Source organism: Oncorhynchus tshawytscha, linkage group LG17 (genome assembly GCF_018296145.1).
Source record: "Oncorhynchus tshawytscha isolate Ot180627B linkage group LG17, Otsh_v2.0, whole genome shotgun sequence".
NCBI lineage: Eukaryota > Metazoa > Chordata > Actinopteri > Salmoniformes > Salmonidae > Oncorhynchus > Oncorhynchus tshawytscha.
In genome coordinates, this window is record NC_056445.1 from 156,768 (window position 1) to 425,000 (window position 268,233).

The following is a 268,233-nucleotide window of genomic DNA, read 5'->3' on the forward strand; positions in this document are numbered from 1 at the left end:
CTATGCAGGCAGTCCGTGTAGCCATTTGATTAGCTATTTAGCAGTCTTATGGCTAGGGGGTAGATGCTGTTCAGTGTCCTGTTGGTTCACAGACTTGGTGCACTGGTACCACTTGCCTTGCGGTAGCAGAGAGAACAGTCTATGGCTTGTGTGGGCACTGTCGTGCCCTCTTCACAACTGTGTGTGTGGACGATGTTAATTCCTTAGTGATGTGGACACTGAGGAACTTGAAGTTCTCGAACCGCTCCACTACAGCCCCATCGATGTGGATGGGGGTGTGCTCTCCCCTCCGTTTATTATAGCCATGTCTTTTGTCTTGCTAACGCTGAGGTAGAGGATGTCCTGGCACCACACTGTCAGGTCTCTGTCAAAAGTATTGCACTAAATATATATATTTTTAATTAAACCTTTATTTAACTAGGCAAGTCAGTTAAGAACAAATTCTTATTTACAATGACAGCCTACAGCGGCCAAACCTAGACAACACTGGGCCAATTGTGCACTGCCCTATGGGACTCTCAATCATGGCTGGATTCAAACCAGGGTGTCTGTAGTGACGCCTCTAGCACTGAGATACAGTGTCTTAGACCGCTGCGCCACTCGGGAGTCCAATATATAAGGATTAGGGTGTGTTTGTCAAAAGTAGTGCACTGAGTATATAAAACATTAAGAACTCTTTCCATGTCACTTCAGATCCTGGTTCGATACCGGCCTGTGTCGCAGCCGGCCACAATCAGGAGACCCATGAGGCGACACACAATTGACCCAGCGTCGTCCGGGTTAGGGGAGGGTTTGGCCAGCCAGGATGTTCTTGTCCCATTGCGCTGTAGCGACTCCTGTGGAGCATGCACACTGACGCGGTAACTTGTTAAATCCACTTCAATCAGTGTAGATGAAAGGGAGGAGACAGGTTTTAAAATGATTTTTCTAAAGCCTTGAGACGATTGATATATGAATTGTGTATGTGTACCATTCAGAGGATGAATGGACAAGACAAAAGATTTTAAGTGCCTTTGAACGGGGGGGGGTATGGTAGCAGGTGCCAGACTCACCGGTTTGTGTCAAGAACGGCAACGCTACTGGATTTTGTTACGCTCAATAGTTTCCCGTGTGTATCAAGAATAGTCCACCACTCAAAGGATATTCAGCCAACTTCACACAACTGTGGGAAGCATTGGACTCAAAAATGAGCTAGCATCCCTGTGGAACGCTTTCGACACCTTGTAGAGTCCATGCCCTGACGAATTGAGGCTGTTCTGAGGGCAAAATATTAATAAAGTGTTCCCACTCAATATTAAAAAAGTATTCCTAATGTTTGGCATACTCAGGGTATATAGGGTGCAATTTGGGAAGCACTGAAATTACAAGGGACACAACATGTAAGCACTGCCCCAGTTGAACACAAACTAACACCCAAGTATCCCAGAATGCGTATGGCACAAATTCTGGGACATCTTAATGGAGTGTCCTTAATCTGCCAGGTATATGTTATAATCTGGTGGTAGTAAATGGTAATCCCAGCCCAACTGGTTCATGGAAAAGCACCTTTGTGTAAAATAACAGTGATTTGTTTATTGTTCCTGTAGTATTGTGATGATTGTGCATTCAGACCATGCTCCTTTGAACAGTTTTGTCTGGCAGGACATGTGAGCACCCAGTTAACAAAGTTCCCCCAACTTTAGAGAACATTCCTTTAAGAGTCTCAATAGGTCATTAACTATGTTTTCATAGGAATGTTCCCCTGATGTGCAAGGAATGTTTCCAAGAGACCACCCCCTTAATGTCAATTAGAATTTACCTAGAACGTGGTTACCATGTTTTCAGAATTTAAGATATTAATGTTCTGGACACGTTTCAGTGGAATGTTGCAAGAACATTCATGTGTCCAGTTTTCTGTGGGTCATGAGAATAATCCATCCAACATCCCACCAACAATATGCAGAACATCGTCACTGTATGTGTGTGTATTGTGTGTTGGTCATGTGAGATAGCTGACCAATGGCAATCATGGATTAGACGCCGCCAGTATGATTTGGTCGCGGACTGAATGGTAGTTGAATTAGTTAGCATTTTAGCTAACCCGAACCTTTGTTTTAACCTGCTACGGAAACTCAATTCTGACATAAACTGTACCCCATCTAGTCAAAACAGGTTAGAACGCCAATTTATTTCAGCGTTTATCAACAAAGCCTTCCTATTTGTCCATCTTGCTGTTGTTGCTGACATGTAACCGAAACGAAAAATTGTCAGACAGAAGAATATACGGTAAATATGATGCATGTTAAATTGTTATAACGTTGCCGATTGAACGGGATACACATTTGAGTATGCTACACGAAGAACCGTATATATAGCTTTTCGTAGGGTAAGGGTACATCAATGTAGTCAACACAGATCTAAAAGATTGATCTCTATTGTGATCCCCGAGTCCCTCTATAGCGTTATCAGCCTAATAGAAGTAAAATAATCTGTTTGTAAATACTGTATGGGGAAATTCCACGTTAACAGAGTGACACTGAGACTCAGATTTTTCTGCTCAGATGCAACGTTTGGTAACAGAATAATGGCACAAACCTTCATTCTGTTACTAAACTTTATATCTGCCCTGTACAAGTAAATATGGTTTTGTACAATATTCAGTGAACATTGTTAAATGTAGTCCTGCATAGAGTTGTGTGGTTTGTTTAACTTTGCACTCCTTGGTTTTTGTTTTGAAGTGAGAAATCTGAATCGTATTCACTCTGTTAGAGGAATTGCTCTATGGAACTCCAGGGACCATAGTCAATCGTTGGGTAATGAGTCACCCAACGAATGAGTCTCTATCTAAGTGGCATGCTTCACTGAAAAACCGGTTCTGTTGTGGTTTATGAGACTTAGTATTGTGCTCTCCCTCTTCCAGTGATTTAGCCATTGACATTGCTTTTAGTCCAGGACTAGGCTTAATGTGTCCAGGAGACCTGCCCTTATAGCACAGGTGGTAGATGTTGTGCATGTTCCCTATAACTGTAGGATTGCTCAAGCCCTGCTCTGGCTGTTCCTCTTTAATCGCTACTCTGCAGAGGAAGTAACACTAGCTGACTGTGAATGGCCTTGTATCGTCATTAACCTAACTGACTCGCATTGCACAGCAGAAAGCCTTTAGTAACTGCTGAGATTTAAAGTTCAGTAGGCTGTGTCTGTTCAAATCATAGAGATAGATGGAGGGCGCATCTTTATATCTGTGCCATTATAGAATCTGTGACAGTTTGGGCAGCGCCATTGAGGCTACAACACAGGAATCCCACCCAGTTGACTACTTTGGCTACTTTAAAATGGTGGAAGCATGGCGGAAGCACTCAATGGCGCTGCCCATGCTAAAATAGCCTTTTGGCCACCAGAGGCCTCATTCTCTATGGTTCAAATAATGAAACATTTGATTCTGAGCGAAATATCACGTCATATTTAGAACTGTATGTATTGAGAGTTGGTGTTGAATGTTTAGTTTATCTTGTGCACATTTGCGGCTGAAAGTCGAATTACAGTATAGGCCGACAGATGGAGGGGAAAGGACAGCGATGAAGGGTCTAGCCAGTTTCAGAAAGTTCCTTCACAACAGTGTGTGTGTCAGCTTAGTGCTCATGGTGAAAACTGATTCTGCTGGTTGTGGCAACCTACTAGATTTGGATGATATAGGGTTGATGATTGGCTCGCCGGCCTAGAAGTAAACCTCAGTTGATGACAGCTCATTGTTTACAGTTAAAGTCGGAAGTTTACATACACCTTAGTCAAATAGATTTAAACTCAGTTTTTCACAATTCCTGACATTAAATCCTAGTAAAATTCCCTTGTTTAGGTCAGTTAGATCACCACATTATTTTAAGAATGTGAAATGTCAGAATAATAATAGAGATAATTATTTATTTCAGCTTTTATTTCTTTCATCACATTCCCAGTGGGTCAGAAGTTCACATACACTCAATTAGTATTCGGTAGCATAGCCTTTAAATTGTTTAACTTGGGTCAAACGTTCCGGGTCGACTTCCACAAGCTTCCCACAATATGTTGGGTGAATTTTGGCCCATTCCTCCTGACAGAGCTGGTGTAACTGAGTCAGGTTTGTAGGCCTCCTTGCTCACACACGCCTTTTCAGTTCTCCCCTTTTTCCTCCAAACATAACGATGATCATTATGGCCAAACAGTTCTATTTTTGTTTCATCAGACCAGAGGACATTTCTCAAAAAAGTATGATCTTTGTCCCCATGTGCAGTTGCAAACCATAGTCTGGCTTTTTTATGGCGGTTTTGGAGCAGTGGCTTCCTCCTTGCTGAGCGGCCTTTCAGGTTATGTCGATATAGGAATCTGTTTACTGTGGATATAGATCGGATATAGACCTGTTTCCTCCAGTATCATCACAAGGTCCTTTGCTGTTCACTTTTTGCACCAAAGTACATTCATCTCTAGGAGACAGAACGCGCCTCCTTCCTGAGCAGTATGACAGCTGCGTGGTCCCATGGTGTTTATACTTGCGTACTATTGTTTGTACAGATGAACGTGGTATCTACACCTGCATTGCTTGCTGTTTGGGGTTTTAGGCTGGGTTTCTGTACAGCACTTTGAGATATCAGCTGATGTACGAAGGGCTATATAAATAAATTTGATTTGATCTTCAGTTGTTTTGAAATTGCTCCCAAGGATGAACCAGACTTGTGGAGGTCTACATTTTTTTCCTCTGCGTTCTTGGCTGATTTCTTTTGATTTTCCCATGATGTCAAGCAAAGAGGCACTGAGTTTGAAGGTAGACCTTGAAATACATCCACAGGTACACCTCCAATTGACTCAAATGATGTAATTTAGCTTTTCAGAAGCTTTTAAAGCCGTGACATCATTTTCCAAGCTGTTTAAAGGCACAGTCAACTTAGTGTATGTAAACTTCTGACCCACTGGAATTGTGATACAGTGAAATAATCTGTCCGTAAACAATTGTTTGAGGAATTACTTGTGTCATGCACAAAGTAGATGTCCTAACCGACTTGCCAAAATTATAGTTTGTGAACAAGAAATTTGTGGATGGTTGAAAAATGAGTTATAATGACTCCAATCTAAGTGTATGTAAACCTCTGACCTCAACTGTATATTTTTTTTATTGCATTATTATAATTGTGTGTGTATATGTATTTATTTATTATTATGTGTATATTTATTATATATAGTCTAATTAGCAACTCATTCTGAAACACTGAGGAATGTAACAATTTCATTAATTACAAACTACATGATCCTCCCTTGGATTAGATTTCTTTTAAATACTAAAACCTCCAGTTACCGTTCTGTACATTTCGGTCTGTCCCTAATGACATTAGGATCCTCTCTTTTGGTTATCCTTTAGCCTTACTTGACCTATAGCAATCATGCTAAATCTGCTGTGATGTTGCTGGGTTTGACATCTGTACTGACATTGTAATTCTCACACCGATCATTATATTGAATACTTTTGTTCATCATGTAGGAACATTAAAAGGCCAGGGTTGTGTTCTTTCGGAACAAAATGGCAGAAAATGTTTTGAAATGGAACAACAACCTGTCCTGAGCTAAAAGGTCAAGGTCTTGTTTTGTACACACAACAGATTTTGGGGGTGGAAATGGGTCAAGGGACTACCTGTCCTGAACTTAGCCCATAAAACCACTGGCTATGTCCCAAATGGCATCTATTTCGGGAATAGGAGCACCATTTGGGATGCAGCCTCTGCCTTGAAAATCCAACCCGTTGTTATCGTCTTCCCTGTAGCTGTGCGGCTGAGGTGGGCTGAATTTATGAGCGAGCCTGGATGACTGTGATGGAGGACACAGCCACTCGGCTGGAGAGGGAGCATGTGCACAGCGTCTATGAGAAGATTGCTCCCTATTTTAACGACAGCCGCGACAAGGCCTGGCCCAAGGTGCGCCAGTTCCTACTGGAGCATGAGCCTGGCAGTATCATCGCTGACGTGGGTATGTACGCTACTGTGTCTGTTCTACTACTGATGGACATGCATTAAGTGGGTATGTGTCTGGCTTTTTACTGGCCTCTGTCTGTCTTACCACTATCTGTTGTTGCCCGAGTTTAATTGAAACGAACAAAAAGGCCAATAACCTTAGGCAGAGTATGTTTTGTACCTGCTATTGATTGATTTCTTGATGCAATGTTTCGTTGTCATCAAGCAAATAGTTTTTTTTGTTTTACGCATGCAGTCGGCTACTGTAAGATGTTGTGATATCCTTCATTTCACGCTAAGGAATTGGTTTTCACACTCGAAAGTACCAGTCATTCTGATTCTGAAGCCTTGCTTCAAGTCATGATATCAATGTCAAAACACAAGTAGCACACCAAAAGTAGTGCCATTTGGTATTGGCCTCATGCATGTCTTTCTTCTGGGGTTGACATCTAGGCTGCATCCTGATTCTCCGCCATTCTCCCAAAGGGTGCATATGCACATGCACATTTCCAGTCAGGGATAAACCATGGTGGAAACTCCCTACAGCCAATGTTTACACCAATCCAATTCTTTGAAATCCATTATGGCAAGTGCACACTTTGGGAGAAGGGTAGAGAACTGGGACCTGGTGTTTGTTGTTGATTGTCTGCCATCATCCACATCACAGGCTGTGGCAATGGCAAGTACCTGCACGTCAATGGCAGTGTGTTCAAGCTGGGCTGTGACATGTGTCTCCCCCTTGTGGACTCAGCTCGGAGCCAGGGCCACGAGGTGCAGCTGTGTGACTGCCTCAGGCTGCCCTACAGGGACAGCTGCTTTTACGGCGTCCTTTCCATCGCAGGTAGGCCTATACTTCACTCAACATGGGAGGGTAGTGGTCTAGCGGTTAGTGTGTCTAACCCCAGGTCAATCAAAATGGGTTTGAATCCGGCAAACAGGCTTGCATTCTAACTCGCACTCCTGCTACCATGTTTCATTTTCACTGTTCCCCCACTCTCTCCTTGGGCGTAACCCTACAATGTTTGCGTATCGGAAGTGCCTGGATAGGTGTTATCAGTGACTTGGGATGAAAGAAGTGCAGGAGCTGTCTTTTTCCAAGTCGGTCCATTAGACTATTGTATGTTCGCTGAAGTTCTCAAATTACATTATGCTATAGAGACCTCTGATTATTCATTGTTAAGGGTTTATACCCATTTTCCATGACTTCTCCATGACTTTTAACTACATGTTTATGACTATTATTATAGCCTACATGTAAGAGTAAGTATTATTGACACTGGAAGGCTGCTGTGTCTGATCCCATGTAGGCCACCATCTCCTGCAATTGTGCCCTTGATCAAGACACTTAACCCCCCACAAAGTAGAACTGCACTGTTAGTCACATGTTGTCATCCCTCCATCTGGAGAGCTCCTGGGTGTGCAGGCTTGGCTTTTGATCCAAGTCTGCTCATCAAGGTCCTGTTGAGCAGCTGATGTTTATGTTACAATGTGGTAAGACCAGGGCTGGAACAAAAGCCTGCAAACCCAGTAGCTATCCTGGAGGATGGTTGCCACCCTTGATATAAATAAAGTATTGCAACATTACAACCAAATACTTTTGTCTTTTTTTAAATGATTCCTTCATTCAATGAATCAGTGCTCAAACAAATAACTTGCTTTGAAGTAGCCTACCTTATCTAATTAGACATGTTTATATAGCCTGCAGTATAAGGCTAAAACATTCATGTTTCAGGGGAGATCTTTGCACATCAAGGTATTTGTCAATTAGGCTATTCTTAGACCATTTTTTTTTACGTTGTTGCAATTACATGGCTTACAATTACCCAGCTTTCCAATGGTGCAGATTGTTTTAGTCCAGGATTCCCCAACTGGCGGCCCAAGTTTGCCGAGCAAAAAAAAAAAAATGTATACATTTTTAAATTTATTTCATTGTTGGATATAAAAGATTGTAAAAACACCAGTTATTTAAATGTTGGAAATCTGTTCCCAAGTATTCCCACACATAATAAAGATACAAATGAAAGCAAGGTTTGAAATGATCATGTTTTTGTCATATCTGTTTGGGATTATTCTACAAATTATATGTAATTATGTTCTGGCCCTCCGACCATTCTCTCACAAAAAAAACGGTCCTTGGACTGGTTTGCGAACTACCTCAAAGAGTGCCGTGTATAAAGTCAGAAAATCTGCTGTGTCAACCACTGCCTGTCACCAAGGGAGTACCACAAGGCCCCACGCTCTTCTCAATTTAAATCAACAACAACAGCTCAGGCAGTAACAAGCTCTCTCTCATCCATTTATATGAGTATAGTCTTATACTCAGCTGGCCTCTCCCTGGATTTTGTGTTAAATGCTCTACACAAAGCTTTCTTAGTGTCCAACAAGCTTTGTCTGCCCTTAACCTTGTTCTGAATACCTCCCAAACAAAGGTCATGTGGTTTGGTAAGAAGAATGCCCCTCTCCCCACCGGTGTGATTACTACTTCTGAGGGTTTAGAGCTTGAGGTAGTCACCACCTAGCCATACTACCAAGTACTTGTATGTGGTACAGTGTCATTCTCTCAGCACATATCAAAGCTGCAGGCTAAAGTTAAATCTAGACTTGGTTTCCTCTATTGTAATCGCTCCTCTTTCACCCCAGCTGCCAAACTAACCCTGATTTAGACAGTGGTGGGCCGTTAGGGCCAGCAAGGCCTTCTCTGCTGGCCTAAACATCATCAGAATATATATATTTTTTAAATATATTTTGCAAACAAATATGTATTGAATTATTCCCCAGAGTAAGAGTTACACTCTTCATTTCATAGCGTTCCACTTGGTTGCACTGCTTCCAGCCCCAGGTTGAGATTTGGAGGGCTGGTCTTTATGTTAGATCTTTTATCCAATCATATTCAGCCATCATGTGTTGCCAGGGGTCTAAAATCTGCCCTCAGGCCTTCAGAATCAACAGTGCGGGCGCTTGTAGCTTAAAGTGAATGGAAATTCAAATTTAGTGTCAACCAATCAGCTTTAAAGTAGGCTATTGTACGCCTGCTGGCTGGCTCCAGTGTTACACAGGAGCCAGCTAGCAGGCGTAGTGCGTGCACGTCTTTTGATTGGATTACCAATATTGAGAGGCAGGTACTATATGGGCAGGTCTCAGAACTAGGAAACTGAAATTGATCAACGAATTAATTTGCGTACTACTAAGCTGTTTTTTCAACCCACAATGGCGGAAGGAGAAGATATAATTATAACGCCATTCTCAAGACAAACTTTTCAAGAAAAGTTAGACATTGTCAGGTGAGGTAGACACCGACGCTACAAAGCCTGTCACAGGCTGGAAAGGGGTTCGTTCGCCACTTTCAACTATGGGCGCTATCAATGACTCACAGGCTCTGAGAAGCACTGCAAACTTTACTGCTGGGAATGCCTATTATTTGCAAGTGATCGATTTGGTGTTTGGAGCCACACTGGCTTTGCAAACCTGAGTGGTCTAACCAAGGCAGCAACGAGACACCAAAGTACGGCTGGGCACTTACAAGCAATGGTGCTTTACAAAAGTTTTCAAAAGCACCGTGCTTCTCAGAGACGAACAAGCGCGCAGGGCAACGAAGCTGCACAATGAAAAGGTATTGTACTCTTCCCCTGCAATTCTCTGAATAAAAATGTCAATTTCAAGGTGACGCAACGCCTGGTTATACTGCGTTTCTGTCTAAATGTATAGTGTCTAGAGCCATGGCATCATAATGATGGTAATAAGAGGTGGATTAATTCGGGTGGGACTGTGTAGGACTTCACTGAAGGCCCAGGCCCCAGAACCACGGCACGCTACTGGATTTAGATGACCATCCTACCCATGCTAGACTACGGAGACGTAATTTATAGATCGGCAGGTAAGGGTTCTCTCGAGTGGCTAGATCTTCTTTACCATTCAGCCATCAGATTTGCCACCAATGCTCCTTATAGGTCACTTCCCTGCACTCTATACTACTCTGGGAACTGGTCATCCCTGTATACCCGTCGGAAGACCCACTGGTTGATACTTATTTATAAAACCCTCTCAGGCCTCACTCCCCCCTATCTGAGATATCTACTGCAGCACTCATCCTCCACATACAACACCGTTCTGCCAGTAACATTCTGTTAAAGGTCCCCAAAGCGCACACATCCCTGGGTTGCGCCTCTTTTCAGTTCGCTGCAGCTAGCGACTGGAACGAGCTGCAACAAACACTCTTCATTCAAAGACTCATTCATGGACTGACAGTTGTGGCTGCTTCGCATGTATTGTTGTCACTACCTTCTTTCCCTTTGTGCTGTTGTTTTGTGCTGCAGCCATGTTGTGTTGCTGCCATGCTATGCTGTTGTCTTAGGTCTCTATTTATGCAGTGTTGTGGTGTCTCTCGTGTTGTGTGTTTTGTCCTATATTTAAATGTTTTATCCCAGCCCCCGTCCCCACAGGAGGTCTTTTGCCTTTTGGTAGGCCGTCATTGTAAATAAGAATTTGTTCTTAACTGACTTGCCTAGTTAACTAAAGGTTCAATAAAAAAATGTATACCTGTTGCTGAAATGTCGCGCCTTCTCCTCTGAAGGTCTTTACGATAATGGCTGATATGTAGATTTTTAAGTGGTTGATAATGTTTAAGTGTGCATTCATGAATTACATTTTTTTAAATTATGAAACTAATTTCTTGACTTTACAAACACTAATTTGACAATTTGGAACAGCGCATCATGCTCATTCAGGCTGGCACATTTTCTATCTTTGCAATCTCAAAGCCTACTGTCACGCAGATTCACAGACTAGCGGCAAATAAACTTGAGCAAAACAGAATCAGGAAATGAATGCCCACTTTCCATTGCTATTCAATGCAGATCCTGACTTCATTCCTCTTTGATCAACCTTTTTTGCCTCAGTTTGTGAATCTGGGCCAGTGATGAGGTTCTTTGTTTTACAGAAGAACCGCTGAACCGTTACTCAAAAAATGTAGAAGTGCCAGTACGGCGCTCCGGCTGGTAGGGGTGGTATCCAGAAGATATCCCTATTTAGTAAAAGACCAAGTCCATATTATGGCAAGAACAGCTTAAATAAGCAAAAAGAAACAACAGTCCATCATTCCTTTAAGACACGAAGGTCAGCCAATCTGGAATTTTTTAAAAAGTTTATTCAAGGGCAGTCGCAAAAACCATCAAGCGCTATGATGAAACTGGCTCCGCCACAGGAAAGGAAGACCCAGAGTTACCTCTGCTGCAGATGATACGTTCATTAGAGTTAACCGCACCTCAGATTGCAGCCCAAATAAATGCTTCACAGAGTTTAAGTAACAGACACATCTCAACATCAACTGTTCAGAGGCGACTGTGTGAATCAGGTCTTCATGGTCAAATTGCTGCAAAGAAACCACTACTAAAGGACACCAATAAGAAGAGACTTGCTTGGGCCAAGAAATACGAGCAATGGACGTTAGACCGTTGGAAATCTGTCCTTTGGTCTGATGAGTCCAAATTTGAGATTTTTGGTTCCAAATGCTGTGTCTTTGTGTCACACCCTGACCATAGTTTGCTTTGTATGTTTCTATGTTTGTTTGGTCTGGGTGTGATCTGAGTGGGCATTCTATGTTGTGTGTCTAGTTTGTCTGTTTCTGTGTTTGGCCTGATATGGTTCTCAATCAGAGGCAGGTGTTAGTCATTGTCTCTGATTGGGAACCATATTTAGGTAGCCTGGGTTTCACTGTGTGTTTGTGGGTGATTGTTCCTGTCTTTGTGTTTTGCACCAGATAGGGCTGGTTTGAGTTCTCACGTTTATTGTTTTCGTTAGTTTATTCATGTATAGCGTCTTCATTAAAGAAATATTAATAACCACCACGCTGCGTTTTGGTCCTCCTCTCCTTCACCACAAGAGAACCGTGACACTTTGTGAGTGAACGAATGATCTCCACATGTGTGGTTCCTACCGTGAAGCATTGAGGAGGAGTTGTGATGGTGTGGGGGTGCTTTGCTGGTGACACTGACTGATTTATTTAGAATTCAAAACACACTTAACCAGCACGGCTACCACAGCATTCTGAAGCGATCCGCCATCCCATCTCGTTTTGTTTTTCAACAGGACAATGAACCAAAACACACCTCCAGGCTGTGTAAGGGCTATTTGACAAAGAAGGAGAGTGATGGAGTGCTGCATTAGATGAACTGGCCTCCACAGTCACCTAACCTCCCACCCAATTGAGATGGTTTAGGATGATTTGGACTGCAGAGTGAAGGAAAAGCAGCCAACAAGTGGTCAGTATATGTGGGAACTTCTTCAAGACTGTTGGGAAAGTATTCCAGGTGAAGCTGGTTGAGAGAATGCCAAGAGTGTGAAAAGCTGTCATCATGGCAAAGGATGGCTATATATATTTTGATTTGTTTAACTCTTTTTGGTTACTACATGTGTGTTATTTCATAGTTTTGATGTCTTCACTATTATTCTACAATTTAGAAAATAGTAAAAACAAAGGAACCCTTGAATAAGTAGGTTTCAACTTTTAACTGGTACTGTACATTTTGGGATTTTTAAGTGAATGATGTGTGTGTATGCATGCCTCATGAGCTTAGTTAAACTGTCTTAACCCATCATCCATTATATTTATCAACTGGTTTTACTCCATTGTTTGTTTACAAACACTGTACATCTTCACAACATGGTTAAAAATCATTTTGATCTAATTTTAGTCAGTCCTTGCAACCATAGCTCTGTCTGAATTACATTTCTCCAGCTCCATCCCTCTGCTGTTTTACCCAAAAAAGTGTCTGGTGCCATTTTGTTTAAATCACAGATTGCTCATTTAACAAACTGGCAACTGCTTCTTCTTGGGCTTGTAGCCCAAGAGCTGTAGCTGTTCATGTTCAGTGCTTCACTTCAAATCAAAGTGGTTGAGTGACATGAGATAAGCACTTCCTGGCACAGCTGCCCTAGTTGCCTAGGCAGCTGGGTCACCAAGGTAACAAGAGTATGTTTGGGAAATAATCAATGGTTTTATTGCAAGGTAAAGTGGTGTCTAATTACCAACGCTGTGAGTAGGCAGGATTTGGGTGCTCATTTGCCCTAGGACAGTATTAATAAACACTGGCCCTTCAGTGGCCTCGGGTGGTAGAACAGTTGCTGCCACTGCCTTCAGAGCACATGTATAACGGTGTTGGTGTGGGTTTAAATCCAGTCCATCAGGGTTGGCGTCAATTCAAGAAGAAGAGATGGCCTGCAATCCCCAGCAGAGCCAGAGGCTGTGGTTCTTCTCGCGCTCCCTGGACTCAGTCTTTGACTTTGGCAGTCTGACCATCTCCAGGGCCAACGACAACCACTCCCTCTCCACAGAGAAGACCAGTGTCTCTACAGCCTTGGTCCAGGGGTGTGGCTCGATGGCCCTGCCTGACTTGGTCACCTCCTACCAGATGGAGCACACAGAGGGACCAGGGCAGCCAGGGGAGAGGGAAGCAGGCCCACCAGGAGACCTCAAACAGGACAGCAGTCAGAGCCCCCAGGAACAGTGAAGGGGAGCCGGAGGCTGCCTCTTGTCTGTGCTATTACCACGTGTTCCGGGAGGGCGAGCTGGCGGAGCTGATCAAGAGCCACGTCGAAGAGCTCCGCGTCCTTTCCTCCTGCTTCGACCATGCCAACTGGTGCGTGGTGGCCGAGAAGGTCCAGGTTTGGAAGATATGACTTGGTTTTAATAAGTTTGATTTGTATTTTTTTATAATTTATTCATTTTGCACCTCAAATGTGCAACACTTTTTAAAAGATATTTTGAATGTACTGTTCACATTCTTACTGTGTTTTAAGAGTTACTGTGTTTCGCAAATTTAATAGCACCTAATAAGCAGTATCCAGAGGGCCAGGATACTGCGTCCCAAATGGCACCCAAATGACTGCGTCCCAAATGGCACTCTATTCCCAAGACTTCTATCCTCAGTTCCAATGCTGCTATCGTTGGACCACCAATAACAATCAATGAAACATGTCTGCCAAGGATCTGCCTCATTTCAGTTTTCCCCTCCAAACTTTTGCTCTTCTGTTTTTAGCCACAACCCTTGAGACCATTAGTGGTGGAATTCAGGCTGTATTTGTCTTCAAATGTTCCACAATATACAAGGGGAATCAACCTTGCAGCAACGTTCTGTGATGTGTTGGTATCCCTTTCTATGGACCACCTGTGTATAATGGGTCATGTTCTAAGGAGCCATGTGCTGTTATTAAGAATTCTTAAGGCAAGTGCTATATAATTTCAATACTGTCTGTGTGATTTGTGTTAATATTTTGTCCAGCTGAACTAATAATTTTTTGGTCAAATGAACAGACACATCCTAGATGATACTGTGAAATGTTGCATTGTATGTATGTTGCTGCTTGCTGAATGTCAGTGGTTCGCACATGAATAGCTCTTGGGAAAACTTGAAACATGTCTGTAGTCAGTGAACCAGGGAGGTTGCCTGTCAGTGCAGTGCAACTGTTCTAGACCCACTTCTATGTTACTGGTAAAGAGATGGATATCACCCTAGCATACATAAAATGTAAGGTTTACTTTTTAAAAGTGAACATTTTTAAGTATAATTTGTTCGTGTATGATTTTGTTTACCCCATTTTTAATAAATATTTTTTATGAATCTCCTTATTGCTTTATTGGTCCTAATCAAATGTTTATTCTGCCAATGTTTTCAATTTCCTGATACGCCGTGGCCAGGGATGCGGGTACAGAACAACATTAACTGTCTCAGAGACATTTAATAGACTACACTACATAATACTGTTCGTGCGATCCTGTGGCACGCCAGGGAACTACATTAACTCAGCAAAAATAGAAGTCCCTTTTTCAGAACCCTGTCTTTCAAAGATCATTTGTAAAAATCCAAATAACTTCACAGATCTTCATTGTAAAGGGTTTAAACACTTTCCCATGCTTGTTCAATGAACCGTAAACAATTAATGAACATGCACCTGTGGAACGGTCGTTAAGACACTAACAGCTTACAGACTGTAGGCAATTAAGGTCACAGTTATGAAAACTTAGGACACTAAAGAGGCCTTTCTACTGACTCGAAAAACACAAAGAAAGATGCCCAGGATCCCTGCTCATCTGCGTGAATGTGCCTTAGGCATGCTGCAAGGAGGCATGAGGACTGCAGATGTGGCCAGGGCAATAAATTGCAATGTCCGTACTGTGAGACGCCTAAGACAGCGCTACAGATGACATGTAACAACACCTGCACAGGATCGGTACATCCGAACATCACACCTGTGGGACAGGTACAGGATGGCAATAACAACTGCCCGAGTTACACCAGGAACGCACAATTCCTCCATCAGTGCTCAGGCTGTCTGCAATAGGCTGAGAGAGGCTGGACTGTAGGCCTGTTGTCTGGTGAGGACCTGCCTTACATCACCGGCAACAACGTTGCCTATGGGCACAAACCCACCGTCGCTGGATCAGACCGGACTGGCAAAAAGTGCTCTTCACTAACGAGTTGCGATTTTGTCTCACCAGGGGATTCAGATTCGCCTTTATCGTCTAAGGAATGAGCATTCCACCGAGGCCTCTACTCTGGAGCGAGATCGATTTGGAGGTGGAGGGTCCGTCATGGTCTGGGGCGGTGTGTCCCAGCATCATCGGACTGAGCTTGTTGTCATTGCAGGCCATTTTTTTCTTGCTCTGCAAGGGCCACGGCTTTTGTTGGGCGTTAGGTAACGCTGCTTTGTGGGAAGGCAGTTGTCGATATGTGCAGAAGGTCCTTGGTTTGAGTCCAGGTTGGGGAAAGAAGAGGGATGGAAGCAATACATTTGCACTATCGCTAACACAACTGATTCAAATAAAGGCTTGATGTTGAGTTGATTAGTAGAATCAAGTGAGTTAGTGCTAGTGTAGCTGGGGATATGTGAAATTCACTCCTTTTTTAATAGTGCGGTGGGTTCAAATGCTTTAGGAGGGCAGTCACATCTGTTTGCGAGGCAGAGGTCCTGAGTTTGAAACGCGGTATGAGCTGAATAGCCTTGGTTTCATGCATGTTAACATTAGAAGCCTCCTCCCTAAATTTGTTCTATTCACTGCTTTAGCACACTCTGCCAACCCGGATGTTCTAGCTGTGTCTGAATCCTGGCTTAGGAAGACCACCAAAAATTCAGAAATTTTAATTCCAAACTACAACATTTTCAGACAAGATAGAACTGCCAAAGGGGGCGGTGTTGCAATCTACTGCAAAGACAGCCTGCAGAGTTCTGTCCTACTATCCAGGTCTGTACCCAAACAATTTGAACTTCTACTTTTAAAAATCCACCTCTCTAAAAACAAGTCTCTCACCGTTGCCGCCTGCTATAGACCATCCTCTGCCCCCAGCTGTGCTCTGGACACCATATGTGAACTGATTGCCCCCAATCTATCTTCAGAGTTTGTGCTGCTAGGCGACCTAAACTGGAACATGCTTAACACCCCAGCCATCCTACAATCTAAACTTGATGCCCTCAATCTCACACAAATTATCAATGAACCTACCAGGTACCTCCCCAAAGCCTTAAACACGGACACCCTCATAGATATCATCCTAACCAACTTCCCCTCTAAATACACCTCTGCTGTCTTCAACCAAGATCTCAGCGATCACTGCCTCATTGTCTGCATCTGTAATGGGTCAGCGGTCAAACGACCTCCACTCATCACTGTAAAACGCTCCCTGAAACACTTCTGCGAGCAGGCCTTTCTAATCGACCTGGCCGGGGTATCCTGGAAGGATATTGATCTCATCCCGTCAGTAGAGGATGCCTGGATATTTTTTTTAAATGCCTTCCTAACCATCTTAAATAAACATGCCCCATTCAAGACATTTAGAACCAGGAACAGATATAGCCCTTGGTTCTCCCCAGACCTGACTGCCCTTAACCAACACAAAAACATCCTATGGCGTTCTGCATTAGCATCGAACAGCCCCCGTGATATGCAGCTGTTCAGGGAAGCTAGAAATCATTATACACAGGCAGTTAGAAAAGCCAAGGCTAGCTTTTTCAAGCAGAAATTTGCTTCCTGCAACACTAACTCAAAAAAGTTCTGGGACACTGTAAAGTCCATGGAGAATAAGAACACCTCCTCCCAGCTGCCCACTGCACTGAAGATAGGAAACACTGTCACCACTGATAAATCCACCATAATTGAGAATTTCAATAAGCATTTTTCAGGCAGGCCATGCTTTCCACCTGGCTACTCCTACCCCGGTCAACAGCACTGCACCCCCAACAGCAACTCGCCCAAGCCTTCCCCATTTCTCCTTCTCCCAAATCCATTCAGCTGATGTTCTGAAAGAGCTGCAAAATCTGGACCCCTACAAATCAGCCGGGCTAGATAATCTGGACCCTTTCTTTCTAAAATTATCTGCCGAAATTGTTGCCACCCCTATTACTAACCTGTTCAACCTCTCTTTCGTGTCGTCTGAGATTCCCAAAGATTGGAAAGCAGCTGCGGTCATCCCCCTCTTCAAAGGGGGGGACACTCTTGACCCAAACTGCTACAGACCTATATCTATCCTACCGCGCCTTTCTAAGGTCTTCGAAAGTCAAGTCAACAAACAGATTACCGACCATTTCGAATCTCACCATACCTTCTCTGCTATGCAATCTGGTTTCAGAGCTGGTCATGGGTGCACCTCAGCCACGCTCAAGGTCCTAAACGATATCTTAACCGCCATCGATAAGAAACATTACTGTGCAGCCGTATTCATTGATCTGGCCAAGGCTTTCGACTCTGTCAATCACCACATCCTCATCGGCAGACTCGACAGCCTTTGTTTCTCAAATGATTGCCTCGCCTGGTTCACCAACTACTTCTCTGATAGAGTTCAGTGTGTCAAATCGGAGGGTCTGCTGTCCGGACCTCTGGCAGTCTCTATGGGGGTGCCACAGGGTTCAATATTTGGACCGACTCTCTTCTCTGTATACATCAATGAGGTCGCTCTTGCTGCTGGTGAGTCTCTGATCCACCTCTACGCAGACAACACCATTCTGTATACTTCCGGCCCTTCTTTGGACACTGTGTTAACAACCCTCCAGGCAAGCTTCAATGCCATACAACTCTCCTTCCGTGGCCTCCAATTGCTCTTAAATACAAGTAAAACTAAATGCATGCTCTTCAACCGATCGCTACCTGCACCCGCCTGTCCAACATCACTACTCTGGTCGGCTCTGACTTAGAATACGTGGACAACTACAAATACTTAGGTGTCTGGTTAGACTGTAAACTCTCCTTCCAGACCCATATCAAACATCTCCAATCCAAAGTTAAATCTAGAATTGGCTTCCTATTTCGCAACAAAGCATCCTTCACTCATGCTGCCAAACATACCCTTGTAAAACTGACCATCCTACCAATCCTCGACTTTGGCGATGTCATTTACAAAATAGCCTCCAATACCCTACTCAACAAATTGGATGCAGTCTATCACAGTGCAATCCGTTTTGTCACCAAAGCCCCATATACTACCCACCATTGCGACCTGTACGCTCTCGTTGGCTGGCCCTCGCTTCATACACATCGCCAAACCCACTGGCTCCATGTCATCTACAAGACCCTGCTAGGTAAAGTCCCCCCTTATCTCAGCTCGCTGGTCACCATAGCATCTCCCACCTGTAGCACACGCTCCAGCAGGTATATCTCTCTAGTCACCCCCAAAACCAATTCTTTCTTTGGCCGCCTCTCCTTCCAGTTCTCTGCTGCCAATGACTGGAACGAACTACAAAAATCTCTGAAACTGGAAACACTTATCTCCCTCACTAGCTTTAAGCACCAACTGTCAGAGCAGCTCACAGATTACTGCACCTGTACATAGCCCACCTATAATTTAGCCCAAACAACTACCTCTTTCCCAACTGTATTTCATTTAAATTTATTTATTTTGCTCCTTTGCACCCCATTATTTTTATTTCTACTTTGCACATTCTTCCGTTGCAAAACTACCATTCCAGTGTTTTACTTGCTATATTGTATTTACTTTGCCACCATGGCCTTTTTTGCCTTTACCTCCCTTCTCACCTCATTTGCTCACATTGTATATAGACTTGTTTATACTGTATTATTGACTGTATGTTTGTTTTACTCCATGTGTAACTCTGTGTCGTTGTATCTGTCGAACTGCTTTGCTTTATCTTGGCCAGGTCGCAATTGTAAATGAGACCTTGTTCTCAACTTGCCTACCTGGTTAAATAAAGGTAAAATAAAAAAATAAATTTAAAAAATCAGGGGAAAGAGGGACTTGCTAAGCAAGCAGCGTGACATCCTTTACAATGGTGCCGCTAGACTCGGATCTACTCTCCGCTCGACTGCTGGGGTTGCTGTGGAGTGGGTTTGGGGTGTGAATGTAGCAGATGGGGAAGCTCTGTGAAACTCACTCCTCAGCCTGAAGTGTTGACCCTTGGACCATTGAAGAAGGCCTTTTGCAATTGGTTGGAATGCTTCAGGAGGGCAGTCTGTGTGTTTGTGATGCAGAGGTCCTGAGTTCTAGTCTCGGTATGAGCCGATCATGGGGAAGTCTGTTCTCTAAGCAAGCAGCTTGACCGTGACGTCCTTTATATTAGGGCAAACATTAAACGTGCAACCGTTTGTGTCCCCAGGATTGGGAAACACTGACCCAACTCACCCTGCTCAGTCAGCCGCAGCCTCCCCAGCTTGTCATCCCAGTGAGGTTCGACTCCAGCATCGTACAGTACCAGATCTGGACGAAACGTCTATAGCAGCCAGGGGGTATGGGTCTCAACTATCCCACAAAACAAACAATAATGTTGTGTTTATCAGTAGAACTTTAGCATGTCTGAATTACATTTCTACCTCACGGGAGAGACAGTTGATAAAAACATAAAAAAGTAAGTCTAGCCTGATTGTGGGAGAAAACAGAATGCATAGGGCATTAAGCTCACTGGCTATCCTCAGAACTGACATTGCAAAAGTCAATGATTCTCTGTAATACTATACATGTAATGGGTTTCATGTCCAGGGATGCTTCGCAAATTGCACCCTATGTAGTGCACTAATTTTGACCAGGAAAATAATTAGTTTACGCGTTTAGATAATTGATGTCAAAGGTTAATAAATTACATTTTATCTTTGTAATTTCAGAAAGTTGGGGGGGGGTATGCTAAATCCAGTGAGCTCAAAGTATTGGGACGGTGACAATATGTTTTTTGTCTCTGTACTCCAGCACTTTGAATTTGAAATGATACAATGACTTGTAGTTCAGACTGTCAACTTTAGTTTGAAGGTATTTTCATCCATATCGGGTGAAACGTTTAGAAATTGCAGCACTTTTTGTACATAGTCCCCCAATGTTAGGGGACCAAAGGTAATGGGAACAATTCACTTACAGTATGTGTAGTAAAAGGTTAAGTATTTGATCCCATAATAATAGCATGCAATGACTACATCAAGCTTGTGACTCTACACATTTATTGGATGCATTTGCTGTTTGTTTTGGTTGTGTTTCATTTCTATTGGGCACAAAAAAAATTGAATGTTAAATCATTTGTTGTCATTTTGGAGTCACTTTTATTGTAAATAAGAATAAAATGTTTCTAAATACTTCTACGTTATTGTGGATGCTACCATGATTACGGATCATCCTGAATGAATTGTTAATAATGATCAGTGAGAAAGTTAGAGGCATAACTACCATACCCCCTATTACAGGCTTTGGTTTTTCCATTTATATTTCGAGGCTGGATGTTAGTACGTTGGCCGCACCGATTGGTGTCACCTCGTTAGTATGTTTTACACCTGTGCTGGTTTGTCATCTCGTTTGTCAGAAGGTGTTTCCTCCTGTGTTTAAAAGCATCTGTCCCAGTGCTCGAGTTGGCTTGAGAGATATGAAGGGTTAACGTGTTAACGGTACAGGTTCCCCTAGGGGTACCACACCCCCCCGCTTAACTGAAACAGTGGCGCACAGAATGCAAAAATATTCTTAGAAATATTTAACCTCCACACATTAACAAGTCCAATAGCTCAAATGAAAGATAAACACCTTGTTCATCTAGCCAGTGTGTCAGATTTCTAAAATGTTTTACGGTGAAAACATAGCACATATTTATGTCAAACCACCACCAAAGACACAGCCGATATACAGCCATTTTGTCGAACTAAAGATGCAATCACAAACGCAGGATTAAAGGAAAAATAATTCACTAACCTTTTGAAAATCTTCATCAGATGACAGTAATAGGACATGTTACACAGTACATTTCCGTTTTTTTCAATAATATGCAATTTATATCCATAAATCACCGTTTACATTGACGTCATGATCAGAAAATGCTAAAAAATGTCCGGAGAAATTATAGATATCTCCGCCAGATAACGCCAGATAACAGCAATACACATCATAAACTTTGACTAAATATACACGTTCTACATATAGTTAGAAAGATACACTGCTTCTTAATGCAATCGCTTTGTCACATTTCTTTTTAACGTTACAGAAATCGTTCATTTTTCAATAATCTGAGACGGCGTTCAGACATAAGCAATATTTCTCTGCTATGTTGGAGTCAACAGAAACACAAAATTACAACATAAATATTCCCTTACCTTTGATGGTCTTCGATCAGAATGTAGTGGAATAAGTCATACTTACCCAAAACATTGTTTGGTTTCAAGTCGTGTGTCTTTGTATTAGCATATGCTGCAAATTCCAGCTGAAATACTACCAAAAATTACTTCTGGTCACAAACAGTTGCGCATCAAAACTTCAAAATTACATATTATATGTCGACTAAACTGGTCAAACTAAGTGCAGAATCAAGCTTTAGGATGTTCTAAACGTACAAAACAATGATCTAATCTATCGGACATTCTTGCTTGCTCTCAGGCATTCTGGAACGAAGGGACGTCTCTCCAAAATGCGCGCTCTCCTGACTTGGTATTTTCTCGCGACACTCAGTCTTTTGCCTCCCAAAGGGTCAAAACCCGTGGGATTTGCACAATTAAACGCTGTACTGAATGAGGACATCTAGTGGAAGACATAGAAAGTGTCTCCAGATCCATAGCTGGTTGGGAAAGGTGGGGGCGATGATGTCAAAGTTGCCCCAAGTTTCAGGCTCCCAAAAATAGTTTGGGAGATTGCCTGCCCTGTGAGTTCTGCTGTACTTAATTCAAACGGTTTTAGAAGCTTTAGAGTGTTTTCTATTCAATAATAATTATTATATGCATATATTAGCAATTTTGGACAGATTTTTTTTCAGTTTACTATGGGCACGCAATTAATCCAAAGGGGGCAGTATTGTCCCGAGCCTTAACTGGACCTTTAGTTGGCTTGCCGTATTTGGTTAAAAAAAAATGTAATCCTTCATCTGATCTTCCATGTTTTTGTGTTGCTTCACCTTTTTGGTTTGCTTTCTTTTAAGTTTGGTGTGGGTTTTATTTTGTTTACCTCTTCTTGGGCAAATGTAGTGGGCGCTCATGGTGGTGACTTTTAGGTCCTATTTCTTGTTGCAAGTCAACTTTCAGTGGACACCCCCATGAGTGTCTCCTAGAACCCCACCTGTCTCATTTATTAGTTCACCAAAAATGTCTCTCAAACAGAATGGGTTTCTTCACTTCATCGCAGTGCTAGAGGCCTCACTACAGACCCGGGTTCGATCCCGGGCTGTATCACAACTGGCCGTGATCAGGATCCCATAGGGCAGTGTACAATTAGCCCAGCGTCGTCCAGGGAAGGTATGGCTCTACTTGGCTCATCGCAATCTAGCGACTCCTTGTGATGGGTCGAGCGCCTGCAGTCGTCAGTTGAACGGTGTTTCCTCCAACACATTGGTGCGGCTGGCTTCTGGGATAAGCGGGCGGGTGTTAAGAAGCGTGGTTTGTTTCAGAGGACCTTCGCCTCCAGAGCCCGTTGGGGAGTTGCAGCGATGAGACAAGATCGAAATTGGGGTGACAAAGGGGGTAAAATACAACATTTTTTATATAAATAAAAAATATATACATCTTTTTTTTCAAAGCCATGGACTTTAAGCCTTTAGAAAACCCTACATGGGATATGCTAGACTATATATATGAAGGCAAATCTTCTCATCATTGCAAAGCATTATTCAAAAGCAGTTGTCAAAGAGTTTGTCTGTACTGCTTTGGTGGAGGAGGAAATCCTTCCATAGAGGAAGGATGATGAAAATGGTCCTACGGGTGGTAGAATACACTCCATAGATGTACAACTGAGAATGACCATGCTGGTCATTTATGAACATTTGAACATCTTGGCCATGTTCTGTTATAATCTCCACCCGGCACAGCCAGAAGAGGACTGACCACCCCACATAGCCTGGTTCCTCTCTAGGTTTCTTCCTAGGTTTTGGCCTTTCTAGGGAGTTTTTCCTAGCTACGTGCTTCTACACCTGCATTGCTTGCTGTTTGGGGTTTTAGGCTGGGTTTCTGTACAGCACTTTGAGATATCAGCTGATGTACGAAGGGCTATATAAATAAATTTGATTTGATTTGATTTAGAACTAAAGGCAAAATGGGTACAACAGAAATTAGAGCTTGAGCTCAAGGAAAGAGAAAGAGAACGTGCAGCCAGACAACAAGAACAGGAATGTGAGCATGCCATTCGATTAAGAGAGAGAGATCTGGTAGCACTCCAAATCCAGTCAGGCCATCCTGCAACCTCAACAGTGTTTCATCTTAGCCGATTTGTACCGCCTTTAAACGAAAAGGAGGTTGACGTATATTTTACTCTGTTTGAGCGGATTGCCACATCCCTAAAATGGCCGCAAGGTATTTGGTCACCGATCCTGCAAAGTGTTCTTGTGGGAAAAGCCCAAAGTGTAATCTGCTTTATCTCTTGACCAGAGTTCAGATTATGACACTGTTAAAGCTGCTATCCTTCTGGCTTACGAGTTGGTCATAGAGGCATACAGGCAACAATTCCGTAAATTACGGATGTTGAGTCTGCAAGGGAACAAGCTGGTAATTTTGATCGGATGTGTGGTTCTCAAGAGGTCAAGGACCTTGAGGATACAAAGACACTCATACTTCTCGAGCAGTTCAAGAATTACCTTCACGGAAGTGTTGCTACCTACATTTATGAGCACAAGGATCTCACTCTTGAGAAAGCTGCAGTTCTTGCAGATTTTGTGTTGACACATAAAACTACTGTAACAAAAAAGCACCCAGTAGTTATACCCACGCAAAAGGCAATACGGAGGAGACACCACCTACTGCGAGGTGTCAGTCTTTTTCTATAGTGCCCCAAGATAAAGATCGGCAGAAAACTGTTTTTTCATATCTGCCAGTTTGTCATTACTGCCGTGAGAAAGGACATACAGTTGAAGTCGGAAGTTTACATACACCTTAGCCAAAAACATTTAAACTCAGTTTTTCACAATTCCTGACATTTAATCCAAGTACAAATGCGGTGTCTTAGGTCAGTTAAGATCACTACTTTATTTTAAGAATTTGAAATGTCAGAATAATAGAGTGATTTATTTCCGCTTTTATTTCTTTCATCACATTCCCAGTGGGTCAGCAGTTTACATACACTCAATTAGTATTTGGTAGCATTGCCTTTAAATTGTAGCTTCCACAAGCTTCCCACAATAAATTGGGGGAATTTTGGCCTATTCCTCCTGACAGAGCTGGAGTAACTGAGTCAGGTTTGCAGGCCTCCTTGCACACGCTTTTTCAGTTCTGCCCACAAATGTTCAATAGGATTGAGGTCAGGGCTTTGTGATGGCCACTCCAATACCTTGACTTTGTTGTCCATAAGCCATTTTGCCACAACTTTGGAATTATGCTTGGGGTCATTGTCCATTTGGAAGAGCCATTTGCGACCAAGCTTTAACTTCCTGACTGATGTCTTGAGATGTTGCTTCAATATATCCACATAATTTTCTTTCCTCGTGATGCAGTCTATTTTGTGAAGTGCACCAGTCCCTCCTGCAGCAAAGCACCTCCACAACATGATGCTGCCACCCCCGTCCTTCACGGTTGGGATGGTGTTCTGCAGCTTGCAAGCCTCCCCCTTTTTCCTCCAAACAACGATGATCATTATGGCCAAACAGTTCTATTTTTGTTTCATCAGACCAGAGGACATTTCTCCAAAAAGTACGATCTTTGTCCCCATGTGCAGTTGCAATCCGTAGTCTGGCTTTTTATGGCGGTTTTGGAGTGGCTTCATCCTTGCTGAGCGGCCTTTCAGGTTATGTCGATATAGGAATCGTTTTACTGTCGATACAGATACTTTTGTACTCATTTCCTCCAGCATCTTCACAAGGTCCTTTGCTGTTGTTCTGGGATTGATTTGCACTTTTCGCACAAAAGTACGCTCATCTCTAGGAGACAGAACGCGTCTCCTTCTTGAGGGGTATGACAGCTGCGTGGTCCCATGGTATTTATACTTGTGTGCTATTGCTTGTACAGATGAACGTGGTACCTTCAGGCATTTGGACATTTCTCCCAACGATGAACCAGACTTGTGCAGGTCTACAATCTTGGTTGATTTCTTTTGATTTTCCCATGATGTCAAGCAAAGAGGCACTGAGTTTGGAGGTAGGTCTTGAAGTACATCCACAGGTACACCTCCAATTGACTCAAATTATGTAAATTGTGTAAATTAGCCTATCAGAAGCTTCTAAAGCCATGACATTATTTTACAAGCTGTTTAAAGGCACAGTCAACTTAGTGTATGTAAACTTCTGTGACCCACTGGAATTGTGATACAGTGAATTATAAGTGAAATCTGTCTGTAAACAATTGTTGGAAAAATTACTTGTGTCATGCACAAAGTAGATGTTCTAACCGACTTGCCAAAACTATAGTTTGTTAACAAGAAATTTGTGGAGTTGTTGAAATACGAGTTTTAATGACTCCAACCTTAGTGAATGTGAACTTCCAACTTCAGCTGTCTATGCAGGCCTCAGCCACTACCATGAGAGAACTTGATTCAGTGTATCATGCAGCCCTCAGGTTCATTACAAATCTAAATGTCTAACGCATCATTGTGATCTCTACAGCGCTGTTGGCTGGTCGTCATTGACCTTGCGTAGGCTTAAACACTGGTATACACTGATTTATAAGGCCATATTGGGTAAAATGCAATTTTATCTCTGTTCTTTTTTAGTCAGGTCTGTAAATAAATATAAATTACGGTCCCATTCTTATTTGCTCCTAACAGTACCAAAAATTAGAACAGGTCATGGTAGAAATAGTTTTGGTTACTTAGCTCCGTGGTCCTGGAATTCTCTCCTGAAAATTAAAACATTTGATGATCTAGTTTCATTGATGGAGTTTCAACACTTGATCGATGTATTTATCAAAGAAGAGTGTAATTGTCTTTAGGCAAGACTTTTGTGTTTTTAACGTGAAATGTTTTTGTTGTACGTGTGTTTAATGTTGTGTTAGTGTATGTCAGTTGTTTTGTCCCCCTGCTGCTATTGGACCAGGTCTCTCTTGGAAAAGAGATGTTATCTCAATGAGAAAAACCTGTTTAAATTAAGGTAAAAAAATATATGTTGTCACATGCGCCATGAAATACTTACTTACGAGCCCTTAACCGACAATGCAGTTCAAGATATAGAGTTAAGAAAATATTTACTAAATAAACTAAAGTAACAAATTTAATAAAAGTAACACGAAATAACAATAACGAGGCTATATACAGAGGTACCAGTACCGAGCCAATGTGCGAGGGTACAGGTTAGTGGAGGTAATTTGTAGAGTGACTATGCATGGATAATAAACAGCGAGGTGGCCATTTGATTAATTGTTTACCAGTCTTATGGCTTGGGGGTTGAAGCTGTTAAGGAGCCTTATATGTAATAGTCAATGTAGGTTTTCCCAGAATAAAAGCTTTTTAACAAACCCTTTGGTCCCTGTGGACCAATTTGGGTAAGTAAGTCTCGAGACATGACATTTTGGAACACAGTTTCATATCTGTGTTTGTGAAAATACTGGGTGGAATCCTTAGTGCTGTATTCACATCACTCCCAAAATAACCTTTGTGAATGGCTGTATTAAAGGGATACTTCAGGATTTTGGAAATGATCTCCCAAGAGTCAGATGAACTCGTGGATACCATTTTTATGTCTCTGTGTAGAGTATGAAGGAAGTTAGAGGTAGTTTTTCGAGCCAATGCTAACTAGCATTAGTTCAATGACTGGAAGTCTACAGGTATCTGCTAGCATTGTGGATCTAATTGATTCCAACATTTTAAAAAGACCCCAGGAGGAATACCTTCTCATCCAGCTGATTTGCCATTATTATACCTATTTCTATAAAAGAGGAGTTCTTAATTATTTTAGAAAGGACTTAGTCTGGCTTGGTGTGGATTTACAATCAGAGGTGTACAGTTATTTATAGAAGCGGGAGAATCTTTGATTTATTTGGGTTCAGATTCAATAGTTGCTATACCAGCTAATTGATCATTACTGCATAACCTTTTGGCAAGTAAACAACTGGGAAGTAATGGTTGAGTCTTACTCAATGGATGGCAAATTCTGCTCTCTGTCTCATCAGTAAAAAAAGATGTCTTGACTCTGGAAAGAGTAATGGCTACCTGGTCTGAAAAAGTATTTGTTGAGAATGCTCTAACACAGATAACATTTCCAAATCTTCTTTAATTGTGATTTATTCAACCCAGATGCAAATGCAGTTGCATAATTTTTCATAAAACCTTTAGTGCCATCCCATAGATTGTGGGGGTCATCGACTTAATTCATAATGATCAATAAAAATGAAGTTAGTTTCAACTTTTTAAATTTCAAATTGATCACAGAATGTAGGATTTTTTTGTAATGAAATGTTGAGACGTCATCTTGTGGAGATTCTGAAAATTGAAGTTGGTAGTAAGCATGGTAGTCAGACGAGCTCATATGTATAATTTATATTTAGTTGATGCAAGAAAATAGAGGTGTAGATAATAGTATGAAATCGATTAGTCTAAATTATTTATGCCTGTTTGAGTAGAATGTGTACTCTTTGGCTTTTGGATTATGTGCTCGCCAGGCATCAAATGAAATACAATTTTATTAGTCACATACACATGGTTAGCAGATGTTACTGCGAGTGTAGCGAAATGCTTGTCATTCTAGTTCTGACAGTGCAGCAGTGTCTAACTAGTAATCTAACAATTCCACAACAACTACCTAATACACACAAATCTAAGTAAACATTCATGATGGAATAAGAATATATAAATATATGGACCAAGCGGCATAGGCAAGATGCAATAGATGGTATAAAATACAGTTTATACATATGGGATGAGTAATTCAAGATATGTAAACATCATTATTAAAGTGACTAGTGATCCATTTGTTAGAGTGGCCAATGATTTCAAGTCTGTATGTAGGCAGCAGCCTCTGCGTTAGTGATGGCTGTTTAACAGTCTAATGGCCCTGAGGTATAAGCTATTTTTCAGTCTCTCGGTCCCAGCTTTGATGCACCTGTACTGACCTCACCTTCTGGATGAGGTTGTAATCAGAGAGTATATGCTGGAGAGCCTTGGTTGCATGTGGATTGTAGTTGATTTGTCCCACTTGTTCAAAAAGGCACTCATATCGATCGATCCCAATAACCAGATGGAATTCAGTTCATTCTAATAATATGCTATTCAGATTTTTTTTTAAACATAGGAAAATATTAACTTGGATAGTACACATGAATAAAGTCAATTTTCTTTTCACTATGGATACATTTAAGGAAATGGATTCTCCCCTCTTGGTCTTCGCCTTTACCCAAGATGGTAACTTGAGTTACTTATGTATCATTATGATTACACCTTTAGATTTGTTTGGGGCTGATGAAACGCAGCCAGTTTGTACAAATGGTTCTCAATTCTATGTGAGTCCTTTTGGAGCAGGGATGTTTCTTGGAGCATTGCTATATCAACATGGTTTCTTGCTAGGATGTTTAATAGGACAGTCTAGGCCTTTCAAATTCCAAGAGAGAATAGTTAGCGTTGCCATTGTAAAAAAAGGATCATTAAGGATGTAATTGTTATCTTTAGTGTTAATAAGCCCATGGATGTGAACCAAAAGGCAGGACCCAAAGGGAAACCCACCCATTGATCATTCCCCATCCAGAACCCACCCATTGGTCATTCCCTAACCAGAACCACCCACCCTGCAATGTTTATCGGCTTCCCCTACCCAAACAGTTCATAAAAAAGATTGCTCATGAAGGAAGTTGGGTTGCCTACTTCCACACCAGTTTCAAGTCCTGTGACCTGCACATTGAATTGACTGAATTATTTTTGAGTGATTCGGTTTTCTTTTTTAGCAGGTTGATTTCCCCTTCCAACTTCTATTGCAATGTTTCCCGGTCACATAGGCCACTGTCTCAAAACTTTCCACTTTAGTTGAGTAGGTATCCACTTTAGAAATGAGCAGTGAAAGAGATTCATTGATTGGTTTTAATTGCAAGTCGAGGGCAGAGTTAACTTCCTCACGAATAAACTCTCAGAAAGGAGTGGCCAACTCTCTATTGTCGGGTGTTGATAGCTGCCATGTTCCCACAGGTGAATTGTGAATGGACAGATTATGCTACCTGCTGGAGTGAAATAGAGCTACTGTTGCTCCTTGTAATACAGTGAATGTCCCACACCTTAATGTGATGTTATATACACTACCGTTCAAAAGTTTGGGGTCACATAGAAATATCTTTGTTTTTGAAAGAAAAGCTTTTTTTTGTCCATTAAAATAACATAAAATGTATCAAATACAGTGTAGTGTATTGTTAATGTTGTAAATGACTATTGTAGCTGGAAACTGATGATTTTTTTATGGAATATCTACATAGGCGTACAGAGGCCCATTATCAGCAACCATCACTCCTGTGTTCCAATGGCATGTTGTGTTAGCTAATCCAAGTTGATCATTTTAAAAGGCTAATTGATCATTAAAAAAACATTTTGCAATTATGTTAGCACAGCTGAAAACTGTTGTTTTGATTAAAGAAGCAATAAAATTGGCCTTCTTTAGACGAGTTGAGTGTCTGGAGCATCAGCATTTGTGGGTTCGATTACAGGCTCAAAATGGCCAGAAACAAATTTCTTCTGAAACTTGTCAGTCTATTCTTGTTCTGAGAAATGAAAGCTATTTCATGCGAGAAATTGCCAAGAAACTGAAGATGTCTTACAACGCTGTGTACTACTCCCTTCACAGAACAGCGCAAACTGGCTCTAACCAGAATAGAAAGAGGAGTGGGAGGCCCCGGTGCACAACTGAGCAAGAGGACAAGTACATTAGTGTGTCTAGTTTGAGAAACAGACGCCTCACAAGTCCTCAAATGGCAGCTTCATTTAATAGTACCTGCAAAACACCAGTCTCAACGTCAACAGTAAAGAGGAGACTCCAGGATGCTGGCTTTCTAGACAGAAAATGTGCTTTTCTTTCAAAAACAAGGACATTTCTAAGTGACCCCAAACTTTTGAACGGTAGTGTATGTTGACAATTATTTTAAAATAACTGGAACTCCCCCCAAAAAAAAAAAAAAAAATCCTTATTCTCTTTCATACTGGCTTAAGGAATCCATCATCTTAAGATTTAAAGTAATGCAATTACTACGACTAACTTTATTTAAAAAATCTATGGCTATAACTGTCCAATATTACTTTAAGTTCACAGGCACTATCACTTGCCTGTGATCTTGTTGTCATTGCTTAATATATTATAATCCTCTTTAGTTAAAGGAGAAGGAAGAGTTTTGGTTTTCTTTGGAATATGAACTTTAGACCTAGATGAGTCATTCTTTGTGCATTTGTATGAGCACAGATTACTTTTGTCTTTATAGGATTAAATGCATGTGTCTAAGAAAGACTGTAATAACCAGCCTTTCAAAACACAGCCCCTCCCTGAAAAATGATTTCTATTTGGTTAGTAGAGACCCTACACTCTTAGAAAAAAGGTTTCAAAAGGGTTCTTTGGCTTTCCCCATAGAAGCATACGTGTTGGTTCTACATGGAACCCAAAAGGGTTCTTCAAAGGGTTCTCATATGGGGACAGCCGAAGAACCCTTTTTGGTTCTAGATAGCAAATCTTTTCAAAGAAAGTATTATTTTCCACCCCAGTTCGAGACAGGTAAAGTGTTCTCTACAGTCCAATATGTATTTCATTTGCAGTGTAGTGCATTGGGGGCCAATGGATTTGGCAGAGCAAAAAGGCCAGACGCACTCTAATCAAGACAAATGCCAAGAACAGGTATGCCTGTCTGTAAGCACACTAATGACAAACCAGATTTCCATTGCATCTTGGTGTCTCATGGTAATATTGGCATGTGTGTCAAGTGCACAATGACGCCAGACCCTCCTAATTAACATTCCAAACCTTAATTCCTCTCACTTCTTACCTTTTTTATCCAAGATCTTACTGGAGACCAGTGTGTGGACTAAAATATGAAATCATATTTATATGGTTTTGGTACACATATTTGAAGATAGGCTGACAACATTACATGCTAAAACAGTAGCTGTTCATGGTGCTGATATGTGTTCCACTGTTCAAATGTCATCATAAAGCTAGCAGCATGACCTAGCTTTTTGTCCAAACTCACCTGTGTGGTATTCCAGAGACTAGTGAGTAGACTGGCATCGGCACCTATAATAGTGTTTTCGCTATATGCCATTTATAGGCCTACAGAATGTGAGCAGTAGAAAGCGCTGCTGGGCATATAGACCTCCACGCCCCATGAAATGACACCAAATATATATTCTACAGACCCTACTGAGTACTCCCAACCCCACTTTTACATCAGCACAAGTACGTTTTTTCACTATAAGCCTATATGTAATGCATACACAGTGATTTGCATTGTTGCCAATTTAATGGGCAGAGTAAAAGGCCAGCAACACTCCGCATTATTTAGTGCCCCATGAAATGACACCACGTTCTACAGACCCTACTGAGTACTCCCAAACCCACATTTGGGGGGCAAAAATAACACTATAAGGGCAATATTGTCACATACCAGTCTGAACATTGTATTTTTAAATAGTGGTCTTAAATAAATAAAAAACTTATTTTTGTTGGGTACTTTTTACACCTTTTTCTCCCCAATTGGTAGTTAGTCTTGTCCCATTGCTGCAACTCGGGAGAAGTGAAGGTCGAGAGACATGCTTCCTCCAACACACAACCCCACCAAGCCGCACTGCTTGCTTAACCCGGAAGACAGCTGCACTAATGTGTTGGAGGAAACACTGTACAGCTGGTGACCAAAGTCGGTGTGCATGCGCCTGGCCCGCAACGAGCGCGAAGGACATCCTAGCCGGCCAAACCATCCCCTAACATGGACAACGCTGGGCCAATTGTGCGCCGCCTCATGGGTCTCCCACATCCCGGGATCGAAGCTGAAATATCACATTTACATAAGTAAGAGTCTTCTTGGGAAGCTACAAGCTTGGCACACCTGTATTTGGGGAGTTTCTCCCATTCTTCTCTGCATATCCTCTCAAGCTCTTTCAGGTTGGATGGGGAGCGTCGCTGCACAGCTATTTTCAGGTCTCTCCAGAGATGTTAGATCGGGTTCAAGTCCGGGCTCTGGCTGGGCCACTCAAGGACATTCAGAGACTTGTCCTGAAGCCACTCCTATGTTGTCTTGGCTGTGTGCTTAGGGTCGTTGTCCTGTTGGAAAGTGAACCTTCGCCCCAGTCTGAGGTCCTGAGCACTCTGGAGCAGGTTTTCATCAAGGATCCCTCTGTACTTTGCTCCGTTCATCTTTCCCTCGATCCTGACTAGTTTCCCAATTCCTGCCACTGAAAAAAATTCCCACAGCATGATGCTGCCACCACCATGCTTCAACGTAGGGATAGTGCCAGGCTTCCTCTAGACGTGACGCTTGGCATTCATGCCAAAGAGTTCAATATTGGTTTCATCGGACCAGAGAATCTTGTTCTCATGGTCTGAGAGTCTTTAGGTAGCTTTTGGCAAACTCCAAGCAGGCTGTCATGTGCCCTTTTACTGACGAGTGGCTTCCGTCTAGCATAAAGGCCTGATTGGTGGAGTGCTGCAGAGATGGTGGTCCTTCTGGAAGGTTCTCTCATCTCTCCACAGAGGAACTCTGGAGCTCTGTCAGAGTGACCATCAGGTTCTTGGTCACCTCCATGACCAAGGCCCTTCTCCCTAACCATTCCTTCGACCTCATGGCTAGGTTTTTGTTCTGACATGCACTGTCAAGTGTGGGACCTTATATAGACAGTTGTGTGCCTTTCCAAATCATGTCCAATCAATTGAATTCACCACAGGTGGACTCCAAACAGGTTGTAGAAACATCTCAAGGATGATCAATGGAAACAGGATGCACCTGAGCTCAATTTCGAGTGTCATTGCAAAGGGGCTGAAAACGTATATAAATAAGATATTTCTGTTTCTACAAACCTGTTTTCACTTTGAGGTATTGTGTGTAGATTTAAAGGGAAAAATGTAATCCATTTTTAGAAGAAGGTTGTAACGTAACAAAATGTGGAAAAAGTGAAGGGGCCTGTATACCTTCCGAATGCACTGTATATGGTTTTATCTGTCTGTATGCATGGCTCCCTATCGGCCTGTGAGTTCCTACTGCAGAATGGAAGCGATGTAAACTACCATGACCATGACCAGCGCGGTCAAGGAGCCCTTCACACTGCAGCCACCTGGGGCCACACATGGTGAGGGTCACACCAATAGAGACACAGTATATGTAACTGATGTATGGTGTTGAATAGTGTTCTATTTAATTCACACCAATGCTTTCACAGACTAGGGTTGGGTGATATTACGATAGTATTGACGATGACTGACAGCCAGATAGCCTAGCGGTGCGTTGGTCCAGTAACTGAGAAGTCTACGTGAAAATCCTGCACTAAGGCACTTACTAGCCAATAGGGTGTGATAACATTGTCCAACCCTAACACAGATAGGGAATACAGTATATAGAGCCACAGGTAGGTAGCTGTGAGCAACACCATAGACTACGGCTGGGTATTTTACAATATCCACACTATGCATGCCCAAGTGGCTATTGGAACAATAGCAGTACCTCGGGTCTGCGCACCCCATTTTGAGAACCACTGCTGTCTTAGGCTACAGTATATCAAAGTCTATGATTGGTTCAAATCAGTTCGGCGGGTACAAATTAATAACATGTATGCCTCATGTTCCTCAGGCAAGTGTGTCTACTTCTAAAGAAGGAAGCCAATCAGTATGTAGTTGACGAGAAGGGGCAGGACCCACTCGCCATTGCCATAGAGACAGGACACGCCGATATTGTGACCCTGTAAGTAAATCTACTCAATGAAATGCAGGATAAGTGGACGTTTTGTGGTAGTTTGTTAATGCCCTCTATTTTTTGGGGACTGTCTTCCAGACTACAAATAGCTCGCGTGAATGAAGAGAGGAGAGACTCAGGGGGATTCTTTGGGTCTATGGGTAAAATTCACTGTGTTGATGTTTAATAAAATGCAGATAACTTAATTTGTTTCTCACCTATACCCTTTACACTTGTACCTGTATACGAGTTGAAAATGGCAGATTTGGGCACTGATAAGTACCTAAATTGGAACGCAGTGGCTGTACAGTAACATGCTATACATGACATCGGAGCTCAGGGTCTCCGCTTCACATTGCTGTATGGTTTTTCAAGGACAGTTTTTCTGAACTTGAGCACTGCACATAACAAGAAGTTGCCCCCATTCCTCCTGCTAATTGGGCAACTTTTGCAAATGTTTTGTCTGAGTGAGGGAAATTCTGTAAATTAAGAGGACTCTGTATTTTGAAAGATGAGACGTGGAGGATTATAATAAATTACACTTTGATGTCATACAAGCAAGCAAACACCTGTAAATCCAATTGTGCACTTCACATTTCCCTATCATAAGTCTCTCACACACAGTGTCAACATTTATGATCATTATGTTAGATTGTACAGTTACAAGATGAGCCGATGTGAACAGAATGAGCCGCTGTTTGTCTATTGTGAAGAAAATTTGCCGCGGAACATGCACCTGAATGCATGCATGACTCCTTTAGGATTGTATTTTATAACTTAGCTAGTCATGTTGGAAAAATAACAAGGTTTCAAATTATGCCCACCTGACCCAGACTGCCATTTATAATGGGCCATTTTTGGATTGTGTAAACAACAACAGTAATTGTGTGATGGACGGGATGCAGGGCTCTGATCAAAACAACTACAAGTGTGCTTGCTCTACTTCCTTAACAGCACAGCTAAGAGAGCTCAAAAAAGAACCTTATAGTTTAAGACTGTTCTTTGACACATAAAAGTGCATTGAAATTACTGTGCATACTTTGGAGAGTTGTGTGGTCACTTCGAGACACCAGTTAGTCCTCTCACTCAAACCCTTGTCATTGTTTTGTCTTATGTTGCACCTGCCACACATTTTCCAGAAATATTCTTATCATGTTACAAAATGTATCCAGAGTATTTTCAGATTTTGTTATCAACAAATGTGGCAAAAAGTACAGTAAATGTAAAATGCACAGAAAACAGTCCTGCAATGAACTGTTGTGTTCTCTACTTTGGTTGAATAATTTTCCATGATTTCCAAACTGTTCCCTTTCAATTGCTGCCATGCTTATACATATGCTTTTCATATTTCTTCTGTAAGAAACATTTCAATTTAGCCCTATCCATATTGGCCCGATTCCCACAGAGTTGCAAGTCATAGTGATTTCCAGTGTTGAAGTGAACACATCGACCCAACAAAGTCTATCTAAACTTTGTGGGTAAACTTTGTTCTTTCACCTTCTGTGGTATCTGTCTGTAAATAGGCCATGGTGGTGAAGTAATTACAATATAGCAATTAAACACTGGAATGGTAGATCGGCAGAAGATGAATGTGCAGGTAGAGATACTGGGGTGCAAAGGAGCAAAATAAATAAATACCAGTATGGGGATGAGGTAGGTAGATAAATGGGCTGTTTACAGATGGGCTATGTACAGGTGCAGTGATCTGTAAGCTGCTCTGACAGCTGGTGCTTAAAGCTAGTGAGGGATTCAGAGATTTTTGCAATTTGTTCCAGTCATGGGCAGCAGAGAACTGGAAGGAAAGACGACCAAAGGAGGAATTGGCTTTGGGGGTGACCAGTGAGATATACCTGCTGGAGCGCGTGCTACAAGTGGGTGCTGCTATGGTGACCAGTGAGCTGAGATAAGACGGGGCTTTACCTAGCAGAGACTTGTAGATAACCTGTAGCCAGTGGGTTTGGCAACGAGTATGAAGCGAGGGCCAACCCACGAGAGCGTACAGGTCGCAATCGTGGGTAGTGTATGGGGCTTTGGTGACAAAACGGATGGCACTGTGATAGACTGCATCCAGTTTGTTGAGTAGAGTTTTGGAGGCTATTTTATAGATGACATCACCAAAGTCGAGGATCGGTAGGATGGTCAGTTTTACGAGGGTATGTTTGGCATCATGAGTGAAGGATGCTTTGTTGCGATACAGGAAGCAGATTCTAGATTTAATTTTGGATTGCTTAATGTGAGTCTGGAAGGAGAGTTTACAGTCTAACCAGACATCCAGGTATTTGTAGTTGTCCACGTATTCTAAGTCAGAGCCGTCCAGAGTAGTGATGCTGGACGGGCGAGCAGGTGCGGGTAGTGATCGATTGAATAGCATGCATTTAGTTTTACTTGCGTTTAAGAGCAGTTGGAGGCCACGGAAGGAGAGTTGTATGGCATTGAAGCTTGTCTGGAGGTTAGTGAACAGTGTCCAAGGAGGGGCCAGAAGTATACAGAATGGTGTCGTCTGCGTAGAGGTAGATCAGAGAATCACCAGCAGCAAGAGCAACATCATTGATGTATACAGAAAAGAGAGTCGGCCCAAGAATTGAACCCTGTGGCACACCCATAGAGACTGCTAGAGGTCCGGACAACAGGACCTCCGATTTGACACACTGAACTCTATCAGAGAAGTAGTTGGTGAAACAGGCGAGGCAATCATTTGAGAAACCAAGGCTGTCGAATCTGCCAATAAGAATGTTGTGATTGACAGAGTCGAAAGCCTTGGCCAGGTTGATGAATACGGCTGCACAGTAATGTCTCTTATCGATGGCGGTTATGATGTCGTTTTAAACCTTGAGCGTGGCTGAGGTGCACCCATGACCAGCTCTGAAACCAGATTGCATAGCGGAGAAGGTATGGTAGGATTCGAAATGGTCAGTCATCTTTTTGTTAACTTGGCTTTCGAAGACCTTAGAAAGACAGGGTAGGATAGATATAGGTCTGTAGCAGTTTGGGTCTAAGAGTGTCACCCCCTTTGAAGAGGGGGATGACCGCGGCAGCTTTGCAATCTTTGGGAATCTCAGACGATAGGAAAGAGAGGTTGAACAGGCTAGTAATAGGGGTTGCAACAATTTCGGCAGATAATTCAAATTAAAAATTAAAAATAAAATAAAAATTTTTACCTTTATTTTACTAGGCAAGTCAGTTAAGAACAAGTTCTTATTTTCAATGACGGCCTAGGAACAGTGGGTTAACTGCCTGTTCAAGGGCAGAACGACAGATTTTGTACCTTGTCAGCTCGGGGATTTGAACTTGCAACCTTTCGGTTACTAGTCCAATGCTCTAACCACTAGGCTACACTGCCACCCCATATAATTTTAGAAAGAGATGGTCCAGATTGTCTAGCCCGGCTGATTTGTAGGGGTCCAGATTTTGCAGCCTTTCAGAACATAAGCTATCTGGATTTGGGTAAAGGAGAAATGGTGGGGGCTTTGGCGGGTTGCTGAGGAGGGTACCGGGCAGTTGACCGGGGTAGGGGTAGCCATGTGGAAAGCATTGCCAGCCATAGAGAGATGCTTTTTGAAATTCTCAATTATAGTGGATTTATCGGTGGTGACAGTGTTTCCTAGCCTCAGAGCAGTGGGCAGCTGGGAGGAGGTGCTCTTATTCTCCATGGACTTTACAGTGTCCCAGAACTTTTTTGAGTTAGTACTACAGGATGCAAATTTCTGTTTGAAAAAGCTTGCCTTAGCTTTTCTAACTGCCTGTGTATATTTGTTCCTAACTTCCCTGAAAAGTTGCATATCACGGGGGCTATTCGATGCTAATGCAGAACGCCACAGGATGTTTTTGTGCTGATCAAGGGCAGACAGGTCTGGAGTGAACCAAGCACTATATCTATTCCTAGTTCTAAAGGGGCATGCTTATTTAAGATGGTGAGGAAGGCTTATTTAAGATGGTGAGGAAGGCACTTTTAAAGAATAGCCAGGCATCATCTACTGACGGGATGAGGTCAATGTCATACCCCGGCCAGGTTGATTAGAAAGGCCTGCTCGCAGAAGTGTTTCAGGGAGCGTTTGACACACTCTGAGGGGTGGTCGTTTGGTCGCAGACCCATTACGGATGCAGGCAATGAGGCAGTGATCACTGAGATCTTGATTGAAAACAGCAGAGGTGTATTTGGAGAGTGAATTAGTAAGCATGACATATACGAGGGTGCCGTGTTTGCTGATTTGGGGTTGTACCTGGTAGGTTCATTGATAATTTGTGTGAGATTGAGGGCATCAAGCTTAGTTTGTAGGATGGCCGGGGTGTTAAGCATGTCCCAGTTTAGGTCACCTAGTAGCACGAGCTCAGAAGATAGATGGGGGGCTATCAATTCACATTTGGTATCGAGGGCACAGCTGGGGGCAGAGGGAGGTCTATAGCAAGCGGCAACAGTGAGAGGTGAATTTTTAGAAGTAGAAGCTCAAATTGTTTGGATACAGACTTAGATAGCCTGCGGAGTTCTGTATTACTATATTTGCAGTAGATTGCAACACCGCCACCCTTTGGCAGTTCTATCTTGGCGGAAAATGTTATAGTTAGCAATGGAGATTTATGGGTTTTTGGTGGTTTTCCTAAGCCAGGATTCAGACACGGCTAAGACATCTGGGTTGGCAGAGTGTGCTAAAGCAGTGAGTAAAACAAACTTAGGGAGGATTCTTATGTTAAACATTAGGATTCTAATGTTAACATGCATGAAACCAAGGCTTTTACGTTTACAGAAGTCAACAAATGAGAGCACCTGGGGGTGGGAGTGGAGCTAGGCACTGCAGGACCTGGATTAACCTCCACATCACCAGAGGAACAGAGGAGAAGTAGGATAAGGGTACGGCTAAAGACTATAAGAACTGGCCGTCTAGCATGTTCAGAACAGAGAGTAAAAGGAGCAGGTTTCTGGGTACGATAGCATAGATTCAAGGCATAGTGTACAGACAAAGGTAAGGTAGGATGTGAGTACATTGGAGGTAAACCTAGGCATTGAGTAATGAAGAGAGAGATATAGTCTCTCGAGATGTTTAAACCAGGTGATGTCATCGCATATGTAGGAGGTGAAACAACATGGTTGGTTAAGGCATATTGAGCAGGGCTAGAGGCTCTACAGTGAAATAAGACAGTAATCACTAACCAGGACAGTAATGGACAAGGCATATTGATATTAGAGAGAGGCATGCGTAGCCAAGTGAACATATGGGTCCAGTGAGTGGTTGGGCTGGCTGGGGACACAGCGATTCAGACAGTTAGCAGGCTAACACGCTAACAGTTAGAAGGCCGGGGCTAAACAAGCTAGGAGCAAGTAGACCGGGGCAAGCTAGCAGTTAGCTGGCCGGGTTAGCAAGCAAGCAGTTAGCATGGGCTAGCAGTTACAGACCGGGCAGGTAAGCTGGCAGTTAGCAGGCCGGGGCCGGCAGCTAGCAGTTAGTAGACCGGGGCAAGCTAGCAGTTAGCAGGCCGGGTTAGCAAGCTAGCAGTTAGCAGGCCGGGTTAGCAAGCAGTTAGCAGGGGCTAGCAGTTAGCAGACCGGGTTAGCAAGCAAGCAGTTAGCAAGGGCTAGCAGTTAGCAGACCGGACAGGCAAGCTAGCAGTTAGCAGACCGGGTTAGCAAGCAAGCAGATAGCAGGGGCTAGAAAGTTAGCCTTTGGGGGACGTCGCAATGGGGGTAAGTCTGTTTTTGCCTCTTCGTGCGGTGACGTCAATAGACCAGTCGTGGAATTGGTAGGGTTCCAAGTAGCTCTAGGTACCTAGCTGTTTAGCATAAAAGACCTTCAGCGGGCGTCGCGCCTGAGGGGCCTGTTGGAGTCCTCGGGCAGATTATGTCGGTATTCCGGTCGTAGATGATCTAATTGGTGCTTGTTCTGGGATGGAAACGCTAGCCAGGAGTAGTCATCCGGGATTGCGGTTAGCTAGTTGTGAAGATCCAGATGAAAATGTTCAGTTTGCGGTAGGAATCCGGGGATAAAATAACAGGTCCATTATGCTCTGGTTAGAGTTAGTTTGTTCGAACTGACGAGAGCTTTCCGAGCTGAAGGGTAGCTGAAGACCGCTGGCAATGGTTTGCTGACTGATAGCTGGTAGTTAGCTGGCTAGCTTCAGTAAGGGATTCCGGATCCGAAGTAAATATAAATTCTTTAGGGGAAAAAAGCAGATCCACGCCACATTGGGTGAGGCGGGTTTTTTAAAATATTTCTTTTAATTTCACCTTTATTTAACCAGGTAGGCTAGTTGAGAACAAGTTCTCATTTGCAACTGCGACCTGGCCAAGATAAAGCATAGCAGTGTGAAAAGACAACACAGAGTTACACATGGAGTAAACAATTAACAAGTCAATAACGCAGTAGAAAAAAAAGTTATACATTGTGTGCAAAAGGCATGAGGAGGTAGGCGATTAATTACAATTTTGCAGATTAACACTGGAGTGATAAATGATCAGATGGTCATGTACAGGTAGAGATATTGGTGTGCAAAAGAGCAGAAAAGTAAATAAATAAAAACAGTATGGGGATGAGGTAGGTAAAATGGGTGGGCTATTTACCGATAGACTATGTACAGCTGCAGCGATCGGTTAGCTGCTCAGGGGAGTATTTAGATGTTGAAGTTTAGCAAAATATTTTAAAGGATATGCGACGAAAAATATGTAAAACGATATATACAAGGGACAGGACAAAGACGTCTGACTGCTACGCCATCTTGGAAACTGACTAAGCGGTGTCTCAGATGTTTTCCATTCTTCAAGTGATCCCACCTTTAGGAACTCTTGCAGGCCAGTAGCCTTGTCACACAATGCATCCTCATTGATGGTCACAATGAGGGGCATTTTTGGGGGGCATTTTTCCTGCAGTGTGCCTGCTGCCTTCTGGATCTCTTCATGCAGAGGTTGCCTTTTTAAAAAGGAGACAATGTAAATCTTTTAGATTATCTGTGTGCTTTCTCCATGCTTGCAAGTAGTTCACAGCCATAGTGAAGAATGATTGGATATTTTGAGAAAGCTCTCTTTAGACATGGCTCTATTTTCCTCTAGCTCTCTCAGAAGTCCTCTGACCAAAACTGGAATGAAGTTGTCATCACGTCTTGCAGTCAATTTTGCTTCAACATTTCTCAGAATAGCAGCGGTCTCCACAGCACAGTGGTTCTGGCCTCCAAGCATCTTGATCGTGTCACTGAATACAATCAAGTTTCCATGGACAAAGAAATAAGAAATGAAAAAATCAGAAATAAAAAAGGATTTCAATGGCACATACATTTTCAGCACTCTTTCTAGAGCAGGAAGCATGGACAGCCAGCGAACATTGCTGTGTCCTAAAATGTTATGGTACTCCTGGCCAACAAACTCACAAAACCCTTCAGTCTTTCTACTCTGACGGTGAAAATATGAACATACCCAAATATCTTTGTGAGCAGATACTCAACATCATATCCAAAGCTGTTCTGGCCGTGATATGAATGATGTGGGCAGGACAACCTAAGCCAATCGCCTCCCGCTGCAGAATATTTTTTACTTTGGTATGGACATTGACCCTCCCCAGCCTATTCAGTCCTCCAAAGTTGGTATTTGTTGTCGACTGAGAATGTTTTCCAGGTTACATTTTTGGATGACCACCAGGACCTCAGCTGAAATTTTCTCTGCTGTTTCTCCATTCAATTCAACAAAATCAAGCAGTTTTGTTTCCACAGATGTGCTGCCATCATATATCTTACAATATCTGACTAATATCTACTATTGGCAGCAGCTTTACATGTCCATGATTGGACGCATCAATGGACAGGGACACAAATTCAACCTGGTCTAGGTCCTGTGTTACCAAAGTAGTTGCCCATGTTGCTAACACGTTACTCACTATGGCATCACATTTTGTCCTAGCACATGTAAACTTTGGCTCATAAAGCATCCATGTCAGTTGTGCTGTGAAGTCCATAGATCTGTAACTATGATTGTGTCGCATAGTGTGGTATGCAAAGACACCCTCCTGCACAGCTAAACCATATTCTTCTTGGGAAGGCTCTACCTTCTTGAAGAATGTGGTGACAGAGTGCATACCAACACTGGCAATCAGAGAGGCTTTATGCTTTTTCGTCTGCTGATGTTCTACCACTGCCGTTCTTCTCCGGCTGCCAATTGAAAGAGAGGAATTACAAAGAGTGCAGTGAACCATTCTATCGTCTTGACCTGAGCGTATAAATAGAAATTCTCTCATCATGTTTTTCATAAAAAGTGCATTTCCGCTTCTTGGAAAGAGTCATTGTATCTCCTTTGTCTGCTCTTCTTCACTCTCCTTGTGTCACTCTTCTTACTCTCTTAACTTTTTCTTCTCCTCAAATCTTTCTCCTCCTCTTTTCTTCACCCATCTTCCTTCCTTTGCTTCTCTTCACCTTTCCACCTCACTCTTCTACACTCTCCTTGTTTCACTCTTTTTACTCCCTTATTTTTTCCTTCTCCTTCCTCTCCAACCTGTATTAATAAATAGCATACCATTAGATAAAATACTTTGGTTAACAGATTCCAATTGCTTGCCTCATTTTTGTATTTTATCTCAAAAACATTGTTTGGAATAACACATTGGCAGGCTCTGCAATCATATCTTTACCTTTCCTCCTCTGTCTCCTTCACTCTTCATCCTATCCAGTCTTCCTCCTCTCCACTGCTAATGTTATCCATGAACATTTCTAAATATATTTTCACACTACTTATTATAATGCCAAACCATTAAAATTGTAATCTACAAAAATATTCTCATAATTAATTGTGCATTCATTTAATATAATCTCATATTCAAAATAGCCCGCATATTTACATGTGAACGTTTTTTAAACCTAGCTACCATAACAGTAGCTAGCTAACTTAGTCTACATAGCTAGCATAGCTAACCTAGCTAGCATAACCTATTTAAAACCTTATAGAGCAGATCATCCATCTATATAATAAATTGTGACATTATAACATCACTAGCTAGTATCTCAAACGATTGTACCTTACTTACCTGGCTTGAAAAGACGTTTGTGGTGATGTTGTGGATTCACTTGATACTTGCTAGCTTCTGGCCGACTTTTCCACAGCAGTTTTCTTTAAAACTATCGCGAGCAAGTAGTTGGTAGAAGAAGAAGAGTGAATGAAGCTGCTATAGCGAGCAGCCCCCTCTGTTGGCCTAAACAAGCACAGTGCGATTGAGACATCAACCGGTAGGCTCTGCTGCCAGGTCCTTCTTGCCAAGTGGGGAGGTGCCAAGATGGCGGCTTGAACAGATGCTATTTTTACCAAGCTCCATACCAAACTTCAGAAAGATTGTGAAAAAAAACAAGTTTACAGTCATTACTATTACTGTTTTTATTTGTTAAAGATATAAGACCTTTCCTGTGACTGGAATATGGATAATTTATTTCGGCAAAGTCGTGACAAAAAAAGAAAGGAAGAAGTTAGCCGTTCTATTGCTAATCAACAAGAGAGAAACGTGCTTATAGACAACTGCCATAACTACACTTGGCCTATGGATAAAATCATGCTTTCGAATGCTGTTGAAGATGGTGAATTCCCCTCTTTACCGGTTACTCCGTGCAAACCTACACCCTCCAAAAAACCCAACATGAACTCTGACATCGTGGCTACCCTCTCCTTACTCATCAACTCCAGGTCTGACGCCATTGAGAAAATGGTAGGCGCGAACAGTTTGAATGACGAGACAGAGGCATTGATGCGAGTAACCAGTCTTGTTCAGTACATCACAATACATCCAGGTATCTTAAGAACACCGGTAAAACACAAGAGTTGCAGTAATGAACATTTACCAACAGATGGCATCACTGTGCCATCTTACACCCATAACGTCTTCCCTTTAATAAAATAGGACAGGAGGTGTCAATTCACTAACAAAACAAACCTAGTAATAATTTCCAACATGAGCAGTTTAGTATTTTTTATTTTTTTTCTCAGGTAACAACAACACATTTTGATATTCTCTTCACTTTTATCTCTGTCTGTCAACAATCCCTGATGGGAAACCTACAGATTAAGTATTTTTGGTGGCTGGGACAGACGCCCGCAGCGTGAAAAGACAGGGAGCTTGTCTGCGAGGACTGCGGGTTCCCGCACAGGCGTGTCACCTGACTGTCTAAGGGGAGTATTGATGGGCAAGGGAGCGGCCAACCTGTGATCCCCTGGCTCTTCGCCCAGTGCATCAGGCCCCATGTGACTTGCTGGGGTTCCGTCTTTTGTCATGCGGCCCCTTTGACCATCAGGGTTCTGAGTAGGTGCTGGCTCAGCAATCCGATGGTCAACCCTGTTACGACGGTATAGTGATCCATTCACTTCGACCAAGTAGGAGAGTGGGGCCACATTCTGTACACAGGATCCGAGTCTCCAGAGGCCCGTCCGATCCCCTGGTAGTGGCTTCATTCGCACCATTTCATCCACCCTGAGCTCAGGTTAAGTCTTTTGCTGATTTGTCGTAGATGAACTTGGAGACCTGTCTTCTGTGACGTAGCTTCACCAGCACGTCTGTCACCACACATGGCTCCAGGAGAGTGCTGGCTTTTAAGCACCGTGTCATGAGTCGCTTGGCCGAGCTGCTATCCATGCCTTCTGTCGGGGTATTGCGCCACTGCAGGATTGCTTTCCAGGCATCTTTGTCCTCTCGCAGAGCCTTTTTGCAGAGGTTCTTTGCGATTTTTACTGCGGACTCCGCCTTCCCATTAGCTTTTGGATGTCGTGGTGATGAAGTGACGTGCTCCAATTCCCATCCTGCAGCAAATTTTCGGAACTCAACTCCGGAGAATTGGGGTCCATTGTCTGAAATTACCCAATCTGGCTGGCCATAGCGGGCAAACTGAGCCTTGCAGCATTTGATCGTTGTCTCTGCTGAGAGGTTGGGGAGGAGGTCAATCTCCCAAATGTCAGAGTAATTATCGACTACCAGCAGAAAGTCTTTGCCACTGTGCTGGAAGAGATCTAGACTTACTATCTGCCAGGGGCGCATCGGTAGCTCGTGGGACATCATCGTCTCTCTCTGTTGCGCATATTCATTGCAGATTGAGCATTTACTGACATAGTCTTTGATTTCACTCTGCATTCCTGGCCAATACAGTGTGTCACATGCGTGTCTGTAACAGGCCTCACCTCCTATGTGACTTGAGCGCACACGCGCCAACATCTCAGGGCGCAGAGACCGGGGAATAACGACTCTCTGACACTTGAATATTACTCCGTTTTGAACACTGAGCTCCTCTTTCACTGGCCAATATTCTCTGACGGCTAAAGCAGTTTCTTCCTTGCAGTCGGGCCAGCCCATCAGAATCACAGACCTCAATGCCTGGAGTTGCTCGTCCCTGTCTGTGTGCAGTCTGATTTGTATAAGGCGCTGGTCCGTAACATTGAGGTAGTCAGCCCGGTTGATGTGTTCAACATCCACTTGCTCTGTTTGTAAGCTGCACACTGCGTGTTGTTCATGCATGGAGCGTGTGTGAGTGCCTGATGCAGTAGCCCTGCTGAGCGTATCACTCACATACATCACTGGCCCTGGCTTATACACCACCTTGAAGTTGTAGTTTTGTAGGGCCAGTAGCATGCTCTGCAGTCGTTTTGGGTAATTCAGAAGAGGCTTGCTGAATTTAGCAATAACCGGCTTGTGATCTGTCTCTGCGGTAATATTGTCGCGCCCATACAGGTAGTGGTGGAAGTGTTGGCATGCAAACACAATGCTGAGGCACTCCTTCTCTATCTGGGCATAGTTCTGCTCTGTTGGGGTGAGTGCCCTAGTGGCGAATGCCACAGGCTGGCCCTCCTGCATGAGGCAACAGCCAAGTCCATACTGGCTTGAGTCACTCTGAATCGTGACAGGTTTTGACACATTGTAGTATCGCAGTACAGGTGTCTGGGTGACCAGTTGTTTTATTTCCCTCACTGCTGCGTCATGTTTTGGGAGCCAATGCCAGATGGTGTCCTTGTCCATGAGCCTCATTAGTGGCTCACACACCTCAGAGAGCCGCGGTAGGAATTTGGCCAGGTAGGTGACAAATCCGACGAAGCGCTGCTCCCTTCACGTCAGATGGTTGGGGCATTTCCAAGACAGCCTTCACTTTTTCAGGATCCGCCTTCAATCCAGTGGAGTACAAGATGTGCCCATGAAAGCGGACCTGTGGCACTTTAAACTGAAGCTTTTTTATGCTTAGCCTTAGCTTGACCTGTCTGCATCTGACCATCAGGGCCAGCAGCTTGGCGTCATGGTCACATTCTGCCTCCCCATCACTGTCCCCACAGCCCACTACGAGGATGTCATCTGCTATGGGTTCCATGCCACTGAGTCCCATCAACAGCTCATGCTGTTTCCGCTGATACACCTCTGGAGCCACGGAGACACCAAACGAAAGTTCAACCACCTCTTCCTGCCCCAGGGTGTCCAAAAGGTGGTCATGTAGCTGCTGGGCTCGTCGAGCTTGCACTGCAGGAAGGCATCTCTGGCATCCACGAGCGTGAAGACTCTGGCCTTTGGGAGCTTGTAAAGAACATCCTCCAACGTGGGCAGGATCAATGCATATCCGTAGCTTGTCTGGTTTCTTGATGATAACCATATTACTTATCCCGTCTGTAGGCTCGGTGACAGATATGATGTGGCCATCTGCTTCGTATTTGTCAAGCTGAGCCTTCGTAGCTGCTTTCATGGCCACTGGTACATTGCGTGGTGCACACTGGACAGGCTGGATTGCTGCGTCCAACTCAAAGTGGACTTCCCCGGGAACTGACTCGACCGGTGCGTTGAAGACGTCATGGTACTTGCTTAGGAGTGTCTCCTTGCTCAGGGGCCCAGCCTGGACTTTGTCTATAATGTTAAGATCAGCTGGGATGGTGAAGTTAATAAGCCCAAGGCGCTCACATGTAGAACCTGACAGTAATGGCTGTTGACTAGCCTCAACTATTTCAAACTCAAGGGTGTGTTTCTGGCCACGTAAAACACACTCTGTCACAAACAGGCCTAAAGAGGTCATGAACTGGCCTGAATACAGTTTCAGCTTGGTGCTACTCTGTGTGAGTTTGTCTCTGTCCTTTTGTCTTTAAGGCTCATAACGTTGCATGTGGCCCTGAATCTAGCTGGCATTGCTGTGGTTTATTATTAAGTAGCAGAATGAGAAACCACTTTTGTCCTTTTGCCCTCACTGCCCCTATGCACTCGCTAGCATATACATCCTCTGTGCTGTCGTTCCCTTCATCTGTGTTTGTTTCCATGGAGTGCACTTTACCCTCCTTTCTCTTGCTTTTCATGCAGAGCCTTGCGAAGTGATTAGCTGTACCACAGGATTTGCATATTTTTCCATAGGCTGAGCAGTGTTCTTTTCCTCTTCCATGAGAAATGCCACAATATCGGCATGTATTGGGGTTGTCTACTGCAGAGTTGGCTGTAGTGTTAGCATTAGCTGTGGCAAAGGGGAATTTCTTTACTGGCTGCCTGAATGTAGCATTGACATTGTCCATATGTTGCCTTTCTAGCTCCATGGACCTTATCAGTAAGCTCTGCTGCACGGCATATCTCCACTGCCAAGACCAGCGTCAGGTCACGTTCTCTCAGCAAATGTCTGCGGGTGCCCTCATCAGTTATGCCACGCACAATCTTATCTCTGATTAGTTCATCTCTTAAAGCACCATAGTCACATATAGCTGCCTTTTCCCTTAACCTAGTGACAAAGCTGTCAATGGACTCCCCGTCCTCCTGTTTGCAACAACCGAAAACATAACGCTCGTAGATGACGTTCTTTGCTGGCTTAAAGTAATGTTCAAGAGCATCAAGAATAGCTATAGCGTTACCTTGCTGAGCTGCTGTTAGGTTCAGGTTGTGTTTGTATACGTGTCGCCATTCAGTTCCCATTATAGTCCTCAAAGTGGCAGCCACTACCTCATCGTCCTTTTCCAGAAGTCCAGTTGCTAGCGCATAGTCCTCCCATTCACCTCTAAACGTATCCCAGTTCGTGCTCCAATCCCCGCTGAGCTTCATAGCGGCGGGAGGGGGAATGTTCGCTGCCATGTCTAACCGGTGCTAACAACACTGAAGCTAACTAGCAAACTCACTCTAGCTAAGGCCAATTCCAGCAAAGTTTTACTCAAATAAGCATTTGTTTGGTAAACCAGAACAGGTGACTCTAATTTGTGGAAAGCATGGTTAGTTATCCGACTCTGACACCATGTTTGAATGTTAAATGACGAGACAGGGGCATTGATGCTAGTAACCAGTCTTGTTCAGTACATCACAATACATCCGGGTATCTGAGCACACCGGTAAAACACATGAGTTGCAGTAATGAACATTTACCAACAGATGGCATCACTGTGCCATCTTACACCCATAACAAACACCATGGTTATCGAAGGCTTTAAAAAGACCGTGGAGTTTGCATGTGGTGAAATCACGGATGTGAACACGAGAGTGGCAAAAGTTGGAAAAAAGGTGGAAAAGAATAACAATGTCTACCATAGACGTCTCACTGATCTGGAATAATACACAAGAAGATGGAACCTGAGACTCTAAGGCTGGAGAGGCTATCCGCATCTGCCAAGAAGTTATGCCTGCAGAGAAGAACAAAGTTGGTGATACCTTCGACGTTGTGCATCGTCTCGGCAAGAAGCAACAGCAAAACGATTCAAGACCAAGGGGTATCATCATCCTCTTCACTGCCAGATTCTACAGGGATGCTGTCTGGAAAGCTGCTAGGAAGAACGCCTTCCTTCAGAGCCATGGTATGCATTTCGCCGAGCATCTCAGCCCGGAGGACATAGAAAGAAGGAACAAGTTGTGGCCAACGATCAAGATAGCAGGAATTGAGGGAAAGGCTGCCTAATTCTTCGGAGAACGAGGCTTCATCAACAGTTCAGAAATCCACATTCCTCCCTAAAATCTCACCAGAAGGAACAGATTGATGGTTTCAGCCATTTTATTCTCATTTTCCTTATATTGTTTACCTAACAAGCATCAGGTGACTATTTTTCAGAACACTCCGGTACCTCAATAATGTATTAGCTTGTTCTTGTATGACCAGACCAGAATACCTATTTTGTTTACAAACTTACGAAGAAGGCTGAAAGCTGTATTTATTTTTTATATATACAGTAACTAAGATACTGTTTTAAAGGGCATACAGGTCTGCTCTGACTTTATATGGGTATTGTTCTATTTAGTTATTAATACTTATTTCCAAGTGAAAAAGGTAGGAACATGTATATGTAAAACATGTTTTATTTAAAAAAATGTATGATCAGTTTTCATATGCACTTAAAATAGTAGGTACCCTTTTATTTAAATTATTATTTTGCATTTTATTTCTCAGAATAGTTCCTGATTACACTAAAGAGGGTTTTTAGTCTCTCTTACTACAAGAACCCTTGGTTTGGTCTTGAACATAATTTTCAGTTGAGTTGAATTTCAAAGCCAGATAACGTCTAGCTCAAAGTTTATGGAATAAGCTATTTTCACTTTAAATTGACTTAAATGGTGCAGATCTCGGTTCTTTATTGTTTACGTTCACTGCTCCTACGTCTCTGACTCATCCTACTACAGTTTATACATTTATCATCTTTGTTGTTTTGTCTTTGTCTATATTATTTCTTAATGCTAGGGGGTTACGAAACAGTGTGAAGTGCAAGGCCTTATTTTTATTTGCTAAACAATTTCAAACAGATTTTTGCTTTTTTCAAGAGTCTCACTCAATTTCGGCTGATGCCAACTTCTGGAGGTCGCAGTGAGGCAACGATATTTGGCTTTCCCATGGATCTGAATGCTCCGCTGGTGTCACTACATTGAAAAATACCTTTGGTGGTAATATTCTACACTCGGAATGTGACCACTTTGGTCACTTTATTTGTCTTGTGATCAGATACAATGCCATTACACTCATTACTGTAAACTTCTACGGGTACAAAACCAAACATGAGAATGATGAGTTGCTTGAATCTGTAGAGAAACATATACTTCATTGGTTATCTAAATTTCCCAATTCGTTATTATTTATAGGAGGGGACTTTAACATTTCTATAGATAATTCAACTGATAGATGGCCCCCAGGTAGGCCAATCAATCAGAATTTGGGTTTAATAATTTTATGGAAAAGTTTGATCTTACTGATATATGGAGAGAGAGGTTTCCGGCTGACAGATCATTCATTCACTTGGAGTAACAAAACAGGTTCCAGACAATCCAGAATAGATTTTTGGCTTATATCCAAATGTATTGACAGTGAGTGTGTTACCACAAATATTTGTACTACTCCCCTCACAGACCATAGGGCCATTTACATTGATAGCAAAATATTTAACCCTGATACTAACCTTGGTAGAGCATCCTACTGGAAGCTAAATAGCTCATTATTAAATAATGGTATAGTTACATTTGAGGTTAAAGATCTGCTCTCACACTTTTGGGAAAGGGCTTGTGAAGAAAAATCTTATTGCAAGAACTGGGAGCTCTTTAAATTTGAGGTGTCCAAATACCTTAGAAAATATGGTAGTAATCTTGCTAAGATCAGAAGAGCTGAGGAGGAAAAGGTGATCATTAAAATAACTTCCCTTTCTCAGAGGTCCCCAGCTGGCCTCTCGGGGGAGGAGAAGATGGAACTAATTGAGTTACAAAATAAACTGGATAATATATATAGATTAAAAGCAGAAGGAGCCTTTATTAGATCTAGGAAAAAATTGATTGAGGGAGAACAGAGTTCATCCTATTTCTTTAGACTTGAGAAATTTCACTCTAAAAATAACACTATCCATAAGTTAAACATGGGTGTTATTACAGATGACCAAAAATTAATCGCTAAATACTGTAGCAATTTTTGCAGAAAATTGTATAGCTCTTACGTACTGTCAGGAATCCACAGATATGTTTTTTAACTCACTGAATAATGTTCACTCTATCGGTGATATAGAATCTAAACAGTGTGACGAACCCATCAAAGTTGAAGAAATTATAGAGTCTATCAAACATCTAAAGAACAATAAATCACCAGGTGTTGATGGAATTACATCAGAATTTTACAAATTATATTCTGAACAAGTAGCTCCCTTCCTATTTGAAGTATTTTTAGAGAGTATTAAAAACAATGTTCTCCCTCCTACAATGAGTCAGGGTTAATAACACTGATACCTAAGTCTAAAAAAGAAGTGCTGCTCATCGATAACTGCCGTCCAATTTGTCTTCTTAATAATGACTATAAATATTAGCCTTACTAACTGCAAAAATTAAGACTCTCTATGCAAACGTTAACAGCTCTATCAAATTGAAATATGGCACCTCACCTAGATTTGAGTTAAAGAGAGGAATTAGGCAAGGTTGTCCTATCTCTCCGTACCTATTTTTATTAATCACCCAACTTCTTGCAAATTCTTTAAATAATAGTCCTGTACAAGGTATTTCCATAGCTGATAAAGAAATTATTATAAGCAAGCTGGCTGACGATACGACACTTTTCTGAAAGACGCTAACCAAATTCCCATATCGATCAATGTGATATACAATCCTTTTCCAAAGCGTCTTGTCTACATCTTAACATGAATAAATGTGAACTCATAGCTGTCAAATATTGTGTGACACGTTAATATTATGGTATACATATTTAGGCATAACCATTACAAAGGATCAGAAGTCTAGAGGCTTACTAAATTTTAACCCTCTTTTTTTTAAACCCAGAAGAAGCTAAATCAATGGCTACAGAGGGACTTATCTTTAAAAGGTAGAGTCCTAATTACCAAGGCTGAAGGTATCTCTAGACTAACACATGGCGCTCTATCTTTATATCGTGACAGTAAAATAAGCAAGGAGATAGACCAGATGCTTTTCAACTTTCTGTGGAGAAATCGTACCCATTACATTAGGAAAACTGTTGCAATGAACACTTATAAGAATGGTGGGCTGAATTTTCTGGACTTTACTACCTGAAATAATACTTTTAAGATCAACTGGATAAAACAATTCCTAAGAAGACCCACTTCTATCTGGAATTTTATTCCTAATTTTATTCCTAGTCTTCTCTACTTTTGGTGGCCTTAACTTCATGCTTTTTGCAATTATAATATTGAAAAAGTTCCAGTGAAACTTTCTGCTTTTCATCGGCTGGTTTTCTTGTCATGGTCTTTAATTTATAAACACAATTTTTCTCCACACAGATATTATATATGGAATAATCGTGATATATTGTATAAAAATACTTCTTTGTTTTTAGAATATTGGTTCTGAAATAATATCCTATTGATGAGACAACTGGTAAATGCAGAGGGTCTTTTACTCAGTTATAAGGAATTCTTATCACTTTATAAGGTCCCTGTAACACCTAAAGATTTTGCAATTGTTTTAGATGCCATTCCCTCAGGTGTTGTTCTGTTATTGAGAAACGTGTCAAGACCTGACCCTCAGAGCCTACCTTCTATTGACCCTGTTGACTCATCAGTAGGAAAGATTTGTTTCTCTTTTGGTCCATTCAACAACAGAGCGATGTGAATCTTGTTTCAGCAGGATGTTGTATCTATACCTTATGTCATGCCTTATTGGAATGGATTTATTGATAATATCGGTTGGAAAAAAGTTTGGAGGTTGCCACACACATACCTACTTGTTAACAAAATTAAGGAAGTTTCCTTTAAAATTATTCATAAATATTATCCTGCCAACCACTACATGAAGGAGTTTAAGGAAAACATCAACTCAAATTGCTCCTTTTTTAATGACCACCCAGAAACAGTGTTGCATCTTTTTTGGCATTGTATTCATGTATGAAAACTGTGGTAAGACATCCGTAGATTTATAATTGAACACATTTATGAAGATTTTACACTATTGTGGAGAGATGTACTGCTTGGATTCTTTACATAAGATAGAAATAAGCTGAAACATTTTTATGTAATTAATTTCATTATTCTTTTGGCCAAATTTCATATACACAAATGTAAATTTACAAACAAAAAAAACACATTTTCTTACCCTACAAAAAGAAATTGAACTGTATTTTAAGACAGTTAAATACTCTACTAACAAAAAAGCTGTTAGAATTGTAAGTGTATGTATGTCCCTTAAGGTCCTTGTGTAATTGTAATGTGATATTGTACCCCCTAGCTCGATTGTCCATTGTTTATCATTTATATATACTTGTGTTCCCTCATGTACTTTCTATATTGATTTGTTGTTAATAAAAAAAAGACAACATGCATATTAAAGTTTGCTTAACTATATATCTTTGTCTGTCGTGACTACAACCAACACAAAGCATATTGAAACAGCTACTATGCTTGTGATCTGTGTTTTGTCCTATATTTTATTTTTTAATCCCAGCCCCCGTCCCTGCAGGGTGACTTTTGCCTTCTGGTAGGCCGTCATTGTAAATAATGAATTTGTTCTTAACTGACTTGCCTCGTTAAACAAAGCTTAAATTTAAAAAAAAATACAACAGAAGTACGAATGAATTTCAATGCAAGTAAAGACGCATAGGAACTACGTATATCGAAGCGCGACCAAAACTAAACGCATGCGCATATGACGGCCCCAGTCCTTTGACGCCATTTGAAACATCGCAGGACTGTTTTTCTTCAGGTACTTGCTAATGTTGATCAATTAGCTATTGTTTTAATTTGTTGACCTGCATGGTACACTATCATTGCTGGCTAGCTTTCTGACCAGATAGTATTAGTTAATTAGCTAGATCTTGACGTTCAAGTTGTGGTTGCTATAACTACCTTGCAGATTGGCCTATTATTTTGTCGGTGCAGATTTCTTGTTTCAGAACTTATATTTTCTCATTGATTTAATAAACACAGATAACATTGATTAATCGGCGAGCCTAAGTACTGAGCTGATTGTCCATAGTGTTTTTCAGACAAATGGATGGCGAAGAGGACGAATTCTTCTCCGGGAACCACTCTGGTAAGAACTGCTTTGATTCCGCCTCGGCGGGGGCTAGCTTGCCAGCTAGGTCCTATTGGTTTGTTGTTTACTGTACCAGCAACGAGTTGTCTGTTCTTTCGTGTATATATTATGGTTCCCCGCAAGGCAGGTCTTACAGGCCTAGTTTTGTCGCTTCTGGACTACTGGTTAGTTGCCACAAAGAAGAACTTGGGAAAATTACAACTGGCCCAGAACAGGGCAGCACGGCTGGACCTTAAATGAATAATACGAATGTCAATAACGCGTGGCTTCATTTGTAGTGTTGTGGTGGGTTTTTCTTAACTTTTTACCATTTTCGACATTGTATAATAATAGTGAAGACATCATAACTATTACATAACACATGAAATCATAGAGCAACCAAAAATATATATTTATATGTGAGATTCTTAAAATAGCCATCCTTTGCCTTGATGACCGCTTCGCACACTCTTGGCATTCTCTCAACCAGCTTCACCTGGAATGCTTTTCCACCCGGTTTGAAGGACATCCCACATATGCTGAGCACTTGTTGGCTGCTTTTCCTTCTCTCTGCGTTCCGACTCATCCCAAACCATCTCAATCGGGTTGAGGCCTGGCGATTGCGGAGGCCAGGTCATCTGGTGCAGAACTCCATCACTCTCCTTCTTGGTAAAATAGCCCTTAAACAGCCTGGAGGTATATTGGGTCATTGTCCTGTTGAAAAACAAATGATAGTCCCACTAAGCCCAAACCACATGAATGGCGTATTGCTGCAGAATGCTGTGGTAGGCATGCTGGTTAAGTGTGCCTTGAATTCTAAATAAATCAGACGGTGTCACCAGCAAGCACCCTCACACCATAGCACCTCCCCTTCTATAATTTACGGTGGAAAATACACATGCGGAGATCATCTGTTGAACCACACCGCGTCTCACAAAGACACAGCAGTTGGAACCAAAAATCTCACATTTGGACTCCAGACCAAATGACAAGTTTCCACCGGTCTAATGTCAATTGCTCATGTTTCTTGGCCCAAGCAAGTCTCTTCTTCTTATTGGTGTCCTTTAGTAGTGTGTTCTTGGCAGCAATTTGATCATGAAGGTCTGATTCAGTCTCCTCTGGACAGTTGCTGTTTAGATATCTGTTACTTGAACTCTGAAGCATTTATTTAGGCTGGTGACTCTAATGAACTTATCTTCTGCAGCAGAGGTAACTGGGTTTTCCATTCCTGTGGCGGTCCTCATGAGAGCCTGTTTTGTCATAGTGCTTAATGATTTTTACGACTGCATTTGAAGAAACGTTCAAAGTTCTTGACATTTTCCGGATTGACTGATCTTCTTGTCTTAAAGTAATGATGGACTGTTGTTTCTCTTTGCTTATTTGAGCTGATCTTGCCATAATCTGGACATGGTATTTTACTAAAAAGGGCCATCTTCTTCATACAAAAACATGTAATGATGAAGTCAGTCTCTTTGAGCCATGAGTGATTGACATGCGAATTATTCATGTTAACTCTGCATGTACATTTTAAGGGCCAGCCGTGCTGCCCTGTCCTGGGCCAGTTGTAATTTTCCTAAGTTCCTCTTTTTGGCACCTGACCACACAACTGGGCAAGAGTCCAGGATCAACAAAACTCAGGGCCTGGACGGCCTGCCTAGTTGATAATGTTGTTAACAAGGCAGCGCAGCGCTTTAGTATGGGCAGGCCTCTCCCCGTCTGAGCTACTGTTGCATCAATATTATTGTTTACATTGTCGTCATGCCCATTGTATATGATACCAATAGTTGTAAACATTCATTCTGGAATGCCCAAAAATGTGTTGGTTGTGTCCTGGTCTTGTAGATGGTGGTGGCACCCCTGTACAGGACGAAAATGCTCCCGGTTCAGATGCGGAAGAGGAGACGAGGAATGAGTCGTGCTACTCAGAGGTAAGGGGATTGTCATCTAAGCAAGACGTGTTCAACACCAGTCTATTGTGGTGGTCAAACCCTCTTGATTTCCCAACCATCTTGCACATACAGATTAACATTTAAAAAATATGTATAATATCCCAGGGCTCTATGCGGACCTTTTTTTACAAGGAAAAATGGAGGTGCACACAGACATTTAGGAGCACAATAAAGCTAGAATACTTCATTTTTCTAGGCGCGTTGGTGCTCCTAAATTAGAATGTCAGATCGCACAGCAAAATATTTAGGCACATATGCAAGTGAAATGGTGGCACTGTAGAACCCTGTATCTATCCTAACCTTAGACTTATAAAGCATTTTATATTTCCACTTTTTGTTATGCAGGATGAGAATAGTCATGGTGAGGGAGCAGCTCAGGCCATGGAGACAAATGGTTTGGCCAGTGGGTCAGACAACGAGGGCCACAAAAGGGAGGACAGTGACTCTGAGGAGGAGGCACCAGTCAAACGCAGCACCTCAGACATAGAGTGCACCCCCCCAACCAAACGCAGAGGCAGCAACTCGGACATTGAGGGGCCCCCAATCAAACACAGAGGCTGCACCTCTGACATGGAGGGGAAAGAAACCAAGCAGGCTGCAGCCGGGAGTGACTCTGAGAACGAGGATCAGCCCCCGTCTCCAGCACGGAGCAGACACTCAAATGCACGCAGTGATTCTGAGACTGAGGTGCCCGAACACAAAGCGCAGATCAAGTCTGATGGAAAGGAGGAGGAGTGCGGTGAGAAGAAAGGGAAGTGGAAGGCTGTAATGCATTCCGACAGTGAGGATGAGGTGGAGGCTCGGTCAGTGAAAGCAGCTGCAGGCAGTGGCCAGGAGAAGGATAGTCCCGCAAAACGGGTGGTGGACGATAGTGAGGATGATGACGCAATGCCAAGTAGGTGCCATCTACATCAGCGTATTGGGATGGGGGGAAACAGTTGACTCCTGATAAGTACACAATCAATCAATCTACTGATCCCTATTCGAATATATTTTCTATTCACTTTCTCCAGATATCTGCATGCTCTGGATTAGTACACACATTCATACTACAACAGTTCTAAGTTATTGCACTATATCAAGTAGGGGTGTGACATTAAGTGAAATTCAGAAGATAAAAAAGTTTTACAAAATGAATCACTAAACTACCACTAACAGGTCCCGATCATCATAAAGGGGGAAATTTAAACATACCTAACACAACAATACTTTAATGTTAGTAGGAGGAGATATGCATCTTTCAAATTATTTACATTTTAGTAATTTAGCAGATGCTCTTATCAAGAGCGACTTACAGTAGTGAGTGCATACATTTTTCATACTGGTCCCCCGTGGGAATCGACTGAGCCATCCCAGACTGCCACAGTTATAAAGCGTTCTGCATGTCATTGTCATTCACAGTTGGGAAAATGGCAGAGAGTGAGACAGGGAAGCGAGAGCAACAAAGTCCTGTATGGCAATAGTTTGAAAAGTTAAATGAGAAAGTTGTGTAATGCACACTTTGAGGTGGAATTGAGTTCTAGTGGCAGTACACGTGTCAGGTGCAATGCTGAAGGGAGGCACTGTGAGACCCAACCTGTTGCTTTCAGCAGTGCGATTAGGGACAGAGATGATTGCAGTTGATATGCAGCCCATGTCAATGGTAGAGGATGTCGGCTTCAATGTTGCCTTAATGGCATGTAATAGAGCCAGACTACAATATGCCAAACTGTGAATGTCTGGATGTAGAAATTGTATAATGATTGCTCTGTAAGGTACAAAGTGCAAGCTCTCAAACACCAGATTGTTGGAAGTTTATGAACACGCTGTCACACATCACTGCAACGAGCCATCACATTGAGAAGTGGGAACAGGCACACAGCAGAGAATTGGTGCAGTAAGCCCTACCAGATGGCGCTCATCAGAAGTAAGGTGAGTGCCTTCTGGTAGGGTTTCCACTAGATCACAAAGTCATTATTGTCTATATTGTAAAAATGCATAAAAATAAAAACAGTAACCAATAATCTTGTATTTTCAGCTGTTTTGAAGCTGGTGTACAAAACTAAAGGTAAAAGTCGCAAAAACAAAACTTAAGCATAGAAATAGCGCATACAGAACGAATCTACTTCTCCTTAAACTTGCTTTCAATGAGAATTACAGATCTATAACTCAAATTTCTATGTGAAATTTGTTTGTGTCGCACAAAAAGTTACACATTGCTGCTTTAATAACCTCTTTGGGCTAGGGGGCAGTATTTTGACATCCGGATGAAAAAAGTGCCCAAAGTGAACTGCCTGTTACTCGGGCCCAGAAGCTAGGATATGCATATAATTTTATAAAGTTTCTAAAACTGTTAAAATAATGTCTGTGAGTATAACAGAACTGATATGGCAGGCGAAATCCTGAGGACAAACCATCAAAAATATATATATAATTCGGCCACTACTGTTTCCAATGGAACTGCCAGATTGCAGTTCCTAGGACTTCCACTAGAATTTGTAGTTTTTCTAAGTGGCTCCCATTTTGGCTGTAGTGTTTTCATGCGCGTGGATGAGAGCGCGTTCTTTGTTGTTTATCTCCTGTAAAGACAATAATGATTCTCCGTCTTAAAATGTATTGTTTATTTATGTATTAGGGTAGGGTTGTTTGACTTGTTTGGAGAAGTTTATTGGTAAAGTTTGGGATTCATTTTGTATGTGTTTTGAAGGAGGGAAACCGGTGGATTATTGAATGAAGCGTGCCAGCTAAACTGAGTTATTTATCAAACAAAAGGATCATTTGTGATGTAGCTGGGACCTTTTGGAGTGCCTACAGAAAAAGATCTTCAAAGGTAAGGCATTTATTATATCGCTATTTCTGACTTTCGTGGCACACCTGGCTGAAAAATGTTTTTCATGCCTTTGTATACGCGGCGCTGTCCTCAGATAATCGCATGGTGTGCTTTAGCCGTAAAGCCTTTTTGATATCTGACACAGAGGCTGGATTAACAAGAGGTAAGAAGTTAACCTGTTGCGTCGAGCCATCCCGGATCCGGGATCGTGAATACAGCCTCAAGCTCATTACCATAACGCAACGTTAACTATTCATGAAAATCGCAAATGAAATGAAATTAATATGCTAGCTCTCAAGCTTAGCCTTTTGTTAACAACACTGTCATCTCAGATTTTCAAAATATGCTTCTCAACCATAGGAAAACAATCATTTGTGTAACAGTAGCTAGCTAGTGTAGCATTAGCATTAGCGTTAGCATTCAGCAGACAACAGTTTCACAAAAACCAGAAAAACATTCAAATAAAATCATTTACCTTTGAAGAACTTCAGATGTTTTCAATGAGGAGACTGTTAGATAGCAAATGCTCAGTTTTTCCTGAAAGATTATTTGTTTAGGAGAAATCGCTCCGTTTGGTGCGTCACGTTTGGCTACAAAAAAAAAACTAAATCAGTCCTCAAAACGCCAACGCCAAACTTTTTTCCAAATTAACTCCATAATATCGACTGAAACATGGTAAACATTGTTTAGAATCAATCCTCAAGGTGTTTTTCACATATCTCTTCATGATATATCGTTCGTTGAAAGCCTCCTCTCTCCTCTCAATCACTGGATGACTGCGTGCAGCTTGTAGATTACGCACCAATTTAGACAAAGGACACCGGGCGGACCCCTGGTAAATGTAGTCTCTTATGGCCAATCTTCCAATGATATGCCTACAAATACGTCACAATGCTGCAGACACCTTGGAGAAACTATAGAAAGGGCAGGCTCATTCCCAGCGCATTCACAGCCATATAAGTAGACAATGGAAAACAGAGCTTCAAAAATTCTGCCCATTTCCTGGTTGAAGTTTCATCTTGGTTTCGCCTGTAGCATGAGTTCTGTGGCACTCACAGATAATATCTTTGCAGTTTTGGAAACGTTAGAGTGTTTTCTTTCCAAAGCTGCCAATTATATGCATAGTCGAGCATCTTTTCGTGACAAAATATTGCGCTTAAAACGGGCATGTTTTTTTATCCATAAATTAAAAAAGCGCCCCCTATATCCAAGAAGTTAATGGAGCTGTAGGCCTAAGAGCAAATCCGGTTTAGTCTTAATACTGTAACTTCTTGAAATGCCACACCTGTCAAGTGGATGGATTATCCTGACAAAAGAGAAATGCTCCCTAACAGGTATTTAAACAAATTTAGAAGTTTAGATTTCAGCCAGTCATTTATTTGTTAATGTCATCACACAGCATACGAGTCATTCATGATTTGAAATGCAATCAAGCATTTTAGTTTTTAAATAAAATAAAGCAAGCCTTGAATAATTTTCTTAAACAATAAATAAACCGTTCCATTTCGGAAATTGCATTCACCAATGAATGCGACTGGTTTTTTTGTGTCTTTGCTGTAACAAAGGATAAAAAAACTTAAACGGACTCTCTGGTACACTAATTTATTTAGTGTTTACATTGTTCCAAACTGTCAGAAAAATGATATTGTAATCTATACCTTTGACGCACACAATATGCACGCAGCGCTTGCTCCTTACCATCTTTTTCTTGATCTCCAATATTTTCCATAACTAATCACATTTTATTCCACACATCTGACTTTACCTCCTGAGCAACCAGTAAACATTCCCCCTTTTCAAGTTTATTTGTCACATCCGCGTCCATTTTGCTGTCATGGTGTTTAGAGTTTGTTATAAACAATTTATTGATGTGATTATGTTATAGGTCAGGCCCTATTCGGATGGGATTAGTTTTACTGTGGGAAGTTGTGGTGTTTGTGTACAAAATTACCCATCTGTAATTTTAGTCGTGTCTGATACTGTCATGTCAGTATTTTATTTTACATGGCAGCAGAGTAACAATTTCAGCCAGAATAACTTTTTGGGCTAACTCCTAGTCCCGTGCAAATCGACATCCCTGTGTTTTGAGAGCGATGTCTGAGTTTGCCAAGTGTTTGTCACGGTTTGTGCAAGAAACAATAACTGATTCGATAAATTGAACTAAGTGTTACGCATAAGCTATATATGAATGGCCTACATGTAGCCTATCAACTTTCACAGTGAATGCTTTTGTTTGTTTTGTGCGTATAAATGTAGTATTGCCGAATGCGGCAGTAAAAATACTTTGCCTATTTAATGCAACCCTTGTTGTTAATAGATCGCAAAGCAGCATACAACTCACCTAAACGTTTGGAAATAAGTAAACTTCATCCATAGCCTTAGCTCAAATCTGAAGGCCGGGGTGCATTTAGGACCTACTGCGGATCGCAAAAATATCCTATTGATTATGATCACACTTCCTCAATTCAAATATTATGGTGACACCAAGCTCGCATTATCATTGTGGCCCTATCACCTGGACATGTTGAAATACTATCTTAATGCCTAGAATAAAAACTTCCAGGCTTCCGTCATAACTGTCAATTGATTGATTGAAAAAATATAAATAATTACAGGGGGCAGGTTGGAAAAATCGAACCCTGTTCGAATTATCCTCTGGAACCCTGTTCTCTTTTGTCCTCTGGAATAACGGCCATTCTGGAGTAGTAATTAAATAACCAAAAATCTCTCGTAATACTAGTCCACTGCGAATAGTTATTCGGTCACGTGCATGTGATGCATATATGTGTCAAGTAAAGAGGGCAAGGGTTGAGAGATTAGGGAATGTTTTTCCTAAACAAATTAGGGATATCGGTAACAACTTTTCAGTCAATTTGTTGTAAATATGTTGCAGCTTTAGCAACACGGTCAGCGCGATAAACACTTTGATGTTCTTTGGTGGTTGCTGCAGCATGGAGAGAGACAATGGGTGCTAGTCAGTCACTTGCCGTCTTTTTTATCTATAACTTTTTTTTAAAATTGGACAGTAAGTCTAAATCAATTGCTGGTCGGACTCACTCTAGTCATTTGTGTGTCTTAAATATTTCATCAAACCGGGCACTTAAAGCATCAAACAAGCTCAGTGAATATAGTTGATTTGATTAAAACGCATATATGGAAAATCATGTTTCAACATTTCGACCACGGAAATCTAATTCGCATTAGTCTATGGAAAGAAGAGACAGACGAACACGATGATGTTGTCCATTTTCACCCCTGTCGTAGAAATTCAGTACTGAGAGAGACTTGGTCATTTCTTCAAACAATCATCTTTATTTAATATCGATTCATTATTGTAATAATGAAACAGTCAGCCCAACAGTCTTGTTCTGACTGTTAGGCTGAGAGCCTAACTGGAAATGAAAAAACATATTATATAGGACCTAAAAATGCTTAGTCACAATGGTTCTATTTCCCATAAGCCACCTTGGTTATCTATACAGGATGGTGTTTTACCCAACCCAGATTAGTTTCCCAGGTGCCAGGAAGATGAGACAATGAGACATTGTTCTAAACTATTCCAGGCTGTCTCGGGTCACACACACACCACATCTTGTCCTATGGAATGCCAGCTTTTACGTTTTTATCACCAACATCAGTAGTCAGCTTGAAGCAATCTCCAGTAAAACCCCTGTCCTCAACACCCAGACTAGCTGCAGGGTGCTGAAGTGGAGACCATAAAGCACAGTATTAGCAGGACAGAAATGCCTTACTGTTTGTTAAGAAAATAATTGTTACATATCCAACAAATAAGGTGAATGCATAATTTTTCTATCACAACCCCACAAGTGTCTTGGGACTCATCTGAAGTCGGTACAGCCTACATGCCAACTTCTGTCTGTAGCGTCCAAACACACATGGGCCCCTTTTTGGAAAGGTGACTCTCACGAACACATACAGTACCGGTCAAAACTCATTCCAGGGTTGTTTTAAAAAAACTATTTTCTACATTGTAGGATAATCGTGAAGACATTAAAAATATGAAATAACATATGGAATCATTTAGTAACCAAAAAGGTGTTAAACAAATCAACATATATTTTGAGATTCTTCAAAGTAGCCTCCGTTTGCATTCATGACCGCTTTGCACACTCTTGGCATTCTCTCAACCAGCTTCATGATATAATCACCTGGAATGCATTTCAATTAAAAAGCGTGCCTTGTTAAAGTTAATTTGTGGAATTTCTTTCCTTAATGTGTTTGAGCCATTCAGTTGTTGTGTTGTGTCAAGGTAGGGGTGGTATACAGAATATGGCCCAATTTGGTAAAAGACCAAGTCCATATTATGGCAAGAACAGCTCAAATAAGCAAACAGAAATGACAGTCTATCATTACTTTAAGACACAAAGGTCAGTCAATCCGGAACATTTCAAGAACTTTGAAAGTTTCATCAAGTGCAGTTGCTAAAACCATCAAGAGCTATGATGAAACTGGCTCTCATGGGAACCGCGACAGGAATGGAAGACCCAACGTTATCTCTGCTGCAGAGGATAAGTTCATTAGAGTTAACTGCACCTCAGATTGCGTCCCAAATCAATGCTTCACAGAGTTCAAGTAAGAGACACATCTCAACATCAACTGTGTCCTTGATCTGATGAGTTGGTTTCAACCGCTGTGTCTTTGTGAGATGCAGAGTAGGTGAACGGATGATCTCTGCTTGTGTGGTTCCCACCGTGAAGCATGGAGGAGGGGGTGCTTTGCTGGTGACACTGTCAGTGATTTATTTAGAATTCAAGGCACATTTAACCAGCATGGCTACCACAGCATTCTGTAGTGATACACCATCCCATCTGGTTTGTGCTTAGTCCCACTATCATTTGTTTTTCAACAGGACAATGACCCAAAACACACCTCCAGGCTGTGTAAGGGCTATTTGGCCAAGGAGAGTGATGGAGTGCCAGATGGCCTGGCCTCTACAATCATCCGATCTCAACCAAATTGAGATGGTTTGGGATGAGTTAGTCCGCAGAGTGAAGGAAAAGCAGCCAACAAGTGCTCAGCATGGAGTATTGTTGAGTGTGAAAAACCCAGCAGTGTTGCAGATTATGACACACTCAAACTGGTGCCCCTGGCACCTATTACCATACCCTGTTCAAAGGCCCTTAAATATTGTCTTGCCCATAGGCTACATTGCGGGTGGTAGATGCCCATTCTCCCGTATAGCTCAGCTCAGGTGTCTGCATACACCATAGACATATACTTGTCACAGACACGCCTTGGTTTTACTGCATATTGGGGACCAAACATTTATTCCCATTCAAAATCCTATTTTCCTTAACCCCTAACCGTAAAAATAACCCTATTTGTATCCCTAAACCTAAAGGCGTTAGCATGCCAGGCGAACCAAACGAGTGTGCTCGCATACTCCCTTAAAAGTCCTTCGTTTGAAAAACTGTAAGAAAAATAGTACTGTGTCAATTTTTTTGATGCCATAGCCATACACTTCCTCAAAATAGTCAGAATGAATCTAAGATGACTCAAATGTCATACTTTGTTTTAGCAGAGGAGATCTTAGTTGTGCGATTTTACATCTAAGATGTTTGCAGTATTTCTCAAAAAATGTGCATGAAAACAAGTCCTCTTGTTGAATGACAACAGACTTTATTGAATAATCCGTACTGTTGACCAATCACCGACGAAGGGGCATAGACTTCGGCTATCAACTCTGGCTTGCCTCAAATTTTTTGTGTGCGCCCGAACAGCCGAGAAAAGCCTTACTGAAGTCCAAATCGAACAAACATGTTTTATTTTGGGGACTGGCGAAATGTCTAGTTTTAAATACATATACATTTAAAAAAAAATCCCCTCTGTTTTACTATACTTGTGAGGACTTTTGGAACCCAAAATGATAGTGAAGTTAGACCACACAATTCAGCTCGGACAGACACAGGCAGGCGTCAGCTTGGACAGATCCAGCTCAGAGAGGTCCAACTCATTCATGTACTCTATCAGCAGCATATTTTAATTTAGAATGGACAATTAATGTGTTTGTGCAAGAAATGTTAGGGCGTTGAATCGAAATGAATCGCACCAAATTGTTTCAAAATGTATTGTTACTTTTCTCAATGAAAGATGCACATCCCTGCACTGTATCTATCAGGCCTCTAACTCCATCTGTTGGTGTCTTAATGTGATTTTGTTGAATGTGTATGTGCTGTTACAGTGAAGAGGAAGAAAGCCATCCTGTCAGACAGTGAAGATGAGGAGGAAAAGGCTGACGAACCAGGTAAAATGAAAGACCGGCAGCTGGACCAGTGCAATTGGGTGGCTCTGGTCAAAAGTAATGTACTGTATGGGGAATAGGGTGCCATTTAAGATACTCACCATATCTTGAAGTCTATGATGGTTAGCGAGTGTGTAGAGATTAAGGCTGCATCTTAAATTACTCCATAGTGTACACTGTGGTGTGTTAGGTCTATGTATTTTTTTTATTGAGCTGCTCTGTTGGCCAGGTCTCCCTTGTAAAAGAGGTCTTCTGACCTCAATCGGACTTCCTAGATAAATAGTTGTGGTCAGAGCCGTGGGGCTCTATGATCATAATGATGGTGACTCCTCTTCCTCAGCGTCGAAGAAGAGCCACACTGTGTCTGACGACGAGAACTCTGACAGTAACGCAGGCTCAGAAGCGCCCGACAAAACCATGGCCAAACTGCGGGAACTGGGCTCAGAAAGCGAAGACGAGGATGATGGACAGAAGGCGACAGGAGGGAAGGATGAGAAAACACTGTTTGGTAGCGACAGCGAATCAGGTGACGAGGAAGAGTAAGTATTCCGATCCCTACACTCACACTCCGTTTGAGTTTTGAATTTCCTTATATAAATGAGAATTTGCTGTTTGCTTTTTACTAACTTTGTCATTCTTTCTGTAATGATAGCACTGTACAAGGTATTATTGTTATTTTTATTCTGTAACTTGACATAAATCAAATTGTATTGGATTTTGGATTTTTCACATGCTTCATAAACAACAGGTGAAATGCTTAGTTACGGGTCATTTTCAAACAATGTAGAGTTAAAGATAGATTACAAAAAATTATATTAAAATAGTGACAAAAGGAATAAATACACAGTGAGTAACAAATAACAATGAGTAAAAATAACAGGGAGTACCAGTACCGAGTCGCTGTGCTGGTGTATGAGGTGGTTATTATTATACCTTTATTTAAAACAAGGAACACAGACTGAGACCAAGGTCTCTTTTACAGCTGAGCCCTGCGTATACATGTTTACACATACAAACAAAGCGATCACAGATAACATAAAATACAGTAGCAGATTGTTACATTTACACACAGGTTATTCCCCTAATAGCACAAGAACTTGCATTTACCTGAATCAGTTGCAAGCAATACAAAAATAAAAATCCTCCAATAATTGTTTAAAATGGGCAAGGGGGACAAGTTTAAGTTTAGTCTGCAGGCTATTCCATAAGCAAGGAGCATAACAGGAAAAGGCAGCCATACCCAACTCTGTGGAGATCGCAGGGGCGTCACGTGTAATCCTTGCTTGAGACCTGGTTTTATGAATTATAGTTATAATGTTGATGAGTGATGATAAGGTAGTTTATTCAGAAGTGCTTTATAAACACATGAGAGCATGTTGTTCTCGTCTCATGGACAGCGACGTCCAACCCACATTTTGATATAAATCACAGTGGTGAGTTCTGTAGCTAGCACCCGTAATAAACGTAATAAAGTGCGCAGTGATAAGTAGCATCCAGCGATTTAAGTGTGGATGCCGTAGCGTGCATGTAGATGATATCCACATAATCTAATACAGACATAAAAGTAGCTTGCACAATTTGTCTTCTATTTGTACAGGACAAACATGTCCTGTTTCTATAGAGGAAGCCTAGCTTGATTTTTAGCCGTTTACAAAGTTCGTCAACATGCATTTTAAAAGACAGTTTATCATCCAACCATATCCCCAAGTATTTATATGCAGAGACCTGATTAATTCGAGAGCCATCTAAGCTTGTAAGTGCAAGTGTATTTTCAACCAACTTTTTGAACCTATTCAAAATTGAAAAATGTGTTTTCTTTGCATTTAAAACAAGTTTCAGCTTTATAAAATACCCTTGTAAAATCTTAATCTGTCTCCAATTGTGATAATGCTTGGTCAGCTGTTGAAGCGATAGTTACATGAGTGTCATCAGCATATAAATGAATTTTACACTTATCTCATCACCGATATTGTTTATGTAGAGCGTGAACAGATGGACCAAGTATAGAACCTTGTGGGACCCCTTTAACCAACTCCAATGGCTCTGACTGGATGCCGTCGACTCTAACAGCTTGACTTCTATCCTTTAGATAGTCATGAAACCAACGACAGGCTTCCGATCCCAGTCCTATTAATGACAGCTTACCCAAAAGTATCGCATTGTCTGCAGTACATGCGATACATATGTACTGAAAGGATGCGTATGTATTCTAGACTGTATGGTTGGTTCTGATTTGTAGGGTTCCTATGCTCTCTCTCATATAGGAAAATGATTGCAGACATTTTTGGTGACTCAGGTGATGAAGAGGGGGAAGAGTTTACGGTGAGTTTTACTAACTTTACAAATCAAATTTCAAAAGTTTGGACACATACTCATTCCATGGTTTTTCTTTATTTTTACTATTTTCGCCTCCCGAGTCCGTACGGGAGTTGCAGCGATGGGACAAGACTGTAACTACCAATTTGGATATCACGAAATTGGGTAGAAAATGGGGTATAAATAAATAAACAGCCTTGATGGCCTTAATGTAGTTTTCAGTCTCTCAGTCCCAGCTTTGATGAACCTGTACTGACCTCGACCTTCTGGATTATAGCGGTGTCCACAGGCCGTGGCTCGGAGGGTTGATGTACTTAATGATCTTTTTGGCCTTCCTGTGAAGGTGCTGTAGGTGTACTGGAGGGCAGGTAGTTTGCCCCTGGTGATGCGTGATGCGTTGCGGGCGGTGCAGGTCCTGTACCAGGTGGTGATACAGCCCGACTGGATGCTCTCAATTGTGCATCTGTAAAAGTTTGAGGGCTTTAGGGGCCAAGCCACATGTCTTCAGCCTCCTGAGGTTGAAGAGGTGCTATTGCAGTGTCTTCACCACACTGTATGTGTGGGTGGACCATTTCACATCGTAAGTGATGTATACGCTGAGGAACTTGAAGCTTTCCACCTTCTCTACTGCGGTCCTGTCGATGTGGATAGGTGCGTGCTCCCCTCTGCTGTTTCCTGAAGTCCACGATCAGCTCCTTTGTTTTGTTGTGAGAGGTTCTTTTCCTAGCACCACTCTCCCAGAGCCCTCACCTCAACCCTGTAGGCTGTCTCATTGTTGGTAATCAGTCCTACTACTGTTGTGTCGTCTGCAAACCTGATGATTTGAGTTGGAGGCGTGCGTGGCCATGCAGTCGTGTGTGTGTGTGTGTGTGTGTGAATAGGGGGTACAGAAGGGCGCTGAGCACACACCCTTGTGGGGCCCCTGTGTTGAGTATCAGCAAAGTGGAGGTATTTACTACCTTCTCCACCTGGGGGCGGTTCATCAGGAAGTCCAGGACCCCGTTGCACAATTTTATTCGACACATGCTTCGTAAACAAAAGTTAAATGCTTACTCACGGGCCCTTCCCAACAATGCAGAGAGAAAGAAAATAGAGAAATAATCTAAACGTAATAACACACAATTATAAATACACAGTCAGTAATGATAACTTGGTGTACCAGTGATGTTGTTAGACTTGCCCCAAACATAATGTTTTGTAATCAGGACAAGACAAAAAATTGTCCTTTGCCATTTTTTTTGCAGTATCACTTTATAGTTCCTTATTGCAAACAGAGTTTTGGAATATTTGTATTCTCTACAGACTTCCTTTTCACTCTGTCATTTAGGTTAGTATTGTCGAGCAATTGCAATGTTGATCCATCCTCAGTTTTCTCCTATCACAGCCATTAAGCTATGTAACTTTTGTAGCCTTTGGTCTCATGGTGAAATCACTAAGCCTTTTTCTTTCTCACCGGCAAATGAGTTAGGAAGGATGCCTGTATCTTTGTAGTGACTGGGTGTATTGATACACCATCCAAAGCGTAATTAATAACTTCATCATACTGAAAGGGATATTCAGTGTCTGCTTTTTTCCCTCCACATCTACCAATAGGTGCACTTCTTCTTTGCGAGACATTGTAAAACATCCATGGTCTTTGCTTGGAATTCACTACTCGACTGAAGGAATTTACAATTATTTGTGTATTGGGTACTCAAATTGTTAACCACTGTTATTGCACACAGAATAAGTCTATGCAACTTCTGTGACTTGTTGAGCAAATTCTTACTCCTGAACGTATGTAGACTTGCCATAACAAAGCGGTTGAATACTTAGTGACTCAAGGCATTTCAGCTTTAACATTTATTTTTTGTTTATTTCTAAAAAATAAAATTACACTTAGACTTTGGTAGCTATTTGGTTAACTATTTAACAAACTATTTAGCAGTCTCATGGCTTGGGTGTAGAAGCTATTCAGGGTCCTGTTTGTTCTAGTATCGTTACCGCATGCCCTGCGGTAGCACAGAGGAACAGTCTATGACTTGGGTGGCTAAAGTTTGTACATTTTTAGGACCTTTCTCTGACACCGCCTGGTGTAGATATACTGAGCCGTATGCACAACAGAGGGTAGCCACTTGCGGGTCAGATGTCAAGCAGTATGTTATCTTGCTGTTCTGCCTCCTCTTCTAGTGTTCTGTCTCCATTGGTCCCGCTAGCAATCCTACCCCTGCACTTTTTACAGATCTTAAAGTACTGGACAAGTGAGAGCTAGCCATAAAGCATATTTATCCTATAACTTGTATTATTCAGGAACATACAATAAGGTCAAAAATGAGAGAAATACTGTGAATTTTTTTTTTTTTTTTTACCATATCCAGTCCTTTCAGATCTGTGAACATCAAGGGTCCCAATCACAGATTAAGCTTGTCCTGGACTAAAAAGCATTCTTAATGGAGAATCTCCATTGAAATGGCTTTTAGTCCAGGATTAGACTTAATCTGTCTGGGGAAACTGCCCCCAAATGTTTAGGGACTTTTGGGAATTGTCCAGACACCGAAACTATACCTCATCTTTGATTCCCGATCAAAACGACTGATGTTGTTTCTGCACCAATAGGGTTTCAATCAGGAGGATCTGGAGGGGGATAAGAACCAATCACAGGCCTCGGCAAAGAAAGCAATGGAAGACGACTCGGACTCTGACGAGGGCGTGGACAGGGGTGGTGTCCAAGAGTGAGTATCTCATGAAGTCTTTGTCAATATTTTCAATCAATCGATTTCCTCTTGCCACTATACTTTCATTCTATAGTGGAGGCATGGCTAACTGGCTGACTGTCTCTATTCAGCACCAGCTTCATGTCAGACTTTGACGTGATGCTGGCTCGTAAGAAGGCCCAGAGCGGGAAGCGACGACGGAACCGCGACGGGGGAACGTTCATAAGTGATGCTGATGATGTGGTCAGTGCCATGATCACCAAGATGACAGAGGCTGCAGAGGTGATGTTCAGGCCCCAAACTGTGTATGTGTTCTGTCAGCTCTTCAATGCAGATGCGGGTGTACCATTCTAACTGTGTGATTTACAGGAGGACAGAACACTGAATGCTCAGAAGAAGCCAGCCTTAAAAAAGCTGACCCTCCTCCCCACTGTAGTTATGCACCTGAAAAAGTGAGTCCATCTATGTCTCTCGATACTACCACAAACATAGTCTATATTCATTGACTTTACAAAACATTAGGAACTTTCCATGACAATGACCAGGTAAAAGATGTGATCTCTTATTGATGTCACTTGTTAAATCCACTTCAATCAGTGTTGATGAAGGGGAGGAGACCGGTTAAAGAATAATTTCTAAGTCTTGAGACATTGTGTGTGTGTTCCATTGAGGGTGAATTAGCAAGACCTAATATTTAAGTGCCTTGGAATGGGGTATTGTAGTAGGTTCCAACCTCCCCAGGCTGTTCTGAAGGATGGCTGTAGTCTTTTTTTTTTTGACTGTTAACTGCTTCCTGCCACCAAATGCGCCTTGGTTGGGTGTTGTACAGCCCAACTTTGAATTCTCCATGACAAGCCAGGGGTTATGCGTTTGCTTGTTGTTGAACAGCAAATTACACATGCTCTGAGCACTTCGTCGGTGGATGCACCGCCCCCTTACCTCCAGCTCCCCATCTCCCTCTCATGCTGAGTCTGACTCGCTAGTAGGCCTACAGTGGGGGTGCTGGTGGTGATGTTGAACTGGTGGGATTAGCAGCACTGCAAGCTAAGAGGCATTGCCATCAGGAATGCCTCTCATGCCTCTCCTCCGCACTGACCGATCTCAGGCTCGTTCTCTGGATTTTCGGACTTGGAAAATGTCATCAACCTTGATTGCCTTTTCTTATCAATTTAAAAATATATATTTGGCTTTCCCACATTTCAAATTCAGTAGGGAGATGACTGTCCTAGACAACGTGACGTGATTTACGTAGGGACCTCTTCACCAGCTGATCACCACTACCAAGACCTGTGTCAGGATCAGTTACTTCCAACACTGGCCCTCCCCATAACCTCTATGTACAAATAATAGCGCAGGTCTGGGATCAATGTGTCAGGATGGAATGCTTACACAAAAGGATCACCCCGCATTTACTTGATGGTCTTTGATTTTAACCCTGATCGCTTTTATTAGAATGTCTACAGTGCAAGCAGTGAAACAATTAATAAATCATGCCGCGAGAGGTACCGGATCGGGGAAATAAGTGTCGGAACAAACAGAGTCCAATCTGAGCAGTGCCGGATCCTGTTCCGGCAGGATCCAGCTCAAATTAAGCACCAGCTTTATGTTTAGATTTTTAATACATGTTTTTTGCGCAGGCTGTACACACTTCATTAGTCTCTCATTCAATTTGACAAGTGCTTGATAATGCCTCAAATTTCACGGCGGCATCCCCTTTGTGGCTGTAATGCCCCCTAAAAAATCCATGCCTTTTGCAGCCAGTGGCCGTTGTGCCCTTGGCCTGGAGTGCTGCGTTGTGCCCCTCTCACTGAGCACTATGCACTCCTAAGCACCTCTCACTCAGATGGCTCTCCATCGGGTGATCGGGTCTTTCTCACAGGCTACAAGTGAAGGGACACATCGGGGATGCAACTGCGCACATCCTTATGCAATTCCGAGATGCATATGGAAGACTGTCCAAATTTTACTTTTCGTCAGCCACCAAGATGAGTAGGCCTAAAAGAACAGTAAAAGCACTAGCCTATGTCAATCTACTAACCCCCATAATACAGAAGATGACCTGTTCTGTACGATAAATAAAAATTCCAAACATAGTCTGGGACAGTTGTGGGACACTATACATCCCAAATTAATACAACCCCACTAGCATCAAAAAAAGCTTTTTTATGCAATGTGGCTGACGCAACAAATCAGAACATTTAGCTTAAATTGTTGATAAACTGAGGCTATTTCTTCACATTATAAGCAGAGCAGTGTGTACATGGCAGTAGGCTATAAGCGTGAATGTTCCATTACCCGAAAACACCATTATCAAAGGTGACCGCAAAGGTGATTATAGATGTAATGCTTTTATTATAACGGTGCGTTTTTACGGTAAATTCTAACCCAAACTTGAATCTCACATGCTGCTTAAGTGTGCCAGTTAAGCTCTAAACACCTTGAAAAGCAGATTAATGTGCTTCATTTTAAGAAGTTATTTGGTCACTTTAGTTGTGATACAAACCTTATCAAAACATATAGGTCTATGGGCTAGGCTACATGAGGTGTGCGACTATGATTCGAACGGCATTGTTTCTTATGCTGGGCATCATTCACAAGTGATAGTTTAATAGGCTAATATTGTCACCTATTGTTGATTTAATCTGGTCTTTCCATATACAAAATTATGTATGTGTGAAATTTCTTTTGATTTAGAATGGACACTTATCATGCACCTGTCTCAACAGGCAGCGGGTTAAAATACATGTAATCTATGTACTTAAATAGCAAATGGAGGATGCTTTTCCGGTGGATAATTTTCATGCCAGCCAGGTAGGCTTTACTCCTGTTGTGAAGATAAACAATGTGCTTAATATTAGGAAAGTTGAGAGAAATATAGTAGGCCTAGGCTATAGAAGGCTTAGGGGATCCTCTTTTTAGTAGAGGCCATCAATCTGTTTTCTCATGTAACTGCATAGCCTATTGAAATGTTGCTCAAAATGAGCTAATGGGCTCTCATGAAGTGTTTGATTAGATTTTAGAACACATTTGCATTGATGTCAGAGTGATTAGAGGGACAATGGAGTGCTGAGTACCAGGCAGTTAGCATGTTTGGTAGACTGCTAATGACCATCAGCAGCATCGGAGCTTGGAGAAGCCTAATTACCGTGACAAAACGGTCACATGGAATTTGACTGTCGTCATGACTCGTGACCCCCGGTGTGGTGGTAATAGTCACCGTAACAGCTACATACACAATCCATGTCTCAAGGTTTAAAAATTATTCTTTAACTTGTCTCCTCCCCTTCGTCTACACTGATTTGAAGTGGATTTACCAAGTGACATCAATAAGAGATCATAGCTTTCACCTGATCAGTCTATGTAATGGAAAGAGCAAGTGTTCCTAATGTTTCGTACACTGTGTGTGAGAAATACCACATGGAATCATGTAGTAACCAAAAAAGTGTTAAACAAATCAAAATATATTTAAGATTTGAGAATTTTCCAAGTTTCTTCAAGTGCAGTCGTAAAAACCATCAAGCGCTATGATGAACTGTCTCTCGTGAGAACCGCCACAGGAAAGGATGACCCAGGTGTTACCTCTGCTGCAGAGGATAAGTTTATTAGTTACCAACCTCAGGTATTGCAGCCCAAATGAATGCTTCACAGACTTCATGTAACAGACATTTCACCATCAACTGTTCAGAGACTGCGTGAATAAGGCCTTCACGGTCGAATTGCTGCAAAGAAACCACTACTAAAGGACACCAATAATAAGAAGAAACTTGCTCGGGCCAAGAAACACGAGCAATGGACAGTTGATCGGTGGAAATCTGTCATTTGGTCTAGAGTCCAAATTTTGAGATTTTTGGTTCCAACCGCCGTGTCTGTGAGATGCAGTGTATGTGAACGGATGATCTCTGCATGTGTGGTTCACACCGTGAGACATGGAGGTGTGATAGTGTGGGGGTGCTTTGCTGGTGACACTGTCTGTGATTTATTTAGAATTCAAGGCACACTTAACCAGCATGGCTACCACAGCATTCTGCAGCGATATGCCATCCCATCTGATTTGCGCTTAGTTCCACAATCATTTATAGGACAATGACCCAAACACACACCTCCAGGCTGTGTCAGGGCAATTTGACCAAGGAGAGTGATAGAGTGCTGCATCAGATGACCTGGCCTCCCAAATCAAAAGTAACAGTCAGGATCTGGTGTGGAGACCAGCTGCATTAAGTACTGCAGTGCATCTCCTCATGGACTGCACCAGAGTTGCCAGTTCTTGCTGTGCGATGTTACCCCACTCTTCCACCAAGACACCTGCAAGTTCCCGGACATTTCTGGCGGGAATGGCCCTGGCCCTAGCCCTAGCTCAATGGGATTGAGATCCGGGCTCTTCGCTGGTCGTGGCAGAACACTGACATTCCAGTGTCGCAGGAAATCACGCACAGAACGAGCAGTATGGCTGGTGGCATTTGTCATGCTGGAGGATCATGTCAGGATGAGCCTGCAGGAAGGGTACCACATGAGGGAGGAGGATGTCTTCCCTGTAATGCACAGCGTTGAGATTGCCTGCAATGACAACAGGCTCAGTCCGATGATGCTGTGACACACCGCCCCAATGACGGACCCACCACCTCCAAATCGATCCCGCTCCAGAGTACAGACCTCGGTGTAACGCTCATTCCTTCAATGAGAAACGCGAATCCGACCATCACCTCTGTTGATACAAAACCGCGACTCGTCAGTGAAGAGCACTTTTTGCCAGTCCCGTCTGGTCCAGCAATGGTGGGTTTGCGCCCATAGGCGACTTTGTTGCCGGTGATGTCTGGTGAGGACCTGCCTTACAACATGCCTGCATGCCCTCAGTCCAGCCTCTCTCAGCCTATTGCGGACAGTCTGTGCTGATGGAGGGATTGTGCTTTCCTGGTATAACTCGGGCAGTTGTTGCCATCCTGTACTGATCCTGTGCAGGTGTTACACTTGATCTGCCACTGCTAGTACGATCAGCTGCCCGTCCTGTCTCCCTGTTGCGCTGTCTTAGGTGTCTCACAGTACGGACATTGCAATTTATTGCCCTGGCCACATCTGCAGTCCTCATTCCTCCTTGCACAGATGAGCAGGGACCCTGGGCATCTTTCTTTTGGTGTTTTTCAGAGTCAGTAGAAAGGCCTCTAGTGTCCTAAGTTTTCAACTGTGACCTTAATTGCCTACCGTCTGTAAACTGTAAGTGTCTTAATGACCGTCCCACAGGTGCATGTTCATTAATTGTTTATGGTTCATTGAACAAGCATGGGCAACATTGTTTAAACCCTTTACAATGAAGATCTGTGAAATTATTTGGATTTTTACAAATTATCTTTGAAAGACAGGGTCCTGAAAAGGGATGTTTATTTTGATTTGTTAACACTTTTTTGGTTACTACATGATTTCATGTGTTATTTCATAGTTTTGATGTCTTCACTATAATTTTACAATGTAGAGAATAGTTTTAAAAAATAAATTTTTAACTTAAATGAGGTGTGTCCTAAATTGATTGGTACTGTACGTAAGTACATGCATGCAGTGTGTGTATATATATATATATATATATGTGTATTTATATACAGTGCCTTGCGAAAGTATTCGGCCCCCTTGAACTTTGCGACCTTTTGCCACATTTCAGGCTTCAAACATAAAGATATAAAACTGTATTTTTTTGTGAAGAATCAACAACAAGTGGGACACAATCATGAAGTGGAACGACATTTATTGGATAATTGGATATTTCAAACTTTTTTAACAAATCAAAAACTGAAACATTGGGCGTGCAAAATTATTCAGCCCCCTTAAGTTAATACTTTGTAGCGCCACCTTTTGCTGAGATTACAGCTGTAAGTCGCTTGGGGTATGTCTCTATCAGTTTTGCACATCGTGAGACTGAAATTCTTTCCCATTCCTCCTTGCAAAACAGCTCGAGCTCAATGAGGTTGGATGGAGAGCATTTGTGAACAGCAGTTTTCAGTTCTTTCCACAGATTCTCGATTGGATTCAGGTCTGGACTTTGACTTGGCCATTCTAACATCTGGATATGTTTATTTTTGAACCATTCCATTGTAGATTTTGCTTTATGTTTTGGATCATTGTCTTGTTGGAAGACAAATCTCCGTCCCAGTCTCAGGTCTTTTGCAGACTCCATCAGGTTTTCTTCCAGAATGGTCCTGTATTTGGCTCCATCCATCTTCCCATCAATTTTAACCATCTTCCCTGTCCCTGCTGAAGAAAAGCAGGCCCAAACCATGATGCTGCCACCACCATGTTTGACAGTGGGGATGGTGTGTTCAGGGTGATGAGCTGTGTTGCTTTTACGCCAAACATAACGTTTTGCATTGTTGCCAAAAAGTTCAATTTTGGTTTCATCTGACCAGAGCACCTTCTTCCACATGTTTGGTGTGTCTCCCAGGTGGCTTGTGGCAAACTTTAAACAACACTTTTTATGGATATCTTTAAGAAATGGCTTTCTTGCCACTCTTCCATAAAGGCCAGATTTGTGCAATATACGACTGATTGTTGTCCTATGGACAGAGTCTCCCACCTCAGCTGTAGATCTGCAGTTCATCCAGAGTGATCATGGGCCTCTTGGCTGCATCTCTGATCAGTCTTCTCCTTGTATGAGCTGAAAGTTTAGAGGGACGGCCAGGTCTTGGTAGATTTGCAGTGGTCTGATACTCCTTCCATTTCAATATTATCGCTTGCACAGTGCTCCTTGGGATGTTTAAAGCTTGGGAAATCTTTTTGTATCCAAATCCGGCTTTAAACTTCTTCACAACAGTATCTCGGACCTGCCTGGTGTGTTCCTTGTTCTTCATGATGCTCTCTGCGCTTTTAACGGACCTCTGAGACTATCACAGTGCAGGTGCATTTATACAGAGACTTGATTACACACAGGTGGATTGTATTTATCATCATTAGTCATTTAGGTCAACATTGGATCATTCAGAGATCCTCACTGAACTTCTGGAGAGAGTTTGCTGCACTGAAAGTAAAGGGGCCGAATAATTTTGCACGCCCAATTTTTCAGTTTTTGATTTGTTAAAAAAGTTTGAAATATCCAATAAATGTCATTCCACTTCATGATTGTGTCCCACTTGTTGTTGATTCTTCATAAAAAAATACAGTTTTATATCTTTGTTTGAAGCCTGAAATGTGGCAAAAGGTCGCAAAGTTCAAGGGGGCTGAATACTTTCGCAAGGCACTGTATATGTGTGTGTGTGTGTGTGTGTGTGTGTGTGTGTATATATACATATGTGTGTGTATACTTATTTTCCACCATAATTTGCAAATAAATTCATAAAAAATCCTACAATGTGATTTTTCTGGATTTTTTTTCTTCTAATTTTGTCTGTTACAGTTGAAGTGTACCTATGATGACAATTACAGGCCTCATCTTTTTAAGTGGGAGAACTCGCACAATTGGTGGTTGACTAAATACTTTTTTGCCCCACTGTATGTGTGCGCACAGACTGAATGATTTAGAGTTTTTAAATTCAAATGTAGTACAATTGAGTTCATGTGTAGCACGTAGGTGATTGGCGTTTTGCCTGCATATTTGGTCTGACGTGTGTGTGTGTGTTTTCAGGCAAGACCTCAAGGAGACGTTCATCGACAGTGGAGTGATGTCGGCCATCAAGGAGTGGATTGGCCCGCTGCCAGACAAGAGTCTCCCGGCCCTCAAAATCAGAGAGGATCTCCTCAAGATCCTACAGGAAGTAAGTGCTAGTGATTCCATTTCTGCCAACTCCCCCCTGAAACGCCACCGTGGTTTTTAATCTTTGTAAAGACCTGTGTTTTCATATAGTTTTCGGTTCTCCCCCCAGCTCCCCAGCGTGAGTCAGGAGACTCTTAAACACAGCGGGATTGGCCGAGCTGTCATGTTCCTCTACAAACACCCCAAGGAGTCGCGCCTCAACAAGGACCTCGCCCTCAAACTCATCAGTAAGTGCCTAGATATCTACGCTCAAAACATATAATATGCATACAATAATGTGCATTTTGGTGACATTAATAGCTGACCAAATATTGTCTGACTCTGAAAAGGGAAGTAGGTTATTAAAGGGATTAAAACATTTATCTTATTTTCACTCACCTGTTTCATAGCTTTGGTTTTTAGTAAGTTCCAGTGGCTTCTAACGAGCATGCAATAGGACACGGTCCCCCTGTAGAGGTAAATAGTGTTTGGGTGTTGGTAGAGTATTAGTATTGATACGTGCCATGTCTGCACAGACGAGTGGTCCCGCCCCATCTTTGGCCTGACATCCAACTACAAGGGCATGACGCGCGAGGAGAGACAACAGAGAGACCTTGACCAGCAAATGCCGCAAAAAAGACTCTTCAGGTAAATGTGTGCACACCCCAGGGTTTCCTTTAGGAAAATGTGGCGCTGGATAAGGTGACCGGCAATTTATTTGAAAAAATATATACACCACCGTTCAAAAGTTTGGGGTCACTTAGAAATGTAAATGGTTTTTGCAAGAAAATCACATCTTTTGTCCATTTTAAAATAACATAAAATGGATCAAAAATACAGTGTAGACATGGTTAATGTTGTAAATGACTATTGTAGCTGGAAACGGCAGATTATTATTATTTTTTTAATATATATTTTTAATGGAATATCTACATAGGCGTACAGAGGCCTATTATCAGCAAGCATCACTCCTGTGTTCCAATGGCACGTTGTGTTAGCTAATCCAAGTTGATCATTTTAAAAGGCTAATTGATCATTAGAAAACCCTTTTGCAATTATGTTAGCGCAGCTGAAAACAGTTGTTCTGATTTAAAGAAGCAATAAAACTGGCATTCTTTAGACGAGTTGAGTATCTGGTGCATCAGCATTTGTGGGTTCGATTACAGGCTCAAAATGGCCAGAAACAAAGAACTTTCTTCTGAAAGTTGTCTATTCTTGTTCTGAGAAATGAAGGCAATTTCTTGCATGGAATAGCCAAGAAACTGAAGATCTTGTACAACGCTGTGTACTACTCCCTTCACAGAACAGGGCAAACTGACTCTAACCAGAATAGAAAGAGGATTGGGAGGCCTAGTTTGAGAAACAGACACTTCACACATCCTCAACTAGCAGCTTCATTAAATAGTACCTGCAAAACACCAGTCTCAACGTCAACAGTGAAGATGAGACTCCGGGATGCTGGCCTTCTAGGCAGAGTTCCTCTGTCCAGTGTTTGTGTTTGTTATTTTGCCCATCTTAATCTTTTCTTTTATTGGCCAGTCTGAGATATGGCTTTTTCTTTGCAACTCTGCCTAGAAGGCCTGCATCCCGGAGTCGCCGCTTCACTGTTGACATTAAGACTGGTGTCTTTTTTTTATTTTCTATTGTCTTTTTTAATAAAATAATTTCCTCCATGTTTACATGGTTGGATTTTGCCTATAGGCTACTTTGAAGCAAGGTAAGACATACCTCATAATGTAATAAAATGTTCAGAGTTCAAACAAGTATGTTTTCAAAATGCATACTGCCCCCTGCTCACATTGTAAAGTGGTGGTTGACGCACTGATAGCCTGTTGCCTGCACTTTAATGGTGAATGGGATGCGTGCTTCAACTACCAGTTGAGAAATAAAAATGGTCGTGCATTTCAATCGTGTCCCAAAACTGTTTTTAACTGGATTTATAATTGTTGCACAATAAATTGGCATATAAAACCACGTTTTACTCCAGCTGAGGAACTGCAGGTGAAATCCCGCTCAAAATAGGCTGTGCGTGTGTGATGGTCATCATGCATCTTATTTATCCAACAACTAATGAAAATACACACGGGCCAATTTAATTCCATATATTTATGCAAATTAACCTATAGACCTATAAGCATGACAGTCAAATGTATTTCCATCAATTTAATAAAAAGCATTATTTTGCAATGGAATTTATTTTCTCCTGGTCTTTTTTTATCTGCTTAATTTTTTTCTCCATCTGCCTATTGCCGACTAACGAAAACCCTGACACGTGTAGATGTACCACACACTCGTTATACAATATACTCCTGAAACACACATGCGGTTGTTTCACATTATCACTGTAGACATGATCTGTTCTCCAACCAACCCCCTCCCACCCTTTCCAGCTCATTGTCCCACTGTCCTATCAAATCCTCCATCCACTTTTCAGTCCTCCTCCTTTCACTGTCATTCTCATGTTTTTCAAATACCCTCTTTCCATGACATCTGTCTATACTTCTCGATGTGGTCCCTCCTTCCCTTCCTTTCCCCCCAGTCAGCCCCAAACGGTGGATAGGTCCAAGGAACCGGATGTCTTCTCCCCGCAGCAACTCAGGTTCAGTGTGGTTGCATGGTTGCTCCGCCTCCCGAGTGACTTTGGCTGCAGTCAGATTTTCAACCTCTCCAGGTTGTTATGCTTGATGTCGTCCGCCCCCCCACACACACAAAGACGATGATACAGTTGTTGGTATGAATGATAGAGGATAGAGTCAAATTGAGCCTATAGAGGATAGAGTCAAATTGAGCCTAGCTTTACTGAGGCTTTGTTGTGTCAGTGGCTTAATTTTGAGTTTGTTTCTTTTTCCATTTTGTTTGGGATTCGAAAGGCTACTTTGTAAATGTATTGTTTGTGTGGGAGATTCTCTTCATTTGAATCATGCTGGATCAGTGTTTGCTGTTGTAACTCTAACCATGTCTGTCAGAAGCTAAAATGGATCACTGAGCCAGGGTTTCGATCTTGGCATAAAGCAGAGTATAGCTTCCCTCAGTTAGTAGTGAAGGTTGTCTGGCCATTTGCCCTCTCGCTGACCTTAATTAACCCTACCCTTTGTGCTCTTCATACCGTTTTGCTCTTCAAATGACATCTCTTTCCAGCTGAGGAATGAACAACTCGTTTTTTGGGGTGTTTAGTTTTTCTTTGTGTAGCCTGTACGTTTTGTTTGGGTGTACATCATGTTTTGATAGTTCAATGCTGTATTGATACTAGGTTATGTTAGAACCTAAAGAACTGAGTCAGTTCAGGCAGCACACAAGTGACATTAAGAGTAATTTTCCTATTTGCTATAGCTTATTTCATTAAATGTTATACAGAACTCAAGAGTAATGTAGTCTAGACAGAACAAAGAATTCCACCAAAGCAGGGCAAAATGTCCTGTCAGAAAATATTGTTGCTCTCCCCCTCTGGTGCATGGGTCTTTATTAGAGGTTGACCGATTTAATCGGCATGGCTGATTTTAATTGGGGCCGATTTTTAAAGTTTTTATAACGATCGGCATTTTTGGACGCTGATTATGGCCGTTACATTGCAATCCACGAGACTGTGTGGCAGGCTGACCACCAGTTACGCGAGTGCAGCAAGGAACCAAGGTAAGTTGCTAGCTAACATTAAACTTATCTTAACATAATCACTAGTTTAACTAGCTTGTCCTGCGTTGCGTATAATGCGGTGCCTGTTAAATTGCAAATAAATTCATTAAAAATCCTACAATGTGATTTTCTGGATTTTTTTTTCTCATTTTGTCTGTCATAGTTGAAGTGTACCTATGATTAAAATTACAGGCATCTCTCATCTTTTTAAGTGCGAGAACTTGCACAATTGGTGGCTGACTAAATACTTTTTTGCCCCACTGTATGCAGCATTTTGGGCTGCCTGGCTCGTTGCGAACTGTGTGAAGACCATTTCTTCCTAAAAAAAGACCGGAATTCATTTGCCGGAATTGTACATTGAAGGTTGTGCAATGTAACAGCGATATTTAGACTTAGGGTTGCTTACCCGTTCGATATAATACAGAACGGTTGCGTATTTCACTGAAAGAATAAATGTTGTTTTCGAAATGATAATTTCCGGATTTGACCATATTACTGACCTAAGGCTCGTATTTCTGTGTCTTTTATTAAAATTAAGTCTATGATTTTAATATTTGATAGATCAGTCTGACTGAGCGGTGGTTGGCAGCAGCAGGCTCATAAGCATTCATTCAAACAGCACTTTCCTGTGGGGTTTGAGAAGTGAAATTATTCTTTTAATTTTCTCAATCTAAAAGCACAACCTAGATTCGAGCCAATGTTTAAGTAGTTAACATGTTATTACTCCAACCTCGACCCGCTGACGTGTTTCTACGCATGAGCTTAGCTAGCCAACGTTGCCATGACATAGTCTATAAGTGTGATCTGGGATTTTTATTGAAGAAGCAGTTTCTGCCTGTCTTTGCTACTACTCTCAAACTTGAACCCTTTGAGAACAGGGAAGTGGTAGTATGGCATGTGTTAAGACTTAAGACCAGTGTGCAGAGTGCTACTGTAGCTGAACATTTACATTTGGTAAATTGTGTGTGGCCTAAGCAGTCAGTGGTCACTCAGGACCAGAGAGAGTTGACAGTATCTCTCTCTCTCTCTCCCTCTCTACAGCTCCGGGGGACAGACTCCTCATAGAGACCTGGAGAAAGTACTGACAGGAGAAGAGAAGTGAGTAGCTGAGTCCTTTGTATGTCTGTCTTGAGTCTGTGTATGTTGCTTTCTGCTGACACCCCTCCTGTGTTTGTTGCCCGACAGAGCTCTGCGCCCAGGCGACCCTGGGTTCTGTGCCCGAGCCAGGGTGCCCATGCCATCCAACAAGGACTACGTTGTGCGGCCCAAATGGAACGTGGAGAGCGAGTCCAGAGCAGTGAGTGTTTGGCTGTCCATCTGTCTACCAGAGAGAAGGACCCATGATAGTTGTCCATTTATTTTTACTGTCTTGACCAGACCAATCATTTTCTCATCAGACCTGCATTCTGGACATGACCTAGAAATTGTTATTTTAGTTATGTTACCTTAGGTGTGACTGAACTGGGTCTGAATTGTAGCTTGTTAGCTGTTTTGTCACTACTTGGGCATCAGTAAAGGAAGGATGGTAAGGAGTTGAATGTGATTGGTTCCCGACTGTAGACAGGCTTTAAGAAAGGGATAAGCTGATTGGAAAAGCACAAGCGTCGCATCGCCCAGCAGAGGTCACAGCGGCGCATCATGGCGGTGAAGATCAATGTGGACGGCAATGGCATGCCCCTGTAGTACCTACTGTCACCACACGGGGCAGTAAGTGCCATCTGCATGCCTCTTGCTGGTCCTGGGTAGGAGAGTAACCCTCCCACCAGGTCAAACGGCTCTGCACGCTGTTGCCAGCCACCTAATAATTTAATAAGTACGCTGGTTTTAAGACATTAGGCTATACCAGCATGCCGCTTGAGTTTCTGTGTCCTGCGTGGGGAATGTGTTACTATTCAACTTGGTGTTGTGTTTTAAATACTAGGGTTTCGAATGCAGAACATTCCAATTTTCATGATTCCAAAAAGAGTGTTTGTGTCTTGGTAACCTTACTCGCTAGGTTTATAGTGGTGCTACAGTATATTACCACAACGGCAAATATATATATGTTGTCGAAGAAACACTGTTTTAGTGAGTAGTTTAACTTTCTCCTCTCCCCTTCACTAATCCTCTCCTCCTCCCTCTGTCTCCCAGGCCCCGGTTAAGAAGGGCATGTCACGGGTGGACAAACAGTTGCGTCGCTTTGCCGACATCAAGCGTATGACGAAGACGGGCCACGCGGTGAAAATCAGCGTCCAGGGCAACCGGATGCCCCTCTGATTTTTAAAACTTCTATTTTTTTTCAGACTTTTTTTATTTCTCCTTTTTTATATGTTGCTCCTATAGCATGGTCCCAGTTCAAATTGTTCATCATTACTTTCTTGAAGTGATTGGCTACATGAAAGCATAGGTTTCAATTCAGAGCTGTGATTATTCCAAGGAAGGGATGATAGAATAATGCAATTATTTCTTTGATTTGGGCCAGGGTCCCAGTTCTGTGCACTTTAGCCAACTCCTCTAACTAGCATGACAATGTTTAGAAGAGTTGGCTAAAGCACATGGGACCATTCCCTATACAAACCCCCTCAGCCCAGCCTGAATGTATGATAGTGGTGTGGATTCACAAGCTGGTTGGCCTTCGGTCCTCTAGACTGGGATAGATTCAATACGGAGTGTGGAATATTCACGTTGTAGTGCGATTGAGCAGACATTTAGCGTTTACCAAACATTGCCCTTAAATTGCAATTGCTCCATATTGAATATACATTAGGCCTTCATTGTTTTACTTTGTTTCTGAAGAAGCTGTACAGACTTAGGAGCTTGCCTGTGTGTCTTCACTGTGTGCTGGTTGGTTCCGAAGTTACTTTCATAATAAAGAGGGTTTCACCAGATCTCTTGATTTCTCTTCTTTATTTGAGAAAGGTTACCTAAGGCCTTGAACTATATCAATCTCATTTCACTCTGTCGATGTCTTAAACATGGCGCATTGATTTGAGTGAAATAATTCAAACTACTTATTGCAACACATGTACTGTTAAGTTTCAATAACAGTCCTAAAACGTTGCATTTACTTGGGGGTACATTGTTTTTAATGGGGCAGGGAAACTGAAAGTGCTCTGGGAACCAAATTATACCTGATTAACAATATGCACAGTTTGTATGTGGTCAAATCTTTAACTTGTAATATGTTATTCACAATAAAATGAAATAAGGTAACTAACTTGTTGAAGCTCTATTCATTGCATTTCTATCTGCAATGTTCTGACATGATATGCAGTTATCTGAATGCTCTGTTGCAGTGTATCCTCTGAACTATCTTCTGAACCCCCTGATGCAACTCATTCCATAACTTGTGCATTTCTGTAGAGCTAAATGGATTGGACAGTTGTACCCTATATGGTTTAAATTCCTCCTCAGAAGGCAATTTAATGCGGAGGGCAAAAACATAAATTGTTTAGGGGCTAGGGTTTGACTTGGAATTCATTATCAGCCACTCTCAATTTGTTCCTTGTTCCTAACCCTTTGATCTTTGCAGGTGTGTAAGCAATATGGTAGAAGCGCCACCACTAAACTGCTTGCACCTATCCAGACCCTTCAGATAATCAAAGCGCCAAGGGGTAGGGAATGAATTGGGATTGTCTCCAAGCTGCACCTCAGGTATGTGAACTGTTATGCGCCTGCCTTTCTATAGTATCTTGTATCCAATGCAGGTAGTTCCCTAGCCGGGTGTAGATGCCATACTTCCCCTTGGCGGCACACTTCTCCCCCCAGCTCACCACCCCTGTGAGGAACCAGGTCCCGCGGTAGTTGACCACAAAGGGACCCCCACTGTCCCCACTGCAGGCATCCAAGCTGGCCTCCAGGTAGCCCGCGCAGAACATGTTGTCTGTGATGACCTGCTCCGTGGAGCGGATGCACTTCTGCTGGTCGACCACGGGCAGAGCGACTTTCCTCAGGAAGCGGGAGGAGCGCCCCAGGTACTGTGTGGCGCCCCAGCCTGTGACCAAGCCCCTCACATCCTCCCTCTGGAGATGGTGGGCCAGCTGACCATTGGGAAGGCAGGCGGGCACCGCCACAGGGCTCAGCGCCACAGGGGCAGAGAGGTAGACGAGAGCAATGTCGCTATCGAAGGTGTAGTCATGGAAGTGAGGGTGGACGACGACCTTCGCCACTTTGATCTTCTGCTCGTTTGGGTCGGGACGTCGCTTGTCATAGTCCCCTGTAAAACACAAACAGACAGTTTAAACGGGCACAATGGCTCATCAACATGTTGCACTTGTTGAGTTCTGAGAATATGAAATATACTTATTCATGTCACTAGGGGAGAGCGGGTAATGTATGACATTGACATTATGTCAGGATATGTTTTTGTTAGCCAGGAGGGATCCTCTGGGAAGAGACAGTCTGGTACCAGGAACCATGACAGCTGTGAGTTTGGTAGGAGTGAGCACTTTGGGGTAGAGGTCAGAGGAAGAACAGATATCACCAAGGTTCTGTCTAGCAACAGATGCATTGGCTGTTCAGATGTGCAGGAGACTCAGAAGGAAGGGTTAAATATCAGTGCTTGTGTGAAATGTCGTTTGATGCAGCTGTATCGACCCCCTGGGAGGACTTGGTTAAGCTTTTATTGTGTTAGGTTCTAATTCTCAGAGTAAAAAAACTCAACATTTGACAGTATGCTCACTACTTCTAAACAGTGGATCACACAGCCTCACCGATAGTCACATGGTCAGGGGTTTCCTGCATGCAGTGTGCGGCACTGACCACCCACCGCTGACTGATCAGAGTTCCCCCGCAGAAGCCATACCCATCCTCCCTCCAGAGCATGACCTGCAGGGACATGGAACAGGTAGGACTAGTATTAGGGGCCTGCCACAAACACTATTGTCATCATCATACACTACATGCATTATGATTTCTGAGATTAGTGCCTGCAGTGCCACAGGGTTGTGTCAGTAGAGCTCCAATCAAGACTATCTGACTAACGGGACATTAAAAATGAAAATGTTATGTTTCATCAAGTTGTGGCTAAACAACGACATGGATAACATGCAGCTGGCTGGGTTTTTGGTCCATTGGCAAGATAGAACAGTCACCTCCGTAAGACAAGGGGTGATGGTCTGTCTATTTGGTGCACAAAATCTAATATTAAGGAAGTCTCCGTTTTGCTCGCCTGAAGTAGAGTATCTCATGATAAGCTGTAGATCCCATTTTTTCGTAGCTGTCTATTTACCACCGCAAACCCGATGCTGGCACTAAGACTGCACTCAACGACCTGTGTAAGGCCATAAGCAAACAAGAAAATGCTCACCCAGAGGAGGCGCTCCTAATGGCCGGGCACTTTAATGCAGGGAAAATTAAATCCATTTGACCTAATTTCTACCAGCATGTTACATGTGCAACCAGAGGAAAAAATAGTCTAGACCACTTTTACTCCACACACACACACACAGAGATGCTACAAAGCTCTCCCTCCCCCTCCATTTGGCCAATCTGACCATCACGCTATCCTCCTGATTCCTGCTTACAAAGCAACACCTAAAGTAGGAACTACCAGTGACTTGCTCAATAAGGAAGTGGTCAGATGATGCAGATGCTAAGCTACGGGACTGTTTTGCTAGCACAGACTGGAATATGTTCCGGGATTCTTCCGATGGCATTGAGTACACCACATCAGTCACTGGCTTCATCAATAAGTGCATCGATGATGTCATCCCCACAGTCACTGCACGTACATACCAGAAGCCATGGATGACAGGGAACATCAGCACTGAGCTAAAGGGTAGAGCTGCTGCATTCAAGGAGCGGGACTCTAACCCGGACGCTTATAAGAAATCCCGCTATGCTTTCCGACGAACCATCAAACAAAGTGTCAATACAGGACTAAGATTGAAACATACTCCACTGGCTCTGATGCTTGTCGGACACGGTAGGGCTTGCAAACTATTACGGACAACAAAGGGAAGCACAGCCGAGAGCTGCCCAGTGACACGAGCCTACCAGATGAGCAAAATAACTTCTATGCTCGCTTAAAGGCAAGCAACACTGAAGCATGCATGAGAGCATCAGCTGTTCTGGACAACTGTGTGATCACCCTTTCCGCAGCAGATGTAAGACCTTTAAACAGGTCAACATTCACAAGGCCGCGGGGCCAGACGGATTACCAGGACGTGTACTCTGAGCATGCGCTGACCAACTGGCAGGTGTCTTCACTGACATTTTCAACCTGTCCCTGACTGAGTCTGTAATACCAACATGTTTCAAGCAGACCAAAGTAACCTGCCTAAATGACTACAAACCTGGTGTACTCACGTCTGTAGCCAGCGACTGCTTTGAAAGGCTGGTCATGGCTCACAACACCATTATCCCAGAAACCCTAGACCCACTCCAGAAACCCTAAACCCACTCTAATTTGAATACCGCCCCAACAAATCCACATATGCAATCTCTCTTGCACTCTACACTGCCCTTTCCCACCTGCATAAAAGGAACACTTACATGAGAATGCTATTAATTGATTACAGCTCAGCGTTCAACACCATAGTGCTCTCAACTCAGCTAAGGACCCTGGGACTAAACACTTCCCTCTGCAACTGGATCCAGGACTTCCGGACGGGCCACCCCCAGGTGGTAAGGGTAGGCAACATCACAACTGCTATGCTGAACCTCAACACAGGGGCCCCTCAGGGGTGCTTGCTCAGTCCCCTCCTGTACACCCTGATCACCCATGACTATGGCCAAGCATGACTCCAACACCATTAAGTTTTCCGACGACACAACAGTTGTAGGCCTGATCACCGACAAGGATGAGATAGCCTATAGGGATGTCAGAGACCTGGTAGTGTGGTGCCAGGATAGCAACCTCTCCCTCAACGTGATAAAGACAAAGGAGAAGATTGTGGACTACAGGAAAGGAGGACCGAGCACGACCCCATTCTCATTGATGGGGTTGTAGTGGAGCAGGTTGAGAGCTTCAAGTACCTTGGTGTCTACATCACCAACAAACTAACATGGTCCAAGCACACCAAGACAGTCGTGAAGAGGTCACGATCAAACCTATTCCCCCTGAGGAGACTGAAAAGATTTGGTATGGGTCCTCAGATCCTCAAAATGTTCGACAGCTTCACCATCGAGAACATCCTGGCTGGTTGCATCACTGCCTGGTATGGCAACTGCTCGGCCTCCGACCGCAAGGCACTACAGAGTGCAGAGCGTACGGACCAGTATATCACTGGGGCCAAACTTCCTGCCATCAAGGACTTCTATACCAGGCAGTGTCAGAAGTAGGCCCTAAAAATTGCCCACGCTACGGCATGGCAAGCGGTACCGGAGCGCTAAGTCTAGGCCCAAAATGCTTCTTAAAAGCTTCTACCCCAAGCCATAAGACTCCTTAACAGCTAATCAATTTGCTACTCAGACTATTTGCATTGTCCCTCCCACCACCATGTTTATGCTGCTGCTACTCTCTATTTATTATTCATGCTTAGTCACTTTACCTCTACCTACATGTACATATTACCTCAATTACCTCGACCAACCTGTGCCCCCACAGATTGACTCTGTACCGGTACCCGCTGTACAAAGACTCACTTCTGTTTTTATTTTAGTAAATAATAATTTCAGTTTATTTTAGTAAATCATTTCTTAACACATATTTTTCTTCAACTGCATTGTTGGTTAAGGACTTGTAAGTAAGCACTTCACTAACACCCTTTTGTATGTGGTGCATGTGACAAACAAAATTTGATATAGTAATCAAAAAAGTGTTAAACAAATAATAATAATATTTTAGATTCTTCAAAGTAGCCACCCTTTGCCTTGATGACAGCTTTGCACAGTCTTGGCATTCTCTCAACCAGCTTCATGAGGAATACTTTTCCAACAGTCTTGAAGGAGTTTCCACAGATGGTGAGCCCTTGTTGGACCGCAGAGTGAAGGAAAAGCTGACTCATCCCAAACCATCTCATTTGGGTTTAGGTCGGGTGATTGTGGAGGCAAGGTCATCTGATGCAGCACTCCATTACTCTCCTTGGTCAAATAGCCCTTACACAGCCTGGAGGTGTGTCACCAGCAAAGCACCCCCACAACACACCTACTCCATGCTTCACGGTAGGAACCACACATGCGGCGATCATCCGTTCACCTACACTGCGTCTCAAAGACACGGCGGTTGGAACCAAAAATCTCAAATTTGGACTCATCAGACCAAAGGACAGATTTACACCAGTCTAATGTCCATTGCTTGTTTTTCTTGGCCCAAGCAAGTCTCTTATTATTATTGGTGTCCTTTAGTGGTGGTTTCTTTGCAGCAATTTGACCATGAAGGCCTGATTCACACAGTCTCCTCTGAACAGTTGATGCTGAGATGTGTCTGTTACTTGAACTTTGTTTGGGCTGCCATTTCTGGAATGAACTTCTCTGCAGCAGAGGTAACTCTGGGTCTTCCTTTCCTGTTGCGGTCCTCATGAGAGACAGTTTCAACATAGCGCTTGATGGTTCTTGTGACTGCACTTGAAGAAACTTTAAAAGTTCTTGAAATTTTCCAAATTGACTGACCTACGTCTTAAAGTAATGATGTACTGTTGTTTCGCTTTGTTTATTTGAGCTGTTCTTGCCATAATATGGACTTGGTCTTTTACCAAATAGGGCTATCTTCTATATTCCACCCCTACCTTGTCACAAGACAACTGATTGAGCAAAGAAAGTAGAAGAAAGAAACCTGTTAATTTAAATGCATTCCAGGTGACTACCTCATGAAGCTGTTTGAGAGTATGCCACAAGTGTGCAAAGCTATCAAGGCAAAGGGTGGCTACTTTGTAGAATCTCAAATATAAAATACTTTAACACTTTATTGGTTACTACATTATTTCATAGTTTTGATGTCTTCACTATTATTCTACAATAATAAAAAAATAAACACCCTTTAATGAGTAGGTGTCCCCAAACTTTTGACTGGTACTGTATTTATAAAAAATAATGCCACCTCGTAGCCCTGTGTTGTAGGCCTACCTGCCATGGGCTTCCTCCCTGCCTCTCCAGCTGTCCTCCCACTATCCGGTTGTCTTCATTAACACCCTCCATGTATTCAGTGCTGTTCCCACCTGGCTGGGTTGAGTTAATCCCAGACAGTCTGGAAGTTGAGTTCCCTTCTACCTCCATGGAGATGTTGAGGTTCCCGTCAGAGTTGCGGAGGGTCAAGGCCTCGGACTCGTCCAGCAGAGAACGATGCAGGGAAGCCTCACTCTGCTTCTTCCCACAAGGGAACGCCACTGGCAATGAAAATGTACAGTACAGGAAAACCATAACTATCTAGAGCATATGCCTCTAGAGACTGTAAAGAAATAGGTGATTTGTTTTTCAGTGCTTTGTCTACCTGCTTCAGAGCAGGTCTTGCCGTCCTCATCTAACTGGTAGCCCTCTGCACAGCTGCACTGGACCCCTGTGGTGCGCTCCTGGTTGGTGCAGTAATGCAGACAGCCGCCATTCTTAAACTGGCACTCAAACACCTCTGGAGGAACAGAACAAGTTTCAACGAAATGGACATTTTGTGGTATTAGAAGAGTAGAAAAGAATTGACTCCTAAATTGTATTTTATTGACTAGGCAATTAGCTCTTTTTTTAACCTGAAGGATCCTACAGTATCAATCAAAATTAGCGTACAAATACTTCCTACTATAAGTACAGTAATTAGTTTGCTAGCGAGTTTTATAAACAAGTCCTAATTCTATTGTTTAGATAGGGCATTCAGACCCCTGGACTTTTTCCATATTTTGTTACGTTACAGCCTTATTCTAAACAGTGCATTACAGAACAAGAATCAAGCTATGACAAAGGATTTGTCCGAAAGAGACAGGATTGTGGTGAGGCACAGATCTGGGGAAGGTTACCAAAACATTTCTACAGAATTGAAGGTCCTCAAGAACACAGTCTTAAACACAGTCCATCAATCTTAAATGGAAGAAGTTTGGAACCACCAAGACTCTACGTAGAGCTGGCCGCCCGGCCAAACTGAGCAATCGTGGGGGAAGGGCCTTGGTCAATGCTGTAATCGCTGCCAAAGGGGCTTCAACAAAGTACTGAGTAAAGGGTCTGAATACGTATTATAATTTTGATTTTTTTTCTCCAAAAATCTGTGTTTGCAATGTTATTATAGGGTATTGTGTGTAGATTAATAGATAAAAATAATTTAGAATAACGTAACATAAAATGTGGATAATGTCAAGGGGTCTGAATACTTTTGTAATATGTTGGTTTTCCCTTAGATGGGAGCAAAATGTGAAAGCAATGTGGAGAGTTCATATTACACTCATTCAACTACGAGAAGGGTTGTACAGTAACTTCTGCAAGTGGTTTTCCAACAACTGTCCTGTAAATTGTCCAGTGAGGTCACATTCACAAAATAATCTGCCGTGCCACAACAGTTGGGATGTGTTGTACAATGATTGTAGACCAGAGGAGGCTGGTGGGATGAGCTATAGGAGGATGGGCTCATTTTAATGACTGGAATGGAACAGAGTCATATGTTTGATACCGTTCCATTTATGCCATTGTAACCTCCTATATTTCCTCCCATTTGCCACCTCTGTTGTAGACGTGCCAGTGTGAACGGCACCAGTCCTGTAACAAAGCAATATTCAGTGTGGATTCCAGTCTATGACTGGGAGGTCCAGGGTCATGTAATTCAGGAGGTGAGAGTTTAGACACAGGAAAACAGATATATTATGACTGAGTAAAACCATACCTATTGCACAGGTTTTCCCATCGTAGCGTGGGGGACACAGACAGAGGTATCCATCCCGATCGATGGTGCAGATTCCTCCATTCTTACATGGGTTGTAGTGGCAAGGATTTAGATCTAATTCACAATTCATACAGAGACATCTCATCACAAGCGTTCCTTTTAAGTGACAATGCGGATTTCTGATATTTTCGAAACAACTGAAAATAATCTAATGAAGCAATACGGTACTCACTCTTATACCTATACCAAAACTCCATCTGTAAGATAAAACAAAAGGGATACTACAGTCAGTTTAAATGTGGTATTTTGAGCTGTATGCACTTTAGCCTACTCCTCTGACTATCCTGTCATGTAAGAAGGCCTGGTTACTTACACCTTGCATTAACATGTGAGCGGGGGGGTTTAGGGTCATGAAATATTTTGTGAATGAAGGGCGGGTGGGTTGAATAAAGAGAAAACGATGCATAAAAAAATCCATAAATGTATACATTCTTGTGCAATTCATATCTATAGGCTACATTGAGGTTTTCTTTAATTATTTTTTATCTGCCATTAGTGGGTAAGCTTAACAGTGGGTTTTGACCAGTCATAGCTAGCTAGTTGCTCTAGCTAATGTTCTTTTAAAAGAGGCTTTCTCACTTTGATGACAGACTGGCTAAACTGAGAAAAGTCCAGGAACAGTGGTCCAAAACTCATAACATGTATGTTAGCTTATTATTAGTTGTAATATATTAATTCATGCTATGTCAATGTGTTTTTAGAAGGGAGTGTACTAATCTTATGAAGGTATCTGTAAATCATGTGCAATGGAGTGTATGAGGAAGACTCTCCGGAAAATCTGTCTCCCTCCAGCAGGTGGCGTTTTTCGTCCATCAAGCAAGGACTATTTGTATGAAGGTCAATGAGTGTCGAATTTGGTCAACAAAAACATTAATGGTTATTTGATCGAATAGAAGTTGTTTCGATGCATATTCCGACCATTTCTCTTCATTGAATATAGGTGGTTTATGTCACCAACACTCATTGAATATTCAAAAAATTATTACAATAATGAGATGTATCCACCAATCCAAAGCAAGAATAGGAAGCGAGACAGCCCTCTGTGCTGCTTTGTAACTCCCCAGTGTTAGGTTAAGGAGAGACATTTTTAATTTCACCTTTTATTTAACCAGGTAGGCCAGTTGAGACAAGTTGTCATTTACAACTGCGACTTGGCCAAGATGAAGCAAAGCAGTGCGACAAAAACAACACAATAGAAAAAGCAATATACAGTGTGTGCAAAATGAATTAAAGAGGTAAGGCATTAAATAGGCCAATAGTGGTGAAGTAATTACAATTTAGCAATTTACACTGGAGTGATATGTGCAATTAGAAAATACTGATGTGCAAAAGAGCAGAAAAACAAATATGGGGATGAGGTAGGTAGTTGGTTGGATGGGCAATTTACAGATGGAGCTGCAGCGATCGGTAAGCTGCTCTTACAGCTGACGCTTAAAGCTAGTGAGGGAGATATGTCTCTAGCTTAGTTATTTTTGCAATTCGTTCCAGTCATTGGCAGCAAAAAACTGGAAGGAAAGGTGGCCAAAGGAGGTGTTGGCTTTGGGGATGACCAGTGAAATATACCTGCTGGAGCGCGTGCTACGGGTGGGTATTGCTATGGTGACCAGTGAGCTGAGATAAGGCGGAGCTTTACCTACAAATACTTATAGATGACCTGGAGCCAGTGGGTTTGGTGACAAATATGTAGCGAGGGCCAGCCAACGAGAGCATACAGGTCGCAGTGGTGGGTAGTATATTGGGCTTTGGTGACAAAACGGACAACTTGATATACTGACAACATGTATCTTGTCAGTACATCAATATATCTTTGGCAGTATTCATGAAATAAAATAGCTTAATTTTACAGACACAGTGGTAGTAAAGTACTGTATGCTTTAATTTAGAGAAGGCTATTTTTCAGTAACTTCAATTTATCCTCCTTATGCCGCGTTTACATAACATGGCACGAGGTAGACGGCAAACCGGATGTCATTGTTTTCAATGAGAGCACGACGATAAATACTGTTGAGGCTGGCGGTGAATGCCGCCACGGCAGACAGGACTTTCCGCCAAAGTCATATTTTTCCTGCTGTAGTGTTGTTTAATACACCACAGCAACACATACCATCGCACTGGCTTGCTTTTGCCATCACCCTCTTTCTTGCTTTTTTGTCCCTCTATGCCAACAGGTATAATGGTTTTTGCGTCCCTCACCTAAACGCAGCATTTACAGGCCAAGAAAGCAACCCAATAGAGCAACTGTGGTTGGTTACTCTCCATCGACTCAAGTCAGAGAAAAGAGCAGGACCAAATAGTGGAAAGGGAGATATACATTCTGAGACAGCCAAGAGAGTGCTTCATTGAAGACTACCTCCAGAAAAAGAAGCATTCTCTTGTGTTGGTTCCCATGTCTTGCAGGTAAGTTTCAACCAGTGTTTAACAGAACATACATTTAAATAAAACATTATTAATCAGGGTTGGGCTCTATTCAGAATTTTGAAATTGACTCCTATTCGAATTGAATTGGCCACAGGATATAGAGTTTGAGTGACAGGAAGTAGCATTTAATTCAGTCAGAGATACTGGATATAATGAAGAGATCCTTATGTCTGCCCAAACAATAGGAATTTCAATAAATTAAATTCCATTTACTTTAATAAAAATTTGGTATCTTGTTGACTACTTCAATTCAAACTCAAGATTTTAATTGGAATTTGAGGCATTTTCAATTAAAATCTGAACTGAGCCCAACCCTGGTAAATCAAATAAAATCAAATTGTATTTGTCACATACACATGGTTAGCAGATGTTAATGCGAGTGTAGCGAAATGCTTGTGCTTCTAGTTCCGACAATGCAGTAATAACCAACGAGTAATCTAGCTAACAATTCCAAAACTACTACCTTATACACACAAGTGTAAAGGGATAAAGAATATGTACATAAAGATATATGAATGAGTGATGTACAGAGCGGCATGGGCAAGATGCAGTAGATGGTATCGAGTACAGTATATACATATGAGATGAGTACGTAAACAAAGTGGCATAGTTCAAAGTGGCTAGTGATACATGTATTACATAAAGATGCAGTAGATGATATAGAGTACAGTATATACATATGAGATAAATAATGTAGGGTATGTAAACATTATATTAAGCATTGTTTAAAGTGGCTAGTGATATATTTTACATCAATTCCCATTATTAAAGTGGCTGGAGTTGAGTCAGTGTGTTGGCAGCAGCCACTCAATGTTAGTGGTGGCTGTTTAACAGTCTGATGGCCTTGAGATAGAAGCTGTTTTTCAGTCTCTCGGTCCCAGCTTTGATGCACCTGTACTGACCTCGCCTTCTGGATGATAGCGGGGTGAACAGGCAGTGGCTCGGGTGGTTGTTGTCCTTGATGATCTTTATGGCCTTCCTGTGACATCGGGTGGTGTAGGTGTCCTGGAGGGCAGGTAGTTTGCCCCTGGTGATGCGTTGTGCAGACCTCACTACCCTCTGGAGAGCCTTACGGTTGTGGGCGGAGCAGTTGCCGTACCAGGCGGTGATACAGCCCGACAGGATGCTCTCGATTGTGCATCTGTAGAAGTTTGTGAGTGCTTTTGGTGACAAGCCGAATTTCTTCACCCTCCTGTATTAATGTGATTAGTAATATACTATGTTTTCCATTTATAGGATATGCACAGTTGGATGGGCAAGAGTGACGGAGGCCTCGAACTGGACAAAGATTTTTTCTTTAATGAGTCCGACGCAAAGGATATACTACACTCCGGAGACCAGGCCCAAATCCCAGTCATTTGCGTGAAGAAAAGGCGGAGATACAGAGGGAGAAGGTCGGGGTGCCTTGTTAGGATTAATAAGCGAGTGAATAAATCACCATTACCATCGGGTTCTATTGGCCAACGTGCAATCACTGGAAAACTCGATCTGCGGTTGAGACTATCCTACCAACAGGACAATAAAAACTGTAATATATTTTGTTTCACCGAGTCATGGCTGAACGACGACACGGATAATATAGAGCTGACTGGGTTTTCTGTGCATTGACAGGACAGAGCAGCTACGTCTGGTAAGACGAGGGGCAGGGATGTGTGTCTATTTTTCAATAACAGTTGGTGCGCAATGTGTAATATTAAAGAAGTCTTGTGGTATTGTTTGCCTGAGGTAGAGTACCTCATGATAAGCTGGAGACTACACTATCTACCAAGAGAGTTCTCATCGATATTATTCGTAGCCGTCTATTTACCACGACAAACTGATGCTGGCACTAAGACCGCACTCATTGAGCTGTATAAGGCCATAAGCAAACAAGAAAATGCTCATCCAGAACCGGCGTTCCTAGTGGCCTGGGACTTTAATGCAGGCAAACTTAAATCTGTTTTACCTCATTTCTACAAGCATGTTACATGTACAACCAGAGGGGAAAAAACCTCTAGACAACCTTTACTCCACACACAGAGATGCATACAAAGCTCTCCCTCCATTTGGCAAATCTGACCATAATTCTATCCTCCTGATTCCTGCTTACAAGCAAAAACTAAAGCAGGAAGTACCAGTGACTCACACAATACGGAAGTGGTCAGATGACGTGGATGCTACGCTACAGGACTGTTTTGCTAGCACAGACTGGAATATGTTCCGTGATTCATCCAATGGCATTGAGTATACCACCTCAGTCATCGGCTTCATCAATACGTGCATTGACGACATCGTCCCCACAGTGACCGTAAGTACATATCCCAACCAGAAGCCATGGATTACAGGCAGTGTTCGCATCGAGGTAAAGGCTTGTATGCTCTAGTCGGCTGGCCCTCGCTACATATTCGTCGCCAGACCCACTGGCTCCAGGTCATCTACAAGTCCATGCTAGGTAAAGCTCCGCCTTATCTCAGTTCACTGGTCACGATGGCAACACCCATCCGTAGCACGCGCTCCAGCAGGTGTATCTCACTGATCATCCCTAAAGCCAACACCTCATTTGGCCGCCTCTCGTTCCAGTTCTCTGCTGCCTGTGACTGGAACAAATTGCAAAAATAGCTGAAGTTGGAGACTTTTATCTCCCTCACCAACTTCAAACATCTGCTGTCTGAGCAGTTAACCGATCGCTGCAGCTGTACATAGTCTATCGGTAAATAGCCCACCCATTTTTACCTACCTCATCCCCATACTGTTTTTATTTATTTACTTTTCTGCTCTTTTGCACACCAATATCTCTACCTGTACATGACCATCTGATCATTTATCACTCCAGTGTTATTAATCTGCAAAATTGTAATTATTCGCCTACCTCCTCATGCCTTTTGCACACAATGTATATAGACTCCCCTTTTTTTTCTACTGTGTTATTGACTTGTTAATTGTTTACTCCATGTGTAACTCTGTGTTGTCTGTTCACACTGCTATGCTTTATCTTTGCCAGCTTGCAGTTGCAAATGAGAACTTGTTCTCAACCAGCCTACCTGGTTAAATAAAGGTGAAATTAAAATAAAAAGAGCTGCCACTTTCATGGAGCAGGACACTAATTCAGACACTTATAAGAAATCCCGCTATGCCCTCAGACGAACCATCAAACAGGCAAAGTGTGAATACAGGACTAAGATTGAATCATACTACACTGGCTATGACGCTAGCCGGATGTGGCAGAGCTTGCAAACTATTACAGACTACAAAGGGAAGCCCAGCCACGAGCTGCCCAGTGACGCAAGCCTACCAGACAAGCTAAGTTCCGTCTATGCTCGCTTCAAGGCAAGCAACACTGAAGAATGCATGAGAGCACCAGCTGTTCCGGACGACTGTGATATCACCTTCTCTGTAACCGATGTGAGCAAGACCTTTAAAGCAGGTCAACATTCACAAGGCCGGAGGGCCAGATGGATTACCAGGGTGTGTACTCAGCATACGCAGACCAACTGGCAAGTGTTTGACATTTTCAAACTCTCCCTGACCGAGTCTGTAATGCCCGTGTTTCAAGCAGACCACCATAGTCCCTGTGCCCAAGAATGCAAAGGTAACCTACCTAAATGAATAAAGCCCCGTAGCACTGACGTTGTTTAGCCATGAATGGCTCACAAACGGTGAGCTGCCCTGAATCTATTAACTTCTATTTCACTAACTTCACATTTTAGAGAAATAGGTGAATCCTTCTCTGCCTACGGATCTTTGGATTTTTACTCTTGGCCTGGCACAAGTAATGTTGAGATATTCACACTGGCCCAACTTAGATTGCTTGTCAAAGGATATTTGATACAATGTATACTTTTGGAACTTTAACCATTTGCATAAATTAACATGGGTTTGAATGAGAACCATAGGAATACACTGGTTGCTATTCAAAATTGTCCTGCTCCTTGGTTAATCAAGCTATAAGACAACTTTAAAACGTTCCGGCTATCCTAACTTCAAATTCTCTAAAACCTTTTATAAACTATACAAAAATGAATTAGCACAAAATATCACACCAACAGTAACTCTTGATCTGTTCAAGCTAGAGACATCAACCAAATAACATGTTCAGGCTATCCTAACTTTATCAATTATAACCAGGGTTTGGAACAAATTATTTTTTTCCAATCATTTCATTCTGAACAGAACCATTCTTTTTTAAATTCAGTTCCACTGTTCTGACCAGCAAAATTAAGTTCTGAACCGGTTCTAACAACAACAAGTTCTGGTTTATATCATTCCTTTCTGTTTCTTGTTAAACCTCTGAAGTACAGTGCCTTGCGAAAGTATTTCAGGCTTCATTTCAGGCTTCAAACATAAAGATATAAAACTGTATTTTTTTGTGAAGAACCAACAACAAGTGGGACACAATCATGTAGTGGAACGACATTTATTGGATATTTCAAACTTTTTTAACAAATCAAAAACTGAAAAATTGGGCGTGCAAAATTATTCAGCCCCTTTACTTTCAGTGCAGCAAACTCTCTCCAGAAGTTCAGTGAGGATCTCTGAATGATCCAATGTTGACCTAAATGACTAATGATGACAAATACAATCCACCTGTGTGTAATCAAGTCTCCGTATAAATGCACCTGCACTGTGATAGTCTCAGAGGTCCGTTAAAAGCGCAGAGAGCATCATGAAGAACAAGGAACACACCAGGCAGGTCCGAGATACTGTTGTGAAGAAGTTTAAAGCCGGATTTGGATACAAAAAGATTTCCCAAGCTTTAAACATCCCAAGGAGCACTGTGCAAGCGATAATATTGAAATGGAAGGAGTATCAGACCACTGCAAATCTACCAAGACCTGGCCGTCCCTCTAAACTTTCAGCTCATACAAGGAGAAGACTGATCAGAGATGCAGCCTAGAGGCCCATGATCACTCTGGATGAATTGCAGAGATCTACAGCTGAGGTGGGAGACTGTCCATAGGACAACAATCAGTCTGGCCTTTATGGAAGAGTGGCAAGAAGAAAGCCATTTCTTAAAGATATCCATAAAAAGTGTTGTTTAAAGTTTGCCACAAGCCACCTGGGAGACACACCAAACATGTGGAAGAAGGTGCTCTGGTCAGATGAAACCAAAATTGAACTTTTTGGCAACAATACAAAACGTTATGTTTGGCGTAAAAGCAACACAGCTCATCACCCTGAACACACCATCCCCACTGTCAAACATGGTGGTGGCAGCATCATGGTTTGGGCCTGCTTTTCTTCAGCAGGGACAGGGAAGATGGTTAAAATTGATGGGAAGATGGATGGAGCCAAATACAGGACCATTCTGGAAGAAAACCTGATGGAGTCTGCAAAAGACCTGAGACTGGGACGGAGATATGTTTCAACAAGACAATGATCCAAAACATAAAGCAAAATCTACAATGGAATGGTTCAAACATAAACATATCCAGTTGTTAGAATGGCCAAGTCAAAGTCCAGACCTGAATCCAATCGAGAATCTGTGGAAAGAACTGAAAACTGCTGTTCACAAATGCTCTCCATCCAACCTCACTGAGCTCGAGTTGTTTTGCAAGGAGGAATGGGAAAAAATTTCAGTCTCTCGATGTGCAAAACTGATAGAGACACACCCCAAGCATGCCCAATTTTTCAGTTTTTGATTTGTTAAAAAAGTTTGAAATATCCAATAAATGTCGTTCCACTTCATGATTGTGTCCCACTTGTTGTTGATTCTTCACAAAAAAATACAGTTTTATATCTTTATGTTTGAAGCCTGAAATGTGGCAAAAGGTCGCAAAGTTCAAGGGGGCCGAATACTTTCGCAAGGCACTGTATATATATATTTTTTTACATTTAGCTCAACATTAAACTACTTCAGCAATCAGATAGAGCAGCTTGCTGTGGAGCAGGTAAGCAATTTAATATGTATAGGAAAGTAGTTAAAAGCAAATTGTATTTTGAAGTAACCGCATGGTTTAATCATGCTGAGCAGGTTCGAATTATCCCGCCCGTGTAGGCATGTATTGCATCGGCTGAAAGTTGATTGGATTTGGAACCGGGTTGCCACCAGGGCATGAGCCAGGTGCCCAATTCAAAGCCTACTGAGATGTTGGCTCAAAACAAAAGTGACGTAATTAAGCACGTGTAGTAATTAAGCACTGTAAAGTCCATGGAGAATAAGAGCACCTCCTCCCAGCTGCCCACTGCACTGAGGCTAGTAAACACTGTCACCAACGATAAATCCACTATACTTGAGAATTTCAATAAACATTTTTCTACGGCTGGCCATGCTTTCCACCTGGCTACCCCTACCCTGGTCAACAGCCCTGCACTCCCCACAGCAACTCGCCCAAGCCCCCCTCATTTGTCCTTCACCCAAATGCAGATAGCTGATTTTCTTAAAGAACTGCAAAACCTGGACCCCTACAAATCAGCCGGGCTAGACAATCTGGACCCTCTTTTTTTTAATTATCTGCCGAAATTGTTGCAACCTCTCTTACTAGCCTGTTCAACCTCTCTTTCGTATCGTCTGAGATTCCCAAAGATTGGAAAGCTGCCATGGTCATCCCCCTCTTCAAATGGGGAGACACTCTAGACCAAATTGCTACAGGCCTATATCTATCCTACCCTGCCTTTCTAAGGTCTTCGAAAGCCAAGAAAACAAACAGATTACCAACCATTTAGAATCTCACCGTACCTTCTCCGCTATGCAATCTGGTTTCAGAGCTGGTCATGGGGTGCACCTGAGCCACGCTCAAGGTCCTAAACGATATCATAACCGCCATCGATCAGAGACATTACTGTGCAGCCGTATTCATCGACCTGGCCAAGGCTCTCGATTCTGTCAATCACCACATTCTTATTGGCAGACTCAACAGCCTTGGTTTCTCAAATGACTGCCTCGCCTGGTTCACCAACTACTTCTCTGATAGAGCCTCAGTGAGTCAAATCGGAAGGCCTGTTGTCCGGACTTCTTGCAGTCTCTATGAGGGTGCCACAGGGTTCAATTCTCGGGCCGACTCTCTTCTCTGTACACATCAATGATGTCGCTCTCGCTGCTGGTGATTCTCTGATCAACCTCTATGCAGACAACACCATTCTGTATACTTCTGGCCCTCCTTTGGACACTGTGTTGACTAATCTCCAGACGAGCTTCAATGACATACAACTCTCCTTCCGTGGCCTCCAACTGCTCTTAAATGCAAGTTCTTCAACCGATCACTGCCCGCACCTGCCCGCCCGTCCAGCATCACTACTCTGGACAGTTCTGACTTAGAATATGTGGACATCTACAAATACCTAGGTGTCTGTCTAGACTATAAACTCTTCTTCCAGACTCACATTAAGCATCTCCAATCCAAAATTAAATCTAGAATCGGCTTCCTATTCCGCAACAAAGCATCCTTCACTCATGCTGCCGAACATATCCTCGTAAAACTGACCATCCTACCGATCCTCAACTTCGACGATGTCATCTATAAAACAGCCTCCAACACTCTACTCAACAAATTGGAAGCTGACCATCGCTTCATACTCGTCGCCAAACCCACTGGCTCCAGGTCATCTACAAGTCTCTGCTAGGTAAAGCCCCACCTTATCTCAGCTCACTGGTCACCATAGCAGCACCCACACGTAGCACACGCTCCAGCAGGTATATCTCACTGGTCACCACCAAAGCCAATTCCTCATTTGGCCGCCTCTCCTTCCAGTTCTCTGCTGCCAATGACTGTAATGAACTGCAAAAATCACTGAAGCTGGAGACCCATATCTCCCTTACTAGTTTTAAGCACCAGCTGTCAGAGCAGCTCACAGATCACTGCACCTGTACATAGCCCATCTGTAAACAGCCCATCCAACTACCTCATCCCCATAATGTATTTATTTATCATGCTTTTTTGCACCCCAGTATTTCCATTTGCACATTCATCTTCTGCACATCTACCATTCCAGTGTCTAATTGCTATATTGTAATTACTTCGCCACCATGGCCTATTTATTGCCTTATCTTACCTCATTTGCACTCACTGTATATAGATTTTTCTTTTTTCTACTGTATTATTGACTCTACATTTGTTTATTCCATGTGTAACTGTGTTGTTTTATGTGTCGAACTGCTGTGCTTTATCTTGGCCAGGTCGCAGTTGTAAATGAGAACTTGTTCTCAACTAGCCTACCTGGTTAAATAAAGGTGAAATAATAAAAATAAAAAAGGATTCTGTGTTTTCCCATGCAAAAGTGATAGCTTTTTATAGAAATGCTTTATCTGCTTTCCCAATGAAAAATTCCAACATTTATTTTATGGAAAAGAGATTTCTGGAAGATAAACAATGCACTGTTGACAAAATCATCGAGTGGCACAGATTACTGTTTGAGAATGCTGCTCCTGCCTCCCCACTTTTGACTAAAGCTTTTGTGTGCAGAGCAGTACTATAATTAAAAATGTCTTCACTTTTTACAAAAAGTTACAAAAATAATCAAGTATCCTTAACTAGCACAGAAAAAGGCAATCCATTCTTCTCTAATTAACATATCTCCCTAATTTCTGAATTACTCTTCTAATCTCATCTGTAGGCTACAGTAACCTATGCTTCAGAGGGGAGAGACCGGTAGCTTACACACACCGGCAATAATTTCCAGCTGGCAGGCAGACGCTGGAATACATTTCTGAGTGACAGACTGAGGGCTTTGTGTAGGCGCTTGGAACTTAAAATGAAGTTATTAACCAGTTCCCATGCTTTCAAAATAACAGTTCTGCCCAGGAACAGTATAGATCACTTTCGTTTTCTGTTCTGTTCCTCAAATAATTGACGGAGGTGAGTGCTACGGGTAGTCGTTTAGTTCAGTTACCTTAGCTTTCTTGGGAACAGGAACAATGGTGGCCCTCTTGAAGCATGTGGGAACAGCAGACTGGGATAGGGATCGATTGAATATGTCCGTAAACAAACCAGCCAGCTGGTCTGCGCATGCTCTGAGGGCGCGGCTGGGGATGCCGTCTGGGCCTGCAGCCTTGCGAGGGTTAACACGTTTAAATGTTTTACTCACCTCGGCTGCAGTGAAGGAGAGTCCGCATGTTTTGGTTGCGGGCCGTGTCAGTGGCACTGTATTGTCCTCAAAGCGGGCAAAAAAGTTCTTTAGTCTGCCTGGGAGCAAGGCATCCTGGTCCGTGACTGGGCTGGTTTTCTTTTTGTAATCTGTGATTGACTGTAGACCCTGCCACATACCTCTTGTGTCTGAGCTGTTGAATTGCGATTCTACTTTTGTCTCTATACTGATATTGCCTTGCGGAGGGAATAGCTACACTGTTTGTATTCGGTCATGTTTCCGATCACCTTGCCCTGATTAAAAGCAGTGGTTCGCGCTTTCAGTTTCACGCGAATGCTGCCATCAATCCACGGTTTCTGGTTTGGGAATGTTTTAATCGTTGCTATGGGAACGACATCTTCAACGCACGTTCTAATGAACTCGCTCACCGAATCAGCGTATTCGTCAATGTTGTTGTCTGACGCAATACGAAACATATCCCAGTCCACGTGATGGAAGCAGTCTTGGAGCGTGGAATCAGATTGGTCGGACCAGCGTTGAACAGACCTCAGCGTGGGAGCTTCTTGTTTTAGCTTCTGTCTGTAGGCAGGGAGCAACAAAATGGAGTCGTGGTCAGCTTTTCCGAAGGGAGGGCGGGGGAGGGCCTTATATGCATCGCGGAAGTTAGAATAGCAATGATCCAAGGTTTTACCAGCCCTGGTTGCGTAATCGATATGCTGATACAATTTAGGGAGTCTTGTTTTCAGATTAGCCTTGTTAAAATCCCCAGCTACAATGAATGCAGCCTCAGGATATATGGATTCCAGTTTGCAAAGAGTCAAATAAAGTTCGTTCAGAGCCATCGATGTGTCTGCTTGGGGGGGAATATATACGGCTGTGATTATAATCGAAGAGAATTCCCTTGGTAGATAATGCGGTCGACATTTGATTGTGAGGAATTCTAAATCAGGTGAACAGAAGGACTTGAGTTCCTGTATGTTGTTGTGACCACACCACGTCTCGTTATCCATAAAGCATACACCCCCGCCCCTCTTCTTACAAGAAAGATGTTTGTTTCTGTCGGCGCGATGGAGAAACCAGCTGGCTGCACCGACTCCGATAGCGTCTCTCGAGTGAGCCATGTTTCCGTGAAGCAAAGAACGTTACATTCCCTGATGTCCCTCTGGAATGCTACCCTTGCTCGGATTTCATCAACCTTGTTGTCAAGAGACTGGACATTGGCGAGTAGTATGCTAGGGAGAGGTGCGCGATGTGCCCGTCTCCGGAGCCTGACCAGAAGACCACTTCGTTTGCCTCTTTTACGACGTCGTTGTTTTGGGTCGCAGGCTGGGATCCATTCCGTTGTCCTGGGTGAAAGACAGAACACAGGATCCGCTCCGGGAAAGTCATATTCTTGGTCGTACTGATGGTGAGTTGACGCTGCTCTTATATTCAGTAGTTCTTCTCGACTGTATGTCATGAAACCTAAGATGACCTGGGGTACCAATGTAAGAAATAACACCTAAAAAAACAAAAAACTGCATAGTTTCCTAGGAACGCGAAGCGGCCATCTCTGTCGGCGCCGGAAGGCATCCTCTACTGACGGGATGAGGTCAATATCATTCCAGGATATTGACCTCATCCCGTCAGGTCGATTAGAAAGGCCTGCTCTCTGAAGTGTTTTAGGGAGCGTTTGACAGTGATGAGGGGTGGTCATTTGACCCATAGCGGATGCAGGCAATGAGGCAGTGATTTCTGAGATCTGAGAACAGCAGAGGTGTATTTGGAGGGCAGGTTGGTTAGGATGATATCTATGAGGGTGCCCGTGTTAACGGATTTGGGGTTGTACCTGGTAGGTTCATTGATAATTTGTGTGAGATTGAGGGCATCAAGCTTAGATTGTAGGATGGCTGAGGTGTTAAGCATGTCCCAGTTTAGGTCACCTAGCAGCACGAGCTCTGAAGATAGATGGGGGCCATCAATTCACATATGGTGTCCAGGGCACAGCTGGGGGCAGAGGGTGGTCTATAGCAAGCGGCAATGGTGAGAGACTTGTTTCTGGAAAGGTGGATTTTTAAAAGTAGAAGCTCGAATTGATTGGGTACAGACCTGGATTGTAAGACAGAACTCTGCAGGCTGTCTCTGCCATAGATTGCAACTCCGCTCCCATTGGCAGTTTTATCTTGGCGGCAAATGTTATAGTTAGGGATGGACATTTCAGAGTTTTTGGTGGTCTTTCTAAGCCAGCATTCAGACACGGCTAAGACATCCGGGTTGGCAGAGTGTGCTAAAGCAGTGAATAAACCAAACTTAAGGAGGAATCTTCTAATGTTAACATGCATGAAACCAAGGCTTTTACAGTTACGGAAGTCAACAAATGAGAGCACCTGGGGAATAGGAGTGGAGCTAGGCACTGCAGGTCCTGGATTAACCTCTACATCACCAGAGGAACAGAGGAGGAGTAGGGTAAGGGTATGGCTAAAGGCTGTAAGAACTGGTTATCTAGTACGTTTGGAACAGAGAGTAAAAGGAGCACGTTTCTGGGCGCGATAGAATAGATTCAAAGCATAATGTACAGGTATGGTAGGATGTGAATACATTGGAGGTAAACCTAGGCACTGTGTGATGATGAGAGAGATATTGTCTCTAGAAACATTTAAATCAAGTGATGTCATCGCATATGTGGGAGGTGAAACTAAATGGTTGGTTAAGGCATATGGAGCAGGGCTAGAGGCTTTTCAGTGAAATAAAACAATAATCACTAACCAGAACAGTAATGGACAAGGCATATTAACATTAGGGAGAGGCATGCGTAGCCGAGTGATCATAAGGGTCCAGTGAATGGTTGGGCTGGCTGGAGACACGGCGATTCAGACAGCTAGCAGGCCGAGGCTAGCAGAAGGGCCTTAGAGGGACGTCGCGGTGGAGAAAAGTCTGTTTCAGCCTCCTCGTGCAGTTAGATAGACCAGTCGTGGGATTAGTAGGGTTCTGTGTAGCAGAGGGGTCCAGAATAATATAGTGAAGACATCAAAACTATGAAATAACATATATGGAATTGCATTCCAGTTGACTACCTCATGAAGCTGGTTGAGAGAATGTCAAGAGTGTGCAAAGCTGTCATCAAGGCAAAAGGTGGCTATTTGAAGAATCTCAAATATAAAATATATTTGTTTAACACTTTTTTGATTACTATATGATTCCATGTGTTATTTCATAGTTTTGATGTCTTCACTATTCTACAATGTAGAAAATAGTAAAAATAAAGAAAAACCCTAGAATGAGCAAGTGTTCTAAAACTTTTGACAGGTAGTGTACATTTGCATAAAATAATTCACCGACATTAACTCTTGAACCATTCAAGCTAGAGACACAAAACCAACTTTCACATGTTCAGGCTATTGTAACTTCAAATTCTTAAACTTGTATCAACTATAATTATATACATTTGCATAAAATAACCCACCAACTCTTGAACCATTCAAGCTAGAGACACCAAACCAAATTTAACATTGTTCAGGCTATCCTATCAATCAATCAATCGATCCTACACAAGCTAGCAAGCACACCACATTTTCTTCAGGAAATGTACTTTTCTAGTATTAACATGAGTATGTTAGCCAGCTGTCACAATAGCAGCTGGCTAAATGATAGTTTAGGTAATTATTTATTGGAACTTCCAGAGACAGGTAAAGAAATCTTAGGCTTGTTAATAAACAAACTAACAGCAGAGGTTTCCCTAGACTGGAGTTCACAAGGGCTAAATATGATTTAGTTCTGTTTTTTACAAGTGATAAGTTCGAAATAATATATCTTAAATATGATTACCTTGTGGGTTCAGTCATCGTTGATTCGTGAGCATTTTCACACAGCCAGCGGGATACCGTTCAGGCGCATTAGGCTTGTGAAGCTAGCCAATCAGAAACAAGTGGTTTACCAGCACTGTGAACTGACCAATCAACGATGCGGAGTAACATACTATTTTGAGGGCAGTTTTCATTTCCACTAACACAATTCTGCTCTGAATTTGGTGTTGGTGAAAACCGAATAACAACTGGAACTGTCTGTCGCAAAATACATGCCAATCGCCAAATGCTTTTGGGAACATGGGCACTAAAATGCAACGTCAATCCACTGAGGCAAAAAGGACAATGTCAGAGTTGAACTCAATAAGAGAAAAGCTGAGAAATGGATAGTTGAAAATAAAGAGAAGGGTGGGCCAGAACAGTAATGTTTCGGAATGATTTTGTGAAGTGGTTAAAGAAGATGACAGCAGTGCCGGCTATGTTGTGCATGATGATTGTGAGGCACTACACAAATTCAAGAGTCAAGACAGGGACTTCAAATATGGCACTTCAAGGGAACTACTGTTTAGAATAGTACTGAAATCTGGACACTGACTCTAGGTTTATAACCTTTCACATAGCCTACTATATGAACTCCTGCAGAATGAAGCATTTTTTTGCAGTAAAATTATACACAAAATGTACATTATGACATGGGAAAAGGAGTGGAGAAATATTATTGATTTATTTCAACATCTTGAGAGAATGATTGTGCAGTTAGGGACCGTCTGTAAAGGTGCCATCTTTATCAGCATCATACAAACTGATAGTATTTCAACCACAAAAATATGCATCCAAGCCAAACTGAAATCTTATCAGAAACATGTTGGGTCGCTCTCACTGATTTTTATTTCCTTAAAACAGGTCAAACTGTTGTCATTTGGAAATTTTTCACAATCTTTCCTGTTTTTTTATTTATTTTTATTGCATTTTCCTGCTCGGTCCCGAAACGTCTACTGCGCGAGAGAAGCAGAAAAGTTTACCGATATCAACTAGAGATTTAAGCATTCACATTATTCAGGTGAGCAAGGTTTTATTTAGTGTTCTAGGGCAGTAATGACGGAAGAGAAACTGCATATATGTAATTAAAGACAAGTTGACTGACAAATAGCCTGCCAAAATGTCGGAAATGAGCACAAATATTTTTTGCCACAAAAAAACAAAATCCCACACCCCCTGTCAAAAATGCCTTCTGCCGTCCATGTCAGAACAGCGCATTTTCAATCTGCCTATTTGCGGTTTAGTGTCAGGTGCGGGCCTTAGATTTTCACTTCATCACATATAGTCGGACGGTTGCGGATGGGTTATTAGCAATTGCAGGCGGGTGCAGGTGAACAACCAGCTGACACGCGCATCACTAATGTGTTCTCTTTCAATTATTTGGTTCTACATCTCACTAGTGGAATTCACCAGAATCTCCTAAGAAGCTCGAAGAACCAATCATACACGTTTGTCGGAGACAGACAGGTCGAGTGGCGAATGAGCGAGCCCCTCCCTCATATTGAAGAGCCACCCGCCTGCCCTCTGATCATTCTCGCATCTTTTCTTCACAGAAGAGTTCGACTTTGCTCATCTCAGCACGACTTAATCGGTTTCCCTCTTTAACTGTTCAGAGGTGTGCAGCCGAGCGCGGGATTTATCAGCTCTCTTCTGCGTTAGGTGACTATACCGAAAAAATGAAACGTTTTCACTTTGGGTAAGAATTTGTTTCACTGCTTTTCTTCATTTTTTCCCCTTTTGTAGCTAGCGTCACACGGCTAGCGGGAAAGGTGGAATTACTAGTTAGCTCTCTCGTTTAGCTCAACCCACTAACGGCGTCGACTAGGCCGACCATCCTAGCGTCACTGTTTATTGGTTGAGAGCCACGTTTCTCTTTGTCGCAAGACCAACATAGGACAAAGTTAGCGCTAGCTTCCTTTTGGCTAACTAGCTAGGCTAATAGTCCACGTGATGAATGCTAGCTACGTTCACATTGCTAAAGGATTAGCTTCTCTGGGGAGGACTGTGCTACCTAGCTAGGCTACTAGCTCAAGTGGCGAATGCTGGTTAGGCTTCACTTTGTTCTCGGATTAGCTGTTTTCTGGAGCCATGGAACCTGCTAGCTCGGTCCAGAGGGCACCAAGCAAGTCCCCAGCCCCGGCACATCCATGCCTATGCGGGGGCGACCATTTCGGGTAAGGACACACACTCCCTGTGTGTCATCTGCCTGGGTGTCGAACACGCAGAAGCAGCGTTTGACGACCGCCGGTCATGCATCCATTGCAGGGTTTTTGCTGCTAACACCCTCCACCGGAGAGTGCGCAGAGCAGCCCAACGTAGTTTGTCTCCCACTTCTAACTCGAGTGGGGAGACTGCCTCGCAGACACTCGCTGCCTCTTTGATGGCTAACCCAAGGACCTTCACCCACTTCTCTTTTCGAGCCGAAGGAACTGTTTGGGCCGGGTGTCGCCGCCATGCGAACTTCGAAAGGAGGGCGATGCCTTCAACTCCTGTCTGCTCCGTAGACTCAGGAATGGTGGCTACCTGGCCTACCCCTCCACAAGCCAGAGCTGCGTGGCAGGGAGAGGGCAATTAGCTGGCACCAGAACTTTTTGCCAGATCTACCCCACAGTTCAGGGTAGCCAACAGTTCACTCCGTGTTCTGGCCTGCCGCCTCTCGGGTGGTGCAGACTTTCTCCCCACCACTATGGGGGAGAGGCACCTTTGTGCTCATAAAATCCTACCCTTTGTGCAGCTACTCATTTTCACGTGTTTACGCTCTAGGAAGATGGAGGGAATCCACTATGCCCTCTGTGCCACGGCTCTCCCCCAGTTAAAGTAGCTGGGGCAGGACGGCAAATTGTCAGTCGCCAGCAGGCACCGTCCCCATGTTCCAGTGTGTCAACACTTTCCATTTCAATAAAAAAGCATCTGTTGTATCCAGGCGTCATGCCAAGGACAATGAAAAATATACATTCTCCATAGCCACCTGAGAGTGCGCCGGTATCACTGGTGAGCGAGAGTTGATCGAGCTGTGGTCAAGGCATTCACCTCAGTTGGCCTGCAGGATGCTCATTTTCACTTTCTGCCAGTACACAGGAGGTTTCTGAAGTTTGCTTTTCAAGGCACAGCTAATGAAGTGTAGTGGCGTACATCAACCGACAGGTTGACTACACAGACTATCTGCCAGGATTATTCTTTGGCGCAGAGCACACTTACTTCCCATACACACGGCTCATGTCTCAGGCGTACTGAACATAGGAGAGGACTCATTTTCCAGAGGGAATCCCCAACTAAGGGACTGGAGACTCTTTCCCCAAGTGTTGAAACAGATCTGGGCGAGATGGGGTCAAGCGTCCGTAGAGCTCTTTGCATCACAAGAAAACGCTTACTGCCTGTTGTTTCTCGTGCAGGAGACGCACCACTGGGGTTGGATGAAGGTGTTGCTTTATACATTTCCTCCCCTCACTCCCCACTCTGGCCAGACTGAGGGGAAAAAGGCTTATCCCTCATCTTGATAGCCCCTCAATGGCAAGGCAAGCTCTGTATAGCGCAGATCACTCTCCTGCTATATGACGAGCCTTGTCAACTACCGTTACTAAGTAGACGGTGTGAAAGAAGCCGGCGAAGGGGGTGGCTGCCGTTTTATGGGCTCTTAACCAACCGTGCAATTTTGTTTGTTTTTTCATATTGTTTAACTTATTTTGTACATTATTGGATTCGACATTTTGAAGATATTAAATTAATGATAGGAAAGAAGCTTAGAATCAAAGGAGAAAGAGACTGGGCCTCTGTAGAAAGACCGATAGCTGTGGAATGTGTTGGGGGACGGGAGCCGAGCACCGTGTTGATACAGGGGAGACAGATGGACATCTGTGGATTAGATGAAGGAGGGGTTGAGGTCAGGAGGTGAGGACAGATTCCCTTAAGTGAGTAATAAGGGTTTCGTATCCTGTTACCCTCTTTCTGAACCATAAGATGTAAGGATTGGGGAGAAGGCTTGTCTTAAGTAGGATGTATATAACTGATGGAGAGAAATGTTTTGGTGTCTGAATACAGCTGTACAGAACCTTTGGGAAGAATTAAACTTGGTTAAAGCTTCTCTAGTGTCCGTGAGTTATTTACTCTGAAAAATAAGAACCTAACAACATAATTTTGCTGCTACTGTCTCTTATCACCGAAAAGAGCTTCTGGACAGTGATTACTCACCTTGAACTGGACAAAAAAAATTAACGAGTCGGTACTATTGGCCAATGTACTATCGCTGGATAATAAAGTGGATGAACTACAAGCACGTATATCCTAGCAACAGGACATTAAAAACAGTACTATCTTATGTTTCACCGAGTCGTGGCTGAACGACGACATGAAAATAACATATGCTGCTGTTCTATCGGCAGGATAGAACAGCAGCCTTGGTTAAGATAAGGAGTGGCGTTCTATGTATATTTGTAAACAACAGCTGGTGCACAATATCTAAAGAAGTCTTGAGGTTTTGCTCGCCTGAGGTAGAGTATCTCATGATAAGCTGTAGACCACACTATGTACCTAGAGTTGTCAACTATATTATTCGTAGCTGTCTATGTACCATCACAAACCAATGCTGGCAATATGACGGCACTCAATGAGCTGTATACGGCCCTAAGCAAACAGGAAAAAGTTAACCCAGGGGCGGCACTCCTTGTGGCCAGGACTTTAATGCAGGGAAACTTAAATCTGTTTTACCTCATTTCTACATGCATGTTAAATGTGCAAAAAGAGGGAAGAAAACAATACAAACATTTATAGTCCCGTACCCCTTCAAACTTTCAACCTCCAGCTGTGTACCCCCTCTAGCACCAGGGTCAGCGCACTCTCAAATGTTGTTTTTTGCCATCAAATGTAAGCCTGCCACACACACACTATACGATACATTTATTAAACATAAGAATGAGTGGGAGTTTTTGTCACAACCCGGCTCGTGGGAAGTGACAGAGCTCTTATACGACCAGGGCACAAATAATAATATAATAACAATCAATAATTTTGCTATTTATTTAACCATCTTACATATAAAACCTTATTTGTTCATTGAAAATTGTGAATTACTCACCGCAGGTTAATGCAATGGGTGTGCTTGAAAGGATGCACAACTATGCAATGTTGGGTTGTATTTGAGGGAGTCTGTCTTAAATCATTATCCACACACAGTCTGTGCTTGTATTTAGTTTTCATGCTAGTGAGGGCCGAGAATCACTCTCACATAGGTACGTGGTTGCAAAGGGTAGTGGCAGTGGCTTCTGATTAAATCCAATTTTAACATAACCGCCTGATGCAATTTTGATGAGGCTCTCTTGTTCAGATATAGGTAAGTGAACTGGAGACAGGGCATGAAAGGGATAATGAATCCAGTTGTTTCTGTCATCTGTTTCAGGAAAGTACCAGGTGCTTCGCTATATCACATTTGACAATGTCCGTAAGCATGAGTTAATTTGAACACAAAAAAATCATACAATGATGGAAAGACCTGTGTTGTCCTTGTTAATGCAGACAGAAAAGAGCTCCAATAGCCTCAATTTTGTCCCGCACATTGTATAGAGTTGCGTAGAGTCCTTGAATTCTAAGATTCAGATCATTCAGACGAGAGAACACATCACCCAGACGTCATCATGCAAGCGGTCAGACAAGTGAAAATTATGGTCAGTAAAGAAAACTTTAAGCTTGTCTCTCAATTAAAAAAAATACATGTCAATACTTTGCCCCTTGATAGAGCATTTCTGTATGTTGTAAAAGCATTACATGGTCGCTGCCCATATCATTTCATAGTGCAAAAAATACACGAGAGTTCAGGGACCTTGCTTTAACAAAGTTAACCATTTTCACTGTGGTGTCCAAAACGTCTTTCAAGCTGTCAGACATTCCCTTGGAAGCAAGAGATTCTGGTGGGTACTGCAATGTAACCAAATGGCATCGGGAGCAACTGCTTGAATGCGTGTTACCATGTCTCCCTGTCATGGCTTTTGCGCCATCAGTACAGATGCTCACATGAGCAGCATCTACGTTTTGCTACATATGGACCGTGAGTGGAATTCCTATGAGAGAGAGTAATGGTTAATGTGATTGGATGTTAATTATTTGACTAGGCTACCTGTATTTGACATTGTGTTGTTATTTTGCTGAACACTAGATGGTTTAATTTGATTTTTGGCAGTGAAACGAGGCTATTCAGGTGAGAAAAAAACCTCACCCAAATGTATAGCCACGTTGGAAAATATAAATGGACTGTTTGAAAATGTGAAGAAAATAAATGTCGTACCCCCGACAGCTTTGTGCGTACCCCAGTTTGGGAATACCTGCTGTAGATCACCTTTACTCCACACACAGAGATGAGTACAAAGCTCTCCATCGCCCTCCATTTGGCAAATCTGACCAGAATTCTATCCTCCTGATTCCTGCTTACAGGCAAAAATTTAAGCAGGAAGCACCAGTGACTCGATCAATAAAAAAAGGGTACACCACATCGGTCACTAGCTTCATCAATAAATGCATTGATGACGTCGTCCCCACAGTGACTGCACATACATACCCCAACCAGCAGCCATGGATTACAGGCAACATTCGCACTGAGCTAAAGGTTAGAGCTGTCACTTTCAAGGAGCGGGACTCTAACGCGGAAGCTTATAAGAAATCCCACTATTCCCCCCGATGAACCATCAAACAGGCAAAGCATCAACACAGGACTAAGATCAAATCCTCTACACCAGCTCCGACGCTTGTCGGATGTGGCAGGGCTTGCAAACTATTACAGACTACAAAAGGAAGAGAGAGCTGTTCAGTGACACGAGCCTACCAGATGTGTTAAATTACTTCTATGCTCACTTTGAGGCAAGTAACACTGAAACATGCATGAGAGCATCAGCTGATCTGGAACAACTGTGTGATCACGCTATCCGGAGCAAATGTAAGAACTTTAAACAGGTCAACATACACATACGGATTACCAGGACGTGTACACCGAGCATGCGCTGACCAACTGGCAAGTGTCTTCACTGACATTTTCAACCTCTCCGTGTCTGTAATACTAACATGTTTCAAGCAGACCACCATAGTCCCTGTGACCAAGAACACTAAGGTAACCTGCCTAAATGACTACCGACCCATATCACTCACGTCTGCGGCCATAAAGTGCTTTGAAAGGCTGGTCATGGCTCACATCAACACCATTAACCCAGAATGCTATTCATTGACTATGGCTAAGCGTTCAACACCATAGTGCCCTTAAATTTCATCACTAAGCTAAGGTCTATGGGATTAAACACCTCCCTCTGCAATTGGATCCTGGACTTCCTGACAGGCCTCCCCCAGGTGGTAAGGGTAGGTAACAACACAACTGCCACACTGATCCTCAACATGGGTGCCCCTCAGGGGTGCGTGCTCAGTCCCCTCCTGTACTCCCTGTTCACTCATGACTGCACGGCCATGACTGCACGACCCTCCAACACTATCATTAACTTTGCAGATTACACAACAGTGGTAGGCCTGATCACCGACAATGACGAGACAGCCTATAGGGAGGAGGTCAGAGACCTGGCCATGTGGTGAAAGGATAACAATCTCTCCCTCAATGTGATCAAGACAAAGGAGAAGATTGTTGTCTACAGGAAAAGGAGGACCGAGCACGCCCCTCATCGGCGGGGCTGTAGTGGAGCAGGTTGAGAGCTTCAAGTTCCTTGGTGTCCACATCACCAACAAACTAACATGGTCCAAGCACACCAAGACAGTCGTGAAGAGGGCACGACAAAACCTATTCCCCCTGAGGAGACTGAAAAGATTTGGCATGGGTCCTCAGGTCCTCAAAAGGTTCTACAGCTGCGAGAGAGCATCCTGACGGTTTGCATCACTGCCTGGTATGGCAACTGCTCGGCCTCCGACCTCAAGAGACTACAGAGGGTAGTACGTATGGCCCAATACATCACTGGGGCCAAGCTTCCTGCCATCCAGGACCTCTATACCAGGCGGTGTCAGAGGAAGGCATAGACTGTTTTCTCTGCTACCACATGGCAAGCGATACCGGAGCGCCAAGTCTAGGACCAAGAGGCTTCTAAAGAGCTTCTACCTCCAAGCCATAAGACTCCTGAACATCTAATCAAATGGCTACCCAAACTTTTACGCTGCTGCTACTCTGTTATTATCTATGCATAGTCACTTTTAAAAACTCCACCTACATGTACATATTATACATGTACATATTACCTCAATTACCTCGACTAACCGGTGCCCACGCACATTGACTCTGTACCGGTACCCCCTGTATATAGCCTCGCTATTATTATTTTACTGCTGCTCTTTAATTATTTGTTACTTTTATTTCTTATTTTTAGGTATTTTTCTTACCTTAATTTTTCTTAACTGCATTGTTGGTTAAGGGCTTGTAAGTAAGCATTTCACTGTAAGGTGTATTTGGCGCATGTGACATAACATTTTAGTTGATCTGCTGACCCAAGCAAACAGAGAGATTTTCATGGCCCTCTGTGTCCAGAACGAATGCTGTGCAAAAACTTGGGTAGTGCGAGTGCTTTGAGCAAAAGCAAACAACTCCCCCTGCAAGGGGAGGCCCTTCTCTCGTCAACGGTTATGTGGAAGCTATTATATTGGCCTATAAAAGCAAGGGTTTACAGCCTCCAAAGGGCCTAAGGGCTAACTCCATCAGAGGTATGGCTACCTCTTGGGCACTGTTCAAAGGCATCTCCTTGCATGAGATTTGCTATAAGTATGTTGGGGATGCCCTCATACTTTTATGAGGTTCTATCGACTAGCTGTCACTGCACCCTCTTTTGTGCATATTGTCCTTAGCGTCGGGACCTCCGAGGGTTGATATTGAGAGTACTTGCTTGCTTTGTATTTGTATTGTATTGTATTTGTATTGCTTTTAATCTTTTTAAATTAATTTATGTTATTAACACTTTGTTCTAGCTAGCTATTTGTGTAGGTAGCTATCAAGTAAATGCAATGATATTTAGTTGTGCTTCTACACCTGCATTGCTTGCTGTTTGGGGATTTAGGCTGGGTTTCTGTACAGCACTTTGAGATATCAGCTGATGTACGAAGGGCTATATAAATACATTTGATTTGAGTACCTGGCTTCGGCGAGCGTGTGCGATATGGGAGTTGGTCTTATCACACTAGTGAGATGTCAAAACAAATAATTGAAAGATTACTAAAGGCTACTTGTGTAACCCCAGTCCTCTGATATTATGAGTGAGACATCTAACCACATTCACCTAACTTGCAAGCTCAGAGGTCAGGCGGGTGACTCTTTAGTATGAGGTGAAGGGCTTCGATAGACGTATATGATTGGTTCTTCAAGCTACTTAGGAGATTCTGGTTAATTCCACTAGTGAGATGTCTCACTCATAATATCAGAGAACCGGGGTTACGCAAGTAACCTTAAGTTTGTCTTCCAGTCAAGATGATCCAATCACTATCTAATCAAGGCTCGGTGAGTCTACACATGGTATTAAAATGTATCTCTTATTGGTCCACTGTGACCAGATGAGGGCATAATCTGGACATAGGACACATGTTAGCGCAAAGTATAAACAGAGCGTTCATAAGCTCTGGTCCAGGGCATCAGTGCGTATTCCCTGGACCAGAGCTTTCAGGTGATGGCGCTGTTCTAGTACCGTCTTCTCCTTGGTCTGGAAGATCTCGGCAGCCTCCTCCTGGGAGCAGGTTTCCTCATAGCACTCCCGCTCCAGGTTGCCGGGCATCATCTCCTCAAGGAAGAAGTTGGCCCTGGGCCGCCGGGGCCCTCGGAGCAGCTGCCCTGCATCCCTCTGCTCCAGAAACACTGGGTACAATGTAGGTGAAGGGTGAAGTCGCCACTAGACGTTGATCTTGAATCAATTTAGCATTTTCCCCACTTATGGTTAAAGTTAAGATTGGGGGAGGGGAAGCTGATCCTAGATCTGTACCTAGGGGAAACTTCACCCCAGAGCGGGCACAATGCTTTAGTCCTGTGTGGATCAGTTGGTAAGAGCATGACACTAACAATGGCAGGGTTGTAGGTTCAATTCTCGCAGTGATCACAACACATAAAACATGTTGGCATATGTAAGCTGCTTTGAAAAAAAAGTGTCTGTTAAGTGGCATTCATATACAATACTGACATCTGCAACCCAGACATTGACAAGGGCCTCAAGAGCAGAGATTTGCTGGTTTTAGTTGTGTAGCTTAATCATATCACTGAATTTAGTTATATTTTAATGTATGACACCCATCACAAACATAAATATCTCAATAAGTATCTAGTAAGCTGGAATTGAGGTGGTTTAATTAAAGATTGCAAATACAGTACAATAAATGGGCACGTTCCACTCTGACTACAAGGTGAGGTGTTACCTTTTGATTCAAACAGGGAACAGACAGAAACCAGAAGTACTGTAAGGAGCCAACCGTCAGACTGTGACATTCCTCCGCTCCAGGTAGAAGTTGAAGGGGTGAACTGGGATCAGCTAGACTTTTCTGTGTGGACACAAGTATACAAAATGGTAAGAAAGGCAGGAACTGGAATAGTAAACCAGGACTGCTTTATCCATATTACCACATAGAATTTCCTTGGTAAAACAACCAAATTGACAGCGCTAATCCTTTTGCAGTTGTGGTCTGAATTTCTGAGAATCCTATTGTTGTCTTTATTTAATCAGTGTCCATGTAGTACATACTTTGAGATATCTACTCTGTGCCTGGAGCACACATTACCCCTTCAGATTACTAATCAAGATGTAGTTATGAGAAATAACCTACCGTTTTCTGTGGGTGTCTGCTAAAATGGTGGCTTTTCCCCACAAGCTCGGATATTGATCTTTAACGTGATTCTAAATGTTGACATAGTGAATCATTGGCACTGGCCAGGGCAGCGTTCAAGGCACTCAACAGTTTTGCGCTATTCATCATACTATTCATTTATCATGTCTGCTTCTAAAGTATCATGAGACTGAATGTCTTAATGAAAAAAAAAATGTTCTGCCATAGTTCTAAAGTGTGGTCAGGGAAGCCGTATACATGTTAAAAACAATGTTGGACCTTCAATTTATGAACTAAACATTTTTAAACATGGCTAAACATTGAAATCTTGAACGTAATCCACATGATGTTATTGACTGAAGAAACACATCCAAAGACCCAACTCACACATATATCATTTTTATTACAGGATGGCGGTATTTCAATATACAAGACATATTTACAACCAAGTGGGTCGGGCTTATTATGTACATGGAAAAAAGAGGTATAGCATACAGTATTATTTCTAATGTATAAATTATCAATAAATACTGGAACGGAAGAGACCGCTTCCCAGGGGTTCTCGACAAGCAAGGAAGAAAGGGACAACCCCAAAGGTTGCGAGGAGGGAAATTATATGACCATACAGACCATAATGAAAACAATTGCATCACTGCACAGCCAGACATAAAACAGAACCTGGACATCCACACGGGACTGAGTGGGAGAGAACATGACTAGGCCAAAGAGTGTCTTCTGACCCAGGGACTTGACCAGGAAGAACACTGGGCCATACTTATTATACCCTAGATATTACAGAATCCCAAATAAACACTTAATCCCTACCTCCTATTCGTTTGTGCAGACCTAAGAGGATAGGTATAAGCAATTGGCGACAATTCCACCTGGCCTGTCGGGGGGCAAAACTGAGCTGCCACCATATTGCTTATTGACCGATCCAATCCTGTCATATCTACACAAATGCCCACAGGGGTAGGGACTAGTGGTTGATTTGAGTTTCAGGATATAACGTGGTCAGGAAAAACCAGAGGCCTTAAACATTACCGGACAGTTTCTTGGACCCAGATTGAGCCCACTCTTGGACTAAAAAGCACTTTCGAGGTAGATTCTCCATTGAGTGTGCATGTTTAATCCAGAAATAGGCTTAACCTGGGTCCGGGAAACTACTTTAACCGAGGTGAATAATCTTAAGGCAGTGTTCGAAAAATGATCTTATTGACATGCTCCACACACCAAGAGATCTGCCTGATATGTGACAGTTTGTAGATTATTTAAGGCATGGTCAAGTTTGGCTTTTCCCTACAATACATAAGTGTTGTGTTCAGTAGGAGGGAAACCTTTTGAAATGGGGAGACTACCTGAATCTCTGATGTGCAATAATAAACACGAACATCGGGGGCCCATCACGCTCTAAAATTACATTTGGTGACAAAGCAGGGTCGTCGCTTTTGTCTAATTTACCAGCCCCGCATTCAACCTAGGTAGTTAGAATTGTAATTGTTATTCATATAAAAAGGACAGGGATGATGAGAGATGGAGGAGAAAGAGAAATTACACATGCACCTGGGAAAAGGCTGAAGGTTGTTGGAGCGATTGGTCGATTGTCGCTGCTTATCCTTGTAGTTCAGACCTCTTCCAGTCTATCTGTTTTTCTTTTGGGAACATATTACCTGGCATCCCACGTCATTTTCAGAAACATCTGGGTTCAAACACATTCAAACTCAACATATCCAGTACAACGCATATGAAATAAATAGATGCATATTTCAATACAAAAACTCAGCCTCTTCCATAAGTCTTTTCCATGATCCAGTCAGTGGAAACTATGGAAATATAACCTATGGTGCCCACTCTATATGTTCAAAAGACACCTCCTAGTATCATGCAGTGCATTACCTCTTGACCTATAAAGCTCTGGTCAAAAATAGTGTCCTATATGAGGAATAGGGTCATTTGAGATGCAGCCTTGCTAGTTTCTGAATCTTCCTTGACTTGGCAAACAAGCTTCTGAAATGTATCAACTGTTTAAAAAGGTAAATTGGTCAAACGTTAATTGGTGGAGTCTGGCGCTGGTTTGTTGATAAGGCATTCTGGGTAGTTGAGTTTTTCTGTCAGCAGACTTTGTTCCTCGTAGTCAGCCCGATTGGATTCTCTGCCATCTCTCCTGACCTTCCACTCTTAACTGACATCATTGAACACCCCTCCCCAGTGGCGATAGTGGTTTGGCCTCCTCCGTTTGCAGTTCAGTTGGTTGATCCCAGACATGGACGCTGCAGAGATGGGGTGTGAAGAAAGGCACTGTGGTAAATTTTATTGGTTGACTAAACTCATATCCATATTTGAGTGTATAGAGGTCCCGTTGGGTTCAAGCTGTTCAAGGCTCGGTAGGTGTGTGTGTACAGCATGGCTGGGTACAGTCAGTTTAGGTAGAGGGTCTGGTGCAGCACACACAGTTGTACAGGAGAGAGCCTAGGCTTCGCTGGCAGTGCTGCTGCGACTCAACTCTCTGATACCCTGGAGAATACGCTTCATGTGACCAACCTTCGTCACCCCCAAGTCCTGCAATGGATGGACACACACACAAATTAGATCAAACACCAGGACACAAATGTGGACCCATGTACCATGTAGGGTCAGAACTTTTTCCAGATGTCACCTGGCAGGGAAAACCAAGCTCTTTATAGACTACAAATAACTTAAATCAATGAACAGGGAGTTAAATTAAACACCCGTGGTAAAGCCCCATAGTAGTGAAACATAAGAAAGCTCTACCTGGCACCTGAAAGAATGGTTGTGTCCCAATAACATATCCTTTCACATGACGTGTGCACTCGTTCACAATGTTGGGGAAGCTACTCTGAAAATATAGTTTACCAAAGCTACCAATTACTTCACACTGGAATAAGTTAAGCTACAATAAAGCTACCCTTAAGAAACAGTTTACTTAACTAAAGTAATTTTCAACAAGTAGTTCACTACATCCAAACTATTACTGAAAAAAAAATGTAAACGCAACATGCAACAATTTCAAAGATTTTACTGAGTTTCAGTTCAAAAGAAGAAATCAATCAATTGAAATAAATTCATTAAACCATAATCTATGGATTTCACATAACTGGGAATACAGTTCTGCATCTGTTGGTCACAGATACCTTTAAAAAATAAAAAACTAGGGGGATCCCGAGTGGCGCAGTGGTCTAAGGCACTGCATCGCAGTGCTATAGGCTTCACTTCAGACCCAGGTTCGATCTTGGGCAGTGTCCTTGTGGCGGGCAGATTAACCTCGGTCGTCAGGTGAACAGTGTTTCCTCCGACACAGCTGGCCTCCAGGTTAAGCGGGCGGATGTTAAGAAGCACGGTTTGGCGGGTCATGTTTCGGGGGACGCAAGACCTTTGCCTCCCGAGCTGGTTGGGGAGTTGCAGCAATGAGACAAGATAGAAATTGGGGAGAAAAAGGGGGTATACAAATTTAATAAAAGTAGGGCCGTGGATCAGAAAACCAGTCACTGTCTGGTATGACCACCATTTGCTTCATGCAGCGCGACACATCCACTTCGCATAGAGTTGATCAGGTTGTTGATTGTAGCCTGTGGAATGTTGTATCACTCCTCTTCAATGACTGTGCGAAGTTTCTGGATATTGGCAGTAACTTAAACACGCTGTTGTACACGTCAATCCAGAGCATCCCAAACATGCTCAATGGGTGACATGTCTGGTGAGTATGCAGGCCATGGAAGAACTGGAACATTTTCAGCTTCCAGGAATTGTGTACATACCTTTTCAACATGCATTAACATGCTGAAACATGAGGTGATGGCGGCGGATGAATGGCATGACAATGGGCCTCAGGAGCTCATCACGGTATCTCTGTGCATTGAAATTTCCATTAATAAAATGCAATTGTGTTCGTTGTCCGTAGCTTATGCCTGCCCAACCATAACCCCACCATGGGTCACTCTGTTCCCAACGTTGACATCAGCAAACAGTTCGCACACAGGACGCCATACACATGGTCTGCGGTTGTGAGGCTGGTTGAACGTACACTGAAGGCTGCTTTATGGTAGTGAAATTATCACTCAATTATCTGGCAACAGCTCTGGCGGACATTCCTGCAGTCAGCATGCCAATTGCACGCTCCCTCAAAACTTGAGACATCTGTTGCAAAACGGCACATTTTAGAGTGGCCTTTTATTGTCCCAAGCACAATGTACACCTGTGTAATGAGCATGCTGTTTAATCAGTTCTAGAATGCTCCCTAACAGGTATTTAAACAAATTTGTGCACAGAATTTGAGAGAAATAACATTTTGTGCGTAAGGAACATTCCTGGGATCTTTTATTTTAACTCAAGAAACATGGGACCGACACTTTACATGTTGCATTTTTATTTTTGTTCAGTATGCTTTATGAAAAATTATCATATCTAAATCTGAAATGTCATAAATTACAAAGTACACTCTGGAGTCAGATGTTAACATAATGTGTAATTTTGCCTTTTAAACACAAAAACTATGTTTCAAGTGAAAATTAGGCAGGTCTGATGCCGAAAACGAATTGAAATTTTGCCTACTTTATCCGTATTTTTTGTTCTTTTTGCAAAAAAGGAAGTGTTCCAGTTCCAGTATTTAGCTACTCAGCAAAAAATAACTAACTACTGAAATCACTACAAATATTTGAATTTAGTTAAACTACCACCAAGCTACAGCAAAATGTAATTAAATTACTAGTTAAACTACATGTAGTTCTCTACTTCCCATCACTGCTCTTTCACTACTTCCCACAAACCTAAAAGCATTGGATTGGTGGAGGCATGGGCTAGTGGGAGTTTCTTATGCCACTAATTTCCTTTCAAATCAGTGAAGGGAAGTAAACAAGTGCACACTTTGGGAAGAAGGATAGATATTTGGGACAGCCTGTATGTGTGTAGTACCTTGAGATCCCTCCTCTCCAGGTGCAGCAGCTCGGCGCCGCGCACGTCGTGCCCAATAAAGATCTCCTTGTACTCGGTGAGACAGATGAGCTCCAGCCAGGCGGCTACCTCCTCTGTGCCCCACTGGTGCACTGCAGAAAGCAAGACCCCCTTCAGACCCCCAACCACACCACGGAAAGACACCACAGAGAGACGCCACAACCCTGCACAGCCCTTAACCGCAGCTCTAGGATAAGATGAACCTACCCTAAATCCTAACTTTGACCATTACAGTGATGGTGTGTGGAATGTTGTGGCGACCTCAGAAAGAATTGAATGTGATTTTCAAAGAGTGTTGACCATGATTTGTCATTGTCCAAACATGATTTAATACAGTGTTCCAGAGTAATTCCTGTGAGAGAGAGAGAGTGCGAGAAAAAGAGAGGTAGATAGTACCTGGCAGTGTGAGAGTGGCACAGGCCTCCTTGTTCTTGTTGTTTTTGTCCTTCTTGAACTTGGGGACGAGACGGAACTTGGCACTGCGGCTGCGCTTGGAGAAATCCGTCAGGTGTCCCTGCAGAAACACAGACAGGTTAGACAGCTAGACAGACAGGTTAGAGAAAAAGACAGACAGACAGACAGACCAGACCAGACAGGTTAGAGAGAAAGACAGACAGACAGATTAGACATTGGGTGATACAGACTGTCCAGTACTATGGACCCACAGAGTTGAACAGTTTACTCTAGCCCAGCACTAACACACTGACCTGATTCAATTAATCAATCACCAAGATCTTGATTAAGTAGCCCATTTACACTTGTACCTGTAAACGGGTTGAAAATAGTAGATTTGGACACTGATAAGTGCCTAAATGGGAACACAGTGGCTATACAGTAACATGCTATACCTGACGTCAGAGCTCGAGGTCTCTGCTTCACAGACCTGTATTGGTTTTGACTGACAGCCGTTCTGTACTTGAGCACCGTGCACAACAAGAAGTAGCCTCCAAATGAAAGCCTAACACTGTAAGATCGTATTTTATAATATAGGTAGTCATGTTGGCAATAGAACAAGCTTTCAAATTATGCCCACTTTACCAGATTGCGATTTATAATGGACCGTTTTTGGATTGTGGAAACAACAACAGTAATTGTGTAGGCGGTGATGCAGCGATATGTTCCAAAGAAAACAACTACGAATGCACATAAAATCAACAGCGTCTTTTGTTTTGGATTCAGTCTTTTGTCAGGTGAACTGTTGTGTTCTCCTCTTTAGTCTAATAATTTCCCCATAATCTCCAAACGGTTCCCTTTTAATTGTTACCATGGTTATAGATGCTTTCCATATTTCCACTTCTCTAAGAAACATTTCAATGTAGCCCTATCCATATAGGCCAATTCCCACAAGTGTAATGGGTTAAATCAGGTGTGGTATTACTGGACTGGGACTAAGATAGAAAAGCACTGAGGTAAGCGGCTGGTGTGTATAGTGTGTGTGTGAGTGATTGTGTGTTTGTGGTCGCATCTAGATCTACCTCATCATCCCCAGGTTCGATGAGCTGACACAGCCAGGGTATGTCTGGGAGTCTGCGTAGCTGCTGGGCCACAGTTCCCAGGGCTCCAGTTAACTGCTCCTTCTGAGGAGGATCCAACTGCTGAAAAGACATACCCATTTACAAAAACATAATAACCCCCCCACACACAGACACATGCAGCTGCACCTACACACAAACAGACAGACCGACAGACAGGCAGACAACAGCTTTGAGACTTACCAGGCACATCTTGCCTGCCAGTAGCAGCTCTGTCTCACTGTGAAGGGCCTTGACGTTACTGACCATCTGAACCACAACACTGCAGTTCAGACCCTGCGTACGAACACAAACACATTACAAACCACAGAAGCAGGGGTACAATGTGCATTAAATGTGTGTGACTGTGTATATATTTGACTGATTGATTGTCATACATGTACACCATTTAGTGCCAGCCCATATGGGCTTAATCCCTAGACACAAATCATAAAATCACAAAACATAATGACATTTTACAATTTAAGATGTACAGTGCATTCAGAAAGTATTCAGACCCCTTCACTTTTTCCACATTTTGTTATGTAACAGCCTTATTCTAAAATGTATTGATGGAATTGGCTAAACTTTGATCATTGAGATAGTAAATTAATGATAGGAAATGAAAGAGAATGGGTTTTATGTCAGAAGTTAATGGTTCTCTAAAGAAAGACAGATGGCTTTGGAATGTGTTGGGGGGATGAGAGCAACGTGGGAAACAGGGGAGACAAATGGGCATTTGTAGATTAGACGAAGGAGGAGTTGAGGTCAGGAGGTGTGGACAGATTCTCTTAAGCGCGTTTGATCCATAAAAAAACAGCTTAGAAAAACGCAAAGTCACTACAAAATATTTCAAAAGTTGCCTATAAACTTTGCCAAAATATTTCAAACTACTTTTGTAATACAACGTTAGGTATTTTTAAACGTTAATAATCGATCAAATTGTAGATGGGGCAATCTGTATTCAATACATAAACGAAAAGAAAAAAGCTCTGCTCTTCACGTCTTGAGCAACTCACAAAAGTGTCCCCCGTTCCGAGTTGGCCTACTTACTGATAAAACAAAGGAATAATCTCAGCCATATTCAAAGACTGGCGACATCGTGTGGAAGCGGTAGGAACTGAAAATAGATTGATATTAAATATCCAATGGCAAAAGACAAAATAGGGAAGAGAGAGAAAATTCTGAACAGTTAGTCCTCTGGGTTTTGCCTGCTACATAAGTTCTGTTACACTCACATACATGATTCAAACAGTTTTTAGAAACTTCAGAGTGTTTTTTTATCCACATCTATGAATAATATGCATATCTTATATTCTTGGCATGAGTAGCAGGAAGTTGAAATTGGGCACGCTATTTATCCAAAAGTGAAAATTCTGCCCCCTAGCTTTAAGAGGTTAAAACCTCTTGAGGATAGGGAAACGCTAGCGTCTCAACTGGCCAATTGCCAGGAGAAATGCAGAGCGCCAGATTCAAATAAAATGCTATAAAATTCAAACTTTCATTAAATCACACATGTAAGATACTCAATTAAAGGTACACTCGTTGTGAGTCCAGACAACATGTCAGATTTTAAAAATGCTTTTCAGCGAAAGCATAAGAAACTATTATCTGATAGCATGCACCCATCTGCACCAGTAGTAAACAAAAGAGCTAGCGCACAAAACGCTGAAATAAAATATAAAATATGCATTACCTTTGACAAGCTTCTTTTGTTGGCACTCCAATATGTCCCATAAACATCACAATTGGTCCTTTTGTACGATTAATTCCGTCCATATATATCGAAAGTGTCCATTTATTAAGGATAACCAACCCAATCAACAAAACAAACCAAAACCAGGTTGGCCAATAGGTATCAACGTTGGAACCAAACCATCCCCTAGTAAGAGGGCGAGTGGGGAAAGGTTTACTGATATGGATGTTGACTTGTTAAAATCCATCAATGAAAGGCTTGCCAAACTTGATATCTTGGATATATTACGAGAGGACATCAATGCATTATGTGCTAGTCTAGAACTCAGCCAACGTCAGATTGATGATCTAAGGAAAGAGAACACAGCGCTGAAAGGTACTGTAGATTCTATTCATAGCAAGGTGGAGGGAGTGCAAAGGGAGAACAAACAACTTAAAGAAACCTTGCTTGATGTACAGTGTCGATCAATGCGGGACAATCTCATATTTTCAGGGATACCGGAGAATGACAACAGCAGAGGCTGTGAGGACACAGTCTGAGACTTTATGTCAACTCAACTAAAACTGCCCACTGATGTTGTGCGTAATGTCACTTTCTCCAGAGTCCATAGAATAGGTAAGGCCTCTGGAAATAGGCCTCGGGCTATTATTGCATGTTTTGAGCAAAAGGAAATGATGAAGAACATGGGCAGAGAACTCAGAAACACAGATTTTGGAATGAATGATCACTTCCCCACTGAGATCAATGAATGAAGAAAAAAACTATATCCCATCATGAAGGAAAAGCGTTGTCTGAATCAACGAGTCTCCATGGTGATGGATAAAGTTTATATCAACGGGCAATTGTATCAGGAGTCTAGAGTAACCCACTGGATATTTTAATTTAATGTTCAAATTTGAGTTTGTGTGTTGTAATGTAGTGTATCATGACAACTTAAACTATAATGAATACATGCTCTATTGATCTTCACTTGACAAGGAAAGGGTTGCATATAGCTCAGGTTAATGTATGTAGCCTTCCTAACAAAATACCTGAGGTTTTTAACTTGGTCAACGTAAATAACATTTACATTTAGGCTTTGACCGAAACGCATTTAGATGCTTCTGTAAATGATGGGCAAATTAACATTCATGGATATAGTCTACTGAGAAGGGACAGGAATAGGAATGGTGGGGGTGTAGCACTGTACATTCAGAATCATATACCTTTTAAGAGGAGGGATGACCTTCATCCCTAAAGCCTACACCTCATTTGGCCGCCTTTCGTTCCAGTTCTCTGCTGCCTGTGACTGGAACGAATTGCAAAAATCGCTGAAGTTGGAGACTTTTATCTCCCTCACCAACTTCAAACATCTGCTATCTGAGCAGCTAACCGATCGCTGCAGCTGTACATAGTCTATCGGTAAATAGCCCACCCATTTTTACCTACCTCATCCCCATACTGTTTTTATTTATTTACTTTTCTGCTCTTTTGCACACCAATATCTCTACCTGTACATGACCATCTGATCATTTATCACTCCAGTGTTAATCTGCAAAATTGTAATTATTCTCCTACCTCCTCATGCCTTTTGCACACAATGTATATAGACTCCCCTTTTTTTTCTACTGTGTTATTGACTTGTTAAGTGTTTACTCCATGTGTAACTCTGTGTTGTCTGTTCACACTGCTATGATTTATCTTGGCCAGGTCGCAGTTGCAAATGAGAACTTGTTCTCAACTAGCCTACCTGGTTAAATAAAGGTGAAAATTTTTTTTTTTTTTTTTTAAATGTATGTCAAGTAGAGGCACTATGGGCTCAAGTACATCTGCCTCACCAGGCAGCCATATATTGGTAGGGCGTGTGTATAGACCTCCTAGCTCTAAGGTGTCATATTTGGATGACTTATGGGTTTGACCAGGCCACAGATAGCAGATATGTATTTATCTTGGGTGATTTTAATATAAATTGTAAGGATCACAATAATTCAAATATAACACAATTGATGAGATATGCCAAGAACTGTGGTTTGAAACAAATGGTTAATGATACTACTAGATCATCAATTAAGTTGGGTCATCGTTCAGACACATGCATTGATCTGATCTTCTGTAATAAGTGGGCTGGACAGACCATAATATTGTGACCATAACCATGAACACCAAGGTTCCAAAGAAACACCCTAGGATTGTGGTCAAGAGAAATTTTAAAACATTTAATCATGAGCTATTTCTAAATGATTTGGCTGCTGTACCCTGGGAGCTGATTTATCTAGAGGATGATTTAAATCACACTACAGAATGTTTTATTGATTTGCTCACTGAGGTAATGGACCATCATGCCCCCATAAGAAAGAGTACAGTTGGTGCTCGTCCATCTCCATGGATTGATGATGAACTGGGTGAAGCTTTTTCTCAAAGAAATATGGCAGCCAAGTCAAAATCAGAAATTAATTAACAGAATTATAGAACATTACGTATTTATGCAGTTAAATTGAATCAAAAGAAAAAAAAGTTATTTTACAACAATGCTTTTATTGATTGTAAAAATGATTCTAAAAAGGTTTGGAACACAGTTAAGGGCTTACTTGGTACATCTATCTCATCATGCCCATCTAGTATGGAGGTTGACGAGAGAAAAATAACAAAACCAGTTGATATTGCCAATCATTTTGCAGATTTTATTTTACAAAGAAAATTAATTTACTGAGCAACAACGTAAACATACATTCTTCCAAACAAGCCGTTGTCCAATGGATTGATGATCATATTATGAGCAAAAAGATCTGCTCTTTTAGTCTGTAAACTGTGTCAGTGGAGGAGGTGTTAAACATATTGAAGTCATTACTTGATTGTAAATCTACAGATTACAGTCTTACGGACAATTTTTTGCTTCGCTGTGCTGGTCCCCAGATTGCAGTTCCACTGAGATACATAATTAATTGGTCACTGGAAAAGGGGATGTTTGCAAATGTATGGAAGCATGCGAAACTGTGTCCTATTCCGAAAGACTGCAAAGAACCCATTACTCCTGCCAATAGTTGACCAATTAGTCTACTCCCTACACTCAGTAAGATATTGGAGGGTATTGTGAGTAGACAAATATGGTAGTACGTGGAAATGAATGATCTGATTACAGCCAATCAACATGCTTATCGCAAAAACCATTCCACGACCACTGCATTGGTTGACATGACTGACCAGTGGCTTAATGCTATGGATAATGGCACGTTTGTGGGTGTACTATTTTTAGATTTCAGTGCAGCATTTGATTTAGTGGATCATTAAATAATTTTGACAAAATTAATGCATTGTGGTTTTAAGGAGGTTTTAAGGAGGTTATTTAAAACAGGAAAAATTATTAAGCAAATAACACAAGTATTTAATTGAGAGTCAGGTGAACTACTGTTCTGTGGTCTGGGGAAATGCATCATCAAGTGAAGTTAGGCTGCAGAATGCACAGAACAAAGCAGCAAGGATTGTTTTAAGGTGGAGATATGGTTCTTCTGTTGCAGTCATGCGCAATGTTCTTGGTTGGTCATCAATCGACAAGATAATTGAAAAAAACATGCTTATTTTATTTCATAATATACATAATTTAAAACGGCAAAGTTCTATTCACAACGGTATTCAGTTGGTAAGAGACAGACATTCCGTAAATACTAGGAATAGATTGTTCACCATCTATGCATTATTCAGACAGAAAAGAGAAATAGGCAAAAGAACATGTCGATTTAGAGCAATAAAGAAATTGAATAAATTAACTGAGCAAACCAGAAACCTTTCAATATATAAATGTAAACATTTTTTTTTAATTATTTAAATATAATACATAGAAATGTTGTGGGACTATAGTAGATGAAGAATCAATATTGTTTTAGATTGAGTATTCATTTGGTCATTATGTTAGTATATTATGTATGTTTGTAATAGTGTGTTATATGTGAAAATGTGTTCGTATTATAAATTGTATTTTAATGTTTAAGGACTCTTGGAAGATTAGTCCAAATGGGGACTAAAAGAGATCGAAATCAAATCCAATCAAATCCAGGACCGATATACTAGGCGGCGTCAGAGGAAAGCCCCAGCAAATTGTCAAAGACCCCAGTCACCCAAGTTATAGACTGTTTTCTTTGCTACCGCACAGCAAGCGGTACAGGAGCACCACGTCTAGGACCAGAAGGCTCCTTAAGAGAATGCCAAGAGTGTGCAAATTTGTCATCAAGGCAAAGGGTGGCTACTTTGAAGAATCTAAAACATAGTTTTATTTGTTTAACACTTGTTTGGTTAATACATGATTCCATATGTGTTAATTCGTAGTTTTGATATCTTCACTATTATTCTACAACGTATAAAATAGTCCAAATAAAGAAAAACCCTAAGTAGGGTTAAATGAGTAGGTGTATCCAAATGTTTGACTGGTACTGTAAATATACTTGGAAATATATTGCATAACCCAAAAATTGTTGTCTAGCAATGATCAACAACCAATTTGACAGAGCTTGAAGAATTTTTAAAAGAATAATGGGCAAATGTTGCACAATCCAGGTGTGGAAAGCTCTTCAAGACTTACCCAGAATACCTCAAAGCTGTCATCGCTGCTAAAAGTGATTCTATTCACTCAGGAGTGTGAATACTTTTGTAAATGTCATATTTCTGTATTTCCCTTTCAATACATTTGCAAAAATGTCAAAAAACATGTTTTCACTTTGTCATTTACGGAGCATTGTGTATAGATGGGTGAGGATTGTTTTTACCTAATATGAATTCAGGCTGTAAACAACATAATATGAATACTTTCTGAAGGCAAAGTATGAGCCAAAAAATATCTCCCGCATTTGGCACATGTATGTTGGGCACCCCTGTATTACTAGAAGTTGGTTGACTGGTATAAAAGGTAGAACAGGAACTCCACGTACCCCTGTGCTCTTGGAATTGGCGTAGACCAAGTCCATGGCCTTTGAGCTTGCGTTGACGGCATGGGCCAGCTCCTGCTCCATACTGTGGTGGGACTGAGCGATTTCTCGGATACTGGGAACACACACAGTTCGTCACGACATCGAACATCTAATGTTACTGGGAAACTACACTGCAAGCATATCACAAGCGTTCTGTAAGTGATGTTTTTGGCATACTATCTGTATAGTTTGGCCGTTAGGTAAACCACGAGGGAATTGTATATCATGGTCTAGGACAATTTTCAATCTAAATGGAATTCAACCATACCCTGCTTTAATCCAATGTTATTATTAATGAATCAATGTTCTCTTACCTGTGGATGAGGGCGCCGGCCGCCTGTCCAAACAGGTTGATCTGGGAGGCTTCTTCCTCGGATACGATCTCCGGCTGCAATGCATACTGGGGCAGCGGTCGGGGGAACTCGCACCTCTGCTTGTCTTCCCACGACTTCAGCGTGCTCTCGAAGGCCTGAGACAAGCAGGCAACAGGATGAATAGAATAGAATAGGATAGAATAGCTGTATTCTTCCCAGAGGGAACTATAGTTGTGGTACGTTAGATGCGATACGTCAATAAAAAATATGACCGCAATATAACAGCAACATTCACACAAGACATACAAATACTATACAAACAAATCATGTCAAATCTTTGAACCATGAAAGGTTCAACGAATTGTGTGAGGGGTAGGAATGGGTGGATTCTCCATTCCCTTCTCCAGCCGTTGTATCGGGCAGTTCAATGGTGAAAAATGCCTCAGTCCCTGGAGCAAACACGTTGTGCTATCCAGGAGCATGTGTACAGGACATCAATAAGCTGCTCCCAAACATTATAAACCAGCATCAGGAAATTAAGTATATGATAGTTCATGTGAGATTCAATGACATTATGAAGGGCAGCTCAGAACAGCTGAAGATGGATTTTAAAGAACTGATTGGGTGACTGCTTGACAAAAAGAAACGCCCCATAATATCTGTCCCTCTGCCCTCCCTAAATCGTGGCATTGAACATTTCAGCAAACTTTTAGCCCTCCATCACTGGCTACTAGACAATTGTGGCTCTGTGGGTGTAATATTTATTGACAATTTTGATACCTTCTGGAAACTAAACTCATTTTATAAGGATGATGGGATCCACCCAAATCATTTGGGTTCCTGGATCCTTTCACAGCATTATAAGGCAGTGTTGAGACAATGACCCAAGCCCAACTCAGTTAATTCCTATCATTATGTCGCTGAGTTGTCATAATGCTTCAACAAATGTACATTATCCCAGGGGCGTTGGAAGACACAATATAGGTAACCTAACTTATATCCCTGTAACTACCCTGATGCGTCTGCTGATCCCACAGCTTTTATTATTATTTTTTTTTTTTAAATTTAATATCAAATCAATACATAAAGCACATGAGGGAACACAAGCATACATAGATTACAAACAATAGACAATCAAGCTGGGGGCGGGCCTGGGGGCGGGCCTGGGGGCGGGCCTGGGGGCGGGGCTAGGGGGGTACAATATCACATTACAATTACACAAGGACCTTAAGGGACATGCATAAACTTACAATTCTAACAGCTTTTTTGTTAGTAGAGCATTTAACCGTCTTAAAATACAGTTCAATTTATTTTTGTAGGGTACGAAAATGTGGTTTTCTGTTTGTAAATTTACATTTGTGTATATGAAATTTGGCCAAAAGAATAATGAAATTAATTACATAAAAATGATTCCGCTTATTTCCAACAGATATTATCAATAAATCCATTCCAATAAGGCATGACATAAGGTATAGATACAACATCCTGCTGAAACAAGGATCGTATCGCTCTGTTGTTGAATGGACCAAAAGAGAAACAAATCTTTCCTACTGATGAGTCAACAGGGTCAATAGAAGATAGGCTCTGAGGGTCAGGTCTTGACATGTTCCTGAATAACATAGCAACACCTGAGGGAATGGCATCTAAAACAATTGCAAAATCTTTAGGTGTTACAGGGACCTTGTAAAGTGATAAGAATTCTTTATAACTGAGTAAAAGACCCTCTGCATTTACCAGTTGGCTCACCAATAGGATATTATTTCTGAACCAATATTCTAAAAACAGAGAGGTATTTTTATACAATATATCCCGATTATTCCATATATAATATCTGTGTGGAGAAAAATGGTGTTTATAAATTAAGGACCATGACAAGAAAACCTGCCGATGAAAAGCAGAAAGTTTCACTGGAACTTTGTCAATATTATAATTGCAAAACAACATGAAGTTAAGGCCACCAAAAGTAGAGAAGACATGATGAGGAATAAAATTCCAGATAGAAGTGGGTCTTCTTAGGAATTCTTTTATCCAATTGATCTTGAAAGTATTATTTAAAGTAGTAAAATCCAGAAAATTCAGTCCACCATTCTCATAAGTGTTCATTACAACAGTTTTCCTAATGTAATGGGTACGGTTTCTCCAAAGAAAGTTGAAAAGCATCTGGTCTATCTCCTTGCTTATTTTACGGTCAAGATATAAAGATAGAGCACCATATGTTAGTCTAGAGATACCTTTAGCCTTGGTTATTAGGACTCTACCTTTTAAAGATAAGTCCCTCTGTAGCCATTGATTTAGTTTCTTCTGGGTTTTTTTAATAAGAGGGTTAAAATTTAGTAAGCCTCTAGACTTCTGATCCTTTGTATTGGTTATGCCTAAATATGTAAGTTCTTCTTTTACTGGAATATCATAATATGAAGGTGTCACACAATCTTTGACAGCCATGAGTTCACATTTCTTAATGTTAAGATATAGACCAGACGCTTTGGAAAAGGATTGTATATCACATTGATCGATATGGGAATTTGGTTAGCGTCTTTCAGAAAAAGTGTAGTATCGTCAGCCAGCTGGCTTATAATAATTTCTTTACCAGCTATGGAAATACCTTGTACAGGACTATTATTTAAAGAATTTGCAAGAAGTTGGGTGATTAATAAAAACAGGTACGGAGAGAAAGGACAACCTTGCCTAATTCCTCTCTTTAACTCAAATATAGGTGAGGTGCCATATTTCAATTTGATAGAGCTGTTACCATTTGCATAGAGAGTCTTAATAGCCTTACAGAAAAAATCCCCAAAGCCAAGTCTCTCAAGGGAGTGGAAGAGAAACTGATGCTCTACTGTGTCAAATGCTTTATAAAAATCTAAAAATAATATGAGGCTATCCTCAGTTATTAGGTCTGAGTAGTCAAGTACGTCTAATACTAGTCTGACATTGTTCGAAATATGTCTGTTCCTCATGAAGCCAGACTGTGTTTCATCAATGATTGCATCCAGGACTTCTTTAATTATTTTTGCAAGTAGTGAGGCTAATATCTTATAGTCATTATTAAGAAGACAAATTGGACGCCAGTTATCGATGAGCAGCACTTCTTTTTTAGGCTTAGGTATCAGTGTTATTAACCCCTGACTCATTGTAGGAGGGATAACATTGTTTTTAATACTCTCTAAAAATACTTCAAATAGGAAGGGAGCTACTTGTTCAGAAAATAATTTGTAAAATTCTGATGTAATTCCATCAACACCTGGTGATTTATTGCTCTTTAGATGTTTGATAGACTCTATAATCTCTTCAACTTTGATGGGTTCATCACATTGTTTAGATTCTATATCACTGATAGAGTGAACATTATTCAGTGAGTTAAAAAACATATCTGTGGATTCCTGACAGTACGTAAGAGCTATACAATTTTCTGTAAAAATTGCTACAGTATTTAGCGATTAATTTGTGGTCATCTGTAATAACACCATCAATGTTTAACTTATGGATAGTGTTATTTTTAGAGTGAAATTTCTCAAGTCTAAAGAAATAGGATGAATTCTGTTCTCCCTCCTCAATCCATTTTTTCCTAGATCTAATAAAGGCTCCTTCTGCTTTTAATTTATATATATTATCCAGTTTATTTTGTAACTCAATTAGTTCCATCTTCTCCTCCCCCAAGAGGTCAGCTGGGGACCTCTGAGAAAGGGAAGTTATCTTAATGATCACCTTTTCCTCCTCAGCTCTTCTGGTCTTAGCAAGATTACTACCATATTTTCTAAGATATTTGGACACCTCAAATTTAAAGAGCTCCCAGTTCTTGCAATAAGATTTTTCTTCACAAGCCCTTTCCCAAAAGTGTGAGAGCAGATCTTTAACCTCAAATGTAACTATATCATTATTTAATAATGAGCTATTTAGCTTCCAGTAGGATGCTCTACCAAGGTTCGTATCAGGGGTAAATATTTTGATATCAATGTAAAAAGCCTTATGGTCTGTGAGGGGAGTAGTACAAATATTTGTAGTAACACACTCACTATCAATACATTTGGATATAAGCCAAAAATCGATTCTGGATTGGCTGGAGCCTGTTTTGTTACTCCAAGTGAATGATCTTTCGGCCGGAAACCTCTCTCTCCATATATCAGTAAGATCAAACTTTTCCGTAAAAAGTATTAAACCCAAATTCTGATTGGTTGGCCTACCTGGGGGCCATCTATCAGTTGAATTATCTATTGTAATGTTAAAGTCCCCTCCTATCAATAATAACAAATTGGGAAATTTAGATAACCAATGAAGCATATGTTTCTCTACAGATTCAAGCAACTCATCATTCTCATGTTTGGTGTTGTACCAGTAGAAGTTTACAGTAATGAGTGTAATGTCATTGTAACTGATCACAAGACAAATAAAGTGACCAAAGGGGTCACATTCCGAGTGTAGAATATTACCACCAAAGGTATTTTTCATTGTAGTGACACCAGCAGAGCGTTCAGATCCATGGGAAAGCCAAATATCGTTGCCCCACTGTGACCTCCAAAAGTTGGCATCAGCAGAAATTGAGTGAGACTCTTGAAAAAAGCAAAAATCTGTTCGAAATTGTTTAGCAAATAAAAATAAGGCCTTGCGCTTCACACTGTTTCGTAACCCCCTAGCATTAAGAGATAATATAGACAAAGACAAAACAACAAAGATTATATAAGAGTATAAACTGTAGTAGGATGAGTCAAAGACGTAGGAGCAGTGAACGTAAACGATAAGGAACCGAGATCTGCACCATTTAAGTCAATTTAAAGTGAAAATAGCTTATTCCATAACTTTTGAAATTCAACTCAACTGGAAATTATGTTCAAGACCAAACCAAGGGTTCTTGTAGTAAGAGAGACTAAAAACCCTCTTTAGTGTAATAAGGAACTATTCTGAGAAATAAAACAACAAATAATAATTTAAATAAAAGGGTACCTACTATTTTAAGTACATATGAAAACTGATCATAAAATAATTGAATAACAAAATGTTTTACATATAAACGTTCCTAAGACCTGTTTTGGAAATAAGTATTAATAACTAAATAGAACAATAACCGTGTAAAGTCAGAGCAGACCTGTATGCCATTTAAAACAGTATCTTAGTTACTGTATACATAAAACATAAATTCAGCTTTCAATCTTCTTCGTAAGTTTGTAAACAAAATAGGACTGCTGGTCATACAAGAACAAACTAATGAATTGAAATACCTGAGTATTCCTGTAAAATAGTCACCTGATGCTTGTTAGGTAAACCACATAAGGAAAATGAGAATACCATGGCTGAAACCATCAACCTGTTCCTTCTGGTGAGATTTTAGGGAGGAATATGGATTTCTGAACCGTTGATGAAACCTCGTCCTCCAACGAAGTAAGCAGCCTTCCCCTCACTTCGTGCTATCTTGATCGTTGGCCACAACTTGTTCCTTCTTTCTATGTCTTCCGGGCTGAGATGGCGAAACGCATACCATGGCTCTGAAGGAAGGCGTTCTTCCTAGCAGCTTTCCAGACATCATCCCTGTAGAATCTGGTAGTGAATAGGATGATGATACCCCTGGGTCTTGAATCGCTTTGCTGTTGCTTCTTGCCGAGGCGATGTACAACGTCGATGGTATCACCAACTTTGTTCTTCTCTGCAGGCAAAACTTACGGCAGATACGGATAGCCTCTCCTCGCACATCTTCATTCTCCACCTCTGGCAAGCCGTAGAGTCTCAGGTTCCATTTTCTTGTGTATTGTTCCAGATCAGTGAGACGTCTATGGTAGACATTGTTATTCTTTTCCACCCTTTCCACATTTTTTTCAACTTTTGCCACTCTCGTTTTCACATCCTTAATTTCACCACATGCAAACTCCACAGTCTTTTTCAAGCCTTCGATAACCATTGTGTTCGCGCCTACCATTTTCTCAATGGCGTCACACCTGGAGTTGATGAGTAAGGAGAGGGTAGCCACGATGTCAGAGTTCATGTTGGGTTTTTTGGAGGGTGGAGGTTTACACGGAGTAACCGGTAAAGAGGGGAATTCGTCATCTTCAGCATTCGAAAGCATGATATTATCCATAGGCCAAGTGTAGTTATGGCAGTTGTCTATAAGCACGTTTCTCTCTTGTTGATTAGCAATAGAACGGCTAACTTTTTCCTTTCTTTTTTTGTCACGACTTTGCATGGACATGCTGAAATAAATGATCCAATTATCATTCCAGTCACAGGAAAGGTCTTATATCTTGAACAAATAAAAATAATAATGACTAAACTTTTTTTTTTAAATGTTTTCACAATCTTTCTGAAGATTGTACGGAGCTCGGTAAAAAAGCGTCTGTTCAAGCAGCCATCTTGGCATGATCTCCTGCTGATCCCACAGCTACATTGGTTCCTCCTTTAAAAGTTGTGTCATACTGCGGCACACCTTCTGGGCTGCTGCAGCATTCTGTGGCACGTTATCTATTTGTCAGCCATTTTTTCTGTTAACTTCATTGGGATAGCGGGCAGCATTGGGAAGTTTGGATGAAAAGCGTGCCCAGAGTAAATTGACTGTTACTCAGGCCCTGAAGCTAGGATATGCATATAATTGATAGATTTGGATAGAAAACACTCTACAGTTTCCAAAACTGTTACAATAATGTCTGTGAGTATAACATAACTCATATGGCACCTGAGAAAAATCCAACCAGGAAGCGGGAAATCTGGGGTTTGTAGTTTTTTTTAAATGATTTGCCTATCCAATCATCCGTGTCTGTGGGGTCAGATTGCACTTCCTAAGGCTTCCAGCAGATGTCAACAGTCTTTAGAAGTTGTTTCAGGCTTGTATTGTGAAAGGGGATCGAATAAAAGCTGTTTCAACAAGTGGTCAAGCTGAAAGACATTAGTTTAGTCTCGCGCAAGGCCGTGAGCGCGACGTTCGTTCTCTTCCTTTCTAATGACGAAATTGTCCGGTTGGAATATTATTGAAGATTTATGATAAAAACATCCTAAAGATTGATTATATACATCGTTTGACATGTTTCTACGAATTTAATGGAACTTTTTTGAGTTTTCGTCCAGACTTTGTGCCCGCGCTTTGTGCATTTGGATTACTGGACTAAATGTGTGAACAAAAAGGAGGTATTTGGACATAAAGATGTTTCTGTGGACATTACGGATACTATTTCGAATTTTCTTTTGCGTTGTCGTGACCGCTCTAGCCTGTGGATTTCTGAACATAACGCACCAAACAAACAGAGGTATTTTGGATATAAAAATCATCTTTATGGAACAAAAGGAACATTTATTGTGTAACTGGGAGTCTCGTAAGTGAAAACATCCGAAGATCATCAAAGGTAAGCGATTAATTTTATTGCTGATTTTCGTGACCAAGCTACTTTGATGCTAGGTGTTCATAATGTTTTGTCTAGTGATCGATAAACTTACACAAACGCTTGGATTTCTTTCGCTGTAAAGCATATTTTCAAAATCTGAAACGACAAGTAGATTAACAAAATGCTAAGCTGTCTTTTGCTATATTGCACTTGTGATTTCATGAATATAAATATTAAATATATTTATTATTTGAATGTGGCGCTATGCAATTCAGCAGTTGTTGATGACAATTATCTCGCTAACGGGATAGGTAGCGTCAAGAAGTTAACTAACATATTCCTCTCAAGTGTACATTTTTAGCTTGACTCGCTATGATGTTATAGTTACTTAAATTTGCTTCCACCATAATGTTTTGTCAGCCATCTTTGCTGAAGAAAGTCACCAGGGACGGGTGGCTTGCGTCAAATTCGTCATTGGAACCACTCGATATGACTGGTCATATAGAAACCTTGGGACCCAAATGCATAATGAGTGCTCTAACTCCCCCTTGCGGTGGTCTGGAGCAATGAAGCCGTGACTCCGGGTACCTCTAAGTCCCGCGGTGTAAGCTCGCAACTTTTAAAGCAGGAACCACTGTACTGTATGCAGTATTCATGTGCCTATGAAGCAGAGTTTTACTGTTAGCACTGTGGCGGTGTGCCTTAGTAGGAAGTCCACTTTGTGCAGCTCACCCTGTACTAACATAAATAGCATGAGTAGAGCTGTTACGGTGACCGTATTAGCGCTACACCGGTGATCACTAGTCATGACGGCAGTCAAATTCCACGTGACCATGTAGTCACGGTAATTAGGCTTCTCCAAGCTCTGATACTGCTGATGGTCATTAGTAGTCTATAAAACTTGCTAACTGCCTGGTACTCAGCACTCTACGGTCCCTCTAATCCCTCTAACATCAATGCAAATGTCATTTAAAATGTGTGACCCCATAGATGTGTACTCACTCGGTCTCTGGTGAGAGTCTGCGTTCGGTTCTTGTGGATAATCTTGATGTACCCCGGGGGCTGGACCCAGGCCTCTCCGTCCACCTGCACCGGCACGCCCTCATCCCCAAGGATGGTGATCTTCACTGTACGACACTGCAATAGGAGAGCAAATGGGGAGAAACATTCAACCAGACAGTACGCTATGAAACCAAGAAAATTGTATAAAAAATCTGAAGGATGATCAATGGAAACAGGATGCACCTAAGCTCAATTTCGAGTCTCATAGCAAAGGGTCTGAATATGAATATAAATACATTTGCAAATTTTTCTAAAACCTGTTTTCCCTTTGTCATTATGGGGTATTGTACGTAGATTGAAAAGGAAAATCTATTTTAGAATAAGGCTGTAACGTAACAAAATGTGGAAAAAGTCAAGGGGTCCGAATACTTTCCGAATGCACGGTACATTAGAATAACACAAAGGCCTGCACACTGTATATGCTTCCATTTAAAAAGAGATAGTTCACCCAAATGACAAAATTACTAATTGGTTTCCTTACCCTGTAAGCAGTCTATGGACAAGGTATGACAGCAATCCATGATTTGCTTTTGTTTACCTGGCCACTGTTTCCAAATGCAAACTTTTTACCATTTGTGGTCCAAATCCAATTCAAGTCAATGGATACTGTGGATTCTACACCTGCATTGCTTGCTGTTTGGGGTTTTAGGCTGGGTTTCTGTACAGCACTTTGAGATATCAGCTGATGTACGAAGGGCTATATAAATAAATTTTATTTTATTTTATTTTATTTGATTGCTGTCATACCTTGTACATAGACTGCCTACAGGGAAAGGTAACCAAAATGTTATTTTCTGATTTTGGTGAACTATCCCTTAAATGAAAATATTGAAAATGTTTTAAATTACTTTGGTGCATTTTACAGATGTAAGTGGTATATTTTCAAAAAGTACAAAGGTGATGACACTTGTATTTTGTTCAGTACCTTTGATTGTGCATTCATTGGAGCTGAACACATCTTTCACCCCTGAGTCATTCATGCAACATTTATGTTTTCCATGAAATACCATGAGAACATTTTGTTTAATTCAATAGCAAAAAATGCAAGGTACATTTTCTAAACAATGCTTTTTTCAGTGTTTGAAAAGGAATAGTAGATGGTAAATATCATTTTCCATACAGTATTTGGCTATAACTTGAAATTTTTCTTGAAATTATCTTTTTGTTTTGCAAACCACATTTTTTATGCTTTGTTTTCAATGTCAGGTTGAGAGCGTGTTGAGAATGATTTCAGTCTTACAGTTGAATTATTCTTACTGAATACAGAACATACGAATTGACAAATCATAAAAAAGGGGTATTGTATTGCAGTAGCACGGTGTGTGTATGCCATTTCTGCCCCATGTAACAATGTATAACATCTAATTTTCTATGTGACTTTTCAACTGAGATAATGAGTGGAGTATATTGTTAAATATAACCCAGGTATTTCAGCAGTGCATTGTACACTACACGATCATTCGAAATGGTAGCAGATAGGACAAAGTGGAAAAGGTCACGATCAAAACACACTGGCTGATGGAGGATGATGTACTATTTACAGCCTCATGATTTGATTTGGTTTCACCTTCCAACATAAATGCATGCCAATTGACACATTTATGATGTAAGAATATAGAATTTTACAGTGTTCAGCAGTTATATAAAAGTGATAAATCGCTCGAAGCCGGTGTTTGGAGGATATATTGGCACGGGTGTTAATAAGAATTGTGAAAAGCTGAGTTTAAATGTATTTGGCTAAGGTGTATGTAAACTTCCGACTTCAACTGTAGTCCCGACACATATCTAGGGTTGCTACCCAAGCCGGCTGGTCGTTCATTCTATCGATTCGGTTGCTAGAGACGTGACCCAGTCATTCCTTCTAAACGTTCCATTGACATACTGGCTGGCAACGTTCTTAACACTTGGTTGCTAGCTAGCCAACTACGGCTCTTACAGTCACGTCAAAACATGCAGCCAGAATAACAGTAAAGTAGCCGCATTTGTTGCATTTGCATTTGTTTAAACTGTTTTCTAGTGATTTTCGTTGGATACATCCATAACAATGAGCTAATTTCCAGCTTTCCAGCGCGACGGGTCTTCGTACCCATAGTTGTTTATATTATTTTTTGTTATTAGTGTTATAGAGCATGTTACTTGGACATTTATTAAAAGACTCCATTTTACACTGCGCCTGACTTCCCTGCCACCTATACACACGTCTCTGACAGAATCTCTGACCAAAATATATGAAGTCAGCAAGAGAGGACACTACGCTCATGGAGGTGGAGGAACGCGTCCGGGAACAAGCAGAGGAGATTAACTGTTTAAGCGCCGTCATGGATCGCGTTGTCCAGAATATGGACTGCTGGGAGAGACAGGGAGTTTCTCCAGCGCCTCCACCACCACAACCGGGATCTCCCTTGACCGCTTTTTCCCCTCCTGAACTGAACAAGATCCATTTACCCTTACCCACGGGATACAATGGAGATACTGCCGGCTGCCAGGGTTTCCTCCTTAAATTGAGTTTGTATCTGGCCACGGTCTCCCCAGTACCATCGGACCGTGAGAAGAGTTGCGCCCTCGTCTCATGCCTCACCGGGAAAGCCCGGGAGTGGGCCAGCGCTCTGTGTAGAGAGGAGGATGCGGCATTGGACCATTTTGAGGAGTTCACCCGCCATTTCTGGATAGTATTCGACCACCCACCCGAAGGCAAAGCGGCGGGTGAGCGCCTCTATCATCTGAGGCAGGAGACGAGGAGTGCACAAGAGTTTGCTTTGGAGTTTAGGACCTTGACTGCCGGCGCTGGATGGAGCGACAGGGCCCTGATCGACCATTACCGTTGTAGTCTACGCGAGGACGTCCGTCGGAAGCTGGCCTGTAGAGACACCACCCTCAACTGGTGGACATGTCCATCAGGCTGGACAATATGCTGGCTACTCGTGGACGTCTAGATCGGGGTCTGGTTGTTCCATCCTCCCGCACCCTCTCTCCCGAACCTATGGAATTGAGAGGGATGGTGCGCAGGGAGACCGGAGGGGGTTCCCACTCGAGCACCATCTATGGAAGCAGAGATCACACTGCTGGTCGGTGCCGGGTTGGTTCCTCTGGGAATAGAGAAGGCAGGCAGGGCACTCTGGCATCACCCCAGGTGAGTAGGCACCATTCTCATCCAGAGCCCGCTGTTGCACTAATGTTTGTCTCTGTCACTTTTCTGGATTTTTCTCTGCATTCCCAGTATAAGGCGCTAGCTAGTAGATTCAGGCGCGGCTGGGAATTTCATTAATAAAAATTTTGCTCATAGTTTAGGGATCCCTATTGTTTCTGTGGATATGCCTTTCCCCTATTCATGCCTTAGATAGTCGACCATTAGGGTCAGGGTTTATCAGGAAGGTCACCGCACCTTTGTGTATGATAACGCAGGATGGTCACAAGGAGAAGATCAGTATTTTCCTTATTGATTCTCCTATGTATTCTGTGGTGCTAGGCCTACCCTGGTTAGCTTGTCATAACCCCACTGTTTCTTGGCCACAGAGGGCTCTCACAGGGTGATTGCGAGTGTGCTCAGGTAGGTGTTTAGGGGTTTCCGTTGGAGCTACGAGGGTGGAAAGTCCAGACCAGGTCTCCACCGTGCGCATTCCCCCCGAATATGCCGATTTGGCTCTCGCCTTCTGTAAAAAGAAGGCGACTCAATTACCACCCCATCGACGGGGGGATTGTGCGATAGATCTCCTGGTAGACGATGCATATCCCAGGAGTCACGTGTATCCCCTGTCGCAAGCGGAGACGGTGGCTATGGATACATATGTTTCTGAATCCCTGCGTCAGGGGTACATTCAGCCATCCATTTCACCCGTCTCTTCAAGTTTCTTTTTTGTGAAGAAGAAGGATGGCGGTTTACGCCCGTGCATTGATTATCGAGGTCTAAATAAAGTCACGGTGAAATATAGTTACCCGCTACCTCTGATAAATACGGTTATTGAGTCAATGCACGGGGCACGCTTCTTCACAGAATTGGATCTCAGGAGTGTGTATAATCTGGTGTGTATTCGTAAGGGTGATGAGTGGAAGACGTCATTTAGCACTTCAGGTCATTATGAGTACAGTGTCATGCAATATGGGTTGATGAATGCTCAATCAGTCTTCCAATCATTTGTAGATGAGATCTTCAGGGACCTGCACGGGCAGGGTGTAGTGGTGTATATCGATGATATTCTGATATACTCCGCTACACGCACCAAGCATGTGTCCCTGGTGCGCAGGGTGCTTGGTCGCCTGTTGGAGCATGATCTATATGTCAAGACTGAGAAATGCTTGTTCTTCCAACAATCCATCTCCTTCCTAGGGCATCGGATTTCCACTTCAGGAGTGGAAATGGAGAGCGACCGCATTACAGCCGTGTGTAATTGGCCGACTCCAACCACGGTAAAGTAGGTGCAGCGTTCTTTAGGGTTTGCCAATTACTACCGGAGGTTTATCCGGGGTTTTGGTCAGGTTGCTGCTCCCATTACCTCACTGCTAAAGGGGGGCCCAGTGCGCTTGCAGTGGTCGGCTGAGGCGAACAGGGCTTTTGGACACCTGAAGACTCTGTTTACCTCGGTACCTGTGTTGGCTCATCCGGATCCCTCTTTGCCATTCATAGTGGAGGTGGACGCATCCGAAGCTGGGATAGGAGCAGTGCTCTCTCAGCGTTCGGGTGTGCCACTGAAGCTTCGCCCCTGTGCTTTCTTTTCGTAAGAAGCTCAGCCCGGCGGAGCGAAACTATGATGTGGGGGACCGGGAGCTGTTAGCTGTCGTAAAAGCCTTGAAGCTGTGGAGGCATTGGCTTGAGAGGGCTAAACACCCTTTTCTCATCTGGACTGACCACCGCAATCTGGAGTACATCCGGCAGGCGAAGAGACTGAATCCTCACCAGGCAAGGTGGGCCATGTTTTTCACTCGTTTTGTGTTTACTCTTTCTTACAGATCAGGCTCCCAGAACATCAAGGCATTGACGCATTGTCTCGGCTGTATGACACAGAAGAGCGGTCCATGGATCCCACTCCCATACTCCCAGCTTCGTGTTTGGTGGCGCCAGTAGAGTGGGAGCTGGACGCGGACATTGAGCGGGCGTCACGTGCAGAGCCCTCTCCCCCTGAGTGTCCAGCTGGACGTCTGTACGTTCCGTCTGCTGTCCGCGACCGATTGATCTATTGGGCTCACACGTCACCCTCCTCTGGTCATCCTGGGATAGGTCGGACGATGCGCTGTCTTGATGGGAGGTACTGGTTGCCCACTTTAGCTAAGGACGTGAGGATTTATGTTTCCTCCTGCGCTGTGCGCCCAGTGCAAGGCTCCTAGACACCTTCCCAGAGGTAAGCTACAACCTTTACCCGTTCCTCAACGGCCGTGGTCGCACCTGTCGGTGGATTTTTTGACTGATCTTCCACCTTCACAGGGTTACACCACGATCCTGGTCGTTGTGGATCGGTTTTCGAAGTCCTGTCATCTCCTCCCTTTGCCCGGTCTCCCTACGGCCTTACAAACTGCAGAGGCCCTGTTTACACACATTTTCCGGCACTATGGGGTGCCTGAGGATATAGCGTCTGATCGGGGTCCCCAGTTCACATCAAGGGTCTGGAAGGTGTTCATGGAACGTCTGGGGATCTCGGTTAGTCTTAGTGGGTAGGTTTCTGCGGTCCTATTGCCAGGACCGGCCGGGGGAGTGGGCGAAGTTCGTGCCCTGGGCAGAGATGGCCCAGAACTCGCTACGTCACTCCTCCACTAACCTTTTCCACTAACCTTTTCCTCCACTAACTCCTTTTCAATGTGTATTAGGGTATCAGCCGGTTCTGGCTCCTTGGCATCAGAGTCAGACCGAGGCTCCTGCGGTGGATAATTGGTTCCGGCGCGCTGAGGAAACCTGGGAGGCAGCCCACGTCCACCTTCAGCGCACCATAAGGCGCCAGAAAATTGGCGCAGACCGTCGCCGCAGTGAGGCCCCAGTGTTCGCACCAGGGGACAGGGTCTGGCTCTTGACCCGAAACCTGCCCCTCCGCCTGCTCTGCCGGAAGCTGGGTCCGCGGTTTGTGGGGCCGTTTAAAGTCCTGAGGAGAGTGAACGAGGTATGTTATAGGTTACAACTGCCCACTAATTACCGTATTAACCCCTCGTTCCATGTGTCTCTCCTCAGGCCGGTGGTGGCTGGCCCGCTCCAGGAGGCTGAAGTGCGTGATGTTCCTCCGCCTCCTCTAGACATCGAGGGGTCCCGGCGTACTCTGTTCGATCCATTTTGAATTCGAGACGTCGGGCGAGGGGCCTTCAGTACCTTGTGGACTGGGAGGGGTACGGGCCGGAGGAGAGATGCTGGGTTCCGGTGGAGGACGTGTTAGATCCTTCCATGTTAAAATAATTCCACCGTCTCCATCCGGATCGCCCTGCACCTCGCCCTCCAGGTCGTCCCCGAGTCCGGTGTCGACGCGCTGCTGGAGCCGTGCGTCAGGAGGGGGGTACTTTCACGACTTCTGCCGAAGTCGTTGCCTCTCCTTGTTCGGGCGGTGCTCGGCGGTCGGCGTCACCGGTCTTCTAGCCATCATCGATCCATTTTTCATTTTCCATTGGTTTTGTCTTGTCTTCCCACACACCTGTTTTCAATCCCATCCATTACCTGTTGTGTATTTAACCCTCTGTTTCCCCTCATGTCTTTGTCAGAGATTGTTTATTGTCAGTGTAGTGTTTATTTGTATAGGTGCGCGACGGGTCTTCGCATCCATATTTGTTTATATTCATTTTTCTTATTAGTGTTATGGATCATGTTACTTGGACATTTATTAAAAGACTCCATTTTACACTCCGTTTGACTCTCCTGCGCCTGACTTCCCTGCCACCTATACACACACGTCTCTGACACAGATCATCAAAATGTCTCGTTTCAAAACTCGCAGCACACTTAAGTACAACAAACAAATTCAGAGTCACTTGTTCAAGGCACCAAATCACTCTTTCAATTTGGATACACATTCAAATTGAAGTATCTGCTTTTCAAAATAGAATATTGACTTAACTTTTTTTATATGATTTTATTGTCATTTGTTAATTAATACGGCTAGGGGTTCCCAACATTCCACTGAAAAGGCAGCGTGGGATATTCCCCAAAAAATTTTGGGAAATATTTAACTTTCACATTGACAAGTCCAATACAGCAAATGAAAGATAAAGATCTTGTTAATCTACCCATCGGTCCGCTTTTTAAAAATGTTTTAGAGCGAAAACACAACATATACTTATGTTAGATCACCACCAAATCCAAAAAAACACACAGCCATTTTTCCCAGCCAAAGATAGTCACAAAAGCAGAATTAGAGATAAAATTAATCACTAACCTTTGATAATCTTCATCCGATGACACTCATATGACATCATGTTACACAATACATTTATGTTTTGTTCGATAATATGTAGATTTATATCCATAAATCTCGGTTTACATTGATGCCATGTTCAGAAATGCCTCCAAAATATCCGGAGTAATTACAGAGAGCTACGCCAGATAACAGAAATACTCATCATGAACTTTGACAAAAGATACATGTTTTACATATAATTAATACACTGGTTCTTAATGCACCGCTGTGTCAGATTTGTTTTAAATTTTACGAAAAAAGCATACCATGCAATAATCTAAAAAGGCGCTAAGAAGTAACAATATTTCTCCGCCATGGTGGAGTCAACAGAAATACGAAATTACATCATCAATATACCCGTACCTTTGATCTTTCATCAGAATGCAGTGCAAGGAGTCCTAGTTCCACAATAAATCGTTGTTTTGTTCCATAATGTAAATTACTAGTGTAATTAACTGCTTTTGCTAGCACGGTTAGTTCACATGTCCAAAAGCTTGCGCTGGTCCAGGCGAACTCGGACGAAAACTTCAAAAAGTTATATTCCAGGTCGAATAAACTGGTAAAACTAAGTAGAATCAATCTTCAGCATGTTATTTTCATATATATATCCAATAACGTTCCAACCGGAGCATTCGTTTTTGTCTACAGAGTAATGGAACGCAGGCGTTATCAACAGAAATGTGCGCAACCAGGCATTCTGACAGACCAGTGACTCATTCTCCTCCCATCCGGTCATACATCACACTAGAGGCTTCATTCCACGTTCTACTGACTGTTGACATCTAGCGGAAGGAAGCGCGAACAGATCCATATCTTGTTTGGATGTGGATAGGCGATGACTTGAAATTCGACCAGCCCTAGAATTTCCACTTCCTGTTTGGAAGTTTGCCTGCCCTATGAGTTCTGTTATACTCACAGACATAATTCAAACAGTTTTAGAAACTTCAGAGTGTTTTCTATCCAATAGTAATAATAATATGAATATATTAGCATCTAGGACAGAGTAGGATGCAGTTCACTTGGGCACGCAATTCATCCAAAGTGAAAATACAATTAACGATTGGTTCCTGAATTAAAAGTCGCATCATACTGCGATATAGCGTGCGGTATACAGTTGTCATGACGTTGGCCTGGGGGGTAGGTTTATGACAGTCATAAATACCTCTTCCCCCCTTTTTCCTCTCTCTACCCTACTGAGGTTACATTTGCAAAACCCTTGGTTAACATAGAGATTCTGGGAATGTCAGAAGGTGGGGGGAAATTAACTATATTCTGGTAATCCGACCAATGGAACATGGTACTTAATGAATATGATGTCAGTTCGGTTGTCATCTGAGACATTCTCATCAATGATCAGATGACATAAACTCTACAGTGGAAAGTCTACACACCAGAGTTATCGGATTCACATGGATTTGTTGTTCAATGTTTGAATATGAAATTATTTGTGATGGGATGAAATGTGATTTTAGCTTCTAAAATGTGAGATGTGGGTTTTCATAAGATAGGGCTGCTCAATCAGTGGCCCGCCCTGTGAAGGGACATCGGCTATAAAACACGCCCTTTTCTCCCTTCCTATATAAGCCCTTGACAACAATATAACTTTCTGTTCCGAGGATGTAGGACGACGGTCCTATGCCAGAATGGTTCAGATCATAACTACAGAACGAAGCCATCATCAGTGTGAGCTTTTGTTGCGAATGGTATGAACTTTGAACTCTTATTCACTACAGAAGTGATACCTCCTAGACGTTGAGTAAGCAACAGCAGATGCAAACGCAGGTTAGGAAGGAACAGACAGAGTATCCCGTCTACCACACAACGACGTTACTACAACGTATCCAATTGACCACCAGAGACATTCTTCAAAAGGACTCGGTTTGGCAACACGGCCTTCCATCTACCACCAACCTACTGAAGCTCAGCTCAGAGTAAATATTTATTGCATTTTCCTTTTCCAAATGGGCGTTAATTTAGAACGCATCAGATACTGTATGAATGATAGCACAGCTTCTCCCTGTGTCCCTCAGTCTTCCCGCTCTTTCACTCTAACCCAGCCCCTTTTCCTTTGTATAACAAGCTGTCATATCTGTTCTGCCCGCTAGGGACGTTTTCCTTTATGACGTAATTTGTAATCAAGTTATGATTTAATTATGTGTATGTGTAATTCTGTGTGATTAGTTAGGTATTTAGTAAATAAATGATTAAACCCAATTTTGTATTGCCGATTCAAATTGTTAGCCAGGGTTCGTGCAGATATCTGAAAGTTGTAAATTCTTGGTTGAGACTGAATTAAGAAGACGATTAATATTGACTGCTATTGATGTAAAATATTACTAGGTCTTTAAGAGTTTATTCGGAAGATAACAGCTCTATAAATATTATTTTGTGGTGACTCTCTAGTTAATTACATTTACATGATTAGCTCAATCAGATTATTTAATAGAATAGCATGTCATATCACTTAATCCGGCATAGCCAAAGACACAACACAGTGGTACGGTACAGTGTGTTACAGTGCTTGCCGTTAATGTTTGTTCAAACCATCAGAGGGTATCTTTGAGCAAATCTACTACATTTATTAAAATCAGGGTATTTGAAGCCGAACAGATGCAATCATGAATGCATGCCATGCAATCATGAATACACTTCATGATTCAAATTCAATTGAATTCCTCTACTCTACCTAAAACATCCGTTAATACAATCCGTGTTAGTGCTTGATTTTATGCAAACATAATTTGACAGCTGCAGTTTGAGATTATATATAAAAAAGAAAATACATTTTACAGTAGCCTATGTAGGCCTATATCCTACTGTACTAAAACATCCGTTAATACATGTCCTTCAAAAATAGAAATCTATTTGGATGGTTTAAAGCTGACATTTGGTCGTTTCTAACTCAAATGTTCCATTCTCTGTTCTTTTGTTGATATTATATCCTGGCCTTTATTCACGATTATTATTGTTTTAAAGAATGTATTTTATTTTTTCCCCTGAAGAACACAAACCATTCACACCAACCCCTCGTTCAAATTAGTTTTGGTAACCAATTAGCTATTATGAGAGTATTGGTCGGCTATTGTCCAATTTAATGGCTCATCAAGGTGTGAACTTGTGACCAATGTCCATCACTGCTGTAAACCCAGTAGTTAATTCTAAAAAAAATAAAAACACAGCATCTACAGTAGTAGTAATACAGTGCATTCGGAAGGTGTTCAGACCCCTTGACTTTTTCAACATTTTGTTACGTTACAGCCTTATCCTAAAATGGATTAAATAAAACATGTTCCTCATCAATCTACACACAACACCCCATAATGACAAAGCGAAAAGACAGGTTTTTAGAAATGTTTGCAAATGTATACAAATTTAAAACAGAAATACCTTATTGACATAAGTATTCAGACCTTTACCTATGAGACTCTAAATTGAGCTCAACTCATCCTGTTTACATTGATTACATTTTTAAAAACTATTTTAGCTTTGTCATTATGGGGTATTGCGCGTAGATTAATTAGGATTTAAAAACTTTTTATTTATTTTTTAGAACAGTGTGACATAGAAGTCCGTCACTGGCCACGGGCAGCATTTGGTACTTTAACGCACGCACACCTTCATCACTCCTCCCTGCTCCGCTATCAGATAAGTTAACAATGTGGGTCGACACACATTAACTTCTGTCTTAGTACATACATTTCACACTTGTCAGTGTTCATATTTAATATAAGCAATATTTATTATACTTATCTATGTTGTGGATGAGCTCGTTGTTTGTTTGTTCTATCTATCTACTGATTGATAATTTGTTTTCCTTCTTTTTACATTCTTTCTTCAATATAATCATTCTTCATTAATTCAGTAGGTTAAACCCATTCATTCAGAAGGTTAAAACCTCGCTCCTACCCTCGCTCAGATGACTGACCGAATCTACCGGTAGCCTAAACTGTGGCACAAATTTAGGAATGTTTCACACCTAACCAAGCTTTAAGACTATCCTTTTGTAAATTAATGGAGGTGTTGAATGCTTCTGTCCGAGAGTCTCTTTCCTCTGCGCTAGGCAAAAGACAAAAATTAGGTGGTCCCGGAGTTGAGAGAGAACTTGGGTAAGTACAAATGGTGTGGACTGACAATAAAAAAATAAATAGGATACTTGTGCCTTTCAGCCGATTACATAAACAAAGGAGTGAGTGTGTTTGGAGAGGCGTTATCCACCACAGCGTGGGGCAGTGGGACAGTTTCTTGTGCAAAACTGCAGATAATATAAGGCCAACTATTTTGAAAGAACACTTGGGGATATTGATTTTCTCTATCACTTCAGATGCAAAACTCGCCTTAGAAACAAGCAACCAGACTACTCTTCACCTGGTAATTGTGTGGTTCCAAAGGAAAAAGCGTCACCTACAGCTGTATTTTTGGTGTCAGAGAGAAGACTGCATACTTTTCCTGCACAGGAATTTGCAGAAGTTTGAGTAAATAAACTGTTTTCAAGTTATTGTTTCAGTAGCTTTAGTTGTTGGCTAATTCAGGCTTTCATCATAAACTATAACCCTATATGGCCTGCGTAAGGTTAATTCATGCAGGAAAGAGGAATTAATAGCATACTGTCAGGAGTCATGAAAACAATTGGGCTAAATTGTCATTCATTAAAATCATTCATTCAGAAGGTTAAAACTCATAGGTCTTAGGCACGCAGAAAATGAAATTAGATTACCAGGTACATTTTTTATTTGATTTTACTGCCTACAGTATGTACAGTAGAAAGGGAGTGGCATGTTATAGACTTTTACACAACATTGTTAATTCAATTCAAACGCTATAGGCTAATAGCTAATGTTGGAATATGACAAGCTCGCAACACACATCTGATTATTTATTATGAATAGGATTTATTTGATTTAATTTGTTTACATTCCTCATTGCAGCCTCAGAACCGCAGACCACGTGTATGGCGTTGTGTGGGGTGAGCAACATTGTGAATAGAGTGCCCCATGGTGGCAGTGGGGTTATGGTATGGGTAGGCATAAGCTACAGACCACGAAAATGGCAATTTGAATGCACAAAAATATCATGCTGAGATCCCGAGGCCCATTTTTTTTTAAAGAGTGACCAACAGATGCATATCTATATTCCCATTCAAGTAAAATCCATAGATTAGGGCCTTAATGAATTTATTTCAATTGTCTGATTTCCTCATATGAACTGTAACTCAGTAAAATCAATGAAATTGTTGCATGCTGCCTTTATATTTTTGCTCAGTATAAATGTAATAAATAAAACAAATAAATATAAATAACTTAGATCTTCAAAAAATGGACAATCTTTTTGCCCTCCGTATCCACAATGTCAAGTCAGTTTAGGTTTGGTTTGGTTAGCTAACATGATATGAAAGATGCAGCAACATCAGATCAACAGTATCAGCTTTTTGGCCACTTGCCCTGGTTCCTAGAGGGAGGTGGACTGCAGTGTGAAGGGATGCAGGATTGTGGAATCACTGTATCATAGGGGACTTTTCCATTCTATTGCTGAGGTGTGGTGGTCTTACTGGCGCAGAAGCATCACCCAGGTGGGTGCTACATTTCAGTAGTGGATGATACAGACTACCTACAGAGGATGAGCTGTGAACATCGAAGACGATGAGGTGCCCAATGTGGCGCTTTGTGGCCTGTTCGTCAGATGTTTCTAACTCCCTGCCTTGCTGTTCCATTGATGCTCCCACCGCTCATGATACTACCTTTCCAAACTGCCCATTTTTTATTTTTTTTTTATTTCACCTTTATTTAACCAGGTAGGCCAGTTGAGAACAAGTTCTCATTTGCAACTGCGACCTGGCCAAGATAAAGCATAGCAGTGTGAGCAGACAACACAGAGTTACACATGGAATAAACAATTAACAAGTCAATAACACAGTAGAAAACAAAGGGGGGAGTCTATATACAATGTGTGCAAAAGGCATGAGGAGGTAGGCGAATAATTACAATTTTGCAGATTAACACTGGAGTGATAAATTATCAGATGGTCATGTACAGGTAGAGATATTGGTGTGCAAAAGAGCAAGTAAATAAATAAAAACAGTATGGGGATGAGGTAGGTGAAAATGGGTGGGCTATTTACCAATAGACTATGTACAGCAGCAGCGATCGGTTAGCTGCTCAGATAGCTGATGTTTGAAGTTGGTGAGGGAGATAAAAGTCTCCAACTTCAGCGATTTTTGCAATTCGTTCCAGTCACAGGCAGCAGAGTACTGGAACGAAAGGCGGCCAAATGAGGTGTTGGCTTTAGGGATGATCAGTGAGATACACCTGCTGGAGCGCGTGCTACGGATGGGTGTTGCCATCGTGACCAGTGAGCTGAGATAAGGCGGAGCTTTACCTAGCATGGACTTGTAGATGACCTGGAGCCAGTGGGTCTGGCGACGAATATGTAACGAGGGCCAGCCGACCAGAGCATACAGGTCGCAGTGGTGGGTGGTATAAGGTGCTTTAGTGACAAAACGGATGGCACTGTGATAGACTGCATCCAGTTTGCTGAGTAGAGTGTTGGAAGCCATTTTGTAGATGACATCGCCGAAGTCGAGGATCGGTAGGATAGTCAGTTTTACTAGGGTAAGCTTGGCGGCGTGAGTGAAGGAGGCTTTGTTGCGGAATAGAAAGCCGACTCTTGATTTGATTTTCGATTGGAGATGTTTGATATGAGTCTGGAAGGAGAGTTTGCAGTCTAGCCAGACACCTAGGTACTTATAGATGTCCACATATTCAAGGTCGGAACCATCCAGGGTGGTGATGCTAGTCGGGCATGCGGGTGCAGGCAGCGATCGGTTGAAAAGCATGCATTTGGTTTTACTAGCGTTTAAGAGCAGTTGGAGGCCACGGAAGGAGTGTTGTATGGCATTGAAGCTTGTTTGGAGGTTAGATAGCACAGTGTCCAATGACGGGCTGAAAGTATATAGAATGGTGTCGTCTGCGTAGAAGTGGATCAGGGAATCGCCCGCAGCAAGAGCAACGTCATTGATATATACAGAGAAAAGGGTCGGCCCGAGAATTGAACCCTGTGGCACCCCCATAGAGACTGCCAGAGGACCGGACAGCATGCCCTCCGATTTGACACACTGAACTCTGTCTGCAAAGTAATTGGTGAACCAGGCAAGGCAGTCATCCGAAAAACCGAGGCTACTGAGTCTGCCGATAAGAATATGGTGATTGACAGAGTCGAAAGCCTTGGCAAGGTCAATGAAGACGGCTGCACAGTACTGTCTTTTATCGATGGCGGTTATGATATCGTTTAGTACCTTGAGTGTTGCTGAGGTGCACCTGTGACCGGCTCGGAAACCAGATTGCACAGCGGAGAAGGTACGGTGGGATTCGAGATGGTCAGTGACCTGTTTGTTGACTTGGCTTTCGAAGACCTTAGATAGGCAGGGCAGGATGGATATAGGTCTGTAACAGTTTGGGTCCAGGGTGTCTCCCCCTTTGAAGAGGGGGATGACTGCGGCAGCTTTCCAATCCTTGGGGATCTCAGACGATATCATCCAAAGCTGTGGAAGACAGTCACCCAAGAACTGCCTGATCCCTAATTTGTACTTATTTTTGAAACGACAGATTCTACTTGTAATGAAAAGCCATATATAAAATTAAAATATTCTAATAATAAATACATTATTATTACTATTATGTGCATAAATGAGGCCCATACAGACGACTTGCCTAACGTTTTTTTCCTGACTGTACTCTTTCATTCAGTTTCTTCTTTACATCAGCAAAGAATGACTCTGTGTTTTAGAAACTCACTTTATATACACTCGGGGCTATCGCTCTTTCCACACTGTGGTAAATAAACCCAGCTTGTTATTTTATAATTCATTATTTAGTTTTTTAGAGGGAGAGAAACAAAAAGCTTTATCAGCGTTTTAATTCCCTCTTGCGATAGTCTGGCACAATGACGGAATGACGCAATTCGCCACAATCTGCCACCATCTTCCTCAAACGCGCCGCAGCAAAAGCTCAAAAATGTTCAATTCAAATCAAATCAAATTTATTTGTCACATACACATGGTTAGCAGATTTTAATGCGAGTGTAGCGAAATGCTTGTGCTTCTAGTTCCAACAATGCAGTAATAACCAACAAGTAATCTAACTAACAATTCCAAAACTACTGTCTTATACACAGTGTAAGGGGATAAAGAATATGTACATAAGGATATATGAATGAGTGATGGTAAGATAGGCAGCATAAGCAGCATAGGCAAGATACAGTAGATGGTATCGAGTACAGTATATACATATGAGATGAGTATGTAAACAAAGTGGCATAGTTAAAGTGGCTAGTGATACATGTATTACATAAGGATGCAGTCGATGATATAGAGTACAGTATATATGTATGCATATGAGATGAATAATGTAGGGTAAGTAACATTATATAGGGTAGCATTGTTTAAAGTGGCTAGTGATATATTTACATCATTTCCCATCAATTCCCATTATTAAAGTGGCTGGAGTTGAGTCAGTGTCAGTGTCAGTGTGTTGGCAGCAGCCACTCAATGTTAGTGGTGGCTGTTTAACAGTCTGATGGCCTTGAGATAGAAGCTGTTTTTCAGTCTCTCGGTCCCAGCTTTGATGCACCTGTACTGACCTCGCCTTCTGGATGATAGCGGGGTGAACAGGCAGTGGCTCGGGTGGTTGATGTCCTTGATGATCTTTATGGCATTCCTGTAACATCGGGTGGTGTAGGTGTCCTGGAGAGCAGGTAGTTTGCCCCCGGTGATGCGTTGTGCAGACCTCACTACCCTCTGGAGAGCCTTACGGTTGAGGGCGGAGCAGTTGCCGTACCAGGCGGTGATACAGCCCGCCAGGATGCTCTCGATTGTGCATCTGTAGAAGTTTGTGAGTGCTTTTGGTGACAAGCCGAATTTCTTCAGCCTCCTGAGGTTGAAGAGGTGCTGCTGCGCCTTCTTCACGATGCTGTCTGTGTGAGTGGACCAATTCAATTTGTCTGTGATGTGTATGCCGAGGAACTTAAAACTTGCTACCCTCTCCACTACTGTTCCATCGATGTGGATAGGGGGGTGTTCCCTCTGATGTTTCCTGAAGTCCACAATCATCTCCTTAGTTTTGTTGACGTTGAGTGTGAGGTTATTTTCCTGATACCACACTCCGAGGGCCCTCACCTCCTCCCTGTAGGCCGTCTCGTCGTTGTTGGTAATCAAGCCTACCACTGTTGTGTCGTCCGCAAACTTGATGATTGAGTTGGAGGCGTGCGTGGCCACGCAGTCGTGGGTGAACAGGGAGTACAGGAGAGGGCTCAGAACACACCCTTGTGGGGCCCCAGTGTTGAGGATCAGCGGGGAAGAGATGTTGTTGCCTACCCTCACCACCTGGGGGCGGCCCGTCAGGAAGTCCAGTACCCAGTTGCACAGGGCGGGGTCGAGACCCAGGGTCTCGAGCTTGATGACGAGCTTGGAGGGTACTATGGTGTTGAATGCCGAGCTGTAGTCGATGAACAGCATTCTCACATAGGTATTCCTCTTGTCCAGATGGGTTAGGGCAGTGTGCAGTGTGGTTGAGATTGCATCGTCTGTGGACCTATTTGGGCGGTAAGCAAATTGGAGTGGGTCTAGGGTGTCAGGTAGGGTGGAGGTGATATGGTCCTTGACTAGTCTCTCAAAGCACTTCATGATGACGGATGTGAGTGCTACGGGCGGTAGTTGTTTAGCTCAGTTACCTTAGCTTTCTTGGGAACAGGAACAATGATGGCCCTCTTGAAGCATGTGGGAACAGCAGACTGGTATAGGGATTGATTGAATATGTCCGTAAACACACCGGCCAGCTGGTTTGCGCATGCTCTGAGGGCGCGGCTGGGGATGCCGTCTGGGCCTGCAGCCTTGCGAGGGTTAACACGTTTAAATGTCTTACTCACCTCGGCTGCAGTGAAGGAGAGACCGCATGTTTTCATTGCAGGCCGTGTCAGTGGCACTGTATTGTCCTCAAAGCGGGCAAAAAAGTTATTTAGTCTGCCTGGGAGCAAGACATCCTGGTCTGTGACTGGGCTGGATTTCTTCCTGTAGTCCGTGATTGACTGTAGACCCTGCCACATGCCTCTTGTGTCTGAGCCGTTGCATTGAGATTCTACTTTGTCTCTGTACTGACGCTTAGCTTGTTTAATAGCCTTGTGGAGGGAATAGCTGCACTGTTTGTATTCAGTCATGTCACCAGACACCTTGCCCTGATTAAAAGCAGTGGTTCGCGCTTTCAGTTTCACACGAATGCTGCCATCAATCCACGGGTTTCTGGTTAGGGAATGTTTTAATCGTTGCTATGGGAACGACATCTTCAACGCACGTTCTAATGAACTCGCACACCGAATCAGCGTATTCGTCAATGTTGTTGTCTGACGCAATACGAAACATCTCCCAGTCCACGTGATGGAAGCAGTCTTGGAGTGTGGAGTCAGCTTGGTCAGACCAGCGTTGGACAGACCTCAGCGTGGGAGCCTCTTGTTTTAGTTTCTGTCTGTAGGCAGGGATCAGCAAAATGGAGTCGTGGTCAGCTTTTCCGAAAGGGGGGCGGGGCAGGGCCTTATATGCGTCGCGGAAGTTAGAGTAACAATGATCCAAGGTCTTTCCACCCCTGGTTGCGCAATCGATATGCTGATAAAATTTAGGGAGTCTTGTTTTCAGATTAGCCTTGTTAAAATCCCCAGCTACAATGAATGCAGCCTCCGGATAAATCGTTTCCAGTTTGCAGAGAGTTAAATAAAGTTCGTTCAGAGCCATCGATGTGTCTGCTTGGGGGGATATATACGGCTGTGATTATAATCGAAGAGAATTCTCTTGGTAGATAATGCGGTCTACATTTGATTGTGAGGAATTCTAAATCAGGTGAACAGAAGGATTTGAGTTCCTGTATGTTTCTTTCATCACACCATGTCACGTTAGTCATAAGGCATACGCCCCCGCCCCTCTTCTTACCAGAAAGATGTTTGTCTCTGTCGGCGCGATGCGTGGAGAAACTCGTTGGCTGCACCACCTCGGATAGCGTCGTTCCAGTGAGCCATGTTTCCGTGAAACAAAGAACGTTACAGTCTCTGATGTCCCTCTGGAATGCTACCCTTGCTCGGATTTCATCAACCTTGTTGTCAAGAGACTGGACATTGGCAAGAAGAATGCTAGGGAGTGGTGCACGGTGTGCCCGTCTCCGGAGTCTGACCAGAAGACCGCCTCGTTTCCCTCTTTTTCGGAGTCGTCTTTTTGGGTCGCTGCATGGAATCCACTCCGTTGTCCTGTTTGTAAGGCAGAACACAGGATCCGCGTCGCGAAAAACATATTCTTGGTCGTACTGATGGTGAGTTGACGCTGATCTTATATTCAGTAGTTCTTCTCGACTGTATGTAATGAAACCTAAGATGACCTGGGGTACTAATGTAAGAAATAACACGGAAAAAAAACAAAAAACTGCATAGTTTCCTAGGAACGCGAAGCGAGGCGGCCATCTCTGTCGGCGCCGGAGCTCAAAATTTTTAATTGCGGAATCACTATATCGCTTAAATCAACTGCTGAAAACGGATAACTACTGATCCAAAGGTATGTATGGCTTGGTTAACGTACAGTATATACAATGAGCATACAAAACATGCTCACCTGCTCCTTCCCTGACAGACTGTCCAGGTGAATACAGGTGAAAGCTATCTCTTATTGATGTCACTTGTTAAATCCACTTCAATCAGTGTAGATGAAGGGGAGGAGACAGGTTAAATAAGGATTTTTAAGCCTGGAGACAATTGAGACATGGATTGAGACATGGATTGTGTATGTATGCCATTCAGAGGGTGTCGTATCAATATGTTTGGACCATGACAGTAGCTAAGATGTGGAGAAGTCTGTCCATAAAAAAGCGCTGCTCTGCCTTCTAACAACACTACCAACAAGGCAGGTCCTACAGGCCCTGGTTTTGTCGCACCTGGACTACTGTTCAGTCGTTTGGTCAGGTGCCACTTGCAGTTGGCTCAGAACAGGGCAGCAAGGCTGGCCCTTAAAGGTACACAGAAAGCTAACATTAATGACATGCATGTCAATCTCTCATTGCTCAAAGTGGAAAAGAGATTGACTTCCTCATTACTTATTTTTGTAAGAGGTGTTGATAAGCTGACGGTACCGAGCGGTCTATTTAAAATACTAGCACACAGCTCGGACACCCATGCATACCCCACAAGACATGCCACCAGAGGTCTCTTCACAGTCTCCAAGTCCAGAAAAGACTATGGGAGGTGCACAGTACTACACAGATAGAGCCATGACTACATGGAACTCTGTTCCACATCAGGTAACTGATGCAAGCAGTAGAATCAGATTTAAAAAGCAGGTAAAGAAATACACCTTATGGAACAGGGGGAAGTAACACAAACATAGGCACAGACACATGCATACCCACACATGATAACATACGCACAAGTACACATGGATTTTGTAGATATGTGGTAGTGGAGCATGGGCCTGTGGGCACACACTTAGTGTGTTGTGAATTCTGTAATGAATGTATTGTAATGTTTTTAAAATTGTATAACTGCCTTAATTTTGCCAGACCCCAAGAAGAGTAGCTACTGCCTTGGCAGCAGCTAATGGGGATCCATAATAAATACAAATACAAATGGGCAAGAAAAAATATAGAAGTGCCTTTGAACAGACTAAGATAGTAGGCAATGCTCCCTCTAAGCTGCGTGCGTGCAGTAACCCCAAGACTGCTGCGCAGCTCCACCGGGACTGCCGTGCAGAAGAAATATCAGCCACATAGAGAAACACAAGATTTAACTTCACTCAACTTTCTGGAGCAGTGGTCACCAACCGGTCAATCGCCAAACATTTCTGTAAAAAAGCCACTGGCCAATCAGATGGCTCAGATTACTGTGTCTGCAGTAACATAGCAGGCATAAAAGAAACCTACAGCAAAGTTGATACTGTGAGATTTCAACATGTTTAAAACCATGACTAGAGAGAGACTGTCAACAAACACAGCAAAGAGCTGTTTTTATGACTGAGTTCATGTTTAACTTCTTACTCAGCACTATCAACACTTTCTATTCAATAATTTTATAAGCCATAAAATGCGCATTCTTCCTATTTCAACTCAGCACTACAACAAGCACTGCAGCAGTAATGAATGAGTAAGAAAGTATAGGGAAAGTATATGGAATGGGTTCTGACTCCTGAATTTGAAATATTGAGTGCCATAGTCTGATTTCTAAACCAGTTAATGGTTATCTGTAGGAGGAATCACATGGTTGCAGGCACTGATAAGGTTGGAGAGATGTGGTTTAGTGAAGAATGGGGGCCGAGGTCAGGTCAGATCACATTCAGGGAGAAGGAACAGTTTATTGTTTGCATCGCTTAACTTCCTGCCTAGCAATAAAGTTCGAGAGGAGGATGATAATTCACCTAAATCGGGGTAGATATACACTTGTGCTGGTGGCAATATGTCTTTGTCTGTTCAACAGTTCGAGCCTTCGGGTGAACAAACTTGGTTTGAGCTTTCCTAATCGTCTGTGAGTTTTACTCGGTTCATTTAGAACCTAACATTATCTATAGGCTTGCGTTGTTATTATTATTAGCGGCTTGGTCTTTTTAATATTGAGGAATATTTAACTTTCTCTGTTCATAGGAGTAACAACATGAATTTGTGCATGAGGCAGAAATAATACGGTGCGACTCAAGTTTCACCATCAGCTAGAAGACGGTGTCCCTTTTTCGTCAGTGTCAGTGGTGAAAAGGGAGAGTGGAGGGATGATGAGAGGTGGATCCTCAGTCTGCTGCTCTCTCCCTCTGCTGAGACTGACCATCAGATGCAGGCACCAATCAGCCCAGTAAAATACAATTTAAAAGCAAATGATTTAAATGTATACTCACTCAGCTGTGCCTCACAAGTAAAACAACAATGGATCCATTACCGGTGTGATCATATAGCCTATCTCAAATTTTAAAATATATATATTTCTAAATGGCCCAAACAACAATGCATTGGGCAGGGCAATTCAAGCAAAGCCAATATGCGGTGATAAAGTATTATGCATATAGCTTACTACACAAACCTCATTGCTATGGTACAGTTTTTAATTGGTCATGTTAAAAAAAAACCTGAGTGGTAGATCTCGGCTTGCATTTTGACTAGGAAAGTGATCTTGACTCAGGAAAGTTTGGTGACCAATGTTCTAGAGTTTTCCCTGTTAACACTATCCACGCTACCCTTTGCAGTAGCAATTGTGATCGAATCAACTCAATATTAGCCACTTTCAATGCAACATACAGGAACAAAACTAACTAACTAGATTTTTGTTTTAGGCACAACACATTAGAGTAAGAATGCATTAGCACGCACGACTCAGCCCGTACTCTACACAGACCGGTAAACTGGACTTTGTTTACAGAATGAGCAGTCGTGAGTAGATACACTTGTTTTGAGATCAAAGCGAGAGCTGCATGTAGCCAGGTGTGCACATTTTGTTCATATCCTTTGATAGTTAGTAAGTTACTAGCCCAGTTAAGGATAGTTTGTAGTCAGCAATAGGGGAGTGATTGCTTCCTACAAGAGCACAAAACATGTACATTTCTAGACTTTGAAAAGTGAGTCAGTTAAAAAGCTTTTTTTTTGCTTAAAGGGGAGGTGTTCTATTTTGAGACAGGCTTGAATAAGCTAAGTAGCCAATAGTCAGAGGGTAGCATAATTTGTCTGATTCTCTGTAATAATGATATGTGAATAATAGTATATTTTATTTGTAAAGTGGTTTCATGCATCAAACAGCACAACAACATTTTGCTTATTTGGCCAATGTTAAAACTTTAACAAAGTGGGTATAGCCTCAGTGTTCACAATAAACGTGCTCTAGAAGTTGCACAGAATTTTCACAACGTTCAAGTTTGCACTCAGCAGACCTGACATTTGCTCAATGACAAAACAAATTAGAGGGAACATTGGTAGTAGGTGCCAAGCGCACTGGTTTGTGTCAAGAACTGCAGCGCTGATGCGTTTTTCACGCTAAAGTGTCTCCCGTGTGTATCAAGAATAGTCCAGCACCCAAAGGACATCCAGCTAACTTGAAACAACTGTGGGACGCAGTGGAGTTAATTTGGCCAGCATCCGTGTGGAACGCTTTCGACACCTTGTTGAGTCCATGCCCTGACGAATTGAGGCTATTCTGAGGGCAAAGGGGGGTGCAACTCAATATTAGGTGTTCCTAATGTTTGGTATACTCAGTGTAGTTTGATATCTGCTGAACACTGAAATTCTATATTTTTACCTCAAATGTATCAATTTGGCATCAATTTACAGTAGGGCAAAAAAGTATTTAGTCAGCCACCAATTGTGCAAGTTCTCCCACTTAAAAAGATGAGAGAGGCCTGTAATTTTCATCATAGGTACACTTCAACTATGACAGACAAAATGAGAAAAAAAATCCAGAAAATCACATTGTAGGATTTTTTATGAATTTATTTGCAAATTATGGTGGAAAATAAGTATTTATATATAAAAGCAATATTGCACAAAGATTTTTGCTAAAAGTATTATTATATTATTGATCAATTGACTATGACTTTTTAAATCACCCAGTATTGCTATTTGCAGCATTAGCTCCAGGTAAATGCTACAATTCTTCAGCCATTCCTGGACCTGTGACCAAAACTGAGCTACATATGGACAGTGTCGTTTTGCGTATCAATTCATAACCCATCTGCCACGGAATCAAACATTTATTCCCAACTATTTTGGAATCTATATGGCACATCTGTCTCATTTTTGATCCTTAAATGAAACTGGTATAATTTTATTCATCACAATTTTCTTTAACCAATTTTGGTCTTTAACATCTTATGGCTGCAGGAGCACTATTGAGTAGCTTGGATGAAAGGTGCCCAGAGTAAATGGCCTGCTCCTCAGTCTCATTTGCTAATATATGCATATTATTATTAGTATTGGATAGAAAACACTCTGACGTTTCTGAAACTGTTTGAATGATGTCTGTGAGTATAACAGAACTCATATGGCAGGCAAAAACCTGAGAAGGAATCCAAACAGGAAGTGAGAAATCTGAGGCTGGTATATTTTCAAACCATTCAAACCTGAGCGCCGTCTCAGATTATTGCATGGTTTTATTTTTCCGTAAAGTTTTTTTGAAATCTGACACAGCGGTTGCATTAAGGAGAGTTATATCTATAATTCCATGTGTATAACTTGTCTTATCATCTACATTTATGATGAGTATTTCTGTTGAATCGATGTGGATATGCAAAATCACTGGATGTTTTTGGAACTAGTGAATGTAACGCGCCAATGTAAACTCAGATTTTTTTATATAATATCTTATCTTATCTACTTTTGCTAATTTTCTATTAAAATGTATTTGAGTGAGATTATTTCTTGCTTTCGGGATATGTATACTGAGTACGTCCACATCCCCGTCAGAAAACTTTATTGGTAAACTACACTGTAATGTAAAAGTTGTCTTTTCTTGTGTTCGAATACATAATATTTATCACAATTTGGTTTTAATCCAGAGAGGTTTGAAAAAGTATCTAGATCCTCTATGAGGATGTGGAGGGATTCCACACTCTCAGAGTTTGTGAAAATGTTGTGTGTGTTACCTGTGCGATACGGTGGTGCTGCAGGTTGATGACTCTGGACACAGCCATTTGAATGCTGCCAAACACCGCCACCACCTCCAGGATCTTATCGTCAAAGGACGGCGCCGTGAATGTCTGCAGGGATGAGGACATGTCATTTTTTACATAAACTGATTGTACAAAACATTAGGAACACCTTCCTAATATTGAGTCATTGGGGCATGAGCTCTACAAGGCCCATGTTGACTCCAATGCTTCCCATAGTTGTGTCAAGTTGGCTGGGTGTCCTTTGGGTGGTGGACCATTCTTGATACACAAAGGAAACTTCATCATTCAAATTCACTTGAATCTTTCGTCTTGCCCATTTATATTTATTATGGATCCCCATTAATGCAGTTTATACATTTTAAAAAACATGACAATACATTCACAGATTTCACAACACTGTGTGCCCTCAGGCCCCTACTCCACCACTACCACATATCTACAGTACTAAATCCCTATTTGGTAGGAAGTTTACATTCACTTAGATTGGATTAACCACTCCACAAATTTCTTGCTAACAAACTATAGTTTTGGCAAGTCGGTTAGGACATCTACTTTGTATATGACACAAGTAATTTTTCCAACAATTGTTTACAGACAGATTTATTTCACTTATAATTCACTGTATCACAATTCCAGTGGGTCAGACATTTACATACACTAAGTTGGCTGTGCCTTTAAACAGCTTGGAGAATTCCAGAAAATGATGTCATTGCTTTAGATGTTTCTGATAGGCTAATTGACATAATTTTAGAAAATTGGAGGTGTACCTGTGGATGTATTTCAAGGCCTACCTTCAAACTCAGTGCCTCTTTGCATGACATCATGGGAAAATCAAAAGAAATCGGCTCATTCTTGTGAGCAATTTCCAAACGCCTGAAGGTACCATGTTCATCTGTACAAATAATAGTACGCAAGTATAAACACCATGGGACCATGCAGCCATCATACAGCTCAGGAAGGAGACGTGTTCTGTCTCCTAGAGATGAACGTACTTTGGTGCGAAAAGTGCAAATCAATCCCAGAACAACAGCAAAGGACCTGGTGAAGATGCTGGAGGAAACAGGTACAAAAGTATCTATATCCACAGTCAAACGAGTCCTATATCGACATAACCTGAAAGGCCGCTCAGCAAGGAAGAAGACACTGCTCCAAAACCGCCCCAAAAAATCCAGACTACGGTTTGCATCTGCACATGGGGACAAAGATCGTATTTTTTTGGAGAAATGTCCTCTGGTCTGATGAAACAAAAATAGAACTGTTTGGCCATAATGACCATCATTATGTTTGGAGGAAAAAGGGGTAGGCTTGCAAGCCGAAGAACAACATCCCAAACATGAAGCACGGGGGTGGCAGCATCATGTTGTGGGGGTGCTTTGCTGCAGGAGGGCCTGGAGCACTTCACAAAATACATGACATCATGAGGAAAGGGAATTATGTGGATATATTGAAGCAACATCTCAAGACATTGTCGTGGAAAATCGGTTCAAATATGACACTTGCAAGAACTTGTGAAATCAAATAGGCTTCTAATACAAAGTATAGCAAGCCGGAGTGGTCCGCGGAACACACACCACTTCCCAGAGCCCCGGCTCCTGTATTTATACACATATAGCATATGGGTCCAACCCATATGCAGATAAACATACTTCCCCTAATTCTTCTGCCTACCATTATCTTTTTAGTTCAGGCTTCCTGCTTGTTCACGCCCAATAACGCCCATATCTGCTTTTCGTCAGATTATAATGGTGGCAAGACCCTTGCTTTGTCCTAAAAATAATATACATTCCTCTATTCTATAGGCTTGCTTTGTCCCTGCACTTAGCTTAATGCATTCTTTTGTATGTGTGTTCTTATCTAGGATCAGCAGACTATGTGTCTCCTCTATCTTTAGTGTGTCCAGTTGTCCTAGGCGCCTATGTGTCGCCTTCTCTTCGTGTGGTCTGTTTTTAATGTTCAGCTGTCCTATACTCTCATGGCCTTACTCTGGCCTCCTGTCCTATACAATAGACCATGCATTTTACCAGAATGGCAAATGCACTCTAAGTGTATCTTTCTCTTGTGTTACAGTATTATGTTCCTCCCTATATGTACATCTTTCTCCCACAACATCAGTCAGGAAGTCAAAGCTTGGTCGCAAATGGGTCTTCCAAATGGACAGTGACCCCAAACATACTTCCAAAGTTATGGCAAAATGGCTTAACCTCTTTTGGGTATGGGGGCAGTATTTTCACGTCCGGATGAAAAGCATGCCCAAAGTAAACTGCCTGTTACTCAGGCCCAGAAGCTAGGATATGCATATAATTTGTAGATTTGGATATAAAACACTCAATAATTTCTAAAACTGTTAAAATAATGTCTGTGAGTATAACATAACTGATATGGCAGGCGAAACCCAGAGGACAAACCATCCCACCCCCCAAAAAAACATTTTCAGCCTACCACTGTTTTCAATGGCTGACACTTTTATTATAAGGCGAAATCCTCCCAGATTGCAGTTCCTAGGGCTTCCACTAGATGTCAACAGTCTTTAGAAAGAGTTTCATGCTGGTTTTTGGATAAATTAGCCAGAAATTTGAGTTTTTCTAGGTGGCTCCCATTTTGTCTGTAGTGTTTCCAAGTGCGTGGATGAGAGCGTGTTCTTTGGTATTTTTCTCCGGTAAAGGCAATAACGATTCTCCGTCTTAAATTGTATCATTTATTTACATATTAGGGTAACTAAGGTTTGATAATAAACATTTTTGTTTGGAAAAGTTTATCAGAAACGTTTGGTATTCATTTTGTATGCATTTTGATGGAGAGAAACTGGGTGGATTATTGACTGAAGCGCGCCAGCAAAACTGAGTTTTTATGGATATAAAGAAAGACATTATTGAACAAAAGGACCATTTGTGATGTATCTGGGACCTTTTGGAGTGCCAACAGAAGAAGATCATCAAAGGTAAGGCATTTATTATATCGCTAATTCTGACTTTCGTGGTGCACCTGCCTGGTTGAAATATATTTTTCATGCTTTTGTATGCAGGACGCTGTCCTCAGATAATCGCATGGCGTGCTTACTCCGTAAAGCCTTTTTGAAATCTGACACAGCGGCTGGATTAATAAGAAGTTAAGCTTTATTTTGATGTATTACACTTGTGATTGTATGAAAGTGAAATATTTATAACTCTGTAGTTTGAATTTTGCGCTCTGCAATTTCACCGGATGTTGGCCAGGTGGGACGCTGCCCATAAGAAGTTAAGGACAACAAAGTCAAGGTATTGGACTGGCCATCACAAAGCCCTGAACTCAATCCTATTGAATATTTGTGGGCAAAACTGAAAAAGCGTGTGCGAGCAAGGAGGCCTACAAACCTGACTCAGTTACACCAGCTCTGTCAACCAATTTATTGTAGGAAGCTTGTGGAAGTTTACCCGAAACGTTTGATCCAAGTTAACCTCTCTGCGCACGGAACTCGCTAGCGGGCTGAAATTCCACAACATACGGTGATCGCTACATAAATAGTCATATTAAACATTCATGAAAATACAAGTGTCTCACATGTATCGAAAGCCTAGAATCTTGCTAATCCAACTGCGTTGTCAGATTTAAAAAAGGATTTACTGCGAAATAATACGATGCGATTATCTGAGCATAGATAATCTGAGCAAAAAATTCTGAGCAAAAAAACAATTTTAACCGGCACAGGCGTAACATAATCACAAACTGCATTAAAATAAATCGTTTACCTTTGACGATCTTCGTCTGTTTCCAATTCCAATGCTCATTGTTACACAATGCATGATCTTTTGTTTGATGAAATCTGTTTTTATAGCCTAACACGAAACATTTTGTGAACCGCTTGTGTCGTGAATTCCGTCTCATTCCATTTTCGACGACACATTACAGGTAAATAACCCACACAGAACGTGACTTTTCCAGTCATGTTTGGTTTCACTGCAATCAACTGGTTTGTTTGTAACACAATCAAATGTGATGGGCCATTTCGCGGGACGTATTGACTGAAAGAAACCGATTTGAAGACAACAAGTCATGACATCATTGTGCACCAATGATTTGCCCGCTGTTTCGTTGATTGACTGTCTTTTAACCCAATGACCACTGTTCGTCTTGAAATCTAGCTGGGTAGATAGCCAATGAGCTGAGCTAAACGGCAATACGCCATGTTTATGTGTTGCAAGACCAACCCATGTAGTAAGCGTCAGCGTAAAGTGAGTCATTCGCTATTGAAGTTTCATACCGGAAAGAGCTATGCATATTACGCACTGCATTGTTTGGTGAACGCGCAGATTCAGCTGTTTATATATCAATCATTATGGCGACTAAGTCAGGGAAAGCTAAATCTAAGTCTAGATATACAGATGTGCACACAATTTTAGAATAAGTTGATTGGGAAGGTGAGACAGAGATTGTTGTAGGACGCTTCATTTAGCGATTGTGGAGGAATAATTTTTGAACGGGAGAGAACATCGTTTTGGACTGATAAGTTCTTATCATGCTATAATGCCCTTGTTTGAAATTAATAATATAAAATATTATTTGTGATTTTTTTTTACATTTAGAAGCAATATATAAACATGTAATGTCATGAAATGTGAGATGCGTGTGCCTGCCGCCCTACCCCAACCCACATGAAATAGCCTATTTGAGGCTGTTGAGGAGAGGGCAGGACCACATCAATGGCCAAAGTGAAATGGAGACAGTAGATACAGCTGGTCTGTTGTAATATAATAAAGACAGTAGATCTAGCTGGAATGTCATAATATAAAAGAGACAGTAGATCTAGCAGATAATAATAATATAATAATATATTCAACCTAATATATTCAACCTTCAACTCTCTATATATATCTGTTTATTATACCTGTTGATACAGGGCTCATATGTGAAACTATTCTAACTGAACATTTTCTTTCACGGTGACACTGACTCTGAATGGGAGTCTTATCCGATGTCCTGTGTGGTGTTAGGGGGCAGTATTTTCATTTTTGGGAAAAAAACGTTCCCGTTTTAAACGGGATATTTTGTCAGGAAAAGATGCTAGAATATGCATATAATTGACAGCTTTGGATAGAAAACAGTCTAACGTTTCCAAAACTGTAAAGATATTGTCTGTGAGTATAACAGAACTGATGTTGCAGGCGAAAGCCTGAGAAAAATCCAATCCGGAAGTGCTCCAGGTTTTGAAAGCGCTGCGTTCCAATGACTTCCTATTCAGCTGTGAATGTACCATCAACGAGCTTACGCTTTCTACGTATTCCCCAAGGTGTCTTCAGCATTGTGACGTAGTTTTACGCATTTCTGTTAAAGAATAGCCGTAGGCGGCCACATTGCGTAAGTGGTCACATGGTGGCTCCAAGAGAGATTCTCGCGTAAAATACAGAGGTAGCCATTACTCCAATCGGTCCTGGTGAAAAACGAATTGTCCCAACGGATATATTATCGAATAGATATTAGAAAAACACCTTGAGGATGGATTCTAAACAATGTTTGCCATGTTTCTGTCGATATTATGGAGCTAATTTGGAATATTTTTCGGCGTTGTGGTGACTGCAATTTCCGGGCGATTTCTCAGCCAAACGTGAAGAACAAACGGAGCTATTTCGCCTACAAAAATTATATTTTGGGAAAAAATGAACTTTGGCTGTCTACCTGGGAGTCTCGTGAGTGAAAACATCCAAAGTTCAAAGGTAAACGATTTAATTTGATTGCTTTTCTGATTTCCGTGACAAGGTTGCCTGCTGCTAGCAAGGCATAATGCTATGCTAGGCTATGATAAACTTACACAAATGCTTGTCTAGCGTTGGCTGTAAAGCATATTTTGAAAATCTGAGATGACAGGGTGATTAACAAAAGGCTAAGCTGTGCTCCAATATATTTCACTTGTGATTTTCATGAATAGGAAGATTTTCTAGGAAGATATGTCCGTTGCGTTATGCTAATTAGTGTCAGATGATGACAACGGTCCCGTTCACGGGATGGGGTGTCACTACAGGTTAAGTATGCTCTCTCTAATTCTCTCTTTCTCTCTCTCGGAGGACCTGAGCCCTAGGACCATGCGTCAGGACTACCTGGCATGATGACTCCTTGCTGTCCCCAGTCCACCTGGCCTTGCCGCTGTTCCAGTTTCAACTGTTCTGCCTTCGGCTATGGAACCCTAAACTGTTCATTTTTACTCTTGAGGTGCTGTCCTGTTGCACCCTCTACAACCACTGTGATCTCCACCCGGCACAGCCAGAAGAGGACTGGCCACCCCTCATAGCCTGGTTCCTCTCTAGGTTTCTTCCTAGGTTTTTGCATTTCTAGGGAGTTTTTCCTAGCCACCGTGTTTCTACACCTGCATTGCTTGCTGTTTGGGGTTTTAGGCTGGGGCTATATAAATAGATTTGATTTGATAAAGGACTGAGGGTCTTCCAAATATTGAAAGTGTGTAAATAGTTACCCATGTTATTTTGTAAATGTATATATATATATATATATATATATATATATATATATATTTATTTTTTTAATCAATTATTATTATTTTTTTCATTTTATTTTTTTTTCCATTTATTTTTCTCAATTTTGGGGGGGGGGGTGTGTTAGAATACCATTTTGGTATTTTGTATATAGTTATTTGTTTCAAAATGTATACCTTCACCAATTTGGCCACTTGGGTACATTTTGGGCTACTTGTGTGGGACACCTGGGTGACTTCATGATAAATGTCATGTAAGCACACTCATTTTGGAAGTTATCATTCTGAAAATTTGCACAAGTACTGAAATTGTCCCCATCATCCTATCTGAATGTTTGTTTTATCTTGTTCATTTTAAAGATGATACAAAAATAAAATTAAAAAACATGTTTTTTTTCATTGTTTTATCTAACCCAGATCTATTGTGTGTTATTCTCCTACATTCAATTCACATTTACACAAACTTCAGAGTGTTTTCTTTCAAATGGTACCAAGAATATGCATATCCTTGGTTCTGTGCTTGAGCTACAAGCTGTTAGATTTGGGTATGTCTTCAGGCGGAAATTGCACAAAGTAGGGGGGGAGCTGCAAGAATTAAACAATTTAAAGGCAATGCTACCAAATACTAATTGAGTGTATGTAAACTTCTGACCCACTGGGAATGTGATGAAATAAATAAAAGCTGAAATAAATCATTCTCTCTACTATTATTCTGACATTTAACATTCTTAAAATAATATGGTGATCCTAACTGACCTAAGACAGGAAATTTTTAAGAGGATTAATGTCAGGAATTGTGAAAAACTGAGTTTAAATGTATTTGGCTAATGTGTATGTAATCTTCCGACTTCCACTCTATCTACAGTACTAAATCCATGTGTATGTAACGGGCGTATGTTATTGTGTGTGTGTGTGTGTGTGTGTGTGTGTGTGTGTATGCATGTGTTTGTGCCAATGTTTGTGTTGCTTCACAGTTCCCGCTATTCCATAAGGTGTTTTTTCATCTGTTTTTTAAATCTAATTTTACTGCTTGCATCAGTAACTTGATGTGGAATAGAGTTCCATGTAGTCATGGCTCTATGTAGTTGTTTGTTTGTTCTGGACTTGTGGACTGTGAAGAGACCTCGTCTTGTGGGGTATGCATGGGTGTCCGAGGTGTGTGCCAGTAGTTTAGACAGACAGCTTGGTGCATTCAACATGTTAACACCATTCATAAATAAAAGTGGTGATGAAGTCAATCTCTCCTCCACTTTCAGCCAGGAGAGATTGACATGCATATTATTAATATTAGCTCTTTGTGTACATTCAAGGACCAACCGTCCTGCCCTGTTCTGAACCAATTGCAATTTTCCTAAGTCCTTTTTTGTTGCATTTGAACACACGACTGAACAGTAGTCTAGGGCCTGTAGGACCTGCCTTGTTGATAGTGTTAAGGCAGAGCATTGCTTTATTATAGACAGACTTCCCCCCATCTTAGCTACTACTGCATCAATATGTTTTGAACCCTCTGAATGGCATACATACACAATCCATGTCTCAAGGCTTATTTTTTTAACCCATCTCCTCCCTTCATCTATTTAACAAGTGACATCAATAAGGGATCATAACTTTCACCTGGATTCACCTGGCCAGTCTATGTCATGAAAAGAGCATGTTTTATACACTCATTGTATATCTCATATGTGGTTAGTCACACATGAACGCTGACTGGGGGGGGGGATTGATGTGAAATGGGTTAGATTTGTCCAGGGGGTATTCTGGTTTTGTAAAGGGAAGGGGATAAAAAATCATTATTATTATTATAAAAATATTACGAATACATGCGATTTACATAACAATGACCTAAAGATGCTTTAGTAACATTAAAAACAAAAGTGTGGAGGAAACATGTGAGTACTGTTACAATGTCATATAATCTTTATGTATTAGTGTTATAAAAAAATATCCATCTGCCTATAGAGTCATATTGTACTTATGCAACAACAACACAAAGAGAGGGTTTTGATGACACTTACATCATCCTCTTTGGTCCCGCCCCAGAAGTTGGTGCCGCCTGCATAGCTTGGGATGTTCAGGACAGCTATGCCCTGCAGGCTGGGGAGGGGGATAGGCCTCCCGTCGCACTAAACACACACACATACACACATTATCATACAGTAACAGAACAAAACTGTCTGCATATGTTCGGTTACAAACTCCCACAATCAGAATTAACACCACCAGACATTAATTGAAAAGTCTAAAAACAGATATGCCAATTCCAGATTGCCCAACAGGGTTAGGGTCAGGGTAAGTGTTATGGTATGACAGTCAAGTCTCTTTAGTGTATGGCACACTGAGGCGCATGACACAGATAAAATAGTATATGACGTTCATCATTGTCCGTTTTTGTCTGTTGAAATGTTAACGCATCTCTGCTTTTTTTACGGATGAGTTGCGCACGAACAAAGGCGAATATATTGTTCTTTGTCGGACAAGTTTTTTGTTGGACAATTTCAACTCATCTCCATTGTCATTCATCCAGCAATGGATGACACCCATTGAAAAACCATTGGCTCCACCCAGAATATTCAGACAAAATCTCAATGTGGCCGTACCCTTAGTTGCACCAACTTGGCTACTGTTGTGTTTTCTTACCTCCAACAATACCTTCTGCTCTAGGTTCTTGTAGGTGCGATGCAGCAGCTCCTTGGTGCCCAGAACCCCGTACCACATCATGTTTTTGGTGCGACTCCTTAACACAGACCGAACCACAAATGAACACAGTGACTGAGCCACAACACACACACACACACACACACACACACGCATACACACACACACACACGCACACGCACACGCATACACACACACACACACACACACACACACACACACACACACACACACACACACACACACACACACACACACACAAAGAAATGTACTTTATGTTCAACAAACAAAGGTTAGGTTCTTTGTGGAGAGCAGTAGCACAGAACTGGAAGAAATTGCTATTCTAAAGGACAAAACACACCGCTGCCACTCACTGGTTTTAGCCGTTGGTCTTTGCGGTGTGTCTGAGCTATAAACAGATTTTGGGTGTTTCTTCCAAAAATGCTTGATTTTGCTGCGGCAATACAGACATTTTGCAAAGATTTTTGTCCAAATAATCACGAAAATGCACTGACGGGAGTAATTTCATACAATTCTGAGCATTTTTCCTTGGCTTAACGCTGTGTTCTTATGCTCAAACATTATAAGAAAATCAAAGTGGGCCCCAATTGGTGTGCCCTTCTTGCCAAGACAAAAATACTCCTGAATTAATAGTTTTTTGAATTTTCGATTCTCCCCGACTGTTTTGCTTTACTTAGGTGATTGTTATTTCCATAATCTTTTCTACATACTTTATGTAATTTTTGTCATATAAGTTTGCACTGAAAGCATTTTTCCAATCCCAAAAGTTCATTTCTAAATGGTTTGGTTTATTTTACAGTTTTACACTGACCAAGAATAGACCCCATGAGACCCAGATCTATCAAGATCCAGACCCTGTGTATTGAGACCATGACCAGACCAACACTGTATTTATGCAGTCTCAAGACAAAGACCACGAGATCAGACTCCATCTCTGCTTATCACCCTATCCAGTACTGGGTGTATCTGGTTTAGTTAGCAGACAAGAGGCTCTGCCTCATTCCTCAGTTACCTGCACTTCTCTGGATGCTCATCCCTCTTATTGTTGAAGTCCAGTGAGATCTTAGCATCCAGGCCGATCCCAAAGTAGTTGTTCATCACACATTTCTCAGTGTAGCAGTCACTGAAACCAAACACAGTATATGGTCACTCACAACTCTGGGGCAAAAGGTAGATGATGATGAGGTTGGGCTTAAAGTGATAGTTCACTTCAAACGCATGGGGAAAGCAGAAACATGGAAAGAGGAAGGCAAAACTCATTTTCAATATACCACTAGCTAGTTCAATCCATTTCCACTAGCATTGCTCCATGCTCCAAAGTCACTGGTCAGGAGATTCTAGACAATGTTTAATAACCAGCTAAAAACCTACAAACGTTTTGGATGAAATAACAACAGTTGAGTTGAAAATAATCTAAAACCTAAAAAGTTAACTAACCCTTTAAGGGAAGGAGGAGAAAGACTGAAACGGGACACTCACAAGGTCTCTGGGTCGCAGCTGAAGGAGTCAGCATTGACCAGCAGTCTGCTGATGACTGAACTGCTGGAGAGGGAGCCAGAGATACCAGCCTTGAGACCTGAACACACACATAAACACACACACATTTAACACACACTGACAGATAATTGAGCACAAAGAGAGCAAAAGTATATCACAGGAATATAAAGTGTAATATTGTTAAAAGTCGGTGCACTAGAGCTGAGCGACTAACCAAAATGTCAGCAATATTTCGTTATTTAAACAACTAATTGTCCAACGTTGGTTCAATTATTTGAATTCAATTTTCTGTCAGTTCAATGAGCTCAATGTGAGTTTCTCTAGAGATTAATCAGATCATGCCAAAACTGTGCGTTTTAGTTGGGAGCTGTAGTGACCTACAGGCCAATATTCTACATAATTATCAAGTTTTCTGGGCTACCCTAACTACAATGACCATAATCCATTGCGTGGATACTTGTCAGGTCTGTGTTTCTTTTTCGCCTGCTACGTAAGGGACAGAAGAATGTGGACCGTGAGGGGATAGGCAGTAGGCAGTTTCTTCGCAAGGTATATTTACCTGAAAATACATGATCTAAGTGATTGATAGTTGGTATTCAGCAGTCCTAAATGTATGCCTTATTTACAGTTGAAGTCGGAAGTTTACATACACCTTAACCAAATACATTTCAACTCAGTTTTTCACAATTCCTGACATTAATCCTAGTAAAAATTCCCTGTCTTAGGTCAGTTAGGATCACCACTTTATTTTAAGAATGTGAAATGTCAGAATAATAGTAGAGAGAATGATTTATTTCAGCTTTTATTTCTTTCATCACATTCCCAGTGGGTCAGAAGTTCACAAACACTCAATTAGTATTTGGTAGCATTGTCTTTAAATTGTTTAACTTGGGTCAAACGTTTCGGGAAGCCTTCCACAAGCTTCCCACAATAAATTGGGTGAATTTTGGCCCATTCCTCCTGAGCTGGTGTAACTGAGTCAGGTTTGTAGGCCTCCTTGCTTGCACATGCTTTTTCAGTTCTGCCCATACATTTTCTATGGGATTGAGGTCAGGGCTTTGTGATGGCCACTCCAATACCTTGACTTTGTTGTCTTTAAGCCATTTTGCCACAACTTTGGAAGTATGCTAGGGGTCATTGTCCATTTGGAAGACACATTTGCGACCAAGCAAGCTTTAACTTCCTGACTGATGTCTTGAGATGTTGCTTCAATATATCCACATAATTTTATTTCCTCATGATGCAGTCTATTTTGTGAAGTGCACCAGTCCCTTGTGCAGAATAGCACCCCCACAACATGATGCTGCCACCCCAGTTCTTCACGGTTGGGATGGTGTTCTTCAGCTTGCAAGCCGCCCCCTTTTCCTCCAAACGTTATGTTTGATGGTCATTATGGCCAAACAGTTCTATTTTTGTTTAATCAGACCAGAGGACATTTCTCCAAAAAGTACGAACTTGGTCTCTTTTTTAATGGCGATTTTGGAGTCGTGGCTTCTTCCTTGCTGTGCGGCCTTCCAGGTTGAGTCGATATACGACTCGTTTGACTTTGGATATAGATACTTTTGTACCGGTTTCCTCCAGCATCTTCACAAGGTCCTTTGCTGGTGTTCTGGGATTGATTTGCACTTTTTGCACCAAAGTACGTTCATCTCCAGGAGACAGAACGCATCTCCTTCCTGAGCGGTATGATGGCTGCGTGGTCTCATGGAGTTTATACTTGCATACTATTGTTTGTACAGATGAACGTGGTACCTTCAGGCATTTGGAAATTGCTCCCAAGGATGAACCAGAACCAGACAAGAGGTCTTGGCTGATTTCCCCATGATGTAAAGCAAAGAGGCACTGAGTTTGAAGGTAGGCCTTGACATCCACAGGTACACCTCCAAGTGACTCAAATTATGTCAATTGGCCTATCAGAAGCTTCTAAAGCAATGACATCATTTTCTGGAATTTTCCAAGCTGTTTGGAGGCACAGTCAACTTGTAGACTTCTGACCCACTGGAATTGTGATACAGTGAACTATATGTTAAATAATCTGTCTGTAAACAATTGTTGGACAAAGTAGACGTCCTAACCAACTTGCCAAAGCTATAGTTTGTTAATAAGAAAATTGTGGAGTGGTTTAAAAACTAGTTTTAATGACTCCAATCTAAAATGTAAACTTCCGACTTCAACTGTACTTTGCTTTGAAGTGATTAGTGATTTTGTCAGACAGCAGAGGCAGCAGTTCTATAGAGATGAGATGATTACTTGGAATTAAATAATATGATCAAACAAAACAAATGTTATATACACCAACTGAAATATTTTATTAAAGTAAAGTAATGTGAATAACTGATGGTTATTAAGTGATTAACAGTAATGGGCAATCACTACTATCCAGGGACTTGTATTATTTGTTTTATTCTGTGTTGTTACAGCATTCAACCCACATAATGCATAGTGCATTTGTTTAAAAAAGATATTGAAAATTGTGATTTGTTTTTTATAATCGAACAGACTTCAAAAAGCACTAATCGCACAGCACTACAGTGTACAATAGTGTCCAAGGGAGTAGGGGTTGATTTGGGATTAGGGAACTGAGGGCCCTCGGTACAGAGCTGGTGAGAACTTATGCCCTTACTTGGGTAGAGGATCTTGGTGTTGAGCATCGGCATGTTCTCGCGACTTCCTGTCTGGGCGGGAAGTAATGCAGAACTGCCCACTGACAGGCTTCCTTTGCTGATGAGCTTCTCACAAGGAGTCTTGGACACTACAGGATGAAATAAAGACACAGAAAGACATGAGACACTGGGATCTTGATTAAAGGCCCACTCCTTAAATTTGAAAAATGCACATTTATAAGTGATAATCTTCAATACTAAATAGGCACGCATCTTTAATTAAAGTCATCCATTTCGTCTGGGCCGTGTTCATTAGGGCATGCAATTAAAAACTATTTCAAAGGTGATCCTTCCCTGGTTCGGACTGTTTTCTCATGTTTGGTACCAAATTAACACGACCCAGGTTAGGAGACTCAGGGTTCAATGACTAACCTCTGCGGACTGGATGGCCCCTGGTGCTGTTACAGGCGTTCCCGCTGTAGGACGACTGCAGAGACAGCTTGTCCTGCTCTTCCTCCTCCTCCTCCTCCTCCACCCCCAGAGCAAACACCTCCTGAGTCTGGGCATTCTGCTCGTCCACCGCTGATAGAAGAATGGAGAGAAAGACCGTTCAGCAACAAGAGCAGGTATGTTGAAAAAGTAGAGAGGTAAAACCGCTCTCTTTTGGATAAGTATAGATAGCAACTATATTATATGGGGGTCGGGGTACATCCATTCCATTTCGCTTCACTCAATTCAGGAAGTTAACTGAAATTCCTATTCCAATAACTATCATAGCCTGATCTGAGACTGGCCACAAGATTGCCCATGAGTCCTGCTCTACTGTTGCAATGCTTATGGCATTGAAGTTTTCGTCTGTCCTCTGTTTTTATGTAACATATGAAACATCAAATATGCCAAGTCGGTCAGTGTAGTCTACTATGTTTTTAATTTTTTTTTTACCACAGACAAAAACTTCCCTTACAGGACAAATAACCTTACTGTAAATCTAATTCCAATATTCAGAATTGCTTTTCACGGAAGTCTTTCAGTTTACTTCCTGAATTGACCCATACCAATTAGAACAGAAGTAGCGGTAGGAAGGTAACATCTCACCTTTCTCAGTGTGCTCGATTATCTGCCTGATGGCTTTCTTCAGGCTGTTGGCTCTCAGCATCAGCTGTTCCCTGGGTTTAAAGATGGCCGTCAGGGGCCTGGGGGAGCACGAGATGGTGGCGGGTGCGGGCGACGATGGCACCAGAACTCCCTCGCCCTCCTCCTGCTCCTCAGCGATGGTGGGGGGGGGGGCAGGCATCATAGTAGATGCCTGCGCCTCCTCGTTGAGCGTCTTCAGCAGCGAGTCCAGCTTTTCCCTCAGAACCCCACACTGCAACCAACCGACCAATCAGCACAGCTCTGATTCACTTGATTAGTGCAAATATGGCTGGAGGGAGTTTCCACCATATCTCCTAAACCAGTCATTTACATAAAATCAGTGAAGGGATGTCAGCAAGGTGAGATAATTGGTACAAAGCCATGGTTCCTCACAGCTTACCTTCTTGGCCATAGCCTCTGACTCCTCGGAGCTCTCCTTGTTCTTCTCGTAGGCCTTCCCCACTCGAGCCACAAAGTCCTTCACTGTTTCACACAGTACCCTACGAACATGCACAACACACAACACACTCAGGGCAACGGAAACCTACACCTAAGAAACGGTATGGAGTGAGCAGGCAGACAGACTGATTGAAGCGACAAACATACTTAGCTGAGGAGATGACCACTGAGTGCTGATCTGAAGTCAAGATCTTGGACAGGTGGGCTGCCACAGAGTCTTCGTAGGTCAGAATCTGTTGCACCTGTGGCACAGGTAACAATCAAGGTCAAAAACAGGCTAGTCTTCAGGAATGTGTCTTGAACTGCAGAGCATCACCACCTACAGTGCAACATACAGTGCATTCGGAAATTGTTCAGACCCCTTGACTTTTCCACATTTTGTTACGTTATAGATTATTCTAAAATTGATTAAATCGTCCCCCCCCATCAATCTACACACAAAAAAATGACAAAGCAAAAACAGGTTTCTATAAATTTTTGCAATTATAATGATTTTAAAAAACCATATCACATTTACATAAGTTTTCAGACCCTTTACTCAGTCCTTTGTTGAAGCACCTTCCTTCGGCAAATCTGATCACGACTCCATTTTGCTCCTCCCTTTCTACAGGCAGAAACTCAAACAGGAAATACATGTGCTCAGGTCTATTCAACGCTGGTGTGACCAATCAGATTCCATGCTTTAAGATTGATTTGCACACACGAACTGGGACATGTTTCGGGTAGCCTCTGAGAATAACATTGACGGATACACAGTTCATCAGGAAGTGTATAGGAGATGTTGTACCCACTGTAACTATTAAAACCTACCCAAACCAGAAACAGTGGATAGATGGCAGCATTTGCTCAAAACTGAAAGTGCGAACCACCGCATTTAACCATGGCAAGGTGACTGGGAATATTGCCAAATACAAACAGTGTAGTTATTCCCTCCGTAAGACAATCAAACAGGCATAACGTCAGTAGAGACAAAGTGGAGTCACAATTCAACGCCTCAAACATGAGACGTACGTGGCCGGGTCGACAGACAATCACGGACTACAAATGGAAAACCAGGCACGTCGCGGACACCGTCGTCTTGCTTCCGGACAAGCTAAACACCTTCTTCACCCGCTTTGAGGATAACACAGTGCCACCGATGCAGCACGCTACCAAGGACTGGGGGCTCTCCTTCTCTGTGGCCGACGTAAGACATTTAAGAGTGTTAACCCTCGCAAGGCTGCCGGCCCAGATGGCCTTCAGAGCTGCCGGCCCAGACGGCCTTCAGAGCATGAGCAGACCAGCTGGCTGGAGTCTTTACAGACATATATTAACTCTGTCCCTATCCCAGTCTGCTGTCCCCACTTGCTTCAAGATTGTTTACATTGTACATTGTTTACATTGTACATTGTTCCTGTACCCAAGAAAGCATAGGTAACTGAACAAAATGACTATCACCCCGTAGCACTCACTTCTGTCATCATGAAGTGTTTTGAGAGGCTAGTTAAGGATCATATCACCTATACCTTACCTGACACCCTAGACCCACTTCAATTTGCTTACCGCCCCAATAGATCCACAGACGATGCAATTGCCATCGTACTGCACACTATCCTATTCCACGTGGAGAAGAGGAATACCTATGTAAGAATGCTGTTAATTGACTTGAGCTCAGCATTCAACACAATAGTACCCTCCAAGCTCATCATTAAGCTCAGGGTCCTGGGTCTGAACCCTGCCTTGTGCAATCGGTTCCTGGACTTCCAGACGTGCCACACCCAGATGGTGAAAGTAGGAAACAACACACCCCACAAGAGTGAGTGTTCACCCCCCTCCTGTATTCCCTTTATGACTGCATGGCCACGCACACCTCCAACTCAATCAAGTTTTCCGACGACACAACATTAGTAGGCCTGATTACCAACAATGACGAGACAGCCTACAGGGAAGAGGTGAGGGTACTGGGAGAGTGGTGCCAGTTAAATAATCTCTTACTCAACGTCAACAAAACAAAGGAGCTTATCGTAGACTTCAGGAAAGAGCAGAGGGAGCACACCCTTATCCATATCGATGGGACAGCGTGGAGAAGGTGGAAAGGAGGCTGAAGAAATATGGCTTGTCACCTAAAACCCTCACAAACTTTTACAGATGCACAATTGAAAGCATCCTGTCGGGCTGTATCACCGCTTGGTACGGCAACTGCGTTTGGGTGTTCACTTCTGCAAACATTTGGGGATTTATTACTTTGTTCATTGTCACTTCCTGTTGTACACAGAACAAGGAAGAGCTCAGTTTTGTTTGTTTGGAAAGTTTATTGTTTACAAGTATATTGGAAAGTTTTTGGTAGCTACCTAGCTTCTTATGTTGGATCCCGTGACGCAGTTGGCATCAGTTGCTGGGACTGCTTGCATCTTTACAGTTATCCTGCCGACCAAGGACGGGTCTGAGGAGCTATTTGGCGTCACAGCTAGCCTAGCTGCTAGCTAGCTGGACATCAAGCTAGCGAGGTGTTCTTGAACGCAGCCCGCGACGCAGTTAGCCATTGTGGCCGGGACCCGCGGATTGTCCCGAGTTTGTGGCTGTCTAGATCCTTGCTGTTTGTTGTTTTCAATTTTCCCTGTCACCTGCCCTGTCTGGAACTGCGAGGTGTAACAGCCTAACATACATTGCTAGCTACCATGACAAAGACCAAGCCGGCAGGAGTACCGTTGAGGACAGTGCCAGTGGTGTCTATCACACGTTGAGGATCTTTTAATTAACAAAAAGAAACCTATAAGCAGTTGTTACAACAACAAGACAAAGTTTCAAGTGTTTTGTTCATATACTTGTGGATTCTACTAATAAAAGAATGGACAACCTGACCAGAGAGGTTCAGGACCTGAAGAATAGTTTGCAATTCTCCGAGGGTCAGCTCGACGAGTTGAAAAAGGAGAACGGCATGATGACAGCAATCTATAAACAATTGAGAGAGGACATCAGTTCTGTATGTGAATCCATTATAACAATGACAGAGAAATTTGATTATCTCGAGGGACAATCAAGGCGAAACAACATGGTTGTGGACGGAATTGCAGAATCTGCACGAGACGTGGATGGAGTCTGAGGACAAAGTGAGGGAAATGATCTCTGAGAAATTGAAGATGGACCACAGGAAGATTGAGGTGGAGCGCACACCCACAGGACTGGAAAACCCACCACCGGTCCAGGTGATAGGCCCAGGCCGATAGTGGTCAAGTTCCTAAGGATCATGGACAAGGTAGCTATTCTTTGCGCCAGAAGAGGAAAGAACTGATCCCAGCCATGAAAGCTGCCAGAGCACGTGGGGACATTGCGTACATCTGCTACAACAGGCTCATTGTTCACACTCCCACCCAGAAGCCTGGAAGGGATGAGAGAGTCAAGCCTATGGGTTCATAGCCTCAAACCCGCAGCACACACACCAATTGATTAATGGACTGCTGAATGTATATTTTTTTCTCTTGCTTTGTCTGCTCTTTTCAATATTATGTCTATCTCTAATAAGCTACCCAGGAAAGGGCTGAAAATAACCCATATTAATATATGTAGCCTTAGAAATAAGGTTTATGAAATCAATAACTTGTTAACATCAGATAAGATTCATATATTAGCCATTTCTGAGACTCACTTAGATAAACCATTTGATGATACATCAGTAGCAATACAAGGATATAACATTTATAGAAGAGACAAAAATGCTTATGGGGAAGATCAGACACACACACACACACACACACACACACACACACACACACACACACACACACACACACACACACACACACACAGTGGGGCAAAGGTATTTAGTCAGCCAACAATTGTGCAAGTTCTCCCATTTAAAAAGATGAGAGTGGCCTGTAATTTTCATCATAGGTACACTTCAACTATGACAAAGTGAGAAGAAAACAAATCCAGAAAATCACATTGTAGGATTTTTAATGAATTTATTTGCAAATTATGGTGGAAAATAATATTTGGTCGCCTAAATAGTATTTGGTCACCTACAAGCAAGATTTCTGGCTCTCACAGACCTGTAACTTCTTCTTTAAGAGGCTCCTCTGTCCTCCACTCGTTACCTGTATTCATGGCACCTGTTTGAACTTGTTGTCAGTATAAAAGACACCTGTCCACAACCTCAAACAGTCACACTCCAAACTCCACTATGGCCAATACCAAAGAGCTGTCAAAGGACACCAGAAACAAAATTGTAGACCTGCACCAGGCTGGGAAGACTGAATCTGCAATAGGTAAGCAGCTTGGTTTGAAGAAATCAACTGTAGGAGCAATTATTAGGAAATGGAAGACATACAAGACCACTGATAATCTCCCTCGATCTGGGGCTCCACGCAAGATCTCACCCCGTGGGGTCAAAATTATCACAAGAACGGTGAGCAAAAATCCCAGAACCACACGGGGGGACCTAGTGAATGACCTGCAGAGAGCTGGGACCAAAGTAACAAAGCCTACCATCAGTAACACACTACGCCGCCAGGGACTCAAATCCTGCAGTGCCAGACGTGTCCCCCTGCTTAAGCCAGTACATGTCCAGGCCCGTCTGAAGTTTGCTAGAGAGCATTTGGATGATCCAGAAGAAGATTGGGAGAATGTCATATGGTCAGATGAAGCGAAAATGTTTTGGTAAAAACTCAACTCGTCATGTTTGGAGGACAAAGAATGCTGAGTTGCATCCAAAGAACACCATACCTACTGTGAAGCATGGGGGTGGAAACATCATGCTTTGGGGCTGTTTATCTACAAAGGGACCAGGACGACTGATCCGTGTAAAGGAAAGAATGAATGGGGCCATGTATCGTGAGATTCTGAGTGAAAACCTCCTTCCATCAGCAAGGGCATTGAAGATGAAACGTGGCTGGGTCTTTCAGCATGACAATGATCCCAAACACTGGAGTGGCCTAGCCAGTCTCCAGATCTCAACCCCATAGAAAATCTTTGGAGGGAGTTGAAAGTCCATGTTGCCCGGCAACAGCCCCAAAACATCACTGCTCTAGAGGAGATCTGCATGGAGGAATGGGCCAAAATACCAGCAACAGTGTGTGAAAACCTTGTGAAGACTTACAGAAAACGTTTGACCTCTGTCATTGCCAACAAAGGGTATATAACAAAGTATTGAGATAAACTTTTGTTATTGACCAAATACTTATTTTCCACCATAATTTGCAAATAAATTCATTAAAAATCCTACAATGTGATTTTCTGGATTTTGTTTCCTCATTTTCACTGTCATAGTTGAAGTGTACCTATGATGAAAATTACAGGCCTCTCTCATCTTTTTAAGTGGGAGAACTTGCACAATTGGTGGCTGACTAAATACTTTTTTGCCCCTCTGTAGATAGATAGATAGATAGACTCAGAGCCATATCCCTGTAATGCTTAGAGAAGATCTTATGTCAAGTGTTATTGAAGTGTTGTGGCTGCAGGTTCACTTGGCACATCTAAAACCATTTCTTTTGGGGTGTTGCTATAGGCCACCAAATGCTAACAGTCAGTATCTAAATCATATGTGTGAAATGCCGCATAGTGTAGGTGATGTAAACAGAGAGGTCTACTTTTTTGGGGACCTGAATATTGACTGGTTTTCATCAAGCTGTCCGCTCAAGAGGAAGCTTCTTACTGTAACCAGTGCCTGTAATCTAGTTCAGGTTATTAATCAACCTACCATAGTGTTAACAAACACTACAGGAACAAGATCATCCACATGTATTGATCACATTTTTACTAATGCAGTAAAACTTTGTTCTAAAGGTATATCCATACCCATTGGATGCAGAGATCACAATATAGTGGCATAGTGGCTATATCCAGGAAAGGCAGAGTTCCAACAGCTGGGCCTAAAATAGTGTATAAGAGATCATACAAAAGATTTTGCTGTGACTCTTATGTGGATGATGTTAAAAATATTTGTTGGTCTGATGTCATTAATGATATCATTAATCCAGACGCTGCACTTGATGAATTTATGAAATTGCTTCATCCAATTACTGATAAACATGCACCTGTTAAGAAACTGACTGTCAGAACTGTTAAGGCTCCATGGATTGATGAGGAATTGAAAAACTGTATGGTTGAAAAAGACGGGGCAAAAGGAGGGGCTCATAAGTCTGGCTGTACATCTGACTGGCTTACTTACTGCAAATTCAGAAATTATGTGACTAAACTCAACAAATTGAAGAATACACTTTATTATGAAGCCAAGATCAATTAAATAAAGGATGGAAAAAAAACTTTGGAGTACTTTAAATTAAATTATGGGCAGGAAGACAAATTCAACTCCATCTTTCATCGAATCAGATGGCTTATTCATCACAAAACCATTTGATGTTGCCAATTATTTAAATGATTATTTAATTGGCAAAGTGGACAAACTTGGGCAGGAAATGACCACAACAAACAGTGAGCCATTATATTAATGTATTAAAAAAATGAATAATGAAAGAAAAGCAGTGCAAGTTTGAATTGTGTAAAGTTTGTGTGGGAGAAGTGGAAAAATGATTGTTAACAATCAATAATGACAAACCTGGCATTGACAACTTAGATGGAAAGCTACTAAGGATGGTAGCTGACTCTATAGCCACTCCTGTCTGTCAAATGTTTTATCTGAGCCTAGAGGAAAGTCTTTGTCCTCAGGCCTGGAGGGAAGCCACAGTAATTCCACTACCCAAGAGTGGTAAGCGGCCTTTACTGGCACTAACAACAGATTTATATGTATATACTCTTTTTCCATTCCTTACTTAGATTTGTGTGTATTAGGTAGCTGTTGTGGAATTGTTAGACTACATGTTAGATATTGCTGTCCTGTCAGAACTAGAAGCACAAGCATTTCACTGCAATCGCAATAACATCTGCTAACCATGTGTACGTGACCAATAAAATTAGCACATATACCTTCATTTATCATAGACTATGCCGGACATATTGGATGAAAACTTGACAGATAAAGGGGGTATCATTTCCAAGTTACAGTATTTGGTCCATATAGTTTTTAATAACATCACAACATAAAAAACAATATGACATTAGTTTTCTACATCTCCCCACTGACCCATTTCCCCATGTTAGAATTATTGTTCCATTATCCACTTTTGGGCGTTAAGAGTTTTGGGCGGGCAAAAATCTCTCTAGATGAAGGCATTTCCTTGGTTGATACAAAAGGGTAGAGAGAGAGTTCTCTCCTGCTTAAATTTATGACCGGGTGTGAGCTGTCAAACCGGTACAGTGCCCTCCACCCCCTTTGCAGGTGGGAGAGGGTCTGGTTATTGTCAGACACTGCCAAGCTGATCTGACCCATTGTTATCCTCACAAGACAGTCATGATACTGCCACAATCATGCTTCACCGTAGGGATGGTGCCAAAGTGTTAAATTGTGGTTTCATCAGACCAGAGAATCTTGTTTCTCATGGTCTAAGAGTCCTTTGGGTGCCTTTTGGCAAACTCCAAGTGGGCTGTCATGTGCCTTTTACTGAGGAGTGGCTTCCGTCTGGCCACTCTACCATAAAGGCCTGATTGGTAGAGTGCTGCAGAGATTGTTGTCCTTCTGGAAGGTTCTCCCATCTCCACAGAGGAGCTCTGGAGCTCTGTGACCATCGGGTTCTTAGTCACCTCCCTGACCAAGGAGTATCTCCCCCGATTTCTCAGTTTGGCCAGGCAGCCAGCTCTAGGAAGAGTCTTGGTGGCTCCAAAATTCTTCCATATAAGAATGATGGAGGCCAGTGTTCTTGGGGACCTTCAATGCTGCAGACATTTTTTGTACCCTTCCCCAGATCAATGCCTCTAACCAGTCCTGGTCTCAGAGCTCAACGGACAGTTCCTTCGATCTCATGGCTTGGTTTTTGCTCTGACATGCATTGTCAACTGTGGAACCTTATATAGACAGGTGTGTGCCTTTCCAAATCATGTACAATCAATTGAATTTACCATAGGTGGATTCCAATCAAGTTGTAGAAACATCTCAAGGATGATCAATGAAAACAGGATGCACCTCAATTTTGAGACTCATAGCAAAGGGTCTGAATACTTCTTATGTAAATAAGAAAGAATGGCGGACATGGCTGCCGTTTTACGGGCTCCTAACCAATTGTGGAATTCTGTGTGGTTTTTCGCATTGTTTGTAATTTATTTTGCACATAATGTTTCTGCCACTCTCTTATGACAGAAAAGAGCCTCTGGATATTAGAACAGCGATTACTCACCTCGAACTGGAGAAATATTTTTTTAAAGAAGTCGAACACAGGATTTACTCCAGATACCCGACCAGGCCAAAATCTCTGTCAGTCGCATGAAGAGAAGACGGCGATACAGGGGACGTAGGTCCGGGTGCCTTGTTAGAATTCGTCGGCGAGTGGGTAACCCGTCTCTACCATCCGTCCTATTGGCCAACATGCAATCATTGGAGAATAAACTGGATGAGATCCCTTCAAGATTATCCTATCAATGGGACATTAAAAACTGCAATATCTTATGTTTCACGAGTCGTGGATGAGTGACGACATGGATAATATATAGTTGGCTGGTCTTTCCGTGCATTGGCAAGGCTGAACATCTGCCTCCGGTAAGACATGGGGTGGCGGTCTGTGTCTATTCGTCAATAACAGCTGGTGTGCAAAATCAAATATTAAGGAAGTCTCAAGTATCTTGATGATAAGTATCTCATTATAAGCTGTAGACCACACTATTTAACAAGAGAGTTTTCATTTATAGCTTCGTAGCTGTCTATTTTGCACGACAAACTGATTCTGGCACTAAGACCGCACTCAACGAGCTGTATAAAGCCATAAGCAAACAAGAAAATGCTCATGCAGAGGAAGCACTCCTAGTGGCCAGGGACTTTAATGCAGGCAAACTTAAATCTGCATGTTACATGTGCAACAAGAGGGGGGAAAAAACTCTAGACCACCTTTACACCACACACAGAGACATACATACGTACAAAGCTCTCCCTCGCCCTCATTGACAAATCTGACCATAATTACATCCTCCTGATTCGTGCTTACAAGCAAAAACTAAAGCGGGAAGTACCAGGGACTCACTCAATATGGAAGTGGTCAGATGACACAGATGCTAAGTTACAGGACTGTTTTGCTAGCACAGACTGGAATATGTTCCGGGACTCATCCGATGGCATTGAGGAGTACACCACATCAGTCACCGGCTTCATCAATATGTGCATCGATGACGTTGTCCCCACAGTGACTGTACGTACATACCCCAAACCTGAGCTATGCACTACAGGCAACAGCCGCAAAGAGCTAAAGGGTATAGCTGCCGCTTTGGACTCTAACCTGGATGCTTATAAGAAATCCCGCTTTGCTCTGAGACGAACCATCAAACAGGCAAAGCGTAAATACAGGACGAAGATTGAATACTACCACACTGGCTCCGAAGCTCGTCGTATGTGGCAGTACTTACAAAGTATCACAGTCTACAAAGGGAAGCACAGCCACGAGCTGCCCAGTTGCACAAGCCTACCAGATGAGCTAAATGACTTCTATGCGCACTTCGAGGAAAGCAACACTGAAGCATGCATGAGAGCACCAGCTGTTCCGGACGACTGTATGATCACGCTCGCCGTAGCCGATGTGTGTAAGACCTCTAAACAGGTCAACATTCTCAAGGCCGCAGGGCCAGACGGAAAACCAGGACGTGTACTCCGAGCACGCACTGACCAACTGGCAAGGGTCTTCACTGACATTTTCAACCTGTCCCTGGCAGAGTCTGTAATACATAAATGTTTCAAGCAGACCACCATAGTCCCTGTGCCCAAGAACACCAAGGTAATCTGCCTAAATGACTACCGACCCGTAGCACTCACGTCTGTAGCCATAAAGTGCTTTGAAAGGCTGCTCATGGCTCACATCCACACCATCATCCCAGAAACCCTAGACCCACTCCAACTTGCACCAAGCATCAAGTCTAGGTCCAAAAGGCTTCTTAACCACTCTGGGATCGTTCGGACGAAAGCGTCCCACCTCGCCAACAGCCAGTGAAATTGCAGGGCGCCAAATTCAAAACAACAGAAATCTCATAATAAAAAAATTCCTAAACCATACAAGTATTTTACACCATTTTAAAGATACAGATCTCGTTAAACCAACCACAGTGTCCGATTTCAAAAAGGTTTTTCGGTGAAAGCAGAACTTATTGTTAGGTCAGCAACTAGTCACATTAAGCATTCAGCCATTTTCCAACCAGAGAGGTGTCACAAAAAACAGAAATATAGATCAAATTAATCACTAGCCTTTGACGATCTTCATCAGATGACACTCCCAGGACTCAACGTTACACAATACGTATGTTTTGTTCGATCAAGTTCATATTTATATCCAAAAACTTCAGTTTGCATTGGCGCTATGTTCAGAAATGCCTCCAAAACATCTGGAAAAATTGCAGAGAGCCACATCAAATAACAGAAATACTCATCATAAACTTTGATGAAAGATACATGTTTTACATAGAATTAAAAGATAATCTTGTTCTTAATGCAACCGCTGTGTCAGATTTCAAAAAGCTTTACGGCAAAAGCACAATATTAAATTATCTGAGATCAGCGTTCAGCCACAAAAGCAAGCAATACAGTTACCCGCCAAGTTGTGGAGTCAACAAAATTCATAAATGGCATTATAAATCTTCACTTACCTTTGCTGATCTTCGTTGGAATGCACTCCCAGGACTCCCACTCCCACTTCCACAAGAAATGTTTGTTTTGTTTGATTAGGTCCATATTTAAGTCCAAATACCTCCGTTTTGTTCGCACGTTTAGTTCACTATTCCAAAGGCACAATGCCGAGCGCAAAATCCAGATGAAAAGTCAAAATAGTTCCATTACAGTTTATGGAAACATGTCAAACGATGTTTACAATCAATCCTTAGTGTCTTTTTATAATAAATCTTCAATAATATTCCAACCGGACAATAGCGTATTCATTACAGAGGAAAAAGAAGGCACGGCGAACCCGCGTAGTAAACAACTGATTGGCCTCAGCCTAGTCCACTTGTTGAAACAGCTCTTATTCGACCACCTTCCACAATAGAAGCCTTAAACAACTTTCTAAAGACTGTTGACATCTGCTGGAAGCCTTGGGAAGTGCAATCTGTCCCCATAGACACAGCATATTGGATAGGCAATCACTTAAATGTAACTACAAACCTCAGATTTCCCACTTCCTGGTTGGATTTGTCTCAGGTTTTCACCTGCCATATGAGTTCTGTTATCCTCACAGACATCATTCATAAAGTTTTAGAAACTTCAGAGTGCTTTCTATCCAATACTATTATGTATATATTAGCATTTGTGACAGAGTAGCAGGCAGTTTACTCTGGGCACTTTATTCATCCAAGCTACTCAATACTGCCCCCCTGTCACCAAGAAGTTATTAACAGCTTCTACCCCCAAGCCATGAGACTGCTGAACAGCTAATCAAAAGGCTACCTGGACTATTTGCATTGACCCCCCATTTTTACGGTGCTGCTGCTCGCTGTTTATTATCTAAGAGTAGTTACTGTCACATTCTTTGTTGTCTTTGTTTTAGTATGTTCAGGGCGTGAGTTGGGTGGGTTGTCTATGATCGCTTTTCTATAATTTGGGATTTCTGTGTTCGGCCTAGTATGGTTACAATCAGAGGCAGCTGTCAATCATTGATTGAGAATCATACTTAGGTAGCCTGGTTTCACTTTTGAGTTGTGGGTGTTTATTTTCCGTGCCACACGGGACTGTTTCGGTTTGACTTACTTCACGTTTATTGTTTTGTTCAGTGTTCGTTATTCATTAAAAAACATGAACACTTACCACACTGCATTTTGGTCCTCCGATCCTTCATACTACTCCTCTTCGGCAGAAGACACCCACCAACCAAGGACCAAGCAGCGTGGTAACGGGCGGGCGGCAGCAGCAGCAGCAGCAGCAGCAGCAGCAGCAGCGAACGCAGGACTCCAAGTCATGGGAGGAAATACTTGACGGCAAGGGACCCTGGGCACAGGCTGGGGAATATCGCCGCCCCAAGGCAGAGCTGGAGGCAGCGAGAGCTGAGCGGCGGCGATATGAGGAGGCAGCGCAACAGGCACGAGAGGCAGCCCCCCCCTCAAAAAATGGGAGGGGCACACGGGGAATGGGGCAGAGTCAGGTTCTGAGCCCACTCCTCGTGCTTATCGGAAGAAGCGCAGTACTGGTCAGGCACCTTATTATGCGGCAAACGCACAGTGTCGCCAGTACGCGCTCATAGCCCAGTGGGCTATAGGCCAGCCCCCCGCAAGTGCCATGCGGGAGTAGGCATCCAGCCAGGGCGTGTTGTGCCAGCCCAGTGTGTTTGGTCTCCAGTACGCCATTTCGGGCCAGGGTATCCTGCGCCGGCGCTGCGTGCTGTGTCTCCAAGGTGCTGGGAGGGTGCAGTGCGTTTTATGCCTGCGCTCCGCCCGTGCCGGGCAAATATGGGTATTGAGCCGAAGGGAGAGGTGCGAGTGGTATGCACCAGAGTTCCAGTGCTTACCCACAGCCCGATTCAACCTGTGCCTGCACTCGGGAGGGTCCGGGCTAAAGTGGGAATCCAGCCTGGAGGAGTGGTGCCATGGTTGCGCACCAGAGCTCCCCCACAGCGCGGTCCATCCAGAGCCTGCTCCATGCATCAAGGCCTCCTGTAGGTCTCCACCGCCTGGTGGGCCCTGTGGCAGCCCCACGCACCAGGCTGTCTCTCTGTCTCCTCCCTACAGGTGCTCCCGCCTGTCCAGCGCTGCCAGAGCCTCCCTCCTGCCCAGCGCTGCCGGAGTCTCCCGCCTGTCCGGCGCTGCCGGAGTCTCCCGCCTGTCCGGCGCGGCCGGAGTCTCCCGCCTGTCCGGCGCTGCAGGAGTCTCCCACCTGTCCGGCGCTGCCGGAATCTCCCGTCCATTCGGGACCCGTGGCTTGGGTCCCCAGTCCGAGGTCGGCGGCGAGGGTCGCCGTTTTTAAGAGGCCACGGTGGCGGTTGAGGAGGCGGACAAAGACTATGGTGGAGTGGGGTCCACGTCCCGCGCCAGAGCCGCCACCGCGGACAGACACCCACCCAGATCCTCCCCTATAGGTTTAGGTTTTACGGCCGGAGTCCGCACCTTTGGGGGTACTGTCACGTTCTGACCTTAGTTCCTTTGTTATGTCTTTGTTTTAGTATGGTCAGGGCGTGAGTTGGGTGGGTTGTCTATGTTCGTTTTTCTATAATTTGGGATTTCTGTGTTCGGCCTAGTATGATTCTCAATCAGAGGCAGCTGTCAATTGTTGTCCCTGATTGAGAATCATACTTAGGTAGCCTGGTTTCACTTTTGAGTTGTGGGTGTTTATTTTCCGTGTTAGTGTCTGTGCCACACGGGACTGTTTCGGTTTGATTTACTTCACGTTTATTGTTTTGTTCAGTGTTCGTTATTCATTAAAAAACATGAACATTTACCACGCTGCATTTTGGTCCTCTGATCCTTCATACTACGAAAACCCTTACAGTTACTTTACCCGTACCTACATTTATCTCGATTAGCCTGTACCCCAGTACATTGACTCTGTACCTGTACACCCTGTATATTGCCTCGTTATTATTTTATTGTTGCTCTTTTATTTTTATTGTTGGTTAAGGGTTAAGGGCTTGTAAGCATTTCACTGTAAGGTCTACACCTGTTGTATTCGGCACATGTGACAAATAAAATTGGATTAGAGTTCTGTTTTGTATTTTTTATGAATTTTTTAAAAGAATTTAGAAAAAAAATCTAAAAACCTGTTGTTTTCGCTTTGTCATTATGGGGTATTGTGTGAAGATTGACGAGGAACATTTTTTATTTAATCAATTTTAGAACACGGCTGTTATGTAACAAAAATAGGAAAAAGTAAAGTAGTCTGAAAACTTTTGGGATGAATGAGCCATCTGATTCATTGAATGATGAGCCGAGTTTGTCTTTTTGCCCAATTTTTTTTTAAAGGTGCTCCAAAACTTTTTACTATCATTCTTTATATTATTACTTTTTATTTCATAGTATAGTTTCTTCTTCTTTTTATTTAGTTTAGTCACATGATTTCTCAATTTGTGCCATCAGACTTATTTGTCATAGCTTTTGCCATCTCAACCATACCATTTTTAAATTCCTCATCAATACAAGGGGATTCAACAGTTTTTACAGTCATTTTCTTAAATGGGTACCTGCTTATTAGTAACTGGAATAAGCTATTTCATAAATGTGCTTCTTATTAAACACCACAGACCAGGTACCTCAGAGTCATCGCTGCAATCCTCTGTCACCGTAGAGCTGGAATGTTGCCGTGGGAACTTTGTCTCATACACCATAATACTCCACCTAGACGAAAAATAAAAACAATGGATAATATAGGGCCTGCTTTTTTTTCTTTCTTTCTGACCTGACCAGAAGAAACTCCTGGACTAATGAGAACTGGCTTAAAAGCTACAATATATCAATTTTTGGGCAACCTGACCAAATTTACATAGAAATCTGAGTTATAAATTTGCCATTCTCATTCTCATTGATATTTCACAGCGGTTTAGATGGTAAAATGACTCTCTACACAATCAATGCTTGTTTCGTCACAAACTGAAATTAGGCCAACTGTTAGAATTTTAACAACCAGAAAATGTTGGAGCTATTTCTGCAAATGGTTCCTTTAATGGTACCTTTTTAACAGTTAGTTACATGCTCTTCCTCCCTCTCACACCTGTCAAGCATCTTGGTGAATATTTCCCTCACCCCGTTCTCCTCCCTCTCTCTTCCTCCCTCCCTAAGTCTCTCTCTCTTTCCCTCCTCCCTCCCTCACCTACATGTCGAGCATCTTGGTGCTGGCTCTCTACAGCTTCTCCCCCCTCTACATTCCTCCCATCCTACCTCCCTCTCCTACCTGTCAAGCATCTTGGTGCTGGCCCTCTCAAGCTTCTCCAGTATTTGAGGCAGCTGTGCGTCATCGTCACAAGCCGAGCCCCAGCCCAGGACGCGGGCGAGGTCATTTCCTGTCCCCAGGGGCAGAACACCCAGCTGGCACTGCAACACAACAAGTTATTTATCCAGTTACAACTGACCCCCGTTACATTTAACCCTGTTCTCCCCCATTTAATCCAAATTCAGAAAACACGAATATAGCTCACATATCAAATCTTTGATTAGTAACTCCAACCATTTTGTTTTTGTCATAGAAATGCATATTGATGGTTATATTTATACTAAACAAAAATATAAACGCAACGACTTCAAAGATTTTACTGAGTTACAGTTCATATAAAACAAATCAGGCCCTAATCTATAGTTTTCACATGGCTGGGCAGGGATGCATTCATGGGTGGGCCTCTCCAAGGCCCACTCAGAATTAATTATTTTCCACAAAAGGGCTTTATTACAGACATAAATACTCCTCAGCAACCCCCCTCAGACGATCCTGCAGGTAAAGAAGCCGGATGCGGAGGTCCTGAGCTGGTGTGGTTACACGTGGTCTGCAGTTGTGAGGCCGGTTGGACGTACTGCCAAATTCTCTAAAATGACGTTGGAGGCAGTTTATGGTAGAGAAATTAACATTCAATAATCTGGAAACAGCTCTGTGCAGTCAGCATGCCAATTTATCACCCCCTTAAAACTTGAGACATCTGTGGCATTATTTATTTACGCAAGGGTTAGGCATATTTTATGATGTTTCCACCGGATCAGAGCATGACATTTGTTTTCACTTTTATACCGAGTGGTTATCAAAACGGAGAGAGCTGGAAACATTTTTCAAATAGACTACATTGAGGAAGTATTGTCATTCTCAATGGACGTAGAAACAGACTTTGTTTACTTGCTGTTTGAGGTGAAGAAAAAATTACTTTAAGAAGCTACACAGCTCATTAGTGGTGGTGAGTTAAGTCAATCAAAAATACTATCAGATCCCCAAATGGGCACATTTATAAGCCTCCATTTAATTGCAGGCCAGGTAGCCTAGGCCTACTTCTATGCACAATCAGGTCCGCGTCCTTACTCAACATTGACAGGTGCGCTCCAAACAAAACCCAATTAATATACTGAACAAAAATATAAACATGGAACAATTTCATTGATTTTACTGAGTTACAGTTCATATTAGAAAATCAGTCAATGCACCTGTGTAATGATCATGCTGTTTAATCAGCTTCTTGACCTGTCAGGTGGATGGATTATCTTGGCTAAGGAGAAATGCTCACTAATATGGATGTAAACACATTTTTGTGCAACATTTTAGCGAAATAAGCTTTTTGTGAGTATAGAACATTTCTGGGATTTTTTATTTCAGCTCTTGAAACCTGGGACCAACAGATTACATGTTGCGTTTATTTTTGTTCAGTGTAGTATTTGTTGAGGCATTACCTATTGAATGGTGAAATTACCTACTTATTCATTGACAAATTATACTGTTTTGATGGATTCAGATTGTTCAGTCACAAGTATTATATGCTCTAGGATGTTGCAGAAGTCCTCTTCTCATTAAACAACAAATTATACTGTTTTGATAAGAGTTATTTTGTGATAGGTATTTTAAGTTGATGGTGTTAAGTGTATTTCGAAAGGGAAATATGTTGTTTTGGCAAACGCACTTCAGTTTAGTGGGATGCGGTAACTGTTTTGCAGTGAACCCTGTTTCAAGAAAAGTGTTCAAGCAACCGAAAATAACTAATATATGTGAACACAGAGCCCGGAAAGCCAGGACTGTGTGTACCTCACGACCAGCAGAGGGCAGTGGTGGTCTGTCTGTTTCTCTGTCTATCTATCTAATAGAGGGAGGGAGTGTTATAAAATGGTAGCTTTGTTACTAGATTGCTAAAAGAGGGACAAGGGAAACATGAGAGTGGCTGACTGGCAGAGTAGCCTGCTAGGCTCAGGGATTGCTGAGGGATGATGGGAAAGTAGCAAAAGCTCTTTCTCAATTCATCTTTTCCTGATTCCTCTCCTTGCCTCCTTCACAAAACCCATTAGATGAGAAAGTCTGATGTCCAAGAACATGAGAAATAGAGGAAACACAAATTGAGAAAGAGCCCAAGAGTCAGTTGGTGTAGCCCAAATGATGGAAGCTTATTTTCAGCTCATTGCAGATGGAGACGGGGCGGGATAAACTTGCTTGTTTGTGGAGCGTCAGAGTGTCGATCTCAGAGAGGACCCAGCCCACGCTGCCGTCACCCCCACAAACCAGGATCCGGAACGTGTCGAACTTCTGGAAGAGCCGTAAACTAGGAGACACAGAAGAGAGCCCCCTAAGACAAGCAGCAATAAACACAGTGCTGTCGGAAACACACACAGCCATGTCAGAAGCATGGGCAGACTCACAGGGCAGACTCACCCAAGGTGCGGCCCACCGTTCATGAGGTCAAAGACTTGGGCAGGGTTGAGCAGCTGTTTAAAGCGGCGCAGGAATTTGATGCCCTGGTTGTCTCCACTCTTACTGTTGACGAACACCAGGAGAGGGCTGGTGCAGGAAGGCGGGCAGGTGGCCTTCCAGAACCCTGAGGACCAATGACAGGCAGTTGATGAACAATGAGAACCAATGACAGGCAGATGAGGACCAATGACAGGCAGATGAGGACCAATGACTGGCACATAGAGGGCCACAAACAGGAACAGCCCCAAACCCCCATATTCAGGAGGATAAACAAGGTCCGGAGTCGGGAGCTTTAACCTCTATACCAGACTCTGGCATACACCTGAACTTCTAGGGTCGGTTTCCCAGACACAGATTAATGGAGAACTTCCATTGAGCGTGCTTTTTAGTTCAGGACTAGGCTTAATCTGTGTCTGGGAAACCAGCCCCTAATATCTAATAAGAAAGAACATATTTTTTATTGTTTTGTTATGTTAACTTTACAAAATGTCCAGGTTAAGCAAAAACCGTGCTTAATAAAACCGTGCTTATTCCCTTCTGATTCCTGGAGTCTTCCAACCGGGATTTCTGGAAAACCTGGGAATTTTTGGAAACCTAGGCCTAATGAACACTACCCAGGCCTATCACGCTGACATCCCGAAATGTCCTGTTCACCCACAAAGACAGGTGTAAGTGAAGTTGCCCCTGATCTTGGGTCAGTTTCCCCAATAACGGTTAAGGTTAGCATTGGGAGAGGGAAAGCTGATCCTAGATCTGTACCTAGGGGAAACTTGGCCCCGGAGATGAAGTGAGGAGCAGAACTCACCGTCGGAGTCGATGCTGTTGAGGGCTGTGGGGGGGATGACCGAAACCTTACACTGCCCCAAGGGACACTTAGTGGACAGCTGCTCCTTACACAGCGTGTGCACCTGGACATCGACACACACACACACACTTTATTTTAGGTCACACTACACAAGAGCATTACGGCAAGTATGTACAGTCAACAACCTGATAAGTACAATGGCCTTGTGACTGTTGTGAATACGTCATAAGTCAGTGCATGCAGAAACAAAAGTGCATTACTACTGTATTGTGGCATAGTAGTAATGAAGTTTGCACTTATCTGATTTGCACTTAACCCAAAGAAGCACCACCCAAATATGCACGCATGGACACGCATGCAGACTCACCATGGCCTTGCACCAGAGGCAGCGCCAATCCTGCAGTCGGAGGACACTGCCACATGTCTTGTCACACACTGTACACTTAGCACTAACTGGCAGGTTGCCCTCCAGCCACTGGTGAGGCATAGAGATCTGCAGTGAGGGAGAAGTCACTGTTATTATTCAGTAAGTATTTATTTCTGTCATCATTGACTTAATATGTTTATATATGTTTGCTTTGGCAACACTATGTGGTTACACTTCTCATGCCAATAAAGCCTTTAGTATTGAGAGAGAGAGGGCGCAACCAACCTTTGCCCATTAGACAACAATTTGTACCAAAGGGAATATACACTGAACCAAAAATATAAACAACAATTTCAAACATTTTACTGAGTTACAGTTCATATAAGTAAATCTGTCACGCCCTGACCTTAGTTATCTTTGTTTTCTTTATTATTTTGGTTAGGTCAGGGTGTGACGAGGGTGGTATGTGTGTTTTGTCTTGTCTAGGGCTTTTTATATATCTATAGGGTTTTGGTATGTCTAGGTATATGTAGGTCTATGGTGGCCTGAATTGGTTCCCAATCAGAGACAGCTGTTTATCATTGTCTCTGATTGGGGATCCTATTTAGGTTGCCATTTTCCATTTTGGTTTGGTGGGTTATTGTCTATGGTTAGTTGCAGGTCAGCACTAGTTGTTTATAGCGTCACGTTAGTTTGTTTAAGTGTTCTTTGTTAAATAAAATAAAAATGTATTCCAATCACGCTGCGCCTTGGTCCCCTCGTTATGACGAACGTGACAAAATCAGTAAATTGAAATAAATTCATTAGGCCCTAATCTATGAATTTCACATAACTGGGAATACAGATATGCATCTGTTGGTCACAGATACCTTTAAAAAGAAATGTAGGGTCGTAGATCAGAAAACCAGTCAGTATCTGGTGTGACCACCATTTGCCTCATGCAGCGCAACATCTTCTCATAGAGTTGATCAGGATGTTGATTATGGCCTGTGGAATGTTGTCCCACTCCTCATCAATGGCTGTGCAAAGTTGCTGGATATTGGCAGGAACTGGAACACACTGTCGTATACATTGATCCAGAGCATCCTTAAAATGCTCAATGGGTGACATGTCTGATGAGTATGCAGGCCATAGAAGAACTGGGACATTTTCAGCTTCCAGGAAATGTGAACAGATCCTTGCGACACAGGGCAGTGCATTATCATGCTGAACCATGACGTGATGGCGGCGGATGAATGGCACGATAATGGGCCTCAGGATATCATCATGGTATCTCTGTACATTCAAATTGCCATCCATAAAATGCAATTGTGTTTGTTGTCTGTAGCTTATGCCTGCCCATACCATAACCCCACCGCCACGATGGGGCACTCTGTTCACAACAGTAACATCAGCAAACCGCTCGCCCACACGACGCCATACACGCTGTCTGCCATCTGCCCTGTACTGTTGAACCTGTGATTCAGGCGGCTTATGTTAGAAAAAATTACATTAAATTATTTGGCAACAGCTCGGGTCGATATTTCTGCAGTTAGCATGCCAATTGCATTCTCCCTCAAAATTTGAGACATCTGTGGGATTGTGTTGTGTGACAAAACTACAACTTTTAGAGTGGCCTTTTATAGTCTCCAACACAAGGTGCACCTGTGTAATGATCATGCTGTTTAATCAGTTTCTTGATAGGCCACCCTTGTCAGGTGGATGTACGATCTTGGCAAAGAAATGCTCACTAACAAGGATGCATGTTCAGTGTAAATGTTTCTTCACATAACTAACACAGTGCCATATTATTCCAGCAGTTTTATACTTTATATGATAAAAACATTAGAAAACTGACTTTAGATATTTAGTCATGTAAACAAATAGTTCCTTTCTGGTGTGTTTGTCTGAACAGCATCCTCTTAACTCTCAAATATCACTGCACAGTACAAAACCAAGCCCTGTCCTGCTTTGTACACACTACACCTGTGATTTTAGTTCTTTGTTCCCACAGGATGATGTTCTGTACCCAATGACATGTCACCGCAGTGTGAGTGAGTGAAAGAGTGAGGGCAGTGAGTGTTTACCTAGTAGTGAATGAGGATTAGCTTTGAGAACAAACTGATAGTCCCTGTTGTAGGTATAATTTCAGACGTCTTTAACAGTAGGAATAGTGAGCAATGGCACTATAGGTTACTACTTGTAAATAACGATTTGTTGAATATATGGATTATAAGGCCTTGCCTTATAATCAATATATTCAACAAATCGTTGATTGAAGTGAGTCTATATAGCCTATACGTATATGCCATTTCTTGATACACTGTGCATGTAGGATATTATGGATTGTTTTTACAGTTTTTTAATGTTGCATGCTTTTTTTATTTATACTGTTCGACATATTTGATGTATACTTTGCATAACGTACAATGATGTTTAATAAACCGGCAACACTGCACTTCTCTCTAGCTGGGGTACAGGGGACATCTCTAGCCTTATTTTTGAGGAGCCCTCACACAGCTCCGGGGTGAAGTTTCCCCTAGGTACAGATCTAGGTTCAGCTTCCCCTTCCCCAATCCTAACCTCAACCATTAGTGGGGAAAATGCTAAACTGACCCCTTACTCACTCACCCCATCCTCATCTTCGATGATGTCCTTCCCAATGGATGCCAGAGTAGTCCACTTGCAGTTGTTGGTCGCTCGGACAGCACAACGTTTGTGGGCCTTGAACTTACACACTGTGAGAAGGAGAAACGCATCAGATTGACAAACACATACACAGCCAAAGAGACAGACACACAGATGCACATTCCATTCACACACTGTGACGCAGCATTCCACCAGTCTCTCTTTCGTGTGCACCGTCTCTGTCTCGTGCATAGTGTCTCCATTCGCGTTCCAATCTTCCAGACAAGTCAATTAACATTACACATACCCAAGATCCATGACAATCATATCAGATCGGACCTGTAGATCCAGACCCGTTCGGGTCGGATTGGGTCTCAGATATTCAGGTACAGGTGGATCCGTGAAGACCTTTAGCTGGCATATAGCCAGGGCAGTGTGTATGTGTACAGAGAGGTACGTACCTTCACAGGACAGTCCGTGCGAGGTGACTCCGGACAGGGCCTCGCGGCACACGTTGCAGTAAGTGGGGCGGGCGTGGGAGCAGGCGTACCAGTTATGCATCCCAGAGAAGTGATCCATGCTATACTGGGTGGACTGGGATGGGAACAGAGGAGACAAGAGAGGGGAAATAAGCTCTAAATCGTCCCCGTTAATAACCACTACTCATTTCAGGATTTCTTCATCCTGTGTTGCATCCCAAATAGCACCCTATACAGAGTCCTATGGGCCCTGGTCAAAAGTAGTGCAGTTTATAGGAAATAGGGTCCCATTTGGGATATCTTAATAGGGTCCCATTTGGGATATCCTCCCACAGAGGATAGGATTTATGTCCATCTTCTTACCCACCACTAATAGGCTACACTTGATTCAACTTATCAAAGGCTTAAGAAGTTGAAAGTTTGGTCACCAGAGGGCATCTTTGAGAAACATTTGACTGTTTGGGGCGGCAGGGTAGCCTAGTGGTTAGAGCGTTGGACTAATAACCGGAAGGTTGCAAGTTCAAACCCCCGAGCTGACAAGGTACAAATCTGTCGTTCTGCCCCTGAACAAGGCAGTTAACCCACTGTTCCTAGGGCGTCATTGAAAATAAGAATTTGTTCTTAACTGACTTGCCTGGTTAAATAAAGGTAAAATAAAATTTCAATATTGGCTGTCCTAGAGAATTGAAAACCTTTTTTTGTAAAGACATAGTATATGGGTTTGATTTTAAGAAATGTAGCTTAATTAATTTGATTTAATATTATTCCAAGAAAAATGAAACCCTCAGGGTTTCGGTTAGGAAAATATGGAGCTGTACAACGTGACCGATCGGGAGTAGGCTACTAAGTGACTGCGAGTGAAGAGCAAAATAATCATAACATTTCCACACCCTAATTTTAGGCTAACCAATACCCAAATGGAGATTCAGTGAAAATAACAATCTCATTGATTTATCAAGACCAGTCCTCATGCTTGTCTCAGAGCAGCGCGAAACGGTGCTGAAATAGTTGACCACACACGGGTAGGCTATTGCTTCAAATCATGTTATAACAATTGGATGACTTTGGGTGTTCCAGTAAGCAACACTTTGTTTCCTTCATTAGCCTACTGTATTGCAATACTTCTGTCATTCAGTGATATTTACTCCCATAGTAATTCGTTATGGATCCATCCAGATTTGGTTAGAAAACAATGTGTTTGGTGGACTCGGTAAGAGTCTATTGTCCTGCTGATAGCCTATCAAGGCTGGATGGATTCTTTTGTATTCTTAAAAGAACTCCAGCACAGAGAAAAGAAAGGAGCCTTGAATAATTAAACATGTCAGTAAAATACTGTTAGACTTGAGGATTATGGTCATGGACAGTGCTAATCCCCTGTGTTATGCCAAACTCCAAAGCCCAGGAAAATGAACAGGTACCGTAGGCTACAATACAGTAAAGTAGGCCTAATAATGCTAAAAATAATGCTGAAGTAAATTGACTGCTGGTCTTTACTGTATGCTGTACATTTTTACATTAAATTACATTTCTAGCGAGACTATTCAAGCCATCGACTCACTGATGATTGAAGATGATGAACGATCAGCAAAGGCAATCTGGAATCTGCTGGCATCACGGCACAACAACCTCGCTCTAATCACAGTCGGAAGACAGTTGAAGAAACTTGAGTGGACTAAATTAAATTGGAGGATTGGAGGATTCAAAATTAATATTTAAGGGGCATTTTTTATTATGGCAAAACTTTATGGCAAAACTGGTGTGTGATATTGATTTAGAAATGTAAAAGCTTACAGATAATATCTAAGGGGCTTTTATATCATTATAATGCAGGGTAAATAATAATAATAATCGTTGGATAACAGATCAGCTCTCAGAGATCAGCCCTGATTAAGAGGCGGCTTCTATCTTCAATATAATCATTCATTCAGAACATTAAACTCATAGGTTTTAGGCCTGCGGTAGGTTATAATAATCTGCCTTCTGGGAATGTTCAAAAGTTCAAAAGTTATGGGTGGAGTTAAAATTTTGTCTATCAGAAAGTATTAAAATCAACCAATGTCAGCCTTTAAATGCTTTATTATCCAAATGTTTAAAGTGTGTGTGGGTGACGGAGAGAATGCATTTGTCCATTTTTAATATTGGCCATCAACCAAAAACACAGCATCTACCGTGGTAGAAATATGTTATTGAATCTGTTTTTTTTTTTTACTATTTCAAAATACATATGTTTATTAGGCTACTGTGCAGTGTCTTTAAATACAATGCTCCCCTTACCCTCCTACCTACCCTCCTTGGCAAGAGTCTATTGTCCTGCTAATATCCCATCATGGGTGGATGGTCACTTTTGTAGTCCAATGCATTGACTGAATGTATTAATTACAGTAATTTACCATTCTCATTCTCAGAGTGGAAACGTTATTTGCAGAGTTCACAATCTCATTTTCTAGTCCTCTGGTGGTTACACTCCTAACCCTGGAACGGGTAGCACCATAGAAAAAAGCTGGCTTGATGAAAACTATGTCCATTTAATCTGTTCTCTTTGGACGCAATGTAATTTTTTTTTTTGATAAACAGCTTGTTTTTCAATGGTAACTGTGCTACATTTTCTTCTACTGACTCCCCATCCCGCATGCGGGAGCGTAATCATTGCCTGACACTAATTAGCATAATGCAACGGACATAAATATCCCTAGAAAATATTTTTCAAATATCTACAACAACAGTTTTTTGTTGTTGTTCCCTGATGCAGGACTCTAGTGCCAGAGAAGAGACTCAAACTGAAAACACCTCCATTAATTTACGAAAAGATAGTCCATTTGTGCCACAGTTTAGACTACCGATAGATTAGCATTCTAACTCGTCCTAGTGATAGGGTGGTGCAATGACAGAATGCCACCATCTACCACTAATGGTCGCGGCATGAGCTCAAAACTTTTAAAGGAAGAACCACTGTAACCTACTAAAGGTCAAATCGTTGCTACTACCATATTACTTATACCTGTCGTATGTATCCTTTCCCGGAAGACACATTTCAGTTGAACACATTCAGTTGGACAACTGACTAGGTACCTCGCTTCTCCTTTCCTTCCACACAAGTGTCTAGGCTAGGAGAGTAAAGTCCAGCGGTCAATTTCTGGGGGGGAGGGGGGTCCCAGGTATCTCTGCTTACCAAAGTGTGCATCACATACCTTCAGGGATTTGGAAGGAAATGACTGGTACATGGAATCTCCCTCTAGCCCATGCCTACACCAATCTAATGCTTTTCCATTTGTGTGGAGTAGTGAGTGAGTGCACAGTTCAAGAGGAAGGAGAGATTAATGGGACTTACCCTGGGATTGGATGAGAAGACAGGTAGAGAAGAGTGACCCTTGACCTCTTACCCCTGACTCTGTGACCTTGCCCTCACCTCAAAGTGTTCTCTGTTCTGAACGCTCTTCAGGGCTGCCATCCAGTCCTCCATCTCTTTCCTGTTCTCTGCACACAGAATCAGCCGGCGACAAGGAGTGATGATCTACACAGAGAGAGGACAAGACAAATATCACTTGACAGAAAGAGAGAGCGAGAGAGAGCGCAAGACACACCAAGTGCTCAGAGAAAAGAAACCAGGGGTTGTGCAATGCCATGTGGCCAGGAATACAAACAGAGGAGGAAGCACATCCAGTCCCATGCTTTGGCACTCTGACTGAGTTGATGGGCCAACTTGAGTATGTGTGTGTACACAAATGTGACACAAAGATGTGTGTGAGGGTGAACGTGTCTGTGTATTGTGTATCAGCTTTATTAGATGTACAACGTTTTTGGAAACGTTGTGAAGTCTGTGCTTGTGTGTATGTATTGATAGATTGATTGGGTCAGAGGATGTGGATGAATGTGGATAAGTAGCGCTATTTCCACAGAGCGGACGTCCATTTCCTTTCCTCCACAGCTTCTTCACAAAGGGGCTCCTGTTCCCAGATGGATAAAAATAGTCGCACGCCTTTCCTCTCTCCCAGAGACGAGCACCGCAAACACGCACGCACTTAAGATGGCCCATCCACCCACACACACACACTATAGACTTAGTAAGACTTCTCCTCTTTGCATCTGTCGCATTATGGCATCTGTGACACCATGGGGGACCATTGAGGCCATCTCCATTTTAAAGTAGTCCATTTCTTCTTCTATGAGTTGGTAAACAAACTGTAAGGGTACATACTGCCACCTGGAGTGTGTTGTTGAAACAGGTATAAAGCCAATTTTGGTATACAGTGCATTCGGAAAGTATTCTTGGCCCCTTCCCTTTTTCCACATTTTGTTACGTTACAGCCTTATTCTAAAATGGATCAAATCTTTTTTCCCCCTCAACATTCTACACACAATACCCCATAATGACAAAGGAAAAACATTATTTTTTTAACATAAGTATTCAGACCAGTTGAGCTCAGGTGCAAACTGTGTCGATTTATCATCCTTGAGATGTTTCTACAACTTGATTAGAGTCCACCTGTGGTAAATTCACACCAGTCTATATAAAGTCCCACAGTTTACAGAGCATGTGTGAGCAAAAACCAAGCCATGAGGTCAAAAGAATTGTCCGTAGAGCTCCGAGACAGGATTGTGTCGAGGCACAGGTCTGGTGAAGGGTACCAAAAAATGTCTGCAGCAATGAAGGTCCCCAAGCTCATAGTGGCATCCATCATTCCTAAATGAAAGAAGATTGGAACCACCTACACTCTTCCTAAAGCTGGCTGCCTGGCCAAGCTGAGCAATCGGGGGAGAAGGGCCTTGGTCAGGGAGGTGACCAAGAACCCGACGGTCACTCTGACAGAGCTCCAGAGTTCCTCTGTGAAGATGGGAGAACCTTCCAGAAGGACAACCATCTCTTTAGCATTCCACCAATCAGGCCTTTATGGTAGAGTGGCCAGACGAAAGCCACTCCTCAGTAAAAGGCACATGACAGCCCGCTTGGAGTTTGCCAAAAGGCACCTAAAGGACTCTCAGACAATGAGAAACAAGATTATCTTGTCTGATGAAACTACAATGGAACTCTTTGGCCTGAATGCCAAGCATCACATCTGGAGGAAACCTGGCACCATCCCTACGGTGAAGCATGGTGGTTGCAGCATCATGCTATGGGGATGTTTTTCAGAGGCAAGTAGACTAATGATGATGATGATGGCACCGGAGAGAATGGCTGACGTTTTACGGTCTCCTAATTTTGTACATAATGTTTCTGCCACATGTTATGACCGAAAATAACTTCTAGAAATCAGAACAGTGATTACTCACCTCGTACTGAAAGACAACTTAATCTTTAAGGAGTCGGACGAGAGACATTTACTCCAGACTACCGACAAGGCCCTTAACTCGTCATTCGCAGGAGAAAGAGAATGAGACATCGAGGACAAAGGTCAAGGTGCCTTGTAAGGATCCCGTGATGAGTGAGTAATTTGCCTTTACAGTGAGTGAGTAATTTGCCCTTACCATCGGTCCTATTAGCCAAGGTACAATCATTGAATAATAAAAAAAATACGAACTACAAGCACGTATATCCTACCAACAGGACATTAAAAAAAAGTAATAAGCTTATGTTTCACCGAGTCGTGGCTGAACGATGACATGAATAGCATACTGTTGGCGGATTATACAATGTATCAGCAGGATAGAACAGTAGCCTCTGGTAAGACAAGGGGTGTCGGTTATGTATATTTGTAAACAACAGCTAGTGCATGATATCTAAAAGTCTCAAGGTTTGCTCGCCTGAGGTAGAGTATCTCATGATAAGCTGTAGACCACACTATTTACCAAGAGAGTTTATCTATATTCAATGTCGCTGTCTATTTACCACCACAAACCGATGCTGGCACTAAGACCGCACTCAATGAGCTGTATAGGGCCATAAGCAAACAGGAAAAATCTCATCCAGAGGAGGCGCTCCTAGTGGCCAGGGACTTTAATGCAGGGAAACTTAAATCCATTTCACCAACTTTCTACCAGCTTGTTAAATGTGCAACCAGAGGGAAAAAAACTCTAGACCACCTTTACTTCACACACAAAGATGCATACAAAGCTCTCCCTCACCCTCCATTTGGCAAATCTGACCATAATTCTATCCTCCTGATTCCTGCTAATAACTAAAGCAGGAAGCACCAATGACTCTGTCAATAAAAAAGTGGTCAGATGAAGCAGATGCTAAGCTACAGGACTGTTTTGCTAGCACAGACTGGAATATGTTCTGGGATTAGTCCGATGGCATTGAGGAGTACACCACATCAATCACTGGCTTCATCAATAAGTGCATCAAGTCACCACAGTGACTGTACATACCACGACCAGAAGCCATAGATTTCAGGCAACATCCGTACTGAGCTAAAGGGTAGAGCTGCCGCTTTCAAGGAGCGGGACACCAAGCCGGAAGCTTGTAAGAAATCCCATCACTAAGCTAAGGACCCTGGGACTAAACACCTACCTCTGAAACTGGATCCTGGACTTCCTGATGGGCCGGTAACAAGGGTAGGTAACAACACATCCGCCACGCTGATCCTCAACACGGGGGCCCCTCAGGGGCGTGCTCAGTCCCCCCATTTACTCCCTGTTCACTCATGACTGCATGGCCAGGAACGACTCCAACACCGTCATTAAGTTTGCTGATGACACAACAGTGGTAGGCCCGATCACCGACAACAATGAGTCTATAGGAAGGAGGTCAGAGACCTGACCGTGTGGTGCCAGGACAACTACCTCTCCATCAACGTGATCCAGAAAAATTAAATGATTGTGGACTACAGGAAAAGGAGGACAGAGCACGCCCCCATTCTCATCAACGGGGTTGTAGTGGAGCAGTTTGAGAGCTTCAAGTTCCTTGGTGTCCACATCACCAACAAACTAACATGGTCCAAGCAGACCAAGACAGTCGTGAAGAAGGCACGACAAAACCTATTCCCCCTCAGGAGACTGAAAATATTTGGCATGGGTCCTCAGATCCTCAAAAAGTTCTACAGCTATACCATTGGGAGCATCCTGACTGGTTGCATCACTGCCTGGTATGGCAACTGCTCGGCCTCCGGCCGTACGGCCCAGTTATTCACTGGGGCAAAGCTTCCTGCCATCCAAGACCTCTATACCAGGCAGTGTCAGAGGAAGGCCATAAAAGGTGTCAAAGACTCCAGCCACCCTAGTCATAGACTGTTCTCTCTGCTACTGCATGGCAAGCGGTAGCACTGATGCTATTCTCTGTTTATTATCGATACATTGTCACTTTAATCTACATGTACATATTACCTCAATTACCTCGACTAACCGGTGCCTCCGCACATTGACTCTGTACTGGTACCCCCGGTATATAGCCTCGCTATTGTTCTTTTACTGCTCTTTAATTACTTGTTACTACTTGTTACTTTAATTTCTTATTTCTTACTTGTCTTAAAACTGCATTGTTGCTTATTGGCTTGTAAGTAAGCATTTCACTGTAAGGTTGTATTTGGCGCATGTGACAAATAAAATTTGACTTGATTATTAGGATCGAGGGAAACAGCAAAGTACAGAGAGATCCTTGATGAAAACCCGCTACAGAGCGCTCAGAACCTCAGGCTAGGGTGAAGGTTCACCTTCCAACAGGACAACGACCGTAAGCACATAGCAAAGACAACGCAGGTGTGGCTTCGGGACAAGTCTCTGAATGTCCTTGAGTGGCCCAGCCAGAGCCCGGACTTGAACCCTGTGGAGAGACCTGAAAATAGCTGTGCAGTGACGCTCCCCATCCAATCTGACAGGGCTTGAGAGGATCTGCAGAGAAGAATCTCCCCAAATACAGGTGTGCCAAGCTTGTAGCGTCATACCCAAGAAGACTCAAGGCTGTAATAGCTGCCAAAGGTTCTTCAACAAAGTACTGAGTAAAGGGTCTGAATACTTATGTGAATGGGATTTTTCAGTGAGTTTTTTTTTTCTCTTGTTTTTTGCAAATATTTATAAAAAACAGTTTTTGCTTTGTCATTATGGGGTATTGTGTGTAGATTTATGAGGGAGAAAAAACAATTTAATCCATTTTACAATAAGGCTGTAATGTAGCAATACGTGGAAAAAGTCAAGGGGTCTGAATACTTTCCGAATACACTGTACTACCACCTGCAGTTATGGAATGTTTGCTTTAGAGTATAATTTATTGGCTGATCCCTTCTGACGACGAGGATGGAATTATGTGATCCTTACTTAACCTATAGGAAGTTCTTCAATGGCGCCGTCCATGGTAAAACAGGCTTTAAGCTACTAGAGTTGTCTATGTAAGTCTATGGCGCACACACACACCCACACACGCACCTACTTAAAGCGAAAGGCCCTCAAAAAGCACAGTTGCCTATATCTAAAAAGGCTGATGTAATACACACGCACTGGCAGTCCAACAATGTGTTGTCCACACACTCGGGCATACACGGTGGTTGTGTCCCAAATGGAACCCTATTCCCTATATAGAACACTACTTTTGACCTGGGCACATGGGGCTCTGTTCAAAAGTAGCACACTATGTAGGGAATAGGGTGCCATTTGGGATGCCATCACTGTGTATGCCAAAAAGTGAGCGGACAATGCATGGCTTACCCACTAGAGCAGGGGTTTGAAACTCATTCCATGGAGGGCCTAGTGTATGCTGGTTTTTGTTTTTTCCTTTCAATTAAGACAACCAGGTGAGGGGAGTTCCTTAATTTGTGACCTTAATTCATAAATAAAGTTCAAGGAAGGAGCGAAAACCCGAAGACACTCTGCCCTCCGTGGAATGAGATTGACTCGTGCACTAGACACTTCTAGGCTATTGGCAGGGCTCTCCAACCCTGTTCATGGAGAGCTACTGTCCTGTAGGTTTTCACCCCAACCCTAATCTAGCACATGGTTGGAGACCCCTACTATAGAGAGATGGAGAGAAGATACAGCACTGATAAAGTGTAAGTGAGCTAGTGGTGCGCGGGTCAGCTGTTTGTTCACCCGCACCTGTCCGCAATTGCTAATAACCCATCCGCAACCGCCCAAATATATGTGATAAAGTGAAAATCTGGAGGCCCGCATCCAACCATAACCCGCAAATATAGAAAATGCTGACTGCAGAACGATTTGACAAAGACTGCAGAATGATTTGACAGGGTGCAGGATTTTTTTTTGTTCCTGATTTTAGATATGTTTCTGCTTATAATTTCAAACATTTTGGTAGGCTATTTGTTAGTCAACTTGTCTATAATTATTATGTACCTTATCTTTTGTCATTATATGCTGCCCTAGAAGACTAAATAAACTCTTTCTCAACAGAATAATGTAATAGATCGATAGAATGAATGCTTCAATCTTGTTGACATCGGTAAAGTTCTCTGTTATCTTTTGCATAGCAAAGACATTTAGAGACTTGGAAAGATTTTCTGTACAAAATGTCATCAGTTTGAAAAAGAAAGCTGTGAAAACTACCCAACGTGTTTCCCATAAGATTTCAGTTTGTCTTCGATGCATATTTTATAAGGTTGAAATACTATCAGCATTTGTGATGCTTTTATGATGAAGACAGCACATCTACAGATGGTATCTAACTGAGCATTGCGTTCTCTCAAGAAGCAGAAAGAAAGAAATCGTGTTTCTCCACTCCTGTTCCCAAGTCCAAATTTTGCCTACATTTGGTGTATCATTTTACTGCAAGAAATGCTGAATTCTGCAGGAGTTATTATTAAGGCTATGTGAGAGGTGATAGACTTACAGTCCATTTTTGTAATTGTTATTTTATTTAACTAAGCAAGTTAGTAAAGAACAAATTATTATTTATAATGACGGCCTACCCCGGCCAAACCCTAAACTGGACAGCGCTGGGCCAATTGTGAGCCGCCCTATGGGACTCCCAATCACGGCCAGTTGTGATACAGCCTGGAGTCGAACCAGTGTCTTTAGTGACGCCTCTAGTACTGAGATGCACTGCCTTAGACCGCTGAGCCACTCGGGGGCCCGCCCAGATTTCAGTTTCCATTTAACCCATCTAAACAGTAGACTACAGTTCCATTGACATGCCATAGGCCTATTTGAAGTCCCGTCTTGTGACTGTCGACATCAATACATGATCCTTTTTTACCACTTCACCAAATATTTCCCAAACATGACTTTTCTGGCCCTCCCTTCTCTTTTTTCAACTTTCCTTTCGCAGCTTTCGTCTTATTGAATAACATTTCCGTGGACTGACGGTAACTTTTTAATTATTTGGCGATGTAGGCTATTTGGTACAGTTAAGCCCTAAAGCTTAGGCTCATGCACTAATACCAGAGCCTAAAATAATAGAGAAAAAAACTACATGTAGCCAATAGAAATTGAACAATAATTATAAATGTATGTTTTTTTTCAAGTATTGTTTCTCTTTATACAACATCCCGCCACCCACCCTTCAGCCACAGATTTTCACTTTATCACATAGTCGGCGGTTACAGATGGGTTATTAGCAATTGAAGGCAGGTGGGGGTGAACAAACAGCCGACCCGCGCACCACTAACACACGTCTCTGTGCTCCCCCACACACTCTCATTCCTGACATTCTTCTGCCTTACTTCCAGCGTGAAGTCCAGTCAAATTTGGCTCCGGTGGTTCTCCTTCTCTCTCCCCCTCTCCTCTCTTCTTCTCCAGACTGTGCTGAGTGTGCTCTGCTATATTTGGTCTGGGGTTGGGAGAGAATGGGTCAGGTCCAGGTCTAGGAGCTGTACTATCACTATTTACTCCTTGACAGCAAGTCACTGGCTCTACCGGGTGCAGTCTCTTTCCTGAAGTCCTCCTCACGAAGCAATGACAAACAGTTCTACGTGGCTGGCGTAGAGTTCTCCTATCTTATCTAAAAACTGGCCCAAGGAAGCCTCTCACTCCGGAGTCCCGAAAGAGGTACCTTCCGTTACTGCCTGGCTTTTGTTCCTTTTTTCCCGTAGTCTGAGTGGTCTAGCCAGCAGAGAATTCCCAGAATTCTCTTAGTCATTTCCTTCTGTGGATCCCTGTAGTGGAAGGTGTTCCAGGAGGGTTTTCCTTCTCTCCCCACTCGACTGTTAGCTCTGTTAGCCTAGCCAGCTTAGTGGTCTCTTACTGGGAGAGAGCAGGGAACCGTGGTGCAGGCCCCTCCCCCATCCGCCTGCCTCTGTTCTCTGACTCACATATATAAACTTCCTGTCGTCAAGGCGATTCCACACAGGGGGCTGGAGTGGAGGGAGGGGTGTGAGTGGGGGTGTTGAAGGCCACAAAGCAGCCCCTCTTTACAACACAGAGAGACAGGCGGTGAAAGGCAAGTACTTAATTTGGCTGTCTGGAACTGAAAGACCACCTTCGCCTGAGCTCAGACCTGGGTTCAGATACTATTTGAAATCTTCCAAATACTTTGAGTGTTTGCTTTAGGCTCCCTGGAGTGCCAGATAGTTTGCGATTATTCTATTGGTTCCATTGCAGCAGTCAAGTTAAATCAAGCAAAACTAAAGTATGAGAAACGATTTGTATTTGTACACAGGTCTGCTTGGGTTTGGGCTGTCATCAACAAGAGACTAGGAGAGCTCCACTCCAGCCAGCGTGAGAAACCAATAGAAATAGAGCAGGAGGAATTAACCTCAACACAGAAAATGCAGCTCTATGGACGCATTCGCATACTGTCAACATTCTCTATCACGCATGCACAGACATGCACGCACACACACACACACAAACACAAGCCGCCACTTCCGGATACTCACTGACTAACACAGCCCCACCCAGTTATTAAATGTAAATGAGTCCAAAGGGTTGTTCCATATCATTTCATCAAGCCATGACACCCACCATCTCAGATCGTTCTGAAATCTTTTAGAAACAGTTAGAAACAGATAAGATGAGCGTTCCTGCAATATTATTTTGTTTAAATATAATTTGATCTCTGAGAAATTAGGCTATTTTACCTGGTCACTGATTCAAATGCAAACTTTTTCATCAATTTGTATTTAGCAGCATCTACTCTTCCTGGGATCCGGCAAAATTAACAGTGATACATTTTTAAAAGCATTACAATACATTAATTACAGAATTCACAACACATGAAGTGTGTGCCCTCATGCCCACACCCCACTACCATATATCTACAACACAAAATCCATGTGTACATGTGTGTATGCATGTTTCTATGTTTATGTTGCTTCACAGTCCACGCTGTTCCATAAGGTGTCATGTGTATATGTTATTTAAAACTGATTCCACTGCTTGCATCAGTTACCTGATGTGGAATAGATTTCCATGTAGTCATGGCTGTAGGTGGTACTGTGCGCCTCCCATAGTCTGTTCTGGACTAGGGGACTGTGAAGAGACCACTGATGGCATGTCTTGTGGGGTATGCATGGGTGTCTGAGCTGTTTAAACAGACAGATAGGTGCATTCAGCTTGTCAAAACCTCTTACAAAAAAAGTACTGATGAAGTCAATCTCTCTTCCACTTTGAGCGATGAGAGAGTCACATGCATATTATTAATGTTTGCTCTCTGTGTTCTAGAGGTCGACTGATTATGATTTTTCAACGCCGATACCGATTATTGGAGGACCAAAATCAAATCAAATCACATTTTATTTGTCACATACACATGGTTAGCAGATGTTAATGCGAGTGTAGCGAAATGCTTGTGCTTCTAGTTCCGACAATGCAGTAATAACCAACAAGTAATCTAACTAACAATTCCAAAACTACTGTCTTATACACAGTGTAAGGGGATAAAGAATATGTACATAAGGATATATGAATGAGTGATGGTACAGAGCAGCATAGGCAAGATACAGTAGATGGTATCGGGTACAGTATATACATATGAGATGAGTATGTAAACAAAGTGGCATAGTTAAAGTGGCTAGTGATACATGTATTACATAAGGATGCAGTCGATGATATAGAGTACAGTATATACGTATGCATATGAGATGAATAATGTAGGGTAAGTAACATTATATAGGGTAGCATTGTTTAAAGTGGCTAGTGATATATTTGCATAATTTCCCATCAATTCCCATTATTAAAGTGGCTGGAGTTGAGTCAGTGTCAGTGTGTTGGCAGCAGCCACTCAATGTTAGTGGTGGCTGTTTAACAGTCTGATGGCCTTGAGATAGAAGCTGTTTTTCAGTCTCTCGGTCCCAGCTTTGATGCACCTGTACTGACCTCGCCTTCTGGATGATAGCTGGGTGAACAGGCAGTGGCTCGGGTGGTTGATGTCCTTGATGATCTTTATGGCCTTCCTGTAACATCGGGTGGTGTAGGTGTCCTGGAGGGCAGGTAGTTTGCCCCCGGTGATGCGTTGTGCAGACCTCACTACCCTCTGGAGAGCCTTACGGTTGAGGGCGGAGCAGTTGCCGTACCAGGCGGTGATACAGCCCGCCAGGATGCTCTCGATTGTGCATCTGTAGAAGTTTGTGAGTGCTTTTGGTGACAAGCCGAATTTCTTCAGCCTCCTGAGGTTGAAGAGGCGCTGCTGCGCCTTCTTCACGATGCTGTCTGTGTGAGTGGACCAATTCAGTTTGTCTGTGATGTGTATGCCGAGGAACTTAAAACTTGCTACCCTCTCCACTACTGTTCCATCGATGTGGATAGGGGGGTGTTCCCTCTGCTGTTTCCTGAAGTCCACAATCATCTCCTTAGTTTTGTTGACGTTGAGTGTGAGGTTATTTTACTGACACCACACTCCGAGGGCCCTCACCTCCTCCCTGTAGGCCGTCTCGTCGTTGTTGGTAATCAAGCCTACCACTGTTGTGTCGTCCGCAAACTTGATGATTGAGTTGGAGGCGTGCCAGTTGCACAGGGCGGGGTCGAGACCCAGGGTCTCGAGCTTGATGACGAGCTTGGAGGGTACTATGGTGTTGAATGCCGAGCTGTAGTCAATGAACAGCATTCTCACATAGGTATTCCTCTTGTCCAGATGGGTTAGGGCAGTGTGCAGTGTGGTTGAGATTGCATCGTCTGTGGACCTATTTGGGCGGTAAGCAAATTGGAGTGGGTCTAGGGTGTCAGGTAGGGTGGAGGTGATATGGTCCTTGACTAGTCTCTCAAAGCACTTCATGATGACGGATGTGAGTGCTACGGGGCGGTAGTCGTTTAGCTCAGTTACCTTAGCTTTCTTGGGAACAGGAACAATGGTGGCCCTCTTGAAGCATGTGGGAACAGCAGACTGGTATAGGGATTGATTGAATATGTCTGTAAACACACCGGCCAGCTGGTCTGCGCATGCTCTGAGGGCGCGGCTGGGGATGCCGTCTGGGCCTGCAGCCTTGCGAGGGTTAACACGTTTAAATGTCTTACTCACCTCGGCTGCAGTGAAGGAGAGACCGCATGTTTTCATTGCAGGCCGTGTCAGTGGCACTGTATTGTCCTCAAAGCGGGCAAAAAAAAATATTTAGTCTGCCAAAAAAGCCGATACCGTTTAATCAGCCGATTGTTTTTTTTAACATTTATTTGTAATATAATATGTAATAATATTAATATGTAATATTGAATGAACACTTATTTTAACTTAATATAATACATCAATAAATTCAATTCCTCAAATAAATAATGAAACATGTTCAATTTGGATTAAATAATGCAAAAACAAAGCTGGCAAACCGCACGAAAGTGCTGTTTGAATGAATGCTTACGAGCCTGCTGGTGCCTACCATCGCTCAGACTGCTCTATTAAATCATAGACTTAATTATAACATAATAACACACAGAAATACGAGCCTTAGGTCATCAATATGGTCGAATCCGGAAACTATCATCTTGAAAACAAGACGTTTATTCTTTCAATGAAATACGGAACCGTTCCGTATTTTATCTAATCTTCAATAAGTCTAAATATTCCTGTTACATTGCACAACCTTCAATTTTATGTCATAATTACGTCAAATTCTGGCAAATTAGTTCGCAACGAGCCAGGCGGCCCAAACTGTTGCATATACCCTGACTCTGCGTGCAATGAACGCAAGAGAAGTGACACAATTTCCCCTGGTTAATATTGCCTGCTAACCTGGATTTCTTTTAGCTAAATATGCAGGTTTAAAAATATATACTTCTGTGCATTGATTTTAAGAAAGGCATTGATGTTTACGGTTAGGTACATGTTGGAGCAACAACAGTCCTTTTTCGCGAATGGGCACCGCATCGATTATATGCAACGCAGGACACGCTAGATAAACTAGTAATATCATCAACCATGTGTAGTTAACTAGTGATTATGATTGATTGATTGATTGTTTGTTATAAGATAAGTTTAATGCTAGCTAGCAACTTACTGTGGCTTCTTACTGCATTCGCGTAACAGGCAGGCTCCTGGTGGAGTGCAATGTAAAGCAGGTGGTTAGAGCGTTGGACTAGTTAACCCAAAGGTTGCAAGATTGAATCCTCGAGCTGACAAGGTCCAAAATCTTTCGTTCTGCCACTGAACAAGGCAGTTAACTCACCATTCCTAGGCCGTCATTGAAAATAAGTGTTCTTAACTGACTTGCCTAGTTAAATAAAGTTTTTTTTTTTTTTTTAATCGGCCAAATTGGTGTCCAAAAATACTGATTCCCGATTGTTATGAAAACTTTAAATCGGCCCCAATTAATCGGCCATTCCGATTAATCGGTCGACCTCTACTGTATACATCCAAGGGCCAGCTTTGCTGCCCTGTTCTGAGCCAATTGCAATTTTCCTAAGTCCCTCTGTGGCACCTGACCACACGACTGAACAGTAGTGCAGGTGTGACTAAACTAGGACCTGTATGACCTGCCTTGTTGATAGTGCTGTTAAGAAGTCAGAGCTGCACTTTATTATGGACAGACTTCTCCCGATATTAGCTACTTTTGTATCAATGTTTTGACCAAGACAGTTGACCTCAACTGTCTTCCACATTATTCATTACAAGATTTAGTTGAGGTTTAGGGTTTAGTGAATGATTTGTCGCAAACACAATGCTTTTAGTTTTTTAAATATTTCAGACTGACTTATTCCGTGCCACCCATTCTGAAACTAACTGCAGCTCTTTGTTAAGTGTTGCAGTCATTTCAGTTGCTGTAATAGCTGACGTGTATAGTGTTGAGTCATCCGCATACATAGAAACACTGGCTTTACTCAAAGCCAGTGACATGTCATTAGTAAAGATTGAAAAAAAAGTAAGGGGCCTAGACAGCTACCCTGGGGAATTCCTGATTCTACCTGGATTATGTTGGACAGGCTTCCATTAAAAGAACACCCTCTGTGTTCTGTTAGACAGGTAACTCTTTATCCACAATAATATATATCCATAATATATCAGGGGGTGGAAAGCCATAACACATCACTTTTTCCAGCAGCAGATTATGATCGATAATGTCAAAAGCTACACTGAAGTCTAACAAAACAGCCCCAACAATATTTTTATCATCAATTTCTCTCAGTCTCTCAGTTTAAGTGCTTGTTGAATTTCCTTCCCTATAAGTGTGCTGAAAGTCTGTGGTCAATTTGTTTACTGTAAAATAGCATTGTATCTGGTCAAACACAATTTTTTCCAAAACATTACTAAAAGGTTGGTAACAGGCTGATTGGTCAGATATTTGAGCCAGTAAAGGGGGCTTTACTATTCTTAGATAGCGGAATTACTTTTGCTTCCCTCCGTGCCAGAGGGCACACACTTTCTAGTAGGCTTAAATTAAAGATATGGCAAATAGGAGTGGCAATATTGTCCGCTATTATATTCAGTAATTTTCCATCCAAATTGTCAGACCCCGGTGGCTTGTCATTGTTCATAGACAACAATAATTGTTTCACTTCTTCCACACTCGCGTTACGGAATTAAATATTACAATTTGTGTCTTTCACAATTTGGTCAGATATACTTGGAAGTGTAGTGTCAGCGTTTGTTGCCGGCATGTCATGCCTAAGTTTGGTAATCTTGCCAATGAAAAAATCATCATAATCATCTGATTCAATGAATAATGGAGCTGAGTGTATTTTTTAACCCAAAAGCTTTTTACTATCATTCTTTGTTTTTTATCTTTGTTTCATAATGTAGTTTCTTTGAACGGCAATAGCTCAGATAAACATGAAATTACCCAGGGTCTAAATAGAACATCGCTCAGAGATGCACAAAAACAATATGACATTCAAAATAGGTCAATCTTGCTTTTTTTAAATCAATTTTCATTTGACCTTTATTTAACTAGGCAAGTCAGTTAAGGACAAATTCTTATTTTCAATGACAGCCTAGGAACAGTGGGTTAACTGCCTTGTTCAGGGGCAGAACGACAGATTTTGTACCTTGTCAGCTCAGGGATGCGATCTTGCAACCTTTCGGTTACTAGTCCAACGCTCTAACCACTAGGCTACGCACCACTTTAAATGGGTTTCCATATTATTTTTAACTCCACTGATGGTTTTGTTACAAAACATGTTGCGTTATATAGTAAATGTGCCCACTCCGGTCTTGGCACGTGCGCTCTAGCCAAAAACTTGCAGGTATAAGCCTACATGATCAGATTATTATGGACAAAGGAGCGAGATTATTTACTTGTCAAACGGCAGCCAAGCATCAAATCATCATGTCACCAGAACAAAACCCTCAATATTTATTGGAAATGAGCATCGAACTCATCACTATGCACTTTCATCATAAATTATTTAATCTGCAGCTCCATTCTACTTGTCAAACAGAGAACTGATACTAAATACTTGTTGTTGGGGTGGGATTGGCGTGGGGATTATACTTCAACAAAATAGTTTTGCAGGAATGCTAAACTTATCCGTTTCCAACAACCAAAACAATTTCAGAACAAATCAGATGGCGGGTGTCGAAATCCTCTTTCATTTGCTTTTTATGGTGAAACGACCCCAAAGGCAACCTATAAACACACTGCAACACTTTTAGTGGTGTTCATCCTGCAGTTTGGTCGTTTGACCACCGCATGACCACATGATGATGACCCTTAGGTTAGAATGACCACGGCCAACACAGGGCTGATATATGGCTGGACAGTAGCCAAGAGACAGAAAGACATACAGTACCAGTCAAAAGTTTGGACACACCTATACTCATTCAAGGTTTTTTTTTTTTTTTTTTTTTTTTTTTTACTATTTTCTGCATTGTAGAATAATAGTGAAGATATCAAAACTATGAAATAACACGTATGGAATCATGTAGTAACCAAAAAAGTGTTAAACAAATAAAAATATATTTTATATTTGAGATTCTTCAAAGTAGCCACCCTTTGCCTTGATGACAGCTTCGCACACTCTTGAAATTCTCTCAACCAGCTTCATGGGGTAGTCACCTGGAATGCATTGCAATTAACAGGTGTGCCTTGTTAATAGTTCATTTGTGGAATTTCTTTCCTTCTTAATGCGTTTCAGCCAATTAGTTGTGTTAGGTAGGGGTGGTATACAGAAGATAGCCCTATTTAGTAAAAGACCAAGTCCATATTATGGCAAGAACATCTCAAATAAGCAGAGAGAAATGACAGTCCATCATCATTACTTTAAGACATGAAGGTAAATCCCAAAAATGTCAAGGTCTTTGAAAGTTTCTTCAAGTGCAGTCGCTAAAACTATCAAGCGCTATGATGAAACTGTCTCTTATGAGGACTGCCAAAGGAAAGGAAGACCCAGAGTCACCTCTGCTGCAGAGGAGAAGTTCATTAAATTTAACTGCACCTCAGATTGCAGCAAAAATAAAAGCTTCACAGACTTCAAGTAACAGACACATCTCAAAATCAAGTGTTCAGAGGAGACTACTAAAGGACATTAATAATAATAAGAAGTGACTTGCTTGGGCCAAGAAACATGAGCAATGGACATTAGACTGGTGGAAATCTGTCCTTTGGTCTGACGAGTCCAGATTTGAAATTTTTGGTCCCAACCTCTGTATCTTTGTGAGATGCAGAGTAGGTGAATGCATGATCTCCGCATGTGTGGTTCCCCACCGTGAAGCATGGAAGATGAGGTGTGATGGTGTGGGGGTGCTTTGCTGGTGACAATGTCAGTGATTTATTTAGAATTCAAGGTACACTTAACCAGCATGGCTACCACAGCATTCTGCAGCAATACGCCATCCCATCTGGTTTGCACTCAGTGTGACTATCATTTGTTTTTCAACAGGACAATGACCCAAAATACACCTCCAGGCTGTGTAAGGGCTATCTGACCAAGAAGGAGAGTGATGGAGTGCTGCATCAGATGACCTGGCCTCCACAATCACCCAACCTCTACCCAATTTAGATGGTTTGGGATGAATTGGTCCGCAGAGTGAATTGAAAGCAGCCAACAAGTGCTCAGCATATGTGGGAACTCCTTCGAAGATTGTTGGAAAAGCATTCCTCATGAAGCTGGTTGAGAGAATGGCAAGAGTGTGGAAAGCTGTCATCAAGGCAAAGGGTGGCTACTTTGAAGAATTTAAAATATAAAATAGATTTTGATTTGTTTAACACTTTTTTGGTTACTACATGATTCCATACGTGTTATTTCATAGTGTTGATGTCTTCAGTAATATTTTAAAATGTAGAACATAGTAAAATAAATAAAAACTCTTGAATGAGTAGGTGTGTCCAAACTTTTGACTGGTACTGTAAATATAGAAAGACGGACAGAAAAATCTAAAGAAGTAGGCTAAAGAAAGAAAGAAATAGAAAGAAGGGACCCACAGTGAAACTATTGTTGACGTTCTTAGTGCTGGATTCGGCCACGCTCGCATCTGTCAGGTCAACCTCATCAAAGATGATGGACTGAGGGAAAAAAAGAAGAAATTGTTACATCATCTGACTGTTAGGTCTAAATCAAAAATACAGAAAACTGTCTGTAGATAGGTACTACTGAACTATTTTCAAAAGTAATGTGGCCTGTGTGGTCCAGGGGTTAGTGTCGCTGACCCTGGCACACACGTACAGCCTAGGCTTACAGAATTAGCATGAGTTTGAATTGGACCCAATGTCCTTCTGACTCACAATCCCTCCTACCTTTCCTATCTCCTCTTCACTATACTGGCTCAATAAAAAAAATACATATACATTTAGCTCCAAAGGTATTGGGACAGTGTCAAAGGTTTTGTTGTTCTGGAACTGTACTCCAGCACCTTGGATTTGAAATGATTTAATGACTATCTGCCAAGGCAGCATCTACTCTTCTTGGGGTCCGGCAAAATTAAGGCAGTTATACAATTTAAAAAACATTACAAAACATTCATTACAGAATTCACAACACACTAAGTATCTGCCCTCAGGCCCATACTCCACAATCCATGTGTACGTGTGTGTATAGTGCGTATGTTATCATGTGTGTGTATGCGTGTGTCTGTGCCTATGTTTGTGTTGCTTCACAGTCCCCTCTGTTCCATAAGGTGTATTTTTATCTGATTCCACTGCTGGCATCAGTTACCTGATGTGGAATAGAGTTCCATGTAGTCGTGGCTCTATGTAGTACTGTGCGTCTCCCATAGTCTGTTCTGGACTTGGGGACTGTGAAGAGACCTCTGGTGGCTTGTCTTGTGGGATATGCGCGGGTGTCTGAACTGTGTGCTAGCCGTTTAAACAGACAGCTCAGTGCTTTCAACATGTCAATAGCTCTCAATACTATCAGGTTAAGGTGCAAACAGCTTTAATTTGAGGGTATTTTCATCCATATCAGATGAACCATTTTGAAATTACTACACTTATTGTACATAGTCCCTCCATTTTAGGGGACCAAAAGTATTCCGACAAATTAACTTTTGTATTAAAGTAGTAAAAAGTTTAGTATTTTGTCCCATATTCCTAACACACAATGATTACCTCAAGCTTGTGACTTTACAAACTTGTTGGATGTATTTGCGGTTTGTTTGGTTGTGTTTCAGATTATTTTGTGCCCATAGAAATGAATAGTAAATAATGTATTGTGTCATTATGGAGTAACTTTTATTGTAAATAAGAATAGAATATGTTTCTAAACACTTAATGTGGATGCTACCACGATTACGGATAGTCCTGAGTGAGAAAGTTAGACGCACAAATATATATAAGATATTTATGCCTCTAACTTCCTCACTCATATATATCCACGTTTCATTCAGGATGATCTGTAATCATGGTAGCATCCACATTAATGTAGAGGTGTTTAGAAACATATTCTATTCTTATTTACAATAAATTAATCTGAAACACACATAAATTTGTAGTCACAAGCTTGATATAGTCACTGCGTGCTACGAATATGGGAACAAATACTAAACTTTAATACACATAAAAGTGAATGACAGTGTCTATCCAAATCATCTTGCCTCCTGGACCCTGTCCCCACATTTCAAAGCTACATTGAGACAATGATTTATCAGTGACCCAAGCCCTGCTCAGATAATCCCTACCATTGTGTCGCTGAGTTGTCATAGTGCTGCTGCAAATGTACATTGTCCCATGGGAGTTGGCAGTCATAATGTAAGTAACCTAATGTATGTCCCTCTAACTTCCCTAAATGCCTCTGTCAATTTTGCAGCTATTGTATGCAGTAATCATGATCCTATGAACCTGAATTATACTGTTAGCACTTAGGCAGTTTTCCCTAGTAGGAGGTCCACTGTGTGCAACTCACCCTACAACTTACCCTCAGCTCAAACATAAATAGCACTGTCGTGTATACCTCAGATAAGTCTCCCAATAAACCAATAAAAACAACCAAAAATCGCCGAAAAGTGCTAAAAATAGCCCACATTAACATATGCAACCTAAGAAGCAAGGTTTATGAAATTGCTAACTTGCTAGTAACAGATGGCATGCATATACTGACTAACTCTGAAACTTACTTAGATAATGCCTTTGATGATACAGTGGTAGCAATACATGGTTCAACAGCTTCAGAAGAGGCACATGCCAATGTTGGAAGTGTTGCCGTTTATGTTCAAACTCATATTCCTGTAAGGCTTAGAGAGGATCTCATGTCAAATGCTGTTGAAATAATATGGCTACAGGTTCACCTGCCTAACCTAAAAACCCATTCTTGTGGGAAGCTGTTTTAGACCACCAAGTGCTAACAGTCAGTATCTGGATAACATGTGTGAAATGCTTGATAATGTATGTGATATCAACAGAGGTATATTTTCTGGGTGATTTCAATATTGACTGGCTTTTATCAAGCTGTCCACTCAAGAAAAAGCTTAAAACTGTAACCAGTGCCTGCAACCTGGTTCAGGTTATCAGTCAACCTACCAGAGTAGTTACAAACAGCACAGGACTCAAATCATCAATATGTATTGATCACATCTTTACTAATGCTGCAGAAATGTGCTTGAATGCAGTATCCAGATCGAATGTAGTGATCACAATTTAGTAACCATGTCTAGGAAAACAAAGTTCCAAAGGCTGGGCATAAAATAGTGTATAAGAGGTCATACAAGAAGTTTTGTAGTGATTCCTATGTTGTTGATGTAAATAATATTTGTTGGTCCGTGGTGTGTAATGAGGAGCAAACAGATGTTGCACTTGACACATTTATGAAATTGCTTATCCCAGTTACTAATAAGCAAGCACACATTACGAAAATTAATGTAAAAATCCCCTTGGATGGATGAGAAATTGAAAAAAATGGTATGGTTGCTGCACAACCGATTGGCAAACATACTGCAAATAGAGAAATCATGTGACTAAACTGACTAAAATTAAACTACACTTTGAAACCAAGATAAATTAAATAAAGAAGCTTTGGAGCACATTCAATGAAATTTTGGGTCTGACAACTTGGATGGAAACTACTGAGGATAATAGCGGATGAGATTACCACTCCTTTTTGCCATATCTTCAATTAAAGCCTACTACAAAGTGTGTGCCCTCAGACCTGGTGGGAAGCAAAAGTAATTCTGCTACCTAAGAATTAGGGATGCACGATATAATCGGTGAACATATCTGAATTGGCCGACATTAGCTAAAAATGACAACATCAGTATTGGCCAATGTCTAGTTTAACGCCGATGTGCAAAAACGATGTCAAAGCTGACGTGCATACCTATATAACGTAGGTACATGCCTTAATGACTCCACGTAAAATGTTGCACTACACCTGCAACACAGCATTCATAACCTAGCCCACAATGTCTGCTATGTGGATCGAGCAGTCAACAAGTCCAGCAGTCATTTGAAAAAAAAAGAACATTTCAGCGAGACAACTCAAAGACGAAATCCATTAAAGCCAAGATAATGGAATTCATTGCCCTTGACAATCAACCGTTCTCTGCCATGGGTGATGTTGGCTTTCACCGACTGGTCGAGCACCGGTACACACTACCAAGTGTTCTATTTTTCAGATGTTGCCCTACCGGAGTTACACAGTAATAGCATCACTTCTATTAGCTTCACAACATACATACTATAGAACGCTGTTTGGGTCTTTGCGTGTAAAAAAACATACAGAAGCACTTTTTTATTTATTTTTTATTTCACCTTTATTTAACCAGGTAAGCTGGTAAGTTGAGAACAAGTTCTCATATACAACTGCATTCTGGCCAAGATAAAGCAAAGCAGTGCATCACAAACAACAACACAGAGTTTAACATGGAATAAACAAGCGTACAGTCAATAACACAATAGAAAAAAAGAAAGTCTATATACAGTGTGTGCAAATGGCGTGAGGAGGTAAGGCAGTAAATAGGCCATAGTAGTAAAGTAATTACAATTTAGCAAATTAACACTGGAGTGATAGATGAGCAGATGGTGATGTGCAAGTAGAAATACTGGTGTGCAAAAGAGCAAAAAAGTTAATAAAAACAATATGGGGATGAGGTAGGTAGATTGGGTGGGCTATTTACAGATGGGCTATGTACAGGTGCAGTGATCTGTGAGCTGCTCTGACAGCTGTGGCTTAAATCTAGCTTCAGTGATTTTTGCAGTTTGTTCCAGTCATTGGCAGCAGAGAACTGGAAGGAAAGGCGGCCAAAGGAGGTGTTGGCTTTGGGATGGGTGCTGCTATGGTGACCAGTGAGCTGAGATAAGGCGGAGCTTTACCTAGCATAGACTCATAGATGACCTGGAGCCAGTGTTTCTGGCGACAAATATTTGGCGAGGGCCAGCACACTAGGTCGCAGTGGGGGGTGGTATATGGGGCTTTGGTGACAAAACGCCCAGTTGATTTGTACGGGTCCAGGTTTTGCAGCTCTTTCAGAACATCTGCTATCTGGATTTGGGTGAAGGAGAAGCTGGGGAGGCTTGGGCAAGTAGCTGCGGAGCTGTTGGCCAGTTTGGGGTGGCCAGGAGGAAAGCATGGCCAGCCGTAGCATGGCCAGCTTATTGAAATTATTGAAATTTTACTTATTGAATTTGTGTGAGATTGAGGGCATCTAGCTTAGATTGTAGGACTGCCGGGGTGTTAAGCATATCCCAGTTTAGGTCACCTAACAGAACGATCTCTGAAGAAAGATGGGGGGCTATCAAGCGTTGTCAAAGCTGTACAAAAAAAGTCTGCAAACAAGAAAACAACGGCCATGAACGATGTGTTTACAAAACCGCATTTTTAATAAAGCATCATTTGTTCGACCACAACTTCGGGGGTAGCTAGTTTTAGCTTGGTACCTGGCTAGCACCAATACAATCAGCCTGAAAACAACGACCAGTAGAAACTGCAGTCATTTTCATTATTCTTAGCAATGATTCAGGAATCCTTGTGAGTAAGTATTAGCTAGGTTGCCACTTGTTTTTTGCCTATTGAAATTGAACTTTAGTTAATGAAAATAAATAGCTAGCCAGCTACTTAACCCTGTTGCCCAAATCTACCGTTATAAGCAACCAGCTATCTTAATCTGGCTAGTGAGGCTTGACTGGACTTGGTTATGTGTTGTGAAGCTAGCCACAATAAGGATTAGGCACAAATAGTGGAATATGCGGTTTTCCTTCAAAATAAAGGTATGTCATTGACAGTGATGCAAATGAAAACAAATAGTAGAATTATCACATAATTTTATTTTGAAGGCTAACCGCAAAGTCCACTATTGGGGCAAATCCTTATTATGGCTATCTTCACATAGATGGGTCTGATCACTATTAATCAAAGTCTTATAAATTAGGGTTAGTTAAGATGACGCCGCCTAGCTATATAGTTAGCTAGCTAGCTAACTATAGCTACTGAAACAGATTGTCGTTTTTCTATGTTTTTGGGGGAAGAACATAGCTAGCTCATGGATGCAAACAAACTCTTTTGTTATGACCAGCACTGTAGGTGCACGAGACAATTTTACCAGCATCATAGCATACGTACGTTGTGACATGAAATATAAGTGATAGTGTAATCAATGTGTAATAACAACGTAAAAAATGTATGTATGCGTTAAAATACTATGTGATGTGAACTCATAGTCAGGCCATGATTGGTCAACGAGCTAAGTTGACACGTCAAATAGTGTTATCTACTGGTCAATGTTTTATTTTTTGACATGCAAAGACCCAAACGGCGTTCCATTCAAATCCTGGTTGAGAATTAAACGACTGAGCAAATTAACAACGAAATAGAACAGCAAGTAAGTGAAAGAAATAGGTTTTGATTATGTTTTACTGGTAATGGGGACATACGTAAACGGCAACAAAATAACTTTTTGGTCAGTGCGGTGTGTGTGTGTAAGCTTTATTTAACTAGGCGAGTCAGTTAAGAACAAATTCTTATTTACAATGACGGCCTATCCCGGCCAAACCCTGACGACGCTGGGCTAATTGTGCGCCACCCTTTAGGACTCCAGATCACGGCCGGATGTGATAGCCAGGATTCGAACCAGGGACTGTAGTGACACCTCTTGCACTGAGATGCAGTGCCTTAGACCGCTGCGTCCATGTGTGTGTGTGTTAACTATTTAACTGTACTAGAATGTTTAAAAAGGCCGCTAAAATGTTCAATAATCGGTTATCGGTATCTGTTTTTTTTGGCAAGGAAAATATCGGATATCGGTATCGGCCAAAATTGTCATATCGGTGCTTCACTACTAAGAATAGTAAAGCCCCCCTTACTGGCTCAAGCCAACCAGACTGTTACCAAAAAATTGTGTTTGACCAGATACAATGCTATTTTACAGTAAACAAATTGACAAGACTATCAGCATGCTTAATAGGGAAGGACATTCAATAAGCACAGCACTTACACAAATGACTGAATGGCTGAGAGAAATTGCAGATGAAAAGATTGTGGTCATTGTTGTGTTAGACTTCAGTGCAGCTTTTGACATTATCGATCATAGCCTGCTACTGGAAAAACATAAGTGTTATGGCTTTACATCCCCTGCTATATTGTGGATCGAGAGTTACCTGTCTAACAGAACACAGAGGGTGTTCAGTGGGGCCTCCAGGTAGAGTCAGGCATTTCCCAGGGCAGCTGTCTAGGCTCATTAATTTTTTCAATCTTAACTAATGACCTACCACTGGCTCTGAGTAAAGCCTGTGTCTATTGTATGCATGCTGATAACTGAACACTATACATGTCAGCTACTACAGCAAGTGAAATTGCAGTCAGTTTCAGAATGGTGGCAATAAATAAATTATTCCTAAATATTACAAAAACTAAAAGCATTCTATTTGGGACAAATCATTCACTAAACCCTAAACCTCAACTAAATCTTGTAATGAATAATGTGGAAATTTAACAAGTTGATGAGACGAAACTGCTTGGTATAACCTTGGGTTGAAAATTGTCATGGTCAAAACATATTGATGCAACAGTAGCTAAGATGGGGAGAGGTCTGTCCATAATAAAGCGCTGATCAGCCTTCTTAACAATGCTACCAATAAGGTAGGTGCTACAGGCCCTAGATTTGTCGCACCTGGACTACTTTCCAGTTATGTGGTCAGGTGCCACAAAGAGGGACGTAGGAAATGTACAACTGGCCCAGAACAGTGCAGCACGGCTGGCCCTTAAATGTACACGGAGAGCTAAAATTAATAATATGCATGTCAATCTCTCCTGGCTCAAGGTAGAGGAGAGATCGACTTAATCACTATTTGTATTTGTGAGAAGAATTGACATCTTGAATGTACTGAGTTGTTTGTTTAAACAACTAGCACACAGCTCAGACACCTATGCATACCCAATACATGCCAACAGAGGTCTATTCACAGATCCCAAGTCCAGCACAGACTATGGGCAGACACACAGTAAATAAAATAACATTTTATTGGTCACATTACACGTGATTAGCAGATGTTATTGCAGGTGTAGCAAAATGCTAGTGCTTCTAGCTTCGATTGTGCAGTAATATCTAACAAATTACATGACATATAACCAATAAACACAATTCTAAGTAGGAATGAATTAAGACTGTATACATATCGACAAGTGATGTCAGAGCAGGAACGGACTAAGACACAGTAGAATAGTATAGAAAAAAACAGTATATACAGTTGAAGTCGGAAGTTTACATACACTTAGGTTGGAGTTATTAAAACTTGTTTTTCAACCACTCCACAAATTTCTTGTTAACAAACTATAGTTTTGGCAAGTCGGTTAGGACATCTACTGTGCGCATGACACAAGTAATTTTTTCAACAATTGTCTACAGACAGATTATTTCACTTATAAATGCACTGTATCACAATTCCAATGGGTCAGAAGTTTACATACACTAAGATGACTGTGCCTTTAAACAGCTTGGAAAATTCCAGAAAATTATGTCATTGCTTTAGAAGCTTCTGATAGGCTAATTGACATAATTTGAGTCAATTGGAGGTGTACCTGTAGATGTATTTCAAGGCCTACCTTCAAACTCGGTGCCTCTGCTTGACATCATCATGGGAAAATAAAAAGAAATCAGCCAAGAACTCAGAAAAAAATTGTAGACCTCCACAAGTCTGGTTCATCGGTGGGAGCAATTTCCAAATGCCTGAAGGTACCACGTTCATCTGTACAAACAATAGTATGCAAGTATAAACACCATGGGACCACACAGCCTTCATACCGCTCAGGAAGGAGATGCATTCTATCTCCTAGAGATGAACGTACCGTGGTGTGAAAAGTGCAAATCAATCCCAGAACAGCAGCAAAAGACCTTGTGAAGATGCTAGAGGAAACCGGTACCAAAATATCTACATCCACAGTAAAACAAGTCCTAAATCAACATAACCTGAAAGGCCGCTCAGCAAGGAAGAAGCCACTGCTCCAAAACCGCCATAAAATAGTCAGACTACGGTTTGCAACTGCACATGGGGACAAAGATCGTACTTTTTGGAGAAATGTCCTCTGGTCTGATGAAACAAAAATAGAACTGTTTGGCCATTAGGACCATCGTTATGTTTGGGGGAAAAAGGGGGAAGCTTGCAAGCCGAAGAACACCATCCCAACCGTGAAACACGGGGGTGGCAGCATCATGTTGTGGGGTATTTTGCTGCAGGAGGGACCGGTGCACTTCACAAAATAGATGGCATCATGAGGCAGGAAAAGTATGTGGATATATTGAAGCAACATATCAAGGCATCAGTTAAAGCTTGGTCGCAAATGGGTCTTCCAAATGGACAATGACCCAAGGCATACTTCCAAAGTTGTGGCAAAATGGCTTAAGGACAACAAAGTCAAGGTATTTGAGTGGCCATCACAAATCCCTGACCTCAATCCTATAGAAAATGTGTGGGCAGAACTGAAAAAGTGTGTGCGAACAAGGAGGCCTACAAACCTGACTCAGTTGCACCAGCTCTGTCAGAAGGAATGGGCCAAAATTCACCCAACTTATTGTGGAAAGCTTGTGGAAGGCTACCCAAAACGTTGGACCCAAGTTAAACAATTTAAAGGCAATGCTACCAAATACTAATTGAGTGTACGTATACTTCTGACCCACTGGGAATGTGATGAAAGAAATAAAAGCTGAAATAAATCCCTCTCTACTATTATTCTGACTTGTCACGTTCTTAAAATATAGTGGTGATCCTAACTGACATAAGAGTGGGAATTTTTATTCGGATTAAATGTCAGGAATTGTGAAAAACTAAGTTTAAATGTGCTTGGCAACTTCGACTTCAACTGTACATATGAGATACAGTGCCTTGCGAAAGTATTCGGCCCCCTTGAACTTTGCGACCTTTTGCCACATTTCAGGCTTCAAACATAAAGATATAAAACTGTATTTTTTTGTGAATAATCAACAACAAGTGGGACACAATCATGAAGTGGAACGACATTTATTGGATATTTCAAACTTTTTTAACAAATCAAAAACTGAAAAATTGGGCGTGCAAAATTATTCAGCCCCCTTAAGTTAATACTTTGTAGCGCCACCTTTTGCTGCGATTACAGCTGTAAGTCACATGTTGTATGTCTCTATCAGTTTTGCACATCGAGAGATTTTTTTCCCATTCCTCCTTGCAAAACAGCTCGAGCTCAGTGAGGTTGGATGGAGAGCATTTGTGAACAGCAGTTTTCAGTTCTTTCCACAGATTCTCGATTGGATTCAGGTCTGGACTTTGACTTGGCCATTCTAACACCTGGATATGTTTATTTTTGAACCATTCCATTGTAGATTTTGCTTTATGTTTTGGATCATTGTCTTGTTGGAAGACAAATCTCTGTCCCAGTCTCAGGTCTTTTGCAGACTCCATCAGGTTTTCTTCCAGAATGGTCCTGTATTTGGCTCCATCCATCTTCCCTGTCCCTGCTGAAGAAAAGCAGGCCCAAACCATGATGCTGCCACCACCATGTTTGACAGTGGGGATGGTGTGTTCAGGGTGATGCGCTGTGTTGCTTTTACGCCAAAAATAACGTTTTGCATTGTTGCCAAAAAGTTCAATTTTGGTTTCATCTGACCAGAGCACCTTCTTCCACATGTTTGGTGTGTCTCCCAGGTGGCTTGTGGCAAACTTTAAACAACACTTTTTATGGATATCTTTAAGAAATGGCTTTCTTCTTGCCACTCTTCCATAAAGGCCAGATTTGTGCAATATACGACTGATTGTTGTCCTATGGACAGAGTCTCCCACCTCAGCTGTAGATCTCTGCAGTTCATCCAGAGTGATCATTGGCCTCTTGGCTGCATCTCTGATCAGTCTTCTCCTTGTATGAGCTGAAAGTTTAGAGGGACGGCCAGGTCTTGGTAGATTTGCAGTGGTCTGATACTCCTTCCATTTCAATATTATCGCTTGCACAGTCCTCCTTGGGATGTTTAAAGCTTGGGAAATCTTTTTGTATCCAAATCCGGCTTTCAACTTCTTCACAACAGTATCTCGGACCTGCCTGGTGTGTTCCTTGTTCTTCATGATGCTCTCTGCGCTTTTAACGGACCTCTGAGACTATCACAGTGCAGGTGCATTTATACGGAGACTTGATTAAACACAGGTGGATTGTATTTATCATCATTAGTCATTTAGGTCAACATTGGATCATTCAGAGATCCTCACTGAACTTCTGGAGAGAGTTTGCTGCACTGAAAGTAAAGGGGCTGAATAATTTTGCACGCCCAATTTTTCAGTTTTTGATTTGTTAAAAAAGTTTGAAATATCCAATAAATGTCGTTCCACTTCATGATTGTGCCCCACTTGTTGTTGATTCTTCACAAAAAAATACAGTTTTATATCTTTATGTTTGAAGCCTGAAATGTGGCAAAAGGTCGCAAAGTTCAAGGGGGCCGAATACTTTCGCAAGGCACTGTAAGTAATGCAAGATATGTAAGCATTATTAAGTGAATGAGATACAGTAGAATAGTATAAAATGCAGTATATACATACGAGATGAGTAACTCCACACATGTAAACATTATTAAAGTGACTAGTGTTCCATTCCTTAAAGTGGCCAGTGATTCCTAGTCTATGCCTATAGGCAGCAGCCTCTAATGTGTTAGTGATGGCTGTTTCACAGTCTGATGGCCTTGAGATAGAAGCTGTTTTTCAGTACTACATAGAGCTATGACTACATGGAAGTCTATTCCACATCAAGTAACTCATGCAACCAGTAAAATCTGATGTAAAAAAAACTGATAAAAATACACCTTATGGGGGCCTCCCGGGTGGCACAGTGGTTAAGGGCACTGCTCTGTCGCAACCGGCCGCGACCAGGAGGTCCGTGGGGCGACGCACAATTGGCCCAGCGTTGTCCGGGTTAGGGAGGGGTTGGCCGGTAGGGATATCCTTGACTCATCGCGCACCAGCGACTCCTGTGGCGGGCCAGGTGCAGTGCACGCTAACCAAGGTTGCCAGGTGCACGGTGTTTCCTCCAACACATTGGTGCGGCTGGCTTCCGGGTTGGATGCGCGCTGTGTTAAGAAGCAGTCCGGCTTGGTTGGGTTGTGTGTCGGAGGCCGCATTACTTTTTTCAACCTTCGTCTCTCCCGAGCCCGCACGGGAGTTGTAGCAATGAGACAAGACAGTAGCTATTAAAAACAATTGCATACCACAAAATTGGGGAGAAAAAGGGGTCAAATTCTTTACAAATAAATAAATGGAACAGAGAGGACTGTGGAGACACACACACACACACACACACACACAGATTTTGCGTTGTAGATTTGTGGATATGTGGTAGTAGAGTAGTGGCCTGAGGGCAGACACTTAATGTGTTGTGAAATATTTTTTAAATTGTATAAAAATACACCTTATGGGGGCCTCCCGGGTGGCGCAGTGGTTAAGGGCACTGCTCTGTCGCAACCGGCCGTGACCAGGAGGTCCGTGGGGCGACGCACAATTGGCCCAGCGTCGTCGGGGTTAGGGAGGGGTTGGCAGGTAGGGATATCCTTGACTCATCGCGCACCAGCGACTCCTGTGGTGGACCGGGTGCAGTGCACGCTAACCAAGGTTGCCAGGTGCACGGTGTTTCCTCCAACACAATGGTGCGGCTGGCTTCCGGGTTGGATGCGCGCTGTGTTAAGAAGCAGTGCGGCTTGATTGGGTTGTGTGTCGGAGGACGCATTACTTTTTTCAACCTTCGTCTCTCCCGAGTCCGCACGGGAGTTGTAGCAATGAGGCAAGATAGTAGCTATTAAAAACAATTGGATACCCCGAAATTGGGGAGAAAAAGGGGTAAAAAAAATGTTTTTAAATGGAACAGAGAGGACTATGGAGACACACACACACAGATTTTGCATTGTAGATATGTGGATATGTGGTAGTAGAGTAGTGGCCTGAGGGCAGACACTTAATGTGTTGTGAAATGTTTTTTAAATTGTATATAATTGCCTTAATGTTGATTGGCCCCAGGAAGTGGGGATAGATAATAAAAACAAATACAATTACATGAATTTGTCCCAATACTTTTGGTCCCCTAAAATGGTTTACTCGATATGGATGAAAATATCTTCAAATTAATAGTAATTGTATCATTTGCTAAAGTACAGAGCCAAAACAACAAAAAATGTCTCACTGTATACATAAAGGGTCAAAATTAATACCAACCTTGGCAGTCTTGGCATAGTACAGAGTCCTCCCACGCAGTTTGAAGTAGCGTCTCTTCCAGCGCTGGAACGAGTTGGTCTGTTTTACCAATTTGCCCTCCTTCAGGATCGTCTGCACAGGATGACAACGTAGGGAGACTAGTCAGTGACGTCCCCATCCTCCCAAACACACACACACACACTAAAGTACATGCACATACACACAAACACAAGTGATGCATGGGATCATCAATGTGCAGCCTTATCAAAACATCAACCCCATGACTATATAAATAGGTAAGAATATAATATCATCATGAACCACACAACCTTTTCTCGGGAACGTCTGTGAAATCGAATGTATAATCCCCTGAGCTGCACTAACAATGCCAGCCATTCACAATGTCTGAACGATGTCTCCCTTAATCTACCAAGTTTAGCTACCCTTAGCTTAACCCCTGCAGCACTGAGCACTCTTACCACCAGCACTGTTATATCATCTCTCTGCACAGAGATATAGCCTAGCCTAGCTCCTCTACTCTGACATATAGGGGGTTTGGACAGTAGCATTGGCCATGGTTGATTTACATATCCAGGGAGGCAGAGTCACTGAACTGGGCTTGACATTAAGACATTGCCAAAGCTGGAGAGCGGAGACACACAGTCATTTCACAAATAAACCCACCTAGTGTCTAAATGTAGGAAGGAGGTAGGCCTACTATCTTGAATTCTACCTAACCAATTAGAGACTCAGCAAAAAAAGATAGGGTGTGTCGCAAAATCTCCAACCTTCTTCCAAAGTGTGCACTTGCAAACTCCATGGCATGGATTTAAATGCATAGGAAGAAGTTACTGGAAGAAGTTGCTCACCATTGTTAAATCTATGCGAAAAAGTCAGAGAGTGGAGTATTGGGACTTAGCCTTCCAGTGGAGACAACATTTTGGGTGAGCATCCAATGTTAGCATTAGGGGCAACCAGAGAATTGTTGATGAACCAACATTTTTCTCTGACCGCATGCTCTCCACAGTCATCCTCTGCTTTGAAAAGCAGTGCTGCGCAGTAAAGCATCACCTAAGGCAGGGATATTCAAATCCGATTCTGGAGGTCCAGAGTACTGCTGGTTTTCTGTTCTACCTGATAATTTTACCCACTTGGTATCCCAGGTCTAAATCAGTCCCAGGTGAAAATCAGCAGTGGAACTGGCTTTGAAGTCCAGATTTGAATACATCTAAATCTAAGCAGTCAGTCATAACTACAGTGTTACAGTGACGTATTACCGCCAGTCCGCCACACCGGTAACTCCAAAGCTGTGCTTTGATGCTGCTGATGGTCAATAATAATCTACCAAACGTGCTAAATGCCAGTCAGTAATGGCCTGGTACTCAGCACTCTATTGGCACTCTAATCCCTCTGACATCAATGCAAATGCTTTCGAAAATCAAATCAAACATCATTAGAGACCATGAGCTCACGTTGCCCAATTTTCTATTGGTTAAGCAATTGCGTGAGAAAACAGAGTTTTGATGGCCTCTATTAAAAAGAGGAGGATCCCATCAGCTTAATAGGCTAGGCCTACTATATTAAGCACATTGCTTCACTTTATAACAGGAGTATAGCCTACCTGGCTGGCATGAAAATGAACTAAGGGAAAAGCGTCCTCCATTCGCTATTTATATGCATAGATCATCCCCCCCTGCTTCTGACAGGTGAATGATAAATAGTCCATTCTAAAATATATTTAAAGAATGTCACATATTATTTAATACATGTAAAAGACCAGGTTAAATGAACAATAGTCTGATGGGCGACAATATTATCACTTGTGAATGATGTATTATCTATCACTTGTGAATGATGCCCAGAGTGTGAAAAGAGAGTTTTGACTGGCCACTATCTAAAAGAGGATCCAGCTTTCTCGTGCTGCTTAAAATTAAGCACATTAATCCACTTTACAACCGGGTTAGCCTAACCGGCGGCTCCTGAGTTTCAAGTTTGGGGAAAATCAGTTACCATAAAAATGCACCTTTATAATAATGCATTACATGCATAATCGCATTTGCAGACCTATGTAATTGCAGAGCTACTACCAATTGCAGACCTATTGGTAATGTGATGAGTAGATTGGATAGTCATAATTTAGGCTAATAATACAACTCAATCACTGTTCGCAAAAAAAAAAGACAGTTCAATGCATGGCTGAGCACGTATAGTAGGCCTATGTTTCTTCTATCTTTGCATGAGGGAAAGATGAATGGAGAAAAGTACAGAGAGATCCTTGATGAAAACCTGCTCCAGAGCGCTCAGGACCTCAGACTGGGGCGAAGGTTCACCTTCCAACAGGACAACAACCCTAAGCACACAGCCAAGACAAAGCAGGAGTGAGACTTTGGAACAAGTCTCTGAACGTCCTTGAGGAGGAAATTATTTTCCAATAACAAACTTTTAAGTAGCACTGACCCAACAATGATAAATAGTGAATATGCACAGTGCGCACTCACAGGGAAATCACCGGGGAGATGACAGATGCTCTCCGCTGGTGCTATACTGTTGTTCGCTCAATTAGGTTGATAATTTTTGATAACTAAAAAGACATAATAGTCCTTTCATTGTCTTCGTTCTATAGCAATAACCATTTTCATTCCAAATTATGTTTACCTGCAATTGTATTTTGAAAATTGCGGTATGCCTGGCTTGGCCTCTACTTTTCACAGAGACGCAACTCAACAATAATCTGGTCAAATTGCTCTCTGCCTTTCCTTCCGACTGTAAACAATACAATTTAAAACAATACCCAACTTATTATAAAAAAATAAGCTAAATATCTCTGTGGCCAAAATCATGTTTTAGTAGCCTATTTTGAATGATTGTATTTTTTTTGGTATAAACAGGAGTAGGTGATGAGACTAATGAAGTGTGCAGCCTGAGCAAGGAGAGAGCATGCCTTTCATGCGACTTCTTTCAAATCATTAGAGTCGAATGCAGCCTTAGAATGTATTAAATCAAAGCATATAGCTTAACTTTTGTATCACAACTAAAGTTACATAAATAACTCAAAATGAAGCATATGAGAACCTGTTTCTTTGTTAACCGCTCCACACAGAACAGCCACATTTGCACACTCCTGACACTCCCTCGAAATCGCATGGAGAAAATGCATTTTCTATTTTATTCAGCTATGTTCAATTGTATTCTTCATACTATAAAATAATGCCAAGGAATTCTAAGCAAATTTTGTCTGCTAAATGAACTAGCATAGCCCACAGCCATATAAAATAGCCAGATATGAGGGTATGCTGTTCTTTTAAAATAGATTACATTTTCTTCATATCATGTTTCTTTAGACCTGTCTAAAATAAATAATGGATTTATTGTGATGGTGTAGGCTATATTACATGGATTTAGACTGAAAATGTAGATGTTCCAAAAGGTCTGTATCAGTGGCTTGTAGGCTGTGTGTGGAAGCCAGGAGATAGATACTAAACGTGTTAATGTTAATTAATGGTCCAATACCTGTGAGACCTGAAGTTATTTGCATGACAATCACTGGTTGACCGCCACAGCCCTAGTCATAACAGCTTTATCATCATAGCATAGCTTGAAAAAAAAAATTAAAAGGCTTTGAAATTCTGAGGTGAATATGATTCCTTGTAAACAAGAAAGTTAATAATACTAATACTGTGGTAGCCAATATGACTGTAAGAATGGGCACAGAGCTGCCGCCACGGCTATATATTCATTTCAATAGGAACTGCTGCTCAATGGGTGGTAGCAGGTGACAGCTTAGCTCTGGTCCAGGGCGTTAGTGTGCCTTCCGCTACCAACGGTTAGTATAGGAAAAATGTGTTGTGTACACACAAAATGTAGCAGCTTAGGAACAAATATAAAAGGAAGTAATTAACTTCTTGCGTCGAGCCATCCCGGATCCGGGATCGTGAATACAGCCTCAATCTCATTACCATAACGCAACGTTAACTATTCATGAAAATCGCAAGTGAAATGAAATTAATATGCTAGCTCTCAAGCTTAGCCTTTTGTTAACAACACTGTCATCTCAGATTTTCAAAATATGCTTCTCAACCATAGCAAAACAAGCATTTGTGTAACAGTATTGATAGCTAGCGTAGCATTTAGCGTTAGCATCAGCAGGCAACATTTTCACAAAAACCAGAAAATCATTCAAATAAAATCATTTACCTTTGAAGAACTTCAGATGTTTTCAGTGAGGAGACTCTCAGTTCGATAGCAAATGCTCAGTTTTTCCTGAAAGATTATTTGTTTAGGAGAAATCGCTCCGTTTGGTGCGTCACGTTTGGCTACCAAAAAAAAACGAAAAATCATCAGTCATCAAAACGCCGAACTTTTTTCCAAATTAACTCTATAATATCGACTGAAACATGGTAAACGTTGTTTAGAATCAATCCTCAAGGTGTTTTTCACATATCTCTTCATGATATATCGTTCGTTGAAAGCCTCCTCTCTCCTCTCAATCACTGGATGACTGCGTGCAGCTTGTAGATTACGCACCAATTTAGACAAAGGACACCGGGCGGACCCCTGGTAAATGTAGTCTCTTATGGCCAATCTTCCAATGATATGTCTACAAATACTTCACAATGCTGCAGACACCTTGGAGAAACGATAGAAAGGGCTGGCTCATTCCCGGCGCATTCACAGCCATATAAGGAGACAATGGAAAACAGAGCCTCAAAAATTCTGCCCATTTCCTGGTTGAAGTTTCATCTTGGTTTCGCCTGTAGCATGAGTTCTGTGGCACTCACAGATATTATCTTTGCAGTTTAGGAAACGTTGTTTTCTTTCCAAAGCTGCCAATATGCATAGTCGAGCATCTTTTCGTGACAAAATATTGCGCTTAAAACGGGCACGTTTTTTTATCCATAAATTAAAAGAGCGCCCCCTATATCCAAGAAGTTAACAAGACTGAAGCGCAACAACAATGAAATGAGAGCCAGCTAAACATGAAAAGGAAGAGCCCCGATGGACACAGTTTTTGTTTACTGCAATCCCCTGGTTTTCCATGAGAATGATGTAGTTGGTGTGGACTGCTTCAATCTCGTACTCCATTACTTAATTAAGGATCTGACCCTTTTTTTCCATTTTCACCCAAAATAACATACCAAAATCTAACTGCCTGTAGCTCAGGATCTGAAGCAAGGATATGCATATTCTTGATACTATTTGAAAGGAAACCCTTTGCCATTTGTGGAAATGTGAAATTAATATAGGAGAATTCTTTATTTATTTCACTTTTATTTAACCAGGTAGGCAAGTTGAGAACAAGTTCTCATTTACAATTGCGACCTGGGCAAGATAAAGTGAAGCAGTTCGACACATACAACAACACAGAGTTACACATGGAGTAAAACAAACATACAGTCAATAATACTGTAGAAAAATAACTCTATATACAATGTGAGAAAATGAGGTGAGATAAGGGAGGTAAAGGAAAAAAAGGCCATGGTGGCGAAGTAAAAAAATATAGCAAGTAAAACACTGGAATGGTAGATTTGCAGTGGAAGAATGTGCAAAGTAGAGATAGAAATAATGGGGTGTAAAGGAGCAAAATAAATACAGTAGGGAAAGAGAGTTGTTTGGGCTAAATTATAGATGGGCTATGTACAGGTGCAGTAATCTGTGAGCTGCTCTGACAGCTGGTGGTTAAAGCTAGTGAGGGAGATAAGTTTTCCAGTTTCAGAGATTTTTGTAGTTCGTTCAAGTCATTGGCAGCAGAGAACTGGAAGGAGAGACCAAAGAAAGAATTGGTTTTGGGGGTGACCAGAGATATACTTGCTGGAGCGCGTGCTACAGGTTGGTGCTGCCATGGTGACCAGCGAGCTGAGATAAGGGGGGGGGGCTTTACCTAGCAGGGTCTTGTAGATGACCCGGAGCCCGTGTGTATTTCTTGTGTTTCGCAGAGCTGTTGTGAAGGAAGTTGTCAAGGAAGTGAGTTTGCGTAAATACAAAACCTCCCTCGCACATCTACCGTCAACCAATCATGTAAATGCAGAGCTAAACAGACCTCCGCATTGTTACACAATTTGAGAGGCACACGGTGATGCGGTACGGAGCTCGATTTGGCATCCACAAGTCTCTGGAGCCTCCGCAATAGCTAATACATGTCATGTCTCAAAATCTATCTTACCTCTATATTGTTTTATGTCCTCCGGAATAGAGAAAATTGATGACGAGTTCAACGGCGTAGTTCGTTTTTGTGTTTCTTTTAACAATAAGTAGGTTAGTTCTCGCACAGCATCCAGCCCAGCTGACAATGCTATTTTCCTGATTTTAGACCACTTTTTTTGTTAACCCTTTTAGCTAACCCTTTCCCTAACCTTTAACCTAACTCTAACTCTAACCCTGGTGAATGGATGGCACCGGAGGGGATGGGCACCGTTTTACGGGCTCCTGACCAATTGTGCTATTTTGTGTGTTTTTATGCTCCGTTTTAAACGTTCTTTTGTACATAATGTTTCCGCCATCGTTTCCTATGACCGAAAAGCACTTCTGGACATCAGAACAGCAATTAAGCACCTCCAACTGGACGAGGACCTTTTCTTTAATGAGTCGGATGCGAAGGATATACAGCTCTTCCCAGACCAGACCTAAATTCACATAATTCGTAAGAAGAGGAGACGCCGCTACAGAGGTCGACAAGCCGGAAGCCTGGCGAGACTGCTTCGGCAAGTGGATAATCTGCCTTTACCCTCCGTTCTACTGGCTAACGTGCAATCACTGGAGAATAAACTGAATAAGCTCCGTTCAAGACTATCCTATCAAAGTGACATTATCAAGAAATTTGTGGAGTGGTTAAAAAACTAGTTTTAATGACTCCAACCTAAGTGTATGTAATCTTCCGACTTCAACTGTATATGAAGGATCATCAAGCACCAATCTACCTCACCAAGCAAAGTGAGAAGAATAAGAGCACCACATTGAAGCTGCCCAGCAGGGAGACCATCCTGTCTGATGTTCAGACTCTGCTTGCAGATGTAAGATGTTGTTGATGTAAGATGTTGTGCCAAGCAGAGGAAACTGAAGTTTTGAAATACATCAAAAAGCGTGAAGACTTCTGCCTGAAGTCAATACACGCCGCAGCGTACATGTATTGCTGGCAAGAACATCCTGTCTGGTGCAGAGATCAACAAGGTCATCACTACCTTGTCACGCCACCTTGGCCTGGATGAGGGCAAGGTTCTTGGCAGTCTGGCGAAGTACACGTCCAAGCAAGGGCTTTGGGATGGTGATGCAATATGGCAGTCATGCCAACATATCTCATCAGCCACCTGGTAGAAGGGACTTTGTGGATCTGAGGCTCTTTCCCCTGTTGCCTCCATCATCCTCTAAATCCCACCAACATCAGCCGCCTTAGAGCGCAACTGTTTCTTGTTTGGGAACACACACACCAAAGCACGCAACAGGCTTGACCAATACAAGGGTTGAAAAATTTGTGGCCATCCGGGCAAATTTGAGGCTTTTTGAGCCTGACAACGAGCCATCCTCAACAAGATTGGAAAGTGACCGTGAAGATGAGGCCTCAGAGCCTCAGAGTCTGATGTTCAAGAGGTGGACTTTAAGGAGGTCCAGGGAGAAGCGGAAGTCCAGGGAGAAGCAATGGAAGCTTGAGAGGAAGACAACCAAAGCTTTAGTTTCTAGACTATCTAGACTATTTTATAGATGTATGTTGAAAACGTTTTTGGGAGATACGATGGATCATTGGGAATCATTCAATATTCCCTTTCTTTTGTTGTTCAGTGAAATCCTCCCATGTGAAGAGTCAACTCATTTCATTCAAGTTCGTAACTAAATAGTTTTTTAAATTTCTATTGGAAGGATTTAATCATTTTCAATTATGTCTACTTATGATAAGGTAAAAGGTTTATGTTTCTGTCTCCATATGATATGGTAAATATATCCATTGCAAAAAACATCTACATTTAAATGGTATTAATATTAATTTGCATATATTTCCGTTACTTCCCAAATATTCCTATGGGATGTTTCCACCTCTGAATATTCCCCAAACTGTGCAAACCTAGTCTGAATACTTTCTGAATGCACTGAACGCTGCTGCTACTCTGTGTTTATTATCTATGCATAGTCACGTTACCCATACCTACATGTAGATATTACCTTGACTACCCCTGTAGCCCTACACATTGTACCCCTTCTATATAGCCCCGTTATTCCTTTTTTATTGTGTTACTATTTTTTCTTTAGCATTATTATGCATTGTTGGTTAAGGGCTCGTAAGTAAGCATTTCAAGGTAATGTTGTTGTATTCGGCATGTGACAAATACAATTTTACAGGACTTGAACCCTAATCTCTAGCCTAGCTAATGTTAGCCAGCTATCCACAACTAAATGGATTTCGTAACATATCATAAGAAATGGATGATGGACATTCCCACATTAATACATACCATACGAAACATAACATAATAAATGGAGCAGCTTGGATTTAGGTAAAGAATAATACAAAATGCTCAGAGTCTCGGTTGAATTACAGCATTCCCACTGGGCACACACTGGTTGAATCAATGTTGTTTCCACATTTCAATGAAATTACATTGAACCAACATTGAATAGACGTGGAATTAATGTTTTTCATCTGCAATTATTCTTCTTTTATTTATTATGTTACCAATAATATTGACATGTTAATAATATTTTCTGACTACAATTAATGTGTCATCTTTTAACTCAAATCTGTTAGCTTTCAAAATGTAAGTAGGTATATCTAGCTGTCGCACCTGGTGTCATAGACGTAACGTAGTAAACGTAAATCAAGAACACGCAAATTAGTATGATATGTTGTGTTTGGTACGCTTACATAAGACAGGGTGGATGGGCGAGCGTATAACACGAACGTCCAGCAACAAAGGTTGCGAGCTCAAATCTCATCACAGACTGTAATATTTGTGTTGTGGAGAAATGACCAGGCAGGAGACGGGAGTACAGTTCGTTTTCGTTTAGTCAAAACCCCTCGTGCTCTACAGTTCCCGGCACCCCAGTGCGCATGTGCATTTCCTATTAGGTGTAGTAACGTAACACTGCCGTAATGCATTACTGCTTAGTAACAGCACAGTAACTAATATAAACAGATGTAGATCCCAGATACTACACAGACAACTTTAGCATTTTAACTAATTAACTACTTACTATGTTTTAGCTACTTTGCAACTTAGCATGTTAGCTAACCCGTCCCTTAACTGCAACCCTTCCCCTAACCAAAACTTAACCATTTAACTAACTCCTAAACTTAACCCTAAATCCTAGCCTAGCTAACGGATTTACGTACAGAATAATACGAAATGCTCTGAGACCAGGTTTCTGCCAGCCAACTGACAACACATTCTGATGGAATGGCTCGTCCTATGCTTTGTTATAAACCCAGAGAATATATTGGTTCCTTTCTTTCCTTCCTTTCTAAATACAGCAATGTGAACGCAAATAGGACTCGGCCAACAAAATAGTAGGTGAAGTGAAGTGGCAAAACAGTTGAGTCCTCTTTCAAAGGCAAGGGCAGTGTGAATACAACGACAACTGTTATTTAGCTTTTTTTTTTTCTTCTCAGAGTTCACTTTAAAGAGGACTGAAATCGGTTATTTAAAAAAAAAAGGGGGGCAATATGTGAAATCACTCTTGAAAGGAAAATCATTAGCCAAAACATAGCCTGTCTCCAATGTACAATATTGTAAATTACAACATATTTGTTGGCAGATAAGTGCTCCTGAAAACGTATAGATAGTTATGAATATCAAACGAGATGCCGAATGAATCAATTGCGATAGTAGTTAGAAGCAAAAACTAGCTAGAGCTGGCCAACAGAATCGAGGAGTATCATATTGCTATGAAACAGCTGGCCATTCACATATGGAGCTATTTAGCAGCAGTAATCCACGGATTTAATATATTTTAAATTAAAATAGATTAAGGTTTTGATGAAGGTTAGCTAACGTTACGATTTATCAACACTCAGTAATGATACCGTTAGGTGTGGTGCTGATGATAGTACAGTAACGTTACTGATATCGAGAGCTCGAGCTATTATAGTTCCAGCTAGCGCAAGCGAGACCTGTCCGGGGACCCTACTCGCCATCTCGCGGATGTAGAGAGACAGGAAAGAGCGGTGTTTCCCATCTGGCCTCGCAAAGCTAGAAAATTAGCATAGCGGATGGAGAGAACAGCTACCGAAAAGTATGGTCGCCTTTGGCTTTGAATTGCAATGTTACCAATGCAATTACAGGTTACCTTGCTTCGTATCTGACCCGATGTGGAAACTTTGCGTATTAATTTCTGCGGAGATCCATGTTCCTGCTCTGGTTCACTATCCGAAGATTCATCCAGGCATCTTGCCGTGGCCTCGACTCGGACTGCCACCGCCATATCATTCGCCCCCAGGGAATTATATATACAATGAGTGGAAGGTGGAGTCAAGAGGAATTAGCACCCCCTTGTGGTCAAGACAGGGCAAAGCAGCACCACTCGGGGTTTTTCTCAACTCATGCGTCCTCCTGCTCCTCTCGCCTTCTTTTGGAAAAGGGTCAAAGGTAATCGAGGAGAGGCGGCGAGGAGCAGGAACGATTACGAAAATGCGCTTGAATGAAGTTGGTGTCAATTCGTGACCCAATCAGTTCTTTCAAATGAATCTGTTCTGAGCTGCACTTCATAATGCAATTGAATCCCACATTAATTATGACAGACTGACTCAATTTCCTGATGCTGGTTTGAAATGTTTGGGAGCAGCTTATTGATGTCATGTACTCGTGCTCCTGGATAGCACAACATTTTTGCTCCTGTCAGTGGAAATATATTGCATATTGCAATATTTCAAAATACAATCGTGGTAAAAACATAGTTTGGAAAGCAAATGGCTATTGCTGTAAAGAGAATACAATGAAAAGACTCTAATATGTCTTTTAGTTAGGCTATGAAAATTCTCAACTTATTTGAACGAACTCTACGCTATACTATGTACTATAGACTCTTAGAAAAAAGGTGCCTTTTTTCTAAGAGTGTATAGCATAGAGTATACCTAAGCTATAGGCTATATCAGATACGGTTATTTTTTCTTTGCACAACATGTTGCCTTTTCTAAACACATTGGGAACCATAGGATAACCCTTTGAATAAACCATTTTGGTTCCAGGTAGAACCCTTTTGGATTCCATGTAGAACCCTTTCCACAGAATAGTTATATCTTGAACCAAAAAGGGTACTCCTATGGGGACAGCGACAGAACCCTTTTGGAACCTTTTTTTCTAAGAGTGTAAGCACTCAGCCATGCATTGAACAGTCTTTTTTGCAAACAATAATTGAGTTAAATTATGACTATCCAATTTACTCATCACATTACGAATAATAAGCTATCACACATAAGTCTGAAAATGCAATGATGCATGGAATATTTTACAATAAAGGTGAATTTTTATGGTGAACATTTTTAGATGTCTCAGATCCACTCGGCACAGCCATCAGTTCAAATCTAGTTTTGATTGACACTTGATGGAGTTGTCAACTAACATGAATTCCGAGTGAAATCAACAAAACTTTGAACCATGATTTAGGTTAAAAGTCACAGAATTATTTTACGTTGTTGACTTTTTACAAATCAAATCACTTTTCCACGTTGATTCAGCGGCATCAGAAGTGGTAAGACTGAATTGTTGTTGTTGAAATTATGTGCAAACAACATTGATTAAACCAGTTTGTGCCCAGTGGGATATGTCTCAGTGGGAGTAAACAAAAGCCTATCTTTCCACTGACTTGTACAACTCTCTCCAGTGTATTATGGCTTACCCATGCGAGTGAGCCAAACCAGGCAACTATATTGAATGTGAGGATAGTTTCAATAAAGCATATAGAAGAAGTCCAGAATGGATGATATTTAGTCTTCTCTCAAGTAAATAATAATGTATTAAACTTTTATAGGTCAAACTGTTACATATCAATGACACTGGTCAGCAATAAAAATGTAACCGAGGAGCAGTGGCGGTTGAATGAATCACATCCTTTATCCATCAATCATTTCCGCAATGGGAATACATCCATCTTCGATCTCTCGCTCCCTCGCTCCTTTCTCTTAAGGCCAGATTGTTTTTTTAAGATGTTCAAACGTTCATAGATGACCAGCAGGGTCAAATAATAATCACAGTAGTTGTAGGGGGTGCAACCTAGAGTAAATGTCAGTTGACTTTTCATAGCTGAGCATTCAGAGGTCAAGACAGCAGGTGCGGCAGACAGCAGGTCCGGTGAACAGGTCAGGGTTCCATTGCCACAAGCAGAACATTTGAATCTAGAGCAGCAGCATGACCAGGTGGACTGGGGATTGCCAGGAATCCTCAGGCCAGGTAGTCCTGAGGCATGATCCTAGGGCTTAGGTCCTCCGGGAGGGGAGGGAGAGAGAGAGAATTAGAGGGAGAATACTAAAATTCACACAGGACACCAGATAAGACAGGAGAATTACACCAGATATAACAGACTGACCCTAGCCCCCCGGCACAGAGACTATTGCAGCATAGATACTGGAGACTGAGACGGGTGGGTCGGGGGACACTGTTGCCCTGTCAGACGATACCCCCGGACAGGGCCAACCAGGCAGGATATAACCCCACACACTTTGCCAAAGCACAGCCCCCACATCCCTATCAACAGACCACCAATTTACTAAACTGAGACAACGCCGAGTATAGCCCATGAAGATCTCCTCCACCGGACAAGCAAGAGGGGGCGCAAAAACAGACAGGAAGATTATGTCTGTGACTCATCCCATTCAAGTGATGCACCCCTCACAGTGACGGTATGGAAGAGCACTAGTAAGCCAGTGACTCAGCCCCTGTAATAGGGTCAGAGGCAGAGAATCCCAGTGGAGAGAGGGAAGCCAGCCAGGCAGAGACAGCAAGGGCAGTTCATCGCTCCAGTGCCTTGCCGTTCACCTTCACAACCCTGGGCCATACTACACTCAATCATAGGACCCACTGAAGAGATGAGTCTTCAGTAAAGACTTAAAGGTCGAGGCTGAGTCTGCGTCTCTCACATGGATAGGCAGATCATTCCATCATTAGGCAGGCAGATCATTCCATTAGAAATTCTAGGCAAAATAAAGAGGCCTGCGTCTTGTGACCTCAGTCTACGTTTAGGTACACTGACCTCAAACCTATAGAAAATTTGTGGGCAGAACTGAAAAAGAGTTTGCGAGTAAGGATGCCTTCAAACCTGACTCAGTTACACCAGCTCAGGAGGATGAGCCAAAATTCACCCAACTTATTGTGGGAAGCTTGTGGAAGGCTACCCGAATTGTTTGACCCAAGTTAAACAATTTAAGGCCAATGCTACCAAACACTAATTGAGTGTATGTAAACTTCTGACCCATTGGAAATGTGATGAAAGAAATAAAAGCTGAAATAAATCATATTCTCTACTATTATTCTGACATTTCACATTCTTAAAATAAAGTGGTGATCCTAACTGACAGGGATTTTTTTACTAGGATTAAATGTCTGGAATTGTGAAACTGAGTGTAAATGTATTTAGCTAAGGTGTATGTAAATATCCAACTTCAACTGTATATATTTTTCTGCATAATAAGCATACCTCTTGAGCTGTCTGTATCATCCTGACTTGCGAAAAAAACAAAAAACTAAATATGCTTCTCTGCATCTGTGCTCAAATCTGGGTAAAAGATTGAAAGGAATGTGAGTCTTATTCAGTACATTTAGTAATTGCTTGCTTTTCTAAAGTCTTCCAACCTTGCCAGCAGGCATGCCAGCTAAGACAGTTATACAAGCTAGCTACTATAACTTGTTTGATAGCTTAAAATTGTTTCTTGGTAGCTAGTTGTGAGGTTGGGAGATTGGGAACCTACAGTATATGGGCTAGCTAAAGCCAACTTCTTAAAATTGCTAGGTGGCTAGTAGTATTACAGAATAACAACAAAAATGAAACATTAAAGCAAGACTCAGTAAGTGTCAGTTCGAAATATGCTATATCAGTTTGTTTATATTAATTATTTGTTATGTTAGGGTGACAAAAAAAAATCTATGGAATGTGATTGCATCAGATGTACACAGCAAGACTATATCGGAATCATTGTTCTCACAAGACAGCTCTCTGGCACAAAGCAGCAAACGTCTTCTTGGAAATCTGATCAAATGACAGTCAAATGCCTGGCTACCCAATATTTTGAGTGTCACTATCAACCGAAGAAAAAAATGAAAAAATGAAAACAACAACAAGATATTGGGAGGTCAAGAGTAAATATTGGTGACAGTTTTGAAAGGTGACGGGAGCTCCGGAGTACCGAGGTAAAGTTGGTTTGATATTCACACATTCAGACATTCAACAGACATTCACCAAAAGCCATTTAAAATGATAAAAATCCTGGATGCTGGCCTTCTAGGCAGAGTTGCAAAGATAAAGCCATATCTCAGACTGGCCAATAAAAAGAGAAGATTAAGATGGGCAAAAGAACATAGATACTGGACAGAGATTTGGCTTTTTCTTTGCAACTCTGCCTAGAAGGCCAGCATCCCGGAGTCACCTCTTCACTGTTGACATTGAGACTGGTGTTTTGCAGGTACTATTTAATGAAGCTGCCAGTTGAGGACTTGTGTGGCGTCTGTTTCTCAAACTAGACACTCTAATGTACTTGTCCTCTTGCTCAGTTGTGCACTGGGGCCTCCCACTCCTCTTTTTATTCTGGTTAGAGCCAGTATGCGCTGTTCTGTGAAGGGAGAAGTACACAGCTTTGTATCTTCAGTTACTTGGCAATTTCTCACCTGGAATTGCCTTAATTTCTCAAAACAAGAATAGAAGAAAGTTACTTGTTTCTGGCCATTTTTAGCCTGTAATCAAACCCACAAATGCTGATGCTCCAGATACTCAACTAGTCTAAAGAAGGCCAGTTTTTATTTTACCAGGCAAGTCATTTAAGAACAAATTCTTATTTTCAATGACGGCCTAGGAAAAGTGGGTTAACAGCCTTGTTGAGGGGCAGAATGACAGATTTGTATCTTGTCAGCTTGGGGATTCGAACTTGCAACCTTTTGGTTACTAGCCCAACACTCTAACCACCAGGCTACCCTGCCACTCTATTTTATTGCTTCTTTAATCAGTTTTTTCATAATTGCAAAAGGATTTTCTACTGATCAGTTAGCTAATCCAAGTTTATCATTTTAAAAGGCTAACACAATGTGCCATTGGAACACAGGCATGAGGGTTGCTGATAATGGGCCTCTGTACGCCTATGATTCCCTTAAAAGTCAGCCGTTTCTAGCTACAATAGTCATTTACAACGTTAACAATGTCTACACTGTATTTCTGATCAATTTGATGTTATTTTAAATTGATTAAAGAAATGGCTTTTCTTTCAGAAACAATAATTTCTAAGTGATCCCAAACTATTAGCATGGGTATTGAAAGATACCAGAGGGTGGATAACAAAAAAAAACACTAATATAAGAAGTGGACGGTACATGTTTTGTTATTGGGCTAAATGTATACATTATGATTTTCCTCTGAACTGTATGTGAACCCCTGTGCAATCTACTGCCACCATTAAAAACCAGGACTTCAACCAGGATGTCTCTATGCTATTTGCTATCTTTCTCAAACTGCTAGCACAAAGCCTAAATGAAATGTGTTTTGTTCACAAAAGATCTGGGAAAAAAATATCAACTAGCCCAAATCAGCTCTACATAATTCAGTAGGGAGGTGTGCAACTACTACATATTATACCCATTATACCAGCGGAGAAACTACGTCACCTACATACGTAGGTATTACCATATCTCTTTCAATTCACATTCCTTGCAGAAATAACTTTTTGCAAACCTTTTAAACATCCAGAAAGACAGTGGTCTTTGAAGGGTATTTATACTTTATATTTTATGTGAATGGATGTGGATGAAATAATTCTGCCTCAAGGTGGTTCACCGTATCCACTGGTCCGGGGCCAAACTTGGAAGAATATTCTCTGATTTTGATCCTACCTGTGTCAGATCTAAAATCGAATTAGCCACACTGTTGCATATGTTTTGGGGCTGTCATAAACTGTCAGGTTTCTGGGAATTAATATTTAGCCCTTTTTGGAATACTGCCCAAAGGTACCCCCCTGTCAAGAATCCAGTCGGACACTGTTGCTTATACAATTATTTTAGCTAGACGGCTAATACTACAGAACTGGAAGATGGCAGCTCCCCCATCTTATAAATATTGAGTGATATTGTGCTCTCTGAAACTAGAAAAATTTCAATTCACGTGGGAGCCCCAAACTGTTTAATGAGGCTAGGGCTCCATTCTGGTCTTACTTTACACCTTTAAACAGTCCATCCTCTGATGGCATTCCTATTAAAACAAAAATAAGTCTGCATTTTACCCCCCTGTAACTTAAAGGTTGGATGAGCTTTTCTTTGTGTCTTTTTCTGGGCATTAAGGTTGATGTGCTTATTGATTGTGACCTACGGATGCCTTGTTCATCTTGCCCAGTAAGAGACTAAAATGTGAGCTTTTTTTCGCCGTTTAAAAAAATATATATATTTTTTTTGTTCACGCCTACATAAAATGATTATTATTCATAATTTCATTTTTGGTCCAGTGGATGGTCGGTCTGTGGCCATGACTGTCTGTGAGTGGTTGCATTTCTCCATTCCTATCTCTTGACTGTTTACAGGAACAATGGTGAGGTGTTTGCTCTGTCCCTGTACTATAGTTTGCCCTTTAACCTTTGTAGCCTTCTGCCTGGTGTGTTTAACTTGTCTAAAGTATGCTATCTTTAAAGATTTTTTTTTTTTAAATGTATTATTTGTATTTTTTGTAGTTGAGTATATTATTTATATTGCTTTGTGTTGTCTTGTGTGTGTAAAACTTAATAAACAGAGTTTTTTCAAATAATTCTGCCAGTGTTTTAATGTCCAAGTTTCATATTTTTTCTTTACCTCCGACTCTATATATCCAAGTGAGCCTATGAGGACCTTGGGGATCAGATTGACCATTATACCTATTGATCAAACGTATAACAGACAGACACTGCTCAAAAGGAGTTTTTTGTGATATCTACACTCATTTGCCACTTTATTAGGTTCACCACCCTATTCACAAAAATAAATTGCTCCTATATATATCAAGTCCCGTGGTCATGGCTTGCTAGACACTAAAGCATGCAGAGAAGTATTAATGTATTCTGTTACTGTTTGTTTGAACTTTATATTGTCCAAAATGACAGCACAGTCTGTGATTGTATTTTGTAACTCAGAAAAGTTCCAAAACGTGAACTGACTGTAATAAACTCCAACTGGACTTAACTTGAACACTATCTCCTTTCCCAGGTTCATCAACACTTTTGAATTCACGCTGTTCCAGATGCAATGGGGTTTGTACCTAATAAAGTGAACACTGAATCTATAGACTTTTCCAGAATGTGTTTTGCTGTAAGTGTTGAACAGTTGAATATATTACCTCAGGAGATACCATTCAGCTTGCCTGGGGATGACAAAGAATGACTTCAACAAAGCCAAAATAGAAAATGATTGCAAGTGGCCTCTTTGCTGTTAAATTAGAGATGTACAAATAAATGACTGTTGTGCCTTGTAACTAAATTAAAATGTGGAACCGTTGCACTAAAAATGCAAACATTGATTTGGCATACAATTTAAGATTGTAAACATTGTACAACTTTATGTAAACAGAGTCTAACTAAATTTAGAAGAAATTGCACTTGAAATGAACATTTCTTTAAAGTTATTGCAAATAATGCATATTTTCACTTTTTTCTGCTACAATCACTGAATTGGTTATTGATTTCTTCATCTTTAAATGCAATATTTGAGGTTTTATGCATTTCTATCAAATCAAAACTGGAATTTATACTCAAAGAAAAGGTTGTAAAAGTATACTAGACATTTATATAATAAATCATACCTAGTTTGATGTTTCTGTGACAAAAGGTGAATTAGTTATTGATTTATACCGCTTAAAATGGCATCTTATCGATTTTATGTATTTCTATCAAACCAAAACTGTTTAATCAAAACAAAATGTTGTAAAAGTATGCTAGACATTTATAGAATAACTAATACCTAGCTTGATGATTGTCATAATCAGTGAAAAAGTTATTGATTTATATAGCTTTAAATGGCATTTTATAGATGTTATGTATTTCTATCAAATCACAACTGGAATGTTTACTCAAAGCAAAGATTGTAAAAGTACGCTGGACCTTTATAGAATAAATCATACCTAGTTTGATGTTTCTGTGACAAACGGCGAATTAGTCATTGATTTATACCGCTTTAAATGGCATTTTATAGGTTTTAATGTATTTCTATCATAACTGGAATTTTTCAGAATAAAAAAGATTGTAAAAGTATGCTAGACATATATAGAAAAGGAACATCACAGATACAACCACTTTCTTCCTTGTAGCTAATGTTAGCTGATGATGTGTTCGTCAATGACTAGCCGGCAAAATAACCGAATTAAGCAAACTATTTAAGTAACGTCTACTTCTAACAGTGACACTCTTGAAACAAAGTAGCTATTTGTAAAATGGCTACAAAGTTGTTACTAGCTACCAGTACACAGTGACATGCTCTGCTCTGTTATTCTTTGCTACAGTAGCTAGCTAGCTACAATGACACGGCAGCTTTCGACACCAACTGTCAATTTGTTACCGTTTGTGTGATGTGTGACATTACTACCCAGCCTGGCTAGCTAGCTAACGTTATGTAAACATTAATTAACCAATTTGCAAGGTTAGGATAGTTTGCCAAATAGTCTCTGTAATTGGGAGAATATGTTGTTGTAATGCACAGCAATATCTTTCATATTATATCCTCATATAATCCTCATAGTAACATATCACATATCCTCATCCTTCTGGTAACATATCCTCAGATACCAGAAGGGACTATGAGGTCCATCCACATCCACTCATGCCAAAGATGGAGCATTCGAAGTGCATGTTCTGTCTAGCATTGGCATTGCTTCAAGCTAGACTGTGTCGGTCAGGTAAGAGGGCATGAATTCAAACTAATAATAGCCAAAAAAAGTTTTACCTTGAATGCAAATGACTATTGGGGACACTGACAATATCATCAGTACAACAGTCTCATCAACAGTGTGCAAGTACATTTAATTCTCTCAACCCCCTCTCAAAACGTTCTCTCAAAAAAGGCAAGGCAGGAGGCAGGGTACTCCATCCTTCTCCAGTGGAGTAAGGACATAGTCAAACACTTCTGGTGGTGCTGTAAAAAGGCTGGGACATATGAAGAGTTCATTGTAAGTGAAATACTGTGGCACTAAGAAAATCCAACTATTGGATGATTTATATTGTAATGGCTGGTAATCACGCTAAAACCGTAATTTCAGCACTGTCATTACAGTGATTAATCATATGGCAGGCTATTGTGTAGTAAATAAATGGTTACTGATAAATGGTTTTCGACATGTGGAGAGGCATCCTGCACCATGTTGTAGGGGAACATGAATGGGTCTTTGGCCTCTGTCGACATGACAGTTTGCCTGCGTCTGGCCCAAAATCATGGATGGAGAGAGGTTCAGCAGCCCACAAGACACAATATGCATTCTACCATGCTCCACACTCTCATGGTCCGAGTGCATTCTCTGCCAAACAGGAAGTCTTCCGACTAGCTTGGAAAGACAGTACAGTGGAATATCAAAGATCCCTCACTGCTGCTCGATCAGCCTTCTTTTCCAACTTAATTGAGGAGAATAAGAACAATCCAAAATCTATTTTCTATACTATCGAAATGAATGATGAATTCTTGAATTCATGAACTTCTTTACGGACTCCTCTTTGAATCTGTGTATTACAGTGCCTTGCGAAAGTATTCGGCCCCCTTGAACTTTGCGACCTTTTGCCACATTTCAGGCTTCAAACATAAAGATATAAAACTGTATTTTTTTGTGAAGAATCAACAACAAGTGGGACACAATCATGAAGTGGAACGACATTTATTGGATATTTCAAACTTTTTTAACAAATCAAAAACTGAAAAATTGGGCATGCAAAATTATTCAGCCCCTTTACTTTCAGTGCAGCAAACTCTCTCCAGAAGTTCAGTGAGGATCTCTGAATGATCCAATGTTGACCTAAATGACTAATGATGATAAATACAATCCACCTGTGTGTAATCAAGTCTCCGTATAAATGCACCTGCACTGTGATAGTCTCAGAGGTTGCGCTTTCAGTTTTGCCAAATGCTGCCATCCATCCATTTGAGCCTTGGTTCATGTTACTGTAAAATAAAGTGTTCTCGTGATTTGCATTATTATAGCTACATTTGGCCTTTCATGTATGATTATGATGAAGACAGAGGAATGTAAATTCATAATAGTCTGATTCTAATTTGAACACCTATGTGGTGTGCTTTTTTTTGTTGCCAGACTACAATAAACGGGGCACTAACCTCAACCCGATGATCCTGTGTGTGTGTGTGTGTGTGTGTGTGTTTGTCTCAGTCCTGCAAAGTAGCGACAGTCAAGAATCAATGGTTTACACATGTTCAAACAAAATCTCAATTGGAAATCACCAATCCTGTTCCACAATCTCTTCACACTCCCACTAAACCACCTGTGAACACTTTATCCTAGGTCAGAACTGTTACTCAGAGACGCTTGATTCCTACAGTCCCAGACCTCAACTTATCCAGAATACTGCAGCCCATATGCATGTTACTACTTATTATATACGCAATTTAGATACAGCAAGTTTGCTGCAACATGGCCATTGTGTTTTGCCAGTATATTAGCATAGGGCATAATTTACTCTAAGTGTGTAAAACAGACAGTACCCCTTTCTAAAACACGTTATGGAACTTTCCAACAAACTAATGCAGGCACAAATGTCATCTAAGGAAAATGGACAACAATTCTATGGATGCAAGGGACTTAGTCAATGAGATCAACATGATAGTTTTGTACTGTGGCACGAAACACTTTGTAAAGATCTATTTTAAATATACATACTTATGTTGCGCTATGATGGCATTGGACAGTTCAACTAAGCTCATGAGGCTTTTCATTAAAGTTATTTACTAAGAATTGTTAGGGTTGCGTAAATTCAAATCTGGTATCAGGATAAATATAACAATGAGTCACCGATTTTATACTATGTATTTTTTATTAGCGAAGTAATAAATGGCAAATGCAACGTTCGTATATACGGGCTCACTGTAATACCACGCAGGGCAGAACAGAGAACTGACAAGACGTATATAAAACAGTATTCTTTATACTGTGATAGACAGTTCCAACCCGTCTGTTGGCCTATCACAGTAGAGACTGGGCGTGGTTTAAACTTGCACAGCCTATTGCAGGCGCTCAGGCGGGTCCCCGCATCTTGGCGCTTCTGTTGATAGATGTGAAGAACATCCAGGCTCTCATGCTCCATACCGTTATCTCGCACCTGGCTCCTGTTATCTAACAAAAGACCGCTTGTTCTCGCAACACCCCGCTCTGAATGTGCCCCCCTCCCAACTAATTTGAACAGTTCCTGTCTTCATGCTTCTCTGTATTGTTCCATCATGAGAAAGTCCCATGGCCCTGATACTTTTAACAATGTTTCAAGTCAGCTATGTTGCATAATGTTCAAGTCAGCTATGTTACATACATACATCCACACAAGCCAACAGCAGATAATATTCAATCATATATATGGTAATGGCTATAACGTAAAATACAGGATCAAACAGAATCCACAAGTATAACATTAATCGAAATTACTGTAAATATCACAATTGTACTTTTAGGGATCCAATATTTCTGACATTATGCAACCATTAATCTCTCGTGGACAGACCTACGTAAAAATAACTTCTAGTACCATAGAATCTGCCACCATCCTATGGGATGCGTGAGATAACAAGCAGCATCAGTGATTGTTCTTGGATTTTCATCACTGGTTATTTGGACATATCAGGATTGGGTGAAGGCGGTGCTTAAACTGTTTCGCCTCGACAGATGATAAACATAGGCTGAGTTTCCTTTGCAAGGGTGGAGACTTCACAAAGCAGACATCTTGATTTCTAACATGCTTACCAGCACCCAATTGAGCATCAGAACAAATCACAGATCATTTTAGTTCTGGGTTAACTGAGATTATGCAACAATTACACAATTTGTGGAAAATATGTCCATTGTATGGTTTCCCAAACATTTTATGGAGAATATGATATGCCTAGATAGAGTATCTCATATTACTAATTGTAGTAGCTCTAGTTTCAGTTAGTGCACATTACCACCATGATTGTCATCGCATTGACACGTCATCTGTAAATCAGCTCCCATCTGCCTAACCCCACCCAAAAAGAACACAAATGTTCCCACACTTTCTCAGTGTGCATACACTAACACAAACAGAATGTTTCATATCAATATATCATTTAAGCTTTACAATCTTCTTGCTGACAGCAGAGGGGACTGCTGATCAGCAGCTTACCAAGCACATTTCGAAACCAACCTCCCCTTGCCCTGTACACCATGGTTGCACTACAAACACGTTATTTTTACACCATCAGCCCTTGCGCTAGCCACTTTCTCTCGGGGGAAATACCCATCGAAACATGATTCAGTTCGATTGCCATCTAAAGTGGCGGTCCAATTCACAAACCTTGCCCCCTCGGCCGTCGATTTACCTTGAGGGAACGAGTGAAGATCTTGCCACTTGTGGGGTTGAGATGACACACAATTCAATGCAAACTGTAGTCACGTGTCAAACTGATGGTAGAGAAGTGTCAAATTTAAATTTTAAATCAACACTGCTGTATTTTCGGACAAAATTACGCTAGCTAGCAAAAAAAAAAGAGTAGATTTACATTGATTTTAGCGTTGGCAAATTGGCTTAGTCTTGTAGAGAGGAGCCTATAAAAACGTAGCTAGCTTCAAATACATTTTTTGGGAATTCTGAAATGTATTGGAATAAAACTAACAAGCCAGCTATGGGTAACTGTAGCTAGCTACCTGACTGCAGTGCTAGCTAGCTACGTTCGCTTGCTAGGTGCATTAATAACTTCAGGTTGGTTCTTTTTAAGCTCAACTTCAAGATTTTCACCAAGGACATTGCCTCTCCGAACACCACGCTCCCTCACTTGGGCAAGGGACATTGAAGGTACATTCTGATGTGATGATGTAAAATGTAATTAAAAGGGTTTAGGGGCGAGGGCTGTCAACTTGGAAATAGGACTACAGCCCACGATTGAAGTTAGCAAGTGGGAAGGAGTCAAGACTCATGGGTCTTGTTGATTAGGGCATGCAACAAATGTTTTAAAAACAGGAAATGAAAAGGAGTTATTGGACAAGTCCAGGTAGTCCCTCCCTGTTTCAAATCAGGGTTCTTCTGTTTGGTGCCTACTGAACATGAATGACCCTGAAGAGGGCAGGACATGCTGACATGCTAAAAGGAGAGAATCCCTTGTTCATTCTTATCAGTGCCTTGTATCCTCCAGGGCATAAAATGTCTCAGATCAGTTTAGCCTTTTAGAACATAATGGATATGAAAGGGGTGAATTGATCCTAGATCAGCACTCCTACTCAGATGCTTTATGACTACGCCCCTGCTAAACTGTAATGAGCAAAAATATAAATGCAGCATGCAACAATTAAAGATTTTACTGAGTTACAGTTCATAAGGAAATCAGTCAATTTAAATAAATTCATTAGCCCTAATCTATGGATTTCACATGACTGGGAATACAGATATGCAGCTGTTGGTCAAAGATAACTTGAAATAAAATAGGCCTCAGGATCTCATCAAGATATTTCTGAGCATTAAAATTGCTATCGATAAAATGCAATTGTGTTTGTTGTCCGTAGCTTATGCCTGCCCATACCATAACTCCACAGTCACCTTGGGGCACTCTGTTCACACAGTTTATGAAACATGGGACCAACACTTGACATATTGCATTCATATTTTTGTTGAGGTGAGTCAGATAGTGACCATTCAATTATTAATGAGTGATATATACTTTTCTGGGACACATTTAGTGAGCGTTTGCACCAGTGATTGAAAAACACGACTAACAAAGCTAAACACACAACGCCATCCACCTTCAAACATTTCCTTCAACTTTTCCCCTCGGAAAAAATTCCAAGTGCAAATGTGGGTGCTTTCAGTGGAAGTGTATATTAAAGCATGATCAATGAGATGGCCAGCCAACTTTGATAAACAAATAACTACAGATTTTCTGGTTCATTAGGAAAGCTAAACTAAGATACATTTTTTCAATCATACCATGCCTTTTTCAAGCTTATCTTTCTGAAAAATAATACAGTTTCAGAATATTTAGGCAAGTTAGCAAGCTAAAGCATTTAACTTGTTTTGAAGTATAACCCTCAGGCCTCAACGTTGTGGAACGTTCAGATATAAATATGTAGAACATGGCTCGGACATATTGAAGCAATTAATCATTTTGAATCTATTTATGGTATTCCTACCTGCAATGTTTCACTACTTAACCTGGCCCTTTGTCAGCAGATCCCATTGGACCAGGTGATCCTTGAGGGACAGGGGTTCCCTGCCCATGTGGCAAAATATAGATATTTAGATACAAGTCATTGGTATTTAGAACAGCATTATGTAAAGCTGACATGTCATGTGTGTCAACGAGTCCATTGTAATGAAAAAGACAAACAAAAACAACATGCAAGTGTTGAGTGGAGCTAATACAGTCTCTGGGGGGCTAGTGTCTGTTTAGCGTCTTTGGAAGATGGGGTCAGCTTTAGGCCAACATAAAAGTTCAGATACGAATACATTATTAACAGTTTACATACACCTCGTCTTAGGTCAGTTAGGATCACCACATTATTTTAGGAATGTGAAATGTCAGAATAGTAGAGAGAGTATGATTTATTTCAGCTTTTACTTCTTTCATCACATTCCCAGTGGGTCAGAAGTTTATACAGTCATACAGTCAATTAGTATTTGGTAGTATTGCCTTTAAATTGTTTAACTTGGGTCAAACATTTCAGTTAGCCTTCCACAAGCTACCCACAACAAGTTGGGATAATTTTGGCCCATTCCTCCTGACAGAGCTGGTGTAACCGAGTCAGGTTTGTATGCCTCCTTGCCCGCACACACTTTTTCAGTTCTGCCCACAAATTTTCTATAGGATTGAGGTCAGGGCTTTGTGATGGCCACTCCAATACCTTGACTTTGTTGTCCTTTAAGCCATTTTGCCACAACTTTGGAAGTATGCTTGAGGTCATTGTCGATTTGGAAGACCCATATATATATATATATATATTTTATTTTTTATTTTTATTTCACCTTTATTTAACCAGGTTCATTCTTATCAGTGCCTTGCATCCTCCAGGGCATAAAATGTCTCAGATCAGTTTAGCCTTTTAGAACATAATGGATATGAAAGGGGTGAACTGATCCTAGATCAGCACTTCTACTCAGATGCTTTATGACTATGCCCCTGCTGAACTGTAGAACAAAAATATAAACGCAGCATGCAACAATTGAGTTGAGAACAAGTTCTCGTTTACAATTTGCGACCAAGCTTTAACTTCCTGACTGATGTCTTGAGATGTTGCTTCAATATATCCACATAATTTTCCTTCCTCATGATGCCATCTATTTTGTGAAGTTCACCAGTCCCTCCTGCAGCAAAGCACCCCCACAACATGATGCTGCCAGGACAAGGTTTGAAGACCACTGAACTACAGTATTAAATGACCCCTGACAACCTCAATGCTCAGCAATTGGATAGGATTAAATGTATAGAAATATTGTGAATCAAACGGGCATCCCCATCCCCAAGTCAATGATACGGCCATTCTATTTCTGTGCATTTAACTCTATTCTATGGCTGGAATCCAATCAGATAGCTTTTGATTTGCAATTTGGCAACAACTGTTTTATAAGTTCAACTGTGACTCACTCGCCTTGGTTGGGTATAATTTCAAATGGATATATAATAGTTTTATACTTAGAGAACTGCCTTCATGGCTCTTCCACTGACACTTCCAACTGGACACAAACTAATTCTCTGCTGCCCAACAGATGACCTCCCCCTATAGGCAAGCCACCCCCCACGCATTTGAGCACAGAATGGTCCAATGCCAATGGGGGGATTGGACATTAGAGGGTGGGGCTAGGGAACCCCTTGTCCAGTCTGTGCTTCCATTGAACAGTCCAGACAGACAGCCAGCCAGTCAACCAATGGCAGAGGGCTAGAGCAGAGCCAATCACATGTCGGACCAGAGCACGGCCTTGCTGCCTTTCTCCACACTAATCACGTAGGCTCCCGACGGTGACCAGGACACAGAGTTGATGGCCGAGCTGAGAGAGAAGAGAAAACAGAACGTCAGAATTGAGCAGGACGGCAGAACAGGAGTATCAGGTAGAAGGTATCTCAGAGCTGGAGAAAGATCCCTTCCTTTCATCTGTGCCATAATGGCTTCTTTGACAGCATGGGCAGCACCATAGAGGATTTTTTCCCCTCCCCAATTTTGTGATATCCAATTGGTAGTTAGTCTTGTCCGTAGGGAATTTGCAGCAATGGCCCTCGACCTTCGCCTCTCCCGAGTCCCATGTGTCCTTTGGAACACGACCCTGCCAAGCCGCACTGCTTCTTGACACACTGCTTGCTTAACCCGGAAGCCAGCCGCACCAATGTGTCGGAGGAAACACCGCCCAGCTGGCGAGAGAAGTCAGCTTGCAGGTGCCCGGCCCGCCACAACTAGTCGTTAGAGCAAGGAAATCCTAGCCGGCCAATCCCTCCCCTAACCTGGGCGACACTGGGCCAATTGTGCGTCGCCTCATTGGCCTTGGCCCGGTTGTGACACAGCCTGGGATCGAACCTGGGTTTGTAGTGACACTAATTACTGCGATGCAGTGCATATATCGACTTGTTGACAGCTCAATCCACACAGCAAACATTGTGGGCTAGTTTAGGAATGCTGTGTTGCACGTATAGTGCAAAACTTAACGTAGCGTCATTACGGCATGTACATACAGGTACGGTATAGGTACGCATGTCAGCTTTGACATTTGACGGTTTTAAACATCGGGCCGTTAAACTAGACATGTTCACCGATATATCGTGCATCCCTACTATAATCCATACCTGTTTAAGGCCTCAACCTCCCCCAGTAGCCCAGGCAATAGATCCATTTTTTTTAAATGGCTCACTCATGCTTATAAGCAATGCTCTATCTTCTGGAGATATTATAAAAACATCCCTCCCCTATATTAAATTTAGAATTTTAGACAGCGGCTTCCCTTCAGTTTCGATCGCAGAGCTCGAGGAAATGTATTTTGTTCACGTCAGTGTATCCGATTCTTTTTCGAGCATATCAAAATGCTGATCAATAAATAGTTCAAGATCCTATATATATTATCCAGAATGTTTGTTTCGTAGTTATCAGCTAATCCACACTTTCTATGATTAATTGATGGGACAAGCTGTGCACTAACACGCGTCCACCTGCCACACTTTGAAGATGCTAGAACTATCAACAAGTACTTTCCCTCGGTCAACAAGAGTAATGAACAGCATCAGACAACCCCATAGTAGACTTGTTGGACCTTCAGTCCATTCCCGGTGGGGCACTTTTGAGACCCTCCTCCCACCATCCTTCCCTGACCCTTGCCACCACTGCTAAAATTTTAAGGGAAACTCTGCAAAGAAAGTCCCACCCAGCTCACTACTTAAAAATGGTAAAAGTCCTCAATGGCCCTGCCCGTTAAAAACAGGCTTTGTGGCACGAGATCTGTCTATCTAAGTCTATGGCTTATCCCTCAAATTCTGAACCTGAAACTTAAAAAATGCAAAATGGACTAGAAAGAATTGTCGAAGCGAGACGATCCTACTCCAGAAGTTCAAACTTACCAGTGGTTCGTTCTGGCCCAGGGTGCGGTCCAACTTGCCTGTCAGGACGTTCCACACATACAGCTCTCAGTCTGCAGAGCCCCCCGCCACATAACTGCCATCGGGACTGAGAACACAAGGAAACAGGAGGATCAAAACAAGGTGCTCGAGTGGAGACTCATGGGACTGTGGCTGGATAGGTGAGCATGTGCACACTTTCATGGAGGATGGTAGGGAATTTGACCATGACCAATGTTAGTAAAACTATAAACCAATGATTGGGCTCTGGTCAAAAGTAGTGCACCATATAGGGAATAGAGTGACATTTAGGACACCCATTGGTATAAAAAGGTGACTCTGGTCCAGTCAGTGCCACAATTGAAGCCCTGAGCACTGGGAGGAAAGATTGGAAAACACTGTTGACAAACCTCCAACACCACTAATCTATAGCAGACCTGGGTTCCAATAATATTAGGTTTCCTTTGAAATACGTTGAGTGTAAGACAGGCAGGGTTTGCATTATTAGGACTATTCCATTGCCCACATACAGCATCTATTCACCAATAAGAATAAAGAGAATCTCTGACCACCCATGCAATCACCTCAGATTATCTTAATTGACAATATGGATGAGGCTATCCAGGACTACAAATGTACAAGAAATAAAACACTGAGTGCTGGTTTGACATCAAGTGGGGTGTGGTGGTCAGGTAAATGAGCTCGAGTCTACAGTCCTAAAGTGACATGTCCCTGTACCTGAAGGTCTGACGGACCCTGTTGCTGCGCAAGTCGATGATCTTAACCAGGACACCCCGAGAGAAGGTGAGCAGTTCGGTGCGGTTGTGGTTCAGGTCAAGAGACGTGACTCGGCCCAGAAGCTCCAGCTCGCAGACTATACTCTCCGCTCTTAAAAAAAAAAAGTCAGAACAACCAAAATGAACAGACGGCGCAAGCTAAAAAAGTTAAGTGTTGCATGAGGGGATATTTATTAGAGCACACTGTATTGTACAAATTCAGGTAGGTCCCTCCCCGTTAAGGCAGATTTTCCTTCCTCTGGGTTCCTAATGAACACACCCCAGGACAAAAAGCCAGTGTCATGATAATAAAATGACCCCCTAGGCAAAGACCCCATACAACCATTACCCATGACACAAATGCACTGGGTATGTATGATTTCCCCAACTGGGTTCTCCGCCTCCAAACATTCTCATTATTTGGATATTCCCCTATAGCAGCATGAGACCTACCCCCCCCTTTTCTAACATGAGATCTACTTTAAAAATGTAAACATGTCGCAAGTATTGGGTTGTAATTTGAAATACTTGCTACACCAGAAGTTAATGGTTATATGAAGGAGAAATGTACATGTTGCGGTCACTGATAAGGGTGGAATGTGGGTCGAGGTCAGGTCAGATGAAGGAATAGTTTATTACCCACGTAAATTAACTTCCTGCCTAGCAACAACAATTGTTTAGTGTTTAGAGAAAAGGAGGATACGCTGCCTAAAACCAGGGTATAAATACTTGTGCTAGGGGAAACAAGTCTTTGTAGCGGTTTGACCCTTTGGGTGAATACACTTGGTTTAAGCTTTGACTAGTTGTCCGTTAGAGTAAAAACTATTTAGAACCTTACAGTTGGCTCTGCGAGCAGGGTTCACCACAATTATACAGTCAAACTAGAGTCCGAATCAGTGAAACAGGAGCCAGCACCAAGGTATGCTCAGTTCCTACACCTATTACCATTCATTCTGACATATTGGGCAGATGAGAATCGTAGGCTGAACAATTATAGGATACAGACCTAGAAAGTTTATTCAGTAGGCCCATTGTGTAACGACAGGTCGTAAATATATGGTGTAGGGTAGGTTCCTTTAAGGATAGGTCCTGAGTGGAGGTGTTTGTCAGCGAGATACATTAAAATATATGGTGTAGGGTAGATTCCATAAGGATAGATCCAGAGTCGAGCTAGTTCTTTGCGAGATCTGTGAGTGACACTACAGTGTCTGGTAGGTTTCGTTCAGGATAGGTCCCTAGTGGGGGTGTTGCCCTGTATGGATAAATTGTTAGGCTTGTGTACTACTACAGTAGGTTGTAAAGAAGTAGTCCATGGAGAAGGCCAACCGGAGGTAATGTGGATGGTGATAAGGTTGTCTATAAATTCTGAACAAAAGCCGCATTCATGGAAAAAAAAATGTAAAAAAGATATTCAAATGTGTGTATTTGTAGTAGCAATAAGGAGAGAGGTTGGTTTATGCCCTTTTGGGAGGGGAAACCCTATGTGGAAATAGGAAGAAAACTGAATAGTTTTGGTAATGTGTGTTGTCAATGATATGAGGCGTAACACTGGTATAAGACATTTGGTCACCCGTAATCTCCAGTCGTAAATCTGCAGACGCTTCAGTATTGGTTCGAAAACAAGGTATCATGACCAATTAATAGGCACAAAAACCATAACTACCCTCCGGGGGAAGTGGGTATCACTTCCTTGGAAAATTGTTAATAGAAGGCATATATCCCCATAAGATGGCGGCGGAAAAAAATGGCAGCCGTTTTACGGGCCCCCTAACTAATTGTGCTATTGTGTTCTTTTTCAGTTATTTGTAACTTATTTTGTACATAATGTTTGCTGTCCTGATATCCAGAAGATACGGTGGCAATCACTCACCTCAGATTAGACAAAGATGAATTCTTCAACAAGCAGGACGCACAGGGTGTACTTCAGACACCCGACAAGGCCAAAACCCCAGTCATTGGCAAGAGACGCATGTATATAGGACACAGGGCGGGTGCTTTGTAAGGATCCTCCGATGGCGAGTGGGAAAGCTGCCCTTACCTACAGTATTATTTGCCAATGTACAATCATTGGACGAGGTACGATCACGAATATACTACCATCAAAAACTGTAATATCTTATGTTTCACAAAAATCGTGGCTGAATGACAACATGGATAACATTCAGCTGACGGGATATACGCTGCACCAGCTAGACAGAACAGCACACTCTGGTAAGACGAGGTGGGGAGGCTGTGTATATTTGTATACAACAGCTGGAGCGCGAAATCTAAGGAAGTCTCTAGATTTTGCTCGCCTGAAGTAGAGTCTCATGATAAACTTTGATGATAAATCTATATTTTTTGTGGCTGTTTATTTACCACCAGAGACAGATGCTGGCATTAAGACGGCACTCGTCAGCTGTATAAGGAAATAAGCAAACAGAAAACTGCTCATGCAGATGCGGCACTCTTAGTGGCGGGGGACTTTAATGCAGGGTGACAAATCAGTTACCAAATTTCTATCAGTAATGTTAACATTCTGGAGTATATGCAAATTGCCATCATACAATCTGAAGCAGCAGACTGAAAATTAATATTTGTGTAAAGGGTGATCAGATGAATCTGCACTCACAGTAACATTCTGGAGTATATGCAAATTGCCATCATACAATCTGAGGCAGCAGACTGAAAATTAATATTTAATTAATATGTAATTCTCAAAACTTTTGGCCACAACTGTATAAGTCTTAAGTTTGTGATATTGAACATTATGGAATTACTATTCAAATAGGAGGGACTTTTTTGGGTTGTAATTTCAAACACTTGTCACACCAGAAGTTAATGGTTAACCTCTCTGGGCTAGGCCCACATGGCCAATAGCCAGGGGAAATGCAGAGCGCCAAATTCAAACACACATTACACATGCAAGTTAGCAAATTAAAGCTACGCTCATGTCAGATTTCAAAAAGGCTTTTCGGCGAAAGCATAAGATGCTATTATCTGATGATAGCACAACAGTAAACAATGAGTAGCATATTTCAACTCTGCAGGCGTGACACAAAACGCAGAAATAAAATATAAATCATGCCTTACCTTTGACAAGCTTCTTTTATTGGCACTCCTATATGTCCCATAAACATCACAAATGGTCCTTTTGTTCGATTAATTTCGTCGATATATATCCAAAATGTCCATTTATTTGGATCGTTTTATCCAGGAAAACACAGCTTCCAACTTACACAACGCCGCTACAAAATCTCTCAAAAGTTACCTGTAAACTTTGCCAAAACATTTCAAACTACTTTTGTAATACAACTTTAGGTATTTCTAAACGTATATAAATCGATCGACGGGATGATCTGTGTTCAATACAGGAGCAAAACAAACTGACGCTACTTTTCTGGTTACGCGCCTCTATCAAAAGGTACACATGAAGTGACGTTCGTTCTGAGCTATGGTACTTCATTACACAAAGGAAAAACCTCAACCAATTTCCACAAACTGGTGACATCCAGTGGAAAGCGGTAGGAACTGCAGGAAAGTCGATTAGAATTCTGGATTCCCCATGAAAACATATTGAAAAGACAGTGACTTGAAAAAAAAACATCTGAATGGTTTGTCCTCGGGGCTATTTTGTAAATGACATCGCTGAAGTCTAGAATCGGTAGGACAGTGAGTTTTACGAGGGTATGTATGTTTGGCAGCAGGAGTGAAGGCTGCTTTGTTGCGAAATAGGAAGCCGATTCTAGATTTAATTTTGGATTGGAGATGCTTAATGTGAGTCTGGAAGGAGAGTTTACAGTCTAACCAGCCATCCAGGTATTTATAGTTGTCCACATATCCTAGGTCAGAACCGTCCACAGTAGGCAGCGATCGGTTGAAGAGCATGCGTTTAGTTTTACTTGCATTTAAAAGCAGTTGGAGGCCACGGAAGGAGAGTTGTATGGCATTGAAGCCCGTCTGGAGGTTAGTTAGCACAGTGTCCAAAGAAGGGCCAGACGTATACAGAAGGGTGTCTGCGTAGAGGTGGATCAGAGAATCACCAGCAGCAAGAGCGACATCATTGATGTGTACAGAGAAGAGAGTGAGCCAGAGAATTGAACCCTGTGGCACACCCAGACTGCCAGAGGTCCGGACAAATGGCCCTCCTATTTGACACACTGAACTCTATCAGAGAAGTAGTTGGTGAACCAGGCGAGGCAGTCATTTGAGAAACCAAGGCTGTTGAGTCTGACGATAAGAATGTGGTGATTGACAGTCGAAAGCCTTGGCCAGGTCGATGAATACGGCTGCACAGTAATGTCTCTTATTGATGGCGGTTATGACATTGTTTAGGACCTTGAGCGTGGCTGAGGTGCACCCATGACCAGCTCGGAAACCAGATTGCATTTTACCTTTATTTAACTCGGCAAGCCAGTTAAGAACAAATTCTTATTTTCAATGACGGCCTAGGAACAGTGGGTTAACTGCCTGTTCAGGGCCAGATTGACAGATTTGTACCTTGTCAGCTCGGGGGTTTGAACTTGCAACCTTCCGGTTACTAGTCCACCGCTCTAACCACTAGGCTACCCTGCCACAATAAGCTATAGGAGATGAGTAAATAAATGGAAGTTAAATCAAATTGTGCTTCACATGAAATCTATTTTCATGTTGCTCTTTATTGCTCCAGTGTCTCATATCCCACTGTTTCCAGGAACATTGCTTGGCAATATTGCCTAAAAAGGCTATGATACACTAGCAATTTTTAAGGGGAGCCAATAAAATAAAAATCCCCCAAATTCAGTATATTTTTCCCGAATTCAGTTGGACCATTTTTCCTGGTTTTGGATCATTGTGTTATTAATTCAGAATTGCAATTATTGTTAGAGAAACAACGAAATGGGATGTTCCAAGTCTAAATCACATCCGAAGACCATTTAAGTCTGGGGAAAATACAAACAAATTTAGATTGATTGCAATTCCCCTTTAATTCCTCTTCTAGAAGCAAGGAATGCGTTTGCTTGCTTAGTTTTTGTACTGCTGCTGCTAATTTCATGTCAGAGCTTGAAAAACAAATGGAAAGCATACATTAAGCTTTACTAGGGATATGGTTAGGTTTACCGTTTTGGTAAATTAATGATATGTACCCATTGACTTGAAGAAAATAACTTATAAATGCCTCATGAGGTTAGTTCAACTGTCTTACCACATCAAAACACAAAATACAAGCATATTTTACTCCAATGTTTGTTAAAGTAGTTGTAAAACAGTATATAGCCTCACAACTAATTTTGATATCATGGATGGTCAGTCCTTGTATCCATAGCTCTGGTTTATATATTTTGAGAGTGGTTACATTTCTCCAGCCCTATCCCGCAGCTTTTCACTGAAATGGACAGGGCAAAGACTTTGTTTTAACTGTAGATTGCCCCTTTAAGGTTAGTAGATAGTTAGGTGGACGTCTATAAACCATCTATTGGGGACTATCCGAATAAAGTTTCACCCTCCACACTCACCTGATGTCCCAGAACCGCACTTTCTTATCGAACTGGCCGCTCATGACACACTGCTCTGTGCAGACTGTCATTACAGCTGGATCCAGCAAACACAGTCTTCATGCCTGAGAGGAAGAAACAGAGTGGGCGTTTAGAACTGACCAAAGGCTCCACCCACAAGAAAAACGAATCCCCCAACGAGTAGAACATACTCGCATTAATCTCTTAAAGAACAATCCACATTAATCTCTTAAAAAAGCCGATGTGTGGCTGGGGAAAAAAATCCTTTAAAAGAGGAAACAGAAAGAGGAATGTCAACGAAATGCTAACACCAATGGGGAAAAACACAACTTACAGACTTTGCTGCGCAGGCCCCACAATTTTAAAGTCCTGTTGTAGCTCCCGGAGACGATGCGAGTGTTGTCCAGAAGAAAACGAGCCGCCAGCACCTTCCCGCTGTGGCCTGTCAGTGTGTGCTGGGTGGGTTGTGCGACAAAAAAAACAGCATCTCTTATTGGCCCAGCCACATTAAGGTGAATGGAAAGAGCATTGCCTTTTGCGTTTGTGAAAACAGGTATGGTCTCAGTTTGAAAGTTGAGATCAGCGGCCCAGCCCCGTACCACAGCTTGATACCCCTTAGTGATTGGTTCTGTTGGATGTCCATCAACACAGTGACGCCATGGTCTCTTAGAGACACAGGATGTGAGGTTATCCTCTATGTCAGCAGCCCCTGTGTCCAACGATGCACAACTAGAGCATGCTGGGGGTAGAGCAGGGGCTGTTGGGAGCCGACGGATAGCAGGGAGTGGGAACTGGGCGTCAGACCTTTTACATAACATCATTGACCAACATATGACTTTTGCAGTATCTGACAAACAGCCTAGAAGGACATTTTAGGCTCCAAAAATGTTCTTATATACATAGGGAGAGAAGTATTTCCTGACCACATAGCATGGATCATAAGAAAGCTGTAATTTCTGAAACCATCCTAAGAACAGTCTAGGGCTGTTCCCAACTAAAAACAATCTTGGTTCGATCAATACGTCTTTTCTTTCCACCAATCGAATGGTCGAATTTTTAAAGTGTATTTTCCCCATGCGTTTTAATAAAATCAACTATATATACACAGCTTGTCTGATGCTTTAAGCACGCTGTTTGATTAAATAATTACAACACAAAATGACTCAATAAGGAGCAAGAGATGAAGATAGCCTAACCAGAAAAAAAAAAAGTTCCCGACCCTCCTCCCGATGGCCTTCGCAGATACTTCCGTTACGCTCCTGAAGTTGCCAGGAATAGGCTAAAATAAAATTTATAATAGTCTTTATATTTAAAAAAATGTAATTTGGTTAATCTAAATTAAAATACAAACCTAAATGTTACTTAATTAAATTGCCACTGCCAACTATGTAATAGCCTACATAAAACCAACATAACATTGCAGCCTGCAGGTACAAAATATCCTGCTAAAAAGAACTATCCTATAAATCACATTGGCTACGCATGACCTG

At 42.0% G+C, this 268,233-nt stretch overlaps 4 protein-coding genes, 1 non-coding gene and 1 pseudogene across 9 annotated transcripts; 2 read left to right on the top strand and 4 right to left on the bottom strand.

Moving 5' to 3' along the window:
- Positions 1-5,813: 5,813 nt before the first annotated feature.
- LOC112217136 (probable tRNA methyltransferase 9B) lies at positions 5,814-14,530 on the top strand. The gene is given in 4 exon segments (XM_042299969.1): positions 5,814-5,967; positions 6,619-6,792; positions 13,098-13,295; positions 13,297-14,530. Coding segments are annotated over 4 exon segments (855 nt in total). The 3' UTR covers positions 13,626-14,530.
- Positions 14,531-53,581: 39,051 nt separating this feature from the next.
- Positions 53,582-84,254, top strand: LOC112216677 (protein IWS1 homolog). Of its 2 annotated transcripts, none has more exons than XM_024376650.2 (16): positions 53,582-53,708; positions 53,992-54,038; positions 55,863-55,948; positions 56,315-56,864; positions 64,981-65,043; positions 65,381-65,579; positions 67,305-67,362; positions 69,952-70,067; positions 70,181-70,331; positions 70,419-70,501; positions 77,650-77,779; positions 77,888-78,005; positions 78,294-78,405; positions 82,429-82,485; positions 82,573-82,684; positions 83,518-84,254. In XM_024376650.2, the coding sequence occupies exons 2-16, from the start codon at positions 53,996-53,998 to the stop codon at positions 83,641-83,643; spliced, it is 2,004 nt and encodes a 667-aa protein (XP_024232418.1). In that variant the 5' UTR covers positions 53,582-53,708; positions 53,992-53,995; the 3' UTR covers positions 83,644-84,254. The 2 variants fall into 2 exon arrangements, with proteins under 2 accessions (XP_024232418.1, XP_024232419.1); XM_024376651.2 differs by having other exon boundaries at positions 53,597-53,708; positions 53,982-54,038.
- Positions 84,255-84,258: 4 nt separating this feature from the next.
- Positions 84,259-118,251, bottom strand: LOC112216678 (coagulation factor IX). Its single transcript, XM_024376652.2, has 9 exons — positions 118,168-118,251; positions 117,763-117,885; positions 117,045-117,211; positions 92,337-92,361; positions 92,105-92,218; positions 90,737-90,871; positions 90,373-90,632; positions 86,079-86,193; positions 84,259-85,582 (listed from the first exon to the last, which is right to left on the bottom strand). Exons 2-9 carry the CDS (start codon positions 117,830-117,832, stop codon positions 85,017-85,019), a joined length of 1,452 nt encoding a protein of 483 aa, XP_024232420.1. The 5' UTR covers positions 117,833-117,885; positions 118,168-118,251; the 3' UTR covers positions 84,259-85,016.
- Positions 118,252-118,550: 299 nt separating this feature from the next.
- Positions 118,551-243,053, bottom strand: LOC112216676 (diacylglycerol kinase delta). 4 transcript variants are annotated; one of them, XM_024376646.2, is made up of 30 exons: positions 242,891-243,053; positions 232,643-232,753; positions 219,992-220,072; positions 203,800-203,904; positions 200,376-200,508; positions 199,918-200,024; positions 197,308-197,433; positions 196,941-197,043; positions 196,097-196,259; positions 195,878-195,986; positions 193,658-193,797; positions 193,020-193,104; positions 178,939-179,033; positions 178,733-178,832; positions 178,294-178,564; positions 177,631-177,780; positions 177,219-177,347; positions 174,578-174,674; positions 174,111-174,221; positions 173,060-173,156; positions 172,438-172,545; positions 163,939-164,052; positions 139,894-140,028; positions 131,594-131,748; positions 131,241-131,352; positions 124,851-124,943; positions 124,611-124,730; positions 123,532-123,649; positions 123,097-123,227; positions 118,551-120,726 (listed from the first exon to the last, which is right to left on the bottom strand). In XM_024376646.2, the coding sequence occupies exons 1-30, from the start codon at positions 243,023-243,025 to the stop codon at positions 120,637-120,639; spliced, it is 3,624 nt and encodes a 1,207-aa protein (XP_024232414.1). In that variant the 5' UTR covers positions 243,026-243,053; the 3' UTR covers positions 118,551-120,636. The 4 variants fall into 4 exon arrangements, with proteins under 4 accessions (XP_024232414.1, XP_024232415.1, XP_024232416.1 ...); XM_024376647.2 differs by lacking the exon at positions 219,992-220,072; XM_024376648.2 differs by lacking the exon at positions 123,097-123,227.
- Positions 243,054-257,878: 14,825 nt separating this feature from the next.
- Positions 257,879-268,233, bottom strand: part of LOC112217137 — a 24,257-nt pseudogene continuing 13,902 nt past the window's right edge.
- Positions 267,301-267,569, bottom strand: LOC112217291. Its single transcript, XR_002948459.1, has one exon.

Coding starts and splice junctions, on each gene's coding strand:
- LOC112216677 (XM_024376650.2), top strand. CDS start 53,996: ATGGATGGCGAAGAGGACGAATTCTTCTCCGGGAACCACTCTG. Junction 55,949..56,314: donor ATGAGTCGTGCTACTCAGAG/GTAAGGGGATTG, acceptor TTTGTTATGCAG/GATGAGAATAGTCATGGTGA. Junction 77,780..77,887: donor TCCTCAAGATCCTACAGGAA/GTAAGTGCTAGT, acceptor TTCTCCCCCCAG/CTCCCCAGCGTGAGTCAGGA.
- LOC112216678 (XM_024376652.2), bottom strand. CDS start 117,832: ATGTCACAGTCTGACGGTTGGCTCCTTACAGTACTTCTGGTTTCTGTC. Junction 92,362..117,044: donor TCCAGACCAAGGAGAAGACG/GTACTAGAACAG, acceptor TTTATCTTACAG/ATGGAGTTTTGGTATAGGTA. Junction 92,219..92,336: donor GTTTTGGTATAGGTATAAGA/GTGAGTACCGTA, acceptor ATTGTGAATTAG/ATCTAAATCCTTGCCACTAC.
- LOC112216676 (XM_024376646.2), bottom strand. CDS start 243,025: ATGGCGGTGGCAGTCCGAGTCGAGGCCACGGCAAGATGCCTGGATGAA. Junction 200,025..200,375: donor GCACGGACTGTCCTGTGAAG/GTACGTACCTCT, acceptor TCCTTCTCACAG/TGTGTAAGTTCAAGGCCCAC. Junction 177,348..177,630: donor GGGCCATCCAGTCCGCAGAG/GTTAGTCATTGA, acceptor TTCATCCTGTAG/TGTCCAAGACTCCTTGTGAG.